Genomic DNA, 288358 nt, shown 5'->3' with positions numbered 1-288358 from the left:
GTCCATCCAGTGGTGCTAGTAGGTGGACCTTGCCCCTCCTTGACTTACGAACCACAAAGATCCCCACCTCTGGAGGTAGTGGAAACTCTCCGCGCTCTACAACTTGCAAGTAAGACCACGGGCCACTGCAAAAAAACTCTTATGGCAGCAGCTGTGCCTGTCTCGGGAAAGTATGGCGGGTGGCAAGGATAGATGAGCTGGTAACTGTGTGGATGGGGAAGGACTGCTAGTGTGCAGAGGAGGTAGGTGTGTGTGGCTCATCACCTCCTGTGGGAGGAGGGAGAGTGGGTCTGGGGGGGCTCACCTGGCCTGAGTGCGGGTCAGGGGGAGTACTCGATAGGAGGGGTGATGGGGGTGGAGTGGATTGCGCTATGGTGGGATGGCTAGAGATGCATGGTGGGTGTGGGGAGGGGGTGGTATCCCTGTAAAGGGGGGGCTGTGGGCTATGGTCAGTGGAGGGAGGGGGGGGAGGGTGGGTGAGGGGCGTGTGGGGGCTTCGGCGAGTCAGTCTGTGGCTCTTGTGGAGAAAATGGGGGGGATCAGTCCTACCGGGTGGGGCATGCACGGGGGGGCTGTGTGGTGCTCTGTCAAAAGGGGGGGCTCATCCGCCATCACCTTGTTGATGAGGCTAGGCCTGAGGGGCTGGCTGCGCCCCCCCTTACCGTCTCCCTCTCTGTCGCCTCTGGACCCTTGTGAAACTGTCAGCGTCCACCTGCGGACCTATGGGCGGATCCGCCTTGGCTCTGGACCCTTGTGAAACTGTCAGCATCCACTTGCCGACCTATGGGCGAATCCACCTTAGCTCCAAACCATGTGCAAACTGCTGCCTGATGCCCAAATTTGTGGCAGCTCAAGAACTGCCCTGGTTGCACAATCACAATGACCTGCTGCCTAAAGGAATGCCCGCCTGCCTCAATCTCTAGGAACTATGGGATATCCTTGACCTCCTTCACTACCACACGTACCTTTGGGACCCCTGCCACTGTCACTGCATCCACAAAGGACGCGGGAAGGATAGTGCCGAAGAGCCTCCTGAAGTCTTCCACTAACTAGCGATACTCAATCGCCAGGCCCAGGGAAGAGGAGGGTGACCGGGTGCCGAAGAAACTTGTTGTGGAGTGCAAACGCTTCCACCATGAAGCCATTATACCAAGGGACCATGTATATGACCCCCTTCGTGGATGCATAAGGTGAACTGGCAAGTAGCTCGCGAGCTGCATCTGCCAAACTGAGGCAGACCATGAAGATCCCTTGGCCCAACAGGACCGCCTCCATGATCTACGCCGAGCCGATGCTCACCGTGGAGTGGAGCCAGTCCCAAAACTCGGCCCTAGCTAGGGAATGTCCTACTACCTGACCATAGATTGTTGTTTTCATTAACTCCAGCTCCTTAGCTCAGACAGCTAAGAGCTGCTCCTCAGAGAGGAATACGCGCAAGGTGTTCGACTGGCGGGCACTCGGTGAGTACGCTGGCGTCTGACCAAAGGTTTCCATTGCCCGTCCCTTCTAGGAGAACCTACCTATTGCGCTGCTATGCTGCTGAATGGGGAGTTGCTACAAGGGGAGGGAGAAACTAGAGGGGAAGGTGGAAGAAGGGGGGGGAGGGGGGTTTTCTATTTTCAAAGGCGGTGGTGTTGCAGGCTGATCACGGGCCATGCCTCCTGTCAAGGCGGCACTCGAGGGGGGGGCGGGGGGGATGGCCCCGCAGGTGGCTGTCGCTGGCGGGAGGGGGGAGAAACGGCCGACATGCAGCCGTTGAACAAATCAATCCACTTTGGCATTGGGGTTTCTCTTTTTGAGGCATTACACGGGTATAAGGTTCACCTCCCTATGGTCTTGTTCAATTAGAAGATCAACCCCTTGAGTAAAGCCAAGTTGGAGCACATGTAGGCCTACTTCCACAATGCAAAGTGAATCTTCAGAAGGCACAAGACCATATGAAGCTTTATACCAATGAGAAAAGATGTTATTTGGAATTACAAGAGGGAGAGTTGGTCCTCTTGAAAGTGCCTAAGTCCCACTACTCCACTCTCAAAGAAGGCAATAGTAATAAGCTAACCCACCATTTCTATGGCCTCTACCTAAACCTCAAGAGATTTGGTGACTTGCCTTACTACTTAGAGCTCCCCATCACCACCAAGATTCACAATGTGTTTCTTGTCAGCTAGCAAAGCTGAAGCCTTTCATTGGGACCTTAGCGGGACTATGTGGAAGAGTTATCCCCCATAAAGAAAGAAGGTATCATTCAGTGTATCCATGAGAAAATAATTGGGTAATGAGATAGACATTGGAGATGTTGATCCATCATATAATATCTCATTAAATGGCAAGTCCTACCCCTGAAATAAGTCTCCTGATACCCAACCACTATTGTGAATGAGTTTCTTCACCTCCAACAAGCTCAATGGTGGCTAAAGACTAGCTAGTTATGTCCCCTTTTGACCACACTATATGTAAATTGTACAATATTTTAGAATAGTTGTATTCTTTCCTAAGATAAAGCTACGTGCTTCCTACATAGGCTCTAAATAAGTGTCATAAGCTTTGTTTCCCCATATGGCACACCCCATTTGGAGTAGCCTATCAAAAGCTATGGGGACTTTATCTCAATATGCCTATAGTGGATAGCATGCTCACCATAGTCTTCACCCACCGTTCTCATGTCTACATCCCCACTCCTCAGCCCCTATATTTCCTATAGTTATATTCTATTAGTTAGGGAAAAAATCTCAGGGTAGGGATGGAGTGTAACAAGTGGGATACATGGGAACTAGGGGGGTTAGACACCTAGTCACATTGACTAGGATAGATAAGTTGTAAGAGACCTAGTTTAGGGCATCAAAACATAATCAAGAACTAACTCTTCACCTTCTTCTCTCAAGCTTTCATGGTTTTCTCCCTCTTTCTCTCCTCTTTCCTATCTTTCTCTCTCATATTTTAGTATTTCTTCATCTTCTTCTTTCTCTCTTTAAATTCCCTAAAATTGTTACTATCCAATGGGTATGCCTTCTTTCACCCATAACGTAGTTGAAGCATTTAAAGGGAAATTTGGAATGTTTTCAGTCAATAATGAAACCAATCATTTCTATTTGATGAATTCCTTTTATCACCTCCTGATATCTATGGCAATTTGTTTTGTCTAGCAAAAATGTATGCTTGGATTATGTGTCTAACCGAACAGAAGCAAATTGATTGCCCTGCTCTGCACTAGGAAGGACGAAAAGAAAAACATTTGCTTAACTACTAATGATAGTTGTGCATTTTAAAAAATCCATTTTTGTTTTTTATTTCAATTGCAAATTATTCCATGTATTCTGATACACTTTTATCAACTAAACAATGACGCAAAAAAAAGGTAATTCGTCTTAGGATGATCATAAAAAGTAGCTTCTCTATATATCCATGTATATAGGAGATGACTAAAAGACATCATAATGGCTTGTCGACATGTTAAGCTCAAACTTCTATAAAGATCACACTCATGTAAGTTGAATATTCTAGTACAATATAGCCTACTTCTAAAATCTTAAAATGCTAAGAAGTACACATCCTCATAATTTTTTTCCACATTCCCAGCATAATTTCTTATTTCTGCTTAAATATGAAGTTAGTTGCAATAGCTTACTCAACTTAGCAATCTTTAAAAGGATTATTTAATCATGATTTCCTTGTTTGTAGTGTGCTATATATATTTATTGATAAATTTCAATATTCATAATGTATTTTCATGAATTTTTGTTATTTTTATGTCTAACATCATCACTATGTCTAGAAATAAATATAATATGGCAATAGCACCTATATAAACTATCGAAAATATCATAGCAAAGGACTCAAGACCTAACACAAATAGTGTGCCAATGTTGAGATATTTACAATCACACCTACTTCACTCCCTTTATAAGGAGCATTGAGGGCTCAAGACGAGAATCCCATATGCATAGTAGGAGAAAGTACCACCACTCAATTCCTATAAAGCATTGTACTTGCACTCTTTTTCTAATGTAATGATAGTACTCTTTTCTTTCTAGTAAAGTGTCTTGTCACTATCAATACACAAGATTGTGTTTATGAGTCCAAGTCTCAATCTTGGAACCTAATTCACTCATGTAACAATTTGTCTTTATCAGGGTCAATGTCTTCATGAGTTTCTTCTTTCTCTTTCAACCGCCATAGCTTCTACATTTGCCATGCTCTAGATCCCGCATATTTTGACATGGTATCAAAGTGCAACTGAGCATGCCTTAGCTCATTTTAGTAACTCTTCACCTCTAGTCCATCTCTACCCAGCTCAGCTTATGAGCTCACTTTCTATCTCCACCTTCAAGCTTGCCTTCATGGCTACCATAGCCAACACCATCCTGTCAGATTGAAGCTCTTGTATCTCACTCCATAGGCCAAATCTTACCAAGCTTCCTTCTAGATAATGTTCCCCCTCTATTGATGCTTCTCTATATCATCTCAAAACTTGACATTGCCTCATCCACTACTCAGCATTATCAATTTTCTCAGGTTCTGTTATGTGGCCTCCATAGCCAAGCAGTACCTACGCATCTTAGAGCTTATGGATCTAACACTACATGCCACCATTGATCATGACATCTTCTAAGGAAATCTTCTTCAACATCAAGTGCTCCATCCTATCATGAAAACTCTCAAGATTGATGCACATTGAGACCAGCATTGTAGAAAACGTGGAAAACTGACGAAAAATGTGCATGCTGTTGTCATCCGCCTTGGGCACTTAAATTTGGCATCAATCATGACCATCATCATGGGGATTTGGTAGAGCATGGAGAGAGCTTCTTTTCCATTAAAAAAGTTTTCAAAATGATCAAGTGTAGCTCCTGCAATGTTAGAAAAACCAGGCTGCCCTCAGAAACCCTAAATGTAACTCCATAGCCAAACTTCACCAAGCTCAAAAATCTCATCATTTTCTCTCTCTTCCCACTTGGAACAACCCACTATGACTCATATCTGAAGGTCCCATCATCAAATCAAGAAGGGGAAAATTTGGAATCTGAAAGAACTTGAACGATTTTGCAGATTTGGAAGACTCAAGGAAGAAACATAGTGTCCATTGACACTCATTTAGTGCTCTTAGAACTTGTGTCTTTTGACACATCTCAACCAACTCTTCTGTTGCTTAAATGTGATAGTTCTGAAGTTGATTTGTTGTTGTTCTTGCAAGTCTAACATGGGCAAAGATTCTCTAACTTCCCGTTTCAAAGGAGTCGGGTTTCATACCTCTGGCAGACCCACATCAAACTCATCCTGATGAAGAAAGGCCTTTAGGCCATTACCACCGAAAAAGAAAAGAAGCCTCATGATGTGGACCTTACTGTCACTTGGCAAAAGAACAATGATAAGGCTCATGCCATTATCAAACTGGAACTAGACGACAGCTATATCCACCATGTGGATAACTGTGAGACTTCACAGGATACATGGAAGAGACTTGACACCTTGTTTAGTGCACAGTCTAAATCATCAAAGAATGGTCTCTTGATTGAGTTTTTCAGGCTTGAAATGAATTCCATCACATCACTTTCCACACATCTAGATTACATGGAAGGGCTTCTAACCCAACTTGCAAGAATCAACATTAAAATGGAAGAAGATGTTTGCATCAGTGTTCTACTTAAGAGTTTGCCTCCTGAATATAATAATGGATCAACAACTTTTATCAACATGCCAAATCCTAAACTTGTTGATATCCAGGCATCATTGTTAGAGGAGGAAAAGAAGCTAAAAACTAAGGAAGAACCAAGCACCTCTAGAGATGAACATGCATTATATGTTGGCAACATGTACAAAGGCAAGAGGGATCAACTCTTCTGTGACTTTTGCAAAAGGATTGGACACATTAAAAGTTCTACCATGCCAGAAAGAGGTCCCAAAAGGCCTATCTAGTTGCAATCAAAGAAGAAGAAGAAAACAGAGCAAAGGAAGAAGAAGAAGAAGAAGACCACTAGGAGAAGGACAAACCTCATTAGTCCTTCTACTCAAATAGACTTTTTTAGCTTTGTAGTTCCTAGCCCTAGTGCTTCAAACAAAACCTTATAAACTCCTCAAATAAGCCTTGTACTACAACCTCTGTACACTTTGTGATCCCCTACTACAGCCTCTGGATGTCCATCATGTTTGTGGTACCCACACTTCGAAATAGCCTCTCGAATTTTGTCATGTTTATGGTGTGCCCACACTTTGCAGGCGTTGCTTTCATTAAATCCTCTACGCACTTTGTACTTCTGGTTGTGATTGAGGAGGGGTGTTGAGATATTTACAATCACACCTACTTCAGTCCCTTTCTAAGGAGCAGTGAGGGCTCAAGACTAGAATCCCATATGTACAGTAGGAGAAAGTACCACCACTCAATTCCTATAAAGCATTGTACTTGCACTCTTTTTCTAATGCAATGATAGTACTCTTTTCTTTCCAGTAAAGTATCTTGTCCCACTGTCAATACACAAGATTGTGTTTATGAGTCCAAGTTTCAATCTTGGAACCTAATTCACTTGTGTGACAATTTTTCTTTGTCATGGTCAATGTCTTCATGGTTTTCTTCTTTCTCTTTCAACCTCCATAGCTTTCGCATTTGCCATGCTCTAGATCCCACATATTCTGACTGCCAGAACTGTTGCAAGAAATGAGGGTGAGAAGGGAAACAAAATGGATGGAGTTTCTAGCACATATGACCATAATAGAAAAAGACTAAACTCAAATGGTTTGAGCTTACCTTTGCACACCTCTGTTACTTTTTAGAAGGCATTCACCCCAAATAAACTACCTATCTTATAGTGTTTCACTAAGGACCTTACTTGAGAAGACACCGGCTTTTGTGAAAAGCTGTCTAGTAGAAACTATTAGCAACATCCCAATTGTGTGGCTTACGTAGCTCTTTAGGTGGAGCCTTTCTATTATCAGGAAAATTTGGCAAGTCGGTTTGAGAGGCTATTGGAAAAAAGGTAGAAAGGAAATAAATGGTAGAAGCTTGACTCTATCCTTGAGTGCAATGGAATGAAGACATGTGGGCATGGCTAGATAGGAAATTTATATGGCTGTACCGTCAGGGAAAGGTGAAAAGATCCCATCATATTCTGGAGGCCCATGAGCTAAGGGTTGAACATGTCCCTTATGCCATGGGCTACGTTTATGCAGGTGAAAGAGGTAAATTTATATTGAGTATTAAGAAACCAATTACATACCCTCACTCAGATGCGTTGTTGTGATGTTGCACATCCACCATTGCAAACCTAAGGGCAGAGTTTTTTGCCAATATTTTGAAATCATTAGTCAGTGTCATTAGGATTTTTTTTTCCATTGTGCGTCTTTTTGTTTGTCATTCAATTCAAAAATTTGATTGCTTGGTTCCATCCTAATTTTTTTGTATTCACTGAGTAGTACTTAGGCATAAATAACCACATTTGTGTGTGCTAGCTCATACCAGTGCTTGTTTGTTCTATTGTTGAGGATCTAGTTCGAAGTTGTCACCTTGATCGTCATATTTTGGGTGAGGCTTTAGGTAGAATTTAAGAGCAACTAGAGGCAATGAATACAGCAACTACAGAGAAGAGGGAAGCTAAGATTCTCCATGGACTGGGTTTTACAAAAAGTATGCAAGCCAAGAAGACTCATGACTTTTTCAATGGCTGGAGCATGAGAATAGTGCTTACTTGGGCCTTGTTTATGAACCCCACGATTTTACCGCTTGATAAATCAACCAATCATTTGGATCTTGAAGCATGTGTTTGGTTGGAAGAAACTCTGAAGAACTTTGAGCACATTCTTGTTGTAGTATCTCATTCTCAGGATTTTTTGAATGGTGTCTACACTAATATCATTCATATGCAGAACAAAAGCTAAGCAAAGCAGTGTTTTGCCAAGATTGGAGATGGGATTGCAAAGTTTTGGAAAAGAAATGCTAAATTGGGAAAGCTACGTGCTTTTTTGGGGCACTCAAGTATGCAAGAGAAAAGGGAGAAGACTGTGATGGACATGAATTCATTGAAGGACTACTACATGGATAGAGAGCTATCACGTGATTTTGGGGTGGAATACTGTTGAAGAAGCCAAGGGAATACAATCTTTTGGGAGACGGATTAGACGCTGCTTTTTCATTGAGTGGGAAGTATGTTTTGCTGATTCCCATGTTCATCATGCTGCAATTTAACGGGGAGAAAGTCGTCATTTATAGGAATCTAGTCACCATGATTTGAGGGGCTATACTCAATGATCACACTACTCATGAGAGGGTGGCATATATTTGTCGACTACTACAATGACGTATAGATGATTCAAGGCATGTAGAAAGTGTGGTCAATTCTGGGTGGTGCAATCATGAGGGCAAGAGAAGTTTGGCATCATGGAAGGGACTTAACTAAAGGGAGATGTATTATTGGTGCAAGAGGGAGACATGGAGTGTTGCTCCATTCCAAATAGGGAATTTTTAAAACTATAACATGCCCCATATATTCCTTGAAGGTTGCATATCATGCCAGTGGGTGTAGTTGTTAGAATATCAAGCTCATATTATTCTCCTGTTAGTATGTATGACTGACATTAGCCTTGTCCAGCTGTATTAGCAAGTGTGGGACATTAAATAAGTCGGTGGTCTTAGACCTAGTGTGAATGGTCCTACGGACCTTAGTACTATTGTATACACTTATTCTATGTGTGTGGTTATGAGATAATGAATGAATGAATGGAAGAAGAAGAGAGCATGCTTGCTCTTCACTTTGTCTCTGCCTCTCTCTCAATCTCAACATGGTATCAGAGCCATGCTAGGCGGGCTCTCTAGAGCAAGAGGAAGTCAAGAAGACTTGCAGGAGTTGAAGATCTGTTTCTCCAAGGTATGCATTTGTTCATGTGAGATTCTATGATTCATGGCAGTGGTGAAGACTTGTCTGGGACTATTTGGGAGCATCATTGACCACATTTGAGTGCTTGATAATCATTATTACCTTCACCACGTGCTGCTGGAAGAGCCTGACAGGCTATGTGAACTACGCCTGTTTGCAGGCTGAATGCGTCTGTTGTACTCCATGCTAATGCTTGGTCACAAACTGATCTATGGCTTATAAACAAGCCTTGGCAAGGTTGCTAAAGACTTGTGGAATGCTAATGCTTGACTGGGAATGAGATATGAGCTGTGAGAGTTGACTGTAGATCTGAAATCTGTCCCAAACTGCTGTAGATAGAGAGTATTCAGTAGGTACATGACTTTGGAAAGAGCCTTGAGCTCATAGAGATGCCCTAAAAGGGTCTACTGAAGTACATACATGCTAATGCACACATATGTCTTGGATGTTTTGCCTGTAAGCTGAAGATTACTGATCAAGTATTCTCAGATCTGAAACATTTGCTTGGTTGGAAAACTATCATGAATCTGTAGACAGCAAGCATTGTTTACACTTGAAGCATTACATGACATTGCTTGGTTCATGTCAAATGTATGACTTGGGATATGTCTATGAATGTCTGGAGGACTAAGACAAGCATTAAATACTACTAAAAACTGAAGTCTAGAGTTGGAAATTAATGCAGTTACATTGTCTTGGCTGGGTACAAACTGTAAATGCAATCTATGACTTGGATTTGTGAAGACAGGATGTTTATGGTTACCCGAATGCTCATGTATTGAACCTAACACTTCAAAGTGAATGTATGACATGATTTGAGGCTGTTTTGGAGCTGGATAGACAAGGTTTTACTGAGCATTTGCTTACTGCAATCTATGAGAAGGAAGTTTGACACCTATACTTGTTGTCTATCCACTGATTTGTGCCCGTATGGTTATGTTTGGACTGCTACATGTACTAGCAGCTATCTATGAAGGTTTGGGACATGTATATGACTCAGTTTTGGCTTTGAATAAGCTGCTGGTCAGAGACAGTTTACAATTTTCAGATTGCATGTATGAACCCTGGCAGAAAGGCTGCATGTTACAAACTTGAAGCAACTACATAGCATATGTATTAACAAATGTATCTATAGGTGGGACCACATGTTTGTGGATGTTTTTGAGCAGTAAAAGGGCTGAAATACCCTGTTTTTGACAATAAATTTGTTGCATAAAACTGTCAAAAATAGTCAAGAACTGCAGTGAGTCAGGGACACTTGTTGGCTTGCAGGTACTCAGACAGAGTATACGACATGGCTAATGCAGAGAGGACAGACACCATAACCCAAATAATGGGGGAAAAGCTTGACAGTAACAATTATGCCATATGGAAGTTCCGCATGGAGAACTTCTTAATACGGAAAGGCTATTGGGAGTTGGTGACTAGAGTGAAAGCTGAACCTCAGCTCCCAAATCAACCTACGGATGATCAGAGACGATTACACCGAGCTTGGATAGAAAGAGCTTGTAGAGTCTTGCACTGGCTCTCTTTATGTATCTCAGATGCCATGGTAATGCAGATAATGAACTGAAGCTCTCCTAAGAATGCATGGGACATTTTGGTCAAGTATTATGGCACAACCACAAGTGCCAGGAAGATACAGTTGAAGCAGAAGTTCAACAACATGGAGAGGAAGAGCAGATCTATACAGGATTATGTCACGGAGGTTAAGACCATTGTGGATCAGTTGGCATCTGTTGGTTCACAAGTTGAAGATGAAGACATGGTTGCTGTGACTTTGAGTGGCTTGGAGCCTGACTATAAGTCTTTTGACACTTCTGTGTCTGTGCGGGCTGAAATGCATGATTTCAATGAGCTGGTTGCATTACTTATCCATGAAGAGGTTCATCTTGACTTGGCTACAGGATCTAGCAGTTCTAAAAACAAGGATGCAGTTTTCTATTCCAATCAACGCGGCCGTGGAAACCGTGGTAGAGGCTATGGATTGGGAGGCTAGCAAAATGCATCCTATGGCAATAACAACCAGCAGGTATCGAATGCAAGAGGTGGTGGAAACTTTAGAGGCAGGGGGAGATCTAGCCCTAGAGGTAGAGGCTCCTGGCAACAGTAGCATTCATCTGACAATCCAAATAAGGATAAGGATTGTCATTACTGCGGAAGTATGGGCATATTGACAAGGACTGCTGGAAGAAGCAGGGCAATCAAAAAGGCAAACAACATGGACATTTTGCTACATCTAGTCAGGCAGATGATACTTCAGGAGATAGATTGTTTGCCATGCAGTATGTAAAAGACAGAGCTGCTGAAAAATGCACTGATGATGCAATTTGGTACATTGATTTAGGGGCATCGAACCACATGACTCCTCACAGTGATTGGTTCACTGATATGGTGGTTGAAAAACATGGCTATGTCTGTACAGGTGATGACACACAGCATAGAATTGGCAAAGTGCCTCTTGTTGTTCATGATGGCAAAAAGAAAAACTTGCATGATGTATTGCATGTTCCTTCAATTATGAAGAACCTACTCTCTGTTGGTCAGATGATGGAGCAGAACTTGCAGGTAAGATTCAACCAGCATGGTTGCTTTATTGAAGAGTTTGGCAATGGATGCAAGTTGATAGCTTGTGGCCACAAGAATGGCAGAATGTTTACTCTTGATGCTACCTTGCCAAAGCTGAATTCAGCTATGTTTGCCCATGGTTCTGGCACTATTAGAGACTTGGTAATTTGGCACAAGAGAGTAGAGCATGTAAATTTGCAAAGGCTACAAATTATGCAAAAAAAAAAAGCTTGTACAGGTTTACCCAAGTTCCAATATTTAGATATTCATCATGTATGTGATGCTTGCCAATTTGGTCAGCAGTCAAGGTTGGCATTTGTCAAGCATGTAAGGCAGAGTACACGTTTGTTGCAGTTAGTGCACTCTGATGTTTGGGGGCCAGCCCATAATGCATCCATGGGAGGCTCGAAGTATAATGTGACATTCATTGATGATTACAGTCGATATACTTAGGTTTACATTCTAAAGACAAAGGATGAGGTGTTTGCTATTTTTCAGCAGTTTAAAAAGCAGGTTGAAAAGGAATTTGACTGCTATATCTCTTGCTTGAGATCAGATAGCGGTGGGAAGTATGTGTCAAATGAGTTTGACAACTTTCTGGCTAAAAATGGCATACGTAGGCAGCTTATGTGTAGCTACACTCCTGAGCAGAATGGGGTAGCTGAAAGAAAGAACAGGGTCTTGATGGAAGCTGCTCGTGCCATCATGAATGAGAAGAAGATGCCGCTCTATTATTGGGCTGAGGCTGTTATGACAGCCATGTATATCTTGAATCGGACTCCCACTGCAGGTATTCATGAGATGACACCGTTTGAGAAGTTGTATGCCTATAAGTCGGATGTAAGTCACATGAAAGTCTTTGGTTGTCTTGCTTATGTGCATATTCCAGATGAAAAAAGGAAGAAGCTAGATCCAAAAGCACATAAGTGTGTTTTCATTGGATATTTGCAGGAGAAAAAGACATACAAATGTTATGATCCCTCTACCAGGGAGACCTTGGTGAGCAGGGATGTTATTTTTTATGAGATGGGGTCTTGGTATGTATCACCGGCTATAGTGCCATCAGATATGCCTTCTACTCATGTATCCACAGTTGATATGCAGCAGAGCACTGCTATGAGAAGACCTAGTAGTCAGACAGTATCCCCATGGTCAGGGAGATTGAGGAGCTCACCATCCACCACTGACACCAGTATGTCAGTGAGGGGGAGATATGATGTCGTGGACAGCAAAGGAAAAGAGAAAGTTACTAAGGATGTATCTGGGATGATGACACCTGGTAGAATGACTTTTGGATATGAGTCTGCTGACACTTTAGACAGTGAACTGGGTATTCCGACTGTCTATACGCCTGGCGCAAGGTAGAGAAGGTACATTCCACCTCATGAGAGAGGGGAATTGAGTAGTGCACCACAGCCTAGACACTCATAGAGGGTCAGATACCCTATTCGCAGGTTGACATATAGTGGCTACACTGTAAAGCATTATGCTTACATGACAAAAGTGATGGAGATCAAAGAACCAGGTATATATGCTGAAGCAGTGGAAGATGAGAACTGGTGTGCAACCATGGATGAAGAAATGAATGCCTTGGCTGAAAATAAGACATGGGATCTTGTGCCACTACCTGAAGGAAAAAAGACCATTGGCTGCAAATGGGTTTACAAAATCAAATGCAAGTCGGATGGCATTGTGGAAAGGTACAAAGCCAGGTTGGTTGCTAAGGGGTATGCCCAACAGTATGGACTTGATTATGAGGAAACATTCAAGCCTGTTGCCAAGATTGCAACCATATGCACTGTGATTGCTTTGGCTACTGCTAGAGGCTGGAAATTACAGCAGATGGATGTGAAGAATGCCTTTCTTAATGGTGACTTAGCAGAGGATGTCTATATGGTTCAACTAGAAGGGTATGTTCACCCTGATTTTCAGCATTATGTATGCAAGCTATAAAAAGCACTGTACAGGCTAAAGCAGGCTCCGAGAGCTTGGCATGCTAGGATTAGTAACTACTTGCAGAGGTTGGGATTTACTGTTGGTAGGGCTGATCACAGCCTATTTACAAAGAAGACTGACAGTGGCTTGGTAGTGCTGGTCATATATGTTGATGATTTGATAATCACTGGTAATGATGACTTGGGCATACAACATGTAATGAAGATGTTGAAATCTGAATTTGACATGAAAGATCTAGGTGAATTGAAGTATTTTTTGGGTATTGAGGTAATTAAGGCTAAAAATGGTTTATGGCTCATGCAAAAACATTATGCCATGGAAATGCTGAAAAAGCATGGCATTGTTGAATGCAAACCATTGGATACACCCCTTGATTAGAATGTTAAGTTGGACATTAGCATTGGAGCTGAAATTCAGGATGTGACTATGTACATGTAGATGGTTGGAAGTCTGATCTACTTAACCATCACTAGGCCAGATTTGAGTTATGCAGTTGGGATCATAAGTCAGTTTATGCAGAAGCCTAGGAAGCCACATTTGGATGCTGTTAGGCGGATTATGAGATATGTTAAGTCCACTGTAGATTATGGGCTGTTCTATATGAGAGATAAGCCCTTGAAACTAGTTGGATACACAGATGCGGATTGGGCAGGATGCTTGTATGATCACAGATCTACGAGTGGTTATGCTTTTGGATTTGGAAGTGGCATGATCAGCTGGAGCAGCAAGAAGCAACCAACGGTTGCATTGTCTAGTACTGAGGCAAAGTACAAGGGTGCTGCATTGGCAGCATGTGAGATTTCATGGCTGCTCAAGCTTATGGTTGATTTGGATATTCAGGTGGATGCTCCAGTGACCTTATTATGTAACAATCTCAGTAGTGTACTCCTGGCAACGAATCCAGTATACCATGCCAGGACAAGACACATAGAGGTACACTACCATTTTATTAGAGAGATGGTTCTTGTAGGGAGAGTAGATCTTATGCATGTGAAGACTGATGAACAGGTTGTAGATATCTTTACCAAGTCTTTGGGTAAATATAAGTTTAGTAGTTTTAGACAGCTACTTGGAGTTCATCAGATGATTTGAGCTTGAGGGGGAGTGTTAGAATATCAAGCTCATATTGTTCTCCTGTTAGTATGTATGACCCGACATTAGCCTTGTCCAATTGTATCAGCAAGTGTGGGACATTAAATAAGTCGGTGGTCTTAGACCCAGCGTGAGTGGTCCTATGAACCTTACTACTATTGTATACACTTATTCTGTGTGTGTGGTTATGAGATAATGAATGAATGAATGGAAGAAGAAGAGAGCATGCTTGCTCTTCACTCTGTCTCTGCCTCTCTCTCAATCTCAACTGTAGTTATTTTGCAGCATCTGAGCTTCAAGGAGGAAGATGTCAGAATTGAAAATAAATGATCATGAAAGTGTAGTACTTGCAAGGAAAAAGAGATTTTAATCCCTATGAGTAGCAGGCCTAAATCAACCTGTTAGAGAATTAATAAGAGGAAGCGATGTTCTTTAAGTCGGCGATCATAAACAAAAAAGAGAGGCTAGGAGACTGATGAAACTATTGAGGAAGCCACATATAGAGAAGCTTAAGAGGAAGCAAGTGTTTGTGGCCAATTGAAAGGCTAGCTACTTGTGGCATTTGTAACTTGGGTTAGCGATAAAGAATTGGAACAGGGTTTTCAAGCAAGGTTCCATTGATTGGATCCCTATTTTGCAACTTACAGTGGGATTATTCAATCCTTTGGTAACTTGCAGAGGTTATTCTCAGTGTTGGTAGATGTATGGAGTTCCTTTGCAAGTCTACATAGTTGGTACATGCATGAAATTGATAGTACAAGTCATTAAATGACCAGAACAAAGCATTCACAGGTTGCAAGAAATTCCAGACAACTACAGTAAATTGCTTACGTAATTTTTTGTACTCAACCATTTTCAATACTTAATAGCTCATCTAAAAGGGGAAATCCTAAGCTTTAAAGAGATCCAAGAAGTGGGTCATTTGGATCATTAGAGCTCAAGATATTTGATTTTTTCTTATGTTGTATACCCAGGACAAGACGTGATGGCTAAAAATAAAAGAAAGGAGCCCATTATGGATACCATCAGTGAAGGTTTAAGGGACTATCAACTGGATAAAGAGTGTGAAGCTTCACAAGATGCTATTTACCTTGAGAACCATGATAATGAGGAGCTAGAGATAAGTTCAACACATACAACAGTAAATAAACAAGTGAATGGGGTTAGCACTACTCATGTCTCTACTGATTCTAACATTTTTGACAACTCTCCAACGACATTAAGATATGAAATCGGGCATTGATAAGCTTGTGGCTCTCTTGAGTGAGAGGATATTACCTACACTTATTCCAAATGCTCCAAGTCTTCCCATTTTTTAAGAGCAATCAAAAACCACAACTCCCAAGGTTGTTGCGCACTATGAAGTTGGAGAGCCATCAAGACCTCAGTCCTCTCATTTTTAGCCTTAATTTTAATCCCTAAATCAACCCAAGACCTACACTAACCCTCATCAATAGGGTTTGGAAGATAAGGCTCAAGCTAACTCAAGGCTTGATGATGACACACATGGATGCCATCCATTTTACAAGTCTTTTTATGGATAGCCATCTACTATTCATAAGTCTACACATGAAGACAAAGCTGAAGAACAAAGGTATTATCATGGTCAAGCAAGCAGAGGTAATAATCCTCATGGGCAACACCCTTACATGGACATGGTCATGTAGATTCAGTTCAAAATTCTTTTGGACAACAACATCAAGTCAACAATAATCATGTAAATAATCAGTCCTCTTGAGAGCTGATTTTTGAGCCTGAGAAGTGCTTAAAATTTGCCAAAAATTTCAAATTTCAAGGGGAAAATAAACTTTGTTGAAGGCGAGTCGATTTTAAGCAGCAAGTCAGAGACGGGTTTTGAAAGTGCTTCAAGATACATCAACTGACGGTTGTAGATTTTTTTCATAAATTTTTCAACTGTTGGATTGGACTTCAGGAGGTGCCCGATAGTGGGGGACTTTGAGACAAGTGTGCAGAAATTTTCAATGTGCAAAACGGGCATTGGACGTGGGAGATAGGCCGAAAAAGAGAGCCAATAGGGAGAATTAAAGGGGTGTGACCCAACGGCCCCCCAAAATTTGACGATTTGGGGGGGTGGGGGTGGGGGGGGGGGGGGGGGGGGGGGGGGGGGAGGGAGCTGCTATAGAGCCTCAATGTAACCCCATAAACTCATTGCAATAATGATCTACACTCCTCCTTTGCTTCCAATCGCTGCCCTTCGCTCCTCCAATGGCTACCCAAATCAGAAGAACCAAATTTGGTATTTCTCTCTCCTCCCTCTCTCTCCTGTAAGAGGCAATTCATATGGAAGAAGCCCGATTGATGAATGCTTGTCCAGCGTGGTACACTGGATTGCTTCCAAATAGAGTGGGACTGAAGATGGATGAGTAGAGAAGGGTTGATCATCAATGTCAGATTGTTTTGCTCTCCCGAATCAGATTTTAAAAAACCCACAACACGTGTATAAGCGGTATGCCTCATTTTTACAAAGGAAAATTGCTTCTTTTTTATGTTTGATGGTCAAATGAAATTCATATGAAACAAAAATTTGTTTGGATCTTTTTTGTATTATGACTAAGGGCTATGCATAAAAGGAATGTAGAATCGTAATAATAAATAGTCGTAATAATTAAATTATAATCTGAAAATTGTATTTTTAGAGAAAAAATGAAGAGCTTGTTGGTTTCGAGTGGAGAAAAGAGATGCGCATGGGATAAAACTCTGATAAAAGCCATTTCTTAGCTTTCATAACCGATCACCAATCATAGATCACAAAATAACCTATTTTTATGCATAAATAAATAGAGAAAATAGCTAAAAATGGGGAAAAATAGGATTTTCATGTTATAAAAATCTAGAAAATTATGTTTCATGGTTGTGGCTGTATAACAAAGATGAGGCATGAAGTTTGGCTTTGTTTATCTATCATAGTTTATGGGTTTTTCCCTTTTAGAGAAAAATACATACGAAATAAGGCATTATACCTATGCAACGCAGCACAACCTAAACGTTAGAGGGAAAGGGTGATGTTAAGAGATTAAGAGGGCTGAGAAGGTGTGAAACTTTGAAATATTTGACTGTGCATTTTATTTAGAATTGTGATATTTCAGTTTAAGGGGCTAGTAGCATGAGAAATCGCTAGTCTCTATACATTGAAGCATACGTTTAGTAAAGATCATGAAAGGATTGCTTTTTGCACATCACAAAATGCTGATTTGATAAATATTGTTTGTGCACTAGGATCATATGCACTATGCATGACACATGACATGGAATTTGTCCTGGAATGCATAGCAATTGTCTTCCTAGGACATGACTTATACGTGGAGTGAAAACGAGCCTAAATTATAGGTTAGTTGTACAATTTCCTTGGGACTGTTTGGTGAGGATCTATATATTCCTGGATCGAACAAAATAAGAAAAAAGTGAAGTTTGTGCGTTATGTTTTATATGTCAGGCAGTGCATCTTGGGGCCAATCCTTGAGATGTGGGAGAGCTGTAGTGGAGCTACATCAGTTAGCCGAAAGGTGCTTCCCTATGTTTGTGATATGAGGTGTTATACCTATATGTTATGGCATCTCCCTCTGAGGAGAAGGGAAGGTAAACGTTGGACTATGTCCTATTACAAATGCAAAATCAATATTAGAGTTCAGTGTAGAGTGAGTTCTAGACGCTCCTATCCGTGAGGCCGTGTGGGGTGTCTTGTGTGTCTTAGAGGTACGGCTAGTGCCAGAGAGACAGTGTCAGGCCCATTTCAGGTCCTAACACCTCTAGAAAATGTCCTTATTTAAATCAATTTTGTCCTTATCAAATGAGTGGACATCAACCACCAATGAATGCCACAACAAATATACATTCTCCAATGTATGGACATCAAGTCTATGGACATCCTCATGTTGTTGGAAACTCTATCTTTCTACCACAAGGACAATTTAATCAGTCAAATGGGTTTGTACATACTCATGGACAGCAACAACCATATCTTCATGGAGCTTGGAGTAATGATGTTCAAAAGTCAAATTCTTTTGGTTCAAACTTTAATGGACAGCAACACAAGAATGGTCAATCTCATCAATATGAGCGGGAATACAAGGAGAAAATAACCATTTCCAATTTCAAGGGTGAAAATCCATCCCCTACTAAATTAGAAGAATGGTGTGACAAGCTTGAGATGTATTTTTCTTTGTATCCTAGATCGGAGAATGCCAAGATTGAATTCGCAGCCCTACATTTGGAGGGATATGCACACACATGGTGGCGGTACATGTCAAGGATTGGTAATGAACTCTTGACATGGGATGCATTAAAGAGGGAAATGATCAAAGTTTTTGTGTCTCCTATTCAGAAAGAGAAGTTGGAGAAGAAGTGGCATGCTCTTGAGTAAAGGGGATTAACGGTTAGAGATTATTCTAACCAATTTCTTAACCTCTCCATATATGTGGATGGAGTATCTGTCAATGCCAAGCTGAATAAGTATATATTTGGGCTTAAATCTTATCTATCTTTAGAAGTGGGAGTAATGAAACTATCCTCTTTACAAGCTGCCATACAATTGGTTGAAAGGTATGGTCAAAAATATAAGAGTTTTCAGCAAAGAACAGGGAAATATTTTTAGCCAAACCAATCCACTAGAGCACTACAAATTTTGGGCAAACAAAGATTGAATTTTAGCAAGGAGAAAAGCCAACAAATGCCTACAGCAAGATTCCTACATTTCCTTCTGTTTATGGATCAAAACAAGGCAGTAATTTCAGATTTAATGTTGAAAATAGATCAGTTAAAATAGGGAGCAAAAACTCAGCTCCTATGGTGCAAGGAAACCATGTGTCTAATGATAAGCTGAAGGACTTGTATGAAAAGGTCTATGCTTCAAATGTGGGAAGAAATGGTCTCCTGACCACAAGACAAAATGCAAAGCCAAGAATGCCAAAGTGAGCATGATCTTTGAAGAGGAATTGGATGTTGAGACAAATGTTGAGACAAATGAAAGTAGTCTATCTTGGCTTGAGAGCTTACCTACTCTTGAGGAGACACATGACCATGATGATGATTGCCATGAAGAATTCTATGACCCTATGGATGATTTTCCATTCAACCCGAGTGGTTACTACATGGATGATCCTTGGACAAATTTGGATTCATTGAAGCTTTGTTCTATCTTCAGTGATGCATGGAATGGTTCCAAAGGGAACAATATATTACACCTTAAAGACTACATTAATGGAAGATTTGCTCATATTCTTATCAATACTGGGAGTACACATAGCTTCATTAATACACACTCTCTTGATGGGTTGAAGTTGTATACACAAGAAATGCCTTCATCACTAAGAATCCAAGTGGAAAATGGAGCTTATGAGAGCAGCAATCAAATTTGTTCCAATGTTCCCATCACTTTATCATGATCTTGTACCACTTCATTGAATCTTATTGCCTTGGAGATGGGTCCCATTAATGTCATACTTGGCTACAATTGGTTGAAAAGTATTGGAAGGTTTACCATGGATTTGAATAGGCTGCAAATGGAATTTCAATGGCATGGACAACAAATTACTCTTCAAGGGATTGAGAAGAAGAAGCTAGAGGTGATCAACACCAAGAAGATTAAGAGAGAGATCAATGCAAAGGCATGTATGTTTACCCTTCTCTTGTCAAAAGTTTGATGAGGATCAGCCCTCTTCAAATCAGCCCTCTACTCTTTCAAAAGATATGGATCCTTGTTTTTGTAAATTTTTGGAAGAGTATGATGATTTATTTCAGCCACCTTCATCTCTTCCTCCAAAGTGTGAAGTGGATCACCCCATCGACTTGCTTCCAAATACCAAGCCTATCAATAAACCTCCATATTGCCTTTCAAAGGTGGAAAGAGAAGAAGTTGAGCGCCAAGTAAAGGAGCTACTTGAAATGGGTCTTATACAACCAAGTCAATCTCCCTTTGCTTCTCCCGTTCTTTTAGTCAAGAAGAAGGATGGTTCATTTCTTGGTTCATTTTGCATGTGCATAGATTATCAGGACTTGAACAAGGCCTCTATCAAAAATAGATATCCGATAGCAAGGATTGATGATCTCTTGGATGAATTGAAGGATGCCAAGGTCTTTTCAAAGATCAATTTGCAGTCAGGATACCACCAAATACGCATGAAGGAGGGGGATGAATACAAGACTGCATTTAGAACCGAGAGGGGATTGTATCATTTCATGGTTTGCCCTTTGGTCTTTCAAATTCTCCGGCCACATTCCAAGCTTTAATGAACAAGATACTTCAACCACTTTTGCTCAAGATGGTTTTGGTGTTCTTTGATAACATGATAACATATTGATATATAGCAAGGACAAAAAAGAGCATTTATAGCATGTTAGAGAAGTTTTTGACATATTGAGGGGTCACAAGTTGTTTGCTAAAGCAACCAAATGTACATTCATGGCCAAAGAAGGAGAATACTTGGGACATATTGTTAGAGAAAATGGCATCAAGGTTTATCCAAAAAAAGTCTAATGTGTGAAAGATTGGCCTACTCCAACAAATACCACTTCATTGCGAGGTTTTCTTGGTTTATCTTCTTTCTACCAAAGATTTATCAAAAATTATGCTCATGTGGCTCTACCATTAACCGATAGGTTAAAGAAAGAAACTTTCTTTTGGAATGAAATAGCAGACAAAAGCTTCAATTAGCTAAAGCAACTCCTCATTTCAGTACCCATATTGGTTTGTCCCGACTTTTCTAAGGTCTTTGTGATCTATGCGAATACTAGTGGGAGAGGATTGGGGGCTATTTTAGCCCAAGAACATGGTGTCATTCCATACGAGAGCACAAGATTTGATGAAAACGAGAGGCAAATGCATGTGTATGAGCAAGATATGCTAGTCATACTACATGCAATCAAAAAATGGCATCATTACCTCTATGAAAGTCACTTTAAAGTGAAAAGTGATCATAGGGTGTTGAAGTACTTCCTCTCACAGCCCAACTTGTCTCCTAAGCAAAGAAGGTGGTTGGCAACTCTTCAATCATATGATTTTGAGATAGCATACGTGACTGGAAAAGACAATGTAGTGGCAGACGCACGCTCTCTATGATGTGGGCTTGTAATGTATCTACCGTCTCCACTATATATTAAGATTGGATAAATGACATACAATAGGAATATATGATGGAGGAGCATGCTGCCACAACAATGCAAAAATTATAGCAAGGGATAAATAAATAATATCCAAACTTCAAATGGCATAATGGACTTTTATGGTACAAGGGAAAGGTCTACTTGATCTCTCAAAGCATCTTTAGGCTGAAGGTTCTTTAGACTTTTGACAAAGTGCACAAGAGTTTCTATTGGAAAGGCCTATAGTGGGATGTGAAGGAGTATGTTTCTCATTGCTTGGAATGTCAACAAAATAAAGATTCTTCTTTATTACCAACCGGTCTCCTGCAACCCTCGCCTATCCCACAAGGAAAATGGACCGACATTTCAATGGACTTCATTATGGGCCTCCCTACCACAAGGCATGGTTGGAATAGCATTTTTATTGTGGTGGATAGAACTACCAAATCAGCCCATTTTATTCCAACCAAGACACAATTTTCAACAAAGCAAGTAGCTGGTCAATTCATGGAAGGAGTGTTCAAGTTACATGGTATGCCCTTGGGGATAGTGCCGGATAGAGACACTAGATTCATGGGAATTTTTTGGAAGGGTTTGTTTACTTCCATGGGCACTACTTTTACCCCTAGTATGGCTTACCACCCTCAAATTGATGGTCAAACCGAAAGGGTTAACCAATAGGTGGAAGTATACTTAAGACACTATTGTCATGACACACAATCACCTTGGGATAATTGGCTACATCTAGCTAAATTTTGCTACAGCAATACATATCATATGAGTATTGGGATGGCTCCTTTTGAGGCACTCTATGAATACAAGGTTCAAATTCCTTCAACCATGTTTCATGAAGACGTGAATCCACAAGCGAAGGATGAATTAGAAAGAATGGAGATGCTTATGAAGCAATGTAAAGAAAACATATGAAATGCGCAAGATGTCATGAAGTCCTATGCTGATGATAGGCATAGGCACATGGAGTTTGATGTTGGAGATTGGATCTTCTTGAAGGTGACCAAGACTCATTATGCATCCTTTAAGGGTGGAAGTAACAAGTTGGCTCACAGATTTTATGGCCCATATTTGGTATTGGACAAGATTGGAGAGCTTGCATATAATCTCCAATTACCTTCAACTACTCACATACATGATGTTTTTTATGTGTCACAATTGAATAAGTATATTGGGTAGGATGTACAAGTTATTGAAGAGCTTCCACCACTTGATGAAGATGGGTTGATTGTCTATGAACCAAATAAGATTATTGGGAAACATGAAAAGGTTCTTAGGAACCAAACTCTCACTAAATTTACTGATCAAATGGAAGGGACTACCTATGGAAGAGTTCACTTGGCAACCCTCTTCTTATTTAGACGCTTTTCCATGGCTTTTGCAAGATGAATGATCATAGTCTGTGCAGGGACAACTTGCTATTTTAAAATACTATTATTGATTAAATTTTCTTAATGACATTAAAAAGTGAACTTGATGGTATGGGATGATGCCTCAAGATGTGTATTTCATTTCTACACTTCAAACACTGGATTTGGACACTCTAGTCACAAAAATTATGGCAATTCTACTGATGCAGCCCTGTTTGGATAGCAAGTAGTCAGTTCACTGTTTCAAGTTCATTATGATGTTTCTTCACACAAAGTACTTCCACATGCTTATGGATCTACATCGACATAATTTGCTTCATTATCAACTTGCCTACTACCTCATTATCTTCAATTTTGAGGACAAAACATCTTTAGGAGGGGATGATTTGTAATAAATCAAATTATCAACATGAGAGTTGAAGCCTATTCCAAGTATAAACTTTGTAAATACTTTAGCCAATAAAAAAGAGGACTTAGGGTTTAGTATAAAAAGGGCAAGAAGTGCTAATGTAGCATCATTCTTTGGCATTATCACAATTTTATCCTTCTTGTCTTTCATATTCTTGTACTTGGTTAACAACTCATGGCTACCTTGTGGTGTGGTAATGGAAGATGTTCCATGGTATGGCCATGTTTGTAATTTAGTTTGTTACATTTCTTGCTGTGTGTAGCTTAGAATAATTTGATTTCCTACTCATTTCCATTGTTAGGTTAGTCCTTTACAATTATGATGAAGAGATACCCATCGACTTAGAGGAAGATCAAGCCTTGGCAGGTAGTGACCCTGTGATGTCGTGATTCTGTGTGGATGCCCTAGGGAAGGGTAAAGAGATGGAGGACAAGCCTCAAGGCCTTCCCTTATCATGTCTTTCGAGCTTCAAGATGGACCCAAAAAATAAAGAGTTTATTCTTTTAGTGGACATTATGCAACAACTAAATATGCGCGAGGACTACTGTCTTACGGCATTAGCTAAATTCAACGATGCTGACATTGGTTTCATTGTGGATAAAGAAGATAAATATTTATTGTTTGACTTAGAATCAAGGAGGGGGATTACAGGATAGGAAAACAACCTGCTCACACATTTTTTGAGAAGGCTAAGTCACAAAAGAGCCACTTTCCCCTCGAGATAGAGACTACTCAAGCCGCAGAGCGTTTAGGAGTGTTGGACATACGTAGGATCCAAAAGAGAGAAGCAATGCTAGACATTGGCCAGGAAGAATGCTAGAAAATGATGAGAATCATCTAGTAGTGCGTGTTCCTTTTAATCTTAGTGTTAAGTGGTTGCTATTGCTATGGCGTTTTTCAATTTTCATATGTTTGATTTCTAGCTTCTCGTTTGCGAAGATGAGTTCATTAAAAAATCCGGAGGAAGTAGGTTGATAGGTAGTGCATCCTCATCTTCCTCCAATTTAAAAGAGACCAGAAAGGATTTTGGGTTGGCCCACTATGTGGGACGTTTCAATCATAAAAAGGTAACAAGTAGTATATACACATGTACATATACACAACTGAGAGACAAATATCTATATACATATTACTTGGCAATGTTTCCTTACAAGCATATTTTCTTTTGTTGTTTCTTGACATATCATAATATTTCACAAGGATTTCTCTCCAAACAATGCGGTGCTACCTCTTTTTGCAATGAAGGTAGTTTTGAGGTATTTGGGTGGCCATCATGTGGCAAACCAATGTTGAGAAGGTGATATTGGTAGCAAAGAAATTCTCTTTGCGAGTTTTTGGTATAGGATATGGATGCTAGGCACTTCAAATGCCATATTATTTATCATATGCGGATCAAGCTATTACAGCAGGGATGACACAAGTTTAGGACATGTATCCATATGGGAAGAGAAGGTTCATGAGGGAAAAGAAAACAAGGCTATGCAGGGAGGTGCATTGCTGCAATGTGATGAAGGCCCCTCCATGGTGATATTGATGCTGGAGGTGGAAGAGGAGAATGACCAAGAGTGCTCCCCAAAGAGGATGAAGCCGTCACCAAGTCCACCTTCTCCCGACTCTGACTCTTGATTGACACCATAGCTCATGGCATTCCCTTGCTCTTGATTGATTCAAGGCATTTTGGTGCCTTTCCTTAGATATCATTTTTAATTTTCTTGTAATTGTAGAATTCTTTACAATCTCCTATTGTGCTCTGTGAATTACTCTTCTATATGACCATTCATGTAACTCTAGTAGGGTTACTTGAATGTACAAGACTTTATTTCTCACTATCCATTCATGTAAACAATCTGTTTGGTAGAATTTCCAATTTGAGTTTTGAGTATTAATGTTTTGTTTGTGTTTGAGTGGTCTTGGTCATCTAACCTTCTCCATTAAGTATCTTGGATGTTTGAATTGGTGACATGCTTTCTTGCTTTGGATACAGAGATTGATAATATTAGATGTCAATGGGTTGTTCTTGAAAAGAAGGTGAAGCTCTTTTCAAAATACACATCTGTGGTCATCGTTTATCATGGGACACTATGTTATGTTGTGGCCAGGAATTCAACAGTTTATAGTAGACTTTTTGCTGAAGGGATTTTGGGTAGGCATATGGTCATCAATGTCGAATTGGTATTTGACTCCTATACTTTGGTTGCTATCACATAATATACAAATTGATCTTGAGAAGAATCTTCAATTCTTTTGTGATGGGCGCGGTGCTATGAGGACCCGAAAATTGAGCATCCCTATGAGCCAAGTCATGGACTATTTACAAAACCTTTTGCACATATAGACATTGAAATTGACCCTAATAATACAATGTTTATTGAGGAAACACCAGAAAAAGAAAGGTACAATCCTGTTGGAAGCCTCATTAAGGCTCTTGGCTTTGAGGCCAATGAGGATGATTATTTTTTTGAGAGATTGAAGCCATATCTTTTGCGCTTGTATTGGTTTCCATGATGTGATACTAAATATGTATGGTCAAATAATATAATGTAAAAACACATTATTCTTTGATTGTTAAAGACATTTGGAAAATGTATTTTTTTGTACCTTCTTTGATATCTTGTGAATTTAAGAAAATGCCTAAATTACATCATCTTTGTATTCCTTAGAGAGGCAAGCACTGTTAAACACACCAAAACAATAGCATTACCAATAGTAAAAGAAGAATGACACAAATAACCAATTCTTAACAAAAAGGTTGTGTGTTATAAAAGACCCATCCCTTAAGAAGGGTTGTGTGTTACAAGGTACAACTTGTTGTGTCAATTACATCATGTCAATTACACCATCTCTGCACTCCAAAATACACCAAAATAATAATGCAACTAATTGTAGAGAGGAAATTGACAGGAATGATCCATAAATTATCAAAGGCTTTGTGTTACAAAATATCCATTCTATAACAAAAGGTGTGTTAACAGAGATCCCTTAACAGAAGGGTTGTGTGTTACAAGGTACATCTTGCAAGAGAAGCTCAGGTTACAAGGTTGTGTGTTGCAAGAGTGGCTCAGGTTGGTAGTACTAAGCTTTTTCCTGAACTCTACCTTGAAGGTCCTTGCACATCATCTGTGATTCCCTTCTTTTCAGTACACACTTTCTATTGTGTACAAAGTAGAAATCTTCTGGTAGCATATTGGGTGCCTCATCGTTGGTGTCTTTGCAAAGCTTGACCAAAGTGCATTCCTCTCTTATGCTTATAATGGTCAATAGAGATGAGGCTTCATCTGGTGCTCTCGACAATACCAAAACGATAGTATAAAAGTCTGGGTTGTAATCATGTACTTTGCCACAACTGTATCAAGGAAAATGCAATAGTGTACATGTCCCATCTATTTCATGAACCATTGGCTCCATAGTATCTTTGCCAATAAGTCATTGTCCATTCACGTGCAAACTAGCATTGTCTTGGTAACGTTAACATCAAACTCCCGGAACAGTTCCACAAAAATGTTGACAGGCATAGATAGCATGATCTTCACTAATTTCATTGGAATCGTAACCCGTAATGATTGTTGCACATCTTTGCATATCTTGCTTCATGTAGACAATACTCCAAATCAATCAAGCACTAGCATGCCAATCTATTCTTGTCTACATCTAAAGAGAGTGCTTGGAGGTAATGTTTCGAGTGAGACCAGTCTTGAAGTTGGTAAAAATGATCATAAAAGAAGAGGCCTTCATCTATAAGGCTCCCCTCAGTCCTTCCCTCGTACTATAATTCTCCAACATGTCCATTAAGCACATGGATAACTCCTACATTGCACTCAATGGACTGCCACTCCTCATAGTATGAAGGATAAATGTCTGAAGTAGTGACACACGATATTCTCACACAGAATACAATAAATGTTTGAAGCAATGACAATAACGATACATAAAAATCAAGAGCATAAGCCAAAACTAAAGTTTGATTTGTGAGGTGGAAGCCTTGTCTCATATCCAGGTGCCATTACAATCTAATGGTGTATATAGACGTGTTGCATGAGCACCTCCTTCACAGTTGTTTTGCCCTATGGAATTTTAAAGTCCACCACACGTCCCTTCCATGTCCCATTGATAGACACTTCCGTCATGCTTGTGATTTTCTCATCGTAGCTACATGAGCACCCAAGATCCCTTAGAGATGAGAGCTTCTGTCCATGTATTTCCATCAAGGATGATGGAAACCAAGATAGAGAAGACAGAAGTTGAAGGTCTGTGGGGCAAGGGAGTAGCATTGTTTGCAACCACTGTAGAACATCGAGAACTTAGATGATGAGGGTGGGAAGCCATTAGAGATTAACAACAAAGAAAGAGTGCAGAGAGCTATAGAAGAAGAAGAAGAAGGTCTTTGTAGCTAGGAGAAGGCATGGAGTTTTTGAAAAAACTCCCTCCCAAAACCTCCCCAAACCTCCCTCCAAAATCTTTCCAAATCTTCTTCGTGTCCATATATAATGACATTTAGAGGGTATTCTCCTTTTAAAAAAAAGGTTTTTGGGTATTTTTCACTATTTTGTGAGTAATGTTTGAGAAAATCCAACGTAACGTTGGCCTCCATCCTATTGGATGCATTACTCCTTCTCTCTCCTCTTATTTGCCCTCCTTTTGACCACTAAAATTCTCTAATGCCCCACAACTATGATCCATAGTACGAATTGTCAAAATTTTGAAGCATTACAAACATTGAATAGACACTCAATAGTGAAATACTGAGGCTGTTTGCTATCAAGATTAGGAAAAAGCTAGCATATCTTGTGCTAATCATGGGATTTTAATCTTGAAAGTTGGTCATATTTAGAAAAAGTAAACCTAAGAGAACGCATCATACCTATCGAGGTGTGGATAGACCTGATAATTTGCTTTACCATGTGCTCTTCTTTAGTAGGCATGACCCTAGGAGCATGAGATAGTTGCAAGCGACCACTAGAGCTTAGTTGTGGCCAAAGTGCCTCCATCTTGCCTACCTCCTTCAAATCTATTCATACCCCTACATTGTCTCTCTTTCCTGTGATATGGTCTCATAACAAGTTGTCCACATTCTTGAAAATATGCATGGGATCCAATAAATGGTTGATTTGTAAGTGGGTTTGGTATGACATTTCATAGAAAACTGAGAACAATCACATTCCACTTGGATGTCGCTCCTTGTGGACCATTTTCAACACTTACTAGCTTTGGATATTCATTCGTGTTGGAGGCCATTCAAGAAAATCTTCCCTCAATTCATGACTCTCCAATAAAAAAATAGTGTGTCCCTAATATACCATCTTTTTTATCGTCCATGGCCTTCGGGAGTCTAACTGTGGCCCACACAATGGACATGCATGATAACGTGAGGTAACCAAACTTATCACAATGCCCTTATCTGTTCAACACAAAGTTGAACAAGCCATGTTAGATATCAACAATGAGAATGGAATCCCACTTACCTGAGCGCTCCCTGAATCCTAAAAAGTCATGCATGATCCACACGAGAATGGCTCCTATATTAGCAAACCATCGACCATTGTGTTTGGTCATGTCTTCCATAGCAGCCTCCTCCTTCCACAAAATCTTGAGCTCATCAACTAATGGACAAAGGTAGGCATCCATGTTCTTGACTTTATAACACCCAATAATGAGCAAGCTAAAGCTCAAGTGTCCTGTCTTTGTAGAAAGCCATGGCGGGATGTTGTAGTTTACAAGGACTACAGGCCATACACTGTAAGACGTTGAGCAAAGACCAAATGGATTAACACCATCCATAGCAAGACCAAGCCAAAGCTTCCTTGGCTCTCATGCAAAGCAGCCTAGAAAGGTGGAGTCAATGTGGCTCCATGCATGTGAATCTTCTAATATTCATTGGACTCCATTTATAGATCTATTCTACACATGCCACATTGTCAACCTTGCCATGCCTGACGTAAGAAATATTGATGTGTATGCAATATAAGTGGAAAGTCTCTAAGAACCTTCCGAGGGATAGTTTGCCCTTACAAGTCCTATCCATACCTATGAGCACCATACTTTGGACATGTTTCCATAGTCTTGTAGTCTCTTTAAAACAACACACAATTGTTCACATATGTATGAATACTGTTGTAGTCCATACCAAGCTTTCATAACACCAATCATGCATCATCACAAGACTCAAACATCATGTTTTCAAGTGGTAATATGTGATATGTTAACAAGCTTTAAAAAAAAGAATGAAGTATCCTTGAAGGGCACAAAAAGAATTTTTTATAATGGAGTCAAAATCAACAAAGCGTAGAATGTACATGAACAACTCAGTCACACTCACATCGCTCCACCTACACTTTGCATGCACATTTAGGAGTGCAAGAAATTGGACCCACTTGTGAACATAAGAGTAGCCACCATCACCGAGATGGATGACAAGGATGAGGAAGCAATGGCACCTGCATGCATGTGCTTATCAGTCACTGGCCAAGAGGACACATGCCTTTGATGTGCTCATTAACGAGGGATCTGACTATAATATCCTTACATACGATCATTGGACCCTCATTGATTAGCCCTATTTGCAACCTACTAACACTAAACTCAGCCTCTATGGGGGGCAATCTTATTCACTACTAGGAAAGTGCAAGGTAGTAGTCTCTGCATTGAGACTGAAAGCCTACCAATGATCTTCTATGTGTTTCCTGACACCAAGGCCACTAGTAAGGAATCACTGCTAGGATGTGCATTCAAGAAACAAACACACTACAATGTCGACTATGACTCATAGCTTATTCACCTTACCATTAGCAATGTTTAAATAAATGTGGCTTTCAGTTAAGGGCAACACGAATCCATCTAAGATCAAAGTTCTGTGAGAAATGCGGGATCTAGAGCATGGCAAAACCGAAAGCTATGGAGGATGGAAAAAGAAGTGTAGACTCATGATGGAAAGGACACTGTTTGTTACACAAGTGAATTAGGTTCCAAGATTGAGACTTGGACTCATAAACACAATCTTGTGTATGTGGACAATGACATTGACACTTCACTGAAAAGAAAAGAGTACTATCATTGCATTAAGAAAGGAAGCAAGTACAATGCTTTATAGGAAAGTAGGAAACTGCAGTAGGCACCATTGTGCATATGGGATAAGTTAGCTTGCATATCCTTGACCCTGAGACTCCATACAAAGAGGCTGTTTGAGTGTGATTGCTGATTCTCAACACCCCTCCTCAATCACAACTAGGAAAGGCACAGAGTGTGTAGAGGCTGTAATGAGAACCACCTGCAAAGTGTGGGCATACCACAGACATGGCAAAACACCAGAGGCTGTTGCAGAAAAAGCTAAGTGTGGGTACCATAAACATGGTGGACATCCAGAGGCTGTAACAGGGGCCTCACAAAGTGTACAGGGACTGTAATGCCAAGTTACATAAGGAGTTTACAAAGCTTATGGTAGGAAGCATTAGGGTAAGGAAGTACAAGGCTTTTAAAACAGTCTATCAGAATTATGAGAGTACAAGGACTGATGAGTCTTGTCCTTCCGATCCTGGTGGTCTTCATCTTCATCTTCTTCTTCCTTTGCTCCATTTTCTTCTTCTTCTTTGACTGCGACTAGATATGCCTTTTGGGATCTCTTTCTTGCGTGGCAGAACTTCTCGGTGTGTCCGGTCCTTTTGCAGAAGTCACAAAAGAGCTGATCCTTCTTGCCTTTGTACCTGTTGCCAACATATAATGCATGCTCATCTCTAGAGGTACTTGGTTTTTCTTTAGTTTTTAGCTTCTTTTCTTCTTCTAACAATGATGCCTGGATATCAACAAGTTCAGGATTTGGCATGTTGATTAAAGTTGTTGATACATTATTATATTCAGGAGGCAAGCTTTTAAGTAGAACACCGATGCAAACATCTTCATCCATTTTAATGTTGATTCCTGCAAGTTGGGTTAGGAGTCCTTCCATGTAATTAAGATGTGTAGCAAGTGATGTGCTGGACTTCATTTCAAGCCTGAAGAACTCAATCAGGAGACCATACTTTGATGATTTAGATTGTGCACCGAACAGGATGTCAAGTCTTTTCCATGTATCCTATGAGGTCTCACAGTTATCCACATGATGGATATAACTGTCGTCTAGCTCCAATTTGATAATGGCCTGAGCTCTGTCATCATTCTTTTGCCAAGTAGTTGCAAGGTCCGCGTCCCGAGGTTTCTTCTCTTTGCCATTTGTGATGGCCCAGAGACCCTTCTTCATCAGGATGAGCTTGATGCAGGTTTGCCAAGTGTGGAACCCGACTCCTTTGAATCGAGCATTTGGAGAGTCTTTTCCCATGTTAGATTTACGGGAACAGTAGCAAATCAACAAATCTGCAAAAGTCTTTTACTCTTTTAAAATCCAAGTGATCTTCCCCTTCTTGATTTGATGCTGATGCCTTCAGATCTGAGTGACAGTACTTTAATGAACTTCAGAGAGTATTGCTCAGTGATTAAAATCACTGTTGATAACTTCAGTGAGAGAAACAGTGAAAAATGTCAAGATTTTGAAGCTTTGGCTATGGTGGAATTAGGGTTTCTGAGACAGGGGCCTGGTTTTTTGCTGATTGCAGGAGCTACAGTGGATCATTTTCAAAAATTTTTATATGCCTAGGAAGCTGATTTCATGGGCTACAAAAGCCCTATCATAATCGTCAAAATCGTGGACAGTATGCAGCACGCAGGGGGCGCGAACAGAATTGGCACAGTCTGGGGCAGCGACGTTGAATTTGTGCAATGCCATAGCTGTAGCTTGCCAATGTGGTTGTTTGTTGTGCCAGGATGAAGCGCCTTGAGCAGAGGAACAACTCCCTAGAAGAAATCGTGGGCTGAAATGGCCTGATTGAAGAGTTATGGAAGCTCCAAGTGAGGTAGGTCCTGTCTGGCTATGGCAGACACAGAGCAGAGATTGAGGATTTTCACAATGCTGAGCTCCAGATGGTCCAATGTCCTGGATTGATGTGATATAGGGAAGCTTTGTGAGTTGGGGAATACTTTTCCAGAAGGAAGCTCCAAGAGATTTGACCTGTGGAGTGAGATATAAGCAGCTCAATCTGACAGGGTGCTGCTGGCTATGGCTGCCATGGAAGCTTCAGTGAGAGTAGAGTTGGGAGATGAAGTCATGAGCTGACATTGAGCTAGACTGAGGTTGAAAGGAATCAAGAGAGGCTAGACAAGCAATTCCATGCCCAACTGGGCTCTGATACCATGTGAGAAATACGGGATCTAGAGCATGGCAAAACTGAAAGCTATGGAGGATGGAAAAAGAAGTGTAGACTCATGATGGAAAGGACACTGTTTGTTACACAAGTGAATTAGGTTCCAAGATTGAGACTTGGACTCATAAACACAATCTTGTGTATGTGGACAAAGACATTGACACTTCACTGAAAAGAAAAGAGTACTATCATTGCATTAAGAAAGGAAGCAAGTACAATGCTTTATAGGAAAGTAGGAAACTGCAGTAGGCACCATTGTGCATATGGGATAAGTTAGCCTGCATATCCTTGACCCTGAGACTCCATACAAAGAGGCTGTTTGAGTGTGATTGCTGATTCTCAACAAGTTCCACTGATAGAGGAATTTAATACCAAGCCTAAGGATAGGGGTTGTGACTTATCCCAACCCATCACAACAAACGAGCCACAACCCCCACAGCAAATGCACCCAAAGGCACTGAGTAGCAGCTCAAATGAGTAAAGTCTCAAATAGGGGTTGCTCACCTCCTATAGCAAGAGCAAAGTCTCTATAACAATAGAAACTAGAACAGCTCAAACAATTAGCCAACTCTAACTCTTTCTTTTAGTGAAAATGGTATTCTCTCTATCTCCAAATGCGAACATGAGGGCTGCCAAATTATGACCAATGCCAAGCAAAGATATGCAATCAAAATCTCTAAGTACAATCCAACCTATGTGGCTCCTACTCTGAATGAAATCATGTGCAACAAACTTTTAGAAGAGCATGTTATGGCCCATCCCTATTTGGATTGACTCCTAACTGAGATAGAACTGCACATCGCTAACAAGATAAACTCTAGCGACTTTCTAACCGATGTCCTAACCTACATTACACATGTAGACATTAGGCCTCAAAACATAGACAATCACACCGCCCACTTAGAGTATAACCCACAGGTTATATGCTTGGCTGATAAAAAAATAAAGCATAACAAGCAGGTGCTTAATGCCCTTAAGTGTTCGACCATCAATCCTAGAAAGGATCTTCATCATTCCCAAGGGGAGAAGGTAAGGTGGAAAAGAAAATATAACTTGAACTTCAAAACTTCAAACCGAACTTGAAAAGCAAAAAAGGAAGGATAAAGTTGTGAGAAAGCAAAATTACAGCATTGGAATGTGTGCACAAGAGGGAGAAGAGAGCTCAAAGTACAATAATAATATCTTGTTTACTAAGTTGCTTACAAGTACAACTTGGGTACACTCTCCCACACATGATAATGACCCATAGGCTATTTATATGGCCTTTGCCAAGCTAGGGTTAGGGTTTCCCTTGCCCCTTACGCTATTCACACCCATCTGCCCTCATACACCCTTGCTTACAGTGGGTTCCTATGCCTATCTTCTAACAAAAGTGAACTTGTACTTGAGGGAAAAATTTTTGAAATTCATGTGTGGAATGTGTGGACTACTTGAAGTAAAAACATTTTTCCATTCCATACTAGAATATCACACATTTTCATAGTATTTGTTCATAGCATTTTTCTCTTTGTGCAAAAGGTACTCTCAAATAAGCTAACTGTAAGTTTTAGTGCCATATGGGGAACTCAAGATGATAGGACAACTTCCGTTCTTGGAGGAAGAGCACAATAGCTATTGATTGGCCATCAAGACACAAGTCTACAACTAGCTAAAATACCGCAGTGTTAGCAATTTGGAAGAGTAGGTGACCAAGGAAGATGTGGCAAAACAAATAGTTGATCAATGAAATCTCCACAAATATGTAGAGAAGGTTGGCCAAAAAATCAACCATGATAGATGCACTGAGTTCCTGAGATCTTTTGATGCAAAAAAGAATAGTGGCGTAGTAACAATTAGGCAAGGAGGATCACCCAAAAGGATAGAAGTTGCACTTAGCCTTGAAATACTGGAGAAGGCATTAGGTTTGGCAAACACATAGGGAAAGATATCAAAGAGGGATTTCTAGGACATACTAAAGATATCAAAGAAAAAGGTGCACACCAATGATGGGATTAGTTTAGTAGACATCCCTGACCTTGCCATCTAGTTACAGTTAAAGATGGTGCATGCCCTTTTCTCTAGTCACCGATTCAACACACTCATGACCCAGATACTAGTGCCAATGCTTGAAAGAATCATGACAAGGGCCCTAGAAAAATTAAATTTGAATGCTACATCCATAAAATGATTCAATCATCAGCCAAGGCATTGTCATCAAGCCAAAAACCTATAGGAGGTGAATCAGTGAGCCACCACAACTGAACGGGACTGAAAAATGCATGCATCGAAAACATCCATGATAGGGTTTGGAGGGGTGTTGATGGCCATCACCCAAGAAGCCATGGGAGAGATGGAAGGGAAGAAGAAGTAGGGGAGACACCGGAGAGATCTCCTATTCAAGAGCAGCACCTCTCCCTAGTCACAAAAAGCCCATTAATGTCTCCAAAAATAGGAAATGTGGAAGACAAAGAACCTTTCAGGCTATAGAAAGAAAAAGTAGAGTGATCTACAAGGAAAAAAGGAGCTCAAATCCAAGCACAACAGCAACAAAAGGGTTCAAGTGAAAGGACCATTATTGAGTAAGGTGAGAAGGGTTCTGCCCCATCAAGCCAAGGAGAGAAGAAAAACATCATGTTGAAAATCCCAGGGAAGAAGAAGGAAACTACAATAGAAGAGGAAAAAACCTTAGAAGCCACACATAAAAATCAAGAAATTTAGAGGAGGAACGCATGTGAAAGGCAGAAGGAGAGTCTAGAAGGTCGGAAGAAGAAAGAAGGAAGAAGCAACAAGAAAAGGAAAGATTAAAGAGAGAAGACAATGAGCATATAGCTATTGCCATTACGTTATGAGTTCAGTAACCCTCTTGAATAGAAGAGCTGGCTAGGACAAGCCTAGAAGATACACCTAGCACTAGCGTTGTAGTGGAAGAAGCTGCTCAAGAACTTATAGGCAAAGGGAATGCTCCATTAGACCCACCACTGCTCATCATGGCTGCCACCACCACCATACAAGAAACCACAAACACAATGGTGAACCAAAGCAATGTGATGGCTTGGGTATAGTACCTAGTCAACACAGTGCAATAGCTTGGAGTGAAGGAGCCCTGGTACCAGGGACAAAGAGGCTTGCTACTATGTAGAGTCAAGAAAAGACCCAAAGAAGGCTAGAGTAGAAGCCTCAACATGTCCATACCCTCGGCCATGCTAAGGTTGGCAAAGTATGATGAATATGTCCAAGAGCTACTAGTCCAAATGGAAAGAGTGAAAGAAGAGAGGAAGGCAGTGGTGCCAAAGCTAAAAATAGAAAGAGATGCATTATTGGCTTACCAACTCAAAAAAACTCACAAATAGCCACCCAACAAAGGTAGATAAGTGACCTGAGGAAGGACTTGGAAACAAAAAAGGGACTGGAAGGGATGGAGGAGAAGGAGGTAAAAGAGCTCCAAAATGAGAATAGAGGAGAACAAATGATACTAGAGGAGGAGTTTTCAGTCCTCTTGCAATAGAACATGGAGATGCAAGAATACCTCAAACAATTGAAAAAAATTGGAGATGAGCTCACTGAGGAGCTAAAATGAGTAAGAACCCAAACCTATGCAAAGTTCAGTAAGGAGAAACAACAAAAGGAATGGCTACTTAAGCAACTACATGAGGCCAAGGCATAGAAAGATGAGATGTCAGCCAAAATCTGGCCAAAATCCTAATAGAGGTGGAAAACCAAATCCATGTGGCCCTTCTAGAGCAAGAATGACTGGCAGAGCAGTTGAACCATCTCAAACAACAAAAAGAGGAGATGCTTGAGATCTAGGAGGAGCAGAGACATATTTTAATGATGTTGTCTCAATGCTAGAATCAAGGCGTAGAACAAATGGAGGTGAAGGCTAGGACTTGGGAGGAAAAGACTACTAGAAGACTCAGTGACCTTGTCGAATGACTTGCCTTGGTGGAAAGTGAATGAATCATGGCATTGGTAAGGGGCAAAACCAATGGGGGTAGGTATGGAGGTCTAGTAGCTGCAAGCCTTCTTGAATATGATGTTGCATGTCACCCAGACTGAGGAAGAGGATATAGTATAAGGGCTAAGAAGGAAGCTAGAAGTTACAAGAAGAGCACTAAGATACAGTCTCTATGAAAAAGCACCAAAAGAGAGCACTAGCCTAAGCATGGAGCAACAATGATGGTAAATGAGGTAGGATGGGCTCTTGACAAAGTAGATAGAGGAATTAGGATTTGGAGAGCTAGAACAACAAGATCCACCATCCATTGCAATCCCAACAGAACCACCAACAAAAGAAGGGCCAGACTTTAAGCAAGGCCAAGATGAAGAAGAGCAACCACATGAGTTGAACCCACAAGCAGCAGATGTAAGCAGAAATAGAAGAGTAGGGTGAGGAAGGTATCCCTGATAGAGTTATGGAAAGGAAGCACAAGCAGAGAGAGCAGGTGGAGCTAGCACAAAGGAGACTCCAAGCAAAGCCATAGCAAGTTCCTAAGGTCTAGATCCCATAAAGAGAAGAATGCTATCTTGTAAATTGGGTATAGGAACTAGCTTTCTAGGAGTAGTGGGAGGACAAATGCCAACCATTGTAATTATCATTGCTTTACACTCACTCCTTAGAGAAGTTCTTCTCTCTAAGAGTGGTGGAGTAGGTGTTCAGGCTCTCCCAATGAAAGGGGAATAGATGGACTAAGGAAAGAGCAAGACACTCTACAAGAAGGTGGTAGAGAGAGCCTATAAACTATTGGCAAGACAAGGTTTGGGAGATTCCAAAGACCTTCAATGGGTAAAAATCCCAACCAAAATGGCAGTGATGTGTCTGGGACTCCAACCTTGATTCTTAGATGGCCTTCTGTAGCACCATACTAGAGGAGTGTAATGATTCCATCTACATGCCATATCCGCAAAGAATAGGAGTAGATTATAGTAACCCATATGTGCATGGTAGGTATGATTTCCCAAGGATCTACAATATGAATATAGGGTGTCTAGAGAAGTGCCTAATCTTCATTGAATGAGACATCCACCATCCATCACATTTCTCCTCGATGAGTTTTCATCCTACCACAACCCCACCTTTATTACTACCTATAATTATCTTAGGGTACTCATCAGGATTTTGCTTAAGGAGATGCCCACTGCTAAGGAGGCCCAGATGGCTATCACCACTATTTTTTAATCTCAGTGCAAGGATCTATAGCTGCACAATGGCCCACCTCATGATGAGGGCCTCACTCTTGTCGTCCTTTTGTATGGCCATGTTTAAGGCATGGAATTCAAAGCTCATTCTCATATGAGTATTTGTAAATAGTGTGCACTTGGCAAGCATTTTTGCAAACCTTTTCTATTTCCACCACAACTCATTCAAGAGATTTGCTTGATCTTATTCACATTGATATTTGTGGACCTTTTCCTCCATCAAAATCTCAATATCCGTATTTCATGACTTTTATTGATGACTTCTCAAGATACACCATAGTTTTTCTCTTGCAACACAAATCAAAAGCTTTATTATCTTTTAAGTAATATCACCAAGTGCAGCCACCTCTTTTTATCAAAAACACCCCTAAATATACACATTAGCATAAAGGGCTACTTGCAAAGTAGGCCCTTCCTTACCAAGTCTCTTAGGCCTCCTCACAATGTAGCTTCTAAAGAGCATCAAGATGATGTCTAGCGTGCTCTCTCCTAATGTACTAAATATATATATATATTTTTTAAACAAACAAAAAAAGAGAAGAGAAAAAGAAAGAAAGAAGGCAAACAATTATATCCCTAGCCCCTTCCCCTATTTCACATCAAGGGAACATGAAGAGCAATACACACCTAGGGAGTTTACACTCGCCTACAGTTAGACGTATCTCCCTAAGTCACACCCACAACACCTCCCCTTGTACATGAACTAGGTCCTCTAGTGTGGGATAACACCAGTGGCTTGCCTAATCCAACTCCTAGCTCAACTAGCATGGACACCATGTACTACACGGTGAGGTAGATACATCCCTAGGTAGTGCGCATCCTTTTTCTTTTCCTTTTCAGGTACATTTGATAACCCACAATCAACCACCAATCTTGGAGGCCCCTATCACCCACTCAATCTATCGTTGGCCTTGCGAGATTCTCTCATCAATTTTGTTATGCTTTTTCTCCATAACCAATCTCCCTAGAGCCCCATCATTGACCCATATGGCAAACCTTCAACCACCCGAGCCCTCACCAATAAGTGCCATGGGACTTGCACTCAACTAGGAAGGGGGTAATGTTAACCCCAATGCAAAGAAAGCAGTAAAGAAAGCAAAAGAAAATCAAAAAGCTAAAGGAAAAAGTGGAAAAAGGCAATCCAAAGGAAAAACAAGAGAAAAAGATCCAAAAGCACAAGGAGTAAATTTACAAGTTCAACATTAGTGCAAAAGAAAAAAAGTGCATCTTAAATTTAAAAAGTGCACCCTAAATCCTTGTAAAAGAGTGCCAAGCTCCCTCCTTTGCAATTTGTAAATTCACGGGCACGGGTGAAGGAACAATGTAAATAGGAAGGAAATAGGGAAAGACGACCTAGGTTAAAATGGCTAGTCATGTAAAAAAAGGGATGGGCACCCAAGAAGGAGGTAGGGCATGTATAAAAGGCAAAAAGTGAATGAAGAAGCTCATTCTTGCGTGTGGCCAAAACTGGCTCTCTTCTTCTTTTTCTTATTGCTTGTACTTGTGCTTGAGAGAGTGTGTGAGAGAGTGAGTATGTGAGGGTGAGGAACCGTGGTTGAGAAGCTCTCCATCTTCTCCTTTCTTCTTCTTCTCTTATCTTCTCTTCTATTGTCTCCAACATGAAAAGTGAGAGTTGGAGATTGGAGCTTGAGGATAGAGCTTTCTTGAGCTTGTACCTTGGATCATGGAGCCACCAAAAAGCTCATGGGAGGAGACAATTAGATCGGGCATAAAGGTAAGCTCACTACACTCGCATGTGTGAGAGTGGGCATGGCTATGTTAGAGGTAGCCATTGTACTTGGCTTGAAACACTTGAATAATAAGTAATCCTTGGCTCTTGGAAGTTGAGTGAGAGCTTACACATTTTGGTTATGTTTCCAAGTCTAAGAGATTCAAGCTTTGAGTGCTTGCATGCTTCGAATCGAGCATTGGAGTAGGGTTTTCCCTAAAGCGATGCTTGAGATATATAGGAAGTGAGGAAGTCGCAAGGCATTTGATCTCTTTTGCAAGTTTTTTTTTAAGGTTTAGGCAAGTAGGTTGGATTAGCTTAAGTGTTTGCTTGTGATTTGAATGCATTTAGATAGGGAAAACTAAGGAAAAGAAGGAAAACAAACAATAGGGTTACTACTATAAAACAGGGTAAAACAGGAAGAAAAAGAGGCTTCAATGCATTAAGAGAGAAAAGAGAGAGGGGGGGATTGGAAGACTAAAAGAGAAGAGGTTTAAAAGGTAGAGAGAGTAAGAGGAGCTCACTTCTACACTCAAGGTTTAAGTGAGAGAGAGAGACAGCTGGATAGGTTTGTTGCAGGGCAGCAAGGAGGCAAGAGAGCTTCGATTTTATGATGAGGTGCATTTTGAAGCTATAGGTGAGTTGTTTTGATTGTTGACCCCTTGTTTTTTTTATTTTGGAGCTTGTCAAATACTAGGAGGAAGCATCAAGAGTGACATGTTCAAGTCTGTGCACATTTTTGCTATCATAGTCGAATAGTTTGATTTCCAAAATTGGACCGTTTGATTGTCAAATGTCATCCAATTTTAATATTCAGACACATCATAACTGGATCTCCAATTGGACAACACTTGGCATGCCAATATCGGACAGCTCTGACCATCTAATTTGGACAATCATACTCAAATAGCACATTTGGACCAAAATTGGATAGTCCAAAATGAAACATAGAATTGGATAGCCTATAATTGGACATTCGATTCTTGGAATCAATCTAAAACCTGCAAATCAGACAAGAGGATAGAGCATTGATTTCTAGCCATTTTTTACCTTTCAGAGACACCCTAGCTTTAGAACATCCCAATAGATCCCCGGGCAAGTAGATAGGGTAATAGAATCGACTAGCTCGTGGATTAAGGCCCGATAGTCTAGGAGCAATTGGGTCACTGACCATACCCCAATAAAGGTCTAAACTGACAACTTGAAGCTGCTATCCTTCAGATCACACATCAAGAGTGCAGTAGGGGCCTAGAGTGGACCAATACAATGGCCACCGCTTGTACAGGAGGTGCAACTAGCCAAAATTGATTGAAGGGAGTGTAATCTACATTAATTATGATTGGATTCACACACTTCGTCACATAGACACTTGAAGTGCACAAGAAAATATAGAAAGCCTAATCTGGAACAAGTCCACTCTACTGCTCATATGTCCAGTTCATGCAATATTGTAAACTAATTTGTATGATAAGGAACACAGTAATGGACTCTAAGTAAGAAACGAACCCACTAATAGGAGCAATCCCCAAGAAGACGAATACAACCTTAGAACGAGAACCTAAAATAAATGATTGTGAAATGTCAAGTGAAAAAAAAGGGAAAGAGAACTTACATGATTAAGGATGTAGCTTTACTTAATCTAATCAACCTAATCGACACACTATTACTCAAGAAACCACCAACATGTCGAGAGCTAGCACCAACCCTAGAAATGACAAGCTCAACCTGGGAGAATTCTCAGCTGACATTCAACAAATCGTAAACTAGCACGATCTATGAACCAAAATGGTGCATCATGGTAGACCAACCAAGGACATCATAGCCAATTTTGAGGAAGAGAGAAAGTTGGCAACGAAAGCGCTACAAAGCATAGCCACCTACAACCAAGAGAAACAAGCTCAAAAATTAAGACAAGACATAGAAATGTGGGAGGTCTAGTGCATCTTAGCTCTTGCTAAATAGAACTAGGGCAGGGCCAAATGCTAAGAGGGAGAGAGTGCTACAAGCTCATCTTACACTAAGCGAGCTTTTCACCAAGTGATTCTTAGGTAATACAACTGCTACTGTAAAGCAAAGCAGAGTAGCTTAGCGACTACATTGATAGCTGGACTAGGAATCACACCAAATTCTAAGAGCCAAACTAAAATACCTACGGTTGCTAAAGCAACTCAACAAGTAAACAACATGGCAATGACATGTACAACTTTGTGAAGCAGTTAGAGAAAGTATGCTAGGCGAATGGCCTTACGGACCTTGCTCAATGAGCACAAGCTTCTAGACTTTGCCTAGAAGACAAAGGACAGAGTCTCTTCATCAATAGGTTCTCAGAAGCGGGATACTCTGACAACCTCATTGTCACATTGATGGATGTCAACCCAAAAGGGATAAGGAGAATATCCAAGACTACATCACCCATGTGCAAAGTCTCTTTAGGAGAATCCTAGTGTGGCACCAGAATGACCTAATGAATGAGTTGTCTCCACTATATTTATAAATGGAATTTGAAGTGAAGAGCTCTACAAGGCCTTGGTGAGCAACTCGAACCTGCAAAGGGACATGCTAGCTAGGGTCTTTAAAGAAGCCATATGCATGGATGACTTGCTCAAGGAGAGAAGCTCGAGAACCATGACCCGAGATGGTATACATCTAAATCCTCAGAGAGAGCTATGACCATTAGTAAGAGATCTAGCTAGAGCACACAAGACAACGGAAAGGGTGTTGACTAAGTTGGTGGACATGAAGCTAGTGTTGGCTAAGCTTTAAGAGATAATGAGAAGGCCCACATGACCTCACATGCAATGCAAAGTGCTTGGATCCTAGGTCAAGTCCATGTGCTAAATGCAATAGGTTTGGGCCACAACATGATGCATTGAAAATTTCCAAGATGATTTTCATACTCGCAACCATATTTTTAGCCATACTACCTAGGGAATAGGCCATCAAACTTTGGAACCGGAGCTCCATTAGCTCTCCCAACACCCAATGACTCAAAGAAATTTGTCCCTAGGATGGATATCAACCCTACAATGATATCTAGACCATCTAGATCCATTGTGACCCATCCATTGAGTGACACTCTGATACATTACATAGAGGAGTCAAACAAGGATAAAGCATATGTGAACCCTTACGTCTCATACGACAAAGAGGATAACTCCATCTTGATGGATTTTAGACTAGTGCCGATGATGGCGTTAGGTAAGCGAAGAGGTAGAGGTCTAGGAGGATAGAACCAAGAATCCATCGCATGTTAGACTTGTGGTCGCCAAGGGCATATCTCATCTCACTACCCCAAAAAGGAGCAAGCCAATCAAGACAAAGCTGACTTGAGATATCTAGAGTGTGGGATCATACACTTGTACGCTAAGTGCCCTAGGCAAAAATATTTGACTAGTTCAATAATCGTGCCATCTATACCTTTTGGACTATTTGGAATCAAGACACTTGATGGTGAGGCCACCCTCATTCCGTTGAACATCATGTCCCAAGCACAAATAAAGCAACCAATATCTCATTACCTGGAGCTAGAAACCTTGACGCAGCTTCAATAGGGAAGAAGAGTTGTAGAAGAAGGAGAAAGAGGATTGAGATGAAGGTTACACTTAAGACAGATAGTGCCACCACATTATCCAAGGGGAAGCAAGTCACAGATGCAAAAGCAAAAACATATGCTCCTAAGATGGTAGAAAAGGAGAATGCTAAGATTGGGGAGTATCCCTGTAGAGTCGAGGGAGCTCACACTCAACCGCCAAGGCCCACAAATCGCTTATTGTTCAAGCATTTAAAGCAAACACCTATGGCTATCTCTCACCTAGTTGATGTGTGTTCATTCCTATCGGGGTATAATGAGCTTACCTTGATGCCCAAACGAGTTGCCTCAGCACACCGATAGCTCCATGATTCGAGATGCCAGCTCAAACAACCCCAAGCCACCTTCAAGCTCCATCCTCCATATCCCTACACAAGACAAGATAATAGAAAAAGAGAGGACATGATGGAGAGCTTCTTCTCCTTGATCCCTCACCCTCACACACTCACTCCCTCACACTCTCACACTCCCTCTCTCAAGCACACACAAGTAAGCAATAAGAGAAGAGAATAAGAGAAGAAGGTTAGTCTACTTTACCACACACCAAAGAATGAGCTCCTCATTCATTTTTTGACTTTATATACAAAACCCTAGATTCCTTTTGGGCAATCATCCCCTTATCCCCTTTTTTACATGGCCATGGCTTAGGCCCTCTTTTCCATTGTCCTCCTATCTTCCTGGCTTCCTTCCTACCACCCATCTACTTTTACAATTTGCACAGGAGGGAGCTTGGCACTCTTTTACAAAAAAATTTGGGGGTGCCTCGCATTTAAAAATGCAATTTTGCCCCTTTGCCTTAGCTTTTAAGGCCGCCCTTTTGCTTTCGGTTGTTTCCCTTCCCGCTTCTTCGGTTGTGTCCAATTTCCTTTTGGGCCGCCTCTTTTGGCTCCCATCTTGTGCCTTTCCACTTTTTTTACTTTTTCTTGTGTTGAGGTTAACATTAAACCCCTCTTAGCCTAGTGCCAACACCATGGCACTAATGGGTAGTAGTTGAAAGGTGAGATGGGTGTAGCTAGATGGATTTTTTGAGTTTGTATATAAGCCCTTGCGGGGGATGGTGTTGAATGGATCGGCCCTTGAAATTGAAGATATAGTTGGTGCAAGTCCCTCCCTGACACTGACCTTGAGTGGATCTATCCCCTTGAAATTGAAGATCCTGTTGGACGGGTCCTTCTTGGAGAATAACAGATGGGTGGATTCTTTTTTGAAATTGACAATGGTGTTGGACAGATGCCTCCTCACACCCTCCGAGGTTACTATGGTGTGCACTTAACATGGCTTCTTCTTATTCCCTTCAAGTTGCCTTATCTCTTCCTATGTCTATGCAGACTTTACCACTTGCATAGGAGGAAACCTAGCATTCTTATAAAATGAATTACATTACACCTCATGCTTTCCTTGCAAGATCCTTTCGAGACTCTCCCTCATCCTTGAGAGAGACTTGCTAGAATATCTTGTGCTTTCTTTCGTCCTTGAGACAGAATCCTTCATCCTTGATAGGACCTCCCTCATCCTTGAGAGGACATTCTCAAAATATTCGAAGCTCCCCCATGTTTTTTTGGAGGTTTCCATCTCCTGCACTTTTCCTACCTGAGCAGAATGAGTTTCTTCATTCACTTTTTGACTTGGGATTCCTTGGTCTTCCTTTGCATTGTTTTGGCTGCATGGTGATACATTGGGCGACAATGGTCGTGGAAGTTGATGATGATAGGGTTTCATGGGGATCAGTCTTGGGAACCGAGAGTGAATTGAGTGGATGATGGGGCCTCCAAAGTTGATGGGTTGTAGCATTTGTATTTACCTAAAAATAAAAGAAGGTGCACTATCCGGGGGCATGTCTACCATACCATGTGGTGCATTGTGCTTGTGCTAGTGGAACCGAGAGTTGGGTGTTGTCCCACACTTGAGGACCTAATTTTTGCATAAGGGAGGTGTGGTGGACGTAGCTTAGGGGACGTGTTTTGAAAGTCCTACCATTGAGGTGCCCAAATGTGGAGTGGAAAAGCAAAATGGGCTAGGGGTTTAGGGACGGAGTTGGCCGCAATTGAGGCCATTGGACGTGCCTAACTTAAGAACCCCTAAGTGCAGTGACTGTGGCCAATATGGAGTTAACTACTTTTTCTTATGATTTCCTTCTCATTCATTTTTGTCTCTTATTTCTCTTTTTTTTCCTTTTTTTTGTTTGGAAATTACATAGTCATGATGAGAACTAATCTTCTTCATCTGTTAGGAGAGGGTGGAGTTGGAGGCTTACAAGATTTACTAAGGAATTGCCAGCTCTGCATGTACCCTTTGAGGTTCAGGCATACTTGGAGAGTGGTGGTGGAAAGAAATGGATGGTTGCAGCATGTGAAGCGGCTATCATTCATATCTTCCAAGAGGGCTAAGCAAAATCAAGGAAGTAGAGTGGCTCTAAAACCTAGGGGTTGTGCTGGCATCTGCAGGCTTGCTCCCAGGGCCCTGTATGCAATCCCTAGCTTCTTCTTTATGGAGTCAATGGCCTCCTCTTCCTCTGTTTGAGTGACATCTAGTAGTGTATTCAAGGAGGCGTGTTGCTTGGCTTCAAAACTCACTTGGGCGGTCTCTGCTCTGCTCTCAGCTAGCACTTTGTCCTTTTCCACCTGCGCGTGACGGCGTGCCAAAGCTTTGACTTTTCTCTCATTATTTCTCGCCCAGTCCTCTGCTCTCTTCTTCATTTCCTCAAGGCTTTCTCCTTGCCTTTGAGCCAATATCATCAATCTCTGCTCTTGTTCTTTGATCTCTCTTTGTAGCTTGTGTTGCTCCTCCTTCGAGGTTGCCTCTTGCTTCAAGTTCTTGATCTCCTCACCGTATCTATGCACCTTTTCCTCCCTTACCACCTCTAACTCTTTTATGGCTTTATGGACCTTTTCCATTTCCCCTTGCATGTCTTCATAGATCCCTATGAGCTTGTCATTATGGCATCACAGGCTCACTAGGGCTTGAGTCTCGTCATGTAGCCTTGCTTGCCACTCGGTTTCTGCTTCGTCCTTGGCTCATAGCTGCTCCTTCAGCTCACTTATCTTCTTTTATAGTCAACAGCTTGGCCGACCACTTGCATGTACTTTTGTAGATAGCATTGTTCGACAATCTACTTCACTACTTGTTCCTCCATGGCAACATTCTCCAAGTTCAAGACGTGATTGAACTTGAACTCACTAAAGGCCCTTGTTTCCATAGGAAGGCCATAATTTGCTTGCTCTTCTTTTGAAAATGACAACTTGCTAACTTTCTCTGCCATGTTGGGTGCCTGTCATGAAGCCATGTTCAACATTAGTGCTTTTCAAAACAATTATTTGCATAGGAAAAAGATCACATTCTTGTAGAATTGAAATGCTTCATTATAGGATTAAACTTCTCCCTCGAGCAATCCATACATTCCAAAATTTATGACCCTTTTTCTTAATCATGAACTACTTTTGATTTGTTTCCCTTTACTTTTGAATGGTGGCGAATCTTGTACAAGGATTGTTCTCTACGAGTATGGGCGATGACACACGTATAGGGATTATTCCAGCTTTGCGCTGAGGAGAGGGACCGGTGCTTCAGATCAATAATGAGTCAAGACAACAGGGGCCTCCATCGAGTTATATAAGCATCTAGAATTTGATGTAACGAAGGGCCTGAGGTGTATGAAGGAGAGGAGTTTACGTGGAGAGAACCGTGACAGGAGGAATATAGCATGACTTGCATGCTAATTGCAGGAAATAGCCGTGACCATGCAGGAGCTCAAGGATTGCTTGGAGCGCCGTATAAGCGATCCGACGATAGGTAATAAAGATAGAGAGAGCTACCAGCGTGTTCCAAGAAATTCGAAATTGGCCATATTCCTCATCAGACCGGCAAATTGCTTATTCACCACTCAATTTTACACAAATTCAAGCTACTAAGTGTAGTTTTTGTTTAGTATCGAATTATGCTCAACTACAAGAATTTGTTATTTTCTTATGGACCCGAATCTTTCAATGGGCATTGCTTTGTTTACATTGAATTTTGGAATAAGGTCTATTCCGAGTTACAAAGGTAAATCTATAAGTGGTTGTTGAGTGGTCGGTTGGTGTTATTGGGATTGTAAAAGTCTATTAATCTTATATTTTGAAGCTTAAAGGTATTTAGCAAGATTGTTGTGATCAGAGTTTGCAGTATGAGAGGCTAACACCAAGCCACAAACAGCTACCAACGCTCCTTTGCTTTCTTGTCTTGGATTGTGTGAGAGGCTTATTCTCGATCACCGCTCGTGATACAATGGCATGGGATCCTAACATGTGGTACATGTGGATCTCAGTGGAGGTATGTCAATACGAAATGCTATATATTTCCCTCATGTACTTTCTTGTGAGGGCATTGAAATGCTACGAAGGGGCCTCTACAATAAGAGAGTACAGGGAGAGTTACCTTACATAGACCTCTCAGTGTACATATTTTGAATTGGGAGAGATTCTTTTGCTAGGATATTTTCATGCTATAAGACAGGGCAAATAGTGTGACACATGCTTTTGAGGATCCAAGGTGACTACATGTGATGGATGCACAGGATGCACGCACAAGTACGGTTGATACTAGAGGAGATAGTAATCAATATGCCTAGTACCTACTAGAGCTAGCATTGCAACATCATCTCATGGTCTACAACGGAATGATGAAGTGGCCTAGATCATGAGCATTGATCTACTTTCAATCTACTAGATCCAACACAATGGATTATCTACTAGGCTCCATTGACACAATGGAACTAGTCAAAATTTTCAAACCCCCACCCAATTGGAGCGGATCATACCTACCTATCTCTCATCGATATCCACCTCCCCACACCCAGAGGTTCCAACCACCAACTGCACCCACAAGTTCAACCACTGCCCTTACCACACTCACTATGACATGATAAGGAGAGCAATAAATCATACACAACATGGACGAATAATGGATCACACATATATATGTGGAGCACTTCATTTACACAGTGGACATTTTGGCTTTTCTCCTTGCTTTCATGTTTAACAGGTCCCTAGTGGAAGGGTTCCCAAGCAAGTGGACCACGCATATCATTGTGCCTATCCACAAGTTTGCAGATCCCCTAGATCTTGATAACTACATGGTCATCATGGTGGGTGGCCCATTATATAGGATATATAGAGATACTAGTATGCAAAGAGAGGGAACTTGAGAAGAGCAGGATAGGCTAGATTTAAATAGGGGTTCCCTACACTTGACCACATACTCACATGGGGCCTGATTGAGCAAGCAAGAGCAAGAAGCAAAAGACTAGAATGCTGCTTTTGTGGATTTCCACAAAGACTTTAATATAGTTCCACAACATAGACTACTAAGGGTAATAGGCTGAGTGAGATACCCAAGAGGACTTCGAGGCATGGTCGCTAGCACCACCAAAGTGAAACAGGGATGCCCTCTCTCCCCTACACTTTTTGGACTCTAAATCAAGATAGAAAACCACATCACACATGAAGTAGAGAAGGTGGACATAACAAGTACATGCATATTTATAATGCTTTATATTGACATTGTTTTGGTCTTTGACTCATAGGAGGATCTGTAACATCTCCATAACCTTCATGAATTCTACACATAGCATGGATTGATAATTAATCCTAGGAAAACTAAAATCCTCATCTCCCAGACATCATCTCTAGTGAGGAGGAGACCAGTCTTCACTTTAGGAGCCTTGAACAAGTGGAGATTGTTGACTCGTCTCTAATTAAGTCTTGCATTCATTACATATGCTTTGAGATTCACAATGGCATAGGTAGCTAGAGATTGCCTTATATGAAGATATGCAACATTGGCCATGCTAGAGAGAGTACCATCATGTGCACTTCCATGACCCCCACACATGGAGATGGCTATTCGACACATTCATCACAACTCACATGCTTGGACCCCCAGCCTTGCTACATATTTATGAACATATGCTCCCACAAATGGTCCACAACAAATCATCAGTACCATGAGATCAATAGAGCATAATTGGTTGCATCCCCATGATGTTGGACGCCCCTTTTCAAGCCATCTTTATACATAGAGCACATGACATGCATAAACACCTAGGAGAGCCTTTGAGCCCTTTAGACAACTAGCTTAGGCTATATATAATGGCACAAGACTTCATGGTAAGCACGCGTCAAGGAGTGGCTCATAAGATATGGTATCAACATGAACCACTATTCCCCATTTTGTTATGATCTTGACTCCCCCTTCATACACCTCTCACATTGAGGAACATTGCCATGAGATAAAATCTTTACAAATATGATACTACAAGGACCACTTTGTGAGGACCATAGCATACAACTTCATAGAGAGATTTGAAATAACTAAACATATACATGCTAAAAGAGATGCAGGTAGCTATTGGCCAACTGAGCGTCTCGTCTCATCATCTCAAGACTGAGACTAGAAGAGTAGTACACATCCTTGGAACCAACATTCAAATCTACAAACCATGCTAGGAGGAGGTGGAGAAAAAAGGCATTACATTGACAAATGCAAGGCCTACAATACACTCCAAGCTAGGTAGCCCACACTATTTAGAGGAGACGCCTCCCTCAAACTTGTCATGTAGTCCACAATTTAGTGCCACTTGGGCTAGTTCCTAGTGGAGATTTAGAAAATCTACACATCATTACTCCATGCAAGCACTCTGTAGAGAGGGGGTGGCAATCGCAACCAATGATTTCTTCTGAATAATGACCACACACAAAACCTACACAAAGGGTGCGAGTGGGGAGAGCCAAAATTTTAGAGCAGCACATTGAACACGTGCAAGAGCACCAAACACAAGCTATACTAGAGAGAGATGAGGGAGATCCACCAACGACATGAGAAATATCTAATTTAAGGGATCATTCCAAGTGCTACACCCATATTATCTCATCAAGGATCATATCCAACCAAACATGGGATCCTGACCAAGTGGAGCTAGCTATCCATGTATTATATCCAACCATCTAGCTAGACATGTACTCCTTCATACATTCACCCCATTATCTTGTTGTATGCCTACATAGGCATTTTATTGTACATCACTTTAGCTTTTTTGCACAATGTATCACTAATTATCTTTTAGCATGTCACACTTCGATATCTAATGATGATCATCATTCTACATGGTGTTGTCTCATAGGCTATTTTAGGCCTCAACAAACATTAACCTCCCTCCCTCCCTCCCTCCCTCCCTCCCTCCCTCCCTCCCTCTCTCTCAACCCAACACGAGAGTTGTACCTTTGATACATTAATCACCCTAACATTCATGTATACCAATGTTGCTCGAGACTTAATCTCTATTATGGATGTAAAAGACATGGAGGGCATTGATTTTGATGATTCCGAAAGTTTTATACATTAAAAAATTAGAACCAAATGAGGTCATGGAAACTATAAGTAGTCCCTGCTCCCATGGTAGTTAAGGCTTTCTTCCATGCAATCATATATATCCATAGAGTATTGAGAGTTGACTACATACATGTGCCCCTATTCCTTGCTATTCTTTTGACAACCTTCACAAGGAGACCTACAATGTTCATTTGCATAGGTTACTACATGGATTAGGATCATGGTCTTTAGTTGGGTGTTGAATCGCCATGATATTACAATCTAAGATGTATCCACTATACAACTTGGCCTAAACCATGTGATCAAGATTGGAAATCTTACCTCCTAGACGGGCTTTATTATCAAACCAAACAACATGGAGGTGCTTATTATTTGGGATGTGAAGTGCCATAGGCCAACTACAGATCTTCTCACACTAGCTTTGAGTTGAGAGACATGCTTGTCAAGGATGAAGACAAAGCAAAACATCATCCACAAATACCCTAGCTACTAAATAGATAGTTTCATAGTGACTATCTTTTCCATGAGAGAATCTATCCTCTTTGGTGGACTATTGCCTTTCATAACTAAAAAATTCTTTGGATCTATCTTCACAAACTCCACAAACAATGGGGTTTGTTGGCCGCCCCTTTGCCTAGAGCAATTAGTATACATAAGCATATAACATGCACTGATAGATTTAGTTTAGGGCTTCGCCACTAGCATAGGCTCCATCATAAGTACACATAGCACCACTTGCTAGTAGAGAACTGCCAAAGGCGACCATTGACATAGCGATAGAGCTACATAAAATTAGGGAACTTTGTTTCATTGATGCCAACATTGTTGTGTTTGAGAACATCCAAGCATCCACACTACCATCACATATACAAATGCATGCTAAACTAATAATGATAGGTTACAAACATTACAAGATTTTATCTACCATGTATGAGTAAAACTTTTCTCGAGTAGAATGCTTGTATCTAAGTCATTTAAAATCTCTTACTGTTATTTGATGAGGCAAGGATTATCTTGTGCTCCCTAGTTTCAAGCCTGTTATAGATTGGTTATCAAATATCCTTAAAAACGAGGGGCATTGCTTTTTGTGTTTATCCAACCATGTACAAATAAAAGAAAAAAATAGGTAAATCTTCATATGAGCCAATTAGTATTTAGTGGTTGTTAAGGTCAAGTTACGTCTTCATTGGAGGGCTAGTGGATACTTTGGGCAGGTGCATAAGGCCAAACACAACTATATGTTCCCTCTTTTGTGGCGTGTAATGCATCAGCATGTGAGAGAAGATGTCCACACTCAGAGAGATGTTTGCACTATCAACAAGGTCCCCCTAAGTATGACAAAGTGGAGGTAGCATCAATGCTCTCAAAAAGACTCAACTTCACACATTGTGTTTCCCTATTGGTTTTGTATAATAATAATCATCCAAGTTTTGAGCCCATGCAAAGAAACAAAAAGCTCAGGCACTTGATTATAAACTTCTTGTTTCCCTTATCTTTTTATTATTTCCTTAGGTCCAAAGAATCATCCAAGTTCTCAATGTCTCAAGTGTTGCCATGGGGCATTGAGATCCTAGTGTAATCCATTACATAAGTTATTTAGGGTTTCTCACAATGTATCCTTCCATGGACTTTATTACTCAGTAATAAAATTAAGAAAAGATATTCTCAAACCCTCATTTAGGGTACTGCAAAGCGCAAACTCTCAAAATCGTTGGTCATTCAAGCTTGACTAAGTTTTTTAGCTACATCACTTAAGGTAGGGCTAATATCTTTCAAGACTCCCTAAATTACAAGGATCTTCTTGAGTTTAGGCTCGAATCATCATACATGGAAATATTCTACTTGTTTGGCTTCTAGATAAGTAAAAACAAATTGGCTCTTACCTAGGAAAAATAAATTGTTTCAAGGAGGATCCACATCTACACTAGTAGTGTATAAAGACACTTATGAAAAATTATAACGACCTATAATATATGAATATTGGCATGCAACCCAAGGCCATGTTCTAGAGTTTGTGATGAAATTACTTCGGAATTTTTCACTCAAAAGCTAGGAAGCTTAGGCTACCAGCAGAACTTCCAGATTTTGGTGGCCAAGTTTTTTGTAAAAATGGAAAATTTTCCCCCAAAAACCAAAAAGAAAATCAAATGAATTCTGAAGGGCTTTCATACAATCCAACACTTAAAACTTTTCTCCATACATACTAGGCTAACCATGTAAAATATACATGTTTATAAATCTATACACCTTAGTGTTTTTTGGGCTTGCTCTTTTGATGAAACCTTTCCAAATTGAGTATTATTTAAGCACTAGGCTCTAGCTCAAATAATTGTTGGGCTTATCTTTAAAAGCTTTCCAAAATGAGCATTATTGTTGACACTAGGCTACAGTTCAGATGATGTTTGGTGCCATCACCACTTAATCATCTGCCCACCTCACTCCATGTTTAGCTCCAAGGTAATATGCTCCCACTGGTCCTCTACCACCAAATTGATACAACTCAGGTGTAAGATTCTGCCTTTCAATCTCTTCAAGCAAGGGATCCAGGAGATTCCAAGTTGCTGCAAGCTCATCGCTCCTTATAAACAAATGATTGTCTCCATCAATAACATCCATTATCAAATGCTCATAGGAATCTCGAACATCAGTATTGTACCTTCATTGTAAAGAAAAAACAGAGGCCAAAGTAAGATTTCATGGCTCTTATTACAGTTTTTATTCCAAGAAAGGCCTAATGCACCCGACTCCATTTCTCTTTAAAAGAATCACATGAACAATCTTTATCAGAAAGAGAGAACTATCCATCCTGGTCCCAGCCAGAAATTCAACCCTGCAGGACAGGCACTTTAAAACCATAGCCTCCAGATGCCAAGGACACTCATGCATTTTGAATATGGCCCAAGATTTCTCATTGAGGTCTCATTCAAGGAGGGTACAACAGAGTTGCTACACAAGTCTGAAATCTCAAGCCTAGACTTTTAGACTGCATACTTAAAAAACATGAATTCTTTTGCTGGGATTGGGAACATCATCTTTTTTATTCAGGGGATCCTATCACTCCTAAGTAGTTCTCACACACCATTATATTGGAATCCGAAATTCATGACACTAGTGAATGACCCAATGCTGATAACCTTCATCAAGCAGGCTCTAACAAAGGATGACTGCCAGCCCCTGTTGTATCCTTTTGATAACCAGGAAACCAACTAGCAGAACGACTGTGCAGATCTCACACTAAAAATGATGTATAATCTCTGTGTTACTACTTGTTTTACAAGGTTCTATACACCTCATTGCTAACATACATGCACAAAATGGCAGTGAGTGCCAACCCTCGTTCTTTTTGGCAGAGGAAAACATTTAATCTACTAGTTTGAAATCCAAAACGGGTACAAACTCAAGCTTTGGACTAGCCTCTCTCTTGGATTGGGCTTCGACCTTGCTCTCATCTGCCATTCTGCCCTTTGCTTGCACTCTGTTGTTTGATTATACAATTTTGCTGCAAATAATTGTAACTTTTCTTGATTAGAGACACTTCAATGTTGACCAAAACCTTGCAAGTCAAGCAGTTCAGCTTTTAGCACATGATTTTTCCCTTGGTTTTGGCATATGTCATTTGCAATAATTATTTGTAAACTACCTGCATTTGACATGCAAACTGATGTCACACAAACTCGGAAAACAGTGTTTGTGAGGCGATCTAGGCCATATGTTCTTGTAAAAAGTATTGCAGAAGCCCTTTTGTGCAGTAAAAGGCAAACAACAGTCATGTGATGTACAGTGATCATTCTACCACTTAGTCAAGGGTAATAATTCTGTTTTGAGTTGTAGTTTCACCCTTCATTAGATACATAAGACATAGATGCTTTTTTGATGTAGAAGTGATGCATAAGGATGAACCTCTATGGGTCATAATGTATATGCATCTAATGGAGTTAGGCCCCATTGTCAGCGTTGTCATTGGATCTGCAATTGTGGTGTTATGCTAGACCACCACATGTTGAGGGGGATTTTAGTATTTGTGAACCACATTCACAAGGAAACACTCCTCCATGAATTTTCTGCATATACTGACCCTTCACTTTTGGATCATGAGGTGTTTCATTATATACTGCGATTGGTGACATGTGCCTGTGATGTTGCTTCTCTTCAAGGCTAGGTTCTTATGAGGCGTCCAAGCATAAAATGCAAAGGCAAGCATGTTAGTACAGGACTTGCAACACATGGTCGCAGTTGCAATATTTGCAATCTTTATCAGATGGTTTGCAGGATATGAGTCAGGCCAAGGTTGCATTCTCAGAGTTGGAATCATTATTGGTTGGTTGACTAGGCAGGAGTTGCATGATATTTAGAGAGAGTGACCATCTCCTCATCAGTGTTGTTATTGCATATCTTGGTTTTATGGCAGGAGATGTTGTTGCACAAGATAGAAACCTCCATTATGCAACAGCAAACTTTTCAAATGACACATCAGCAATATTTTGAGTTAGTGGATAGCAAGGCAGAATAGGTACTAGAATAAAGTAACAGAATAGTATGCCTGGCCTCTGGAGATTATGTCCACAATGGTTCTTCTGTCTCACAAGGCAAACCTTTTTCTTTCAAGGAGGCCAATCAGAGATACAAGCTGCATAGAGGGCCGAGGCTACAGATCATTTTGGGACTCCTTGACTCAAGACATGCACACTTTGGGACAATTGGAAAACCAAATACTCTTAAGGATCTCATTGTTAGACTGCAAATGTTGCTAAACAGATTGTGGTGCAGAATAAACATTGCATTATGTCACATGTCAAAGCTCATTGGTAGCATGATTGTTTGGTGAATTTGGTCAGTGAGATGCAGTGAGGCTATAGAGCAATAACGTGTTTCTAATTTAGAGACCCTTTCTTGTATCTGAACAGAAATCATTCAGCAGTAGATGGGAGAGACCACAGGGAGACTCCAATTGTATTTTACTTGGTGTTAACTTTTACTGAGGCACCCGTTGATAAAATTCTCCCTTATCGGCAGAAAAGACCACATTACTGTATGTTTCAATGAAATATATTCCTGTGGATGCTTATGGAAGGACTACCACTTGGGGATCAACTGAGTAAAAGAAAGTCACAAGCATAGTGCGTTCTTATGACATGGATGGAGACTAGTTTGCATCTATTCAAGTTTTCCCCAGCAACGCATGGTACGATAATCCCAGTCTTGCTGGCCATAGCACAAGAAGATTCAAAGCTTAATGATTGGATGTTTGGATGTATCACTCAACGTGTGTTAGAGAAGCACCACTGTCTCTTTCATTTCTTGTTATTGGGGTTTATGTCTTGCTCCATAGAGTGCCTTTGGTTTTGATTCTGCATCTCGCATTTTCTTACAGGTAGCAAGGCTTCAAGGATTCTCCTTGGAATAAATTAGGGTCTTCAACCAAAAAAGGTGGTACAGTGGATTCAGGTAGTACATCTGACTCAAAAAGGTGGTAAATTGAATTCAGGTAGTACAATTACCAGAATGGCACAATATCTTTGTTTTCAGGTTCTCAGCAATGCTATTCACATGTACCTTCATATAACCCTGAAGGCCTGTTGCAAACTCCATGGTGTTTACATCAAACATTACATGTGTGTGTGTGTGTGTGTGTGTGTGTGTGTGTGTGTGTGTGTGTGTGTGAGAGAGAGAGAGAGAGAGAGAGAGAGAGTACACCTGTCCTTGTAAAATAAATTTAGTTCAGATGAATCCAACTGTAAGCCCAGCCCTGGGACCTTGTTATTAATCTTCAAAACAATAGATCCCTCCGGTTGTATTTGAAGGACAAGCTCATTTGTAGCCTGATTAAGATTGTAACCAAAACAATCACGGTACAGGTTGCCTGGAACATGTCGAAATTGGATGCGGACCTCCACCCTATTCATCGAGAGCTATGAGTGCATATGCTAACTAATTAACACAACCAACAAAGGTACAAAGTTGTCTAATAAGACTATGCACAGTAGTGAAGGAGAAATGGCATTGCAAAAGCCTACAAGAATTGTTAATTCTCCCAAAAACGAAAAAGGACTAGGTTTGAGTTGTTTTTAACATAATAAGATTCAACAGCTACATGCTTTAAAAATTCAAGACTGTAAAGCCAATCCACAGTAAAATGGGAAAAAAAAAGGGTTAGAAGCATATTACACAAGTAATCAGAAACATAGTCTGTATTTTTTTTTGCAAGTAAAATGTGGCTCATTATATTACTCAGAAGGCTGATTACAACGAAGTGTACGTGCTTAACAGACTAGCTAGAGCTGATGCAAATCACAAGTCCATCATGTATACAAGCCCCTCAAGGCGGTTTGGGGTGGATGGGGGCAAGAAGCCATGGAAGGGGGGGGTGTATCACCATCTGGGGCTGCCCGCCTGCATCGTGAGAACAGGTCATGGCCGCCCCAAGTGAGCAGAAAGTGAAGATAGATCTCTTGATGAGCTCGAGACTCATCCTGCACTTGGTCCCAACGGCCGCAAAGGGAGTGGATGATGGAGGTCCAAAGCTCTACCAAAGTCGCATACAGTGAAAGGCACTCCCCGCCAAAAACCACTTGACAGCGTGCCTTCCAAATGTGCCATCCTATAAGACTCCCTATGGCCTCCCATACCTCTGAGCGCTCTACCCTGGGCTCCAATACATGGGGGCTGGGTAGAGCCTCCAAGCGCGACTGCTACACAAGACCCAGCCTCGATGAGAAACATCATGTCCTACATCCCGGCCTCATACAAAAGGTGATGCCTTGGCTAACTGCCTGCTAGCAAAAAGCCCCCCACGAGATACAGCCAAGGCTGAGTGCCACACGGCAGAGAATACAACAAGCTCCTCTCCACACTAGCTGTGCCGCTTGGCAAGACCAAAGGCAATGCTTTGGAATTTCCTAGTGCTGCTGTGGGCAGCACTTACAACCTCCATCTACTGCATCTGAGCCAACCAACTCCCAACAACCAAACCCCCATGTGCCAAAAGCCAAAGGAAATACGCACCCTTCTCGGCCTCCAGCTGTCCCACAAGCGACGCCAAAAACTCCGACGGAAGGCATTCGTGATGTTGTGCTCCGCCCAATGTCTGCTACGTGAAGGCGCCCAATCCATGTCCTCCTACATCAGTACATGTCTACCAATTCTGGCTATGTACTCCAACAACCTCAGTGGCTTCTTGGCGACCGCAATGGCCAGCCATAGCCACTCTCCAGGGTCCCACTCCAGCTCATCAAGTGGCCTACTCTCCCATATCCAAAGGCGCCAATCCCGAAACTCCTCCCAGGGCACATAAGGGTCCAGTCGCCAGGTCTTTCCCTGGAGTCCAACCACACAAATCCTCCTCAAAGGAAGGACAACAATCTCCTCATCCAGCTGCCCTCTGTCAAGAACCAAACACCCCCCATCCTGCACAGTGAAGAAAGTCCCGAAGGGGGCAATGCCCGCTCTACCTGCTACCTGTAAGGGGATACCTGCCGATGAGAATCTAGAAGCTACACCTCACCAAGCTCCACCAGCTTTCAGATCAGGGGGTCTGGCCAATCCTAAGGGATCGCTGAGTCAATCTCCCTCCTCCTCACCTCAGCTACTCGCTGGCAACCTGATGCTCGCTGCAACACCTCTTGATCCACCATCCTATACGCCTCCCGCCACGTCCTGATAGTACGAGCAGGGCCAGCCTCTTGGCCAGCCCACTAAATGTGGGGGCCCTCACCAATCTGTATCCCGTCCCGATCTCTGACCTGAGGGTTCCAAACCACCGGCTCGCGGTCTATCTCCTGCTGACATCTTGAAGGCCTCTCAACTAGGGTCTTGCGAAAGGCCTACCACACTCGAAGTAAGCTGCGAAGAAAGAAAGATCTGGGTGGTGTGATCTGGGCAATCCTAAAGATCCTCAAGGATGGCCTCCAACCACCGCCAAGCCTCGGTCTGCACTCCTGGAGACCCTCCTGCAGAAGGACCTTCCAGGTCTACCCACTTGGTATGAGACCACTAACCACTAGCTTGCCCAAAAGGGCCAGGCTCTAGAACTCTGGGTCAATGATCCCAAGCCCTCCCTCAGACCGATGCCGGATGATGGTCGCCCACACCACCTTGGCCCTTGAATCCTTGGAACTATCTGAGCCAGCCCAGAGAAAATTCCACACTAGGCGGTGAAGCTGAACCACATAAGACGAGGAGAAGCACCAACAAGAGGCAATGTACCAAGCCATCACTAGGAGGACTTGGTTGACCACTAGGGCTCGGCCCGTTAAGGAAAGGCAGACGGTGCTTCAGAAGGTTGGCTTCCGCCTAATAAAGTCGATAACTCGAAGAAACTGCTAGGTAGGAGTGATGTCGAGTCCCACCTGGAACCCTAGATATCGGATGGTTTGTCCCCTGCTCACCCATCTGAACCCCAAGTGGACACCCCACTCCATGCTAGAGTCAGGATCTAAAAGAAAACCAACCAACTTTCACAAGTTGATTCTCACTCTAGCTACAATGCCAAATACCTCCAGAGCTAGTCTCACTCTCTCCAACATTAGCTCATTATCCTCTACATAAATAGCAGTATCATCTGCATACTCTGAGTCCAGCAGCTCAGTCTCCTCCCTCATTGGAAGTCGAAGGCAACGTAGCCCGCTCAAACGCGAGTGGGGGAAGTAGGACATCACCTCCGCAAAGAGTAGGAACAGATACGAGGCAGGAGGGCAGCATTGCCAAATAGATCTCTCTAGTTGAAACTCTGCCCCTCTCCTGCCACCAATGAGAACCCTGCTAGTGGCCGATCTGTAAAGTGCCAAAACCCCACAAATCCATGCCTGGGAAGAGCCCAACCTCGCCATAGGTGCCCTCTAAGAAGTCCCAATCAACCCTGTCGTAGGCCTTCTCGAAATCCAGGAGTACTGCCAATCCTTGACCACTGTGCTGAGTCCACTCGGTCGCCTCGAAAAAAGTGAAGACATTGTCTAGGATGCTCCTATCCTGGACAAAACCTGTCTGGATGTCATGAATGATAACTGGAAGTAGGGGCAGAGTCGAATCCCAATCATCTTGGCCAGTGCCTTATAGGCCACTGACAACAAGGTGATCGGTCTGCATTGGGACAACTCCAACCGATCTCTTTCTTTGGGGAGGAGACTGACAAGACTTGCCGATAAACTCCATGGCATTCGTCCTGAGTTGAAAATCTCCTGAAAGGCCAATAGTAGGGGGTTCTTCACGGCCTCCCAAAAGGTAGTGAAGAAGGCCTTAGAAAGGCCATCCTCTCTCGAGCATTTCTGCCCATCCTGTGCATTGAAGGCCTTAGCTAGCTCCTCTATGAAGGGGTCTAGGAGGGAGCGTCCCATCTCCTTTGTGACAAGGGACGGAATGCAATCCCAAACTTGTTGTCTACAATATTGTGCTCTAGCTGAGACTGCCTCTTGCTGAAAAAGCTAGTGGCAATCTCAATCACCTCATCTTGGCTAAAGCGAATCCTCCCATATTGATCACGGAGGCTGCGAATCTGATCTCCTGAGGTGCAAGGCAGATGCACCTAAAAAAACTCCTTACACATCGTGTCCCCCTTCCCCGCCCAAAAGACTGCTGAGGTACGAAAGGAGAACTCAGAGCGTCTGTCCTCAAGACCGGTGAGGGCTGCCCCTGCGCGCACCTCCTGCATGTGGAGAGTGGGATCTCCTGGTGCCTCCTAGAGTAGTCTCTAAGTGGCTACTAGGTCTTGTCAAAGTGCTCTCTCCTCCTTCCAACTCTACTACCTAGCCTATAAGGCTGCCTCCTAGGAGTTCCTGCTCGACTCGGCTAAGGCCTTTGTAACCTCCTCTGCGATGATCCGGTCCACCCTTGCCCACTCCCTAGTCCAAAGCTACTCAATCTGCCTCCTCACCTCCTCCCTCCTGTAGATCGAGTTCGGGATCCAACAGGATCGCGTGCCAAGGGATGAAGCGGGAGTATCAAGTGTGAGGAGAACCGGGCAGTGATCAGACAAAGTGATGCCAGCCAATTGCCCTACTTGGCCTCCATGAGAGCACCCCACTCTCCCACATAGAACCAGTCCAACCACTCCAAAAGAGCTCCGCCCAGCTGCCTGTATCCCCAAGAGAAGTCCAACGGCCTCTCCATCCAATGAAAAGCTGGGTCCCACCCAGCATCATGTGCTCCTATTGCAAGGAGGAAGACCTCCTGTGCCTCCTGCTCCTCCCCTGCCATACCCTGGTAATCTCTCCCTCTGCCTTGCTAGTCCTCTAAGGCCTCTAGGTTGTTGAAGTCTCCTCCAACAATAGAAGAGTCCACCTCTGGAAGTCCTACTACAATCTCCATCCAGAACCTGCTATGTGCCCTAACCTCAGTAGGAGCATAAACATTGAGGACTCCAAGGCATGAGTCCCCTGAATCCAGTCTGATCCATAGGACCCTCCCTACCACAATGGTCCCGTGGTCTCGTGCACAGGCGGTAAGGCTCGAGCCAATAGAGATGCATACGTCTCCACTCCTGCCGTGGGCACTGATGGAGTACTCCCAGTAGGTGTGTGAGCTGCTTGGAAGTACCTTCCCCACTTGATGGGCTTGAAAGGGGGTGAGCTTGTGCTCCTAAAGAAGTAAGATGTCGATCTATCTGGCAAGGACAGGCTATAGCTCCTGCCAAAAAATCAATATCCTGGAACCACATGCCCCACTGTAGTGGAGGTTGTTCACATTCTAGCATGCTAGGTATAGACTCATGGGGAGACCTGTGACTGATTGAACAAGCATCTGTTTTGTATGGAAGGTACTGATGAAGAAGAAGAGCTATGGAGCATGCGAATGTGCTTGGCCGCAGGCCTGAAGGGTGAACTCCATTCCCCCATGGTGGCTCTCGTGCGGACCATGGGGGTAATAGATGCTCCATATGGTACCACCAGGGTATCTATCAGCCAGGCTGAGAGGCGTGACTCTCTGCACTGGTAGAAGTGGGCAGCCTAGCGATGGGCCACTCGATCACATCCATCGGTGAGCTCCATTGCAGAGGGGGTCGAAAGTTAATTATCAGATATGGGACCTCAGCTCCAGCCCCCAGTTAATATCCATCATGCACCTTGGCCATTGCTGGGAAAAAAGTACTAGTCCTTCACCCACCCACTAGGAGATGTGGTCTGCAACCTGACCCCTCACTTTCTCCTCTATCTATGTCATCGTCCAGTCTCCTTTTCTTTTTTTGCAAATAAAGTGTGGCTAGTTATATTACTTCAAAAAAAATCTGAATGCAAAGAAGTGCTCATGCTCAACAGACTAGCTGGAGCTGATGCAAAATCACAGATATATCAAGTATACAAGTCTCTCAAGGAGGTCTAGGGGGAATGGGGGCAAGAAGCCATGGAGGGGGGGTGAATCACCATCTGGGGCTGCCTACCTCTTGCATCACGAAAAACAAGTCCTGGCCGCCCAAAGTGCGCATGAAATGACAACGGAGCTCCTGATGAGCCCTGGACTCGCCCTGCACCTGGTCCCATCGGCCGCGGAGAAAGTGGATGATGGAGGTCCAGAGCTCTGCTAAGGTCGCCTGTATTGAAAGTCTCTCTCCACCAAAATCCTCCTAACACCGTGCCTTCCAGATATGCCATCCAGTAAGACTCCCTAAGATCTTCCATACCTCAGAGCGGTTTGATGTGGGCACTCGTACCTCACAGATGAGTAGAGCCTCCATACCGACCACTGCGCACGACCTTGCCTCAATAATGAATATCGTGTCCTGTATCCTGGCCTCATACAGAAGGTGACAGCCCTGGCTAACTGCCTGCCAGCAGAAGGCTCCCCATGAGATACATCCAAGGCTGGGTGCTATACGGAAAATGATACGGCATGCTCCTCTCCACACGAGCTGTGCCGCCTCACACAACCAAAGGCAATGCTTTGGGGTTTCCAGAGGCGTGTCTACCAATCCTGGCAGTGTACTCCAGGAACCTCGATGGCTCCTTGACGACTACAATGGCCGGCCATAGCCACTCTCCCAGATCCCACTCCAACTCATCAAGTGGCCTGCCCTCCCAGATCCAAAGGCACCACTTCCTAAGCTCCTTCCAGAAGACGTAAGGGTCCAACTGCCATGTCTTCCCCTAAAGGCCAATCACTCGAATCCTCCTCCATGAAAGGACAACTATCCCCTCATACTGTTGCCCTTTGTCAAGGGCCAGACACCCCCCCTCCTGCACGGTGAAGAGAAAGTCTCCGGTGGAGCGCCGCCCATCCTACCTGCCACCTATAGGGGCATACCTGCTGGTAAGAACCTAACGGCCCATACCTCCCTGGCCTCTATCCGCTCTCGTATCGGGGGAGCAAGCCACTCCTGAGGTATTGTTGCTTCAATCTCCCTTCTCCTCAACTCGACTCCTCTCTGGCAACCCGATGCCCGCTACAACACCTCGTCCACCAACCTATACACCTGCTAGATCCTGATAGTACGAGTCGGGCCGGCCTCCCAACCACCCCACTAGATGTGGGGTCGCTCGCCAATCTGCACCCCCTCTTGATCTCTAACCTGGGGATTCCAGATCACCGGTTGACGGTCTACCTCCTCCTCGTAACTTGGAGGGCTCTGAATTAAGGCCTTACAAAAGCCCTGCCACACACGAAGTAAGCTACGTAGGAAGGGGGATCTGGGGGGCGTGATCTGGGCCGTCGTGAAGATCCATCGTAAGGACGGTCTCCAATCCCCACCAAGCCTCGGTCTGCACTCTTGGAGACCCTCTTGCAGTAGGACCTTCCAGGTCCGCCCTCTTGGTGTGAGACCACGGACTACAAGCTTGTTCAAAAGGGCCATACTTTGATACTTTGGGTCAATGATCCCAAGTTCTCCCTCTGACCAATGCTAGATGATGGTCACCTACGCCACCTTTGCTCAAGAGTCCTTGGAACCGTCCAGCAACCCAAAGAAAATTCCGCACTAGGCGGTGAAGCTAAGCAGCACAGGACAAGGAGAAGCACCAACATGAGGCGATGTACCAAGCCATTGCTAGGAGGACCTTGTTGACCACTAGGGCTCTGCCGCTAGGAAGAGGTGAGCAATACTTCAATAGGACAGCTTCCTCCGAATAAAATCGAGGACTGGTAGGAAAACATCGTTCAGACTCTTGAATGAGAGGTTTGAAAGAAAAAAGCATAGTTTGGTCCATCCGATGGTGCTAGTAAATGGACCTTGCCGCTCCTTGACTTGCGGACCACAAAGATCCCCACCTCCAGAGGTAGTGGAAACTCTCTGCGCTCCGCAACTCTCAAATAGGACCAAGGACCACTGTGGAAAAACTCCTGTGAGCTATTGCATCTATCGAGGGAAAGAATGATGAAAGACTGGGGGCCAAATAAGCTAGTGGCTCTGTGTGTGTGTGTGCGTGTGTGTGTGTGTGTGTGTGTGTGTGTGTGTGTGTGTGTGTGTGTGTGTGTGTGTGATAGGAGAGGGAGGGGGGGGAGGGGACACATGTACTGGGTGAGGATCAGGGGGGCTGATCGATGGGGGAGATGGTGGGGAAGAGGAAGAGTGAGGGGTGGTGGGGTGATTGGAAGTATGAGGCGGGTGTGGGGGGGTGGGCCCAAAAGCAGGACTATGGGATAGGGTCGAGGGGCAATCCATGAGGAGGGGGTGGACATGGGGACCAGGGGATCTCAGGTGGGGTGGGCTCTGACATCTCAGTGGGTGGTGGGGGTGGAGGCCTGTATCTTACTGGGTGGGACGAGTAGGAGGGTTGTTGTGGGGTGCTCTAACGGGGGCCTGTCGCCCGCCCTCCTGCTCTCTGCTGCCGTGGCTGTGTCTCAAGGACTGGCTGCGTCTCCCCCTGCCGTCTCCTTCTCTATCGTTGCTGTGGACCCGTGTAAAATCGTTAGCATCTACCTGCGGGTCTACCTGCTAAGCCGCCTTGGCTCCAAAACGCGTGCAATCTATTAAGTCATGGCATCGCAGGCATTGCCCAGCCTGTCCTATCACAATAACCTGCTACCTGAAAGAATGTCTGCTTGTCTCAATCTCAAGAAACTTAGGTATGTTCTTTGTATCTTTCACAACCAACCGTACCTTCGGGACTCCTGGGTTGCCACTACATCTACAAAGGAGGGAGAAAGAATTGCGTCGAAAAGCCGTCCAAAGTCCTCCACTAACTGACAATACTCTACCGCCAGTCCGGGGAAAAGAAGGGTGACCGGGTGTCTAGGAAACCTGTTGTGGAGCATGAACTTCTCCACTGTGAAGCCACTTTACCAAGGAACCATATAGATGACCCCCTTCGTAGAGGCATAAGGTGAGCTATTAACTAGCTCACAAGTTGCATCCGCGGAGGTGAGTTGAACCATGAAGATTCCCTGACCCATCAGAACTGCCTCCACAATCTGCGCTATGCCAATGCGTAGGGTGAAGTGAAGCCAACCTCGAAGCTGGGCCCTGGATGGAGAATGCCCTACGACCTGTCCAAAGATTGTTGTTTCTTTCAGTTCCAACTCTGTGGCACCAATAGAAAGGAGTTGTTCCTCAGAAAGAAAGACACGCAAGGTGTTTGACTGAGGGGGCACCAACGTCTGACCAAAGGTTTCCATTGTGTGTCACTATTGAGGACTACCAAGCTAGCTACTATGATACCAAGGGGAATGTTGTTGTAGATGGAGGGCGCAACAATTGCTAGTGTTATCACGTCTCTACAGATGCAAGCAACTCCTGTTGAGCTTGTAGAGGAGAACCAATCAACGGAGAAAACAAACGTGCAGCATAGGATGGAGGTACCAAAGCAAGTCGACTGGGGAGGTCTTTTCATGCGTGAGGCAGAGGGCGGAGCCACCACAACAGGTCAATGATTGTTGACCCAGAGGGTGGAGTGTGGTGGGACAAAAACGTGATGGCGCAAGCACAATCAAACGGTCACGAGCAGAGCAAGTGCGAGCACGCAAGCATAAGCAGGGCCGAGCTGGGCGCGCGAGCGGAGCCGTGAGTGGGGTGGACCATGAACGGAGCAATTTGGCAGAGCCGCGAGCAGGGAGCGAGCAACGCGGGCGCAAAGCCGGCCGCAATGCGAGCGGGCCATTCGAGCGCAATGCGAGCGGGCCAATGAAACATAGTCTGTATAAACAAGACTAGAAAATGAAAACACAAAGAAATGAGGCAATCTTTCCAAAGCCGGCTTTGAGAACAAACTTTGATTCAATAGTTTAAATAAGAAATTATTTAAGAATACATAGGCTATTTTTCAATTGTGAATCAATCTTATTGGTCATTAAACTTCATAATCTAGCAATTTTTTTGCTTCAAACCAGTAGGAAAACATGCATGGTATCACTCTGGTAGTTTTGATATAAGGCTTCAATATGGATACTTGCAAAGGGAGTAAAGTATAGCTGAAGATAGAAGTAATTGATCTGCCATTGATCCAACCAATGCAATGATAGAACAAACACTCCAATCTATTAATAAGGATCTTAACTCTGCAAATTACTCATTAATTAGCTCTTTAAAACAGCCCCAAAACAACAAATTACCAAGATTTATATTAAACAGGGAGTGATTTTAGAGAGTTTATGTCTCCTTCCACATAGAAAACTCTAATTTAGGAGGATCCTTCCACGTCTATAAATAGATAGGTTGCCCATCATTCAGCCTTATCCTTGTCTTGTAGGTTTTAGGCATCAGCCCTCTTCCACTAGCTATCCAATCCCCAATGACTATTGCTGCATGGTATACAACAGTCGCCTAGCCTTCCACTGCTGCCAGTGATCAACTTCCATCATCTACATCAAGTCGTTTTTGTGTTTTCAGCACTTTTTCTTCGTCAACATTTGCTTCAACTGGTGGTTACTCCACTCGGGATCCATCTACGGTGGACGATACACATCGACACCTCCCTCAATACACTCCCAAGAGAGCCATTCACTATTTGACAATTCTACCCTTGAGTATCTTAGACATTCTCTCCTTCATTTACAACATTGATTCATTCACTCCAAATTTCTCTTTCTTCTTTGTTTATATTTGTGTTTTTGCATTTTGAGTTTTGTGTTTTGCATTTAGCATTTCGAGTTTTGTATTTTGCGTTTAGGGTTTGAGTTTTGCACGTTGCAGTCTAAGTCTATGTTTCGATCGTAACCGTATTGTTTGTGTTACCCCAATGCAAACCCTAGCATATCTTCACATGGTATCAGAGTAGTTAGTGCTCTTGTAAAGAGTATCCTAGGGATATTATGGAGGCTTGGTTTTGTGGGAGGTATACAAATGACATATAACTAATTCATAATGTATCAAATAGTTTCTACGGATCCCATGATGTCTTATGAGGCTGCTTCATCATCGGAGGCCCTAAGCAAACATTATGGATTCATCGAGGAAGACAACACCCCACCAACCTTCACCTTTTGCCTCTCTCTCTCTCTTCATATTGCTCAGTCTTCATACTGTTCGGCCTCTATCAGTACCAAAAGAACCTCTGCCATGGTACTTATACCCATGGTTGCTATTGGTACCACTCACAGGACAGTTCATGTTGTGGGGACTGTGGAGCACTTGTACATTGGAAAGACAACAAATACTATAGAGTTATTGGGGAGTATACAGCCATTTGCAATGGCAAAGGTTGAGGGATAGTCATATACTCATATAGCTCAAGTGGGGTAGGAGAAAGTCCAAAGAAGACCTCTACCTAGGCCATCATTCTCTCTCTCATCCTCAACCTTCTCCCATTTCAGATTTTGGTCTCTTGACGGAGGAGTTTGAATAGTATTTGTGCATTATGTGTAGTCAAGCATACACCCCCCCTATCAGCTTTGCTACTCCATTCAAAGTGGTTGGTGAGACTGCCACCTCTCTGATCGTGGAGAACATATGACATTTGGGATGACTGGTGACCCATCTTCTTTCATGTTGGCCTCCAATTCCTTAGATACTGGTGGAACATTGGGACACTTGCTGGTGATATGCCCTGTCTTATTGCATTTGTTGCACTTCATTTTGTCAGGATATTTCTTCCAGCAATTGCTTACAATATGCTATTTTTTGTCACAAAAGGAGCACTTAGTAGAAGCGGTATGGACTAATACTTGCTCACGGGAAGTGACTGCTGACGTTCCTTCAGTATGGTTTCTCTTCTCTTCATCCAAGCAAGATTGGATGGTACTTGCCAAAGTCGAGTTTGGGATATTAGTTAGGGTAGTCACAAGGGTTGGAAAAACCTTCTTCATAGACTTTAGCAAGATGGCAATAGCATCTTCATCATGGATGGATGCTTGAACGGAGGCAAGCTGTGCCATAAGCCCCTTCATATGTGAAATAAACTTGCTTAGATCTTCTCCCTATTTGTATTCCAAGCTGAAGAACTCAATCTTGAGAAATATCTTGGAGTTCTTCCCTGTAGCACCGTAGAGCCTTTCAAGCTCATCCCACTTTTCTTTGGCAGTTGAGAGTTGGTCAATGTGATAAATTAAAGATTCATCTAAATGAAGTATGATGATAGCTTGAGCCCGTTCATCATTTTCTACATCAAGGAGATTGGATGGGTCAATTACTTTGGTCCCTTTTACGAAGGGCCAGTAGCCTCTTTCCATCATTTTGTATTTTACCAAGACTTGCCAAGGATGGAAATCTTTTCCATTAAATTTGTGAATTTGATGCCTTACATGTGCATAGGCCATGGCCATTATAGGAAGGTCTTACCAATTGCCTTAAGCAATGGCAGTGCCTAATCCTTTACAACTGGCCAAGTACAACCGAATAACAGAACTGATAGACAAGTTTTAAAATTTTAGAGTTGAGAACGGTTGGAAATTATACATATGCAATATCTCAAGATAGGATTTAGGAGGTCTTGTTTTTCGAACAATCCCGGATTTAGCCTTTACTGTTTTTCTAGGTTTCAACGAGGTGAGCTTTGATTGGACTTCAGGCTCTTACCGATAATGTGGCCTATTAGTGGAGCTTTTGGTGGAGCACGGCTTATCGATTAATTCTATGCTCTTGGATGAATCAGAGGAGAGTACAATAACACTCATATCTCTGATGTACCAACAGACTAATGTTGGGATATGGTCTATGTGTTTATAGTTGTACACATAGCCTTACAACCAAGCAAAAAAGGGATAAATGTTACAGAGCACTTTGATAGATTTAATTTTCTAATAAAAACTAGATTAAGTCAACATCCAGCAAGAAACATGATTGTACAATGCACCATTAGTGCTTACAAGCACTCATCTCAAGTTTTATGCCACTTGAGATGTAAGATGTGAAGTGTTTGCTGAATTAAAGGGATCCACCGAGTATAAGAGCATTGAAATAGAGCTTTCAGACCTTCAACTAACTTTGGAGAGGATTAATCAATGATTAGAATCACTGTTAGTGCTCAAACATTGAATATTTTGAAGGATGAAAAAGCTTGAAGCTTCTTGGCTATGGCTGCTAGGAAACTAACAATTAGGGTTTGGTTTATTTCAGCCAATACAGGAAGAATTTCAATAAACCCTCTTAGAGGGAGATAGCTCACTGGGGGGGCTTTGTAAGCCCTATGGTTGTTGGAGGGATTGCTGCATCTACAAGCTGCCCTGCTCTCTGGAAGACGACGTCTGCAGATCTGTGCCAATTTGACGATTTGCTCAATGTTGTCTTCCACACTGCCCAACGTTGCCCTTTGATGTGCCACGACTGGTCGCCTTGTGTCAGGGAAGAAGTTCTCAGTTGAACCCAAGAGCTGAAATGCTCTCCTTTGGCTTCCCCAGGTCCTCCAAAGTCAAGGGGTCAAGCTGGCTATGGAGTTTGAAGGTCCAAGATGAGAGAAATGAAGATTTTCTTGTGCACTTAGGCTGGCTGAAATTTGAGGAAGCTGAAAGGCTCAGAGGAGGCTCTGATACCATGTAAAAAACCAGAGTTGCAGCAAGAAAAGTGTGCACAAGAGGGAGATAGGAGCTCAAAGTACAAGAACAAAATCTTGTTTACATAGGCTGTTTATATAGCCTTTGCCTAGCTAGGGTTAGGGTTTCCCCTGCCCCTTAAGGCCATTTACATCCATCAGAGCTCATATACCCTTGCTTAAGGTGAATTCCCATGCCTATATTGTAACAGCCATCCATCCTGTGATTCATCAGACCCCTGAGGTCACATAGACCTTTTGTGTTTTTGTGTGTGTGTGTGTGTGTGTGTGTGTGTGTGTGTGTGTGTGTGTGTTTTTTGAGGGGAAGATTGAGCCTCCATGACTACCCTGCCCTCCTAACCTCATTACTGCCCTGCCATCATGACTAACCGTTACCTGTTTTCGACCGACCTGCAGCAGCGCTGCCCTGAAGTGAACCCAAAACTGCACACTTGCCCTGCCTTTGCAACTGTGTGCTCAACCTGCCTTTCTGACTGCACACTGGCCCTGCAGTGAAGTTCTGACAGTGCGAGACAAAGAGAGAGGCAGCTATCTGCCTGCCTGGCGCCATCCATCCTGTGATTCATTAGACCCCTGAGATCGCACATATCTGGGGACTGCAGTCCCGTGCCTTTGATATACATCGTGTTGCCCTGTTTCTGCAAAGCCACACACACACACGCGCGCGCGCGCGCAGAGTGTGGGAACACCAGGATTTCTGCCTCATGGTGGCATGTGCTTAATACGGAACAGCCTATCCATCTGAAGTCTTCTATGCTGTTGAATCATTTGGTCCACTCTTGGAGATTGGTGCTTGCTAAATCTTCTTGACACCCACCTCCAGAACGAGAGGCGACTAACTCCCCGAGAGCGAAAGTGCTGGCAGTTTCAAAGCTGCTCTCCTGGCAAGGCAAAGAGGAATAAAGGCCAATGTTGAATGGGATAGCATGCCTAGGACTTGTTACTATTGCTGGTGCTCTTCTACCTGTTAGTGGGGCTGTTATGTCCTTCAGTTCGGCCCGACACTACTTACATGTCCCTCGAGGCTACCACAATTTGTGGAACACCATTCTTTCAGATCCAAGGTTTTCATTTGGCAAATGTTGATTGGTGTGCTTTGCCTTGCCTCTCACTCTTCAAGTAAAGAATTTTCAATGGTTGCTGTTTTCTTTTCTTGTCAAACACCAGCTGAAGCCTCCTGCCATCAGTTCCTTGCTCACCTGGTCATGAGGAAGGTTTGGTCACTAGTATTGGCTATTTGGTTAGAAGTGATTGGCCTACAGATGCTTCCAAAAGACTGGATCTTTGGACATCCCAAGTTTTTGGACCCCCTGTAGGTGGATATGAAAGTGCTCTTTCCTTTCTCGTGCTTCTCGGGTTGTTGGCATATATGGACCACGAGGAATACATTCATCTTTGATGCTTCGTCAAGTTGCAAAGCTGTAAAGCCCGATTGAAAGGGTTTTTCCATCGGCAACTAGACTTAATGGAGTTAACAAATATTCTCCTTAGACAGGATTTGCTTTCTTGGCACACTGCAGTTTCTTCTGCCCCCCTTTAGTCACACTACTTCCTTTGTACCTTCACTGTGATGTCTCTGATTTTATGCATGATGGTCTAGAGCCATCTTGTATCTTGTAATCTTGTACTTTTTTTTGGAAGTAATACAATTATCTTTTGCAGGAGAGAGAGAGAGAGAGAGAGAGAGAGGCAAAGTGCTCCGAGCAGGTCAGGATCAAAACCCAAGCACACGTCACCTCTACTAGCAGATTGAAGGCTAACCTTTTAGGAGTAGTCACAACCTGATTCTAGGCAACTCACACGATCTGATATCAGACGTACTTTCAGGGCAGGTCTCTACCGATTTCAGGGTGCAAGTTCAAGCACAGCCACTTTCAAGACAGATTGCAATCAACTTCAGAGAGCAGATTTAGGGGCAGCTAGATACCTAGGCATCGCACCATGCCAGAATGAACACAGCCTTCATAGACCATGTGGTGGATGCCTTGGGTCTAATTTGGATGATGAAGAGCGTGAAGAAATGGTTCCTTGTATGGAGACAGTTGCCCCCTGTTCTGAAGTTCATCCCGGTCCTAATGAGAAACCCCCTGTTAAACGCAATAAACATGTCTCTGATGTAGTGATGGAATGTAGTGAGTACACCCCTGATGATGTAATGGCAGATTCTCAAGCACCCCCTCGATCCAAGCATTATGCTCGTTCATATGCACAAGTAACCTCAGCTGTTAAGGAGACCCAAGACTTGGACTAGGAACATCTCTTGGAATTTTACGGTACATTCTTGGGTGGATATGCTCAACGCAACCAGGAATCCTTTCCAGACCAAGAAAAGAGGATACTTTGAATGCTACCATGGATACCAAGATTGCACTACATTCTTTTTCAGCCTTCTATGAAGGGTCATTCTTATTTTTTTGTCAACAAGATTCCGGTGCTCTCCTATATCCACCAATGGTTAAACTCCACAAAGTTCCACTATTCTTTGATAGACGCCTAGTGCATATATTGGCTTGGAGACCATTGGCGGACTTCAAGTGGTTGCTTCAATAGGAATGCCCCGTATGGGTTGAAGTTGAATGATGTCCTGTGGCATATGTATAGGCCACACACACATACATCTATAGGTATATATGTACCCAACACTAGAGTGTGCACACGTATGCATATCGTATACATAGGCACACTTGTGTGTATGCATAGCCTATATGCATGCGTATGTGTATGCATAGAGATATCCTTATCACTTTCTACTGACTACCAATCCCAAATTCAAGTATTTCAATTTTTTTAAACACATAGGTGACCATGTGAGAGCCATAGTCAAACATAGGGCAATGGAAAATAACTGCATTTACAGTCGTGTGAAACAGCACATGAAAATTGTAGATCGAAGCAGTTTAACTAACCATTTATATGAACATGAAAATTACCAAGGCACGGTCTTGGTAACCCCTAGCTTGCAGGCTACCAACTGCAACCACGTGCATGTTGTGGGATACCTTGTGCAAAAGGCCCAACTAGTTGTGCTTGAACTATTGTGGAATGCCTTTGTTGCGCTATCATTTGAAGTGGGAAACCTCTGTAGGGCATTATTTTTCTTATGGGAAATCAGGACATTTCATGGCTAAATGTCCAAAGGAGACCACTGCTATGGATGGGGGTCTGGCTTCACTAGTCAATGATGCCCCTCAAGAAAATGAGGCACCGGTGCAGATAAAGGGAAACAACCTATGCAGCCTTTGGATACCCCTAACCACGATTCGGGTGATGTCTGTGAGATAAGAGATAAAGGTCTGATGGAAGCTCAAAAGCAACTGCCTAGCAATTCACATGTTTGTATCTATTGTTAATGGTGGGCTCTCAAACATCTTCTGTCCCAAAGGCCTCTGCTAACCATTCGCAAAACCCTCTAGCATGGCTTGCTTTTGATCCCATGGTAAAATGATCACCCCTTGGGATCGTCAATACCCAAGGGCTGCTCCAAAACAAGAAAATGATCCCTTCACCTACAAAGTGGAGCATAGGGACTCATTTGCAATATTAGCTTACTTTTTGGACAAGAGCACTCTTGATATTTTAGTTGCAAGAGTGCGATCAAGGCAAAATCAGCCTCGACACTAAAATCTTTTGTCATGGCATATAAGGCTCACTACTTGGAATGTGCCTAGAATTTATTCACATGGCAAGCAACATGATATTTGGCGCATTCTACATGATAATCAATGGGATGTGTTATGTGCTCTTAAGCACAAAAGTCATGGTGAAGCCCATAAAATCATGGATTGCCATGGGTTCTGTTTGTTCTATGCAAGGGGCTCAACTTGACAATATTTAGGTGTGCTTATTGTTGTGAATGCTGAATTTCGGTCAGTCCTTGCCAAGAATGACATCAAGGGCCACTTTCTAGTTGTTGAAATTCTATTCAAAGGGGAGGTATTATGGCTGGTACGCCTCTATGCACCAAATGACTCTTCCTCTAATGAGATCTATGGGACTGGCTGGGAGCTTGCTCATCACAAATTTTTGATTGATTTCCACTTTGGGGGCAATGACTCCTTTGAGCAATTACTCCATAAGTGCAAAGGGTTACCCAGCATTATGGTGTTCAGCATGCTTCTCTTTGTAGGCAACATGAACACATAGTTGAACCAATGCCGGCATTGGTCCACTCCTTGCCAATTGATTCTCCAAATGATCCCTTCTTGCTACCATTGGCCACAAGGCTGACAAATCTCATTCAGCAATTTTATTTGAGATCATCCCAACAAGCCAAGTTGCAAAGCTTGATTGAGATTTTAGAAGATGCCTCATATCAATCACATAAGTTTTTTTGAGGCTTGCATGCCTCTCCTACTTGAGAGAATATGGTGCATCATTAACATGCACAGTGTTCAATGGCTACGGATCCACACTCCATTCTGCATATGTGCAAAAAAAAATTCCTTCACCTTCTTGGTTTTTCATCTCCTTCTACTTAGTAGACCACCCAGGTTCGCTCAACTTTCTATACCCTAGTTAGGGATTAGGCATCATTAGATATTCATGATTTGGAAAGAGATATCTCCAAGGGAGAGGCCATGGATGTTTTACTGCATTTGCCAAAGGACAAAAGTCTAAGACGGGATAGCTTAACTAATGAGCTTTGCCTATGCTACTAGCCTAGTGAACCCCTCGAGAGCCATATGCCAACAAGTTTGGGAGACTCGAATTATGCTTGTCTCATGGAAGGTGGGAGTAATTAACCTTATTCTGAAAGTGTCATCGCCCTCGATGTTGAAGCATTGGTGGCCAATTCCTTTGATGGAATCTATTTATAAAATCTTTTCTAAAGTCATGGTTAATTGTCTCCACAAGCAACTCCTCGGCCTTGTGCACCCTGATTAGTATGGATTTATCAAGGGCTAGAATATTTTACACAGCGTATGGAATGCTCAATTGGCCATTGACTATGCAAAGAACTCTAAGTAGGAAGTTGTGTTGGTTCAATTGAATCTCGAAAAGGCTTTTGGTTATTTGAATTGGTCCTTTGTGGTAGAGCTCATGCATGTTGTGGGTGTTGTGGGTTTTGGTCCCTATGTGTCCCATCTAATACACACAGTCAACACGCATGTATCTTTACCGGTCATGATGAATGGTGGAGTCGTTGAGCCATTCACTTTTGCACACTCAGCTAGACAAGGTTGCTCTTTGAGCCCCTTGTTCTTTGCCCCGGTAACCCATCCGGTTCTCTTCACGCTCTCTCATCTAGTAGACACTAGACAACTAGCTGATCTCTCTCTTCTCTTTGGGGAACATTTTTTAAGTCAAGCATTAGCAGATGACACGTTCATGATTCTGAAAGTAGAACAAGAGAACCTCCACAAGGCATTGGTTGTATGGAAGCTTCTGGACAAGCCTCTAATCTTCATACCAATGCAACGACATCCTCTCTCATCAATTTGCAGTCTTAACAATGGCAAGGTATGGTGATCCCTCCTAGAAATGTCACACGATATCTAGTTTACTTACTAGGCATTGATGTTCAGCCCAAGCTGTCGCAATGGATTTCTTAGAAATTGGAGGCCAAGTTTCTCTACTACAAATTGCACTCGCTTGGCCTTTCCACGTCCACCTTAACGTGGTGCAGTCCATCGTGCTCCCCATGCTCACTTGGTTTTTGCTACTCTTGCCTTGGACTGCCCCCACCTTGAGGGTTCTTACTAGACACATTCGTTTTATGATATGGAAAAAGAGCATTTTGCATACAGGTATCTCGTGGATCTCTTGGAACCATGCTTGCACTCCTAAAAGTGTGGGTGGTGGGGCTACTCTAGATGCACAAACTTGTTGAGAAACCACTTCTTCATTTTACACACTTTATTTAGGGTTTCACACTGACAGCCCCAAAAAAGGCTGGTGTCCGCATTTTGGCCACTTTTTTAGTGGGCACCCACAAAGTGGTGTGCCCCCCTAGACAACTTATGCCTATGAATAGGTCGTCATTTCCTTCACTTCTACCACTCCTAACCACTCTTGAGTGATTCTTCACCCCTCTTCCTGCATCATTAGACACCCTTCTCTTCTCTCATCAACCCCTTCCACTACCCTCACACCCCTTCATTGCGGTTCATGGCTCATAGCTGCCTTCACCCTTCCTCTTCTGCTTCAAGTGCCCTATTCCATCATTAGGCCTTGCATTTCAAGCATCTTCCACATGGCATCACCATCATTTGCTTGGCATCAGCACCCTTTTCCATTAGGTTCCACCTTCACCTGCGTTTTTAACTGTGGAGATCTTCTCCTTGGTTGGCGTCATCATCTCTAGCTTGGCATCAACATCCTAGCCTCTGGCAACAATCTACATCACTGAGCGTCAATGATTTCATTACTCATCTATCACAAGGGCTATTGGGACCTACATTTTTACAACCTAACTTCTCCATCACCTAGCATCACTCACCTATGACAGGGGCTGCTAGCACCTACGTTTTTGCAGCATGGCTCCTCCTCCATCACTTGGCATTACCCGTCTATCACAGAGACTACTGGGACCTACGTTTTTGCAATCTCGCTCAACCTCCATCATTAGGTGTCATCATTATTCACCTAGCATCAACATCTAGGCTGCTCTCCCTACGTTTGACGGCTCAAACATTTCGGGATTTGCATTTTGCTGCTCATGTCACTCCCCGGTATCACAAGACTGCGGTTCACTCCCTTAACAACTGGTGATAATCTTCCACATCTCCAATGACATCAAAGAACTGCAGTCCACTCCCTCGACATTTGTCCTTCACCTTCCATTGATTACTTCAATAGCCCACTGCTTGAGGAATGTGTTTCACTCCCTTTACTATGCAAATTCCCATAGGTATTGCCGCTTGATTCAGACAGGACAATGCAATTATCTTTTAAGCTTCAGCTCCACTGTATCAGCTTTTCTTCTCATAGCATGATGCAATGCATCATCACCGTGTTCTTCTTGTGTTTTTGAGTTTCTCGTCTCTCTCAGTATTTGTCATACACACTCTGTGTTACTTTCCACAAACCCTACTGTCTCTCCGCACCGTCCCTTATTTTGACATGGTATCAGAGCATACTTGTTATTTTTGACATGGTATCAGAGTACAAGAGCTCATAGAGCTAAAGACCCCGTTCATCATAGAAGGCACAGACGGGTTGTGGGTTCGGCATCATCTAGTAATTTTCCCCTTCATTTCCACTGCATCCCCAGGAGATGGGAGTACCTTTCTCTTTCTCTCTGACCCACCCTCCCTTTTCTAGGTTGACACTCCAATGCTATGACTTCTCCACAAGCAAATGAATAGATCATTGGATGCTCCTCTCTTTAGGTATCACAAAAACCTCCACCGATGCTTGCCGACATGGATCTTTGCTCCCTACCCTGCCCAAGTATATGCGTCTATCCTGAGGCACTCATTGTGCCACCTCTCCCTTTTGTGCCACCTCTCCCTTTTGGGCCCAAGTATATTCTCTCTCTCATAGAGGGGGCTTCACAAGGGGATGTACTCTCTTTTCCCTTAGAGGGGGCTTCTACTTCTTTGACTTCGGAGGGGGCCCCTACATCTCCACCCTCTAAGGGGGCACCTACTCATCCTGAAGTTTGTCACCCTTCATTTACTCTTTTAGGTTGGCTGTCCTTGAGCAATCATTTCTCCTATTGATACCCAAGATCTTGAGAGACCGCCTAGATCGGGGCCTTTGAGGCTCAACCATGACTTGGTGACAAGGCCTTTGAATTCCTTCCAACATGGAGTTACGGAGCTAGTGGCTTCTCTCTCGAGGTGGAGTCAGGTTCTCCACTTCATCCCATCTGATGTTCCTTACTACTAGTTACCTTTTAGGTGGAAATCTTGGATCTCCGAGATCCTCTACATCTTCATATCTCTCTTCGCTCCTCTTTCTTCATTCATTTTTGGGCCTAAGAGGAGGTGTTGAGAAACCACTTCTTCAATTTACACACTTTATTTAGGGTTTCGCAGTGACAGCCCCAAAAAGGGCTTGTGTCCACATTTTGGCCACTATTTCAATGGGCGCACCACTTTGCACTCCCCTAGACAACTTGTGCCTATAAATAAGCAGTCACTTCATTCACTTCTATCACTCCTATCACTCTTCAACCATTCTTCACCCCTCTTCCTCTGTCATCAAACACCGTTCTCTTCTCTCATCAACCCCTTCCACTGTCCTCACACCCCTTCAAGAGGACATTGCAATTCGTGGCTTGTGGCTGCCTTTACCCTTCCTCTTCTACTTCAAGCACCCTATTCCATCATTAAGCCTTACGTTTGGAGCATCTTCCACTTGGCATCACCATCATCTGCTTGGCATTAGGACCCTTTCCATCAGGCTTCACCTTCACCTACGTTTTTTGGTGTGGAGATCTCCTTGCCTGGCATCATCATCTCTAGCTTGGTGTCAGCATCCTAGCCTCTAGCAACACTTTACATCACAGAGCGTTAGTGATTTCATCACTCGTCTATCAAAGGGGCTGTTGGGACCTGCGTTTTTGCAGCTTGGCTTCTCCTCCATCACTTGTATAAATGACATCTAAGATCAATGGAGAGAGTTTCACTAAAGTAATATAAGCAAGCTCCAACAAAGGGATAGGTCTCCACTCAGCAATCTCCACTCTCCTTGGGAATGAGATTAAAAAAAATCCTTAGATAGACACATCAGTCCCCTACTAATAATATCCTACTAGGTACTAGGCCTGAAAGGTCTTTTAGTAGGCCATCCTTGCCAAGACACTTGCTCCCCACCCACTGAGGCTGCAGGGGCTCCTATGGTGTGCAAAGTATCTCCTAGGGGCATGGCTGTAGAACCTAGCAAGGAGATGGTAGTCAATGGCAAGATGTCTCACCTCTTCAGGTGTCGGTGCAGTGTGTCCATCAAACTTCCTCAAGCATCTCACCCCTTTCCTAGAGTGTCTATGGCTTATCGTAGGAAGAAATCCATGGTGACTCCATCTCCTACCTGAGTCCACAAGAAGCTCTCACATGATATCCATACCCTTCTCTAGCCTCCTCCATGGCCTCAATCTCTGTCCTTGCTGTGTGTAACATCTCACCCATACATCTAATCCAAGTCCTCTTTCCTCCTACCTATGAAGGGCAGCCAAGGAGGCTCTAGGTGCTCCCTCTCCAGCACATCTTTCCTCCTCTCTGTATCCTTCCCAAAAAAAGTGCCGACCTCATGCAAACACTCATCTAGATCCCTAGTTGTGTGTCCATCCTCAAACCATGCAATAGGTAATCTCACTTCATTCTCAAGATGCTCAAGACATGGACTTATCGTAACTCATTTGTTTCATATTCCAACCTGTAGGGGATGTTAATATATCTTCTTTTCTTTCATTTTGGATTTCTAAGATACATATAGCACACAAACACACACATGCCCACATGCACACATGGCTAATTTCTTTCGTATTATTGAATATGACATGCAATACTGTTTGAAATTCTGATCTCATGTTGCCATGGTTTGAGGAAAAAAGTAACAAACCTGTGTTTGATCATGCCCATCCCTGCCTTTATTAGGAAAGGGACACCATCCCAGCGTGCATTATCAATATAGAAAACTGAAGCTACAAACGTTGGAGTTATACTCTCAGGAGAGACATTAGGTTCATCTAAATATCCAGCAACTCTACATTTCCCATCCTTAGCAATGCTTGATTTGTACTGCCCAAGAACAACATCTTGAAATGTGGGCTGCCGCATTGACCTGAGAACTTTAACCTGTTACATGGAGACTGTCAGAAAACGATAGCACTTCCATCAACCAAAATTACATAACTAAGGATTTTCGTGCCAAGGCATAATTCTCCCTTAGCCTAAGCTTTGTTTCAAAAACAACATGCTTACACCATATGGCAATGCCTTCTTGTGCTCTTGATGTGCATTTATATTTGTGATCCTACAATTGTCGGAAATCAAATCTGTGGGATATAAGAGGTATGAAACATCTCACAATAAGCAGGACCCGAAACCCCCCCCCCCCCGCCCCCCCGGGCCTCCCCCAGGAAAAAAAAAAAGAGAACTGGTGAAACATGCATTCATGCTTTCTAGTCAGTTAATCCTATTTTTGCTAAATGAATCTCATTGAAAGTTGTTTTGATAAAAACAGCTTTCAGAAACTGATCACGGTCTTACATCAGGTAAAGTTCAAACAAGCATCTAAAGGAAGATGTCAACACTTAATTTAGCCCAACACATCTACAATGGAAAAGAAAAAATGCATTGAGCTGATGCACCAAATCCTAACTGATGATGGCCTTTTTAGTAGCAAGAATGCAGTTTTTGAACGGAGATTGTAAAGATTAGCATCTATATTTACTGAACCAAAAAAATTACAAATAAAACTGCATTTAGCTCAAGCATTTATAGCACTCATTGATGTGGAACAAAAGAAGGAAAATTAACATTTCAGTGCTCACTAATATGGAAAATGATGTAAAAATGTGAGGTTGAAACTTGATCCATCTTGGGATCCGTTAGATATTAGAATTTAGCATGTAGACCATAATCTAAGCTGACACTGTGTTGCATAAAGACGTAAGAATTGAAATTTTGACAACAGCCCTGAATGTTGGGTGTGTGATCAGTTTCCCTTTTAGTTGAATGTAAATGTGAATAGGTCTGAAGAGGAGAAATACAGTGGTATGCCACATAGAAGAACTACAAAGACCTACAAGTGGACATAACAAAAAAGTAATCCTCTAGATGCATTATGTAACAATGACTTGCTATGGTTGAAGGACTTCGTATATTAAAAATCACAATGCAAAGTGTATAGAGGCTACAGTTTGGAAGGCTTGCTCTGAATCGAAACCACAATACAGAAGAATGTACAGGCTGCTGCCCCCACCCAGTGCTTTCTCAAGTTGCCAGCTCCCAGTCCATCACTTGAGGTCATCTGTCTACTCCTTATTCATACATGCTTCCTACCCAAAATCTTCTCCACACAATCTCTCATATGCCATATTATCTTAAATGCCTGCACTTCCTCTCTTGCAACCTTCTTGAAAGGATGACTATCAGTCTATCTTCTTGTTCTACAGAAGGACATCACATCCTCAACTGATTCTGTATCCATATCTTGTATGGAAGTTCTGAGTAATGCATTCTGGTTCTGAGTCTATGGTGTATTCTTTCCTTTTTGCTCAACAGTGCATTTAAGTACAATTGTGTATCTTTCCAATCCTTCCAACTATTGGCCCAAGCATGGATGCACAACAGCAATTAATTTAATAGAAAATGAATGAGAATGAAAGAATTAATCGATGCACAACAATACTCAATCACAAATGAGAGACTGTGTATTAATGAGTGAGAGAGAGACACAGAGAGTACAATGCTCAAGGTGATCACACTGAATAATGCCAGGCCACAATAAAATGAAACCCTAACAGCTTAACCATCATAGGAAACCCTAAATTAAACCCTAACCCTAGTGTCACTTAGTACCTAGGATGTTAGGGGCAACAATTGCATTTAAAGCTAGTTTAAATGCCTAGGGAGCCAAGATCATGGATCAAAGGGCATCAACACTATTGAGCTAAGAAATGCATTCTATACTCATTAGCCACTTAAACAGCCCCAAAACAATCTTAGTGTCATGAAAACCCTAAAACAGGAAGCAGTTCAAGAGAGTTCAGTGAGACCCTAATCTAGGAGGGTCCATCCTCATCTATAAATAGACAGGCTGACCCCATTCAGCCTTAATCTCGTCTCTACAGGTTTCTCACCCTTAAGTGCAGATTTCAGCCATCAATCCACACACACATGGCTGTCCAGCCTCAACGACCGCTGCCACACCTTCCTCTACATCTAGCGCTCCATCAGCATTGGCGACAGTTTTTTGAGACTCCTCTAGTTGCGTTTGGAGCTGCCTAACCTTAGCGACTGCATCTTCAACTTGCATTTGGTGTCTCCATATCAAGTGACAACTTCTCCACATCAACCAATAGCTTCCTCCATTAGGCAATAGCTTCCTCCATGTCAGGCGACAACTGCCAGTCCTCTTCCACATGTCCTGCTTGCATTTGGTGCTCTAGGCCCTTCTGACACTTGTGTTTGCTGCATCTTCTTCATCCTACACTCCGACTGATGGTCACAGACTTCGGATGCATCTCCGGTGGACATCACTTTCTAACACATTGCTTTGTCCTTGGGTGCACTGTATACTCTTACATTCATTTACAGCATTGTTGTTTTATTTCTATCCCTTCTTTTATTTATGTTTGAGTTTTGAGTTTTGTGTTTCAAGTTTGAGTTTGCTTTCTATGTCTGTGTTTGTCTGGCTGTGCTTCTGTCGTGGTCTTACATTGTGTTTCCTCAGTGCAAACCCTAGCAATGCCTTCATAGTCTTCTTCACATAGTATCAGAGCTCGTGCTTTTATAAAGAGTATCCTACGCATATTGTGGAGTGCTAGTCTTTACACAATGCACACAACACGACTCATAACCAAATCACAATGTCACAGACACCTTCTCGAGACCCCATGATGACTTATCAAGCTTCTACATCACTAGAGGCCCTAAGGAGGCATTATGGACTCAACAAGGAAGATGACGTTCCGCATTCACCCTCACCATCACCCTCTATATCTACACCTATGCCAGCTATTCCAAATTTCATTAATCTCACAAAGGAGGAGTTTGAGGAGTACCTACACAACAAGTATAGACCAAAAGACATCCCTTCTTCCTTTCTTACCCTGTTTTCAGCCTGAGAGGGGATATTGAGCTAAGAAATACATTCCATGCTGATTAGCCACTTACATAACCCCAAAAGAAGGTCAATTTCATGGAAACCCTAAAACGGAGAGTGGTTTGAGAGAGTTCAGTGAGACCCTAACTAAAATAGACAGGCTGCCCCCATTCAGCATTAATCTTTTCTGTGCAGGTTTCTCCCCCTTGAGTGCAGATTTCAGTCATCAATCCACATACACGTGGCTGTCCAGCCTCAGCAGCTGTTGCCACACCTTTCTCTGCATCTAGCGCTCCTCCATTAGCATTGGCAATAGTTTTCTGATGCTCCTGTACTTGCATTTGGAGCTCCCTGACCTTAGCCACCACATCTTCAGCTTACGTTTGGTGTCTCGACATCAAGCGACAGCTCCTCCATGTTGGCCAATAGCTTTCTGCATAAGGCAACAGCTTCCTCCGCGTCAAGCAACAACTGCCAACCCTCTTTCATACCTATCCTGCTTACATTTGGTGCTCTAGGCCCTTCTGACACTTGTGTTTGCTGCATCCTCTTCATCCTAGACTCCAATTGGTGGTCACAGACTTGGGATCCGTCTCCGGTGAACGTCACTCTCCGACACACTCTTCTATCCTTGGGCACATTGTATACTCTTACATTCATTTACAACATTCATTCACTTCAAAGTTGTTTTCTTTCTATCCCTTCTTCTGTTTGTGTTTGAGTTTCTATATTTGTGTTTTGAGTTTTGTGTTTAGGGTGTGTCATGAGGACATATATTTTTGAAAACTCACTTAACATGTGGATTATTTTTCAATCACATGGTTAAGTAAATGTTGCACATGTAAGGTGTAACTTGGGTTAGAGTAAATTTACAAGCTCGGGATCCGAGGAAATCATGGGATGTCAAAGGCAAAAGTTGCTATAAGTTATGCTGCACAGGTACTTGGTGGTATCTGGTACCAGTTGTTGGCCTAGGTCATTCATTTGGCCATAAGTGTCAATTGGTGACAGTAAAGAAGTAGCGTTTAACGGTACCTAACACCAATCTGATGGTCAAAGATGGCATACAGACACTAGGGAATGAAAGTTGCCTAGCCAATTTAATTATTGGCTAGTCACTTTATTTTTTGGGGCACTGAAATAATTATTAGATTAATTTTTAGTATTTAAAGACTGAAAATTAATATTTAATTATGGATAATACTGAAAAAACCATCTGGGAAGGCTGCCACTTGTCAAAAATACCCATACAAGACTGAAAAACGTCTTTAGAGGCTGGAGAAAGGCATTTGAGTGTATTCAGCCTGCAAGAGAGAGGGAGGAGATGTTGCTGGTCTGATTTGCAGCCATTGGAGGACCTTCTGAGACAGCCAAGGGCAAGAGAAGACCAATCAACAACAGGTGACAACATCTACAAGCTGTTGAGACAGGGCAGCAGTAGTAAATGATTGATTTTCTTCAATTCTTTGCATCTACAAGTTGTTGTGGCAGGGCAGCAACTGCATTCGACTGATTCTCAATCATTCTTCATGACAAAACTTTGAATTTTCTCTCTCTACAACTTTCTCTCTCATCTCCCAGCCATATCATAGCCTTGCTCCGAAGATCTCAGCATTTGGACCATTGGAGGATGAGAAATTGCAAATTTATTTGCTCTAAACCCTAATTTACAGCAGAAATTAGGGTTTAGCAACAACCTCGTGAAGCATGCTAGAAATTGGAAGCTCCAAGACTTGGATTTTTCAAGGCTGAAGGTAATTTTCAGCTAAATTTAGGTGGAGGACTTGGTAGCCATTGAATTTGGGGCATTTCCATTGTCCATGAAGTGGGTGAAGGTCAATTAAGTGCCCAAATCAAGGAGCAAATCAGATTGAAGACTTGCTGGTCACTTTGAACAGGAAGGGGAGTTTGGATTGCGAAGGGGATCGGGAGAATCCCATTGTAAATCAACTTTTTCTTCAATAAAGCTAAAGAAATACCGAAAAGGGCATCAATTTTGGGACCAATCGGGTGTGCATTGTCCAAGATCAGTAGATAAATTTGTATTTTCAAATTTGCATTAATTGTTTGTTGCTGTACTTAAGTTGTAACCAAGAATATACCACCCATCCATGGAAGGAAGGCCAGTTACAATTTGAGTTTTTCTTTCTATGTCTATGTTTGTCTCATTTTTCTTCTGTCGTGATCGTACACTCTCTGTTCCCTTAGTTCAAACCCTAGCGATGCCTCCACAGTCTTCTTCACAAACACATCACCCACCACATGGCCTACAAACCCCCTCCATGAAATGGGCGGATTCAATCTAGGAAAATGACAAAATCCTAAAAAATAAAGAGAATTATAAGGTCAAGGTTGTATATAGTATGACAAATCATGGAGCAGATGGAATCAAATTCAAGACTTGCCAAAAACCATGGAACTTTCGTTGAGGAAGAGCCTTCATGAAAAGATCTACCAAGTTGTGTTCAGTGGATATGTAAGACAACTGTATTCCTCCAGCTGACATCTGCTTACGAACATAGTGGCAATGAACTTCTATATGCTTTGTGCGGGCATGAAACACTAGGTTCCAAGCAATGGTCAAAGCACTCTCATCATCAATGTGGATTAGTGTCAGAGCCATTCGTTGCACATAAAGATCTACACATGGTCAAACACACTCTATTGTGGCTATGAACGTTGCTTTGTACTCAACTTCACAACTGGAAGTAGCAGCTATAGTTTGTTTCTTTACTAAACTAAGAAACAAGAGATGTATCCAAGAAGAATAAATTTCCACTATGAGAGACATGAGAATATGAGCATCTAGCCCAATCATTGTCAAAATATCCATGCAAAGAGAGTAAAGAATCAACCTTGTAGAGAACACCAAGATCCTGGGTGCCTTTAAGATACCGAAAGACACTTCACTTCGCCAATGAAGTACTGAAGGGATGTGCATATGTTTGCTTAACTAGGAGAAAAGAAACTGAAGATCGGGCCTCATGTGACATAGATAAATCAAGCATCCAACAATCTACTGATATAAAGTCGTATCAAAGGATCTGCTACCATCATCAAAAATGAATCTAAAACCAGGCTCCAAGGAAGTAGACACGGGCTTGCAATCCTCAAACTGAAAGCATTGAAGAAGCTGTTCAATATACTTGGACTGTGTCATAATGATGCCCCCCTCAATGATGGCAAATTGAATACCCAAATAATAGTGAAGGAGAACAAGATCTGTCATGGAAAATGTTTGCTGTAAATCAGCCTTAAAATGTTGCAATTTGACCAGCATTGGTCCCAATGACAAGCATGGCATCAACATAAAGCACAAGGATAATAAAATCAAATCCCAGACGTCGAATGCAAATAGTAGCCTCGGTAGGGCCAGTCTAAAATCCAAGATGCAATGGATCAAAATGTATGCTGGCATACCAAGCCCTTGGAGCTTGCTTTAAACCATACAAAGCCTTCTTGAGACAACATACTTTCTATTCAGAGCCTTTAACTGCAAATCCTAGAGGCTAAGATATATGTATCTCTTTAGGGAGGTATCCATAGAGAAATGCCGTCTTGATGTCCAGATGATGCACCTCCCGATGAAAGTGGGCATCAAGGGCAATAATACTCTTGATGGTAGTAATGAGAAGGTCAATTCCTTGCTGTTGGACATAGCCCTTGGCAACAAGGTGGGCCTTATACCTATTAACAAAGCATCTTAATTTCTTTTAATTTATAAACCCATTTGGTACCTAATGCACGCTTGCTGTGAGGCAAGTCGCATAGCTCCCAAGTGTCATTCTGATGAATGGAATCAATCTCTACTTTAATTGCTTCCACCCAACCATCATCTGAAAAAGCATTTGTATAGCATAGAGGTTCTTCATTGCATGCTATAGCCACCAATGCACATGCAAGAAGAGTACCTTGATCCTTACGAGGAGAGGCTTCTGTGCGGGAAGCCAAAGGAAGAGGCTGCTTTCCGTCTCAAAGAGTGTCTCATAGCCAATGAGAGACTCTTTTAGGCTGCTGAACTTCAGCCCTTGTATACTCCAACTAATCAAGAATATGGGGCTGCTCTTCAGACAAGGTATCATGATGCTGTTGTGGCTATAGATAAGGCTGAATAGACTACTGTAATGTATCTATAGATGGTGGAAATGTAGGTTGAGAAGAAGGATTAGCCATGGAACCATTATGGAAAAGCGGTAATAGGCTATCAAAGATGTCTAAAGCATCTATAGGAGGCTATTTTTGACCATCCAACAAGGGGTGAGAAGCATTTCCAACAAAGATAGCATCTCTGCTGACAATAACCTTTCTTGTAGAGGGTCTATAAAGACCATACCATTTACTTTCAACACTATATCTAGTAAATATGCAGAAGATAGCCTTATCATCCAGCTTACGCCTTTTTTGAGAAGGCACATGAGCATATGCCAATGTTCCCGAAATCCTCATACAAGAGAGAAGGCTTGGAGCTAGTCCATGCCTCATAAGGAGAGATGGTGCCTAAATCTCTTGTGGGACACCTATTCAAGATATAAGTGGCACATAGAATGTCATCGAACCAAAAAGAATTAGGCAAATTCTTACCCTTTAGCATGTTTCTTGCCATCTCCATGAGTGACCTATTATTCCATTCCACTACTCCATTTTGTTGCAAGGAGTAAGGAACACTGCATTGATTATGAATACCTCAAGATGCAAGATACTCTGAAAATTGTTTAGAAAGAAATTCACTCCCCCTATCACTAGGAAGGGTCGGAATGCGAAATCCACTTTGATTTTCCACCATGGTAATAAAATTTTTGAGCCATTAAGAGTGATGGAAACAAGCTGATTATATGGAACTACTTCATCAATATTTAATAATTGTTCAATAAGATCTTTGATGCCGGGGAGATAGGTATCCATGTTACCTCCTCCTTCCATGCGAACATCTTCTAGTTGCTTACATAACTAAGCAACACGCACTTCATTGTACACTTGATATAATGATGCAAGCTTTTGCCATGCATCCTTGGCTGTCTCGCATGATCTAATGTGTGGAATGATACCTCTCTAAACAGATAAACCAATTAGGGCATGCGCTTGGGCGTCACAACCATCCCATCAAATTTAGACTTGAGTAGGAGGGTTTATCAAAGAAGAAGATGATTTAGCATCATGAGAGCCACCTAGCAAAGTGAAGGTGAGAGGTGGTGTCACTGTTGGAGAAATCGGCCTTTGCTCGGTGCCATTCGCAATATGCCATAGATTCTTCATGACAAGAACATGTCACATCATGTATGCCCACATTGGGCAATTGGTGTTGTCAACCTTGTCCTCACTGCCAAGCATGCCCAACAAATCATTATTATTGCTAACAATGATTAAAAACAGCAATAAAATGATATTTTCCAAGTAAAAAGAGAGAAAATAGATGCCCAAATGATAATAAGCTGCTAATAGAAGAGAGGTTGTCCACCTCGATGAACTTGAATGGTATGAAGAATAATAACTTTTTCTTGCTATTTTCTTGCTGAGAAGAGAGAAAAATATGCAAAAAATAATTATTTTCAGAAATCAAATATTACTTGATCAAGACGATAGAAATAATAAAATTTGTCTCCAATGTCAAGAAAAAACAAGGTGAGCAACCAAATAATATGATTTTGGAGCACATCGAGGGCCAAGAAAATGAATTGAGGAAAAAGCCCCAAATTTCAGGCGTCTCAATGGTGCGATTGGGCAAAAGCCCCAAATTGGACCCAAAAACTAAAGAGAAATTGAATAAATTGGATAAAACTTTTACCCAATTAATGCCCAATGCCGCATCTCAAGGTGAATTGAGCCTCAATCTTGATGAAATTTGATGAATTTTGGAAAAGCCCCAAATTTTCCAAAGAAATTGGGGTGAAATCAAGCTCAAATGATGAGAAGCCCCAAATTTAATCAAGAAATTGAAGAGAAATTTGACCATTTTTGTGAAATTTTCACTTGAAAGATGTTAAATGTCGCACCCAATGATGAATTGGACCTCAATGTCAATGAAGAATGTCAAGTTCTTGAGAAGCCCAATACTTTTCTATGAAATTTGGGCAAAATGTGACCAATGTGGTGAAAAGCCCCAAATTTGTGATGACCAATAGCAATTTTCTTAAATTCCATGATAAATTTGGGGTGATTGATGGAAAGCGAAAAATTCTCACCCTAGATTGGAGCTAAATTGGGAGATTTTTTGAAAATCGTCAAATTTTTCACAATTTTTCTTAGGTGGGGGAGCACATGAGAATAGGGGCTTTGGCTGAAGTAATAGAAGTTATTGAATAATGTTTTTTTTTAAATTAAAGATTTCAAAAGCCTTCAAAGAAAAAAAGGAACTTGCCAACATTATTGAATAATGTTTTGTTAAATTGAAGATTTCTAAACCCTTCGAAAAAAAACAAGGAACTTGTTCTGCAACATGAAACCAAGATGCGTCACAAAATTGACGCAAGGACTATTAGGCAATCTAAGCAACAACTTGGGGACGATGCATGACAGGCAGCAGGCGCGTGAAGACAGCGAACACACAACAGCGACATGTTGAAAAAGGCAGCAGCAGGTCATGTCAACAAGTCGGTGACAACAAGCATGGAAAGCGACATGTGCAGCAACTAGTAGGAAAATCGGCAAGCTGCAAGTCAATTGTCAAACAACAGTTAGGTGGTACTCTTATCTGCCAATTGGCATCAAGCTCTTGGCAGCGGCAATGTCTAGATTGAAGGGGGGTGATGATTCTACAGGAACACAAGTACAGAATGGAGACTATCGAGCCTTCAAGGGCAGCAAGTTCGATCTCGAGCAACATGCAAGGTGCACACAAAAGTAGTCAGCATGTAACTAGCACACAGGGCAATGTCGACGATTGAAGGTGAATGGGTGAAGATGGCGGCACCATGTGCAATCGCCAATAAGGCTTGAGCCAATGCAATGGCAATGCATCATGGGGCAGCCAACCGAGCGAGGGCTTAATGGCAATGGCAATGGATGGTGGCAAATGATTGCAAGTGATGGCAAGGAAGAAAAGCGGATCTGATACCACTGTTGGCCCAAGCGTGGAGCAATTGTACAATTAAAATGAATGAGAGCGAAAGAATAAACCGGTGCACAATGATACTCAATCACAAATGAGAGACTATGTATTAATGAGTGAGAGAGTGTACAATGCTCCGATCACACTAAATAATACCATACTTATGTTCTAATGACACAAAATGTCTGCTTATAATAAAATGAAACCCTAACGTCTTAACCGTCATAGGGAACCCTAAAATAAACCCTAACCCTAGTGTCACTTAGTGCCTAGGATTAGTGTCACTTAGTGCCTAGGACACTAGGGGCAACAACTACATTCAATGACATTTTAAATGCCTAGGGAGCTCGGATCATGGATCAAATGGCATCAATGCATAGCCCACGAGACGGCCTATACCAACTGTATTGTTATTAATTTATGCATTCCAACCATCAAGTCCTACTAGTAGCTCCCTGCTATTACCACTAACACTAAAAAAATTTAATTTATAATATATAATAAGTCAATCCTTTACATAAATAATATTTTTAGTTATTATATTTGAATATGATATTCATTATTTTGATGATTTTCCAACCTCACAACAACACATTCTAACTCCAAAGGGGATCCTTCCAATCACAGAGGGAGCATCCAACTCTAGGTTTCTTTAAGGAGCTGCCATCCCCTCTAATAGGGGTCATCCACATCCAAGTTAAGGGAGTCATCCACATCCTTAATGGGACCAACTTAGTCCCCTCTTTCTACCTTAGAAAGAAAATTCTATTAGTAACAACTCTGAAAAAAACCTCAAGTAAACTACAAGTGCAAAAAGTTATGTGAAGGACTACTAAGTACATCATAAATACAACAGCTGACTAAACAACCAATCTGGACGGCCATGATGCCAAATCTTTTGAAGCGCTAAATGAAAGAAGGCACCACATCCGCATGCCCTCATCAAAGATCTCTCCTGCTCCTAGTCCCCTTGGAGTTGCCAACGTAGCCCCTACAATATTAGTCCATAAGGGGCTTCCACAGTTCTAGAGGGCCATTTTCTAACTACAATAATTCTAAGATTGTGAGAACCATTACTTCTTCCATGCAATACCACTCAAGGTTCAAGAACATTTATATTCAAAACAAGATTGAGCTAGAGTTCCAACTAACAACCCTAAATCAATACAAAGATTCTTCACTTCCAAGTCATTGCCTCCACATATCTACTACCCCTTTTAAGAGGAGAATGCTTACCCTCTCTCCTTCCATCTTCCCTTTTCCAAAGCATCTTCATGGAATTCCTCACTTTCCTCATTGAGAGACAATTCGTGTTCTTTCACTCCTCATTCACTTTTGGTCATTAACATGCATCTCAAGCTTCATTTAGGTGCTCAACCTCAATTTTGGTTTCTAGAATGTTTATGATAGGGGGTATTGAAATAGTGTTCAAATCCATCTTGGGCACACCCATCTTTTGTCATGGAAACCCCACTATTTTATCCACTTATGGCACATTGATGCACCCCTAGTGGTGCCTCATCATTATGTACATATAGAACTCAATTCTATCATACATATTATTAATAGAAAGTTGTAAATGAGATTGTACATACATCTTTTCCCTCCATCAAATTTCACCCTTTATCGTTCTTAGTTAGGTAACTGGATACTCTTGTTTCTTCAAGGTGTGCATGCTAGTGCTGTTAATCAAAGAATGTGAGCAAGGTCACGTGTGTTACCATATTTTTCAAGAGTAAAGCATCACCTCTCTCTTTAACATTCCCTTTTCTCTTGTGAGATGTGAGACAAACCCAAACACCCACAAAGGGAGGTCCCTCCCCTCCGAATATCAATCAAGAGAGCAAGCAAGAGCCATTGTGGCATTGCTCCTATGCATAAATAGGGTACCTCACAAGTTCAATGAACAATAGAGCTTGATTGTACTAGGACACTCCTACTCCATGACCCTACTTAAGGGAGAACCAACGAAGTGTCTAAGTGCTCGAACTTTCACAAAAACACGATGTGATCATAGGTTTCCAACCAAGTCATGCACCCAGCAAACCTTGAATCCAAAACCTCACAATTATAAGTCCAAGCTCCGATCGCAAGGCCACACCTTTGGTAACCCTCTTTAACTGTCACCAAAATGAGAAAAGGATTTGATGATTTAATTTATGACAAATCGACTTAGTGATTTAATTAAAATGAACTCAAATTCTAGTACCTGGATCTCTTCACACGGTAACCATTGCAATAGCAGTAAAGGATTTGCCACCAAAGCATGCAACACAAGCTATGTGGTACAAGGACAATCCAAAAGAAAGGAAGTGCACTATGAATTGAAAGTTTACACCTTAGAGTTTACTACATTAAAAGTTTCACCCAGTAAGTACCTCACTTAAATTATAAAGCAAGCTCTGACCATAAGTTTGGTCCAATGAGTAGCTCACTTATTATTAAGAACCTAAGTATTGATTAGTTCCTAAACAAATTCAAATTTTTATTAAGAAGCATCTGATTACTCATTTAGAAAGCTAATCTTGGTTATTTGGGATTTATTTCTCTCTTATTGGAGAAACACAAGTTTGAAGACAATCATTCTTCTTTTCAATCTAAATGTCATAAAAACGGTTAATTATAGTACAAGAGAGTTTAGTTCTACTCTTCTCCTCTAAGATCTTCTAAACAACTTTCTCGTAAGAAAAGTGATGTTTTCACTATTTCTTTACGAGAAATCCCTCTACTTTTTAGAAGAACAGTGTGGGATTTCTTGAGGACTATGCAAGGCAATTGTCACAACAAATGCTCCATGAAATAGGGCTCAAATGCTAGCTATCATTTTTAGAGTTTAGTGTCAGACATAATAACCTTCGACCGGGCAAGTAGCCCAAGACGGCCATTAATTTGTGTGTCTCGGACAAGGGCAAGAAGTGCCAAGGTCCGAAGTTCGGGGGATACCCTCAGATTTCTAGCTAAATTGGGCAGGACTTGTCTATTTGGGAACACCGGTCGGGTGCACCATGAAAACAGGCCCTAGAGACCCGATTAGAAGGTGGGAAGAGGGTATATTTGGTTGGGAGGTGAGTAAGACACATAGGAAATCTTCTTCTCTTTCTCACATTTGGTATCAGAGCACGCGAGTTTCCAAAAAAAAGATTTGGGGGTTTTTGTTACGACCACACAGCTGAGATCGTGCGGCAGTCGTGAGAACACACAGGAGTGGGCAGCGTGAAGGCATCTCTGCAACACACCATAGAAAACAGCGCAACGCCTCTTTCTGGAGACACCCACCACAAGGCCCAGCGGCAGCCCAAAATCATGCCAATAGCACCATCAAGGCCAAGGCACACTCCATCACAGAAGAGAGCTCTCTCTCTTTTACTTGAGCGAATGACTATCTCCCTTTTACCTTTTATCCTTAGTAAATTCCTTGTGGCACTCTGCATGTGGGACAAAATCCCATTTTTACCAAGCTTGTGAGCCCTCCATCCCCTTGTAAAAAAAAAAAAAGAGGGTGTTTTTCTCCTCTTTTTTAGCACATTTTCCGAGATCTATAACTTCTTGGTACGACATCCAAATTGATAACCGATTTCACGAGCTTCAAGAATGATTTAAAGACAAGCTTCTGAAGTATTATCATTGCTAATTGAGCTTGGGAGCACTTCCGAAATTTCGCGCCAAAGTGACCTCTTAAGGCGGGCAAAAATTGGGATTTTTGGGCTCCAACGGACTCCAATTCAAGTGCTGTTAGTTCCTATGGTTTTCTTGCATTGATGAGTATCGAATTTCAGCATATTTGACTTCTAGATTTGACTGGCGAGGACATTTCAAATTGCTTTCGTGGTACCAGATACGCTTTATCTCTACCTTTTGGGGCTTAAAATTCACTACTTTGAGTGCATCTATGTATGCTTGAGAGTGTGGATTCTGTGTATTTGGATGTTTATGCATGGTTTCAAAGAGGATTTGCTGACCTATTCAGCTTTGCACTTTTGTTCAAAAAGTACAAAGAGGCTTGCTTTTGACATGTATGCTTCTTGTGGATAGTACTTGTGCCGAAACATAGCAGTTTTCTGAAAGTACATTGTATTTACGCTTGCCTTGCTTTTGTTGGTTTGAATTATCAATCCAAAAAAAACAAAAACAAAAACAAAACATCAATTAATCAATCATGTCAGGCACTGCAGATATGCCTTTGAATGATATTGATGTAGAGGAAGAACCTCTTATGCATGATGATGAATTGCCCTCTTCATCTAATGATGTGTGTAATTATCTTTCTAGTTTGGAAGGCACTATGCAAGTTTTGCTTGAACAAATGCAAATTTTAACTCGAAATGCTTTGGATAAAGGCAAGAGACCTTTAGATGAGAGTTTACCTGATGCATGTATGCATGACACACAAGTTATACATGACTCCTCCGTAGTCGTTCCTCCGTTGCCAGAAGCTAAGTGGCAGCTTAAAGACCTTCAGCCACCTAAGTTCAATGGCACGACGGCACAAAGAACTGCAGATGCGATGGAACAGTGGCTCTCTAAATGGAAGCAGTGTTTAAAGTTATGCCATATTCATGAGGATGCTTTAAAGATACAGCAAGCTACATATAATCTCATGGATGCCGCTAACCATTGGTGGAAGAAAATTGAGCAAGATCATGCAGAGCCGTCTACTTGGATTGCATATAAGACATTGTTTTATAATAATTTTGTCCCTCCAGATGAGCGAACAAGGGCTCTAGATGCATGGTTCTTCATAGCTCAGAAGAGCTACTCTGTCCAGGAAGATGCGGACAAGTATAGAGAGATTCTGTTAAAGGTCCTTGAACATATTCCTAACTTTTTGCAAGTGCATAAATTTGTCATGGACTTAAAAGAAACCTTAAGGCCACTTGTCAAGAAGGAGAGATGTAAAACCTTGAATGAGGCAGTGGAGCTTGCATTAGTCCTCGAAGATGGGAAGGCCCAGAGATTTCCTTGAACTAGAGGTGCACGCCCTGTCTTTACTCCTACAGTTGCACCTAGTGCTCCTCGTGCAAAGGACACTAGAGAAGTGTATATGATCAAGACTCTAACAAGTACCAAGAGGAAGGTATCTACTATGGCTGAGAGAGCCTACAATAAATCCATGCTCATGTTAGATATGATCAATGCCCCACCCTCATTAGGTGCTACCAATGATCCATGGTGCTCAAAGTTGTAAGGCCCCCATTATGAGGAGAAGCCAAATGTGAGCCCGGACATTGGTTGAGTCCTGACTTGTATATCAGATGAGGTCTATGTGACCGGATGGCAAAAAAAAGGTGACTGTTGTGGGTCTAATCTTTGGGTTAGACGGAGTGGTTAAGCTGGTAGCAACTCGAGGCACATTGCATTGAGTTGCGTGGTAAGGGAGTTAAAAGGGGCCCCTATTGTGGGGTCCGGGGGCCGCGGAAGCGGCCCCTGGCTGGGGGGTCCCAGGGGGGCCAGCGGCCCCCCTGGCGGGGGTCCGGGGGCAGCGCCCCCGGCCCGATGGTAAAGGGAATATTCCCTGGAATATTCCCTGGCCGACTAGTGGAGGCTCATATGGTAGGTCGGTCAGCAGGCCGACCTAACGACCTTCGCGGGCTATAAAAGCTAAACCCCTTCGCAGCCATCTTACACTCATCTTTCACCCAGTCAGAGTTGTTGTTCCAGCTAGCCTTAAGCTCTTCACCTATCTTCTGTCTAGATCGCCATCTAAGCTTCATTCATTGGAAGCGCACAGGTGGACAGAGCCATCTTTGTATCAGTTGTTTGGAGTTAAAGAATTTTACTGATTCTCCTCTTATCTGTTGTGTACTCTCTATCTCTTTCTCAGATTCTGTTCGCTGCGCCGTGTAATATTTTTACAGCTCACTCCACAGAAAAGGGAGAAAGCAATGAGAGAAGGACTCTGTTACGGATGCCTTGGGGAGCATAAATTTAAGGCTTGCCCCAAGAAGGCAAGAGTTAGTGCTCAAATGGTGCTTAATCCAATGCAGGATGTGGATAAGGCGAGAGATGACCTAGATGAGTCACCTCCACATGACTCTGGTTATCATGAACAGATCCTAGCCGTCACAATAACAAAGAAAGTACCAACTATGCCAGATGCAGTGTTATCGCCTGAGGCACAAAAGGGGTACCAGTTTGCTGACACTGAGCTCATTGTAATGAAAGGCATAGTGGCAGGATGCCCTGTGCGTATTTTATTTGATAGGGCTCTCCACATAATGTTATTAGCTCTAATCTCGTCAAGAAGCTGAAGCTCAAGACTATCCCTTCAGAATATACTTATTCGGTACAGCTAGCTGACGGGATGGGTACATAGACATGGGATCAACGAGTTGTTGACCTCCCTATACAAATCCAGTCCTACGAGGACATATTGGATTTTGAAATTACACGGCTTGCAAGATTCAACCTAGTGTTCAGCAAGCAGTGGCACGCAAAGAAGAGACCTATCATTGACTTCTCTTCTCATATTTATCAATTTGAGCACGAGGGCCGACGATTGTTAATTCGCGGAGAACCGGATCTCCAAGAAGCGAAGATTCTCTCGATGACCAAGGCGCTCAAGAAAGACTGTAAATCTCTTTACTTTTGTTATATTTTAAATATTTCTAAATGTCTATCAAAGGATGACACGGATAAAGATGGAAGTTCCACAAGTATCCCTTCGGCCTTATCAAGTAAAATAAGATCCCCATTTTTTGATGTATATCCGATCTACCTCTTGGTTTACCTCCTCGTAGGAACGTGGAGCATAGGATTGAGCTCATCCCAGGAGCTAATTCACTTGCTAGACCCCCGTTCAGGATGAGTCTACAGGAGGAGAATGAAGTTCGTAAGGTGGTGGATGAGTACTTAAGCAAAGGATTGATTAGACCTAGCTTTTCACCCTTTGCAGCCCCTGTTTTACTTGTAAAAAAGAAAGATTGTTTTTTTTTGAATGTGTAGACTACAAGGCTTTAAATAAAATAACTGTCAAGCATAGATATCCTATGCCTATAGCTTTTGAAAGCAAGAAGCTTTCCCCAAGCCAACAAAATTGGCCAGTTCATGAACCGGAGCTTTATGCTATTATTCATTGGCTTAAAGTTTGGCAACACAATTTATATGGTGCAGATTTTAAAGTTTATACAGATCACCATACCCTTAAGTATTTTTGTAGTCAACCAGATCTTCGAGGGCGTCAAGCTCGATGGGCTGAAATGATGCAAGAAGGGTAAGGATAATGTTGTTGCTGATGCATTATCTCGTATAATGTATCAAATGAGCTTTACAATTTTAGAAAGCTCATTGCTTCTAGAAATAAAGGAAGCACAGTTAGAGGACTCTTATATGGCAAAAATTTATCAGGCCATAGAACGAGACTCTTTGATTAGGGATGGACCAGATAATTCTGTTTCATTACCTACTGTTGTTTCTGATAAGGCAAGTTCATTTAAGAACTTTTCAATTGAGAATGGGTTTCTTAAACGAAAAGGCAAGATCTGTGTTCCTAGTGCACGGGAACTACGAAAGAAAGTTTTGTTTGATAACCATGATGTGCCTTGTGCAGGACATCCTGATATTGATAAGACCATACAACTTGTTAGAAGGACATTTTGGTGGCCAAAGTTGGCCAAGGATGTCTGCCAATATGTCCAACAATGCTTTCAATGTCAAGTTAATAAAGCAGAAAGGGTGAAGCCACCAAATCTGCTAATGCCATTACAAATTCCAGAATCTATTTGGAAAAGTATTTCCATGGATTTCATTGTCAGCTTACCTAGAACCTAGAGACAAAAAGACACTATCCTAGTGATAGTGGATCGCTTCAGTAAACTGGCTCATTTTATAGCTACTCGCGAAAGTGTGGAAGCTCCACAAGTTGCAGATTTGTTTATTGATCATGTGTTTAGGTTACATGGTCTACCTACGTCCATTGTATCTGATAGGGATGTTAGGTTTACTGGTCATTTTTGGTGTCATGTCTTTGGTCGTTTAAAAGTGTCTTTAAACATGTCAAGTGGTGATCACCCAAAAACAGATGGTCAAACAGAAAGAGTCAATCAGATACTAGAAGACATGCTGAGAGCATATGTATCTGATAAACAAACAGATTGGGATACGCATTTGTCTTTGTTAGAATTTGCGTATAACAACAGACCTCATAAGGCAACAAGTTTGTCTCCTTTTCAAATAAATTATGGAATGAATCCAAGTTTTCCCAGTACAGTAAGATCAGATGAGAAATGCCCAGCTGCAGCAGAATTTCTTACTGACATACAGGCTAATATTAAAATTGCTCAAGCCAAGTTACAGCAAGCTGCTGATAGGACTAAGCATTTTGCAGATAAGAAAAGGTCAAGTAGGATCTTTGAATTAGGAGAAAAAGTTTTTCTCCAAGTACCAGCCAAGTCGTCTAGTTTATCGGCTGGTAAATGTCCAAAGTTATCTCCAAGATATTGTGGACAGTGGAAAATTATTCAAAAGCTAAGTGATGTAGCTTACCGATTGGAACTTCCTCCTGGATGCCGTGTTCATCCAGTGTTTCATGTTAGCAAATTAAGAAAGTATATCTCACATGATGATAATCTAATTGATGGTATGGTACCTTTCCAGGAACAGGATTCACTTATTGACCATGGACCAGACAAGATACTAGATCGGAAAGAGAAACGGTTGCGTAAGTCGTACTCTCCATGAGTATCTAGTTGCCTGGAAGGGTCTACCAGTTATTGATGCTACATGGGAATCAGAAACTCTGATTCGACGACACTTCCCATCACTAATCATTGAGAACAATGATTTTTGAAAGAAAGAGAGAATGTCAGACATAATAACCTTCAACCAGGCAAGTAGCCCAAGACGGCCATTAATTAGTGTGTCCCGGACAAGGGCAAGAAGTGCCAAGGTCCGAAGCTCGGGGGATACCCTCAGATTTCTTGCTAAATTGGGCAGGACTTGTCTATTTGGGAACACCGGTCGGGTGCACCATGAAACAAGCCCTAGAGACCCGATTAGAAGGTGGGAAGAGGGTATATTTGGTTGGGAGATGAGTAAGACACACAGGAAATCTTCTTCTCTTTCTCACATTTAGCATGCTATGTCCATTTGCATTTTGGAACACTCTACAGTTCTATGCAAACCAACACTCAAGGTGACAAGGTCATTGTGCACCAATGGATTAGTCATGCTATGAGGAATCACAGAAAATATAGCTTCAAGCAAATAGAAATAAGCTTGTAGCCCATATGTCACACGAAATGCATGGAAAATTAGAAAAATGCAAGGGGCACCTAATGGAATGCATATAGCAAGGATGAGAGAAATTTCCCTTTAGTTTTGCGCATGAATTGAATGCTGGTCTGTTGTGGAAGCAATGTGGGTCTAAAGTACACGTATTCAATTTCAGAGTGAATTGGATGTCCAAAGGTGAGGTCAAAGCACTAGGATTGATGCATGAACAAGGCTGAGGCTTGTTAAGGCAAATCGGATCAGTTTTGGCGCTGAGATATAGCAAAGATGAGGGCGATTTCCCTTTAGTTTTGGACATAAATTGAATGCTGGTCTATTATGGCAGCAGTGGAGGTTTGAATTTATTCAATTTGAAAGTGAATTGGATGTACAAAGGTGAGGACAAAGCACTAGGATTGATGCATGAATAGGGTTGAGGCTTCCTAAAGCAGATCGGATCCATTTGAAACTGAGATTTGCATATATTACACATTGTTAGCAATGCGCAACAATGTGGAACTAGGTTTGCACCTCCAATGTCACTTTTACAGGTCAAGTGGACTGAGCACACCATGCATTCACATGCAGTTTACTTGTTAGAGTGTGAATGGACACATTTGTCATGCATTTGGTCAAAGCTAGCAAGAGCAATTGAGGATACTGTGTTGGAAACAAGTCTAGGCTGATTCAAGAGCAAGGCACATGGGAATCACTTCCAATGAGAGTGTGCTTTTCTAAGACAATCAATCACTTGTGATTCATGGAAGCTTCCATAATAAAGAAATATTGTAAAGGGACCCAACCTTTGGGGCCTATCATGTGTCATCTACTATGCAAGAGCAATCCAACTCTCCTATTCCATGAGTCTTTTGTTTATTTGTTGATGCATTTCATAAGTGCAAGTCAATTTATGTTTACTGCCCTTTAGGTTATTTCCAAAGGCCGGCTTTGTTAACCTCCTTTGACAACCTCCAAAACTCTTAACCATCTTCCCTCCTTAACCTTGTTCAACCACCTTTGCAACTACTAAGCAGCTTTAGCAATATTAGCAGGTACAAATTTCCAATTTCTAAAAAGAAGGTTTCTAGTCTCCACAACTGCTAAATCTCAAGAAGAAGATTTTCAAAGACAAATTTCCAATGTTGAAAAAATGTAAGTTTCTAATTCTCAAAAAGAAACTCCTAACTTCTCAGTTAATCTTAGGAGAGAAACTATTGAGAAGGGATCTAGCTTAATCAGACTGGAACTGATCACAGCTACCCTTGGGCATGTTTAACCTGCCCAAAGCTGCTTGCCCTTGACATGATCTTCACCACCACTAGGCACTGTCAAACTGCCCCAAGCATAGCTGCCTTTCAGACTGGTGTGCATGGCTGCATTCAGAGCGTAATAACTGCCCTTCCTAACTGCCTTGGGTATTGCACTTCCTAGCTGCCTTTGGGCTGGTTTAGCCACCTTAGATGCGGGCACACTAGGCTTAATCTCAACTACCTTTCCCAATTCCGAGGTAGGCATGCCCTCCTTTTTTCATACAAATCATCCCTGTTATATTCCTATGCAAGTAACCGAGCTGATCTCCACATTCTGTCTCTCCCCTGCAAATCACTTCTTTTAGGTGTTTCAATGCAAATTAATTTCCTTTAGCAACTTTTCCTTGCCACCATTCAAATTACATAAATAGCAGATAGACTACTCCAAGCAGAAATCGGATGTCCTGGCTACATTTCAGCATTGGCTTGCTTTGGTTAAGAACCAATCTGGATATAGGCTGAAATGCCTAAGGTTCAATAATGGGGGTGAGTATGTCTCTAAATCCTTAGAGAAATTTTGTGACGAGAGAGGTATTAAGGGTCAATTGACTGCCCCATACACCCCACCCAAGAATGGTATGGCTGAGCGCATGAATAGGACAGTTTAGGAGCGAGTTCACAATATGCTTAGCCAAGGAGGGTTGCCACAACATTTTTGGGCTGAGGCACTTACTACTACCGTACACTTGATAAATCAGTCCCCATGTACTGCTCTTGACTATTAGGTTGCGGAGGAGGTATGGTCTAGAAAACCTCAAGGAAAACTATTCACCAAGCATTGAGCATGCTATAATTCTATAAAGCACCCACCATCTCCCACGTCTATCTACTCACAATCATATCATTCCCTGCCATTTTACCCACTATGGAAAGAGGACATAATTTTAAAGATTCAGCAGCATGCCAAAGACTTACTAATCCCTTATCTCACTTAGTCACATTGTGGTCCATCTCTACTACAAGTTGTGGCTCTGATACTGCTATTCGGTCAGCTCTTGCAAGACCCATCCCTGAAAAACAAAAAAAACAGCTCACATTCACACCCCAACCATAGAGCCTCTACATCTCAACCCCAAGCTTGTAATTAGCTGCATAACTGCACCTTAGCTTCCAACCCTCCAGAACAAGAGTCCTATAATCCTTGTCCACAACCCTCCATGTACATACCAAACTATCCTATAGCCTAGTTCTCAACAGCATCACAACTAACCAAGCCCACAGTTGGACACAGTTCAACGAGCTCAAGGCTCTCAACATTCCTCTTATGTTCTTTGCCATGGGTGCGGCTTGTGTCATGTCACATGTGCAAGTTGGATCCTAGGTGTGGACCATCACGGTCCCATGAGTGAATGGTAGTTTTTTGCATGCCATCGTATTTTGTGCCAAATAGCATGTTGATGCTTTGATACCAATGACATGCCCCCCTAGCAAGTATGCTTTTATCTCATATAGGGTGGCATGGGATTCTACTAGTGAGTGGGGCATGGATGTGAGGCATGTATTGTAGTTGGTGGGTATGACAATGTACATTTCTTGTATTGCACTTGCATTCAAGATAGCACTGGGGTGATGCTTTTGCACAAACTACTCGATGATACTAGCAATTGGGACCTTGGGAGCCACCACTTCAAGGACATGGCAAATCATCATTGGCAAGGGAGGATTTTGTTGTAGTAGGCATCAAAAATTCGTTCTTTACATTGACATTGATATTAATATTTAATGTCAATGCAATAGTTAATGTTCTTTGATATTAGTGCTCTAATGCTGGTTCTCAAACAAGGAGAGAAACAAACATATGCTTTTAGTATCGGGGAGATAGTGATGGGAAGAAGGTGAGAGATTCTGTGGCATTTGAGAGAGACAGGGAAGGAGAGAAGGTGTGGCACAGTGTGCAGACCAAGTCATTGTAACAAATGTAGCCAAGCGAGCTAGTGTGACAGTACTTTGACATAGGCAACAATTCATTTGCATAGCCGAAGAGGGGTGGCAATCATAGGGCGGTGTGGTGGCGACAAGACAATACGGCAAGACAAGCCACTTGTTGGTTTTGGCATCAACAGCCCACATGGCATATTCTATGCTTTATGAGTTGTGGCAATGTTTGTGAAAGACGTTTGTTGTTAGTATGGTAGACCAAGCCCTCATCATGTGCAATATATTTAACCACCTTTATGGCAATATCACAAGTGGAGTCAATAGGGGGAGGGGGAGCCACCATTCATCTTATGGATATACTAGTTTTTACTCATCTCCAATTCAAACCTACCTTTCCTTCAAGTTTGAAATTAACCATAAAATAACAACCCAAAGGGCGATATAGCACCCCCTAGATGTGCATTTAATGAGACTGCTCTACCACCACTCTATTATGCTAGCAATTAGAAAGCCCTCATCCTCTCTCTGACCATCTCATGCCCACATATTAAGCACCAAAAAAAAAGTAAAAATAAAATAACCTTCTCTCTCTCTATCCTCTCTCATGACAAACTACACCACTATTCTCTTTCAATCGTATGGCCTCTCACAACGTGCCTTGCTTTAATGCACCAATCGTAAGGAAACCTCAACACATGGAGGACATTTATTCAACTTCTCATCTAAAACATATGCATAGGCATTGTCCCGAAGGTTCTTACTCCCCTTGTCAAATGCAAATTTGTCTCTCATGGCGGCTCTACAAGCCTACTAAAGAAAATACGACAGCAACTTGTCGAGCTATGCACTCTTCATTTTCCATTTGTACTCACAAATATGAGAACTTTACCTCTTCAATTCCAACATGATTCCTTCAAAGAGGCAAAGAAGGAACGTGACTAGACAAATATCAACTCGTGATTGGCCAAATGGATAGCTTGTTTCCATTTATACCAGTTCAACAATGCACAACACATTGGAAAGATAAGGATCACGGTACAAAGGAAGACACATGCTTGGTGGGTGGGGCTAGATTCAAAGCCCAAGACATAGGCTGAATTTCAATCTATTTTTTGGAAGCGGTTTGTGACCAATGATCGGATTGAAATTTTCTATAAGTTATTCAAATTGTACATTAGGAAGAAAACCTTGGACGCATACTCCCAAGAGTTCAAGGATGTTATCCATAATACAAAGGCCTCGGATGACCAACAAGCATTGCCTACATGCCTTATCTCTTTGGGCTATCATTGGAGCACCAAAATGAGGTACTACACAATCCTTTGCATTTTTAAGAGGACGCCTACAAATATGCAAAGAATTTTAATAACATTTTGGCTATGAGTAAGGGTAGCCTGTCGATGGGTGTGTCCCATCATGCTGCCTCTACCTCTAAGTCAAAGAAGCCCCCTACCATAGCAACTTCTCATTAGGAGCCTTTGGTGGCACGGAAGAAAAGAAAAGCAATACACAACACTATTCATAGTAAAGACCATTCTAAGGGTTGTTGCTTTGTATGTCACCAGTTTGGACACTTCCATGGGGTAATAAAAAAGTAAAATCAACTTCCAAAGCATTGGTAAAATATTATTCAAGATCCAAATACGTCTTTTGATTTTTCAACACATAGTTGCTTTCAGAATTGAGTAGTTGTCAGAGTTGTTTGGTAAATGAGACTGTTTTTGGTCCGCACAACGTTTTAAAGGCCACCGCTACTCTAAATGTTCAATCGGTTATGGTGTTATTTGATAACGACTCTACTCACAATTTTTTTTCTTCATGATTGGTGTAGGGACTTTGAGTCCACATAGGACTTGCTAACTGAGAGTATAACGGCCATTACGCAAAAAGCCTAGTTGTGAATCCTTAGGATATACTATTGTCGAGAGATAAGATGGATCACATGTCTCTATCTTATGATCTAGTGTATCATGAGGTAGTGGAAGTTCATCTAGTAATTTCAACCAACAAATTCATGTAATTACAGATCTAGATACTTATTAATGTCAACATTATTACCAATATTATTAATAAAAGAATAGGAATGACACTGCAATGTGGATGATTGAACTTTTTCAATGAAATAAATATAAGCAATAGGGTTTGGATTTTTAAAAGATTTATTAAATTCCAAGGCTGATGTCATATTTATATTCAATTCTATGATCCTGGAGGTCGGCAACCCTGGATCACATAAAAGCAACCATCAAACTCAAAAGAGATTACATGATATTTGTAATCTACAAAAATATGAGAAAGATCTTTGAAAAAACAATAGCATGCCAAGAATGACATCTTTTTGTGTCCGGAAAATTATAATAATGTTTATGCAAGTATAATGGAGGTAAAGCATGAGGATTGGCGTCAGTTTATCCCTGTTTGTATGTTTTAGTGCACGTTTATTGCTATCTATATAAAGAAACATACATGAAATATCCTTTTAACCTACCCAATCGAATGTAAAATCTTAAATGGTAGGGGACAGGGGATTGTGGAAGTTAAATATGATTTGAATATTGATTTTATGCATATTCCAACATATAGGATTTGTTTCATTTAAGTCTTAAAAGGGTAGTAGCACAGGTTCTTCTAGTGCTACCTTAGCAACAAAGCAATATGCTAGAGTGAAATCATGAAAGGGCTATTTGTGCACATTCACACTAATTGATTTATAAGTTTACTTGTTTGTGCACTCAAAGTCATTCACCTTACATCCGCATTTTCATGCCTGGTATCAAGAGAATTATCTCCTAGATGCATAGACTTGATTTAGCCAGTCCTATGCAACCATATAACTATCTTGCAAAAGGCTTTATTAAACCTAGTAAGTCTTTGTCGGGTATGCCTATCCTTCTCACAAAAGGGATGGCATGATAACGTCAATAAAGTGACCATCAAAAATATTTGTTATCTCAAATGGATCATCTTATTGATCAACTCTAGTACATTACTTTACCAAGATCGATCTTACGTCTAGATACCATCAAATACAAAGAGCCCCTAAGGATGTCCCAAAAACTATGTTTTACACATGATATGAACACTATCAATGATTGGTCTTATCTTTTGGCTCGACAAATGTTCCCATCACTTTCCAACAGAATATGAGCAACTTATTTTGTCCATGTCTTAAAAAGTGAATAGTTGTTCTCCTCGAAAACATGCTTGTTTATAGTTAGTGGTTGGAGGAGCACACAAATCATTTCTATCTCATCTTATATCTCTTGAGGTGAAAATGATTGTTTGCAAAAATGCCAAAGTGTAAATTTTTCTCACATGGAACTTTTGCATCTTAGACATGTCATCTCAATTGATGGAATCCAAATTGATTCTAAAAAGGTATGGGTGGTACTTTGCTGGCATATTCTAAGGACCATTAGGCAAGTAAAATCGTTCTTGAGTTTTTTTCGCTTCTTTCGAAAGTTCATCAAGGACTATGCTAAAAATATTAAATCATTGACACGATTATTTAAGGATATCTAATGCAAGAAGAAGCACATTAGTTTGCCTATTGTTTGGACTAGTCAGCTCAGTCAATGTTTTTAGGCATTCAAATGGTTAGTTACTACTTGTCTAATGTTGCAAATTATCAATCTGAATAAATTGTATCAAGTTCATATGGATGTGAGCGATTATGCTATAGTTGGTGTTCTTTATCAAAACCACCAACCTCTGCTATTTGAGAGCCATAAGCTCATAGATATCCAAACATATTACACCACTCAAAACCAAGAACTATTGGCAGTCATCCATCTACTTAAAATTTGGTATCATTATTTGTACATTGCCCGGTTTCTTATCTAGACCGACTACCATTCATTAAAAAACCTTTGGATCAGCTCAATCTCCATACACAAAATAACAAAACCTTCAGGTTTTTTCATGTACAACTCTTCATCCAAGTCACCATGAAGAAATGCAATCTTCACATCCATCCGATCCAACTCTAAGTCCAAGGATGCAATGAGAGCAAACAAAACACGGTGCAGAGTCATATTCACTACCGGTGAAAAAACCTCTTGAAAGTCTATGCCTTCCTTCTGTGTATAGTCCTTAGCAACCAAACATGCCTTGTATTTAGGCTTCCCATCAATACATTTCATCTTATAAACCCATTTATTAGGAATCACTTTCATATCCTTAGGCAAAGGTACAAGCTTCCATGTGTTATTCGCATACAGAGACTTCATCTCTTCCTACATAGCAAGCTCCCACTTTCTTTTGTTTTCACATGACTATGCCTCTCTAAATGTCAGAGGCTCACCTTTATTAGTCAATAAAATGCAATCCAAAGATGGTTGAAACCTCTATGGCTGCCTTTTGACATGTGTAGACCTTCTTACCTAATGATTTGTATTGATAAGCAATGGGCCTACATCCTCAGGTATGTGTACACCATCACTTGGTGGCTGATTTTCAGCATTTTCTTGCTGTTGTAACCTGTTTTCAGCATGTTCTTCTTGCTGTGCTATTCCATCATGTGCATCAATTTGTTGTCCATTATCTTTTGGCTATAGCACAATAGGTTGCTACTCATTTTTAGCATCAAAAGGGACAGAATCTTCAACTAATGGTTGCTGAATGGTTGGCTATTCATACTGAAATTTGACCTTCTTTTTGTCAAGGTCACCATGTGTAGCATTTTTCAGCAACTTTGCCTCATTAAATACTACGTCTCCGTTGCATACTATCTTCCTATCCTGAGGAAGCCAAACTCTATATCCCATCTCTCCCTCATCTCCATATCCCATGAAGATGCCCTTGATGGATTTTATGTCTAGTTTAGTCCTCTAATTTACAAGGATATGCATAAAGACATCACAACCAAAGACATGCAAATGATCATATGAAGCAAGTTTGCCAGACCACACCTCTTCAAGAATTCCATTTTTCAATACACGATTGGGAGAGCAATTGCACACATGAATTGCAATTTTAAGAGCCTCTCCCCAAAACTGTTGCGGGAGATTAGTCGTGGACAGCATGCATCTGACTCTCTCACAAAGTGTGCAATTATATCTTTCAGCCACATCATTTGATACAAGATTTTAAGGAGCTGTCAACTCCCTCTTAATGCCATGCATCTAACAAAAATTTTTGAATTCATTTGAAACATACTCGCCCCCATTAACTGTTCTTATAGCTTTCATCTTAAGCCCTTTCTGTGGGGTAACAAAGGCATGAAACCTTTTAAAAGCGTCCAACGCTTCCTTTTTTCTCTTTAATATATATACCCATGACTTTCTACTAAAATCATCAATAAAAGTGACAAAGTACCGTGCACCCCCATGTGAATTAACAAACATAGTGCACACATCAAAATACACCAAGTCAAGAGCATTGGACTTCTTAACGACACCAGAGTAATAAGGAGAATTCACATGTTTTCCATATATGCAATCATTCAAAAAACAAGACCAGAGCCTTTTACATCAAATCTCCCTAAAGAGGAGAGAACTTGAAGGCCTTTCTGGCTCTTATGGCCAAGTTTTTTGTGCCAAAGTTACATCTGTGAATGAACTTCAGCCACAGCCAAAAACTTGCCAAGTAAGGCTTTACAACGCAAATAATACAAAGTCCCCCTTTTGCTGCTTCTAACAATCAGCATGAAGCCCTTATGGACCTTCCAAGATCCACCACCAAAGGTAGTAAAATATCCTCTTGCATCAAGCTGCCCAACTGATAATAGACTTTTCTTTATGCCAAGTACATATCTAACATCTTGCAAAATCAGCTCTTGACCATTTTCAAAGGCCAAGTGAATGGTACCTACACCCTCGATTTCACATGCATAATCGTTGCCCAAGTAAACCTTGCCTAGGCAAACTGCATTGTATTCAAAAAATGACTCCAAAGAGGGAGTAACATGAAAAGAGGCACCGTTCTCCACTATCCATGGTTGAGACAGTCCATCATGAGTTGAAAGTAAGGCATCAATTACCTCCTTTTTATTGATGTGCAAATCACCTATCGCTGCCATAACATCTACATCATTACATGAGGTTGCAACAAGTATCTCTCCAATGTCAAAGAGCTCTTCAATGCCCACACTAGATGCAACATTTGCCTTTGCAACTTCTTTTGAGGGAGAGCTTACATAATCTTTCTTGTCATCCTTCTTTTTCTTTCCTTGTTGTTTCTTTCTTTCTTGCTCTTTCTTATAGTAGCAACAATTGGGCTTTTTAAGCCCTTTACATCCACATTGATAGCAAGTAACATCCTGCTATTTGCCCTTGCTTTTAGTCCTGCTTTTGTCTTTATTTCTTGCATTATCCCTCTTTTTTGACCTACCTCTAAGATGATAGGCTGACGATTGCTTTCTCCACTGGACATTCTTCTAATCTCCTCATTGAGAATAGAGCCCCTAACACCATCGAAGGTTAAAGCAGGGTTGTTACTCAATGAAACAAACAAAGACTCCCGGCTATCAAGCAAAGTCATCAACAAGAAAATAGCCTTCAATTTATCATTGAAGAGCTGCAAACCACATTCCTGTAACTAGCTCAAAATCCTTCTGAAAGCACTCAAGTGCTCCGATGCTAGCTTAGACTCATCCAACTTCATGTTTACAAGTTTGCACATGAGATGCACTTGATTTACTGGAGTTGTATTTTCATAAGTGTCCATCACCTTTTTCCATATGGCATAAGCTGTATCAAGACGCTTAATGTCTATAAGTACATCATCAGATACATCCATTTTAATGTATGCAATGGCCTTCTTGTTAAGTCTAGCCCAATCCTCATCTATCATAGCTACACGCTTGACTTCCAAAGGAGCACCATCACAATCTTTGAGAAACAAAATGCCTTGCATCTTGTTCTTCCACAAGTCGAAACCAGTGCCATCAAACCTCTTGATTTCAAAAAGGGATTTAGTGTCACTGCTGCTTGAAGCATTTGCAGCCATTTTTCAGAAATGCACCCAAAAATAAATATTACAATTTATGAGAGCAAACAATGAGCCGAATATTGAGCTAATATCAGCCCAAATTTTCAGTCAATAGAGTAAGGTTCAGTCCAAGTACATGTACACCAGTAGAACGGATGACTTTCAACAGTATAACTGAAATTTCACCATATAATCATAGCATACATATATCCTATGAGCCACTGCTCACTTAGCTCCTGTGGACGCCCGCGCTCCTGCTCCACCCCCCCATTGCACCTGTCTTCTCTCGCCTTCTGTTGCACCTACTCCCCCGCCTTCTTCTCCACTTCCCTCTCGCCTTGTCCCTGGCACGACCCCCCCCCCCCCCCACAGCGCTGACCCCGCCTCCTTGAGCCTACTGCTCCACCCGTCCCCTGGCGCGACCTTCCCCAAGCACTGTGTCCACCTATCCCATGCCCGCCTTCTGTTTCCTCCCCCCTCCCCCCCCTGCCAACTCGCCCCCACTTGAACTCGCCCTGTCCCCCCTCCCCCCCCCCCAGGTGAGGGCCTGAACCTCCGCCTCCTCTGCCCTGGTCCTCCACCTCTTTCGTACTGCAGCCCCGGTCCCGTCCAACAAGCCCAACACCCGCACTGTGGCCATTACGAGCCAACTTACCCCACCGTGGAAAAAGGCAATCCCCCCCCCTTCACTCCAGTTGCTCCCTCCCTCTGCAACAACTTCCCCTCCCCCTCCGGCAACGCAGCAACATGTTTGGTAGGTTCTCAGCAAGGACGTGCAATGCAAACCTCTGGTCAGACGCCGGTGCATTCTGCAAGTGCCCCCCAGTCAAACACCATGCACGTCGTCCTCTCTGAGGAACAACTCCTAGCCATCCGGGCCACAGAGCTAGAGCTTAAAGAAATAGCGATCTTTGGTCAGGTAGTAGGTCACTTCCCATCTAGGGCCTAGCTTCACGATTGGCTTCACTCCTCGCTGCGCATCGGCACAGTGCAGATAGTGGAGGTGGTTCTAATGGGTTAAGGGATCTTCATGGTTCAACTCACCTCGACTGACGCAGCCCGTGAGTTACAGGTCAGTTCACCCTATGCTTCCACGAAGGGGGTCATCCACATGGTCCCTTGGTACAGTGGCTTCAAAATAGAGACATTTGCACTCCACGATAAGTTCCTTAGACACCCGGTTACCCTTCTCTTCCCCGAACTGGCGATAGAGTATCACCAGTTGGTGAAAGACTTTGGACGCCTCTTCGGCACTGTCCTTCCCGCCTCTTTTGGGGACACAATGATAGCTGCAGGAGTCCCAAAGGTATGGGTGGCAGTGAAAGAGACCAACAATATTCCACAGTTCCTAGAGATTGAGGCAAACGGACACTACTTAAGGCAGCAGGTCATTGCGACTCGGCAGCCAAGGGAGTGCCTGCGACGCCATGACTTTGAGCACCAGGCAACAGAGTGCACGTGCTTCGGAGGTAGGGCGGTTTCGCTGACAGGCCCACAAGTGGATGCGGCCGGTTTCACACAAGTACAGAGACAATAAAGAAGGAGACAGCAAAGGGAGCCGTAGGCAGCTCCTCAGACACAACCGTGGCAGGCAACAGGAGGGCGAGCGTCGCCCCCCCCCCCCACCTCGCCCTACCCGATAGGTCCATAGGTCTACACATCCACCCCCCACAGAGGCATCACAAGCCGTATCACCCAAGGGTCCATAGCCCCCACCCCCTCCCCACGGCTCCCCCCCCGATCCTAGTCCACATCCCCCTTCACCCAGAGCTACTGGCCCCCCCCCCCCCACACCCACCAAGTGCCTCCAACCACCCTACTGTCCCTTAATCCTCCCCCTACCCACCATCACCCCCGCTGACCAAACCCCCCCTTGATCCCCACCCAATACATATGACCATTCCCCCACCCATCCCCCCCTCCCACAGGAGGTGAGAAGCCCCATACGCAAACATCCTCCACCCACCAACAGTCTAGCCCTACCTCACATAGCCACCAGCTCATCCATCCATGCCACCCGTCACACTTTCTCGAGACAGGCACAACTGCTACCACAAGAGTTTTTTCGCAATGGGCCGTGGTCTTACTTGAGAGTTGCGGAGCGCCACTACCCCTGGAGGTGGGAATCTTCGTGTTACGCAAGTCTAGGAGCGGGAAGGCCCATCTACCAGCACCACCGGATGGACCAAACTACGCTTTCTTCCTTCAGACCTCTCACACAGAAGATTGGACGATAACTCAGATAGAGGAGGATGTGAAGAGCCAGGTGGCAGACCACATCTCCCAGTCGATGGGAGAAGGTGGACTAGCACTTTTTTCCCGGCAGTGGCCGGGTTGCATGATGAACATCAACTAGTGGGTTGGCGCCAAGGTCCCTCCTCTAAGCATTATCTTTCGAGCCTCTCCGCAATGCAAAGCGCCGATGAATGTGATCGAGTAGCCCCTGGCACAGGCGACCCGTTTCTACCAATGTACGGAGTCTCGCCTCTCCGCCTGGTTGATAGATACCCTGGGGGTACCACCAAGCGCATCCATCACCCCCATGGTCCGCCCAAGGGCTACCATGGGGGAATGGAGTTCACCATCCAGGTCAGCAATGAAGTGTATACGTATGCCTCATAGTTCCGCTTCTTCATCAGCAACTTCCACACCGAACAGATGCTTATTCGGTCAATCACAGGTCTCCCTATGAGTTTACACCTTGCATCCTAGAATATGAATAGCCTCCACTTTAGTGGGGCACGTGGTTCCAGGAAGTTGATTGTTCGGCAAGAGCTGCAGCATGCCCTTGCCGGACGGATCGACATCTTACTTCTACAAGAACATAACTCACTCCCACCCAGGCCCAGCGGGTAGGGAAGGTACTCCCGGGCAACTCACACACTTACTCGGAGCACGTCATCGGTGCCCACGGCAAGAGTGGCGGCGTATGCACCTCTATTGGCCCAAGTCTCACCGCTTGTGTACGAGATCATGGGACGATAGTGGCAGGGAGGGTTCTATGGATCAGATTGGATATTCGGGACTCATGCCTTGGAGTTCTCAATGTCTATGCCCCTGCGAAGGTTAAGGCACGCAGCAGGTGGGGTGGAGATCATGGATGGACTCCCAAAGGTGGACTCCTCGATCGTTGGAGGAGACATCAACAACTTGGCGGCTTTAGAGGACCAGCAGGGCAGAGGCAGAAACTACCAGGGCATGCCTGGGGAGGAGCAAGAGGCATGGGAGGTCTTTCTGCTAGCAATAGGAGCACGCGATGCCTGGAGAGACCCTGCCTTCCACAAGAGGGAGAGGTCACTGGACTTCTCTTGGGGATACAGGCGGCTAGTGGAGTCCTACTAGAGCAGTTGACAGGTTCTATGTGGGAGAGTGGGGAGGCTCTCGTGGAGGCCAGATTGGGCAATTGGCGCTGGACGATTGGCGGGCACCACATTGTCCCCGCCCATCATTGCCCGGTTCTCCTGACACTTGATCCCCCAGCATCTACCCTAGACACACGATCCTGTCAGATCCTTGACTCGATCTATAGGAGGGAGGAGGTGAAGAGATAGATTGAGCATATTTGGACCAGTGAGTGGGCCAGAAGGGACCGGATCGTAGAGGAGGTTGCAGAGGTCCTAGCTGAGTCGAGCAGTATCTGCCAAGAGGCAGCCATACAAGCCAGGCAGCAGAGCTAGGAGGAGGAGAGAGCAATCCGGGGAGACATTGCGGCCACGCAAAGATTATTACAAAAGGCACCAGGGGATCCCACCCTCCACGCACAGGAGGTGCATGTGTAAGCAGCCATTGCTGGACTAGAAGACAGACGCTCGGAGTTCTCTTTCAGTACCTCAACAGCCTTTTGGGCGCGGAAGGGGGACATGATGTGCAGGGAGCTTTTCCAAGTACACCAACCTCGCACCTCAGGAGAGCAGATACGCAACCTTCAAGATCAATATGGGAGGACTCGTTCTAGCCAAGACGAGGTGATAGAGATTGCCACCGACTACTACACACGCCTTTTCCAGCAGGAGATAGCCCCAACTAGAGAACAGCGATGTAGACAGCAAGTTTGGGATCACATCCTGTCCCTCCTCATAGAGGAGATGGGACGCTCCCTCGTAGCCCCCTTCACAGAGAAGAAACTAGAGGAGGCTTTCCATACACAAGACAGGCAGAAATGCCCGAGAGAGGATGGCCTTTCTAAGGCCTTCTTCACTACCTACTAGGAGGTGGTGAAGGACCCCCTATTGATGGCCTTCCAAGAGATTTTCACTTCAGAACAGATGCCAGGGAGTCTTTTGGCAGGCCTTATCAGTCTTCTCCCCAAAGGGGGAGAATGGTTGGAGCTTTCCCAGTAGAGACCAATCACCTTATTGTCAATGGCCTATAAGCACTGGCAAAGGTGATTGGTAGGCGACTATGCCCCGTGCTTCCAAACATCATTCATGACACACAGACAGGCTTTGTCTAGGATAGGAGCATCCTAGACAATATATTCACCTTATTTGAGCAACAAAGTGGGCTCAGCACAGTGGGCATAGACTGGCTATACTACTCTTGGATTTCGAGAAAGCTTATGACAGGGTGGACTAGGATTTCCTAGAGGGCCCTATGGTGAGGTTGGGCTTCCCCTGGGCTTGGATTCGGAGGGTCTCCGCACTTTACAAATTGGCCACCAGCAGGGTTCTCATAGGTCGTAGGCGAGGGGAGGATTTTCGGTTGGAGAGATCGGTCTCGCAGAGCTGCCCCTTAGCCTCGTACCTATTCCTACTCTTTGCAAAGGCAATGTCTCACTTCTTCAAGTCACGTGTGAGGGGATTACGCAACCTCCGACTTCCAATGAGAGAGGAGACTGAGTTGTTAGACTCAGAGTATGCAGATGATACAACCTTCTACATAGAGGACAATGAGTTGATGCTGGAGAGAGTGAGGCTGGCTCTTGAGGTGTTCTGTTCTATAGCGGGAGCGAAAATCAACTGGCGAAAGTCTGTTAGTTTTGTCACAGACCTGGACTCTAGCACAAAGTGGGGCGTCCACCTGGGATTTAGATGGGTGAGCAGAGGGCAGACCGACCGTTACCTAGGGTTCCAGGTGGGACTCGACATCACTCTCGCCCATTAGTTTCTTCCAGTCCTCGATTCTATTTGAAGGAAGCTGATCTACTGGAGCACGGCTCGCCTCTCACTAGCAGGCCAAGCAGTTAACCAGGTCCTCCTAGCGACGGCCTAGTACATCACTCCGCGGCGGATGGGATTAGGTGCAAGGCAAGTCCAAGGCTCATCAAGAGCTCCATTGTCATTTCATGCGCACTTGGGGCGACTAGGACCTGTTTTTTGCGATGCAGGCAGGCAGCCCTAGATGGCGATACACCCCCCCTCCATGGCTTCTTGCCCCCATCCCCCCTAGACCGCCCTGAGAGGCTTGTACACTTAATATATCTGTGACTCTGCATCAGCTCCAGCTAGTCTGTTGAGCATGAGCACTTCCTTGTATTCGGGGGTTTTTTCTGAAGTAATATAATTAGCCACATTTTATTTGCAAAAAAAAAAAAAAACATAGCATACATGACTGCCAAGTGACTCCCACTTCAACAATATCACCAAAAGTACATCTGCAACAATCCCAGATCTGCAAGTGATCACTAAGACTGCTGCAACATGACTATTCAGCAATACATCAACTCAATGGGAGCTGCCTAACATGTGTACTGCATACATATGTGACCAAGTCAACTTCTAATACACAAAAAACACCAAGATTCTCTGCAATTTATAAAAAAACTCACAACTGGGAGATAAATCTCACTACTTATAGCACCAAGATTACTTCAACAATGTTCCCAATGTACATTTCAAACATCATTTTTGCCAAAATTCTCAAATTTCAGCAAAAGCCCCAAAATTTTACTAACCAATCTGCCACAATTGCATTAATACATGAATCGAGAGCATAAAATGGGCAAAATTAGTAAAATTTGCCAAAATCTTACAAAAGCCCCAATGTTCACATGTCAAAATGTACACCAATGTCAACAAATTTGACTCAGCTAAGCAAAATTTCACTGTTATGTGAGAAGCCCCAAAATTTTCGGAGCAATGTGCACAATTTCTGCAATTTCCTAGTCAGATTGTCCTATTCTGGATCACGGTTCCTGAATCCAAGAAAACCCCCAAAATTTTCAGCAAAAATGGGATTGTGTGCTTGTGCACGCAAACACCCAATGGAGAAAGGAGAGAAAAATTGGAGATTAAAAAAACTTTTCAAATCGTTGACCCCGTTTGCCCAGTTAGCCACCTAACCCGTCGCCTGCAGTCCACTTGGCCCATCGCCCATTAGCCGCCTAGCCTATCACGCGCATCCACCAGACCCATCACCTGCTAGTCAGCCCCGTCAACCTAACCTATCGCACTACACACGACTTGCACCGTCAACCTAGCATGTCGCGCTACACACGACCTGTACTGGTCGTCTTTTCCCTACCTCCATCTACTGCACGCTGGGACTGTACTATCTCACTTGTCAACTGCTACTTGTCCCGTGACCTAGCACACTATTGGGAAGTGCGAACGTTGTAACCAATGCTCTGATACCACTTTGTTGCGCAAAAGTGCTATGGAGTCAGAGACAAGAATGAGCAGGGACAGACCTGAGAGCTAAGAGTGACAAAATTGAAGGTGAGTGTACCAGTGTGTTGCACGATACACAAAGAATAAAAATGTATTTATATGTTAGGATACAAGTAAAGGGTGTGTTCACACCCGTAAGTTAATACACACAAGATTAATGGGAGTGTACATCCAAAGAGGCTTTACACCAAACACCTGATCCAACTCAGCCACTTCCCAAGAGATCAGTAGCACAAAAGGCATGGGACACACCGGATGCTCAGGAATTGTCGCTAATTGCATTGGCAGTTCAGCAATCTTTCATCACCTACATTCGGTTTGCAACTTTTTCATGAGAACCATGGCTATCCCTAGAGCAAATGTTTGCTAGAAAAAATGAGACACGCATCTTTTTCTTGAAGAAAGAGCTTGACATTGTGAAGATGGATCGATAAAATTCAGGACTTATGTCAACAGCTTATGAATGTAGATGAGTATTACTCAGATAAGCAGTTGATCTCTACTACTTTGAATTCATTGCCGCCCTCATATTTGGCCTTTCATACAGTCTTGAATCTCACTATGAGAATTTTCCCATAGCCACTTACTTTCCTTTAGATGGTTAGTTTGCTCTTAGAGAAAGTGCAAACAAGAAAGAACAGTGGGGTGGATGTTATAGCCTCTAGGTAGGCTTTTATGGCAAGGCAGCAGGGCAAGGGTAGCCAAGCTAAGAATGTTGTGCAGAGCTTTGGGACTTCAAGTACTTCACAAAGCAACAGGGAACAAGGGACATGCAAGTCAAGAAGGGCAAGTGCCACTATTGCAAGAAGCTATGTCACTACATCACAAAATGTAGGAAACGCATAGCCAAGGAGGAGTTAGGGATGTTTGTTTCTAATACACCTTCCATTGCTACTGAGTTTGCATCTTTTGTTGCAGACCGTGACTATTGTTTCTACACATGCAGTTATGACTCTTCTTGGACTGGTAGAGCATTTAGCTCTACTGAGGATGCTTACTTTTGAGTAGTCTCTAAATTTATGCTTTAAGTCTAAACATTAATTATAGACTTTAAATCTTTTTTCATCGGACATAGCATTGGATATATGTTTAAGATTTATTAGTCCGATTAGTAGTATACTAGTGTCGGACGGTACTATTCGGATACCGTTGAGCTGAAGGCCAAGGAGCCTTGTGGTGTAGTACACAAAATACAATGTGTTGTGACCTGATTGGAAAGAAGCTAGTCCTATGTATACAAAAGACAATTAGAACCTACATGACTCAACTTGTAAGGTTCCAGTGACAAAATAGTAACAACCACCCAATGACTTTGTCTGCATAGGGCCACATAAATCCGAATGCACAATCTGTAATTTGGCAATTGCTCTAAAAGCAACATCACGAGGAAATGAAAAATGACGCATTTTTTCCAAAATGCATCCCTCACATATATGCTAAGGAGGTCTCTCCAAGAGAGGTATGCCATCAAGCATCTGTGTACGTTGCATAAGCATCAAGCTACCATAGTTTACATAACCCACGCGAGCATGTCGTAACTCTACCTGTGACATAGCAAGAGCATTGCTATTGTCAAAGAACCATGTCATGCGAACTACCTTGTATATGGAAGCGATGACAATGACAATGCCCCTCATGTCCATCCAAAAGTCCTCGTTTAAGCAAAGCTATTGAAGCCCTCACTCCTACTTGACTCAATATGGACTCTTCTTCAAGCTACTTCTTTAATTCATTAGACACGAGCTTGTTGCAAACGTCATAAAGGCACTCGAGAACAAGCCACATGGCTGCAAAGTGTATCTTCAAAGGCTTCTTCAACTCCAAGCCAAGTACATGCAATAAATTGCAAGAACTCAGACCTTCATGTTGATGAAACCAATGATTGTGAAAGCATCATCCACAATCCTCTTCACCCACTTCAATGTGCCTATATCTTTCATAAGAAAATCTAGGCAATGTGTAGTGTATGGTATCCATGGATGGAAACTCAAACTCAAGTTACCCTCCCATAGAGACATAATTAGAGGTGTTGTCCATGACAACTTGCACAACGTTTTGCGGACCAACCTAGAAGATCACACACAATGAAGTTAGAACCAATAAATTTGAAAAGTTGCAAGCAAACATATCAATTACCTTAATGATGCCTTGCCATATACATAAAGGAGCTCATGGTTCTTCTTCCTCTTGTGTCGTCATCTGCTGCTCGTAGAAACTACATAAAGTAGGCAAGAGACAAGGATGTTGATAATCTTGCCTTTCTTATGGTTGCTCCATTCATTGAATAGGATAGATCACCACCGGCACACACAAGCTCAAGTAACTTATCAATCCTTACTCTCTTCTCATCAAGTTTCTTCATACGCATATCATGGTATGTGACACCATACCATCACACATACGGACGGACAGTGGCAATAACTTTCACCATCTGCTTCCATCAATTCACTTTAAGGATGTGGAAAGAGAGGATACACTCAATTATGGTGTATGCAATCTCTATTTCGACCTCCCTTTGCCTCTCTTTAAGAAAAGAGAGAGGACCAGTCACTTGGCCCATTGCTTGGGCAAGTGTGGATTGCCTCTTCAGTATAGGTACACCACTTGAATGGGTTTTCCTCGATGAGATAGAGGGCCTCACACACACACACACACACACACAATGATCAATGGCACCTCCTCTTCATGAGGCCTTTTGCTTGCATTGTGTATACTTCAATCTAGTGAGGGACAAATCCAACATTTGCAAGTGGCAATGCAAGTTTTGTGTCGAGATCCCAACCTCATATGTCACTTGCCTCATCATTTACATATGCAAATTGGGAGGGGAGGGCATACTATGCCCCAGTGTTCTTGACAATTCTACGAAGAATTTCTTCAGAAATACTTGCAATTGAAGTGGTGCAAAGGTGTTTCAAGGGCAAATGAGGAGGTGGTGTCTCTCGAGCATAAGGCCTTAGATGCAGAAGAAGATCCTTCTCCAACCATCTCCGTTTCCTTTTGTGGAGGCCCTGGAGAAGGAAACGGAGATGGTTGGAGAAGGATCTTCTTCTGCATCTAAGGCCTTATGCTCGAGAGACACCACCTCCTCAGTTGCCCTTGAAACACCTTTGCACCACTTCAATTGCAAGTATTTCTGAAGAAATTCTTCGTAGAATTGTCAAGAACACTGGGGCATAGTATGCCCTCCCCTCCCAATTTGCATATGTAAATGATGAGGCAAGTGACATATGAGGTTGGGATCTCGACACAAAACTTGCATTGCCACTTGCAAATGTTGCATTTGTCCCTCACTAGATTGAAGTATACACAATGCAAGCAAAAGGCCTCATGAAGAGGAGGTGCCATTGATCATTGTGTGTGTGTGTGTGTGTGTGTGTGTGTGTGTGTGTGTGTGTGTGTGTGTGTGTGTGTGTGTGTGTGTGTGTGTGTGTGTGTGGGGAGAGAGAGAGAGAGAGAGGTGAGAGTTTACGAAAAAAAAAAAAGAGAGAGGTGAGAGGGAGAGCTTGAAAGTAGAAGGTAGAGACTAGAGAAAGTGGATTTGGAGACTCAAAAAGGTGAAGGGTGGAGTGATTGAGGGAGTAGAAAGGGTAGAGGGGTTGAGGGAGTAGAAATTACTTGAGGGATTGAGGCAATACAAAAGGCAGAGAAGTTAAGGAAGTAGAGATAGCTTGAGCAAGTAGATAGCTTGAGATGGCAAGAGTGCTTGAGGGAGTAGAGAGTGTGGGAAGCTCAAGCATCAAGTGAATAAATACTAGAAAGAATGAATAAGATGGGGGAGAGGGAGAGATTTTTATAGAGAGGGATATTCTTTCAAGGTTTAGAGTTGGTGAGCAAGGATAAGGGGGAAGGAGAGAGCGAGAATGAGTGTATGGGCAATAGGTGTGGCCCATGGGTAGGTTGTGTATTTTGTGGTGGTTTTTTAGTGCAATATATTTTCATGAATTTCCAAAGGTTGTGATAAACCATAAAGTGTGTCCTTCAAATGGGCGGGGGGGGGGGGGGGGGGGGGGGGGGTTAAGGGGGGGAAGGGGGCACGCAGGGAAAGGGGGGAAGAAGGAGACCTTTTGTAAGAGAGAGAATAGAATAGAGCTGTTGGAGGAGAGTAGGTGGCAGAGAAGAGAGAGACGTTGCAGAAAACAGGACAGAAAGGTGCAAGTAATGGTCACCAAACGGATAGCTTGTTGACCTCAGGCAGGTCGCAATTGACTGCCATCAGACAACTCCATACGAGATCAGACAGGTTATGCTAGATGGGAAGGATCAGACAAGTCAACCCATCTGTCAAACGTGGACAACCCTGGTAAGTATGTAAGTGTTACTCTCTAAATGACTCATGGTTATTAGAGGCCATTCATTCAAACTTGCAAAACAATGTGTTTTGAGAGATTTGTCCATTTACTTAAGGTTGAAAATGAATGTAAAACTGTATGGAGAAAAGTCATTATACTGATGGTTGGGAGCTACAAAATGCCTACAACGTCCTTTCTTTATGTGCCTCTACAACACATTTAGTACCAGCATATTGATAAGCCTTTCCCACCTCAGATGCTTTGGAAGCATTTCTCATTTTTGATAAGGAAGACAAAGACGCGTCTTTGCATGCAATGAGTTCTCATAATGACATCATTCACATCAGTTCAAGATCTATGCAATTAAACAGACCACCACGTCATAATGATTGACAACAACAGGATCAGAAGCAAGTAACATGCAGAATGTGCATGACAAAGTGTTCAAAAAGTAAAGGCATGATTAAGAAGCAGCATTTGACAAGAGACCATATAAATCATCCCAACAAACTTGCAGTGAGGAATCTAAGGTACTGAATTCATTGGTGGCTTTAGGAGAAAAGAAACATTTTGTTTTCCCAAGTCTTTGCAATCAGAATGAATACATAGTTACGTTTAGAGAGCTGAGATAGTATGCAATAATCAAGTAATATTCCACGCATTATATAACAATGTACAGTGAATTGACCCACAAAAGCCTTAGCAAAATTTGAAGAGTCGCTCAAGAAAATTTAAAGTGATCAAAAAGTTCAGTAGTTAAGTTGACTTAATTTGTTACCTTCTCATTGCGGATATCATCTCCTGCAAGGCTAGCAGGAGGCTCCATTGCAACAAGAGCAATTGTCTGTAGAATATGTGATTGAACAATGTCTCGAATAATGCCATACTTGTCAAAATACCTAATCAAAAGGACCAAAAGGAAACAGTGAACATATATCTTTTCAGAGATTTACAACTCTTAGTTACACTCAATGAATTTCAAACAGAATGACTCGAAGGAAAATAATTAGAAACCAAAGGCAGGGGCAATGCAATAAAGTGGGACGAACCCACCCACCATTGCAAGAAGAGATCTTTCTTGGATCTCTCCATCAAGACACCAAGCAGCTCTATTGAAATTGTGAACAATGCAAAAGAGAGGAACACAGAATATTCTGGCGAAAATATTCTCCTCCAATACTTTAAAATTCAACAGCTCAATGTCAGCCTGCAAAGGTTCTCCATAGAAGAAATCTTAAGCTCTAAGAAGCATAATCAATTTGCTCAACATAAATAAGTGTCTTTGACTACATTACTCAAAGAAGTAAAAGGGCATATAAATAGGCATGAAAAGACGTAAAAACAACAAGGACATGGAAGAATGCTGTCCCAGCGTAAAGAATTGGTGGCTACAACTAAATGTTTCATTTGCCAGCAGGAGGAGCATAGGGTGACTAAAACCAAAGAAGATCCAAAGGGTAAAAGACCCAAAACATCAGCAGGTTGAGTCCCAATGTGCTTAGTGATCAACCTAATATGGATGCTATTGAGCTTTGCAAAGCACGGGGAAAACTCAAAGATCAGCATGCCTTGGTATTCTTTGATCCTAGTGCACAAGGGAACTTTCTCTCTACAAACTTGGCTGCCCATCTGCACATCAAGGATGATGAGATGGTGCCGATGGGAAAGATTGGCATGGCATGTAATGGGCATGGAGAGCACGTCGCACCCATCACTGGGAAACTTCTCTTGCATATACAAAGCTATGTGAACAAGGAAGAGTTCTTCATTGCACCACTTGAGGCTCATGATGTCTTACAGGGGATGCCATACCTATAGCAAAGTTGTGAATTTTCAGCATAAGGATGAAGCACATGTATTAGATGTAAAGCTAAAAGGGAAATCAATCCCAGTTGTATCCACTTCAGCCAGGTCTAAAGTACTGAAAAAGCATGTTTTACAATACATTGTTTTTGTCAAGGGCAAAGGCAATGCTGAGACTATTGGGAACTTGTCTAGTTGGATAAAGATTGCATATCATTCCTGAAAATATATGCTGATTGTTTCTCAACGTCACTTCCATGATAGCTTCCGTCCAAGAGGCCACATGATCATGCCATATATTTGATTCCCGGAAGTACCCCTCCTAATAAGCCACCATATAGGGTGTGTAGCCTAGCAACAGGAGATTATGAGTCAAGTTAATGAGATGTTAGGAAAAGGGCTAACTCATCCCATCTGGTCTCCTTTCTATTCATCAAAGAAGACACCTGTGAACTTTGAGTGAGGTCTTAAAATTCTCTCCATCATTCGATTGAATGTGGCGGGTGCATTAGTTAAACCCAATGGCATGACTAAAAACTCGTATAGTCCAAACATTGTACCGAAAGCTGTCTTATGAACATCTTTAGGTGCTATATGTATCTGGTGATAGCCGCTCTTAAGATCAATGCGACTAAAGATACTAGCACCTTGCAACTTATCCAAGTTATCATCTATCCTTGGGATAAGAAAACGATTCTTGATTGTGATCTTGTTCAAAGATCTGTAATCTATGCACATACAAAAAGAACCATCGTTTTTTTTAACAAGTAAGACTGGAGAGCAGTATGGAGAAGAGCTAGGTTCAACTAACCCTTTTTCCAACAGTTTGTTTACTTATTTTAGAATCTCCTCTTGCTGACTTGCACTTACTCGGTAAGGCGGTTGGTTAGGTGGTGAACTGCTTGAGATAAGATCAATTGTGTGATCTTCCGGGTGCTTAGGAGGTAACTCTCTTGGGAGTGAATCACCCAAACAATCTTCATATTGGGAGTGATCTTCCGGGTGCTTAGAAGGTAGCTCTCTTGGGAGTGAATCACCAAAACAATCTTCATATTGTTCAACAAAATCATGTTTGGCTTGATCGATTAAAGAGAGGGGTTCTTTTAAAGCCTGAAACTTAGAAGCATTAGTTGGTATTATGTGTTGATTAGAGGCATCAAGTACCCTTGAATCATTAGCTTCTTTTGACTCTCTCACAAAAATCATGTACGCAGAAATAGCTTTCTTCATTTCTTTAGAAATACTAACATGACTAACCATTGGCACAAGCCAATCTCCAGCATCGGCAATGTATACTATATTCCGATCCTTGAATTGAAATGCAAGGGTCTTCTTAACAAAATCACGAAGAGGTCTAATCTTGTAATGCCAAGGCATACCTAAGATAATATCACAGTTACCAATGGGTGCAAGTAGAAAAGATTCTTGATCGCAGTAATCCCCAATTCTAAGATTCAACTTCCCTTGGATAGGAGTAGAATTGGTTGTAAGTCCTTCAAATGTCGAACTTGATCCAATTGGTGTTCCCAATCGATCCAATGGAATTTTAGCCTTTCAGCAGTATTTGCTGACAAAAATTATCTGTGGACACTAGATCAAAGAGTTTCAAAACTCGTTGATTGTTGAGTGTCCCCCGAACCTTTAAGAGTTGTCTCTTCTTCTCATTTGAATGAGTGTTAGCTTGCACATCCGGAATAGAATTTGAGGATAGCGGAGAAGGATCTTTAATCGCATTTGCTTCCTTCCTTTTGTAAGGACAATCAAGCTTCATATACCCTAACTCGCCGCAAAGAAAGCTTTCATGAGGACATGTATTTTAACATGTGGATTAATTTCTAATCACATGATTAAGTAAATGTTACACATGTGAGGTACAACTAGGGTTAAAGTAAATTTACTAGCCCGGAACCCAAAGAAATCACGGGATATCAAAGGCAAAAGTTGCTATGAGTTATGCTGCACATGTACTTGGTGGTATCCGGTGCCAGTTGTTAGCCTAGGCCATAAGTGTCAATTAGTAACGCTAGAGAACTGGTGTTTAATGGTACCTAATGCCAATCTGATGGTCAAAGATGGCACAGAGACACTCGAGAATGGAAGTTGCCTAGCCAATTTAATTATTGGCCAGTCAGATTATTTTTCATGGCACCGAAATAATTATTAGATTAATTTTCAGTATTTTAAGACTGAAAATTAATATTGAATTATGAAAAATGCTGGAAAAACCATTTGGGAAGGCTGCCACTTGTCAAAAATGCCCATGCCAGACTGAAAAACGTCTTTAGAGGCTGGGGAGAGGCATTTTTATAAATTCAGCCTGCAAGAGAGAGGGAAGGGAGGCTGCTGGTCTGATTTGCAGCCATTGGAGGACCTTCTGAGGCCTCCAAGGGCAGGAGAAGACCAATCAACAGTAGGAGGCAACATCTACAGGCTGTTGAGACAGGGCAGCAGCTGTAAATGACTAATTTTCTTCACTTCTTTGCATCTACAAGCTGTATGGCAGGGCAGCAACTGCATTCGACTGATTTTCAATCATTCTTCGACAAAACTCTGAATTTTCTCTCTCTACAGCTTTCCCTCTTATCTCCTAGTCATTTCACAGCCTTGCTCCAAAGATCTCAGTATTTGGACCCTTGGAGACTGAGAAATTGCAAATTTCTCTACTGTAAACCCTAATTTACAGCAGAGATTAGGATTTAGCAGCAGCCTTGGGAAACGTGTCAAATATTGGAATCTCCAAGACTTGGATTCAACAAGGCTGAAGGTGAATTTCGGCTAAATTCAAGTGGAGGACCAACTAGCCATTGAATTTGGGGCATTTCCATCGTCTATGAAGTGGGTAAAGGCCAATTGAGTGCACGAATCAAGGGGCAAAATAGATTGAAGACTTACTGGTCACTTTGGACAGCAAGGGGAGTTGAAATACCGAAAGGGATTGGGAGAATCCCATTGTAAGTCAACTTTTTCTTCAATAAAGCTAAAGAAATACCCAAAGGGGCGCCAATTTTGGGGCCAATCGGGTGTGCATTGTCCAAGATCAGTAGGTAAATTTGTATTTTCAGATTTGCATTTATTGTGTGCTGCTGTAGTTAAGTTTTAATCAAGTATTTACCACCCTATCTAAGAAAGAAGGCTGGTTACATGGTTCCATTGCCGGGATACCATCAAATCCTTTGAATTGGTCGGCCCGTGGTACTTGATTGCAACTTGGAACTATTGCATTATTGCTGAATTGTTCTCAACAGTGAATTACAGCAAGCACGTCTTCACATGGTGATATGGGATCAAGTGGAGAGGATGCATCACTCCTTGGTCAATCACATGGTGAAGGGGAAAATGCAATGACTAATGTTGGGTATGGTTCTCAGCATGGACAGCATGCTGAAAACGTGGGAAATGACCCAAATGTTGGCAGTTCAATGCATTAAGAGGCTGATGACCAGGAAGGGGCTGAAGAATTTGATGATAGCTTCAAGGATCGAATGCATACAGCAGCAAATTTTTTTGCTGAATTGGTAAAGGATCCCGAGTTTACTTGATTCTTGAATGCCCCAAAGAAGGACAGAAAAGGCAAAGAGAAGGAGACACCTTCTACAGCTTCGGGACAGCCACAAGAACCGAAGGAAATGCCTAAGCCTTCTTTAGAAGAGCCCAAAATGCCTGATGAGCTCAAACAGTTGGTATCCGTGGGGCAGCAAGTGCAAATGCATGGCCAACTTGGTAGTGCCAATACATGGGAACATGGGCAGCAAGGCAATTATGCACATTCAAGCATAGGACAGCAAGGATACTTTGGTGGTGGTACCATTTTCATGCTATGGTTGGACAAGCACCGCATACGGGAATGTATGGCACAAATCCCTATGGTATGCAGCAACCAATGCATGGCTCAGAACAACCAATGATCCGGGTAATGCAAGTGGAATGCCTAACCCCATGTATGGCAGCATAAGTATGATGCTTGGGGCACAAAGCGGGCCATATGGATATGTATCAACACCCCTAGGGACTGTTGGAGCACAAGGATTTGGTGTTGGTCATGTAGGTGCTTCAGATAGTGTTGGTTTTCATGCAAATACAGCCAATGCACCCTTTTTGCAGCATCCCATTTATGATAACTTGACTCCCATAGGTCCGTCGAAGGACTATGATGAAGGTGGCAAAAGCGTGAAGTTTGAGCCTTTCAATGGTGCACAAGATAGGTTGAAAGCACTTGTTTTTATTCAGCAGTTTGATGCAGCCTATTCTGGAGGCAACTTCACAGAGGCATCTAAGATACACAAGGCAGCCACATTTTTTAAGGGAAATGCATTGCAGTGGTGGTCTACACTTCTTATTCAACGGAAATCACCTACCACTTGGGTCCAATTCAAGTAAATGTTTGCTTCAAATTGGTTGACAAGTACCTTTGAAGTAGACATTATGACAGCTTGGAATCAATTGAATTCCAAAGACTGCAAGAACTTGGATCAGTATAATAAGAAGTTTTGGGATGCATTGTTGCCAGTTACTTCTTATCGCACAGTACCCCTCCATGAGCAAGTGCAGAAGTATATTTGTGGTTTACCAAAGGAATCAAGGATTTTTGCATTAAGTCCACTGATTCCAACATGCCTCAACTTACAGAAACTGCTACTACAATCGACACATTGTTGCATGGAGAGGATGCAGGATTCTATGATGATGATGCCAAGTCACATGTCAAAGAGGCAAAGGCTGAGAAAAAGGGTAAATCTGAAAATAAAGCTGAAAATCAGGGCAGATTTGAAAAATAGGGTTGAAAAGAGAAATAAATCGCAGAGAAAGAGTGGGAAAAGTGATGCACTATCACATAAACCTCAGTTGTCGGCCGTCAATATGGTTTATCACACTGAGTTGGAAGCCATAAAAGAGCAATATGTTGCTGATTAAAACTTTGCTAATGTTATGATCAGCTTTGCAATGGCCAAGGCATGGACACTTTGTATAAGAGAGATTTCTGATGATGCATGGATGACTATGTGTCACAAAGCAGTTAAGGCCTAGAGTTATCACTGAAAGTCATGCTCCTCCATATGCAGGACATAGAGATATTGATGCCACGGTCAAGGCAGTGGAGCATTTCTTTTGTTGGCCAGCTTTGAGGTATAATGTAGAACAGTTTATTAAGACATGCATTGTATGCCAAAAGGGAAAGCATAATAGGAAAAAGATGCCGGGTTTGTTACAGCCCTTGCCTATTCTAGATCGGCCTTGGCAGAGCATTGCAATGGACTTTATTTTTTAGCTTCCTAAGACACCTACACGGAATGATGGGATATGGACTATCATTTGCAGGTTTAGCAAACAAGCCCATTTCATTCCAGTGAGAAAGAAAATAAAGGCTGATCATATGGCACGATTGTTTTTGCAGCACATATTTAAGTATCATGGTATGCCGGAGTCGATCATTAGTGATCGAGACCCTCGGATGACCAGTTTATTTTGGAAGGGCTTAGTTTGAGAATATGGGTGCCATGCTGAAATTCTCATCATCCTTCCATCCGCAGACAGATGGTCAATCTCAGGAAGCAAATTCCACAATGTTAGATCTTTTGAGGTGCTATGTTTTAGACCACAAGACACAGTGGGAGCAGTATTTGTCCTTGGTTGAGTTTGCTTACAACAACACAATGCATAGTTCTATGGGCAAAGCTTCATTTGAGGTAGTAGAGGGTGGTAAGAAAGTACCCCCTATTTTGCACATAAAAGATACGATCTTTGAGTTTGATCGCTATGTGGAAAGCATGGATGTAGCTTATCAGAAGGTTGAGTATACACTTCAAAGATCATAGGATAAGCAAAAGAGGGCAGTTGATCGCCACAGACGTGCTTTGCAGTTTGCAGAGGGTGATTATGTATTGCTGCGTTTTGAAAAGGCAAGGCTGAAAAAAATGAATTGTATCCGATGTTGAGTATGAGATACTATGGGCCGTTCGAGGTGTTGGAGAAGATTAGCAATGTGGCATATCGGCTGAAATTACCTCCACATTGGCGGACACACAATGCCTTTCATGTCAGTTTATTGCGGCCTTTTTGTGGTGATGTGCCAAAGGATATGTTTGCTGAAATTCAGCTTGAGGTTGAGGAGCTAGATGAGATTTTGGTACTTGAGAAGATTTTCGCACACAAGGAAAGAAAGGTCAAAGGTAAAGTTTCCAAGAGATACTTGGTGAAGTTTCAAAATTATTCACCAATGGATGTCAAATGGATGGAAGAGGATGACTTGGCAGACCATCCTCAATTGTTGCAACTTTACCTAGATGCCTTTCAGTAAGAGCCCACTTTAGTTCGGGCTCCGTCAGGTTCAGCAGAGCAAGGGTCCAGAGTATTGCCTAATGCTCAAGAGGGAGGTAGCACTTCCACTCCTCTAGTTATGGACAGCTCTCGTATGTAGTGGATCTCGGATGTATTCAGCATACATTCACGGTACTGTAGCTGAATAGTATGTTTGCCAGGAGATCACTATTCATTGTACTAGTCACTACACTTGGTATGCAAATCGGTATGGTTTTCACTGCAGCTCTGAAATTGTACATTTGCATCCGTTATGCTTGGGGTGTAATCAGTTATGCTTGGTATGGCATTGGTTATGCTTGGTGTAGCATCAATTAATGATCATCAAGGGCTGATTATCGAATGTTGGTTTTCAGCGTATGATCATTAATATTCAATGGTATTCAGCTTAGTTTTTTATCAGCTTGAGAGCCGTTTATGGTCACTTTTTGGATCAATTGTGCATCAGTTTTTGCACCGATTGCTGGTAAGTTTTTGCAATGAGTTTATGACTAGTTTGAGGTCACATTTGCAGCAGTTTGTGATCAGTTCTCAGATCAGCGGGTGATCAGTTTATGATCAAACTATGCTTAGTTTTCAATGGTTTACGTCTAGTTCCATGGACAACAGCATATGTTATGATGCCACTGATGTTTTAGCCATGGTTTATGCTTGGTTATGCTATGCTATGGTTTGGTTTTGCCAGATGAGTTGAGCTCATGAGAAATAGACATGTCACATGATAATTTGGCAATGTTTTTGAGATTCTTTGTAAGTCTTATGTTATGTTATGTTGGTTGGTAATTTTCAGCATATGTTGGGCATATGGAATGGTTGAACAGCAGTGCGCAATGTTATGTTGACTATGATGCCCTATGTAAATTCCAATGTAGTACTTTGCTTTTGATGCATTTGGCAATGCAATCGAGGATGATTGCAAGGATTTCAAGGGGGAGGGCTTTCATGAGGACATGTATTTTTCAAACCTCACTTAACATGTGGATTAATTTCTAATCACATAATTAAGTAAATGTTACACATGTGAGGTACAGCTGGGGTTAAAGTAAATTTCTGTCAATGGAGAGCCAGCAATACCATAGCCAATATTGAGCTAAATGTAGGAGTTGTTTCCTGAGTTCCACTTCTAGTTACATCATTTTCCTCTTGCATCTAAGCATTGGAGTCACGTCATTAACCACTATGCAACACAAGATTGCACTTGGCATATCAATCTTAACTTTGAGATTCAAGAGTTTTTTATTAAGGGAGGGAATGATCTAAAAGTCAAGTTGGCCGAAATGTGGAGGTTACTCACTGAGTTTATCACTACTAGCTCCCTAAAGTCAAAAGACAATTAGGATAAATTCTTTTTGAACAAGCTTCTTAAAAAGTATTTCCACTTCATCCAACACATTATCTCTAACTAACCTTCCTTCTTGAATACAATGGTAAAAAACTTGATTAAGCACTATTTACAGAAATTAACAAATTCACAAAACTGAAATCCACACTTTACCATACAATCTTGGACAATGAACATCCTGTTGGCCCCAAAACTCCTGCCTCTTGCGGGGACCCAAAGAAATCACGGGATGTCAAAGGCAAAAGTTGTTATAAGTTATGCCGCACAGGTACTTAGTGTTATCTGGTGCCAGTTGTTAGCCTAGGCCATCCATTTGGCCATAAGTATCAGTTCGTGACACTAGAGAAGTGGCGTTTAATGGTACCTAACGCTAATCTGATGGTCAAAGATGGTGCAGAGACACTCGAGAATGAAAGTTGCCTAGCCAATTTAATTATTGGCCAGTCAGATTATTTTTCAGGGCACCGAAATAATTATTAGATTAATATTCAGTATTTTAAGGCTGAAAATTAATATTTAATTATGAAAAATGCTGGAAAAACCATTTAAAAAGGTTGCCACTTGTCAAAAATGCCCATGCCAGACTGAAAAACGTCTTTAGAGGCAGGGGAGAGACATTTTTATAAATTCAGCCTGCAAGAGAGAGGGAGGGGAGGCTACTGGTCTGATTTGCAGCCATTGGAGAACCTTCTGAGGCCTCCAAGGATAGGAGAAGACCAATCAACAGCAAGAGGCAACATCTACAGGCTGTTGAGACAGGGCAGCAGCTGAAAATGATTGATTTTCTTCAGTTCTTTGCATCTACAAGCTGTTGTGGTAGGGCAACAACTGCATTTGACTGATTTTCAATCATTCTTCTCGACAAAACTCTGAATTTTCTCTCTCTACAGCTTTCCCTCTCATCTCCCAATCATTTCACAGCCTTGCTCTGAAGATCTCAATATTTGGACCCTTGGAGGCTGAGAAATTGCAAATTTCTCTACTGTAAACCCTAATTTACAGCAGAAATTAGGATTTAGCAGCAGCCTTAGGAAACGTGCCATACCAAAGGGATTGGGAGAATCCCATTGTAAGTCAACTTTTTCTTCAATAAAGCTAAAGAAATACCAAAAGGGGCGTCAATTTTGGGGCCAATCGGGTGTGCATTATCCAAGATCAGTAGGTAAATTTGTGTTTTCAAATTTGCATTTATTGTTTGCTGCTGTAATTAAGTTGTAATCAGGGATTTACCACCCTATCCGAGGAGGAAGGCTGGTTTCATGAAGCACCTTCCTTCCTCTTTGTACTTTTGTATCTCAGAGTGTGAGAGATACTTGTGCTTCTTCCTGTTACCCTCTAGCTTTGAATATTGGTCATGAGTAGAGGTGGGCCTTCTTCGATTAGTCGTGTCTCTTGGTTGATCATAGAGCTACTCTTGTCTAGCTCTATAAGAACTCATCTCCAACTTTTGGGATGTAGCAAGTGTATGCAAACTTTCAACTATGATGGCAGACTCCATCATACAAGATAAGGTTTCATGTGGATACACCTTTATGGTTCTGTGTAAATAAGGACATAGGCCAGCTTTAAACTTCATTTTCTTCTCTTCATCACTGATCTCCATGAAAGGAGTAACCTTGACAAGAGTAGACCAAAACTTGTCCTCATAACTAGTGACCTTCTCATGCTCTTTCTGGCCTAGCCAATCCCACTCCTTGACATCATTCTCAAAATCAACAGAAAAGAACTAAGCATAAAACTTCTTCTTGAACTTTTTCCAAGTCGTAGGTTTCCTTTCCTCCAAAATGAGAGTCAACAACGAATTGCTAGCGGTGTCTTTCAAGTGCATGCCTACATACTTGAGCTTGGACTTTTCTAAGAAATTACCATCAGAAAAAGCAACTTCAAATTGTCTGACAAAGGCTAATGCCTTAGCAAAATCTCTCTTACCAGAGTAAGAGTCAAACTTTATGTCCTTATCCCCAGACTTGAAAATCTTTGTCTTCTTAAGCTTGCTCCTCTTATGGTCCCTCTTTGTCCGTTTGCGGATTGCACGAGACTTAGAACTAAGAGAGTAGAAACTAGAAGATGAGGAGGAGGAGGAACTTCAGTAATCAATTGAGTAGCTGGTTGCTGAGGGAGGTGACTTCCTCCTTATCTGCCTCACTCGAGGTGAGGTCTTTCTACTCTTCTTGACCCGAGAGTCCTTCTTCCTTCCAGGAAGCTTCTCAGCAATTGGATACTTTGCACCTTCACCATCAATTGCTACAATGGTGTTTCCTCCAGTATCACCATCTTTTGGAGGATCCGATCCTTCATAAGTAGCTTTTTCCCTTGCCCTTAAGCTATCAATCAATTGGCGTACTTCGGGAATCTTCAACAAGCTACAATGCTCTATCAATTGAACCTGTAACTAGTCACTTGTAGGCACTTCATCAATTGCCATCTTTACATTCTTCTTGCAAGGATCGCCTTTACTTTGAGAAAAGCAAAGAGACCTGCTTTGATACCACTGTTATAAGATCTGAGATACACGCTCGACCTTCTTATATACTTAAAAAACATATGGTGAATATTATACTGGCACAGAGAGAGAACAGATGAGAGAAAAGAAAGATGTAGAGAGAAAGAGAGAGAGATAGAGAGATTAACAATATACTAGGGACTAGAAGATGGGCCAATCCCCCCCCCCCTTGTGGAGTTATATTATTGACAAAGAGCAAGGTCCTCCATTACACATAAACCAACTCTTAACTTGTAGATCTTGGGAACAAGATCACGGTTCCTTGCACGGTATACAACCGGCTAACACTTGCATAACTTGGAAGTTTGCACCTTTTGATCCTTCTTGAGTCTCTCATTCTCTCCTACACAATATGTATAGAGATCTCCTCTTGGAGCTTGATTTCAACAGAGCTTCTGCAGCACTTGCACAACTCGAGGGTTGGTGAGCTTGAACTTACATAAATCCTTGCACGGTATACAACCGGTGAGTACTTGCACAACTCGGAAGTTGGCTCCTTTGATCTTCTTGATTTCTTTTCTTCTCTCCTACACAATATGTGTAGGCTCTCTTCTTGGTGCTTAATTTCAGTAAAGCTTCCACAGCACTTTGTGAGACTCGAACCGCCTTCTCTCCTCCTCTTGCATGCATGCAAAGTGATGATTCCTTCACCTCCTCCACACCCAAGGAGAGCCTCTCTTTTATAGGCTCCAAGAGCTTCTCTTCTTGGAGAAAAACTTGAGTCCCAAGATTGGAAAGGTTGATCTTCATGCAAGATGTGGCGGTTCCAAGACCCACTCTACAGCACCAGTTTTGGAATATCTCTCTATGCGTTGCTCGGATGGAAAAATGTCCAACACAAAAGTTGTAGATCTCGTCGTTTTTGATAACCCACCCACTGCCTTATAGCTTAAAAATCTTCACTATCCCATAAGTATGGTCACATTGGCAGCTCTCCTTAAGCTTGAGGATAAGAAGACATATCACATATGATATTTTGAAACTTTCCATTCAATATATAAGGAATTATTTTGCATGAAATTAGCCCAAACCACCCAAATCAAATGGTATTCTTTCATAATGGTTGTCAATGATAGAAAAATTGTCATCAAGCATAGATCTAAACCACCTGAAAGTGACGCCTAGCCTAACATGGCTTTCCTTTCCCACACTTAACATAGGCAAGTGTAGCCAATCCTAGTGGGATAGCATGACCTATAGTTAGCATATGCTTATAGCTAGCCTAAGCTTTGTGATGCCTAGCCTAACATGGATTTCCTTACTCACACCCTATTTAAAAGAAGTCTGAGGTTGTTGCTGAAATCTTTTCTTCCAAAAAGACTTCTTTGTAAAGCTGGCCTTTTCTGGAAATTGCTTCTTCTTCTTCTTGCCAGGATCCTGCTTAAATTGAGAATCCTTCTTTTCAGTGCCTTTACATCTGTTAGCTTTTCCTTTCAACACTGCTCATCCTCTTGGCCTCGGTTCTCAAGAAACGGGAGTTTGGGGATCACTTTTCATCTTGCATAGTGCGTTTGCTGCATTGAGCATTGTACCTATTCATTCAGTATTCAGATTTCATTACCTTCTATGTTCATTGTTTCTATGTTAACCCTAACTCTAGCTATGTTTCTCTATCAATCTGTGTGTTTGTATTCCATAGATGAGCATTTCTTTGCACCTAGATCCACCATGAATAATAGCATTCCAAGCTACTTGAGTGCTTGATCAACTTCCATCTTCACCAAACCAAATGGATTTGTCATGAGGCGTTTCACCTAACCAACATATGACCTAGAGAAAACCGAACAATTAGTAATATACCACTTGATGGCAAATAGAACGTGGTTAGCCACCAATATCCTCCTCACTAGAAAGGGTCCTTCCGTACTCCAATACAAGAGTTTCTATCTAATCCTTAAGAGTAAGGGTGTTACTTGTTGCTCTAAAGTAACATCAATGCCTACAAGCAAGTTACCTCACAGATGTGCTGCGCGGGACCCAACTGAACTCTCATATAGTCTCCAATCTGATTGTTGAGTGTCGCAAACCCAAAATCCATAGGACTTGTGTCAATTGACACAAGCTCTAGAGGCTCTACAAAAGTCTCCAATAGGAGATAGTGATGCTGCTCTTTTAGGCTAGGGCCAACTCCCACAGGTTGTGACGACATTTGCAGGCTTGTTCTCAGGGCCATACATGCCATTCATAGCTTCTTTTTGATGGCTTCTATGGACTCAGGGCACAAACATCAATTTCACTTTCGGCAATCCACTTGTATAATCTTAAACATTCTGAAGTTAATCCCACTGGATGATCCCCATATTAGCATAAAATACAATGATACCAACACTAGGTACTCATTAAGAAAAAGACAACCATTTCCTATACACTCTTGCTATCTCAACTATCCCACCTACTTGGGAAATTGAGCACAGCTATTAAACCATCATTTATTGCACCCTTATAAACAATCTTCTTTCTTGACAAGGCAATAGTTCATGAATGTGAATTACTTGTGGTTTCCTACAGCATCAGGCTTAAGTCTCTTACCTTTGTATTGGCACTGGTCTAGGCGATTTCAAGCCTTTGGGCCTTAGGGTAACTTGAAAACAATAATCTACCTTCTCAGGTCATCTTAGGCCCTAGGGGTATATAAATGCAACTTCTATTCTTCTTATTGCACCATTGGTGAGTCATGTTACTGTTCCTCGAAACAACTTTTATTGTATCTATTGACTTATGAAGAGCTGGCCCACTCTATCATTTCACTAACTTTTTTTATTCTTTCTTTTTGATTTCCCAAGAGATGTTCAATTCTTTAATTTTTATTCCCTACACATTTCTATAATGTACGACATTGTTTCCTTCTCACAATGAGAGCATCTAACTTATCTATTTGACTAAAGGTCCAAATAATACGATGATAATAATATGTTTAATAGCACCTAGAACCATGTCTTGGAGATGGTCTCAATAACAATTATATTTGGAGATGGTGGACATAGGTCTCTCCTAGCTTGTGCTAGATCATCCTCTTAGCACTAAGTGTTGTTTCCATGTACCTCATCTTGGACACTTACATTTGGTTATCATCAATTTCTCCCTATAGACTAGTAGACTATCTATGTGCTATTGAAGAGTACAGAGCCTCCAAAGATGATAAACTAATAACGATAATGTACAGAGGGCAAGCATAGAATCTCTTCTCTCTCTCTCTCTCTCTCTCTCTCTCTCTCTCTCTCTCTCTCTTTGCTCTATCCTCCCTATAGACCTCTCTGCCAAGTACTAGCAGGCCTCTCTCCAACTAATAACACTAGCTCTGTTCTCTTAATTCCTCTCACTCACTTTCTATCTCTGACTTCCCTTCTCTTTCTCCTAACAAGCACCCGCCAACTTCTCAATATGGTACTAACCAACCTAAACACTACCCCAGCTCTTCTTTCCTATTAACTACTTGCACAAGAAAGTCGGCATGTAAGGTTAAGATGGTGGGACGGGAGGCAATGGGTTCCAACTGATTGTAGGAGAGGAAATCTCTCTTTCTCTCTCTCTCTAGGCCAACACAGTGTGGATTCTTTACGGAAAAAATGGTGAGGTATGCCATTTGGAGGTTAAAGAATGGAAGAGCACATGATCAAGATGGCCTTGTGGCAAAACATTTTGCACATGCATGTTATGCATTGGCCCTTATCTTATCAAATATTTTAATAGAGTTGTATGTGAGAGGTTTCCAGCAAGTTGGTGTGACCACACAAAAGTGCCGATTTTTAAGATCAGAGATCCATTGGTTACTAACAACTACCGCACTATTATGATTGGCCATATGCTAGCGAAGATATATGCCTCTATTGTGGAGCACGAGTTGAGTTGGTGGGCTCAAACAAAGGGGATACGGTCTGCAAGACAAGCTAGTTTCTGCCAAGGATACAATACATTAGACCATATATTCACACAGAGGGCCTTGATTCAGGAGGGACGATCACGAAGGAAAAATATCTATTCACAGAGGACCTTGATTCAGGAGGGACAATCACATTAGACCATATATTCACACAGAGGGCCTTGATTCAGGAGGGACGATCACGAAGGCAAAATATCTATTGTTGTTTCATGGATTTCCGCAAAGCTTTTGATACAGTACCACGTTCAAGACTCATGCAAAGGTTGTGAATCATTGGTGTCCTAGACGATATGCAATGGTGCATTTATACATTATATGAGACAGCGACACGTAGAGTACGAGTGCTTTGAGGAATAACAGACTCAGTATCTAGCATAGTTGGTGTAAAGCAAGGTTGTCCGCTCTCTCCTTTGCTGTTTGGATTGTGCATTGACGAGATTTCAGATTACATACAAAGATGGGGTGGTATGGGAGCCAGCTTGGCTGGGGTATTAATACCAATTTTGTTATATGCATACGATATTGTGCTCATCTCCAATTCACCCGAGGGGCTACAACGACCTCTGGTTGCATTGCATGTGTTTTGTGAAGAGAACGGCCTCTAGGCAAAATCTTGGAAAGACTAAAAGTATGGTCTTTAACACCTCCGCAACTTGGGTGACACGCTCAAAACATCACTTTATGTATGACGGTCAGTCTATGGAAATGGTTACACAATATGTATACCTCGGGTTCACTTTCAAAGGACACAGTTTTCATGAAAGGAGACTTCAGAGGCTAGGCTTGCATGGGCATACGCAGCTTTGGGTACTCTAGAGTGGCAGTGTGCACACATATAGTTTCAAAAGCCTTGTACCAAATTGTGGCTTTTTGACACTTTAGTTATGCCCACACTACTCTATGGAGCAGCCATTTGGGACCCAAGCCGTTATCATACTAGACATGCCACTAATTGATTGTGATGGACTGGAAGCGCAACATTATGATGTTTGAGAACATATGGAAAGACCGTTGGTCATGATGATAGCACGTATGATAAGGGCAAAAGCCTCAGTACCACAAGAGATCATCCAATTGGGCGTTGCACCCATGGTAGTTGAGGCATTATTCCAAGCAATTACTTTGCTTCCCTAAAGACCGATATCCTAGACTAGCTTAGGAGTCTTCAAGACAGCTTGCAGCCGAGGGAGATAGACAGTGTTGGTATGCACATATGAGCACGTGGCTAAACTTACATGGCATGAGTACAGACAAACTGCCACCGTTCGATTGCAGCCTTGACTGCCCTACTTTAGTCTCAGTCGTGCAGAGCTGAATAATGTGATCAGAGTAGACATCACTAAAGTGGAGACAGAAAGGACTTGCTCCAAGCCCCCTTTCCCATTAGGCACGAAAATGGCACAATACCAATGTCACTTCTTGCACCTTTCTCAAGATGGTTTCATAGTGAGGCCAAGATATATGGATGCTCAACTTTATCATGGACTCCGAGTTGCTATCAGTTCAATTCACACCTCATCGCATCAGCAAATGATTGAGATAGATCGATGGAGCCATGTTGCAGCCAATGAGAGGATGTGCCAGCTTTGTGGATGGGAGCTGGAAACGGAGCACTAATTTGCAGATATACTATATACTACAATATCCAATGCCGCTATCATTGCCTCTTTAAGGAGGGCTTTGGACCACTAAGACTGGTGATGGACCAAGAGGACCCAAGATGTTCGGACCTTTTCTTATTGGAGCTCCAATGGTGCACAGCAATATTGTTACAGGATAGGAGGCGACCCCCGGCTCATCCACCCCTCCAGAGAGCAGTTACAGACTTTTTCAATGTAGCTGAACCCCTAGCCGCTGCCACCCCAGACACTACATCTCCTACTAATAAGGATCATCGAGGGACACCATCAGGCGGCATCACCATTGACAAAGCTACAACATTATGTAGAGCACAATGCCCTAGAGTACCTACTCGGCAACATAGGCATGCCCATATGCATCACATTCACATCATGCTTGCTCGTTACAGATGCAAATTGGCACATTGACTCGGTCGGGGGTAGCTTGCAAAGTCTTGGTGGATTCCATAGACTGAGGGGTATATACTCTACACTATTTTTAAGCTTCTTAAACTTAGTTTTTCCAGCTTTTTCACTTTCTCCATATTTCTCATTCCAATCTACCCTGTAGACCTACACATAAATTTTATCTCTTCTTCTCTGATGAGAGATGATGATACCAATTGTATTGGTTATGGTCTCATAGGCCATTTTGGCCTTTTAGAGACGTTAATAGATCTTACCTTATCTTATCTTCTCTCTCTCTCTCTCTCTCTCTCTCTCTCTCTCTCTCTCTCTCTCTCTCTCGTAAAAGGTAATTGTAATAATTACGAAAAAAGGTACAAGTTTACATGATTACAAGATACACGATGGCTCTAAGCCATCGTGTGTAAAATCTCAGTACTAAACAACAAAAGAGTTACAAAAGTCATGGCAAAGACGCGGAGGAAATTGCCATATACCAGGGAAGTAAGTCCTCCCGAGGGAATAGTCAGAGTGCCGAATGAGATCTATCTGCCAATGCAAGAGACCTTTAAGCCTCGCAATATGTCCCGGAACATTAGAGGCCGAATCAAAAAGAAAGGCATTCCGAGTGGTCCAATTGTGCTAGCATCCCCAGTATCTAAGAAAGTGAAACAAGATCTTCATATGCAACTGTGCCGGTGTGGGGTATTTTGGCCGTACAAAAACCCAATCAAAAGGGCTTAGCGAGAAACCAACCACTGCTCGCCAAACCGCTAACAAGAGCCACCAGATATTCTTAGTGAGAGGGCAAGAAATAAATCGATGACGGGCCGATTCCACAGTAGTGGTGCAAAAGAAACAATTGCCGTTAGAGATTCGACGCTTAGAATGGGCTGAAGCAAGAGGAAGACCACCAATCATCACCCTCCAAAGAAAGGCCTTGCATTTGAAAGGTGTCTTGTTCAACCAGCCCTCCATCACCGTTGCCTTCCACCATGACTGAGATTTCCGCAATCCCCATACAGCATTAGCTTTAGTAACCAGCCATTGATGATCTTTAATCAGAAGATGATACACCTGGTTAGCTGAGGCCTTCTCCAAATTCAATCGACCTGCAAGGTCCCAGTCCTGCCAAGGACGATCCAAAGCAAGGGCAGGAAAGGGTTGCCTACTCTGGAGAACTAACCAAAGTTGTTCCCATACATCACGATATCCACGAGGGATTCTGAAAAGCCTCCTGGCTATACGAAACGATATCAAGACATTACGACTGGCAAGGGTGGCATCTGCAAAACTGAAGTCAAGCCCAAACGTGCCATGCGGTTAAACTTTGGGCTCAGCTCATGTTTGCCTTCCCAAGAAAGTAATCGCGAGGCTGCCAGCAATTCCGATTGAAAAGAGTTAGTATGTAAGCGGTCCTCCGCTGGATGCCAATGTGCCTTCTGGAGAACCAATTTCCAGGAGCAGACCAAATGAACAAGCAGGGATGAGGAAGGACTAGAAAACCGAGAGTCTGCATTAAGAACATGCCACCAGGAGCTCCGAATTTGTGTATTACCATGCACAAGCCCGTGATCCTCAAGAAAATAACGGGCTATAACGACCCACGGGTGATGATCCACGCACATGGCACGAAAAAGAGACCAACGAAGTGCCAGCATATGAGTTTCGGCATCCAAAATAGCCCCACCACCCATGCGTTTGGGGGTACATGTATGCGACCAAGAAATCCATGAAATGCCTGCATGCAAGGAATCCTTCTTCCATAACATGAAACGAATGTGCTGAGTAAGAGCATTCAAAGTAGTAGTAGTCCAAGGCAGCAATGGCAAGAAATATGTGAGCATTGGTAACATAATTGTCTGAGCCACTTTGAGGCGAACATGGAAGGGCCAAGCCTGTGACTTCCAATACAGAAACTTAGCTGCCAGTTTCTGTGAAATCCACTCTAGTAGTTGCTTTGGCCGAACATCAACACCCAAAGGATACCCAAGATGCCTGACAATGGAACCATGGGGAACAACATGTCCCTGCTGCCAGCCCAATGACTGTAAATCAGACTCCATGCAACTGAGAATGGCTGATTTGAAAGCATTGATATGAAGACCAGAAGCATGACCAAAGAGCGTCCAAACATCTAATGCTTTGCGAAGATTGTCCTTGTCCGCACGCAAAATCATAAAGCTGTCATCAACCAAAGATTGAGTAATGAAGTGATGTCCAAAAGGAAGAGACAATCCAGCCAACTGAGTAGAAGCTGTCATAGAAGATAACATGAAAAGAACCGGATGAGTCGCAAGGGCAAAGAAGAGAGGACTCAAAGGGCAGCCCTGTCTCACAGAGTGTGCAAGGACAAATGGCTCGATAACACCACCATTTAGTATAACTCGCGACGAAGCCGCAACACTAATGGTGTAGATCAAGCGTGACATCCGAGTACCAAAGCCCATAGTAGACATAAGTTCTACAATGAAAGACCAATCTAAATAATCAAAAGCCTTTTCCAAATCCAATTGAATCAATACCACTTGTTGATTAGAGTGCCTTGCATAGTCAATAACCATTTGCACATTTAAGATATTATGCAGAATGTTTCGGCCCTTAATGAAACCATATTGAAGAGGATGCACAATGGCCAGAAGATGCTTGTGGGGCCGATTCGCCATCACTTTGGAAAAGATTTTATACATCGAACCCATCAAAGAAATTGGTCTCCAATGTTTCAACATTGACGGCGAAGGAACTTTTGGAAGCAGTTTGATAAGACCTTCTTTCCATGAGGAAGCCATGAACCCCGTTTCCCAAACCTGCTGAAACATCGTCATCAATGGTTTCACCAGCTGGGTAGCAAAAATCTCAAAGAATTCATCGGTGAGACCATCCCAATCGGGACTTTTATCCTTGGGCAGGTGTAACAAAACATCCATAACCTCCGCCTCACAAATATCTGTCTCCAAAGTAGTTTGCATATCAAGTGGAACCGGATTGCGGACCAGATCATAGAAGACTGAGCGTGCATGAGTAACTTGGTCCGAAGGTGAAGGAGAAGAACCAAGAAGGTCTAGAAAATAATTCCTGCACATATTCTCAATAGTCTGAGGATCAATGACCATTCGACCTTCTGGATCTTGAAGTCTAGTCATATTTTCTCGAGCAGAAGATGCATGTAGAGCTCGAAAGAACCTATGAGTCTGACAAACACTATCTTGCAAATTCTCAATCAAATTTTGCAATTTGGCCTGCTGATAAGATTTCAATTGAAACTCTTTAATAAGATCAGCCAAACGCATCGCCAATGACAGCAGAAATACATCATCTGGAGTGTCCACCAGCAGAGAAAACCAAAGCCAGTAAGTCCTCCACTGCTTGTCGACGCCGCCGACAAACAGAGGCATGATGGATCCCATACTATGGCTATAAGCCGGATGTAAGACACATGAAGGTCTTTGGCTGTCTTGCTTATGTGGACATTCCAGATGAGAAAAGGAAAAAGCTGGATCCCAAAGCGCATAAGAGTGTGTTCATTGGATACTCGCAGGAGAAGAAGGCATACAAATGTTATGATCCCTCTACCAGGGAGACTTTGGTAAGCAGGGATGTCATCTTTGATGAGTTGGGCTCTTGGTATGTATCACCAGTTACAGTGCCATCCGATATGCCTTCCACTCCTGTCTCTACAGTTGATATGCAGCAGAGCACTGCTATGACAGGACCTATCAGGCAGACAGTATCCCCATGGACAGGGAGATTGAGTCGTTCAACAGAAGCATTGCCCTCAGAGGCGAAGTCCAATAAAAATCTATCAATCAATTGCTGCATATAGTCCTGAAAGATTGAATGCTTCAAATAAGACGAGTTGAAACGCAAAGGGAGTCTATCCAGAAATTGCTTAAAAGGTGCAATAAATTATACAAGTATCTCAATCTATAGAGGGAAATGGTCCGACAAGGCATATTGCTACAACACTTTCATTTCCACCATCTCAGGAAGAAAATCATCATCCTGCATGATGTACATGCGGTCCACCAACCGCGACCATGTAGTTGCATACTGCGCAGAATGGAAAGTAAACCCTGTAGAAAAAGGGTGTAGCCAAGACCAGAGATCTTGCTTAAGTATAGCAAGAGCAAACGCATTCCACACACGACTTTTCGGAGCGTCCATCACCGAATGCTCTGATGTTGATTGTGAAGAATCAACACACATATTAAAATCCCCCATCAAAAAACCCCGTCTGCCAAGTGACAAGAAGGTCTGCAAAGTATTCCAAAGATCCGGACGGGATAAAGGGTCATTCGGAGCATAGAGGCCCAGCCACCATAAGATCTCTCCTTCAAATAAAACTTCAATCACCACAAAACGGCCATGTACATCATTTTTAATAAGAACAGGCTGATATTTCTCATGTACAATCATAAGCGCACCAAAATAATGCATGGCATGTGTCCCTGCATAAAACAAGCGAAACCCATGGCAATCCACAACTTTTCCTGCTTCACCGTGACTCTTGTGCTCAACAGCACACAAGACATCCCACTGATTCTCATGCAATACAGTCCACATGGCATGTTGCTTATGGCAAGAACAAATGCCTCGCACATTCCACGTGGCTATCTTCATGTGTATTCAAAAGAAAATCAGGAACGAGACACAGCTTGCCTCGATTTAGCCTTTTCTGCTAGAATGTCAAGGACTCCCTCATCCAAAAAATCAGCTAATACGGCAAAAGAGTTTTGACGGCCAGCTTTAGAGGTAGACGGAATATCCACTGTCCTGGGGATGGAACGGGGATAACGGCGATCCCATGGGGTAATCACATTATCTCTAGTATCAAAAGCCAACTTAGCAGGTGGGCCCTTTGGACCATCCATATATACTTTCCTAATAGACTGATTACAGGGAGCAGAAGAAACCATAGTATAAGCAGCGTGCTCTGAAGACAACATTTCTTTCCTGCGCATAAAAGTGCGCTTGGAATCTTGTGAAGCATTAGGCCCAGTATCCGCCAGGCCAGCATCAAACCCTTTACCTTTTTTGGCACGTACATCTACCCAGTCATTGCCACGGGAATCCAAACCCGAAACATGTTTTACCTTTATCCAAAACTTTAGGTGGCTGGGTTGCATCCTGCGATGGAGCATCAAGCACCATATCTTCCATGGGCAGCACAACATGCTCAGCATCTGAAGTCGATTACTTCTCTGGGCATTCGGCCATAAAATGCCCCAATTTTCCATACGAAAAGCAATGCCCTGCAAAGTTGCCCCATTTCAAACGAAAGTGCAAAGGATACATGCTAGAGCAATTAAGACGTAACCAAGCAGGCCTTTTCCTAGCAGTGTCCCATAACATACACAAACGGTTACGATTCATGGCCCTTAGGCTCGGGGGGACTAGAACAGTGCCCACAACGGCCATGGCATCCTTTAACAGTGGCCAATAGACAGCCGGACAATTTTCCACTTCAACCCACACCGGGCATTCACATTGAAGCAGGCGCTGAAAATCTGCCATTGGGCGCCATGGCACAACATGGACCAAACGATGATCAAAGAACAATGGCAGTTTAGACAGGAGGTCAGCACGGTGCTTCTCAGATTTCAACAGCACCTCATAGAAGCCTCGGGGCCCAACAAAAATATCCTCAACACACTCCCCTTGTAGTAGATTGTGCAACCACTGGCAAATATGGGAAAGCATTGGGATCCTGCCAATAAAGAAGAGTATAACAGCACGGTCATAAAACACCGAAAAAGAGCGCAATACATTTTTCGGGTCCACCATGGCTTCCAGAACATCTTCAGTTCCAGAGTCAGAAAAAGCTTCATGATTATGTTGGACATAATCGCCAAGCAGAGTGTTGGCAAACTCCAGCAAATGCTCCCAGTCAACATCCTGAGAATCCACAGAATCAGAAGCAACCTGAGCATAAGAACGTTCCTAATGATCCATTGTCTCTTCCGAAGTATGCTTGGTGCATTTGCCCGTAGGCTGGAAGTCAAGACCAAGAGGCATCTCCTCTGTGCAAGGAACCATATCCTCTGGTTCCTCTGTATCAGAATCCAAACCAAGGGCTGCCACCATTTGGTTGATAAAAGCCATATCCAGACCAGCCATGTTGTATCACCACTTGTGCAGGTCAGATGCAGAGCCAGAAGCTCACAGGCAGTAGAAACGAACGTAGGCCTCTCTCTCTCTCTCTCTCTCTCTCTCTCTCTCTCTCTCTCTCTCTCTCTCTCTCTCTCTCTCTCTCTCTCTCTCTCTCTCTCTCTCTCTCTCTCTCTCTCTCTCTCTCTCTCTCTCTCTCTCTCTCTCTCGTACAGAGGCTGTCTAGGGACATATTCTACAAGCACACCCAATTGAACCTGGCAAATCTGCGATACGCTAGTCAGGGCATCCACGCTGCAGCACAGCACGATTAACGGTAGGCAGTACACAGGTCACGAAAAACAGGGCGGGCCAGGTCAGCAGAGTGCAGGTCGCAAGGGAAGGTGCCAGCGGCCAGCGCAGGAACAGCGTCCACGACTCCCTTGCTCTGTCTCTCTGTCGCCGCTTCTTTTCGTTGACGAAAAACAGCCGAATTAGGGTTTTCTGCAGCACGGCGCCTGAGCAGATCAAGATAAATACGATGAGGAGGACTGCAGGCCAACAAGGCGGTCAAAACCAGTGGGCGTCTACAGCGTGGAAGGTCCGTTCCGACAGGGCACGCGCAGGTCCAAGCAACGGCAAGGACACGTACAAAGGCAAGCGACGGTGGGCACAGGTCCAGCGACGGCAGGTGACAAGCACAGGTCCAGCGATGGCAGGGCCACGCAAATCAAACAAGCGGCAAGAGCATCTCTCTCTCTCTCTCTCTCTCTCTCTCTCTCTCTCTCTCTCTCTCTCCGTTAAAGGTAATTGTATTAATTACGAAAAAGTACAAGTTTACATGATTACAAGATACACGGTGGCTCTACGCCATCGTGTGCAAAACACTCTCTCTCGCTACAAGAAGTAAACAACCAAAGAGTTACAAAAAGTCATGGCAAAGACGCAACGGAAATTGCCCTATGCCAGGGAAGTAAGTCCTCCCGAGGGAGCAAGTCGGAGAGCTGAATAAGATCTATCTGCCAGAGTAAGAGACCTTTAAGCCTGGCAATATGCCCCTGAACATTAGAGGCAGAATCAAAAATAAAAGCATTCCAAATGGTCCAGTTATGCCAGCAGCCCCAATATCTAAGAAAGTGAAACAAGATCTTCATATGTGGCTGTGTCGGTGTGGGGTATTTGGGCTGCCCAAAAACCCAATCAAACGGGTGTAGCGAGAGACCGACCACCGCGCGCCAAACTGCCGACAAGAAGGACCAGATTTTTTGAGCGAGAGGGCAAGAAATAAATCGATGACGAGCTGATTCCACACTAGTGGTGCAAAAGAAACAATTGCCATTGGGGATGCGACGCTTGGAAAGGGTTGAAGCCAGCGGAAGACCACCAATCATTACCCTCCAAAGAAAGACCTTATATTTGAAAGGTGTCTTGTTCAACCAGGCCTCCATCACTGTTACCCTCCACCATGCCCGGGATTTACACAATCCCCATAGAGTATTAGCTTTAGTAACCAGCCATTGATGATCTTTAATCAGAAGATGATAGACCTGGTTAGCTGAAACCTTTTCCAAATTCAGCCGGCCTGCAAGGTCCCAGTCCTGCCAGGGACGATCCGAAGCAAGGGAAGGAAAGGGTTGTCTGTTCTGGAGCATCATCAAAAGCTGTCCCCATAAATCCCTGTATCCACGAGGGATCCTAAAAAGTCTCCTGGCTGTACGAAACGCTATCAACACATTGCAACTGGCAAGGGTGGCATCTGCGACCGAAGTCAAGCCCAAACGTGCCATGCGGTTAAATTTAGGTCTAAGCTCATGTTTACCTTCCCAAGAAAGTAACCGCGAGACTGCCAACAATTCCAGTTGGAAGGAGTTAGTAGCTAAGCGGTCCTCCGCTGGATGCCACTGAGCCTTCTGGAGGACCAGTCTCCAGGAACATACCAAATGGCAAGCAGAGATGATGAAGGACTAGAAAACGGAGCGTCTGCATTAAGAACATGCCACCAAGAGCTCCGAATTCGGGTATTACCATGCAGAAGCCCGTGATCCTCAAGAATATAACGAGCTATAACAACCCACGGGTGATGATACAAGCACATGGCACGAAAAAGAGACCAACGGAGTGACAGCATATGAGTTTTGGCATCTAAGATAGCCCCGCCACCCATGCGTTTCGGGGTACATGCATGCGACCAAGAAATCCATGAAATGCCGGCATGCAAGGAATCCTTCTTCCATAACATGAAACGAATATATTGCGTAAGAGCATTCAATGTAGTAGTAGTCCAAGGCAGCAATGGCAAGAAATATGTGAGCATTGGCAACATAATGGTCTGAGCCACTTTGAGGCGAACATGAAAGGGCCACGCCTGTGACTTCCAATACAGAAATTTCGCCGCCAATTTCTGTGAAATTCACTCTAGCAGGTGCTTTGGCGGAACATCAACACCCAAAGGGTAGCCAAGATGCCTGACAATGGAACCACGAGGAACAACCATTCCTTGCCAGTCCAATGACTACAAATCCGACTCCATGCAGCTGAGAATAGCTGATTTCAAATCATTGATGCGAAGACTAGAGGCCTGACCAAAGAAAGCCCAAATATCTAATGCTTTACGAAGATTATCCTTGTCCGCATGCAGAATCATAAAGTTGTCATCAGCCAAGGATTGACCAATGAAGTGCTGTCCAGAAGGAAGAGACAATCCAGCCAACTACGAAGAAGCTGCCAGATGAGATAACATCGAAAGAACTAGATGAGTCGCAAGGGCAAAAAAGAGAGGACTCAAAGGGTAACCCTGTCTCACAGAGCGGGCAAGGACAAAAGGCTCGGTAACACCTCCATTCAGCATGACTCGTGAAGACGCCGCAGCACTAATGGTGTAGATCAAACGAGACATTCGAGCACCAAAGCCCATAGTAGACATAAGTTCTGCAATGAAAGACCAGTCCAGATAATCAAAAGCCTTTTCCAAGTCCAATTGAATCAGTACCACCTCCTGATTAGAATGCCTTGCATAGTCAATAGCCAGTTGCGCATTTAATACATTGTGCAGAATGTTGCGGCCCTTAATGAAACCATATTGGAGAGGATGCACCAGGGCAGGAAGATGCTTATGGAGCCGATTCGCCATTAGTTTGGAAAAGATTCTATACATAGAACCCATCAAAGAAATTGGTCGCTAATATTCAACATAGACGGCGAAGGAACTTTTGGAAGCAGTTTAATAAGTCTTTCTTTCCATGAGGAAGGCATGAACCCCATTTCCCACACCTGCTGAAACATAGCCGTCAATGGTTTCGCCAGTTGGGTAGCAAAGACCTCAAAGAACTCATTGGTGAGACCATCCCACCCACGACTTTTATCCTTGGGCAAGTGTAACAAAACATCCATAACCTCCGCCTCACAAATGTCGGTCTCCAAAGTAGCTTGCATGTCTTGTGGAACCTGATTGCGGACCAAATCATAGAAACTAAGCGGGCATGAATAATATGGTCTGAAGGTGGAGAAGTGAAACCAAGAAGGTCGAGAAAATAATTCCTACACATATTCACAATCGTCTGCGGATCAATGACCATTTGACCTTCAGCATCCTGGAGTCTAGTCATATTCTCTCGAGCAGAAGAGGCATGGAGAGCTCGAAAGAACTTATGAGTCTGACAAGCACTGTCTTGCAAATTCTCCGTCAGATTTTGCAATTTGGCCTACTGATAAGATTTCAACTGAAACTCTTTAATAAGAGCAGCCAAACGCATCACCAGTGACAGCAGAAAAACATCATCTCGAGTGTCCACCAGCAGAGAACGAACCAAAGCCAGTAAGTCCTCCGCTACCTGTCGACGCCACCGACAAAGAGAGGCATGATGGATCCCATACTGTCGAGCAACCCGCTGCACATTAGAGAGCAATCGTCCAAACGAAGCATTCCCTCCGAAGAGAAGTCCAATAAGAATCTATCAATCAATTGCTGCATATAGCCCTGAAAGATTGAATGCTTCAAATAAGACGAGTTGAAATGCAAAGGGAGTCTATCCAGAAATTGCTTAAACGATGCATTGGGTTGTGCAAGCATCTCAAGCTGTAGAGGGAAATGGTCTGACAAGGCATATTGCTGCAGCACTTGCATTTCGAGTATCTCAGGAAGAAAATCATCCGTCTGCATGATGTACATGCGGTCCAACTGCGACCATGTAGTCGCATACTGCGCAAAGTGGAAAGTAAACCCTGTAGAAGAAGGTTGTAGCCAAGACCAAAGGTCTTGCTTAAGAACGTCACGAGCCAACAAATTCCACACACGACTTTCCGGAGTGTCCATTACCGAATGCTCTGATGTGGACTGTGAAGAATCAACACACATATTAAAATCCCTCATCAAAAAACCCCTTCTGCCAAGTGACAAGGAGGTCCGCAAAGTATTCCAAAGATCTCGGCGGGATAAAGGATCATTTGGAGCATAGAGGCCAAGTAACCATAAGATCTCTCCTTCAAATACAATTTCAATCACCACAAAACGGCCATGCACATCATTTTTAATAAGAATAGGCTGGTATTTTTCATGCACAATCATAAGCACCCCAGAATAATGCATGGCATGTGTCCCTGCATAAAACAAACTAAACCCATGGCAATCCACAACTTTTCCTGCTTCACCGTGACTCTTGTGCTCAACAGCACACAGGACATCCCACTGATTCTCATGCAATACAGTCCACATGGCATGTTGCTTATGGCGAGAGCAAATGCCCCGCACATTCCACGTGGCTATCTTCATGTGTATTCAAAAGGAAAATCAGGTACGAGGCATAGCTTGCCGTGATTTAACCTTTTCTACTAGAATGTCAAGGACTCCCTCATCCAAAAAATCAGCTAACACAACAAAAGAGTTTCTGACGGCCAGATTTGGAGGTGGACGGTATATCTACTATCTTGGGGATGGAACGGGGATAACGATGATCCCATGGGGTAATCACATTACCTCTAGTATCTCTCTCTCTCTCTCTCTCTCTCTCTCTCTCTCTCTCTCTCTCTCTCTCTCTCTCTCTCTCTCTCTCTCTCTCTCTCTCTCTCTCTCTCTCTCTCTCTCTCTCTCTCTCTCTCTCTCTCTCTCTCTCTCTCTCTCTCTCTCTCTCTCTCTCTCTCTCTCTCTCTCTCTCTCTCTCTCTCTCTCTCTCTCTACACATCAGGGACCATATACTACACTTCCACGGATGACAGGCTATAGGTGGAAGTCAACTTGCAGGAAGGAGACACGCACAAACCACAGTAATTGCAGGTCGGGAGGAGTGGCAGTGTTATTCAAGGAGAAGCTACAGCAGATGATCCAGGTAGTCCGCAGAGATGAGCAGGCCAAATACATGTGGGTGAGAGTGTGTGGTGAGGAACGCACTTTGTATGAGCCATATGCTATTTTCCCCCTATGACATCCCGATACGCCCCACCCAAGGGGCAATCACCATATGTGGCTTTGGAAGAGGATATTTGGGAGTTCTCGAAGGAGGGAGAGGTTATCTTACTAGGAGACTTTAATGCCAGGACAGCCTCCCATCAGGTGTCTTTCTTTGATGCATCTGAGGAGATGCTACTACAGGATCAGGATGTGTCTGAGCTACAGCTGGAGAGGACATCTCAGGATATGGAGGAAGTCACCGAATATGGGAGATACCTTGTGGAGATGGGCACAGCACACAGGTTGGCCATTCTTAATGGCCTGGCTAGATACCCCCTATCCGACACCTTCACATGTTATCCTCACCGACATAGTGCTAGCATAGTAGACTATGTTCTTGCCCCACCAATGCTAATATCTCACATCCAGGACCTCTCAATATCCCCACGCCTTCTCGGAGTTGCAGTGGATCATGCCTGCCTATCATTCACCATCAACCTCTAATTCATTGACACGCAGACCCATCATGCAACTCACCGGCACTCGAGATACCTCTTTTCTAAAGAGACAAAGGATACCTATGAGGCGGAGATCCTTAGATTGTTACATGATGCAGACCCCGACGTTCCATTACAGGAGCTGACTCAGCCGTTCAGTGAGGCTCTACACATCGCTGCAGGCGTAGCCTTCCCACACTCACGACCCACACAGAGAGCCTCCACCGAGGTGACGCCTCGGAAGAGGTGGTATGATGATGAGTGCCGTGAGACTAGAGCACGGCTACAGAGAGAGATAGCACTGGGGTCCACTACCCACAGACAGGCACAGATACTCTTTAGATGCCTCACACGGTGAAAGAAGAGAATATTCTTGGCCCAGCTGGAGCGAGACCTATATCAGTTATTCTTGAGCCAGGACTCTAGAGAGACTTGGAGGCTTTTCAAATAGCATTGCCCGACCACACCTATTACGTCCACTGTTGTATGGGAGGAGTATGCAGCTAGTCTTTATACTGTGGAGGGTCAACCACCTCTTCCTGACCCACTTAAGCCTTGTCCAGAGACCACCACTTTCTTTACAGAAAGTAGGGTCCGAGAGGCCATTGACAGACTTAGCAGAGGAAAGGCACAAGATCATGATGGATTAGTAGCCGAGCACTTGATCCATGCTAGAGATTTGGTGGCAAGATTCCTAGCTTACATGTTTAACAAAGCCATGTGTGAAGGCCTACCAGAAAGCTGGAGCACGAACACTATTGTGCCTATCCTCAAGTCAGGGGACCCTACTCTACCTAGTAACTATCGGACTATCATGGTTGGGCATACATTGGCTAAGTTATATGCTTCCATCCTTGAGCATGAGTTAAGCAGGTGGGCAGAGATGTGGGGTCTTAGAGCACAGGGACAGGCTGGCTTTAGGAGAGGCTTCTCCACATTGGATCACATCCTCACACTCATAGCGATCATTGAGGAGGAAAGGGCCCATGGCCGACGGACCTACTGCTGCTTTGTGGACTTCCACAAAGCCTTTGACGACACAGTACCGAGAGAGAGGCTAATAAATAGATTGCATGCCATGGGAGAACCGAAAGAGCTCAGTTGGGGTATTTTGGCACTGTATTAGAGAGTTGTGGGCAGAGTACGGACACCTAAGGGCCCTTCGGCAACTATTTACTCCACCATTGGAGTGAAGCAGGGATGCCCCCTCTCTCCAACATTATTTGGCCTGTACATTGATGGGATTGCTAATTACATTTTACATGAAGAAGATAGAGGAGCTCCACTAGCTAGCACTTGGATACCTCTCCTATTGTATGCAGATGACATTGTATTGATAGCTGACTCTCCAAAGGGTCTATATAGACACTTGGATGCACTACACTCCTATACTTTGGAAAGTGGGCTTTCAATGAACCATGGTAAAACCAAGGTGATGGTATTTAATACTACACCACAGTGGGTCAAGAGATCACCACCTAAATTCACATATGGATCTGAGAAGCTGGAGTATGTGGATTCTTATACATACCTAGGAGTCTTATTCACAGGGCCCATCTTTTCTATGCGAGAGGCAACACACACTAGACTGACTCGCGGATACATAGCACTAGGTGGTTTGGAGAGGATGTGCTCACAAGTGCAATTTCAAGAACCCTGCACCAAGCTATGGCTCTTCGATACACCGGTCACATCCATACTACTTTATGGAGTACAGATATGAGGGCCCTATCTTGACCACCATAGCAAATCAGAGCACACTTATGACGGATGGAGACCGATGGAGAAACCCCTAGTGTCCATGATATCACCCAATCCGTCACATACATACATAGCCTATGGGACTTACCCAGACACAGATATGCATGGTTGGCCCTTGAGTCCTCCAGGCAGCTTGCCAGAGAGGGTGATACTTCATGTTGGTATGCACAGATGTCGGCCTCGTTTGAGCTGCATGGCTTTAGCATGGACAAGTTACCCCCCTTCCAGTACTCCCTTGATGCACCATCTCTTGATCTAAGCAAGTTAGAGATCCACAAGATCATCAGGATGGATCTTACCCAGTTGGATATCAAGCGGACATGGTTTATTGTGCCGCTCTTTAAGAGTGGAGACCCCGCGCTACCTAGTAACTATCAAACTATCATGATTGGACACATGCTAGCCAAAATATATGGCTCTATCGTGGAACAAGCATTGAGTGAATGGGCTGAGATGCATGGCCTGAGATCAAAAGGCCAGGCTGGCTTCAGGAGGGGATATACAACTCTAGACCATATCTTTACATTGAGGGCAATCATCGAAGAAGGCAAGGCATTCAAGAAAAAGATCTACTACTGTTTTGTGGACTTTCGCAAGGCCTTTGACACAGTGCCACGTGCTAGACTCATGAGAAGAATGCAAAACATTGATGTGCCTGTAGAGATACAGTGGAGTATCTATGCCTTGTATGAGACAGTGACGGGCAGAGTACGAACACCTAAGGGCATCTCAGATACAGTCAATAGCACCATTGGGGTGAAACAAGGCTGTCCACTTTCACTGACACTATTTGGGTTGTACATAGATGAAATTTCAGAGTATGTGGACAGAACTGGTGGAGCCGGAGCCAGCCTAGCTGGAGTACTGATACCATTACTGCTTTATGCCGACGATATTGTACTTATATCTGACTCACCTGAGGGACTAAATAGACACTTGGATGCATTATCAGCTTTTTGCAGAGATAGAGATCTTAAGGTGAACCTTGGGAAAGCTAAAGTTATGGTATTTAACACTTCAGCTGCTTGGGTGACAAGAGCTGAGCACCAGTTTACTTTTGATGGAGAGCCAATGGAGATGGTTAGGCAGTATGTCTATTTGGGGGTCACATTGAAGGGACCACAGTTCTCTTGGAGAGAGACATCAGAGGCTCGTTTGGCAAAACCATATGCAGCCTTAGGTGCATTGGAGAGGAAATGTGCTCACGTACAATTTCATGAGCCACGCACCAAATTGTGGCTTTTTGACACCCTGGTTACACCCACACTCCTACATGGGGCAGCTATTTGGGGTCCGAGTCTCTTTCACACGAGGAGACGGCCTTTGGGAGACCAGGATGGACCAGAGAAGGAATACTATGAGGGGTGGGAGCATATGGAAAGACCACTAGTCATGATGATCTCACGTATGATACGAGCGAAGAGCTCGACCCCACATGAGATTATCAAAGATGAGTTGGGAGGATCACCCATGGTGGCTGAGGCCTTGGTCCAGGCAGTGACTTTCATACATAGACTATGGGAGCTCCCCCAAGATAGATACCCACGGCTAGCCCTGGCCTCTTCTAGACAACTAGCAGCAGATGGTGACAGACATTGTTGGTATGCTCAGATGAGTACATGGATGAGTCTACATGGGCTGCAGATTGACAGACTACCCCCCTTTGACTATAGCCTGGATTGCCCTACACTTGACCTAAGCCGATCAGAGCTAAACCATGTTATCAGAGCAGACATACTGAAGTTAGATACCGAGAAGACCTGGATCCGACCCCCCTCCCCCCATGGCACGAGGATGGCACACTACCAGACCCATTTCCTTTGGATTGGTAAGTCAGTTTATGCAGGCTCCAAGGAAACCGCATTTGGATGCGGCTAGACGCATACTCATGTATGTGAAGTCCACATTGCAGTATGGACTATTTTATGAGACTGGGGTTCATATACAGTTGCATGGATACACTGATGCTGATTGGGCTAGTATCTGAGGATGGTTTCATAACCCGACACAATTACATGGACACACAGCTGCCTCACGAACTACGCACAGTTATTGGTCAGATCCGCACCTCATCCCACCACCTGAGGATTGAGACAGGCAAATGGAAGGGTATACAGACAGAGGAACACATATGCCCACTATGCGACAAAGAGCCAGAGACAAAGGAACACTACATCTGCAGATGCACTGTATATTATGATATACGAGGTAGATACCACTATCTGTTTCGAGAGGGTTTTGGACCCCTGAGACGGATCATGCAGTTTGAGGATCAGAGATGCTTGGGATTCTTCATCTTGGAGCTCCAGAGGCGCAGTACAACAATTCTACGGAGTAGGAGGCTCCCACAGCTCAGCTCACATAGACAGAGAGCAGTCACTGACTTTTTCACTAATACACGACAAGAAGGTCTAGACATCCACACCACAGACAAATTAAAGCCATCATTGAGCGCCACAGGAGACAGATGCCAAGACCTCTCAGCCATGCAAAGATACACCTCCTTAGAGGACAAACATATCATTGATGGAGAGTTTTCCTTTTTCTACTTTCACTTTTAGATCATTGACATGTTTCCCTTTTATAGGGCACTATTTCATTTTTTCAGTCTTATAGGCATGTTTTTCATCTTTTCTCGTTCCAGATGAGAAACACACCATCATTGTATGTATTGCTTTGGTCTCATAGGCCACATTGGCCTTTTAGAGACGTTAATATACTTACTCTCTCTCTCTCTCTCTCTCTCTCTCTCTCTCTCTCTCTCTCGTAATGAAGATATGAATGTTTGGGAGGGGGGATCTATTCAAATTTCATATCACTTTTAAAAAAAGGGGGTAATATCACTCTGGGCAATCATAATTCCAATTGGGCTTTTCTATCCTACCAATCACAACCAAGAACAATCATACCAAGGCACAAATATCGAATTCACTTTTGGCAATCCACTTGCATAATCTCAACATTTTTGAAGTCAATACCACTATATGATCCCTATCTTGGCATAAACTACAACCATAGCAGCACTAGGTACTGACAAAGAAAAACAACCGTTTCTTATGCACACTTTCTATCTCAACTATCCCTATCTACTTGGGGGATTGAGCACAACTCTTAAACCATCGCTTATTGCAAAGGATTGAGCACAGCTCCTAAACTATCACTTATTGCGTACACTCATGAACAATCTTCTTTGCAATACTTCATCAATGCGAATTACTTGTGGTCTAGAGCATCAAGCTTAAGTCTCTTCCCTTGTATATGCCCTACTGTAGGAGATTTCAAGACTTTGCCTGAGGGTGATCTGAAAATAGTCATCTTCTAAGGTCATTGAAGGGATATATAACTGCAACTTCTGTTCTTCTTATTATACCATTGGTGAGCCGCGTTAATGTTCCTTAGGAAACAACTTTTCTTCTACCTATTAATTTATGAAGAGCTGACCCACTCTATCATTTCACTAACTTATTTAGTATACTTCTTTCTCTCTAACTCCCTAGGAGACGTCGTCTTCTTCAATTTACATTCCCTAAACAATTTTGTAATGTAACACATTGTTTCCTTCTCACAATAAGAGCATCTAATTCATTTATGCTGACTAAAGGTACAAATAATATGATGACAATAATATGTTAGATAGCACTTGGAGCCATGGCTTGGAGATGGTCTATAACAATTGTATTCGGAGATGGTGGACACCAATCGCTCCAAGCTTGTGTTGGATCATCCTCTCAACACCAGGTGTTGCTTCCATGTACCTCATCTTGGATGCTTATGTTGACTTGTCATCAATTTCTCACCATAGACTAGTGGACCATAGTATTTGGAGATGGTGGACACCACTCGCTCCAAGCTTGTGTTGGATCATCCTCTCAACACTAGGTGTTGCTTCCACATACCTCATCTTGGATGCTTATGTTTACTTGTCATCAATTTCTCACCATAGACTAGTGGACCATAGTTATGAGCTATCGAACAGTAGAGAGCCTCCAAAGATGATAAACCAATAATGATAATGTAAAGGGCGGAAGGATAGCATATACTCTCGCTCTCTTTTACTCTCTCCTCACTATATACCTCTCTCCCTAGTACTAACAGCCCTGTCCAATTAATAACTCTAACTCTCCTCTGTTAATTCCTCAACTCACTTTCTATGTCGAACTAACCTTCCTTCTCTTTCTACTAATGGGCACCTATTGACTTCTCTATATACAACTAACCTTCCTCCCTACTAACCTTAACACTAACCCAGATCCTCTTCCCGAATCCCTATTAGCTACTTCTTGCAAGAGAGGGTCATACATACAACATTAAGATAGGGGAAAGAAGGTCATCATACTGAAGCCTCAACCTTTCTGACATAGATTACCAACAAACCCAAGTGTTCCTCTATGCTAGCAGAGGTTTATAGAGCTCTTCCTAGGCTGATAATGCTGAATCTTATCTAGCTCAAAGCCAAGACTTTCCATACTCTGGCATCTATCACAATCGTTGCAGGAACTAAATGACATTTCCACAGCACAATATATGGCCTGCAGATGAACGATACACAAAAAATCCATCATGCCTCCCACTTAAGCCCTATAGAGGTCCAGCAGAATATTTTGCCTTGGATTCTCTGACATTCAATAAGCATAATGCGAAGTTCTAATGCTCAATCCCTTAGACAGTATGTAGAGGGAAAAGAAGTGTACTTAATTCAGGAGAGCATACAGCAGTATTCTCAACCTTATATGCAAACCCTATGTCATGACAGTGCACTGCTGTATTCTGAACCTTGTATGCAAAACCCACAAGGCAATTGCCGGTAGTACAACTTTCTCCTGATCCTCTCAAGAACTCATTTGTGGCAAGTTGTCAAGAAACATTCTAGGTACCCCACATGATTGCTAGGTCTGACCATCTGACATGCAACCCAATGGTCTAATATTGTTACATTTTCTTTTGGAAGATCCTCAAAATCCATAAACAGGAATATAAATGGCGCTTTTAAAACCTATTCCTCTAATAATACTGTTCCATCAACACACGTGAACATTACAATTACAGCAAGTTGCACATATCCTAACGCAGGGTCAAAAATCACTATTAAACTCTGGATTCATTATTTGGGATGAAAAAATAAAGAAGAATCTGACACTCAAGGAATCAAGATTATTTATCCAGCAATTGAACCTTGAGGCTTAGGACCACAATACGATTATAAGAACGAATTTATAATCAAATCTTGGGAGGTATTTCTGGAATTCTGGCATGTTAAATACTTAGTTATGACATCAGAAGGATACAAAAATTCTAGATGCAGGACATATAATTAAAGACAAATCAAATGTCACTATTACAAGTCTATATGGTTATAAAAGACGAGGAGTTAATAATTTACTTGGACATACTAAAGCTTCCATTGTACATTCACTGGCTGGTTCAAAATACTAAGTCAGAAGGCTAAGTACCTTCCTCGACCCTCTAGCCCCCAATCTTCAGACAAAACAACCTAAAGAAAAAAGTGGATTTGTTAGCATAAAGCATTTATTAATTGATTCCCCTTTAATAAAACAACACTATAGCTGCATTCTCACCTGAACATTACGAATGTATGTTCGACTCCAAAGCGGCTCAAACACAAGGTTAGAAAAGCGTAATACAGTGAGGTTCTCAATTAGGTCTTTACCAAGGCGATGGTCAATCCTGGTGCAGGAATGAAATGGAACTTCAGTAGCAACAGATCTCCGAAAATGCTGAAATCTAAAGAAGAAGCCAACTTTCTAACACCCCAACCTGTAAATTTGTTCTTCGTTTAGATGTGCTAGAAGGCCTTGTGTCAATAAGCTTGATGAGTTTCCATCATATCCAAAAGGCTTCTCAATTATGACCCGATTCCAACCATTCTTACTTTGGGCATTTCTTGCCATGCAAGTTGCAACTTTCAGAAGTATGTGTTGTGGAACAGATAGGTAGAAAATTCTATTCCCTATACCGTTACCCTAATTTCCAACATGGGACAAATGAGTTTTACAGTATTCAAAACATAAACAAAATATTTGACTACAATTCAAGCAAATTTCGATTTAATACTTATGTTACACTATGTCCTCTTGGAACGTGTAACTGACATCCAAATCAGTTGCACAAACTAGAGATACTAATCGATTGATCATGTGGTCTTTTACATCCATTTCCAAGGACAGAGCATAGTGATATGCAAGGCTCCTTGCCTCACAGACTATAGAGGTACACTACATTTTAACAAGCATTCCTTCCAACCAGTTCAGGGTTTAGGTTTGGAAGAACAAAATCCCTTGAAGGCCTGCACTACAAGAGACACAATACCATCAGCATGATTCAAAGATCCCATTCACACACTCGACTTGTCCTATTTAATGAGATCCTGTCCTTTGTTGACATATCAAGGACATATGGAAGCCCCAATAGCCAGATTTTTGAGCCTCATCATAATTCACATAGGTGAGATTGTCATTAAATAAGATTCAGCTCTAAAGACACTAGAGGACTCACACATAAAAGATATTGTGGTCAATTTGGAAAAGGTCAAGGTTATGCTCCTGCATATTTTCCGTGCCATGCACCAAAGAGAACTTCGAGTACAAAGAGGACTTGGTCTAATTTTGATTTCCTGTTGGAAATAAGGGCAGCAAGATGGCGAAAATAAGAACACAAGCAACAATGGAGCAGCAAGGCAAAGCTCATTGCTCTACTATCAATGAAAAATTGGATGTAAGGTGAACATGAGTAAGGTGTGTACAAGGTGGTGGAAAAGACCTCTTGAGGAGGGGAAAAGCCAAGTGTTCCTAAGTGTGTTCACTCATCACTAACATACAAATGCTGTAACTCCCCTCTAGGATGGTGATCTGAAGCAGGAAAAGGATGTGACGGATCAGTTTGGGAAAAGCAATGTGTCCAAAGCTTTGCAAAAGGCTTAAACTTCTCACGAGAGAGGGATTTCATGAATACATGTGCCAAGTTCTCATATATGGGCATATAGCATAAATATTTTCTAGAACTTTTTTGGATGACGAATGCATGTCAACTCTTTTCCTTTTTTGCTTTTGAAGTGCCTAACCATAAAAAACTAGCTACATATGGATGGATGGCTATACCGAGAGGCTATGCTGGTCATTTACATGTTTTTCACAGACTTTTCCCTTCAATGGAAAAATTGTAATGGCTCCCAAACATGTTTATTGCGTGCAACATGAGAGAGACATATACAAACATGCATACACACATGCATACACACACACCCCCCACAAACACACCCATACATACATACATATTACATACATACATGCATGTGTGTGCGTGCATGTGCGTGTGTGTGTGTGTGTGTGAACATGGATATAAAAAGTATGCAAATATATAGGTACCTACATATGTATATAGAGAAATATAGATATATGTATGCATGTGTGTGTGTGTGTGTGTGCGCGCCTCTCTCTCTCTTTAAATCAAAAACCTAATCACAATGGAGCATAGTTGTCTCCGTATGTAGTACGGTACAATCCGTATGGTATGGTAGAGTACATATTAGTACGCTTTCGTACGAAAAAATAGGGTACTTCTGGCCACACAGCCCCCCCCCCCCCCCGACCTCTTTTATTTCAAGCACCAATCTTCCACACACACACACACACCCTCTCTCTCTCTCCCCCAAAAAAGCCTCTCTCTCTCTCTCTCTCTCTCTCTCTCTCTCTCCCCCCCCCCCCCCAAAGCCTACACTTCTCTTATTTGTATGATCATTTATGTATGATGTATCCAATCCCATCTATTTACTTGTAACTTATATGTTGTAGTGCATATTGTACATGAGGCATATACCATAGAGGTTTTGGCATGTTACTCTCATGTAATCATCTTATATACTCTAATAGCATTGCTCTTTAGACTTTACTTACTTATTCTATCATCTTTAGTCCAAAATACCCAAAATGATTTTTTTTTCGTACTAATATCATATTGTACCTTATAAAATCTTAAGGTACCATTTAGTAGTGTATTTTATTGTACCTGACAACTATGCTTGAATGGAGTCAAAGCATGCCATGACTCTACAATGGGTTTGCTTTCAATCCACATGATATAGCTTGAAGAAAGCAAGATTTTTGTACATGTAAAGTATGTATTCTTGTAGATGAAGGAAGCTCACACCAACTTGCATTCACAAAGCATCAAAGTAGAAGTTTCTGGAGAAAAGTCAAATACAAGTTTTCTTAGAGGTCAAAGACCTATACAATGAAAGGCTATGCACAGCAAGGCATCATTATTGATCACATTCATGCTCTCACTTTGAGCTTATTCTCTTATTCTCTCTTCCTGTATACATACTCTATCCATAGGTTCAGCTTTCGCACTAAGATGTATACTCAAACAAATCCTTGTATACCTTGTTCAAGTCACTCTACAATTTGCATTTATTGATTCTATATGCATGCAATTGGATTTGATTAATTCTAAGTACATGGTGACAAGGACGTGAAATTTTCATGCTTTGCTTGGCATTTTTAATCAAATGTGCAAAAAGTGCAATTTAATTATTTCGCAAGGTGGGACCTAGGACCTTGAGATATCAATTGGTGCCAAAGGCAGAAGATGTAATAAGTTATGCCTAATAGATACTAGGTGGTACCCGGTGTCAAAACTCGACCTAGAACATTTAATTAGCCATTAGTGTTACCAGTGACACTTGTAAAGAAATACTCGACAAAAGAAAATAAACACAATCATACAAAAACACAATTAGGGCTAGGGCAACTCAAAGACAATGAACATAGTGAATAATGAAATGAATGAATATGAATAGAATATGATGCTCAATGCAGCAAACACAACATGCAATGATAAATATCAAACCTCGAACTCTCCTATCTCAAGGATTGGGGTAGAGATAATGAGCTAGAGAGTATCTCATACTCTTGACGGATCATGAAACACAGCAGGCAGCCTCCAAAGTTGACTGGCAGCAGCAAACACAGCTCAAGTGTGGCTGGATCAAAGATAGATGGGCTGAATCAGGGAAGAATCAGCAAAACACAAATGTGGTGATGACTTGGCAACACTAGCGGTGTCAAAAACAGCAAAACACAAAGGTGGCAAGTGACATCAACACCAAACGTAGGCTACTCTACAATAGATGCAAGCTGCACAGGAGCAAACAGCAATAAACACAGCCTTCTAGTGCTAGAGGTAGCAGACAACAGCTGATACAGTAGTAGACAGCAGTCACACTATTGTACCATACCAAGAGAATGGCTAGAAAGAGAGAGAAATGGTAAGAGAAGGCTAGACACTAGGTGCCAATTAATGGACAGCAATGATAGGCAGCTCTAGTTGAGATTTCCTCCACAAACAGGGTATGGGAAACAAAGCTCTAGCACTTGCAATCTGCGAAAAAAGGATTGAGTTGAATGGAGAGCAGTCTATCTATTTATAGAGCGTTTGGGGACTCCCAAATTAGGATTTGAAGGTTGGGCACAAAAACTCTCCAAGATCTCATTTCTTTTAATAAAGATTGGTTAAATTCATTAATTAAGTATGTTTTGGGGCTGTTTTAAAGAAGCTGATGCAAATTTAGCTTAACACCCCCTCTCAAGCCCAAAATTGGTACTAGAAGGGACTACAAACAAGCCCAAGCCATTGTTCTTTTCTTTTAACCCCAAGGCATCCCACCCCAACGAGTGCACATCAGCTGCCCATTGACATACCAAGACTACAAAGGCAATGGTAATCTTACCAAGGGAGCCCAAGTATTTACCCCAAAGAGGCCAGAGCATTAAACAAAGGGTACACATTGGCTACCCAATGACCTACTAAGCCCTACAAAGGTGGATGCAAGCACAATGGATTTTGTGTTTTGTTTTTTTAATAAGCCTTTTATTTTGTTTTTCGAAATTTAGAATTAAATGAGTGTTTTCAATGAATTTTTGTCCTATTGAGTATCCATGCTCCAAGGGGAGAATAAGAAGGGATAGTCAACACTAAGATCTTCATAAAACAAACAAACTAACCCTTCCACTACTAAGTGTCGATGTGATGAGGAAGAGTGAAATGTGGAGAATAGGTGGTAGGGGCAAAAAAGAGAGGTGGAAGCAAGCGAAACAAGCAAGGTAGACTATCCTTGGAGATTGCAATGGTAGATGCCACGAATATGGTGGATCCTAAGTCGACCACTCCAAAGACAAAAGGAATAAATGCGCACATATGCATATTTACAAAAACAGAATGCCGATGCATTGGAGTTATGTAGGAGGCAATACAAGATAATCATCCTAATGATGCAAATGATTATACATACTACAAAATAATACACGATGTCCAAATCAAACCATAACCAAACTCCCGTCCCCCATCAAGAGAATAAAGTTGCCCCCTCTCAACGTGGAAGGAAAAGCTAGGATACCACCTCCTCTCACCATCAGACGGTGGAAGGAGAAATAAGCACCCCCTCTCTCCCTAAGATGTCAATGTCGATGAGACAAAGGAGAAGTACCCACAAAATAAGAGTGAGATATATGTCCAACTGAAAACCTATGAAAAGAATGGCCTCCAAGGTAGCCTTGGGGAAGGTAATGACTAGCCCTTGGGAGAAAAAAGACTCCTTGCTAGAACAGAGTTGAAAGCTCCACCAAAGAAGTGCAACCAAGGGAAGGAGTGCTGAACGATCCAAGTCTTCTCTCTGATCAAAGTAGCAAGTCTCGTAGAAGGTAATGTAAACCTAACTTTTTCTTATAATCACCATGGCGTTAACATATAGGAATTGGTCCTCAAGAGATCCTTTTCCGTAGTCAATAGAATGTATTTTTTCTTCCTCATGATTTGTACCAATATATTGTAAAGCAATAGAAGTAAAATAAGAAGGAACAAAAGATGAGTCTAGTGTACCTTGCCCTAAAGTGGATGGAACACGATGGAAATAGAATATATACTCCGAATCTCCTTCTCCAATAAGATGGCCCCATCCCTAGTGGAGGTCTTGACAGCCCTCCAACATCTTCAAACTTACACATGAAACGTCCAAAGAGAGAAAATCATGAATATTAAGTAGATGCTATTGAAGGGCGATTTTTCTATCAAGCTCCTCAATCTTCTTTTGTCTATAAGCCACGAGTACTTCATATTCCTCATGAGTGAGCTGATATGGCTTAATTTCTCCTATGTAGTCAAAGGTGTCTCCAACCATGTCAAAACGTTATGGAGCAAGCTGCTCAATCCACTCTTGCTCCATTCCCCGCACAAATGGTTCTAGAGACTAATAAATGTCAATGTGTTCAAAGTCATCTTCCCTCTATGATCCCTATTTCTAAAGACAAGCTCTCCGATCTATGGCTTAGGTTTCTTCAATGAGTACATAGATCTCATACCGCATAAGAAATACTCAAAAACTTAAAATAAACACAATCATATGACAAAACGCAAAGACGGATAAAAAAACATAGTTAGGGTTAGAGTAACTCGACCACAACACTAAATAATGAAATGAATGAATCTGAATAATAGAACGTAATGCTCAATGCAGCAAACACACTATGCAATGATGAATATCAAACCTCAAACTCCAGTTGACAAAGACCGAGGCAGAGACAATGAGCTAGAGAGCGTGTCCTACACTAGACAGACCCTAAAACTCGGCAATCAGCCTCCGAAAGTGTCTGATAACAGCAAGGTCAAGTGTGATTGAATCAATGTGACAAACAAGATGAATTGGGGCAAAATCAGCAAAACACAAATGTAGTGATGACTTTGGTAGCACTTGCAGTGTCAGAAACATCAAAATGCTAAGCTAGCAGGTGACATCAACATCAAATATAGGTTACTCTATAGTAAACGTGCGCTGCACAAGAGGAGACAGCAGCAAACACAGCCTTCTACCACATCTGCCGCATTCCTGTGTGTCAAAACCATGTCCCGTCTATGCATTCCAGCGTCCGTGTCATCTTGTGTGGCACTTTAGGGGGGTGGGAAGCCTTGGATACTTCAGCCCATCCCCTTTTCCAGCTATGCACTCCTCCCCCAATCCCCTTGGATTCCATCTAGCCCTCTTTGACTATTTGACCCTTCTTGGATCCCTCTTTTCCCCAATATTCTTCTCTCATCTACAAAAGGTGCTCATCTCCTCCATGCTTCCACACCAATTCAGCAAGCATTTGCCATTCTCATCTCCCTCTCTTGGATCTTGAATCTCGGTGGTGATTTGTGAAGCTCTCACTCTCTCCTCTCTCCTGGACCCTATCAAGGCTCAAGGCTCAAGCTTCTCCCACCATCCCCTCTCTCTCGCTCTTGCTCTTTCAACTTTACCCCAACCCTCTCCCTCTCTTTCAACTTTCAAGAGTCAAGGCTCGAGCATTTCACTCTCCCTCTCTCTCTCTCACTCTTCCTCGGGGCTCTCCATCCGACATTAACATCATGACTCGTGAGAAGCACAAGGCCTTCAATTTGTATGCCATCCATTTGGAGGATACAAAGAAGTCCAACTCCCACCATTGGACGTGCAAATAGTGCAGGAAGTGTTACACAAGTTGTTCAACCCGGCTTCTCCAATATCTTTCCGGGGGGGAGTTGCTCCATGCAAGGAAATCCCTCAAAACCTTGCAAATGAGATTCTCGCCAAGATGAGAGGAGGATCCATTGGAGGAGGAAGAAATGGTGTATCGACACCAACTCCTATGCCTAGTAATGAGAAAGCATCAAATGTGGGCATATCTTGAACCGATGCAAGTGAAGCCTCTACTGTTGGTAGTGGGAGCTCCACATCCACATCCACATCCGGCTCTCGCAAAAGACAAAGAGTGGAGACTCTTGCAGCACTGGAGAGGCAATCCTCTCTCTCTCAAGCTCCCACTCGTGTGGACCGGTTGCTTGTCTTAGAGAAAGGCAACGACTTGCAGATGTTGAAATTGCACGCATGGTGATTGAAATCACCACATTCGGCAAGCTATCATTGAGGTATACATTCTCCTTTATATTTATTTCACTTTCTTTCATTATTCATAAATATCTATCTCCCTATTCTCTCTAATATCTATCTCAATTCTCTCTTTCCCTCAAGCCTCTATCTCTCTTGATTCTTGAAAGTTGAATCTTTCGAGGCCCAACTCTCTCTTTCTCTCTCTAACTTCTGAGTATTGTAATTTGTGGTTGTAGATGGGGCCCTTGAATGTGATGCAAATTGTTACCGACAATGCATCGAATTTTCAGTGCATGGGCCATTTGCTTGAGCCCAAGTTGCCACAATTGTGCGGACTGCTTATGCAAGTCATCATTTGGACTTGCTCATGGAGGATATCGAGAAGCTTAAGTGGGCGAAGAGGGTGGTCTGCAAAGCTATATCAATTGTCACCTTCTTCATGGTAAAGATAAAGGTGCTTGCAATGTATTGTAACCATAGCACACTCGAGTTGAAGAAGCCTTCTTCAACTCGGTTTGCTTACATGTGGTTGTTGCTGAAGTCCCTTTATGAGGTGCAATCAAACAATCATGTCCACTCTATGGAATGAGTGGGATGAGCATGAGACAGAGGAGGCCAAAGCCATGCAACGCTTATGCCTCAATGAGTAGTTCTAGTAAAAAGTCCATGCCATTGTCATTGCCATGACACCCTTTTATAGGGTGTTACGTATGAGTGATTGTGAGGTGTCCACCATGGGCCTTCTTGTTGATTTCTTTAGAGCAACATTGGTGGAGACACATACTTGCATGGTGATCACAAAGACACAACATGCACATGTTCTAAAGATAGCACTGAGGAGTGGATACATAAGCCCATCCATGGTTTTGCAGCATTGGTACATCCAACCTACAAGTTGCCAACAGTCATAGATGGTAGGCTCTCTTTCGACCCACCTACATATTTGACTCATGTGGTCCCTGTGGATAACCACAATGCAGTGCTGGAGAAGCTAGGATTCTCCCACTTGTTGGAGCAGAGAGTCACTTGTGACACCTCTATTTTGGTGGCAAAACTTTGGATACATGGCACTAGAGACTCTTCAGTCCTTAGCCATGAGAGTCCTTGCTCAAGATTGCTCTATGGGTGCATGTGAGAGAAATTGGATTGCCTATTCTCTCATTCACAATAAGTATTCACAATCGGGTTAGCACACGACAATTAGAGCGGCTAGTCTATTGCCACACTGAGCATGGATAGTCCAAAGCAGATAAACACTTAACCATAAAATTTAAAATTTATTATTTTAAACTTTTAAGCAATGTAGACTCTAGCATTTACAATCTTATGTGCATTATGTAGGTGAATGTTGATACATTCAAGTTGACGGACAACACTCTTCCAAATGTACATCACGAGGTGAATGAGGAGGAGGAGATGATCTTTGCAGAGCTCTATAGAGAGCTCATAGGAGCACATACTCGTGACACTCGTAGTCAACGTGCTCATGGATCAAGAGTTGGAGTAGATGGCAACATGGGCCTGGTCATTCAACGCCCTTCAATATCGAGGAGAGGTGGTTCCAGTGAACATATGTAAGGCGAAGCTCTAACAGCTCCTATCCCGTGCCTCATGATGGCATTCCCCCCTTGCCTGCACAGCCGATACCTAGAGAGCCATCATTTAATGATGATGGTAACTGCATCAATGAGAGTGTCTCATCATCCAATGCCGAGGACTCATCTTCAAACTCTCTTGATCACAGGGACATGAAATTTTGAGATGCTTTAATCTTACGGATAACATTTGATTAAATTACTAATCAAATGTGTAAGGTTGTTTAGCACATGTGATGCACATGGTAGTTATTTCATGGTAACAGGCCAAGGACCCTAAGGATGCAATGGGTGTCAAAGGCAAAAGTTGTGATAAGTTATGCAAACTAGGTTTTGTTAGTCAACCAGTGTCAATTTTGACCTTGGAACAGTTATTTGGCCAATAAGTGTCAGTGTTGACACTAAGGACTGACATTAATCAATTAATTCCAGTCTAAGGGTCAACGAAGATTGGAGACCACTCCAACCTCCAAATGGCCTAGCCAATTTATCTACGAATGGATACGTTTAATTTTGGGTAGGATCAAAAGGGCTGAAACTAATTTTCGGAATTATTTAATTTTAAAATTTAATTAAATGATTGGATAATGCTGAAAAGTGGATTTAGAAGACTACCACTTGGCAAAAATGCCCATGCAAACTGAGAAAACTTTTTTGGGGGCTAGGTCTCAGCCATTCACTTAGTTTACAACTTGTTTGGGGGGGGGGGGGGAGAGAGAGAGAGAGAGAGAGCTGCTGGCCCATTTTCTGATCAAAGAACAGCAATTTGCTGCAAAAGCCACCCATCTAATAGCCTCAATAGACAGGGGACAGCAAGGAGTCACCTTCCAGGGGTTGGCAACACCATTGCTGATCAGGTGACTGCATTTGGAAGGTGTTTGGCAGTATGTAACTGCATTAAATGCAAGTTGGAGTAGGTAGCAGGCAGAATTTAGAGTTTTCTTGTGAAAAAAATCAGATTTCTCTCTCATTCTCAATTTCTCTCACCTTCTCCAACCCATTCTCAGAAGATCTCAACATTTCTCAACCATTTTGTGCAGATCTCAGCCAATTTGGTGAACAGCACAGAGATCTCTATTGTAAACCCTAAATTTTTGCAAAAATTAGGGTTTAACAGCCACCTCGCGACCCATGTCAATTGGTAAAGGCATTTAACACTTGAAATTTGTGTCATTGTCAAGGAATTCAAATCCCAGCCCATTCATTATAATTTGGGGCAGCATTTGACTAGTTGGAGGTTCCATTTGCGCAATTCCTAGGTAAAATTCAAGGGGCAATTGGCCCAAATTGATTGTTAATTGTGTTACAGCAAAAGGGACTTTTGGAACAGCAAAGGAGATTATAAATCTCAACTTGTACTCATTCCACTAGCATTCAAGTTAAAGAATTACTGAAAGGGGCGTTAGTTTTGGGGGCAACAGGATGTTCAATGTCCAAGATTATTAAGGTAATTTGTACATTTCAAGTTACATTTATTTGCTGATTGCTGTAATTAAGCACTTAATCAGGAAATACCGTATCGTATCATACCTAACAACTATGTTGAGGGCTACCATGACTTCCCCTTGTTTCAATGGCTGGCTGCAAATGCTAGATTGTCCGTACTTATGTTAGAGAGATTCAACCTTGATTGCTCTTCTTGTAACAATAGTGATACCAATGCATTAAATGTGTATGCATTAGTATCTCATTTTGCAAGTAAATGAAGCATAGTGGCAAAACTCTGATAAGTATCAAGTAGACCAGCCAAGACTATAGATACAAGAGAGGCATCAAGAATTATTTCATCAATTGTAGCAAGCTGCTCCATAATGTCCTTGGTATGTGTGATGTATGCATCCATAGAATCACCCTCTCTCATATGCTCCATCTCGAGCTGCTTACGCCAATAGACTACACGAGCCTCATTGTGCACCTGATACAACGAAGCAAGCTTATCCCCAAGCATCCTTGGCCGTTATACACAACTAAATATGCGGGATAACCTCTCTCTTGCACAAAAGAAAGCATGAGTTTGGATATCATGCCCATCCCATTTCAACTAATCTAATGTGGGAGGTGTAGGAGAAGCTGGAGCAAATCCACTAGTGATAGTGGAACAGGCTGCTTGGGGTGTCACATTTCACGAGCAAGCTGCAAAATAGATTGCCAACGCAGATACACCATAAACAACGGAGCCAAGTTCGAGACTCAATGGCAATTGAAGCAATGGCATCTTACGAGCAAAGTAGCAACTGCTCAGAGATATAGCTCTGTTCTTACATATGTGAAATTGCCTCTTCATTGATATATAGGGAATATGTAGCGCAATACTTAGAATCATTCTTCTAAAATCAAGCTCTTGTTCATAATTTTTACTCATAGATTGCATAACCTCTGAATTGTTGTGCTTGAACCAATTACCATTCCCAAAAGAAATTTGTAAAGGGTATGTTAGCATTCAATGAGTTACTAATTTTCTAATGCAATTATTTTTCTTGATCCCTTATTTCCATTCAATCCCTTCACATCATCGAAGTTAAAAGCTTTAGTTTGGGTCAATGCATTTTATCTTGAATTTTTAGAATATTATGCTCCTACAATGTTCAAGTAGCAATGAGGAAAATGTGGATGCCAATTGAGGTACGAGATAAAAAAGAGGTGACCCTTCCCTATGTCCCAGATCTCAAAGGGGTGCACAACCCAACTTGAAGAGGAAATTAACACACTCCTCGAGTCTCAGAGCCCATGTAGGGAGCCAAAAATACCACTTTATCACTCACACAAGTATAGCATGTGGAGAATTGAAGTCACAATCTCGCTGAAGGTCATATCCACTATGCGAGAATGAATATGAAAGTACAATCCCCAAGGTACTAAGTACCGCATCCACTGACGGGCATTCACACAAGGGAAAAAAGCCCTTCTCTAGCTAGAAGGTAAAAAATACCCATGGATAAGGGAGCGTTCACTCCAAAACTTAGGAGAAACACAATAAGTGTAACATTCCCAAATTAAGGTTTGCATGTGGCTACACGCGGACTGTCCAGTGACCTACCAAGACTACACAGGCTATGGTAATCTTACTAAGGGTTTGCATGTGACCTACCACTAGAAAATTGGTATTAATTATTTAATTAAAGCCAATACCAAGCTAATGAGTACTCAGAATCACTGGGTTGATAAATTGACCTAGGCAATTTAATTGTTGGCCAATCAAATTATTTTTCTAAACCACAAATAATTATTATATTAATTTTCAAGATTAATATTCTAAAAAATGATTTAATAAAGCTAAGTAATGCTAGAAATTATTTTAGAAGGCTTCCACTTGACAAAGCTTACCCAACTCGGAGAAACATTTTTTAGGCTGAGAGAGAGAGAGAGAGAGAGAGAGAGAGAGAGAGAGAGGGTCATTCTAGCCTTGTGCAAACTGAGAGAGAGAGAGAGAGAGAGAGAGAGGGCTTTACGGAAAAAAAAAGAGAGAGAGAGAAGGCTTCCATTGTTGCTGCAACAATTGACAATCCATTTCCAACCAGCTAGGGATGTTCGCTATCATCCTTGCAATGTATTGGGCCAATGCAGTACTGAATGTGATAAGCCTTATAGAATATAGAGTGGTATGTATAATCTATCTAACACGGTTGAAAACAGGGCCAATTATTATGATATAGAGACCAAGAACATGTAGGACCTAGAACACAAGAAAGAGAGAGCTCATTACAAGCATGATTGGTGTTCAAAGGGTCTTTTGCCCATGTGAACACCAACTTTGGGTGAAGGTTATACACCTTAGTATTTGTATTTTTTAAATGCTTGCATTATTGAAAGTACGCATACGTGCAAGCTAAAATATGCTCTCTCTTAGCCCTAGCCACATCAAGCCTTCACTGTTTTATAACGCCTCAAATTTGGGACCACACAAAGAAAGAAATTTTTGAACGTTGCCCAAAAATTTTCTGCAAACTCAGACTTGGGGTTTTTTGACATTCTAAGCACATCTGCTACATCAGTTTCTTCATTTGGAAACTCATGTAAGTGGCAAGTCATTTTCTTAATTTTCAGCCTTCTCTTTCTTACAGGTACATTTGGCAGTCAAGGCAGCCATTTTTGGCTATATTTTATGCTACTGTTGTGAGGCTTAGAGGCAGCAAAAAGCGCATCTACTTCTTCTAGCTTCTCAAATGTCACATCTAGCTAGTGGTCCCACTCTAGAGCAACTCTATTGGGATGGTAGGGATGCTCAAGCACATGCACTTAAAATGACTCTTCAATAAACATACCGACTCCCAAGTAGCCTTCGCCTCCGAGTGGTTTCACCACTTGACCAAATACTCAAGATAAACGGTCGGTCCGAGAATATTGTTTCGTCATAAGGTCAAGAACCAATTTGGGTCCAAGTGGAACATAATGAGCAATATACTCAAGCCGCAGAACTTTCTCAATCGGAAAAATCTGCTCACCTTGTCCCAATCATTCTTTCAAACAACTCACGTGGAACACAGGATGAACTCAAATTTCTGAAGGTAAGTCTAATCCTTAGAATACGCTACTTATCTTCTTAGTAATCTGGAAAGAACCGCAATACCTTGAAGATAATTTATAGCACTTACCAATAGTCATTGAATCGAAGTCCTTTGTGACTTTAAGATAAACCCATATGCATTCCTAGAGCTCCCTAGGAGGACGATGTAGGTTAGCATAAAGCATGATACCATCCTGGGCCGTTTTACTGCTTTCTCTCGCAATCATCAACATCTCCTCCATATTGTGCAAAAAGTTGACTACAACTTGCACATGAGACACGATGCAAGAAAAACTCAACATAAAAGGGGCAGGACATCAAACTCACCTCCCAACTATAGAGCCAAACAAGCTCCACCTCGAGCCTAGGAGCTAGCAATACTCAAGGTCACGACCACATCCCAAGGGTTGGCATCCCATACCACCAGCCATCCCGACGTACGAATGTGTTGGCCAATGGGCTAAAGTCCAAGAATGGTGATCACACAATGAATGTGCACAATAGGGCCTTGAGTCCTATTTATAGGACTTGGTTGCTCTAACCTTGAAATGTCCTTAGTGCATTCACATTAAGTCACTTCATAACCACTGTGACCAATGCTATTAGCACCTATCTGAATATCCAAGAACATGACAATTCGCACTAAGTCACTTCGTAACCACCATGACTAATGCTACTAGTACCCATCCGAATGTCCAAGGACATAACAAGGAGAGTCATTTTTTAGATTGACCTATTGTATCTATAAGAGACTATGAGAGAAGAGAGCAATGAACATTATTAAAGACAATCATTGCAATATTATGAAATTATTTTCCATTCAAACTTGACATGTGGATGAGTTCATTTGCTTTTTTGTTCGACAATATGAAAAAGATTATATGCTTGTTGAAGATCTTATCGTGGAAGATGTGTATTATCATGTTACATGAAGTTGTTTTCTTTGTTACTCTTTTCCTTGTGTGGTGCTATCAAAAGATTAAGAAAATGCTTGTTGGTGTTACAAGATAGATTTTCTTGCAGTTCTTTCTCCATTTTCTTGGTGTTCTCTCGGTAGCTTCATAGAGAGACTAGAAAATTCAAAAGCATCTACTTCCATGTCGAGGTTAATATCCTCCCCTTAAGCCTAGCCATGCTTGAAAAGACATTACTACTTTGATTGGAGATGGGAGAGTACTTCTTCATTATATCATCGGATAAGGCTTGGAAGATTTGGGAACATGGGCTAGATTATCCACCCATCTTAAATAAGTGAATAAGAAGCCAAGTCACGCTACTTGTGTAGAGCTTCCTAGAAACTTGCAAGCCAACTAGTAACAATTAGACTTGTCTGTGGACTTCTCAAGTTTATGGTATACAATCTAAAAGCTTCATGACGTGGGAAAGAGGATGAAAAAATGAGAGCGAGAGAGAGAGAGAGAGGATGGCTCAAGAGGAGAAAGAGGTAAGTGGTAAAGGTAGATTCAAGAATCAAGAGCTCAAAGGCAGATGAAGAATAAAGAGAAGTGTGACCAAACAAAAGGAAACCCCTTTTTTATCTAAGCAAAAAGTATTAGATCAATGCTCAACTGCACGCACTAACAGACGCATACACTCACATTGGACAACGAAGAGCAAGAGAAAAGAAGAGATTACTGGAAGGTCGCATCCACTGATATGAGAATGATAGAATGATAGAATGAAAGTACAATCCCTAAGATCCTATAGTACCACACCCAAAATAGATGTTCAAACAAGGAAAAACTCCAACTAAAGGTAAAAAGTAGCCATGGATCAAGAAAAGTTCACATCAAAACAACAAAGGAACGCAATAAGTATAACAAACCCATTGGAGTGAATGATGTGAATGTATACAAGAAATGATGAATCAATCCCCAAATGGTAGTAAGCCTAAAGCCTTGCAAAAGGCTTCAAAGTTCTCTCGAAAGAGCTTTAATAAATACATCTACCAAATTGTAATGTGTATAAACATAAACTAAGTCGATCTCTCTTGCATATAGCCTCTCTCTAGCATAATGATAATGCACTTTGATATGCTTAGTGCGAGCATGAAACACTGGGTTTCTCGTAACTGACCTTTTCTAAGCAAAGCCAACAGGTTGTATGACATAAACCTCCTCACGTAGATCACCATTCAAAAAGGCAATCTTTACATCCAATTGAGGCACATACAAATCAATGTGAGCAACCAATGCAATGACGCTACAAGTTTTCATTATAAGTGAAGTGGGGGCAAAGGTCTCATCATAGTCAATCCCATGCTACTGAGCATATCCTTGGGCAACAAGCCTTGCCTTGGATCAATGCTACCATCAGATCTATGTTTAATCTTATAAACCCACTTGGTGCCTATAGCATGCTTGCTAAAAGGCAAGTCACATGACTCCCATGCACCATTATTGTCAATGGAATCCAACTCCGATTGTATGTCTGCCATCCAACGCTCCTTCTCTAAAGCATCTTAAAAAGAAATAGATTCCCCATTGCATGCAATAGCTACAAGTGCACGCGCAACCAAGTTACCCTATGCATGGCAACTAGCAACTCAAGTTCTATTGGAAGTGGGACCGGTTGTTTGCTGTCCCACAATGTGTCCAACAGCCACGTAGGGATTGTTTGTCTCCCGAATAGCAGCCCTTTCATCAGCCACGACATCATCAGCAATGACCTGATCAATGGACTGAACATCAGCCTACTGTTCAATATGTGTTTACTATTGATTTTGCTGTTGTATACCCTCAAGATCTTGTGCACCTTGCTTAAATAATGGCAGCCAACTATGAAACATATCCATTGAAGTCACATTTGGCCAATTTTTGCAATTCATCAAGAGGTGACCATCATGTTTAGCAAATACCACATCTCTATTGACAAAAAGTTCATTTGTAGAGAGCTGGTACAAATGATGCTCTTTACTTTTTGCACTATATCCAATGAAAACATATTTGATAGCCTTATCTTGCAACTTATATTTTCGTGGCTGTTGCAACAAAGCATGTGCCAAACAACCAAAGACGTGCATGTGTAACACCACTAGCTTCTGGCCATTCCAAGCCAAAAAGGCATACATTCAGCCAATGCTTTTGTGGGGCAGCAATTAAGTATGCAGAACACAAGACAACATCCAGCCATAATTTTGGGGCTAGCTTGTTATGAGTTTGCATAAACCGTGTCATCTCCATGAGAGATCTATTTTTCCTTTCACCAACACCATTTAATTGAATTGTAACACATTGATGAACAATACCCCTCTCAGCCATGAAAGCATTGAATTCTTTTGACATTGATTTTCCACTTGATCGATACAAAGAGTAACCAGCTTACATGCACTTGCATTTTTAGCCATAGGCAAAAAAGTTTTGAAGCATGCAAACACCTTTGACTTGTGCTTTAATGCATATAACCACCAATGATGAGTCATGTCATCAATGAAGGTAACAAAGTACAAGTATTCTTATACATGGGACACACATGGGACCACACACATCACTATTCACAAGTGGTAATTTTTAACCAGCATAGATCCATAGTAAAAGAGACCCAATGCATTTTTCCCACAATGCAACTCTCACATACATCATTTACCGGTGCTTTCAATGGAGGGAGATCTAACACCATTTCCTCGCTTCTACGACAAAGCAGCTGCTATGCTTAAGGTGACCGAACCAAGCATAACCAGAAGTCACTGTCATCCATGACCTTGCCATCCATGGCTAACGCTTTCTCACAATGACTTCTTAAACATATTTGGGAAATTCGATAAACGGGCTGGGACCAATTACCCGATGTAGGTATATACGATGAAGCACGTACTCGTTGCAAAGGAGCTATAAGATTATGTCTCAAGCATAGGCCAACAAGCCCAATGATTCAAGGAAAGATGTATCCAATTCATCCATTATCACTAGTGGACTGTCAGCACCATCTCCTCCTCCTCCTCCTCCCATAGCTGATCAACTAAGATGGCAAGAAAGAGATACTCAAACATATGTCTGAATTGCATTGTCATGCAAAAAGCAAATTATCCTACATATAGTCCTACACTACGGCCAAACAAGCATATAAGAGACTTGCTTCTCTCTACCAAGTGCATAATAAGGCATGTGCTGCTTGCTTACATAAGTAATTGGAAATTGAGCACATGACTAAGGGCCACCCTATTGATGCATGCATCACTCACATCAAAGATCTCAATGAAAAGCTTGCCAATATTGATGAGATCATACCTAATGCATTTGTGTCTACCGTATTGGTTGTTTTGCTAGTGTCATATTAGAACTTTGCTACTGCTCTTTGTTTATTAGCAAGAGATAATGTTGATTCATACGCTTCTGATGACATGGTCACTTTTCTATTGCAAGAAGAGCAATCTCGGGTTAATTGCTCAAGCATGGTGTCACAAGGACGTGAAAATTTGCTACTTTGTATAGCATTTGATTAAGTTGTCAATCAAATGTGCAAATGTGAAGTGCACATGTAATGTACAAGTTAGTTATTTCACAAAGACAAGCCAAAGACCCAAGGTGTCGATTGGTGTCAAAGGCAAAAGATGTAATAAGTTATACTAGACATGTACTAGGTGATGCCTAGTGTCAATTTTGGCCTAGGGCATTTATTTGACCAATAAGCATCAATGGTGACGCTAGGAACTAGGCATAAATTAATAAATTAATGCTAGTTCAAGGTCAATTCATGCATAGAACCATTTGGAAGTCAAAATGGCCTAGCCAATTTAATTGTGGATGAGCACTGCTAATTTTTTGGGTAGGAATAAAGTGCAAAATTAATTTTTAGAATTATTAATTTTGAAAAATTAATTAAATGGCTGAGAAACGCATTTAGAAGGATGCCACTTGGCAAAACTTGCCCATGTAAGTGAGGAAAAGGCTATTAAAGGTTGATGGAGCCTCATTCCAACATTATGGGTACTAACCAAATTTGCATCATTAAACTTTCTCAATCACAAAGGCACGCATGAACACACTCCAACTCTATCGTGCAAACCCTAATCCTCGCTAGCTACACACTTGGGTCAGCAAATCACAAACCACAACACAATCAAGTTCAAATCTAAGGCTCAAATCTCACTTTCCTTCACCAAATAGCACATGCATCAAGTCTGGATGAGGAAGAAAAAGCACAAGAGAGAGAATTCTGCATTTCTAGTGCTAAAACAGCGACCAGCATCAAAACTTAAAATCCTAAAATCACACCTTGATTTGAGCACATACAAGCATAAATTGGATCTTCTACACTTGCATATGAGTCATCTTGGCTATAGATGAGCAATCCTTCGCAGATCTGCTGTAATTTCTCAGATTTCCAGCAAATGCCCATGTTGCATAGCCAACAATTGATGGCGACTTGTTGGGGTTAGCTAAGAAACCCTAATTTCCATAGCAATCCGGACCTATACCAGAAAATAAAGGTTGAGAAATTTCAAATCTGCTGAGGGGGAAGGGGTGAGCAGCGAATTAGAAAATTCTCTGACTTTTTCGCAAGAGAAATGCTTGCACAGTAATTGCTCTATTGTTCCAGCCCTAGAAATTGTTGTAGATTAGGTCTCTTTACTGTCCCTAATGGCTCCAACTGCTCTCTCTCAGCCCACACCCCTCAATCCTCTGCCCTTAGATCTGCCCCAAACGGCCCGAAATGGGAGAAAAACAGCTCAACATAAAAGATACATTTGCATACAGCCCAAAACTAACCCAAACTTGACATTTGAAATTTTTCCATTTTCATTGGGGGCCTCTGTCACGAGGACATGAAAATTTGATGCTTTGCTTATGTTTAATTGACATTTTATTAAAGGATTAATCAAATGTGCAATTAAAAGATGCACATGTGTTACACATGTGAGGTGCAAGCTACTTTTTTACAGTTGAAGGCCGAAGGACCCTGTGAAAAAGATGGGTGTCAAAGGTAAAAGTTGTAACAAGTTACACTTGTTAGATTCTAGGTGAATTTTGGTGTCAGTTTGCCCATAGGACCATTAATTGGCCATTACATGTTAGTGGTGACACTAGGGACTAGGCATTAATTAATGGATTAATGCTTGTCCAAGGGTCAATTAATGCATGGGACCACTTTGGGTTGCAAATGGCCTAGCCAATTCATTTTTGAATGGGCAAGGTCAATTTTCTGGGCATGGATTAAGAAAAGGGCTGAATTAATTCTGAAAATTAATTAAATGGCTGAAAATTGCTAAAAATGGATTAAGAAAGCTACCACTTGGCAAAACTTTCCCATGCAAGTGAGGGAAAGGCTAAATAGGGCTGAAGGGAGAGGGAAATCTCGTTTTTTCATTTTGGAGCTATTGGAAAGAGGTGTTGGACTGTTGCTGCCAGCTTTTGGGGCCATTTCCTAGTCATTGGAGACCATTTTGGTGATGGAGATCGCATATTCTTGACCTTGGGAAGCTGACAATTGCTGCTGATGCACTTTCTCCTGAAGATCACAGTCTCTAATGCTCCTATTGTTGTTGGTGCATCCGTTTGGGGCTGGTACAGCAGGGCAACAGCTAATTTTGATCAGTTCTTCGCAACAAATCTCAGAATTTCCTCTCTCTACAACATTCTCTCATCTCCTTCAGCCTATGCTCAGCCATTCTTAGCAATTCTTAGCCATTCAGGATAGGTATTGATGCCACAGTCAAGGCAGTGGAGCATTTCTTTTATTGGCCAGCTTTGAGGCATGATGTAGAGCAGTATGTTAGGGCACGCATCATATGTCAGAAGGTAAAGCACGATAGGCAAAAGATGCCGGGCTTGTTACAGACCTTGCCTATTCCAGATAGGCCTTGGCAGAGCATTGCTATGGACTTTATCTTTGAGCTTCCTAGGACACCTACAAGGAATGATGGGATATGGACTATTATTTGCAGGTTTAGCAAACAAGCCCATTTCATTCCGGTGAGGAAGAAGATAAAGGCTGATTATATGGCACAATTATTTATACGGCACATTTTCAAGTATCATGGTATGCTTGAGTCGATCATCAGTGATCGAGACCCTCAGATGACCAGTCTATTCTGGAAGGGATTGTTTGAGAATATGGGTACCACGCTGAAATTCTCATCATCCTTCCATCCGTAGACAGATGGTCAGTCTAAGAAAGCAAATTCCACAGTGTTGGATCTTTTGAGGTGCTATGTTTTAGACCACAAGACACAGTGGGAGCAGTATTTGCCATTGGTTGAGTTTGCATACAATAATACTGTGCATAGTTCCACTGGCAAGGCTCTATTTGAGGTGGTTGAGGGTGGCAAGAAGGTTCCATCTATTTTGCACACTAAGGATAAGATCTTTGAGGCTGATCGCTTTGTGGAAAGCTTGGATGCAGCCTATGCAAAGATAAAGTATGCACTTCAGAGGTCACAGGACAAGCAAAAGCGAGTAGCTGATTGCCATAGACGTACTTTGCAGTTTGCATAGGGCGATTTGTAAAAAAATAATTACACGGCACAACGAACAAAATCTGAGAAAGAGATAGAGAGTACACAACAGATAAGAGGAGAATCAGTAAATTCTTTAGCTCCAAACAACTGATACAAAGATGGCTCTGTCCACCCGTACGCTTCCACTGTGTGAAGCTTAGATGGAGATCTGGACAGAAGATAGGTGAAGAGCTTAAGGCTAGTTGGAACAAAAACTGTGACTGGGTGAAAGATGAATGATGGATGGTTGTGAAGGGGTTTAGCTTTTATAGCCCGCGAAGGCCGTTAGGTCGGCTTGACCGACCTACCATATGAGCCTCCGCTAGTTGGCCAGGGAATATTCCCTTTACCATCGGGCCCCACAACTCGATGCAATACGCCTTGAGTTGCTACCAGCTTAACCACTCCGTCTAACCCAAAGATTAGAACCCACAACGGTCACCTTTTTGCCATCCGGTCACATAGACCTCATCTGATATACAAGTCAGGACTCAACGAATGTCCAGGCTCACATTTGGCTTCTCCTCATAATGGGAGCCTTACAACTTTGAGCACCATGGATCATTGGTGGCACCTAATGAGGGTGGGGCATTGATCATATCTAACACAATTATGTATTGCTGTGTTTCGAAAAGGCAAGGCTGAAAAAGATGAAGGGAAGAGAGAGGTTGTATCCGAAGTTAAGCATGAGATACTATGGGCCCTTTCAAGTGTTGGAAAAGGTCAGCGATGTTGCATATCGGCTGAAATTACCTCCACATTGGTGGATACACAATGCCTTTCATGTCAGTTTGTTGAGATCTTTTCATGGTGATATGCCAGAAGATGTATCTGCTGAAATTCAGCCAGGGGCTGAGGAACTAGATGAGATTTTGGTACCCGAGCAGATTTTGGCGCATAAGGAAAGGAAGGTCAGAGGTAAAGTTTCCAGAAGATATTTGGTGAAGTTTCAAAATTATTCACCAATGGATACAAAATGAATGGAAGAGGATGACTTGGCAGACCATCCTCAGTTGTTGCAACTTTATCTCGATGCCTTTCAGTTAGAGCCGACTTTGGATCAGGCTTACTCAGGTTCAGCAGAGCGGGCGTCCGGAGCATTGCCTGATGCTCAAGGGAGAGGTAGCACTTCCACTCCACCGGTTTTGGACAGCTCTCGTATGTAGTGGATCTCGGATGTATTCAGCATGCATCCAAGGTACTGTGCTGACAGTATGTCTGCCATGAGGTCACTACTCAGTGTACTAGTCACTGTGAGATACATGTATATGAGTATGGTTGTCACCGCGGCTCTGAGACTATACTTATGCATGAGTTTTTGGACCAGTTTAGCATGAGTTTTTGGGTGGCATGAGTTTTGCCTCAGTTTTGAGATCAATTTCTGATTAGTGTCAACTCAGTTTTCTATCAGTTTGAGAACCGTTTATGATCACTTTGGGATCAGTTTTGCATTAGCTTTTGCATCAGTTTCTGATCAGTTTTTTTTACCATCAGCTTGTGATCAGTTTGGAGTCACATTTGCAACCATTTGTGATCAGTTCTCATATCAGTCCATGATCAGTTTATGATCAGGTCATGCTCAGTTTTTAATAGTTTACAGCTGATTCCATGGACAGCCACATGTAAACGAATGTCATTGACAATTCAGCCATAGTTTCGGCTCGGTTTATGCTTTACTATGGTTGTGTAGTCAATATTGTTGAGAAACAAGAGTTTGGGATGCATCCGATGAGTTTCTGGCAACAGTTCTGAACTATTGTTGAGCTTTATGCTATGTTTATGCTGGCTGGAAATTTTCAGCAAATGGTGGGCATATGAGATAGTTAGTTAGCAGTGGCCAATGTTGTGTTGACTATGATGCCTTGTGAAAATTCCAATGCAATATTGTTTGCTTTGACACATTACAGTGCAATCGAGGACTATTGCAAGGATTTCAAAGGGGTGATCTATCACGAGAACGTGAAAATTTGATGCTTTGCTTATGTTTAATTGACATTTGATTAAAGGATTAATCAAATGTGCAATTAAAAGATGCACATGTGTTGCACATGTGAGGTGCAAGCTACTTTTTCACAATTGAAGGCCGAAGGACCCTGTGAAAAATATGGGTGTCAAAGGTAAAAGTTGTAACAAGTTACACTTGTTAGATTGTAGGTGAATTTTGGTGTCAGTTTGCCCCTAGGACCATTAATTGGCCATTAGTGTCAGTGGTGACACTAGGGACTAGGCATTAATTAATAGATTAATGCTTGTCCAAGGGTCAATTAATGCATGGGACCACTTTGGGTTGCAAATGGCCAAGCCAATTAATTTTTGGATGGGCAAGGTCAATTTTTTGTGCATGGATTAAGGGTTGAATTACTTTTCAAAATTAATTAATTCTGAAAATTAATTAAATGGCTGAAAATTGCTGAAAATGGATTAAGAAAGCTGCCACTTGGCAAAACTTTCCCCATTCCAAGAAGGAAGGCTGGTTTCGGCCTCGACGTGCAAATTTGAACTACATAGCCCTTTGGCCCTACCCTCACTAAAATAACACTAAATGGTGCCCATCCTCAATTTTAAAGTCCTAACCTCTTTGAACCGAAAGTGTTGAAACTTTCCACAAACCATAGTCTAGGGCATTAAATCATTTAAATATCTAACACCCCTAACACGAAAGGTCATTTTCAAGGGAATATTTAATGTCCTTGACCAAGATCTGACCTAGGTACTCCATTGGCACCTATCCACAACTACTACCAATGTGTCCCATTGCCCAGGCTAGAATTATTTGTCACCATAAAACACATTCAATTTAATCTCACCTATGCACCTCACATGTGCATAACTCAAGTATCACATCTTAAGTATTTAAAGAGCATTAAATTGAAAATTCACATCCTCATGACAAACCTCTCCCTTAAATCCTTACGACCGCCCTTAATTGCCTACAAGCAATGAAACAAAGGCATCAGTAACCAATGGAAATGCATGTCTATATCATTGTCAAACATGTACACCTATTGCTTAACCATGCTTATGCCCTCTGCATGTTTGAAATTGTACTCACTTAAGCCAATCACGATCCACAAATATGGATCATAACAATTGTTAGAACCATAAGGAATGCATTCACATGCCAAAACCCAACATTGTTGTGACTACCAAGGTAAAGTAGTACATAAACCAAGCATAGATAGTGCCTTATGGCAATGTTGTATCACATGATACTCATGTAAAGGATACCGATTGCAAACCACATGTAGTTCATAAATGTACTTTTTTGCATCATCTATATATTGCATACTATCCATGTGTCTCATACATCCCTTGCAAATGTACATCACATGCAAATGTATATTCCATGTACTCCATACATGCTAGCAACCTTGCAAATCTATAGTTTTAAAGCCTAAGTGCAAATCATACACATCTATGTGCCAACTCAGAATGAGTAATAAATAGCATAGGATCCCACTGGCAAAAACATTGTCAACATAACCAAGCTAGTGCATCTCTAGAAGATCTTGCACTATGTGCACATATTAAGCATCCAAAATTCAAATGGCCAAACCATCCATGCCATAACTCAATCAGGGACATAGTAAAATCATACACTTCCAATGCATCAAAATGAGATTGTCTGCAGGACGGTGCCCATATCAGCCACAACCTTGTGTTAGGAATGGCAAGTGGAATGCAAATTCCCATGTGTAAGTCATGTTGCAATGCTTGGCAATGCATTTGGTGCTCTTTGCATGTTTGGTAAACATCAGATTGGGGTTGGTCAACTAGATGCAATGTTTGAAGCTAGTCGAGTTGGAATTGCAACAAATGTACCATTTTTGCAGCAATGTGAAAGTTTAGAGGATTTGCGTGATCCAAAGGGGAAAAAACCTAGAATGTTTGTGCACGTTTTATGGAAAGTGAAGCTAGAGGTAAAATTTCCATGCACTACTTGTTGAAATTTGAGGATTGTCTCACCTATGGATGGATACAAATGGATGGAGGATGACGTGCAAGATCATCCTTAGTTTTGTCCTTTACCTTGATGTATTGCAATTGGAAGCGATTTTGGATTGGGATCAATTTGGTTCAGCAGAACAAGAGGGTTTATTGCTTGATGCTCAAGGGAGAGGCTGCACCTCCACTTTAGGAGGAGAGACGATCAAACACCAGCAGCATGAAAAAATAAAGTCACTAGTGGCAACATGAGGGCTCAACACATCATGTATCTGCCCAGTTGAACAATATATTGTACTATGACAACAGGTGTAAGTCAGATTAATATGCTGCTCAAATGTCAGATGGCAATAGACAAGCAGCAAGATTTACTTCAAACTGCAATATGTCTATTCCTTCAACCAGTCATGTCCAACTCAACCAAAAACAAGCAATAGTGAAAATGTCACTTTTAAAGTCATCAGCATTTCTTTTCCCATAATACTTGTTCTTGATAAACATAGCTATTTCCATTAATATGAAAAACAAAGATTGTTTTAACAATTGAAATATAAGTTCCTTATTAACCACATCACTACATCATCATGTTCAAAAAGATTCATGCATACATTCAAATGAAACATTTTTAAGTCCTCTTTCTTATCCACAAGTTTCCATTTGCCATAGAACATTCCTATTTTCACTCGTATTTTCCACATTGTCCACTATACACATCACACACTTACTCTCTTGCCCTCCCACCCCAATACATTAGGGTGACCTTAATACATTAGGGTTAGGGTTCACATGCAAAGTTAGTGGCACACTTAAGTTACTATTTAGAAATTTACTTAGGGTCAAAACACACCTTCCTGAACTTTTGGCAAATACACGCTAATATTTCTTTAAGATTTAAGTTCTATCATAGATGTTAAATAAAAGATAAAGTATTTTCTTTGTTGCTTTCTTAATTTGTACATGGCTGACTTAAGGAACTAGAAACACTTGTGTGACAGAAGTGAAATTTCTCTACCACTATGGTTGATCTTCAACTTTTCCTCATCTGTCCCATAAATTGGGACTCCTTCAGCCTTCTTCATTCTTTTTGAAAAAACAAGAAAATATACGAACACATGAAGACTCTTTGCACAAATATACAGATGGTAGATTCTTTTGTGAAACTAATGTTGAGGTCCAGTTATGAATTGCATCAAAGATGCAAGGTAGGCGAGTGTGTTAAAAATAATATACTTTCGCAACAAAACAATGAGTGTACACATTTAAAAGTGATCTTTCTAATTAAGAAACGTACCTCCAATTCTTGCATTTGAGCATTGAGCTTAGACATTCCATCACAAGAATCATACCCGCCAAAGTGATAATATGCTTTGCTTAGAAATCCTTTCGAGGACTCTGCGCAATCTTCTCTGGCATTTCAATTTTTTGGTCAAACGTCACACTAAAGCATACACAATCTTGATGGTTAAAAAATATTCAAAATTTTGCACACATGCTAACAGTTCTATGAATTAAAATTGCTTTGCTGGTTTTTTACTCATAATAAATAAAGATAAAGTATGGCACTCGTCTACAAAACCACATACACAAGCAATAATACTGATAAAATTTCAGGTTTATCTCGGTTGCTAAACTAGGGTCAAAGGCAAGAAATGGTTTAACGACTCAAACTAAGAATGCAGAACTTTCAGCCTTTTATTGTTTCTATCTCAACTATATAAATGTTTGTAATATAAGATTGATCCTGTATCTAAAAATATTCGACCTTACCTATATCTTATTTCACAAGGTATAATACTGGATGACCTTTTGCCTTTGACAATATATAGACATCTCATTATGTAATAAACACTTGTATTATGATCTAACTATTTCCAGGACATACAATAAACATCTCATTAGGTGATATGGAAAGGCGGTCAATCAAATTGTTCTTTTCCCTCCACCAACAAAGTAGTGTTGGATTGTGCAGAAATGCCAACAAAAATATATCAAAGAGCATTACACTAAATGGATCAAAGGTATTATAATGGTATGAGTACAAAAGAAGATCACTGGACCATGTAAAGTAACAGTAGAGTTTGCAATGAAGACAACAAAGTCTGTACAATAAACTTTATCAGTGAATGAACCTAGAAACACAAAGCATAAATGAAGTACTAATCAATGAGATACAATGATGATATGAAGACCTCACGGTTCCGTGTCTTTAAGACGGGGGCTAAGAAGAACCAAAGAGTCAGTGATGCCAGAGTGGCTCAAGATAACTGCATTGTATTGACTGATTTTAAAAGCTACTCACTAAGTGGAACTTTTAATGTTTCGAAGGTGCAAAGTTTCAGTTTTATGTAAGTTTCCCATTGCACTTTGTTCCTTTTGCCTTATCCTTGTACCACATAACCTATACACTTGTCTATTGCATGCCCTGTGTCAAATCCTTCACTACCAATATAATAATCACTATCCCAAGAGTTAGGTGTTCCAAAATTAACTTTCATTCTAATTAAAAATCTTGATAAAGTTTAATCAAGTCATTAAGTTTGTCTCTCATTATGGTGACATACCACCCTCTTGAAACATCGCAAGCAACCCCCATTGCATACAGTTAATATCCAACATGGCATACAAAATGACCAATAGATATTTTCAAGTAACCAAGCATATTGTCATTACTCCATGTATTGTTGATGGACAATAGTTCATACATGTTTCCAAGTAACCGATCACATCCTTGTTGCATGCACTCCGAATATACAATTATCCATACATGTTTACAAGTAACCAAGCATACTCCTGTTATTCCATGTACTAGCAATGTACGTATATCCAAGATGGTAGTCACTAACCAAGTATAACTATAGAAATACAAGTGTCTAATAAACTGATCTTACAAGTACAAAAATGGAATCTGAAAGAACTCTAAACACCTCTAGATACATGAGTATATCTATACCAAGGAAATAGAAGCACCGCCCCCCTCTTTAAGCATCAAGCAATACTCAAGATCTATGCTCTACTGAGCCTTGGACCAAAGTCAGCTCTAACTGAAAAGCATTGAGGTAAACTATAACAAATGAGGTGATTCTACCAACTTATCCTCCTCCATCCACTTCGCAACAAGTGGTATATAGTTTTGAAACTTCACCAAATAGCAACAAGAAACTTTAAATCTTCCTTTCCTTATGCACCAATATTTGCACAGGAGCCAAGATCTTTACCCTTGACTTTCCTTTCCCTATGTGCCAATATTTGCTCAAGAGCCAAGATTTCACCGAGTTGCTCAACCTTTGGCTGCATCTCATCACTGATATCCTCAAGCACATAACCATGGAGAGCCTAAGATGACTACCATGAAAAGTGTTGTGAATCTTCCAATGATCAAGTAGCTTCAACCTGTAAGCCACCTCGATGATCCTTTGCAACACATGAAACAGCCCTTAATATCTCATGTTGAATTTAGGGGGGAGACGCTCTTTACCCTTCATTTTCTTTAACTGGGCCTTTTTAAAATATAACAAGACCCAATCACCCTTTGCAAATACCAAAGCTCCATGGTGACAATCAATTACTTTCTTTCGCTTTGCTCAAATCTTTTGTAGACCTTATCTATATTTACGTTAACATAAGTTTCTGTACACCTTCTCATAGGCTACACATTGATGCTCTTTGATCCATGATCCAAGCTCCCTATGTATTGAAATTGTCATTAAGTGCAGTTGCTGCCCCTATTTGCCCTAGACACTAAGTGACACGGGTTGGGGTTTAAATTAGGGTTCCCTAGGACAATTAAGCCATTTAGAGTTAGCTTGTAATATAGAAAGGCACTTCGTGTGTCATTAGCACATAAGCGTGGCATTATTAATTGTGGTCGCCTTGAGCATTGTTCCCCCTCTCATTCATCAATACATCATCTCTCATTTTATGGTTATCATTATGCATCAATTGATTATCATATTAACTTTCATTCTCTATCAATTAATCACGCAATTACTTCACATCTAGGGCAACAATGCTATCAGAGCCACTTACTTCACATTCTAGAATAGTTTGTACCTTCTTAGGATCCATAGGAATCCCTTCTCAAAAATAACGTATCCCAAATCTCAACTTCAGTTTGATGGAAAGAACACTTTTCCAACTTTGCATACAAGTCTACTTCCTGCAATTTATTTAAGACTATTTTGACGTGATGTTCATGTTCCTCTTGGTTCTTGGAAAAGATCAAGATAACATCCAAATAGATCACAATAAAGTCACCAAGTATTCTCAAAAGATATCATTCACCATATGTTGGAAAACCATTGGAGCATCTGTAAGGCCAAATGGCATGATAACACATTCAAAATGCCCACACCTTGTGCGAAAAGTCATCTTCCATTCATCACCTTTCCTTGTCGTGATAAGATTGTAAGCACCACAAAGATCTATCTTGGTAAAGAATTTGGCTTTCCCAAGTCGTTCAAGGAGTTTTGGAATCAAGGGAAGAGGGTAGCAATTCTTGATAGTAATCTTATTGAGCCCTCTATAATCTACACACATATAGCCTCTCTCTCTCTCTCTCTCTCTCTCTCTCTCTCTCTCTCATACCTGACTCTCATACTTGACATCTCCCAAAGCAAGAGATCGACCATCAATTACTTTTGCACATACCGGCTTTGCTTTCTTTAGAAGCTATATACCATGTTGTTCTGCAAATTTCTCATCCGTAAAGCATGATATGGCTCCAGAGTCTAGTAAAGCTTTTCCGTCTATTTTTCTTCCCTTCAAGTGAATTTATAACACAAAGCTAAACATTGGATCTGCAAATAGAAAGAGACCTTTTGGGTTTCTTGAATCTTTGTCCAGCCATATGATCTCTATTGAGGTTAGACGTCAACATTTCCCAACAATGATGGAGTAGCGGCACCATGCATTCTTATACTTCCTTTGTTAGGACAATACTTAGCTATGTGTCTCAACTGGCCGCAATACAAACATAATCCATTAATGCACTGCCTTTAGCTTTCTAGTGTTGTCAATGGCTTGAACCGTGTCGTATCAATTTGCATGGGCTCTACCTCAAATGCTTGGTCCTCTTAGCCAGTTAGGTCTTCAAAAGTCTTTGTCCTACTTGAATTCAAGACAGCTCCTTGACATCTTTCTTATCTTCTCTCAAACAGGTGGTTGTCATATTCAATTGCTTAAGAGATAAATTCACTAAGTGTATACACCTTTGGTATAGTGAGCAAAAGATATTTAACATCATCTTTCAATTCCCAACGGAATTGACTAATAAAATAATCCTCATGCCATGTTACATCGCATGTCAGTTGCCAAAATTTTGATGCATATACCGAGGCGGGTCTCAATCCTTGGCGTAGATTTCTCATATTTGTTTCAGCCAGTCTTACTCCGTCTACTTTTCCAAATGTGGCAAAAAACTCTTGTACAAAGGCCTCAAAATTATATAGCAATGGGGATTCCTTCTCAAGCAAGGAGGCAAACCAAGAGAGAGCTATACTTAAGAGAAAAGTCCCTACGAGGCCAATCCGAGAAACATCATTTGGATAACAATCTCGTTGCATAGGTATAAGCAATCATACCTATTGGAGAATACCTCTGAATTTTAACCTTGTGCCATTAAATTTCTCTGAAAGACTCACCTTTGGTTCTCTCTTATGTTGATCACAAAGGTTGTCAATTAGCTAATGAACCTCTAGCTTAATGTAGACTTGTCCCTTGAATTTCTTAAAGTTGTCGTTATAGGTCTTGCACAACTAAGCCCAAAGCTTGTGGTTGCTATGCTTGTAGCCTTATATTACTTTCTTGAAGCTCTTGGATTTGCTACTAGATACTTTGTAAAGAAGCAACAATACCTTCCATCATGGACTCCATCACAACTAGGCAAGATCATGGTAGGAGAGTCTTGCCAAACTGTTATGGGCACAACAAGTGCTCTTTGAGAGCAAGGAGATTGCTCTCCCAACTTACAAGAGAATAACTTGGAAGAGAAATTGAACTAGAACTTGATTGCGAGATAACTCGATTACATAAGGATGCTCACAAGAGCGTGGGTTGATTACAAAACAAGACTTGATGCAAGACAAGACTAGAACAAGACAAGAACTGGAAGAGGACTTACCTCACAAGAGCCTCACAACTAATGTTGGCAAGACAAGGGCTACAAGCCCATGAACCCTATTTATACTATAGCCTAGGAAGGTTAAGAAGTATGCATATCGTTACAAGAGGATGCCACATGGCATGACATGCAAGTCAACACATAGCATGACATGCATATTGACACGTGGCACACTAACATCAATGATGACATAAGCAATGATACAAATATATTCTAGAGTGTTCTAGAATCTAGAAATTTGATGCAACCAAGGGTTGTCCCAACTTGCATATGAATCAAGGGCTGTCCTTGCTTGAGCTTCTGTTACACTCTCTACATCAGATTTGCTGCATCAACTAGCCCTCAACTTTTATGTTTAATCACCCTACTTCAATAAGCTCTCTTCATCTGTATCGATTCTCTCCATTCATTCATTCATTTATTATTACTTTCTTGTTCCTTCCTTTTGTGTGCTCTAAGTTCACTGTATTTTAGTTGTGTTTGTATAGTGTTTTCTCCATGCATACCCTAGCATTTATTCTCATGGTATCAGCCGGACCTCTTTCAAAAGCAGCTATCATGAAAGCTTGGTTTGCACAAGCAACAAAATATAACTCATAATGGCTCAAACTCCTCCATCTTGTGTTCCTTGTCTTTTGAGACCACTCCTTCAACAGAGACCCTCAAGAGGCATTATAATCTCAAAGTGGAGGACAAAGGTCCAACATTGTCCACTTATTTTTCATCTAGGGACCATTCTTTCTTCACAAGGCGCTCCTAAATTATGATACTTAACTAGCAATATCAATTGCCTCTCAATTGAGGGAGGGTTCAACAAAAAGTTAAAAATTTTCATCTTAATCAAGCCCAATGACAAGTTTGTACAATCCATTTTTGTGCTATGTTGGTCCTTCTATTATGTAGAAATGGATTGGAAGTCACCATGGAAACCTAGATTACTAGTAGCAATACGAACTAAAGTAGAAACTCTATTATCAAAAGTGCTTCAAACGGTACTCCTATAACCCCTACTTCATTTGAGTATGAGTTTAGTGCCACACATTCTCAATTTCCACCCTTTCCTACCAATTCTAGTACACATTGAGGTTAGTGCACATTATGTTTAAAGCCTTCATGTAGAAATGGGTTGGAAGTCACCATGAAAACCTAGATCAGTAGCAATACGAACTAAAGCAGAAACTCTATTACCAAAAGTGCTTCAAAAGGTACTTCTATACCCCTTACTTCATTTGAGTATGAATTTGGTGCCTCACATTCTCAATTTCCACCCTTTCCTTCCAATTCGAGTACACACTGAGATTAGTATACATTACGTTTAAAGCCTTCCTTTAGGGCCACTATAAGGTCTAAATTTAGCACACATTGTTTACGTCCACACATAGGTTTTAGGCCATCTTTAGCTACCCAATTGTTACCACTTTGTGCCCTAATGCTTTGTTATCAAGAACGCCACCTACACACATTGTGTGAAGATATGCTAGGGTTTGCACTAAGAAGACACAGAATGTACTAACATGATTAAAACATGATAAATCAAACTAAAAACACAAAAACGCAAAAAAACTAAATAAAAACTCTAAAGAAACCAATGAATGTCTATACAAAATGCTCAAAGGCAAAGATCTCTAATAGCCGATAACTCTCATGGGAGAGTGTTGAGGGGTTAAGAGTGTGATGTCCACAAGAGACGGATCTTAAGTGTTGTAACCACCAATCAGAGCTAAGAAAAGTGGCATACTGTCATGAGCACATGTATTTTTGAAACCTCGCTCAACATGTGGATTAATTTTTAATCACATGGTTAAGTAAACGTTGCACATGTGAGGTGTAACTGGGGTTAGAGTAAATTTACAAGCCCGAGACTCTAGGAAATTATGGGATATCAAAGGCAAAAGTTGCTATGAGTTATGCCGCACAGGTACTTGGTGGTATCTGGTGCCAATTGCTAGCCTAGGTCATCCATCTGGCCATAAGTGTCAGTTGGTGACACTAGAGATGTGGCGTTTAATGGTATCTAACGCCAATTTGATGGTCAATGATAGTGCAGAATGGAAGTTGCCTAGCCAATTTAATTATTGGCCACTCAGATTATTTTTCAGAGCACCAAAATAATTATAATATTAATTTTTAATATTTAAAGGATGAAAATTAATATTCAATTATGAAAATAATTTCCATACTTGAAAATATTTATATAAGCAAATAAGGAAAGCAACTGTAAAAAGTATCACCACCTGGTGACAGCATAACTTATAGCAACTTTTGCCTTTGACATCGCGCGATTTTCTCGAGTCCCGGGCTTGTAAATTTACTGCCTATTCCAAAAAGGCCATGGGAAAGTATTGCCATGGATTTCATTTTTTATCTTCCAAGAACTTCTTCACGGAATGATGGAATCTGGACTATCATTTGCAGATTCAGCAAACAGGCACATTTCATTGTTGTAAGGAAAAAGGTTAAGTCAGAACACATAGTAAAGATATTTATGCATAATATCTTTAAGTACCGTGGAATGCCACAGTCAATTGTAAGTGATAGAGACCCAAGAATTACTAGCTTGTTTTGGAAAGCATTGTTTAAAAACATGGGCGCTACACTGAAATTTTCATCTTCTTTCCATCCACAAACTAATGGACAATCTAAAGAAGCAAATTCAATTGTTTTAGATCTACTAAAGTGTTATGTTATAGACCATAAGACTTCTTGGGAACACTACTTGCCATTGATTGAGTATGCATACAATAATACAATACACTCATCTACTGGCAAAGCACCTTTTGAGATTGTGGAAGGTGGAAAGAAACTACCTCCCATTTTGCAGACAAAAGATAACATTTTTGAAGCAAATCATTATGTAAAAGATTGGGAAGAAGCATATAAAAAGGTCAAGTATGCCTTAGAAAAGTCACAAGCGAAAGAGAAAAGAGCTGCTGATAGTCATCATCGGAAACTCTTGTTCAAAAAGGATGATTGGATCTTATTGCCTTTTGAAAAGGCACATTTGAGAAAACAAAAGGGCAAGGAACGTTTGTTTCCAAAACTGAGTATGCATTACTATGGCCCTTTTCAAGTCTCAAAGAAGATCAATGATGTGGCATAAAGGCTGAAATTGCCATAGAATTGGAAAATTCATAATGCATTCCATGTGAGCCTATTGAGGCCTTTTATTGGTGAAGTGCTAGAAGATATGGTTCAAGAGGAACAGCCTAAAGTAGAGGAATTAGATGAGATTCTAATTCCTAAGCAGATCCTGGCACATAAGGATAGGAAAGTGAAAGGTAGAGTTATAAGAAGATTTTTCGTGAAGTTCAAGAACTATTCACCAATGGATGCCAAATGGATGGAAGAGGCTGAATTGGTAGATTCACCTCAGTTATTGCAACTTTACTGAGAAGCTTTCTTACTGGAATCTATAGTGACTTAGAATGCTTTTTGAAGCAATGTACATTCTCTATTGTACAGTTGAATACTGTATCTCATTGAATAATGCACAATGTATGGTTCACACTTAACATTAGCATATGTATCATTGAATAAAATCTCAGTGCTTTGATGTTGCATTTGTTACACTTCAGTTGAATGATTATACATGTTGTGACACTAATAGTTCGGGGATACATGCTATCGCCCTGTGTTGCATCCTGAAACATGTATATTAGAAAGGCTCCTAGTAATCATAGTTAGATACAGGATCTGATCCTCCACCTATGTGAGACTTGAACTTGCAATGGCACAAATGGTAGTGGGGACGTCACCATCTTCTGTGAAGCAACTAACCTCTTTCATTCAGAAGGTGCGATATATGGGGCGGTTCATTCATCTCCTCAACCTCTCCTCCCTCTCTCTTGCAGACTGAATTTATAAAAATGCCTCTCTCCAGCCTCTAAAGACGTTTTTTAGTCTTGCATGGGCATTTTTTACTAGTGGCAACCTTTCCAAGTGGTTTTTTAAGCATTTTTTATAATTAAATATTAATTTTCAGTCTTTAAATAATTAAAATTAATCTAATAATTATTTTGGTGCCCTGAAAAATAATCTGACTGGCCAATAATTAAATTGGCTTGGCAACTTTCATTCCCGAGTATCTCTATGCCATCTTTGACTATTAGATTGACGTCAGGTACCATTAAACGTCACTTCTCTAGTGTCACCAATTGAGACTTATGGCCAAATGGATGACCTAGGCCAACAACTGGCACCAGATACCACCAAGTATCTATGCGGCATATGTAACCGGTCTATGACTCACATAAAGCGGTAGTTTCTTCAATTAACACCTGGTCTTTTCACACACACACAAATATACAAACATACAAACAAAGACCTCACTCCCTTGCTCAACACCAAATTGGCCCCGAAGACCGGCGCCCTCTCAGTATTTCTTTATCAATTAAAAGATGGAGAATTACAAAAATGAAATGTTTCAAAACACATAACCTATGAACAATTGGTTTTCATCTTTTCTGAGTAAATCCCAACTACATAAGGACAGTTTAGCATGACCAGATCAACATACCTTTTAGGAAAGCATTTTCTGTAACCATAACTTAATGATTCATGTGCAGAATTGCAGTTTGTAGAACTCTGAATTCACTGTTCTTACTATCCAGTATGTCCAAAACAATATCCCTTTTAGGAAAGCATTTTCTGTGACCAAAACTCAATGATTCCTGTGCAGAATTGCAGTCAACAGATCTCTGAACTCACTGTTCTTACTGTCCAACATGTCCAGAACAACATTCCTTTTAGGAAAGCATTTTCTGTGACCAAAACTCAATGATTCATGTGCAGAATTGTAGTCTGCAGATCTCTGAATTCATTATTTTTACTGTCCAGCATGTCCAAAACAACATCCCTTTTAGCCAGAGGAAGCAAGCTCTGCCTCCGTACATGAGTCAGAGTCGAAGAAGTACTCTCCATAGCTTATGTTCTTGCAACAATCTGTCCTCAGCTCCTCAAAACTTCATTCCCACATCTGCCCCTTATGCCTATTACGTTTTTTTTTAATGCTCTCTCTCTCTCTCTCTCTTTTTTTTTTTGTAAATCTCTCTCTCTCTCTCTCTCTCTCTCTCTCTCTCTTTTGGGAATTTGTGCCACATGACATACATGTAATAAATTTCCCGTTTAAACCCTCTGGTCTAAAATTCTCCATGTTTGGTGCAAAATGTGACCTCGGCACACGCCAGAGAATTAATCCTCGTGCAAAAACAAAGATAATGACGCGAACAAATTCTGGGGTCCAAAAATAGAAACTCTCTAAATTTTAGGGATGGTGACCCTTGCATTCTTCAAGTTGTTCTAGGCAACTTTTATCATTGCAACCACATTTAAAAGTATAATGTGGCTCAGTTATGGTGACTTTTATTCCGTGAGCATTCTTACATGTGCAGCTTCTGTCTTGGCCAAGCTCATTGTCCCGCACCATCTCCAGTGGCTAAGCACACAGTCCCAAACCATTGGCATTCTATTCTTCAGTGCCCATTCAATATGGAACCGGTCCTAAGGCTCAAACAAACCATTAGTCCAATTTGTCCCAATGGCTGCCTCTTCTGGCCATGCAAAGGTCTCAGCTTAATCCAAGAGATCTGGGGGTAAAAAGCAACAACAACTAAAGAAAAGAAAAATAAAATATTTATATAAGCAAATAAGGAAAGCAACTACAAAAAGTTATTACCACTTGGTGACATACCCCATCGCATGTATCACTTGCTAATAGATGGCACGGAGCGCTAGCCCGATTTGCAGCCATTGGAGGACCGTTTGAGGCAACCAAGGGCAAGAAGGCCAATCAATAGCAAGTGACAACATCTACAAGCTGTTGAGATGGGGCAGCAACAGTAAATGACTGATTTTCTTCAGTTCTTTGCATCTACAAGCTGTTGTGGCAAGGCAGCAGCTGCATTTGATTGATTTTTAATCATTCTTCGCGACAAAACTCTAAATTTTCTCTCTCTACAATTCTCTTTCATCTCCCAGCTATTTCACAGTCTTGCTTCGAAGATCTTAGCATTTGGACCCTTGGAGACTGAGAAATTGCAAATTTCTTTGGGGTTTAGCAACAGCCTTAGGAAGCATGCCAGAAATTGAAAGCTCCAAGGCTAGGATTCAACAAGGCTGAATGTGAATTTCAGCTAAATTCAGGTGAAGGACTAGCCAGCCATTGAATTTGGGGCATTTCCATCGTCCATGAAGTGAATGAAGGCCAATTAAGTGCCCGAATCAAGAGGCAACATAGATTGAAGACTTGCTGGTCACTTTGGACAGCAAGGGGAGTTGAAATACCGAAAGGGATTTGGAGAATCCCATTGTAAATTAACTTTTTCTTCAATAAAGCTAAAGAAATACTAAAAGGGGCGCCAATTTTGGGGCCAATTAGGTGTGCATTGTCCAAGATCAGTAGGTAAATTTGTATTTTCAGATTTGCATTAATTGTTTGTTGTTGTAATTAAGTTGTAATTAGGGATTTACCACCCATCCACGGAAGGAAGGCTGGTTACACATGCAGCAAAAGCACAGCTTGTAGGAGAGTGTTGGAGCAAACTGTGACCTCTAGGAGAAGCACAGCGGCAGGGTGGCTGATTAGGCTCGAAAATGCAGCTGTTCATGTGGCTGGAAATCAAGGCGGCATCTGGGATCATGCTATTAGGTGCTAGGGGCAATTGAGGAAGCTATTTGTCAAGGAGAAAATGATGTCCAGCAGCCAAGTGATGACTGTAAACAGCAAAACTCAATAGACTAGCTGGTCATGGAGCAATGAAGGGTGCAAGCATCAACAGCTAGTTCAAAATGCAGCAGATATGGACCTCCAGAAGGCTGGGCATCAGCTGCAGATCACCATGGCAGGGGCTAGAATGAGTGGGCAGCAGCAGCCACAAGAAGGTGTAGACTGAGTGGGTCATGCTCGAAATGAATGACTAGTATTGGCACACCATCTATTTATAAATAAGGAACCCACCAAACTATGGGAGTTTGCTTACGGGATAGAAAAACTATTTCTAGCATTAAAATTTGAGATTTGGGGCTGTTTAAATGAGCTAATTCAGGATTAATGTGTCATGCACCTTTTATATAGTTTAACACCCACTCTCAAGCCCAAAACTCGAACCAAGAGCAATTGCAAGCATAGCTAACCCTGTGTGTGTACCCCAAGAGGTCCCACCCCAAAGAAGCCATGGCATTGGTCAATGGGTGCACATCAACTACCCAATAACTTACCAAGACTATAGAGGCAATGGTGATCTTCCCTTGTGAGTCCAAAAAACAAAGGTGACTTAGAGCCTCCTTTTGCTCACAAGGGCTTAGTGCACGTTGTATGAATCTTATTGACTTGACCATAGAAACCTAATAGTTGATGCAAAACAATCTCTTATCACCCAGAACCGCAAGGTGGCACTAGGAGGGACTAGGGGTAGATGCCTTACTCCAGTGGCATTGGGAGCAAAGGTTGGTGATGACAATCTTCAATGGAATGACCATTCTTGCCACAATAGATGCACCCAATTGTCCATCCTTTTGCCTTTGGAAAATCCATAGAACCAATGTGTCAAACTTGTAATGGCAAAGTGGGATGGCGAAGACAATGGTATCTCCCAAATGATGCAATGGAATGAGGAAGAATCTCAAAGCTAAGATGATGTTATTGCTCCTCACAACCTTTATTCATCTTCACAAAGAGTGAGGACCTTTACCTGTTGGAGCATCTCTACTCTAATACCTTGTAAAGAAACGATAGGTCGAGAAGGAATATAGAGTGCATCTAAAAAACAATGAAACACAGACAGAACTCAAAGACATAGAAAATGACGAAATGATAAATCATGTACAATGATGATATAAATGGAAGAGCCTATGGGTTCCATGTCTCTAGGACCAATGTTGAGGTGAGCAGGGTCGAGTTGATGATGTTGATCAAAGGTTGGAGATGACTGCATTGTCCTGGCTAATCAGGCCACAGCACCTGTTGCAAATGAGAGTGCTCTATGGAGAGAGTGAAACATAGTCCTCTGAGCAAGGGGATGTCAAACAAGATGCTGGATAATGATTAACAACAATGGAGGGAGTGAGACGCACTCCTCAAGAGCTGTAGATGACAACAAAGATGACTACTCCACATGAAAACAATTGCAATCTCATGATGTTGACAATTGTGGTTGATGTCTTCTAGAACATAAAGCAGATGAGCTGCACTAGTTCTGGCAATGACTTTTAGCCATCATGCATAAACTGAGCTTTCTTATTCTGAAGCAACACAAAAGTCACACGAGAAAACAGAAAGGAATACAGAAATCAGGGCAGGGTCACTGAGGAGACTCTCTCTCTCTCTCTCTCTCTCTCTCTCTCTCTCTCTCTCTCTGTGGCGTGAGGGACCTGGCATGACGAATCTCTGATGTGACATACCTGGCGTGGCATGAGGGACCTAGCGTAACGTGATGCATCTGGCATGATGGAATGCAGTCATGAGCAGGTCTCTCTCGCACATTGGTCTAAATGAATGCAGTCCTGAGCAGGGAATGCAGTCCTGAGCAGTCGTGACCAGCGAATGCAGTCATTCTCTCCTGCTGGTCTGAATGAATGCAGTCATGAGCAGGGAATGCGACAGTAATGATCATGTGCAATGGACAATAATGTGTGCAACAGTAATGCTGTAATGCTCTATTACTGACGGAACAGTTTATGTTTGAGGGGATGTACCTGCAGTGACTCACGGGAATGTCTACAGTGTGAAAGGCAAGAATACTGCCATGATACTCTAAATGCTGCAGTGATTGCTTATGTCATAGTACAATTTATGCTACAACCACATTTTGTGTTGCAGACACATTGACATATTATGCTCCAATGACAGTTTAGTGGAGGCTTACTGACTGATCAACAGTGAGTTTGTTCCCGGCACAACAATGAGTCTATTCCCAGCAGGGGGTTGCTAATCAGTCAAAAGGGCAGGGGGCCTGCTTGCCTGGCATTGAGTGGATGTCTTAGATTGCTAGATGGCAGAGAATACTAAAAGAGAAACCAGTGGACATGAGACCGAACTTGACACAACTAATTGGGCTGACCACAGGAGGCACTACATTAGAGGGGCAGTACAAGACTCCAACTAAAGAAAAAAAGTTTTACTATAGACAAAACAAAAGGAGAGCTCGTGAAAATGCCACTCCCACAAGTGCCAAGCGATGGACAAAGATGCAAAGGTGAATTGCAACAAATGGTTTGGATGACATGAAAGCCCTCGTAAGAGATGAGATTGCAGCAATATGTATGCCAATGATTGACAAGGTGACAAACAACATGGATGCAATGCAGGAAACATGGGAGAAGGAATTAAATGCTAAAATGGATGCAAACCTGAAAGCAAGTATAAAGGTGTGGGGCAGCATGCAACAAAAAGTCATGAACGACATGGATGCAAAGCAAAAATACATATACAACAAATTGCAAGAGACATTCAAAAGGGAACTAAGTGCTGTATAGATGCAAACAGGAAATCATGCATTAATGGCTGGGATGGTGCAAAATACAAAGAAATCAAGGCTGACCTGCAGGTTGATATGATAGATAACTTGAACATGTTCAAGGAAGGGATGCTTGGAAAGTAGATAAGGATGCATTGAAATTTGATACAAATGCACGCACAGCAGCCAAGGATATGGAGATTGCTGGGCTGAAATGGCAGGTAGAGGCATGTAAGAAAGAATTAGTGACCCATGATGGATGCACAAACAACAATGCCAGTTGCACCGGAATTAAAGAAAGAGGTGGAAAGTTCAAAAAAGGACATGCACACATGGATGAATGTGGTAGAGGGAGGTCAGAAGAAAGTAGAAAATGTCAAGCATACAATGAAAGAAAATGCACAATGGATTGAGGTAGTCAAAAGAAACAAAGGAATTCCTCATAACAAAGTAGTAATGATGAACGCAACACTAGAAGAGAAAGCAAAAAGGAAACTCCATGCATTACGTGCTCATGTGGTGGGGTGGGTTAAAAAAGGAACCCCCCCTAGAGGATGCTAAAACACTTTACGATAAGATGGGTGCAAATGAGATACGCAGTATGGAGGCCTGGAAGGTGGGTGATCAAAGTGAAAAGATATCAGATCCTCGTGCTGAAATTTGAGGACATGGATAATAAGAGAGCCTTCCTCTCAAAAAGAAAGGCTTTGAAGGGCGAAAAGGTTTATCTTGATGAGGATCTTACACCCGCACAGTTAGAGCATAGAAGGGCCAGCATGCCAATTGTGTTGGAGGCACATAAAGAAGGCAAGTATACTGTGTATAGCGATGGTAGAGTAATCACAGCAAAACAAAGGTCACAATGACGCTACACGGCCTATGAGATGTTAAGGATGTCCCTTTGGAATTGTAATGGTTCAATGAGACTTGATGCACGGTATTTTGAGGATACTTTCCGTGGGATAGACTGTGAAGAAAACTACTAGGGTTTGCACTGAGGACACACAGAGTGCACGACCACGACAGTAACACAAAGAGACAGACACAGACACAAGAGGGCACAACTCAAACCCCAAACGCAAAACTCAAAAACTCAAAAACTCAAACCCTAAACGCAAAACTCAAAACTCAAACACAGAAACTCAAACACAAACAGAAGAGGGGAGAGAGAGAACACAACTCTGAAGTGAATGAATGCTGTAAATGAATGTAAGAGTGTACAGTGTGCTCAAGGGCAGAGCAATGTCGGAGTCTAACATCCACCGAAGACAGATCCCAAGTTTGTGACCACTAGTCGGAGTGTGGGAGTGCTGAATAGTGAATGGTAGCAGGCTGGTCACCAAAACGCAACAGTCTAGAGGCTGGAAACTGGTAAACGCAGCAGTATACCACCGATCGGAGGCTGGAAACTGTGCACAATATGCTCTAAACAGCAGGCTGAAACAGTGTCTGATGTGGCTGGCGATCACTGGATGATCAGATCACAGCAGATGATGATGTCGCCAGCAGCTGACGTCGGTGTGGATGAAGGCGCCAGCAACAGGAGCAAACACGCATAGAGTGGCAGCAGTCTCGAGGGCTAGACAGCCACATGGGAGGAGACTGATGGCTGAAATTTACACTGGAGTGAGAAACTTGCACAAACGGAATAAGGTTGAATGGGGGCAGTCTATCTATTTATAGATGTGAAAAGGGTACCCCAAAATTTAGGGTTTCCACTAAACTCTCTCGAACCGCTCCCTATTTTAGGGTTTCCACTGAACTCTCTCGAACCGCTTCCCGTTTTAGGGTTTTACTCTAAAAGAGTATTTTTAGGTGTGTTTTGGGGCTGTTTAGTAGGCTAATCAGCAAGTAATGCATATTTTAGCTCAACACCCCCTCTCAGGCCCAAAACTGAGCCGAAAGGTTAGGCCAGCCATTGTGATGTTTACTTACCCCAAGGCGTCCCACCCCAAAGTAGCCAGGGCACCAAACAAAGGGTGCACGTCAGCTGCCCAGTGACCTACCAAGACTACAGAGGCAATGGTTATCTTACCAAGGGAATCCAAGTAGTCACCCCAGAGAGGACAAGGCATCGGGTAAAGGGTGCACGTCAACTGCCCAGTGGCCTACCAAGCCCTTCAAAGGTGGATAGAACCACATAGACCTTTTTTTTATTTTTGCATAAGTGAGGTAAATTTTATGGGATGCGGCCGAATGAGTAATAGTGACCAAGAAGACGGGAGTAGGGAAGATATACTCAACACATCACAAAACAATACAAGCTAACCCATCCATTCAGGGTGTTGATGATGAGGAAAAATAGGTGATGAGGTATCCATGTGATGAAGGATGGTGGTGTGGTAACAACAGCCGCCGGTGGAAACAGCTTAGGATCCGCTCAAGTAATGCTCTCACAATGAGATGCAAAGTAGGCTACATGCTGAAGAATGCTCATGCAGCAAGTGCCACTTGGACATTGTCCCAAAGATGATGAAATCATGCAATGCAAAGGGTAAGGTACAACAGGGGGAAGAAGCTGATGTCAAAGACAAAGTGCTGAAGCCTTTGGAATACTAAGAAGGGTAGAAACCCCCTCTCAACCTGGATGTAGATACCGAAGAAGGAAGAGAAGCCTAATGTCGGTCTTTGGATGGTACTGAGAACCATAAGGAATGAAAAAAGAGGAAGTGGATGAAGTGGATGAAGCACCCCGCTAAAAGAGTAAGGTAGAAGGCACCGCCATAATAGCATCGAGAGAGAGATTGCACGATCAGCCTCGGGAGAAGAAATTGCCATGCTGAAAAAAGAGCAAGCACTCCTAGGATGATGAAACCATAAAAGGAACGGTGTGCATCCCCACGTCTCTAGCCCAAGTAGGACCAAAGCAATTTGCAAGTTAGCCCTACATTGAAAGACAAAACCGTACAAAAGAGATGAGAATCTGCAAACACAGAGGTTAGTGGTGAGATGCTCCAAAGCAAAACATAACAAAAAGAAAATCTAACTCAAAATAAATGCAATGAATGTGTATGTGTATGAGTAAATGCAACGGAAGTCAAAAGAATGGAAAAGCTAAGGACAATGAATCCTATGCGAAAAATGAATTCTAGACTGACCTAGGGTATCCGTAGAGACATGTTAGTCTAAGAAGGTGGCCCCCATCACGTACGTCCAGTAGCAAGGCGCTGCCAAGGGAATGCTTGACGAGGTGGGGAGGAAGGTGAGATAGATGCATGTAGTACAACGGGGTCGGAACCTACAAACCAATCAGCCAGTCCCTCAGGGTTAGTGAAAGAGATGGGCTGCTGAGGCTATACTCAAGCCACATGTCCAACAGCAACAACGGGTGCTGAAGAAGCAGATGAAGCAAGACCGGAAGGCGTAGCCACACTGGACTGTGCAGTCACAGTGGTCTGCAGAGGCTTTTTAGGTGGAAGACCTTGGGCCTTCGAGCGACACTCCTCATCCACATGGCCTACTCTCTGGCAATGTGTGCAAAACCGATTTTTCTTAGGGAGTTGCTGCCAAATAGGTCTAGATTCTTTGGTTCCATCTGAGGAAGAGGAGTCACCCTGTAATTGACTTGCCTTCACATCTTGCGAGTTCTTGCCACTGGTGGTTTTCCATCTCCGGAAGAAGAGGCAACCAACCCCCTCTGCTCTGAAGAAGGCTGTGATGAGGATTTCTTATGGACTTGATCATGCAGCCTTGCGTAACGTAAGAACTAGCACTAACTCGTAGAAGGTTGGCAATCAAGGTTGGGAGATGATGTGTTGAATGAAATCGAAGTACTTTTCGGGCAACTTATTCAAGAAGAATGTAACCTGATCGTCATCTGACTTTGGAGAGCCAGTAGTGGCGAACTCGGCAAATAACCGCCTATATTCAGCTAGCTTGACTTTCAAATCATCCCCTTCCTTAATAGAGAACTCTTGGAAGCTCAAAGTCGAGATTGATGCGCCGAGTACGATCACGAGCCGCATAGCGGTCAAGAAGGTGACTCCAACGCTTTGACGCGAGCCAGAAGTGCTGCAACTGAAAGTGAAACTCAGAAAGCAATCCCTGCATCAGCTCAACATTGGCTGTGGCATTGCGGGCTCTCCATTGACGGATGTAATCAGGGTGAGCTAGTCGAGGGTCCGGTATAAGCTCTAGACCAATGACGAGATCCCAAAGACCCTGAGACTTAAGCACTTGTTGCATGAAATTAGACCAAGTGGTGAAATTTAACCCGTTAAAACGTGTCTTATCCGTGAAGGCATTCTTGGCCGTTGCAAGAGTGTTAGTGCTCGGAGATGGATAGTGTGAAAAAGTGTAGTGTGGGTAGGATGGGGGAGTGGAGTACACATGGGAATGGGCCCCAGAGTGCCCACCAGGCATGCGGGTAGTGTGCAAGGTGGATCCATAGGTAGGGATGGGCTGATTAGGCATGGGCATGGTAGCCACATGAGGAACCCAAGGAGGTGGGACAAGAACACAGGAAGCAGAAGATGGGAACCCCTGTGTAGGTGTAACCTAAGGAGAGTGTGAAGACGCACCATAAGCTGAGGATGGAAACCCCTGCGTATGAGTGGTCATGGGAGATGTGAAGCTGGGGATAGTGAGGGGGATGCCCATCACAATCGACCCAGGAGTTATGGGTATACTCATTTGTTGAAAGGTGAGAGGCACTGTGTTAAAGGGTGGCATTTCACCTGACAAAGTACCATGGTGCAAAGAGGTAGAGAATGGGGTGAAGGAAAAGGTGCTATAAGCGGAGATGGAAGATCCAACCCCTAGGGTGTGTGATGCAGATGTGTAGTGTAATTCAAGGTTTTGGAAAGATGATGAGAGGTGATCAAGGTGTGATATAGAAGAGGGTGGGATGCAAGGAAAGTGAGATGTGTGTGTGATATGCTCAAATGAAACAGAAGTTGTAGATGTACTTGAATTTCGTTTGCTTCGTGAGCCCCCTCTATGGAAGTTCACATACGCAAAGCCATCCGGATCCTGTACCTCAAAAGAAGAAACAGGCGAGGGTTTTGATTCATGCAACACAAAAGAATTGTACAAACCTGACATTGGACCTGGCTGAGATTATGAAGATGGATCGCCAAACGTTACAAATGCCGTATGTCCTCCATGATCAGAGAGGTGGCCAACCTCACCAACCTGTCTGGATGTGGTAGCAAAACTGGTAGGAGGGGTGTAAACATCACCGTACTTGTTGCGATAGTACTCCTTAAAGTCCTCCTCTGTCATGTTAGTGAAATCTGGAATAGAAGTAGAAGAAAGTGAAGGTGAAAGTGGAGTGTCATCCTTCTCACGGAGTCCATAATGCTGTCTCAGGGCCTCCCATGATGGAGAAGCCTGATAAGACATCATAGGAACTGGAGAAGAAGGTGTCTAGGACATTGTGATTTGGTTACAAGTCGTATTGTGTGCCTCGCACAAAGACTAGCTCTCCACAATATCCACAGGATACTCTTTACAAGAGCACCGGCTCTGATACCATGTGAAGAAAATTGCTAGGGTTTGCATTGAGGACACATAGAGTGTACGACCACGACAGAAACACAAAGAGATAGACACAAACACAGACACAGACACAGAGGACAAAACTCAAACCCTAAACGCAAAACTCAAAAACTCAAACCCTAAACGCAAAACTCAAAACTCAAACACAGAAACTCAAACACAAACAGAAGAAGGGAGAGAGAGAACACAACTCTGAAGTGAATGAAAGCTGTAAATGAATGTAAGAGTGTACAGTGTGCTCAAGGGCAAAGCAATGTCGGAGTGTGAAATCCACCGAAGACGGATTCCAAGTCTGTGACCACCAGACGGAGTGTAGGAGTGCTGAATAGTGAATGGCAGCAGGCTGGTCACCAAAACGCAGCAGTCTGGAGGCTAGAAACTGGTAAACGCAGCAGTGTACCACCGATCGAAGGCTGGAAACTGTGCACAGTCTGCTGTAAACAGCAGGCTGAAACAGTGTCTAATGTGGCTAGTGATGACTAGATGATCAGATCGCAACAGATGATGATGTCGCTAGCAGCTGACATCAGCATGGATGAAGGTGCCAGCAGCAGGAGCAAACACGCATGGAGTGGCAGCAGTCTCAAGGGCTGGACAGCCACGTTGGAGGAGGCTGATGGCTGAAATCTGCACTGGAGTGAGAAACCTGCACAGACGGAATAAGGTTGAATGGGGGCAGCCTATCTATTTATAGATATGGAAGGGCGCCCCAAAAATTGGGGTTTCCACTGAACTCTCTCGAACCACTTCTCGTTTTAGGGTTTTACTCTAAAAGAGCATTTTTTAATGTGTTTTGGGGCTGTTTGAGAGGCTAATCAGCAAGTAATGCATATTTTAGCCCAACATAGACATAGCTATGTATACAAAGACACATCAATGTACAAGTTCTAGATTACCAGATGTTGTGGGATACAAATGGGAGAGTGTTTATAGGCCTCAGCCTCGAAGGCCAGGGGGAACCAGAGGGTCGGGTGGGGTGGCTATTCTTTATCGTGAGAGCCTCCAAGACATGATTCATGTAGTGTCACAAGATGTGCAGGCTAGATATATGTGGGTAAGGCTAAGGATAGGACGCCTGATGAATCTTTATGTTACAGTATGTTACTTCCCACTTGCCTATTCAACATTTGCCCCTAGGGAGGGATCACCATTTGAGATACTACATGAGGACATTATGAGGCATGCAAGCATTGGGGACATACTACTATTGGGAGACTTTAATGCTCGAACAGGGAGGGAGGAGTCATCCTTTCATGATACTGAACATGAGATGTTTAAGGAGTTGGCATTGGACGAACTAGGGCTTTACAGGACATGTCAAGATAAGGAGATGACAGTATGGATCCCATTTGCTAGCATTAGGAAGTGCTCATGGATTACCTATATTCAATTGCTTATTGAGACAGCCAGGAGTGGATGTTTTCACATGTTGGAACAACAAAAAGGGAGCCAATATTGTGGACTATGTAATGGGCTTGCTAGCGTTAATTCTAGACATTAAGCATTTTGAGATATCTAGCAAGCCAATCGGTCTAGCAGCCGACCATGCAACCCTAAAATTCACCCTAGCATGTGTTCAAATACAAGAAACATGCACACAAGTACACCCATTCCCACACTATGAATTTCTAGAGCAAACTTTGCATATCTATAGTGATGCAGTACGAGATGGTTTAAGCTAGCTAGACCAGTATGAACCACTGGAGGATGTCACTAAATCTCTAGCGAAGGTTTTACACACAGCAGCTACAAAGGCATTTCCATGTAAGATGGGCTCTACTGCACCATGCAGATGCACTGACCCTCAAAATGTTTGGTATGATGATGAGTGCAAACAGACTAGGACTCGCCTACAGAGGGATGATGATGAGTGCAAACAGACTATGCACTGACCCTCAAAATGTTTGGTAGAATGATGAGTGCAAACAGACTAGGACTCGCCTACAGAGGGATATTATACTGGGGACGTGCACACATAAGCATGCACGGGATGTCTTCCATCATCTTGTGCAGAAAAAGAAGAGGGATTGTCTAGCCAAACTAGAGTCTGAGATGTATCAGCTCGTTTTGAGCAAGGACAACAAGAAGGCATGGAGGAAATTTCATGGTAGACAACCCTCTATTCCATTGACATCACCTACAGTATAGCATGAACATGCTAGTGCACTGTATGATGTTCCATCACAAGAGCAGATTTCTTGTCTATCAAACTCTAGGCCAACACATTGTGGATTCTTTGCGGAAAAAATGGTGAGGTATGCCATTTGGAGATTAAAAAATGGAAGAGCACATGAATCAAGATGGCTTTGTGGCAGAACATTTTGCACATGCATGTTATGCATTGGCCCCTATCTTGTCAAATATCTTCAATAGAGCTATATGTGAGGGGTTTTCAACAAGTTGGTGTGACCACACAATAGTGCCAATTTTTAAGATCGGAGATCCATTGGTTACTAACAATTACCGCACTATTATGATTGGCCATATGCTAGCGAAGATGTATGCCTCTATTCTGGAGCACGAGTTGAGTTGGGGGGCTGAAACAAAGGGGATACGGTCTGTAGGACAAGCTGGCTTCCGCCAAGGATACAATACATTAGACCATATATTCACATTGAGGGCCTTGATTGAGGAGGGATGATCACGAAGGCAAAAAATCTATTGTTGTTTCGTGGATTTCCGCAAAGCTTTTGACACGGTACCACATGCAAGACTCATGCAGAGGTTGCGAATCATTGGTGTCCCAAAGGATATGCAGTGGTGTATTTATACATTGTATGAGACAATGACAACGCCCTAAGGTTCTTGCTCAGGAACGTAGGCATGCCCATATGTGACACATTCGCATCATGATTGCTCATTACAGACGAAGATTACCATGTGGAATTAGGCGCGGGTAGCTTGCAAAGTCTTGGTGGATTCCATACACTGAAAGGGAGATATTCTATACTCTTCAATTTCTTAGTTTTTCATATTCTTCGTTTTCCATATTCTTCATTTTCCATTTCAGTTTATTGTGTAGACTTAGACATAATTTTGTTTTCTTCTCTGATGAGAGATGATGATGCCAATTATATTAGTTATGGTCTAATAGGCCATTCTGGCCTTCTAGAGACGTTAATAGATCTCTCTCTCTCTCTCTCTCTCTCTCTCTCTCTCTCTCTCTCTCTCTCTCTCTCTTTCGTAAAAGGTAATTGTATTAATTATGAAAAAAATGTACAAGTTTGAATGATTACAAGATACACAAGGGCCCTAAGCCAACGTGTGTAAAATCCCAGTACTAGGCCACGAAAAGGTTACACAAGTCATGGCAAAGACCCAGAGGAAATTGCCATATGCCAGGGAAGCAAGTCCTCCCGAGGGAACAAGTCCGAGTGCCGAATGAGATCTATCTGCCAATGCAAGAGACCTTTAAGCCGGGCAATGTGTCTCGGTACATTAGAGGCCAAATCAAAAAGAAAGGCATTCTGAGTGGTCCAAATGTGCCAGCATCCCCAGTATCTGAAAAAGTGGAATAAGATCTTCATATGCAACTGTGGCGGTGTGGGGTATTTTGGGCGCACAAAAACCCAATCAAAAGGGGTCAGTGAGGACCCCACCACTGCGCGCCAAACCTGTGACAAAAGTGACCAGATATTCCTAGCGAGCGGGCAAGAAATAAATCGATGTCGGGCCGATTCCACAGCAGTGGTACAAAAGAAACAATTGCCGTTTAAGATTCGACGCTTGGAAAGGGCCGAGGCAAGAGAAAGACCACCAATCATCACCCGCCAAAGAAAGACCTTACATTTGAAAGGTGTCTTATTCAACCAGCCCTTCATCACAGTTGCCTTCCACCATGACTGAGATTTCCGCAATCCCCATACAGTATTAGCTTTCACACCCAGCCATTGATGATCTTTAATCAGAAGATGATACACCTGATTAGCAAAGGCCTTTTCCAAACTCAAGCCACCTGCAAGGTCCCAGTCCTGCCAAGGACGATCCACAGCCAAGGCAGGAAAGGGTTGCCTGCCCTGAAGCACTGACAAAAGCTGTTCCCATAGATCACGGTATCCGCACGGGATTCTGAAAAGTCTCCTGGCAGTACAAAACGATGCGAAGACATTACGACTGGCAAGGGTGGCATCCGCAACTCAAGTGACACCCAAACGGGCCATGCGGTTAAATCTTGGTCTGAGCTCATGTTTGTCTTCCCATGAAAGTAATCTCAAGACTGCCAACAATTCCAGTTGAAAGGAGCTAGTATGCACGCGATCCCCACTGGATACCAACGCGCCTTTTGGAGCACCACTTTCCAGGAGCCGACCAAATGCAGTAACAGAGAGGAGGAAGGACTGGAAAACCGAGAGTCTACATTAAGGACATGCCACCAAGAGCACCGAAGTCGTGTATTATCATGCCGAAGCCCACTATCCTCAAGAAAATAACGGGCTATACTGGACCACGGGTGATGATCCACACACATAGCGTGAAAAAGAGACCAACGAAGAGCCAACATATGAGTTTCAGCATCCAAAATAGCTCCGCCACCCAGGCGTTTGGGAGTACATGTATGTGACCATGAAATCCACGAAATACTTGCGTGCAACGAATACTTCTTCCATAACATGAAACGAATGGGGCGAGTGAGAGCCTTCAAAGTAATAGGAGTCCACAGCAGCAATGGCAAGAAATAAGTGACCATGGGCAGCATAATTGTCTGAGCCACTTTGAGGCGGACATGGAATGGCCACGCTTGCGACTTCCAATACATAAACTTATCTGCCAGTTTCTGTGAAATCCACTCCAGTAGTTCCTTTGGCCGAACATCAACCCCCAATGGGTATCCGAGATGCCTGACAATGGAGCCACGGGGAACAACTTGACCCTACCAGCCCAATGACTGTAAATCAGACTCCGTGCAACTGAGAATGGCTGATTTGAAGGCATTAATGCGAGGACCAGAAGCATGACCAAAGAGCGTCCAAACATCTAATGCCTTGCGAATGTTGTCCTTGTTCGCATGCAAAACCATAAAGCTATCATCAGCCAGAGATTGGCTAATGAAGTGCTGTCCCAAAGGAAGAGACAATCCGGCCAGCTAAGCAGAAGCTGCCATTGAAGATAACATTGAAAGAACCAGGTGGGTCACCAGGGCAAAGAAGAGAGGACTCAAAGGGCAACCCTGTCTCACCGAGCGTGCAAGGACAAATGGCTCTGTAACCCCACCATTGAGCATAATGCGCGAAGAAGCCTCAACACTAATGGTGTAGATCAATCGAGACATCCGAGTACCAAAACCCATAGCAGACATAAGTTCTGCAATGAAAGACCAGTCCAAATAGTCAAAAGCCTTTTCCAAATCCAATTGAATCAATACCACTTCCTGACTGGAGTGCCTCGCATAGTCAATAGCCATTTGCACATTTAAAATATTACGCAGAATGTTGCGGCCCTTAATGAAACCATAAGAGCCTTAATGAAACCATAAGAGGATGCACAATAGCTGGAAGGTGCTTGTGAAGCCGATTCGCCAGGACTTTGGAAAAGATTTTGTACATCGAACCCATCAAAGAAATTGGTCTCCAGTGTTGCAACATTGACGGTGAAGGAACCTTTGGAAGCAGTTTGATAAGGCCTTCTTTCCATGAGAAAGGCATGGCCCCTGTTTCCCAAACCTGCTGAAACATAGCCGCCAATGGCTTCACCAGTTGGGAGGCCGAGCTCTCAAAGAATTCATTGGTGAGGCCATCCCAACCAGGGCTTTTATCCTTAGGCAGGTGTAACAAAACATCCATAACCTCCTCCTCACAAATATCTGCCTCCAAAGTAGCTTGCATATCAAGTAGAACCTGCTGGCGGACCAGATCATAGAAGACTGAGCGTGCATGCGTAACCTGGTTAGAAGGCGACGGAGAAGAACTAAGAAGATCCAGAAAATAATTCCTGCACATATTGACAATGGTCTGCGGATCAGTGTTCTGAATCCTGGAGTCTAGTCATATTTTCTCGAGCAGGAGAAGCGTGCAAGGCGCGAAAGAACTTATGAGTCTGACAAGCACTATCTTGCAATGTGTCAGTCAAGTTGTGCAGTTTGGCCTGCTGATAAGATTTCAACTGAAATACTTGAATAAGATCAGCCAAACGCATCGCTAGTGACAGCAAAAATTCATCATCTGGGGTGTCCACCAGCAACGAACGAACCAAAGCCAGTAAGTCCTCCACTGCGTGTCGACGCCGCGACAAATAGAGGCATGATGGATCCCATACTGCTGAGCAACCCGCTGCACATTAGAGAGCAGCCGTGCAAAGGAAGCCAAGCCCTCAGAGGCGAAGTCCAATAGAAACCTCTCAATCAATTACTGCATATAGCCCTGAAAGATTAGATGCTTCAAATAAGACGAGTTGAAACGTAAAGGGAGTCTATCCAGCAACTGCATAAAAGGTGCAATAGGTTGCACAAGCATCTCAAGCTGGAGAGGGAAATGGTCCGACAAGGCATATTGCTGTAAGACTTTTATTTCCAGCATCTCGGGAAGAAAATCATCCCCCTGCATGATATACATTCGGTCCAACCGTGACCATGTAGTTGCATATTGTGCGGAATGAAAAGTAAACCCTGAAGAAGAAGGGTGGAGCCTCGACCAGAGATCTTGCTCTCTCTCTCTCTCTCTCTCTCTCTCTCTCTCTCTCTCTCTCTCTTTTGAGTGTAATGTAGGTATCTAAAAATCCTCTCATGTAAAGCATTCTTACTCAATGTGACTTGTCATTTGTGTCAATTTTTCTGTCATGGATGGAAATACGTAGCTGCACAACACACTAATGATGTGCATACTGAAATTTATGGCCAGGTGAAAGTTCAATCTATTGAATACATGTGATAGTTTTAGCTCTTAGTTGTGCGCTCAACACATTCCATGTGTTTAGCTCCTAACATTTATATACATGGTAGAACATCTCATAGCTGCTCCTGATTTTGCATTTGACTTTGTATTAGTTCTCTCATCAGTAAAAATATGTACTCTATACTTCAACATTGTTGTTTTGCAGCTTGTGCTTTCATTTCATCCTCAATCAAGGTGCTCTCGAGCAGTCTACAAGCATTTCCCATATGTAAAATTTCAAACCTTTAGCTCTAATAGTCCCTCTCTCTCGGCATTTATGCAAGATTGACAAAGTCTTGACTTCATTGTAAAATAGGTAAAGATGATGACTAAGAAAGTTTAGAATATAACTTACTGATGGTCTATTCTGCAAGTTAAATTGTCAGATATCATGTTCCTGAATTCATCATTAGTGAGCTGGGTTCTTGAGTAGCCCAAAATGTAGGTATCCTGCAAGATACACATAAACACAAACAAAACTTCTAAATATAGCTGTATTTTAAGAATCGGGTTCATATCCATTGTCATTTCTTTCTAGCTGGATATAGAACAGTGAACCTTCTGTGAATAGAAAAGGCAATTTATTTAACTGACTAGTGTGTATAGAAAAACATGGTAACAATTAAAACCTGTGGAAGACAGCCACTGTAATGTAAGGCAAACAGAGCAGGAAAAATCTTGTGCCGCGCCAACTCGCCTGTAGCTCCTACCACAATAATACATAATGAAGAACCTCTAGCAGAGTATTTCTTATCACCCACGCTGCTTAGCTGTGCCACTGCAATGTTGTTTGATTCAACAGTCAGCTCTCCTTCCTTTGAAGTAGAATTAGCACCATCAAGTCTTGTCATCAGCTCAGACTCTGATTTTGTTGTTTCAAACTGTACAGTTGTAGTTGTATTTTGCATATCTGCATCTTGTGCCTTGGCACAAACAAAGGCACTATCATCATTATGGAAGCCAAGTAACCAATAGAAGTTGAACCTCTAACAATACTATTCATTATTACAACAAACAATAGAAGCCAAACTCAATTGCATCTTTCAATCAGAGTGAGGAAACAAAGCATGCTCTAAGAAACAAATCACAAAACTCTTCCACATGAAATGTGGTTCAACACTTATCATCGGCATGACCTAAGGGAGCTGGTTATTGATCCTACAAAGCAAATATGCATAGTTTATGTTCACCTGACTATACTGAACTCCCAGAGTGCAAATGAGCCATGAATCCACACAAGTCACATGTATATTGACAGTGCAGCTCATGCAGGCAGGCTGTACGTCATCACTAGAAACCCAGAATGGCATTATAAGGGACTGAGTGTACAGCTTTGCAAAAAGAGTGGCATTCAGTTCCAGAAAAAAATGTATAATTTGTGAAGAGTGCAGAGATCATTTATCCATGGCAAGTACATGGAAGCAACTCTAAATATCAGAGGCTGATTCACTGTGCAAGGGAGGATAATCGACAGCTCTGGCAAACCTGAAGGACTGTAAAAGAGTCATCAAAGAAGTGTTAGCTCCAAAAGCTAAATGATTCATCGTACAGACACAAGCATGAAGCTTGTCCACGTTGGTATGGGATACATTCCACTCCTCAACAGATTCCAAAACTGGAGAGTTACTGACATTAAACATACATGCCATGATTGTGTTTTAATTTCCATCAGCATTCCATAAGCTCTGTGTGGTTCAAACAAAAACTATATCTCAGATTGTATTAGGATAGTCCCCTTCAGCATCTCTACCTTAGAGCCCATAAGCCTACTAGAAGTCTAATGGCCATTAAAGAGCTCTTAAATTCCAGTACACCATATGAACTTCATCCAGTTCAGTTATGATTAGATGGTACTGAAGATCTTGCTTTCATTCCATCACTCTTCTGTGCATCCAAAAAAGTTTTAACCTGTATTAGTTGTGTTTTTTGGGCTGCATTCTGGGATAGACATGAGCACCAACTTCTCTCTCTCTTTCTTTTTCGTGTATTTTTAAATGCTATTGGAACATTATAATGCTATTCATTTGGGCGGATGTCATTGGAACAGGACACGATATAACAGTATAATGCTATTCATATCACCTTTCAAAAGCTGACAAACAAGTTGCACCACAATAAGGCTTTTTTAAGGATGCAGGCTGTAGCATGACAGACGCTAAGATATTTGTGACAGCAGCCAAGTCAACTGCATGGTAAAGAGGATCATGACTGCTGCAACACAATATGCCGTGAAGCATCTGAAAGAGGACGCCCCAAAGAGACCTTGCAACATTGTCACTGATTTGATGATTGAAATGCATACGTGGCAGTTCATTTCAAATTTCAAAGTAACAGATAGAGACATACTGGTGTATGGTTTTGCACTTGCATTCGAACTGGTTTTACGAGAGAGAGGTGCCCGTTGCTGTAAGGAAAGCTCATCAAGCCAGCATACTTTAATTTGTCAAGCCCTTTTCTATGGGATTCAACAAAACGAGCTGATGGATGTCGATTGACTGATACTTGAAAATCCCAAATCGACAGGAAGACCCCTTCCTTGACAACAGAATAGTGCATAGCCATATTAGCCAAATTATAAGAATGTTCATCAAACACCGCCTCTGATGCTGGGAACAATATCCTCTGATGCTATAAACAATGTTTGGGCTTTAGTCTCAAATAAACCGAAATTTGAATTTTTAAGGTCCAAAACATGTATATCTCAATGCAAAGATAGCAAAAGCATATCTGTCAATCCTTATCTCATTATTGTGAAGATGACAAATATCCTGCAAATGCTGAAGTCAATAGTCTTTGAATTGATTCCAGGAATGTTTAAGTTCAACAACAAAAATCGTCCTTTGTGAATCGTGATCAAGAAAAACCTGCAATTGTTGAAATTGATCGTGTCTTAATTTATGATTCCAGGATTGTTCATGGTCAACTGTGGCTTATTGAACCCATTTCGGCATCAACTGAGCAATCTTCAATATGCCACAAGAGCCCTTACAAGACCCACATCAATTGCGATAGTGACCCTGCCATGCCCACGTGGCTTGCTCCCATTGACTGAGACTTGCACAGCCAGCTCTGTTTGAATTGAGCGGGTGTGTCGTCGGAATCGCACGAACGGAAGCAAAAGCAGGCGACGATGATGAGCATCCAGACAGGGCATGATAATGAAGCAGACTTTTGTGACTGAATAATGAGGTGCTCTCTGACAGGTCTTGCAATGGCAGGCCAACGGTAGCGTGACGCGTCCTCATACTGGCGAATCGCGACAAAAACCTGCTCAAAAGCAGACAGATATTCTGGATAAGAGGGTGGGTCCTGCATCGATGAAAAGATGAGCAAGAGGATTGCTTTAGCCTATTCGGAGTGACGGGACTTGGGGGAGAGATAGAGAGAGAGATTTTTTTTCTCTTTTATCGGGCCTTCTCTCTTGGGAGGATTCAGGCCCGTTACACACCGGTCCGCGGCCGCCCACGAATACTAAATCCGGCCAATGAGAAGGCCGGATTTCTAAAAGAGGGCGCCCCCCTCTTACACACACATGGCGCCCGGCACGTCGTCTTCAATGCTCCCCCCCGCCCCCTTTCTGCGTTCCACAGGGCGGGGGAGCTCCCCCGTCCTGTTCCGTCCTCGCCTTCTCTGGTCCATCGCGATTGGCCGGAGCTCCTCTGTTGGTCCCATGGTGGGCTCCAGGACAGAGTAGGCTCCAGGAACCATCCCCGTTGTGCTGTAGGAGCCCGTTCCCGTTGCAGGTTTCCGTTGCAGCAGCCCGTTTCCGTTGCTGCCGCCATGCTCATCTGACAGAGAGCTCTCTGTTTTCTGCCGTGGGCATGGGCTCCAGGTAGGTGCACCCTGTGGCCATTGACACACAGGGAGCCGTTGATACACAAGAGCTTCCCTGTGTTACCCGTTTCACCACATGCATAAATGTATACATCGTGAAGGTTCATCTCTCTGTATTTTTCTGGATTCATCATCCCTGTCTTCGCATGAAAATGTTCACATCGTGAAGGTGGGAATGCATATTTCAATCTGATGCATCCAGCCAGGTCTCTCTCTCTTCCAGAAACCAGTTCAGGGTTTAATCATGGCTAGTTGCTTGCATGTAATTTAACCAGTCCAGGGTTTGATCATGGCCAATTTCTTGCATGTAATTTGTAGGCTTCGCAGGTGATTCGCAAGCTTCAACCAAGGGTTTTCTCATATCTCTGGCTCGAAGGCAGAGGTCTTTATCAGATCGGTACTTCACAACATTCACAGGTATGCTCTCTCTCTCTCTCTCTCTTTGATTGCCCTGGTAATCATTAGTTATGATAAGAGCATTAGTTATAAGGAAGGTATGATATATAAAAAATAAAACAAGGCACAAGGAATCTGTAGATTGTGTAAGTCGGATGTTGAAAATGCCTTTGACATATCCATTTTGTCTATAAGATAGCACTTAGGGCTTTTAAGAAAATATGAACTACCTTGAAGGCTGAGGACATCTTTACACACATAATGTTTTGTAACACTCGAGAAGTAGAACTTAAGATTTGATGAATACATGCCTTCTCATTGGCCGGATTTAGTATTCGTGGGCGGCCGCGGACCGGTGTGTAACGGGCCTAAGATTTGATGAATACATACCTTCAGCACTCAACCCATACTCAAACCACTAGGCTATAACCCCATTGGCTCTCTTGTCCTTGAGAACCACTAGGTTACAACCCCATTTACAATCTTAAGTGTAAAAGGGTATGGGCTTGAATGGGGTACACACTAGTTATCCATATATAAAAGGGTATACTTTAAGTGCATGTGGCTCTCGGGTTAAGAGTATCTATATGAAGTCTCGAGTGATCGTCACTCGAGTCAAGAGCTATCCTAGTATTTTGGTGGACTTGAGTTGAGCACTTTAGAGATGTTCACTTGAGCACATGACTTGATTGTGTTGTGGCTCCTCTTATCTATGGTAGTACTCACACCCTACAAGAAAAATGTGCTCTCTTCTTGCCTTTTGCTTGATTGGTCTATGTGTGCAAAGAGGAAGAAACATTAATTTCTTTTGGATTCTATGCCATTGCACGTAATGGGTGTAATTAAACTTTAAGTTAAATTACTCGAGCAGCAAATCTGATGGTGATTGTGCAAAGGTTGTGGTTATACGGACAAGTAGTCGTTGTATGGCCTTAATTATTCTTTATTGGAAGTAGTGACTGTTATTGGGTTGAAACATGATTCACTAGGTACTTGGGCTAAATTACTTGGCCTTAATTACGTTGCGATGAATCCTTTCTTATTTCCGCTATATATGTTTGGCATCTATTACAGGTTGACAATGGCTAAAACATCTTGTCTATTTGTACATCCCATCATTTTGTTTGAATCAATGTATATGTATAACGTTTCCTTTTCTTTATTGTTCTTTAACCATATTGTTTGATATATGTTCATCGTTGCAACGAATCCTTTTTTAGTTCCGCTATATATGTTTGGCATCTATTACAGGTTGACAATGGCTAAAACATCTTGTCTATACATACATCCCATCATTTTGTTTGAATCAATGTATGTGTATAACATTTCCTTTTCTTTATTGTTCTTTAACCATATTGTTTGATATATGTTCATCATTGCAATAAATCCTTTCTTAGTTCCGCTATATATGTTTGGCATCTGTTATTACAGGTTGACAATGGCTAAAACTTCTTGTCTATACATACATCCCATCATTTTGTTTGAGTCAGTGTATATGTATAACATTTCATTTTCTTTATTGAAATCAATTATTGAAATGTAAATTTAAAAAAATGGAGTGCATTATGTGAAGAACAATAAACTTGTCTATACCTCACAATCAATTATTGAAATGTAAATTAAAAAAATGGAGTGCATTATGTAAAGAACAATAAACTTGTTTGTCCATTCACATAGTGTAAATGATGAATCAATTTTCATGCGTAAGGTGGACGATTGGAATGGATTCTCAAGAGAGCACTCCCATGGAAGAGTATCACCAGTTCGTGTCTCAAATGAGCCAAGATGCAATATCCAATAATGACTTCATGTACTTTTCGAGCCAAAGTGTGGGTGTTCCAAACCACATGCAAAGCCACACCGCCATTGGCAATATCCCTGTAAATGTGTTTCCAAACCGCCCTCCTTTGATCAATCCTCGTCCTCCTCAATTCGTACCTTTCCAACGACCAAGACAATTAGGTATAGAGAGACCCACAACAGTACACAATAATGTATTTCTTCGTCCAGTTGCACATAGTCCTCAACATGGTCTCTCAGCACCACGACAACAAGAACCACAAGCAATAAGTTCTTGTGATGCCAACCAAGACTCATGTGAAGAGGTTGACTTGGTTCAGGCTCAAGAACCAATGGTTCCATCTTCCGAGAATGCCACCAAACAACGTCCACGACGAACATCATCGGAGTCTGATGCTCCTAAACCTCCTAAACCAAAGAGGGCGCGGAAAGGAAAGAATCAAAACGACGGTCTTGAGACCCAAGATCATACAATAGCCACAAAAAAACCATTTGTGCAATGGAAGGATGCATGGACAATACAACTCATTCACATCCGAGGATCCATGAGTGTGGAGTTCTCAAAGCCACCGAAGCAAGGAGTGGATATATGGTCCAAGGTTGCCACCTAGCTAGCATCGCTATTTCCAGAGTTTGACAAAGATGGTGAGGCATGCAAAAAACGTTGGGGACGCGTTTATGAGTCATACAGAAAGGATAAGGCCCACAATGCCATATCAGGCAATGATCGCAGAATCATTTGTCAGTGGTATGATATTGTGGATGAATATATGTGGAATCGTGCCAATGTTGTTAGCGATGCACATGCCTCTTCTGTTGGTGGGTTGTCTTCGTCAGAAGACAACAATACATCAGTCTCCAATGATCAAGGTGACCACACCCAAGAAGACATTGGCTCCAATGAGCCTTCGAAGATCATGCATGATCAAACAACCAACCAAGGAGCACGCAATAAAAAGGGTAGAAAGATAGAGGAGTCTCTCAGTGACATGGCTACCACCGCCCGATCAATGTTAGCCAACCAAAAATCAAACCTTGAGGAAAAAAAAACATTTGAAGAGCGCAAGCTCGTTATCATGGACACACTTGCCTCCTCAGTATCTGGTCTATTAGATGTAATCAAAAGTCTTAAAAAGGAATGATGAATTCAACTGTAGATGAATTTCGAACTTTTTAAAAAACAAGTTTTTTTATTCTGCCTTCACATCTCTCTTCAAGTGTCTCATAAGGTTTCGTCTAATATTTTGACAGGTGAATGGACGACGAAAGTCTTTTGATAATGTGTGTCATCGGTGTTGTAGTCGCTGTCATAGCAATGTTTCAACTTTTGTTGAGTGATTTGGATGACGGGGACGATGATAGCATGCTATTGCATACTTTGATGGAGTGCATGGCTCGAGGTTACGTTGCACGTCGAGCCAGGATAGGTCAGCGAAGGCACGATCGACGGTCATGTTGGGCTTATCAAAGACCACAAACTTTTATGGAGCAGGGGCTTATGGGGAGTTATACAAACCGAATGTTTAAAAGCAGGTTACGAGTTAGCAGGAGTACATTTGAATATCTCGTCGTGAAATTAGCACCACAAATGTGACGCAAGAATACGAACTATAGAAGGGCAGTACCTGTGGAGAAGCGGGTCTGTGTCGCTCTGCATCACTTGGCAAGCGGCTCAAGTTTGGGACTAATAGCCGATTTATACGCAGTCTCAACTTCGTTGACACAACTGGCTGTTTTGGACTTTTGCGATGCACTGGGTGCTTCTGGGTTGCATAGTATGTATGTAAAGTGGCCTTCCCCACAACAAATGCAAAAATATGCTGGTGTATTTCAAGCCCTTCGAGGCATACCATATGTTATTGGTGCAGTAGATGGTAGTCATATACCCATAATTGCCCCAAGGGAGAACCATGAAGATTATTTTAATAGGCTTTGTGCAAATATCTTTTGTCTCAAGGCTTGTTATCAACATTACACTACAATAGATTAGTCCTATAGTAATGCTTTCAGCAATATTTTTAGTCTATGGATAAATTTTCAAGTCATTGATAAAATTGTCACTATAGAGCTGTTGCTATTGGTGTCACCATTGGTATCACTAGTAAGAATGCTATTAGCATCCCTATATAGTGATGCTAATAGCAACACTTTTATATAGTGACAATAACAATGACAATCTAATAAAAATAATTATGCTAATAGTGACAGTTACAAGCACAAAAAAAAGGGTGGTAAGGCTGCAAGACATGGCACTCTTCTAACCACATTAAGCTATGAACCAAGCTGGGCAGGTTCTATGCACGATTGGAATGTTTTTCAACGTTCAGACCTAGGAAAACGATGCATAAACAAAGCTCTGGGACAATACTGTCTACTAGGCGATTGTGCTTATCCTGCACGCTTTTGGATGCTTCCTCCTTTCAAGGGTAGTAAGGATGGGCTATCTCTGGAACGTTATTATTGGAATTACATACAATCAAGTACTCGTATGCCAGTTGAAAGGGCATTTGGCATCCTTAAAGCACGATTTCGTATATTGTTAAAGAGATGTGACATGCTTTTACAAAATGTCCCAAAGATGGTGGCAGCATGCATTGTTCTACATAATATATGCATTGTGCATGGAGATGGTTTTGATGATGCATGGATACATAAAGCGACAGCAGAACTTGATAGAGAAAGTAATGCGGCTCATCAAGACATGGACCAGCAAAATAGTTTGAGGAATGGATTAGCGGAGGTTGTTATGCTAACTAACACAGGTACCACACAAGCAATACAAAGAGCTCAAGCAGCAGAGCCAACACAAGAGCAATCCATCTTGGGGGGGCATCTCGAAGAGATAACATTGCTCGAGCCATGTATCAAGAGAGGGAGAGCGCAAATGTGAGAACAATATTTGGTGATTCTGACTCTGCGGAGGAGATGGACGACGAAGACAATGGTGAGTAAACACAATCACATCCAAGTAAGTAATTTTCAGCCATCCTTGCATGTTTTTTTTAAGTTTTTTGTCATCCTTGCATCTGCAGCGCAGGTGGAAAGGTGGAAAGAGGGGTGGTGTGCTAAAAAAATTTCCCTCTTTCCACCTTTCCGCAGAGAGCTCGGTAGAGCCATGCCTCAACAACATGGCGAAAGGGTTCAACTCCCCTGCTCTCTTGGAAGCGAGTGAGCTTCCAAAAACATGAATAGTAGTCACCATAGAAACAAATATATTGGCGCAGAAAGCAACGACGCAACAAGGTCATAATCTTGGAGTTCTTTGGTAGGAAAAACCTCAGATTCATGTTTTCAGTTTTTTTGGTGACTTTTTTTAAAGGTTTATTAGTTGATTTAAAGTGTTTAATCAAGCATTCTAAAAATAATTATTATGAGAATGATGATCAACATTCGTAGCGCCCCTTCATTCTCACATACAATTCAGGAAGTGTCCGCTGGTAGGTGGTGGCCGGTGTGTAAACTATTGTGGACGGAAGATGGACGGACACTTATTGATAACGAAAAGTGTCCACTGCCCAGTGTGTAAGCAGGTGGCGGACAGGTGACCGCCCAAGTCAAATTTTCTTGTGCCCACAAACTGGGCACAGATTGGGCGGGCAATGGCGGTGTGTAACCACCCTCAGTCCCCTGCCTGCTAGCATATGGCAATTTCCTCACCTGTTCCACCTTCTCTTATCTTCACCTTCTCTTATCTTCTTAGCGACTCTTTGAAGCTAAGAGTAGAAGCATTTACATACTATTAAGCCTTTCATATCACTCCATGCAAAGCTAGAAAGGTAATATTCTAATGTTTACATATGAGAGCAGGCTGAATTTTATCAACTTCGTGCAAATGTAAAGTAGCTTATACTTTTTCAATAATGCAACTATCTGAAAATGCAAGAATTCTTCACGATGTTGTTAACTTATAACCTTAACAATATGATTTGATTTCTATTGCTATATGTCTTGTAACATAGAGAGGGAGAAACAACAAGCCAAACTTATTCTACATTGATTGAAGAACCACAATAACATGGTGAGTATATCAACAAGGCACAATCAATATCCATAACACCTCGCACAAGAAAATATAAAAGAAGGGAACTACGAGGCACTTGTAGAGAAAGTGCCTTGTACAACAGCAATTCACAACTTCCCACCCCAAATTGGCAATATACCCAAGATTGGTTCCCCAAAGTAGCGAATCCTAGAAGGGACTTGAAAGGGACTATCAAAGAGTTTTTAGGGTGGAGTACCATGCCACCAATGTTGGCGCTCGAGGAATTAGACATGCCACAAGGGTATCTAAGCTAGACTTATGGTTAAGTCTAAGGCTACATGAGAGGCCTTGAGTTTGGCCATAAATTCCAATGCAGTTGCCCTACCTATCCATTTGGCTTGGATGGATTACTCAGAATATATGACGAAGGCAGAATAGGCAGCATAAACATGCTATAAGAAAGATCATTAGTATGTTTTGTAGTTGCCCTACCTATCCATTTGGCTTGGATGGATTACTCGGAATATATTATGAAGGGAGAATAGGCAGCATAAACATGCTATAAGAAAGATCATTAGTATGTTTTGTAAATGAAGTAGAGTCCTAAATTGGAAGCATCAATGTAATAGATAGCAAGATAAGTAGTGCTATGATTGGTGAAAGAGATTTGAACAATGATTAGCATACTTGTTCAAAAGGAGAGATAATTGAACAATCTTAATACAATGCTTGATAAATAAACTCAAAATGGAAAAAGCCTAGAATTTGCTCAATTATGATAATTGTGTTATAGAGAAGAAGCAAATAACTATGAATAGATGATTATTAGCTATATGCTTAAGATAAAGTTCATACTAAGGCATAGTATAACCAAAATAGGGGATATAGGCTTTACAGAGAGACAGATAGAGGGACTTACTCTATGTATGAGCTCCTATGTAAAGATAGGGGAGTAAGGTAAAGGCGAAGACTCTCTCTCTTGACTCACTTGCTCGGAGCTCGATGATCAAAATGAGAGAGTGAGTCTCCTTTTTTATAAATACAAGGAGGAAGGGATTGTGGAGGATATGGAGACACATTTCCATAAGATCGATGAAAAGGAGAAGGCTGCATCTCCTTTATTTATGTGGTAGATAAAAAAAGGAGATAGGACATGTCTCTATTATTTACAAGAAGGACAGAAGGACAAGTCAGCTTTATTCTTTTGGGAGATGACGAAAAAGGTAATCTGCAAGAATATTTTCTTTTCCTTTGATATGTTAGAATGTGATGTCAAGCTAATCAAACCAGGTAGCCCACCAAAGAAGCAGTTTGTTTCCAATAGCTTTAGATGCATTCCCTTTTAAATAGCTATTGACATGGTTGAGGTCACTTTTAACAATGAAGGGCACAAATTCAACAAAAACATGAAAGTTTTGGATGAAATTTCTTATTGCTAGAATTTCTTGATGGAATGAAAAATAAGTATGTTTAGTGCGAGAAAAAGTGTTGCTTGCAAATTGGTAGAGGTCCTTACAACCATCATCTTGCCTTTCACAAAAGATCCGTACCCAACCAAGAACACTGGCATTTGTATAGATAATTATGGGTTTTCCATTAGGTAATTGGAGTGGAGGTGGATCTTGGATTAGGCGTTTAGGCCCTTGCATGGCAAGTCTTTGAGGCTCACCCTGTTGGAAATTGTCCTTATGGAGCAAAGGATAAAGAAGAGATTTATACTAGATCATTGTTGTTCAACACATTGATTTTGAGAGAGGGAAGGGATTCTTTGCCCTTTTCTTTGCCTTTGGCAGCAATTGGTACTGACTCCTTAGTGTGGGTTGTCTCATATGGAATGGAAGTATGTAGGATAGAAAGATCTTCTTTGTGCTACTTCAAAATTTCATATAGTACAATCACTAAGGATCAGAGGACAACAATGACTTGCCTAGTTTCCAAGGTGATTTATTAGAGATCAATTTTGATAATATGGAATTGTCTATGACTTAGCATCACTTTGCAGAAGATTGTGGTTTGGTCATCTCATTTAGAAATGGGGAGAAAATTGATTTCCTTTTCTAAGCGTATTTCTACTCAATGTTCCAAGATTACTTTGTGGTTTTGGCGAGTCATAGGGTGTTTGTAATAATTATTCTTGTATTCTCTCTCTTTATTGCCTTCTATTTTACCAATGTTCAAAGAAGGATGAAGTATGGTCATTGGATGAAGTGTTTGATCCTTCTAATGATTGTGGGGGGAAATTAGAAGGTCCAAGGTCATGGGGGTCAAATATTCTCATAGAGAATGAAGTTGATGCAGCTCAACCACAAAAGGAAGAGGAGAGAGAGAAATGGTGAGCATTGAGATTATATTTGAAGAGAAGAAGAAGACGAAGACTTGGGATCTTTTAATTGAGAATCCGAAGCATAAGTTGTATCCATGGAGTGGCTAGCCTCAGTATCAGAAGAGTGAGAAAGGGACCTTTTAGATTTGTGAACTTGATAAACATTGAGTTTCTTCTGGCGATGAGGGCATTGCTTGGCTAGATGGTGAGAGCTTATGTGAATATAGCATTTTAGTTTTCCATTTTTGTTGGAGTGAGTCTTTTTATGAGTTGGTTTCTTTTTACGGTGACAAGAGTGACATTTATAATGGGCATAAGAACATAAACAAGAGCAATGACTATATCTCTCACAACCAAATCTTTTTGGAAATTTCATTCATAATTACAAATGGAATTGAGAATTTGGAGATGCAGCTTGGCCACCTTTTGTTGATTGCAAACATCCTTGATCACCTTTTCCATAAGTTGACTAAGTTGCCCAAAACTATCAAAGAAGGCATAACCTTCTTCACTCATCTTGCTTTTGGCCAATGTAGGTAAAGGATCAAGGAATGAATTCACAATATATTGTTTAAGTGTGGCATCATATGCCCCCCGGCATTCATACAATAGATCTCTCATATAGATTAAGAATTCTTTGTAGCTTTTCAAATCACAAAGTGGAGCCCTTTGGAATGCTTATTTAGCTTCAGTTTTATCATCATATCTATTACCAACAAATTCCCCAAGGTGAAGTTCAAAAAAGGAGAAAACATGGTGAGTATTGTTGGTGATTTCTTCTTTTAAGATCTACAAAAATGCTTTCCCACCAGAGTTGGAGTGTACCCACAAACCCATGAGTGAGAGCATTAATTAATTTTACCCGAATCGGGCTTATTAAGAAGCTTTTGAGAGAGGTAGGCATACACCATGTGCATGATAGTTTTAATCTATTTCTGTGATTTTCCATCAAAATTCCAAACGGGAAAATTTCCTACTTTGACAAGATTGGGCAAGCTAGTTTATTTGATACTAGAGGTTGAAGCCTCCTCTTTTACCCCATGTACATTTAAGGTACTTGGCTTCAATAGCATTAAGCTTGGTAAAGAAACTGGAATCATATACTTCTTGATCAAACACATCAATAATAGAGTGAGTATTTATATAAATCAACCTAGGAACTCCATGAAACTCGTTACTATCTTGTGAGAAGTCACCACCTTCTTCATCATTGAGAGGATTAGTATTAGCAAGATCATCCAGCTTAGATTCTTGATCTGAAGAGTCCAAATACCCTCCATAGATGCCCCTATAGTCATTAGCAAGTTCAGAACATTTCTCTTTAGTACTATCTCGATGACACAGAGTCTCCTCCATAACAGAATTTTCAATGACATGTTGGTGAAATCTAGGTCTTTCTGATAATGTATCTTCATCAGGGGCAATGCACATGAGAAAATTCTACATCATTTCCCCGAAAGTACTCCATTGACCAAGTATAGGTGGTGGTGTAACAAGGGTATATTCAAGGATGTCTTGTGGTGGATTAGAATTGGAGGCAACATGTTCATTGGTGGCTACAACAACATTAATAGTTGGTATAGCTTGGAGGTTGTCTTCCTCTTCTTCCTTATCCTAAGATCGTCTTCTTTAGATTCCATTTCAAATTCCCAATACATGAGATTACTCATGGTAGGGGAAGAAGGATTTAGAGGATCTTCAACTATAAAAGGGTGTTGATTTTGTGGAGGCTAGGTGGGTGGAATTCCCAACCCTTATCAAATTAGGGTATGTTGCTTTGCACTCCAATCACCATTGAGTGGGCAAAGGAATGGGCAAGTTTTGTAGTGAGAGTCATTCTGAGAGAACTTTTGAGGGTGGAAATCCTAACTGTTGATAGTTCTAGTATTGCCACTTGTGGGAGTGATGAGTCTCTTGTAGTGTGTGCACATATCATTTTCATTTAACTCATGGGAACATGTAGGCCTGAGAAAATTGTTGGATAGGCAAAACTAACTGTACCTGGAAGACTTTTCATTCCTTTGGAATGGATTTAGTTGTGGGAGGGGTGCCAATAACATACTTGCCTTTTGCAATGTGTGGGAGTAGATTTGAATATCATGAGGTTGTTTTAGCTCCCACACTTGTAAAAGGGAGAGATATTTATCTGCCATTCCTAGGGAAGTTTGACACCCAATTGATTATGGTGGGGAGATACCTTTGGGTCTTGTCATCACTTTTCATAATAATTTTATGAATGCATCAGCCCTTCTCAGAGTTGATCCCTTTAATGACTCGAGGAATGGCCATTGAGTCTAGTAGAAAAATAGATAGTAATCCAAACATTGAGGTTTAGAATACCTACAAGATAAGGATCATTCACTAAAATGAGAAATTTTGGGTGAAGCTCAAAGAAATTGGGACCATTGAAAAGAGGAGACACAACAGCCCCAATAATCATATATCGGAGTTCTTTGTGCTTAGTATCCAGAACTGTTATAACACAAGACATAGGGAGGCCTCCACAGAAAAGAGGGATAGGTATCCCAAATGGCTATAAGGGAAATATTTTTTGGATTTTTGTATTTTATCATAAGGGAGACTAAGAGAGATGAATTGGTCATCCTAGGAAGAGTCTTCAATGGAGATACAATCATAGTCTTCAATAAATATTGTAGAAGCTCAAAATTTAAGAAGAGAGTGTTCCCCATAAACTTTCGCATGCTTAAGGAATGGTAACACCCATTTGCCTAATAGATTAAATTTTCTTTATTAAAGAGACATACCGCTAAATTGCGTGTTTTGGGTCACGAAATTGGAATGGGTGGATAGCCATCGAACCCGCCATTGATCTCCACATAGCGCTTGGCATCACTTCTTAGCATCCTCTCAATCTTGCATCAATCAAGTGCATGTTGAACAAGCATTCTTCATTCCATTTTTCTATTTCTATTCCCTGCATGATGATCTCTTGGAGGAGAGACAAAGACTAAATCTGGAACTCCACAACCAAGCAGCCATTCCTTGCACGAAGATCGACACTACTATGATAGTAGAACTAGCTAAAGATTGAAATTTCTAGGATTTTATAGCCAGAGAATATAATTTGACCTAGGATGATAGTGCCATAGCTACCAACATAGAGAAGCAAAGGACTTACCATGGATTTAGAAGGCCTAACCTCAAATGGCCCATTACTCTTTTCCTTTCTTCCTCTTAATTGAGGAACTTCTCTAGCAGTGACAACAAACTCTCCTTTAGCAAGCCTAGACACAGAGACTCATCACTCCCACAAGTGGCAGTACTAGAATTGTCAATGCTTAAGATTTCCACCTTCAAGAGTTCTCTCGTAATGACTCTTAGTACAAAGCTACCCATTCCTTTTCCCACTCAAAGGTGATTGGATTGCAGAGTAGCAGGCCCTAAATTGGACACATCTCTCCCTTCACCAACTTAGGGAGCAAGTTGATCACATTCATTGAACCATGCTCTCTCTCAATACCCATTTTGGTACTATTGAAGCCTCTCTCAAACCTATGGAATCCTCTAAGCTTCAAAGTCTATCCACCCAACTTTCCACCACCACTACCTCCTCTTCTAAGAAAGTCCACCCTACTAGAATTGATAAGGGGTGGGAATTCCACCTACCTAACCTCCACAAAATCAGCACCCTTTTAGCTGAAGACTCTCTAACTCCTTCTTCCCCTACCATTAGTGATCTCATCTATTGGGAATTTGAAATGGAATCTAAAGAAGATGATAAGGATGAGGAAGAAGAGGAAGACAACCTCCAAGCTATACTAGCTATTAATGTTTCTGCCACCATCAATGAACATGTTGCCTCCAATTCTACTCCACCCCAAGACATCCCTGAATATACCCTTGATACACCACCACCTAACCTTGGTCAATGGAGTACTTTCAACAAAATGGTACACAATTTTCCCATGTGCATTGCCCCTAATGAAGAGAAATTATCAGAAAGATCTAGATTTCACCAACATGCCATTGAAATTTCCCTTATGGGGGAGATTTTGTGGCATCCAGATGGTACTCAATATAATTGTTGTGAACTCGTTGACGACTATAGGGGCATCCATGGAGGCTATCTGGACTTGTCAGATGAAGAATCTCAGTTGGATGATTTTGCTAATGCAACTCCTCTCAATGATGAAGACAATGATGACTCATCATAAGATAGTAATGAGTTTCAGGTAGCTCCCAGATTTATGTATATAAATGCTCACTCTATTATTGATGTGTTTGATCAAGAGGAATATGATTCCTGTTTCTTTAGTGAGTTTGATGCTATTGAAGCCAAGAACCTAAATGCACATGGGGTAAATGAGGAAGCTTTAATATCTAGTATCAAAGAAATTAGCTTGCCCTGTCTTTCCCATCTGGAATTTTGATGGCAAACAAATCATAGAAAGAGATTAAAACTATCACGCACATGATGTATGGCTACCTCTCTCAAAGCTTCTTGATAAGACTAAATCAAGCAAAATCGACCTCATTAATGCTCTCACTCATGGGTTTGTGGTAGATATGCTCCGACTTTGGTGAGAAAGCATTTCCTCATATCTCAAAGAAGAAATTGCCAATAGTATTGACCCTATTTTCCCCTTTTTTGAAGTTCTTCTTAGAGAATTTGTTGGTAACATATATGATGATAAAACTAAAGCTAGAGAAGCATTCCAAAGGGCTCAACTTTACGATCTCAAAAGATATAAATAATAGCTAATTTATATGAGAGACCTATATGTATGAATGCTAAGGGTCACATGATGCCACACTTAAAAGAGCATTTTGAGAATTCATTTTGTAATCCTCTACCTGCATTGGCCACAAGCAAGATGAGTGAAGAAGGTTATCACTTCTTTGACAGTTTTGGGCAGGTTGGTTAGATTATGGACCAAGGATGTTTGCAATCAACAAAACACAATCAAGTTGCATCACCAAATCCCAGATTACATTTGTAAGTATGAACTAAAACTTCAAAATAATTTTGGCTGCCAGAGTTATAGTCATTGCACTTGTCCAAAATGCCATTCTTCTCACCATAAGAAGCAACCAACCCACGAAAACACATACTCTAATGAAAAGGGAAAATCAAATATTATTTGCAAAAAGCTCTCACCATCTAGCCAACCATTGCCCTCATCGGAAGAAACTCAATGCTCATTAAGTTCACAAATGTAAAAGGCCTCTTTCTCACTCTTCTAATACTAAGGCTAGCCACTCCAAGGATACTTCTTATGATTCGGAATTTGAATCAAAAGACTCTGAGTCTTCTTCTTATTCTTCTCTTGAAAAATATAATCTCAATGCTCACTATTTCTCTTGCCCCAAACGAGGTCATGGTTTCTCCTCTTCCTTCTTTGGTCGAGGTGCATCAACCTCATTCTCTAAGAAAAGATTTGACCCCCAAGAGCCTAGACCTTCTAGTTTTCCCCCACTATCATCAAAAGGATAATATATCTAGTGACCATACTTCATCCTTCTTAGAATACTAGCAAAACAAAAGATAACAAATATAAAGAATACAAGAAGAATTATTACAAACACCCTATGAACTGCTAAAACCATGAAGCAATATTAGAACATTGAGTAGGAATATTCTCAGAAAAGGAAACCAGTTTCTCTTCCTAGCTCTAAATGAGATGACTAGACCACGATCTTCTGCAAAATGATGCTAAGTCATAAATAGCTCCAGATTACCAAAATTGATCTCTAATAAATCACCTTGGAAATCAATAAGTCATTATCACCCTCTAACCCTTAGTGGCTATACTGCATTAGAATTTGAAGCGGCACAAAGAAGATCTTTCTACCATACATACTTCCATTCAACAAGAGACAACCCACACTACTACTAAGTCAATACCAGTCGCCACCAAAGGAAAAGAAAAGGGCAAAGAATCCCTTCCCTCTCTCAAAATCAATGCATTGCACAGCAATGGTAAAATCCCAACTATATATGTGATCCTCAAAGATTCTAGATACTTCAAGTTATTTGTGGATGTACTTATTGATACAAGCTCTACAATGACTTGACCCACACGAATTATTCCCTCGTGTAAGCTGGCAAAAAAAAAACTCTTATTCTAATAGAGTTCTCAAATAATTCAAAAATCCCTATTATCGGCTTCATCTTGGGGATATAAAACTCCTTATTGAGATATAACTAATGCAAGCTTGCACTATGATCTTATTAGTGGCATTGATATACTCAAATGTTCATCATCTAACCCATGTTAACAAGGGAATCATTGTTCCTCTCCATCCAAAGATTGCTTGCTTTGTTTTTATGATACAAGTAGAAGAAGGAGTGCCTAATCATCTCCAAATTTGGTTCAAAAAATAATTGGCCAAATATAGCACAAATATCTCCCAAATTAAAGAAAAGGTTGCTCTATTTTGTTCTAATGATCCAACCTTGTTTAAAGAAAAATATGTTGTGTTCTCTATTCCACTCCTTCCCATCCATCTATGAAGACTGAAGACTCGGAATTATGCCAACAAGAAATTTAGGCGCTACTACACAAAGGTCTTATTGAACCAATGTCCTCTCCCTAGGCTTTTTGTCATGCTTTTTATGTTAATAAGCATAGTGAATAAAAATGGGACAAAAAATGACTTGTCATCAATTACAAGCCCCTTAACAAGTATATGGCTGGACATGGCCATCCACTACCCTTGAATGATATCCTTCTTAAGAGACTTGGAGATGCCCAAATTTTCACTAAGTTTGACCTAAAATTAGGCTTCTAGCAATTTCCTATAGCCCCACAGGACCGATATAAGACTACCATTTGTGTTCCATATGGTCATTATCAATGGACAATCTTATCATTTGGAATCAAAACTACCCCTACCAAGCTCCAGGAATGGTCCGATTCTACTTTTGCTAACTTATCTTTTGTCCTTGTGCACATTGATGACTTATCAGTCTTTTCTAACACCATGGAGCAAAACATCAAGCACTTTCAACTCTTTCCTAAATTAAAGAAGCATGCATGATTCTCTCTTGGGGGGGTCACTATGTATAAATCCTATATATGACGTGTGCTCATGGCATGTTTTATATATCCCTATGTAACCTTTTTTGAGATTTTTTTTGACCCTTCTATAACTTCTTACCATAATTTATAAATCCCTTACTCTAAAATTATTTTTTTAGGAAAAGAATTTAGTAAATCCTTATGTAATAAATACAAAACACTATTTTTATCTCATAGAATTGATCACAACTAGCTCTTAAGGGTTCATAAAAGAGTTTGGCTCTTTAGTGATGATGAAGCTTTGCAAAATATCTTCATGATATATAACATCCAATGATAAAATTTAGAATTTTATGAATAAAGATAGGATTTTGAAAAAAATTCCAAATAGAGACACTAGATGTACAATGCACACATGCTAGTAAGCTAGTTGCTCAACTCTATCATAGAGTGAGTCTTGTGGTATTTAATCACAAAAATTGAAATAGAAATGTCAGAATACACATCTTGACCATCCTAGTACTATCTTAGGGCTCTCTTAATTGCAATATTTATCTTGGCGCTATCCTATTGTGATAGCAATGGGCTATCATTATATATTTTGAATCTCATTCATCATAAATTATTTTCTCCACCATTCCTACAAAGCATATCATGTGCATGTAATACATACACACATACACATAAATTTTAGAGATAATAAGAAACAAATACTCTAAATTTTCCACCTAGTTGCAATATTATCAAGCCATAAAATAAGACAATGAATATGAGCTTGATTTGTAGTTAGAGAAGGTAGCTATATTAAATGAAAAAACATATTGCCTTTCTATGGCACATGACTAAATTCCAAAATTTTTTGCATGACCACATAATTAAAAGCATGATTTTTTATGTTTGCATATTTGTAAAACTTACATGGTTTTCTTTTATAAAGTAGATATAGCTATACAAAAAAGGTGAATATACAAAATTTTCATTTAGCCCATAAATGTGTTCTACTTAGCACCCCAACATTGTTAATGATCCAGACTCCATCCTCATTCTCACATTTGTAGATGAATCACCATAGTCCATAGTCATGTTCCTGAAGCAAATATAAAAATACAAGCAATTAACATAAAGGAAAATGCTAAAAAAAGACATTGACAAGACATTTTTAAAAGTCATTTTACATAGCAAGCAATATTGAAGAAGAGAAAAAATAATGTTTCTTTACCTATTCTCAATGGTCCTTTACAAATTCATTGAAGATCTTCAAATCATATTCGTCAAGTTCATATTTGTTATTGTTGCAATCATATGTGTTTGCAAGGGCAATGTACTTTCAATATCTACCGTATCAAGGTCTGTCAAATCATACGTAAAACTCCATAGTCCCTTTGATTTTTGATACCATCCAAGTTGAACCTCTACCTCGGATGGCCTATCTGAGAGGCTAAACCCTCTCTTATACTCCACACAAGCACCTCCAACTTTTCTTCTCATCTTTTGAACTCATCCCAAGTACCATACACTTTGGCTTTTGCATGGTCTCATACTTCTTAAAGGGTTTGCCTTTGATGACCTTGTGATCCTTCCATTGGTATTCTCCTCTTGGAAGAACACAGCACAATCTGAACCAATACCAAACACATTATCATTTGTTTGAGTTTGATACTTCTCCTCCTTGCTATAGTATACTCCTTTATCACCCTTGTAAGCCTATCCTTGGACAATGTGGGATTGCCATTGAGTTGGCTTACCAATGTAGACTTAAAAAGAAACCTACTATTCTCAAGCTCCACTATTGGGCTCACTTCATTTGTTTCATCCAACATAGAGTCTACCACATGTCTTATCTCATTTATAGATATCTCCTCCTCAGAATCCACTCCATCGTCGACAGGAACTAAAGATTCCTCATCTGTATCAGAATCTTGTAGATTTGAATTGGCATAAGCCTCAAATAAGCCGTCAGACCAAGGCTCTAGCCACCATTTCTTATCCTCTTTACCTTTTGGCTTCATTTGCAAATCTTCACAAATCTATTGAGCACTTTGTAGTCCCATTTTCAAGGCATTGATGATCTTCTCATCAGTTGAAACACATTTGCAATCACCTAAATCTGCTTTTTTCATGGTCTCTTTGAGATTTAACTCTCTCCATACATGTTCTTGCTTCTTATGGGCCCGTCCAAATTTCACACCATCCTCCTCGCATTCAAAATGTGAAAGCCTATTTAAGATCCCTATATTGTGCAGCATGTCCATCAAGTCATAAGTACGCTATTGCCCAACCATGCTGCCAACCTTGCTAAAAAAGATTTCAACTGCAGATCCTATGAGATGTATTGGAAGCATATTATTTGGATGAAAGTCTCTAAAATATTTTATGAGCAATACAATGAAGTGACACAAGAGCTGCACGTCTAAGAATGCCTCCTTACTAATAAAATTCTTTGATAGTGTATAGGAGGCATGTTTTATAATCCAAGATCTCCAAATTTGGAAGAAGAATGCCACTTTTGTTGCTTAATGGACTCTCTCCACTAAGCTCAAGTGTGGGGACAAGAAAATATTAATGTAGTCTCCAACAATTTCAAGATAAGCCTTTATTCCTATCATGCCCGCTCTTTTATGTGTTTTCCATTGTTTCCTAACTCTCCAAAACACCATTGGACTTGCCTACTACATGTCCTTTGTGCTGCAACCCAATTTCGACGATCATCTTATTTGATATCTCCTTCCTTAAGCATATGCTTATCAATAGAAAAAGAATCATAGACAATGGTAACACGATTCAAAGTAACCCAGACATCACCAAGAGCCAATTGACGCTTTGGTTTGTCAAGAATGTTGACTAGCTTTTTTCATTGTGTATAAAATCTTGATTATGCATGCCTGAAACCTCTCCATTTGACAAGCTAGTTGAAAGAGGCCATCCATCCCATTTGATCTTGTATCTAGTACCATGCTTATTTACATAATTAGCCAACATCAATTTTCTTCATTGACTATCTCCATCTGATGCATGTCCAATAATCAGACCTACTATCCGTTTGAGCTTCTCATTCCACAATGCCAGAATTTCAATCCATTGTTTGTGAAAAAAACTTGCATCAAATTGATTACAAGTGCAATGAGCAACCACGACTAAGCGTGAAAGTTTTTCATGAAGTGGATTTGCAACAAAGACTCTTGCATAACCACCAATGATACAAGTCTCAAATGCTTCAGCAATCACATCATATCCACCTTTTCGTTCTCCAACTTTTATCATGGATGAAGTCCCATACTCATGGTTTGAAGACTTGTATCCATCAAATCCAATAAGAGTATCATCTTTAGGGTTCCACCTACAATGAAAATAGTAAATGTTATAAAATCTAAAAGTTAACCAATAATACTTTTTACGTGCCAAAAGAGTAAATATTATACATTTACCTTATTCACTTCTTTATGGTTGTCTCGTCTTCCACTAGAATAAATGGAATACTTTCTATGATGCCATGTTTTTCTTTCTCCTTTTGATATATTTCAGCAATGGCATCAAATATATATCCATGTATCCATGGTATAAAGTGGGTAGCTTGTCTATGGCCCCTCTTTGTTGTTGAGAGTGAAGGGCCATTTAGGTTATTACCAAGAAACTCATGCAGCCTTGGTCCACCCCACATCTTCGTAACCTCAAACAAAGCCTTTGTATTTGCACTGTATCGTTGACCTTCCTTTGATCGTACCATGTTTGTAGATATATCTTGTAAAAAGTCCCACAAAGCAGGCTTTCCATCAAATTTTCCTAATCTATGGGCTTCTATTATATTGTTACAAAATCTTTGGACATCTTTTCGATTTAAAGACTCCATATTGGCTTCGCATAAGCTTCTCATTTTCACTGAAAGAACTACAAGCTGAGACTTACTCATCCATAACTTTAGAGTAAGTTCTTTTATATGTTTTTTGGCATCAATTATTGTATTCCTAAACTCTTGTCTAGTGAGATAGTCTAATCTTCTACCAAATCCTGTTCCCCTATTTCCTCTCTTCTCTTGTACTAGCTTCTCCCTGTATACTCTCATCCTAAAGTCATTAAGCCTAGATTTACATTTGCAATGGCTACAAGAGAAGTCTGTAAATGGTTTCCCATTAGTTGAAACACGTAGACACTCAATATGACAAAAATAACCATCTATTTGGAAACATGCTTTTCCATCCTCTAGATTTGCCCTAGTAAAAGGCTCTGAAAACCAAAGCTTACCACCACATTGATCATCTAATAAAGGTTTCACATTCATTTTCTTCTTGTTCACTACAATAACTGGACTCCATAAACCCCAACATAACAAGTTTAAACTTATTAATGGATTTCCATTGTCTTCATGGTTATTAAGAGAGTTCAATGGTGGACCTCCACCTTTGTAGAGAACACAAATTTGATGAGAGATGTTTGTTTTGGATCATTTACTAGTCCCTTTCGAGGACATCCATGTGAGCCTGTAAGTAATGGCTTGGATTTTTCCACCTCCTTTGAAAATGCATTTGTGTGTAAAATTGACTTTGTGTGTTTAGTCAAAATAGTATATAAATCAGACCTTGGAGGGCATAGATGCAACCATGTATCATCATACTTGCACCTTACACGAGCAAAGCTTTTGTCTTTAAAGTCGTGCAATGTAGCTATAATCATCTCAAAATTCCAACCTACAAAAAAAACAAACTTATATTATGTAACAAGTCTAGTATTATAGAGCATCATCTAGTCTATAATCCCATTCTTACAAGAGAAAAAATTTCACATCTATAAACTCAAAGAAAGAAGATAAATAATACCTTCATGTTTCTCCATGTAATCATGCAACTTCTTTATCGAAGCCTCTATCTCTTTCCTATCATCTGATTCTTGCTCGATCATTGTAAATTCTATATTCACCTTTTTGAGCCCTCGAAACATAAGATAGTTTTTTTCATGTTGTTTACCATCCAAAATGTGTATTCTCATGAAGTTAGATAAACAAGTATATGCATCATTCTTCCCTCCTAGTGTGCCCTTTCCATAAAATGAGTTACACTCATTACACGATAATCGAACTCGAGGTTCTCCATCAACATCTTCACTGTGTAATTCAAACCTATCATCCCTTGAGATTGTGGATTGTTTTAATTTTAGCCTTACTCTACTACATTCTTGTTTCCAAGTCTCAAGAATGCTTGGATTTAGCAATTTACTTCCTGACTTTGATGTGAGATGCCTTGGAGTGTCATTTTTTTCCTCATCAACATGCTCTAAACATTATCGCTTATTTGAAGAAGGAAGTTCGTTTATGATAGTATCACTCCTCCTGATTTGAACTTGATGGATGGTCACCAAGAGTCCATCATTCCTCTTGTCATTTCTTAACTAGATAGTTATCCTCGATGAAGTCAAAGGATCCATCTATAAGCTTGTCACCCTCAATTTGTTTATGGATTTGAGCAAAGGTAGGTTCAAGTCTATCTTTTCTTAGCCTCGCAATACCTAGATCTTCCTGACTTTCATCGATGATCACTTGAATCTTGTAAAAAGACCCCATGAAGCCCACTTACCAAGTTTGTTATTCCTTAAGTAGGAATTGCATTCAACATTCAAAGGATATTATAAAAAGAGGAGTTCATTAGATGAGAAAACTTGATATTCCTAAGTGCCATGTTTACTTGATATATTACACTAAGCACTCTTAAGTCTATGATGTAATATCATGACATGATTAGTAATGCTTTTGTACATGCACTAGGGTTGTCAATAGTGTTTTGAATTAGTAATACTCTTGTATATCGTGACATGGAATCTCGAAGTGATTTCTCTTAAAAATTATAAACACACAACTAACTTAACCTTGAAGCACTAAAAGCACGGTTGAGTACATAGTCTAATGATACTCAACCAAACAATCCATGATGATCAAAGTAAAATAAGAAATTCAAGCTATCTACACAAATTCAAATAAAGATAGTTCCACTAAAGAAAAACTTGCTTTATAAGAGATATAATACCATCATTTCAAAATGATACATACAAAATAAAGAGCATACTTTCTAACATATGAAATTTTCCAAAAGGATATGTATCTCTAGACAATAAAGTAAAACTTGTGTCAAGTCATGCTAAATGGTATTGATGATGTAAAACTATATTTAGATAAAGCTTGGCTCCATTTCTTCGAAGGGATGCATAGCCAATTCACCATTCATACCATGACGCTTACAGATATGCTCATTTATGCTGTCAAATGAAACCCTTTTTGATGGATCTACATTCATCATTTTATCTCCAAAAACATTAGACAAGTGTCTAATCATTATCAAGGATGGAGAGATAACTTTCATTAAATCAAAGTAATAAGAAGCATCCTCATAGAAATAGCAAAGATCCTATAGTATCCAGCCAAGAGCATAAATATCAGTTTGTGGGCTATAACAATCCTTCAACGTGGTGTCTTTCAACTTAGGAACTAACCATTTTCTCTGTATATGGTTTGCTTTGCATTGCTCTAGTTTTTTTGCATACACTTCATAATCATCTGCACACCCTCGATGTGGCTTGGAGAATGGCTTTCTTTTCTTTGAGAAATCAAAGCTGTGCACCAATCTATAATCCCCACACAACAAACATAATCAACAAAATCTAATACAATATTGCCAGGATGTAGATCTGTGTGTAACCACTTGCTTTGTGCAAAAGACACATTCCCAAAATTAATGCATGTATAATTGATGTGATACATTTGCAAAAGATATTTATTTGCACTATTTTATCACTTTTCAATTGAGTTTCTTCATCACGCCTTAATTACCTATACCCCAAGCATAAAATAACCTTGTAAAGCGACCACAAGATATAGGCAGTCGAATCATGAAACTTAAAAGATTTCCACCATTAAAATATGGTGTTATGGTCCATAGAGGTTCTTCTGCAGTTGATGAAATCACATGTACTAACATTGGATGTCTGATCTGCATCACTGTCTCTCTTCGTTGTTCTACTTGCCTTATATAGTCTTTTCCTCTATAACACTTTCCTGCATAGATCTTGTTGTGATCAAATCTTGCTACTCCTATAACCTTTACTTTGAATACCACACCACAAGCACTCTTTCCTAGTTTTTCCCCTAGAACTATCTCATCTTCACTTAAATATGTCGTAGAGTACACATGAGACATATGTGCATAGTTACTTTGAAGGGCATGTACTTCAGATATTGCCATTGAAGTGGTAAAATTTTGTTCCATAGCAACATATATAGACCACATATTTTTATCCCATGAAATTGACTTGTTTAAGCTTCGATCAGATTTCAATTCTGCAATTCGTGCTTCTGCATACAATGCATCCCATGCATGTATTTTTCCAACATCAAAATCTTGTTGGAAGCTAGGCTTACTAGTGTTCCAAATTTCTAAAAGATTTCCAATCATGCTAGAGATCCATCTATTGGCAACAGCATCCAAATCCATACTTTCAACTGAACATGCAATCCTTGGGTTTTCTATATGTTATTTTATTTGTGAAATCACATTACATCTTACTATGTCTCTTTTTCCGATATTCCAACAAGCATCTCTTATCTCTTCTTCTTTCATAGAGCATATTTCTATAAATAGCACGTATCTACATTTTTTCAAAAGTATATTTTTATCCAATTTACTCATATTACCTTGGACATGTTGAGATATCGAGCTCCACTCGTGATACGCCAGGGTGACCGTTGTGTATTTATGTCACCGACTTGTCAGTTGCAGATGCGGTTGGTACACCGCCCATGAATAATAGCTACATGACAGCTATCCTTATCTACTCTAGTTCGTGGCTCAGTTAGTATGCCACCTTAGTTAGTTGAGTTTGGTTTGAGACCCATATATAGGGTTCTTCTATTTCTTTGTATGAGACTTCTTTTTGGCTTACACAACTAAGAAGAGAAAAACTATTTTCAGCCTCCACCTCTGTGTGTATTCCTCCATTGTGCAAGCAAGAGAGCTACAAGTGAGACTCCTTCCTTCTCTCCCACAATCTTGACATGGTATCAGAGCCTTGTTCGTGGTAAGGAGCTCAAGAAAGCAAGCCAAGCTCGCGGTGTTCTGGTAAGAGGAGCAGTGTTGCTTTCATTTTCTGTTTTGGGAGCAGATCTCTACAGGTAGCACAATCGGAAATTGCAAGAGTGCATTGTCTCAGGTTGAGACGCCCTTCGCGGTGAAGCAAGAAGGCAGTATATGCTGCGGGAAAGGGCTTTAGCCCATGGTGACCCTATTTTTTTGATTTGAGACCATTTCGGGGCCTGTTTTGGAGGCGGAACTTTTCTGCACGCACTCAGGAAAAGGCCCAGTTTTATGCTGTCCGACCACTGTTCTACAGGTCGGTGAAAAGTTACTGCAGAAATTGCATCATATGCCTGTGTGCAGAGACATTGGGAGTTACAGAATCATCCCTGTTGCCTGTTGATGCAAAATCGTCACTAAGAAGTGACTGTGTGGTCAAATACCACTTTCACCAGTTTTGCAGATTTGCCCTTGTGAGGGTGAAGCTGTGTTTTTTTGCAGTGACAGAATTTTTTGCAGTATTCTGTAATGGCGTCTGATTCTCTTTCACAGATTGTAACTGAAAAGCTTGACAAGAACAACTTCCAAGCATGGAAGTTTAGAATGACGAATTTCCTTATGGGAAAAGGATATTGGGAATTTGTTGCAGGAAATGAAGAAGAACCAGTTCTTCCTGATGTTCCCAATCAACAGCAAATGCAGGCATTCAAAGCATGGCATGAGAGAGCCAGGAAAGTTATGTACTGGCTATCTATCAGTATTTCAGACTCTATGATTGTGCATATTCAGGATGCAAGTACGCCAAAGGAGGCATGGGATACTTTGTTAAAAATGTATAGCACAAATACGCAAGCCAGGAAAATGCAGCTCAAGCAAGAGTTGCATAATGTGCAAAGAGAAAGTATGAGTATCAATGACTACCACATAAAGGTGAAGAAGATAGTAGATGCACTTGCTTCCATTGGGTCGCCAGTGGAAGATGATGATTTAGTTTCTGTGACCTTGAATGGTCTAGGAAAGGATTATGCACAGTTTCGGACATCCATTTCAGTTCGTGAAAGATTTTCTGATTTTGAGGAGTTGATTGCTTTTTTAATTTCTGAGGAGCAGAGAAATAGTGGTGCATCTTCTTCAGGAGGAACTTCAAAAGAAACTGTCTTCTACTCAAATGCTGGAAGAGGTAGAGGCAGAGGTAGAGGAGGCCGATTTGGAGGCCGTGGTAGAAATCAAAATATGCAGCAAACTCAAGAAAACCAGTCCTATGGAGGAGGACGTGGTAACTCTAGAGGCAGGGGGAGCCAAAGAGGTCGTGGTGGATGGCAAAGAGGCCAAAATGCAAACAGTAATGTTGAATGCTACTACTGTGGTAAAATGGGTCATATGGCTAAAGACTGCTATAAAAAGCAGAATGACATCATGAATGGAAAACTGTAACAAGGGAATTATGCATCTTCTAGTAGACAGGGTGATGACAGAAATGAGCATTTGTTTATGGTGCAGCACATGAATAATTCTGTGACAAGTGCAGAAGAAAGCAACGATGTATGGTATGTTGACTCAGGTGCGTCAAACCACATGATAGGTCATGCAGAATGGATGGAGGATGCAAGGAAAATGGAAAAACCAGGATTTGTGGAGACTGGTGATGATACTCACATCCTATTATGCAGATTGGAAAAATTCCTTTGTCTATGCAGGATGGGAAAAAGAAATACCTGTCCGATGTATTTCATGTCCCAAATATCACCAAGAATCTGGTTTCTGTTGGTCAAATGGTTGAGCAGGGCTTGCAGGTCAGATTTAATCCTCATGGATGCTTTCTTGAGTATATGAAAAATAAAGGTCGCTTGATAGCAAAAGGAAAGAAGAAGGGCAGAATGTTTACGTTGGATGCAGACATGCCTGAATTGAGTGCAGCAATGTTTTCACATGGGACCAGTGTAGTTGCAGATATTGATATCTGGCATAAACGCATTGGTCATGTTAATGTACAACGACTTAAATCAATGCAAGCCCAAAATATTGTTGCAGGATTGCCAAAATTCAAGGTTGTAGAAATGCATAAGGTATGTGAAGCCTGTCAGTTTGGAAAACAGGCAAGGAAACCATTTCCTAGACATGTTCAAGAGAGTAAGAAGCCATTGGAATTAATTCACTCTGATGTGTGGACTACTAAAGCTACATCTCTTGGAGGCTGTCATTATTTTGTCAGTTTTATTGATGACTATAGCAGAAAATTTTGGGTGTATTTTATGAAAAAGAAAAGTGAAGTTTTTGGGCATTTCAAAACTCTTAAAGCTATGGTTGAAAAAGAAATAGGCCTGCAAATAAAATGCCTAAGGTCAGATGGAGGGGGAGAGTACCTCTCAAATGAGTTTGCAAAGTTCCTGCAGGAGCATGGCATAAAGCAGCAATATTCATGCAGTCATACCCCACAACAAAATGGAATTGCAGAAAGGAAAAGCAGGCATATTGGAGAGGTATCTCGTGCCATGCTCAATGAAAAAGACCTACCAGATTTTTATTAGGCTGAAGCAGTTGCTACAACAGTCTATATAATAAACAGGACTCCCACTGCAGCAATACATGGGATGACTCCAGAGGAGAGGTATACTGGTAGGAAACCAGATATTTCTCATTTGAAAATTTTTTGTTGCATTGCCTATGTACATGTGCCAGATGAGTTGAGATCCAAAAGCTGAGAAGTGCATCTTTATTGGTTACTCTCTGCAGCAAAAAGGGTATAGATGCTATAACCCTTCTACTCGTAAGTTTACAGTGAGCAGAGATGTTGTTTTTGATGAGATGAGTAGCTGGTATAAACCAGTAAATGTGATTGATGATGTAGATGCACAAAAGGTAATGCTGCACAGAATTCACAGCAGTAGTCACAAAATATTAGTGGACCTGGAGCGTCCTCTAGCAGTGGTTCACATTCTTCGCCATGGACAGGCAGATTGAGATCAGGAGAATCTTCTCAAAGCAATGCAGATAGTGGTATTCAGGTATCACGAAAAGGAAAAGAGAAGGTAGATCAACCCATGTTTGATGTGAATGCAGGTCACTCTTATGTGGATGGTGAATCCAGTGGCTCAGAACAGAGCATTGATGATGAGTTGGGTATTCCTTCTATTGTTACACCTGGAGTAAGGAAGGCCAGGGATGTTTTGAGAGCACCTGGGAGTGAACCTACTTTGCGCAGGTCTACCAGAGCTAGGTATCCTGTGGATAGGTTGAAATATGATGGATTTACAGCCATTTACTATGCATATATGGTCAAAGTGATACAGGAACCAGAACCCACTTCTTTTGAGCAAGCCATGGGAAAAGCAAAATGGGAGAAAGCCATGGATGAAGAAATGGATGTTGGAAGCAAATGCTACATGGGAATTGGTACCTTTGCGTAGCTGACATATTCACGAAGGCATTGGGCGCAGAGAAGCTGCGCAAGTTCAGAGACCTGCTTGGTGTGCAGGAATTGGGATTGAGCTCGAGGGGGAGTGTTGAGATATCGAGCTCCACTCGTGATACGCCAGGGTGACCGTTGTGTATTTATGTCACCGACTTGTCAGTTGCAGATGGGGTTGGTACACCGCCCATGAATAATAGCTACATGACAGCTATCCTTATCTACTCTAGTTCGTGGCTCAGTTAGTATGCCACCTTAGTTAGTTGAGTTTGGTTTGAGACCCATATATAGGGTTCTTCTATTTCTTTGTATGAGACTTCTTTTTGGCTTACACAACTAAGAAGAGAAAAACTGTTTTCAGCCTCCACCTCTGTGTGTATTCCTCCATTGTGCAAGCAAGAGAGCTACAAGTGAGACTCCTTCCTTCTCTCCCACAATCTTGACAGGACACTTGTTTTTCCCTCAACATCCATACCTAAAAGGTGAAACCAATAGAGCATATTGATAAGATCTGTGTGTGTGTGTGTGTGTGTGTGTGTGTGTGTGTGTTCACATCTTATGTAGTTAAAAAAGTACTCTTAAATTTTGAGCTTAAGATAGATACTAATATGGATTATCAAGTACTTTTTTTAAACGAGTATATGAACAATTACGTACTGTTAATAAGCAGAAAGATAAAATCTACTAGCATTTTTTAACATTAGTTATATATTTCTGTATATACATTAACCACACTAGATATGATATCCGTTAGTGCCAAAATCATAAAGACATGGGACATAGATACCATCTTTAGTGCAAGTCATCACTAGCTATTCTTCCTAAACTCCATAAATTGATCAACTTGATGCTTTATCAATAATATTTATATCTCTTTAGTAATATTCTCTGTTGGATTGTGCATTAGGCTCCTATTAGATTATGAGTAGTTTATGTATAGTTACTACATTGGGTAACACGTTGCATAGTAAGATTATGTAAACTTTATGTTTGTTTAGATGTGAAAATAATGACACTAAATATAGTACCGTGTAGTGCCAAGCCAAATGGACTTGGGACATGGATACCATGTTTAGTGCAATCCATTTGCAAAAGCAATAGTGTGAAGTACTACATAGCCATAGTGTAAAGGATATATTCTCTCCTGAATGAATGCCATTTGAAAGTTCCAAAAAGGTTTTAAACTATATATAAGGTCATGTCATATGTTAGAACTTGGTATTCCGATCAAGGATCATGTATGATTTGGACTATCATGATGGGTTATGTATTGGTTTAATTAATGTTCAATGGTCTTATATACAATATTTTCAGAAGTTAAACACCTTCAAAAGATAATTGAAGAGAAAGAATCTCATTAATGAGCTCCTAATGAGTCGGATGAGAGAGAGAGAGAGAGAGAGAGAGAGAGAGAGAGAGAGAGAGAGAGTTCTTCTAATGCTGCTTGAAACACTCTTCTTATTGTGAATGAATCTACAAGTACACATACAAACCAAGTATACTAGACAATAACTAATGTTTAGATATAGGAAAAATGTGAGCTTTGTATGGGGGATAGAAAAGTACTCCTAAACACTATGACGGCCCATATTAAATGTTCCTAAGGTGTGCATGTGATCACTTGTGCATCGAAATGACATTAACAATGCCATGGACAAACCAAGTACACTAGGTGAGAATTATTGCCTCTTAACTTGTGCGAAGTGCAATCATATAAACATGTATTTATCATATGGAAATAGTAGATTTACACATGCAATAAATCCTATAATGAAAGTAATAACCCTAAAAAGTATACTGATCAAACAATTTATTTAACATTACATAAGCAAAATCTTGTAAAAGATATTATACCCTTGTAAAATTTCCCTGCTATCCAGTAGTGCAAGGCTTTTAGTTTTTTCCCCTTAACTTTCACTCAACCATTTCACTTTGTAGGGTAGAGGGGCCAATCATATTGCATGTAACTCTTTGTGGCTTGATGTTTGCACCTTAAGAAAAAGGTTGAGACAAAGCAACCATATATGCATTCATTAGTTTGAACTCTACCATCAATATAAATGTCACGTCATGTAATGGTGGATTGAATCACAGAAGAAAAAAGTCCTTGAAAGATTCAAGCATTTTATTATAATATTAGTATGGGATCAAACACTCATTTCCTCCAATAGCAGACAACACAATAATCTTTTACCTAAAGAAACATTGATAATTGATCTTTGAACATTATGGAGTCCTTCCAAACACCCAGCAACATGTTTTGAGTGATTCATATTTGCCAATGAGAAGGCTACTCTCTCTCTCTCTCTCTCTCTCTCTCTCTCTCTCTCTCTCTAAACTAGGGCATGCCACCATTCCCTAGTTTATAGAGTTTGTAATAACCCTACTTCCTTTTATTATAGAGTTTGTACACATAGGGGGTTCCATTATCATTCAACACAACTCTTATTGGGGATAATGTGATTTCAAGCCATGTATTATGGAAAAGAAAACACCCTCTACTTAGAATCATTGCACTCATACAAAACACATTATTTGTATGTCTACTACTACGTTGAAACTCATATTTTTTGTTACCAATGAATGCCTTATGTATTCCTTCAAAATGAGCTACTAACCTTTGTTGACTCTGCTTTTGTTGACTGTTGGCTTTGGTCACACGCACTTGACCACTAATGATAGCATTGATGGCATTGTTGGGGGTGGTCCTGAACTTGATACTATTGCAACTGCCTGCTGGCTTTGATCATGAGCACTTAATCATTGATGATGCTCTTGATGGCATTGTTGGGGTTGATCACGAACTTCATAATGCTGTTGATGGGTGCTGCTGATGAAGCAGGTGATTGACAGGTGCTCCTGCAAGCTCCCTTGTTAGTCTCCAGGTGGTTGATGGGTGCTGTTGTGAGCCCCTCGTTGAATGCTTCTGAGTGGAACTTGAAAATGCTGTTGATGCCTTCCCACCCTACTTCTTCAAGGTGGCATATTTGATTGTCCTAGGGATTCAAGGGAGAGGGATAGGGTGTGTACCCATTGCTATGTGTCCAAGAAACAACATTCTACATGCCCATTGCATCAAACATCGATTGCAATCTAGAGTTATCTCTAGTGTGCCAGTTAGACAATGATTGTGTCAGACATCGATTGTGTACCGATCAGACATCAGTTATCTCTAGTATACCAGTTAGACATCGATTGCACCAACAATGCACGAACAATTGTGTACTAGTCTAACAATGCCAATCAACTGTGTACCAGTTTGACAGTGCTAGTCAACTGTGTACCAATCTGACATCGATTGCGTCAGACATCAATTGCACCAACAACACACAAACAGCTATGTACGACAGTGCTAGTCAGTTGTGTACCAGTGCGACAGTGCCAGTCAGACATCGATTTGCAGAGTCGCAACACTTGCTACAGTGAGCTCATTACCAGCAAAGCAACCTGCCAACTTGATTAGCATGGTTAATAAACGTGCTTACTGCTACCAGGCTAAAGAGGATTTCCTGTACAATAGTGACTCCAACTCGGATCTATTTGAGATAGAAACAAGTTTGACTAGAGGGCTAGCTAATCGATGGTATGGGTCTCTACTGTCGAGATCTTCCAATTTACGAGGCTAGGCAAGCAGACCAAAATTATTGCAGAGTCGTTAGCCACAATCAGACCTGTGAGGAATAATTATTGCAGTCATTGGCCACAGTCAACTTGTGAGGAACAATTATTGCAGAGTGAGCTTGTGATGAGCAATTATAACATCAATTTATCGGTACTACCAACATGACAGTGCACGCTAGCACCTGTGTCTGTTTGTGCACCTGAACATATAGATGTTTGCTACCACAAAGCGAGAGAGAGAGAGAGAGAGAGAGAGAGAGAGAGAGAGAGAGAGAGAGAGAGGAGGGTCTTGTGCTGCCTTCTTGCCCCTGATCAGACTCTTGCTTCTCCTTCCTTCCTGGGCGCCCGACTGATAGAAGAATAGACCATTTAAAGAGAGAGGGAGGGAGGGAGGGAGAGAGAGTGCATTTACATTTACATATGTTCTTGCAATAATGGCCACATGAAGGAACAATAAAGACATTATGGCCACACGAAGGAATAATAAAGACATTATGGAGTCACTACCCCACTAGTTCACTCCACTCTCCTCAAGGCATCTCATCCACCATGTATGATTACGTTTTGATAGTGCGCTTCATGCCAACACTGGGTGGGTCGATCACAAGAGTGGTTGAGCATGCATGCGGGTGGTTGGGGCATGTGTTGGAGTGGTCATTCCTTTATTAATGATCGTTACTGCTTTTATAGGCTATGTATTTTTTTGGGGTTAAATGAGTTTTTGGGGAGCTACCGTAATTACTAGTTTAGCAAGTGCCATATTTGTGATAGGAGATACCATAGTTACTTGGCTATGGGGTGGGTTTTCTGTAGATAATGCTATCTTGAATCGTTTTTCAGTTCCTATCACCTATTACTTTCTATAATTGCAGGTGCTAGTCTTATTCATTTGCCTACTGCATTGCATGAATATGGATCTAATAATCTATTGGGTCTAAATTCGTTTGTAGATAGGTGCAGGCAATCGAGTGTGTCAAAAAATGGGTCAAGCTAGGATAGACACATAATGATTCTTTGTGATCATTAATGACTTATACTTTGCAAAGGTGTATGACCAATGGACTAGTCCCCACCACCATAATTGAGATAAAAGTCGATGCATAATACCTTGATTTATCCATAGATAACCTCCATTAAGTCAGATCACTATGTGTATGCTTATATCCAATTATACCTTGAGTCCTATTCAGGCTCTTATGAGAAAGCCTCAAAATGTGCACCAATATACTATTGACAAAATCTCACACAATTATTTCATGCCACTAACAAAGCATTTCTTGCAACTTTAGCCATTTTCAATGGACTATGAATCCATATTTTCATGTAAACTTCATCAATGCACATTCTACAAACTATATGGTTGCTTCAAAGTAGGGTCTAGCATATGATGGGGCTACATGCAAAGTCCCTTTTACCTATGTTACATATGTAACTAGCCACTAGTAGGGGGCTCGTAGAGGGTATCACTTTGCACCCATATGTGAGTTTCATAACGTCTCATATCATAATTCCACCCATAGTATGAAGAATGTTGTTAATGGTCATTTTGGTTAACTGCTTGAGGCTTAGTCCAAGATGGTGTCCCAACCACCACTTACCTCCACATGGTATCATGAAAATGAGATGGTTACCACCAAACAATTTTGGTCATCATATCACCACTCCATGTGACTAGATCCATAATGATCTTGTCATAGCAACTAGTAAACAAAGAGACAATGATGATGTATGTGAAGCTAATTTCATGAGAGCTTTGTGCCATTTGAACCCCTAGTTTTTGTGTGTTATTACATTTTCTAGGATGAAAGGGCCAACTGTAGTACATCTAAGATCTCTTGATTAATAGCACTAGATAAGAAAGCTTGGACACTGCATAAGGTAATGCATCTAAGGTCTCTGATTAATAGCAGTACATATGAAAGTTTGGTCACAAAGCTTTTGCATGATTAAAAAGCATGTATATTGTGCTTGCTTCAAAACCATTTTAGTGACTTTCATTCTACTTCCATTAGACCATGGATAATGAAATTTGGATGCAATGTGTAAAAACAATATCTTCCTATACATTAACATAATTGGGCTAGTAAGAGCACATCAACATTCTATATGTTTTACACTCTTTGATGCTATCTTTACTTGTTGGAATGTATCTTAGTATTGGCCCTCACTAGTATAACTTATTTTTGTCAATACTAGTCCGTGTGATACTATTAACCCTTTATTTAAGATATTCAGCTCTTATTTCAACAAAATTACAAACAAAAATAGATGAATGAGAATAATTGGCTTGTAATTGATTATTGAATCTTTCCATCGCATATTCGCTGTCCCCCTTGGGATCAAAGAGCGATTCTATGCAAAATTTACTTAATACTTGTATGCACAATTCCTAATGTTATTCTTTTTATGATTATGCTATTTATAACCCCTGATCGATTGCTCTATCAATGAATAAGCCATACGCAACTAAGTGCAATTCACTTTCCTTAATACATGCACTTTGCAAACTCCATCTTTTAAATATGTGGGAAGAGGCCTATTCCTTCCCATGACCTATTCTCGTACATCACAGTATGGAGCCTAATGTATCTCATGTGAGAGTCAAAGCAAGCATCTATCAATTTAGAAATGCATTACGTAGGATTGGAACCACAATTGGATTGACAGTGATGCCTTTGCCTGAAGCTTTGTTTGCTGGTTATAGGATTGCCATCCGCAGGCGACATTCTTCGCTTGGAGGCCATTGTCCGCAAGCAGACTTAAGAGATTAAGAAGGTGGAATAGATTCAAGATGGGAGAGTGTAGGAGAAGATGGCTAAGTCGAGGATTTAGATAGAGGGAATTGTGCTAACTCTCTCCCTTGCAACCTCTCGGGGTAACTACACACACACACACACACACACACACACACACACACACACACACACACACACAATCTCTTGGAGGGGTATCCTTCTCTCTACCTCTCTCTCACAGCCTTTCAAGGTCTCCTTATGCTCCCTTGTGCCTTCCCATGCCTTATATTTATAATGAATTAGAGAAGAGGGGATGAGGTTGAGAATAGGAGTTCTTGGTGGAGGGACTCTTGAAAAACTCAGTGATCTGATGCTTAACTCATAAATCTAATGGTTCCATTGGCTCCAAAAGGGGGGTAAAACTCCAAGACACTTGATTGGAAAGCTTTCAGATCACTCCTCCTTTCTCTCCTTGTTCGAAGTGCTGTCTATTGTCTTTAGACTGCGATCCCGGCGCGCACGATTTTGCCAATCACTCTCTTTATCTTTTTTCTTTTTATAAAATCTCCAAAATTAACTAAAACATCACTTGTTTTTTCTTTTAAATGACATCCAGTTCTACCGGTCTTCTTTAATGACATTTTGATTTACAACAAGACCCTTGAGGACCATTTATCACACATGAGGAAGGTTTTTGATGTTTTGAGGCATCACACACTCTTTGCTAAGGAGAAGAAATTCTCTTTCATGTAGACTGATGTGGAGTACTTGGGACATATTGTCAGTGTAAAAGGGATCTAGACTGACCCCAAGAAGGTGAAATGCGTTAAAGATTGGCCAATACCTAATACCACTACTTCACTTAGAGGGTTTCTTGGCCTATCCTTCATTTTAGTACTGATTCATTAAGCATTATGTTGCTCTTGCAACTCCTTTGATGTGACAAGTTGAAAAACGAAGCTTTCTTTTAGGATGCACTTGCAGATAGTAGCTTCAACCAGTAAAGGAACTTCTTACTTTTGCTCCTATTCTAGTATGCTCGGATTTTTTGAAGGAATTTACCACACAATGTGATGTTAGTGGCTAAGGCATAGGGGCTATTTTGTTACAAGAGCATGGAGTGATTGCCGTTGAAAGTCACAAGCTTATAGATCAGGAAATAGCTATGAATGTATATGACCAAGAGATATTTCCTACCTTACATGCGATAAAGAAATGACACCACTATTTATATGGTAGTTGGTTTAGAGTTCAAAGTGATCACAAGGTCCTAAAGTATTTCCTCACTCAGTCTAATCTTACTTCTAAGCAATGTAGGTAGGTAGCTACACTACAAAATTATGATTTTGACATCACTTATATGAGGGGCAAAGACAATGTAGTGGATGATTTTCTTTCTCATAAGTGGGCATGTAAAGTTTCACCTATGACAAAGCTACATAGTGACTGGATTGAAGAATTACAAGAAGTTTATCTTCTGGATGAAGAGCTCAGCCATGTTTTTCAGAAATTACAGTAAGGTCTTATGGAGGATAACTCCCATTATAAACTTAAAAATGGCCTAGTCTAGTTAAATGGCTAGATTGCTATTCCCTCTACTTCTTCAATAAAAGCTTTTATTGGAAAGGATTGTGAAAAGATGTCAAAGATTTTGTCATGAAGTGTGTGCCTTGTTAGTAGAATAAGGATAGCACCTATAAGCTAGGTGATTTGTTGCAACCATGACCTATTCCTATAGGCAAATGGACACACATTACCATGGACTTACTGATTTTCCTACTACCAAAGAGGGATGGAATAGTATATATGTGGTGGTGGATAGACTCACCAAGGCAGCCCATTTCATTCCAACCAAGACCCAGTTTAGTGCTTCACAAGTGGGTAGTCAGTCTATGGAGCAAATTTTTAGATTACATAGATTACTACAGGTGATTTTTCATGACAGAGATTCAAAGTTCACGAGTAACTTTTGCAGGCGGTATTCACATCCATGGGCACTAAATTGGCTCCTTCTACAACCTATCATCCACAAATTGGTGGACAAACAAAAAGGGTAACCAAGTGTTTGGAGACTTATCTTCACCATTTTTGTCATGATGATGTGTAGAATTCATGGGATTCTTGGTTGCACTTGGTAGAGTTTACCTACAATAACTTCACTCATGCTAGCATTGGAGTTTCAACCTTTGAGGCTGTGTGTGGTTATAAGGTGCCCTTACCCATAGTCATTTTCAATGAGAAAATCAATCCTTATGGGAAAAAATAATTGGAAAGAATGCAAACCATTCTTTAGTAGTGTAAGATGAATCTTAGGAAAGCCTAAGTTCAAATGAAGATGCATGTAGATAAGAAGAGGCAACCCTTAGAGTTCCAAGAAGGAGAATTATTTTTACTAAAGGTACCCAAGTCTCATTATTCTACCGTGAAGGATGGATCTAATAGTAAGATTACTCATAGGTTTTATGGACTCTACATGATCCTGAAGTGCATTGGAGACTTGGCATATAAGTTGAAACTACACTCTTCCACTAAGATTCATAATGTATTCCATGTTAGTTAGCTCGACCCTTTCTATGGTGCTTGTGTTGATATAGTTGATGAACTACCACCTATTGATAAAGAAGGTCTTATTCAGTACAACCCTGAGGTTGTCGTAGGTCAATGTGAGAAGAAACTTCACTCTTACTCTATCGTTGAATATTTGATTAAATGGAGAGGTTTGCTACCTGAAGAAGTTTCTTGGAGGTCCGATTCTATACTAGATGAGTTTCCTTACCTGTGCGATACATTGGTGTGGTTGAAGCATAAGACTATGGAGCCAGTTATGGTGCAAACAAGGGTTTTGACAACAGACTATTTTTGAATAGTTTTTATTCTGCCCAAACTTTCAAAATTATGCCACTTACATAATCTCAAAGTACTCTTCAAGAGCTATGTTTTGATATCTAGCACATGTCATTTGGACACTTCTATTAGAAGTTATGGCAGATTTGGTTCAATAGGGTCTGTTCTTACAACAAGCTGTCTTCTTCATTTTGAGTCCATTTCTTGAAGACTTTAAGGCTCCTAATGCTTTTGAAGCACTCTTGTTCATATATATAGTTATGTCAAGATTGTGGGAGAGAAGGAAGGAGTCTCGCTTGAAGCTTTCTTGCTTGCACAATGGGGGAAGACACACAAGGGTGGAGGCTGAAAACAGTTTTCCTCTTCTTAGTTGTGTAAGCCAAAAGAACTCAAGTACAAAGAAATAGAAGAACCCTATATATGGGTCTCAAACCAAACTCAACTAACTAAGGTGGCATACTAACTGAGCCACGAACTAGAGTAGATAAGAATAGCTATCATGTAGCTATTATTCATGGGCGGTGTACCAACCGCGTCTGCAACTGACAAGTCGGTGACATAAATATACAACGGTCACCCTGGCGTATCACGAGTGGAGCTCGATATCTCAACACTCCCCCTCGAGCTCAATCCCAATTCTTGCACACCAAGCAGGTCTCTGAACTTGCGCAGCTTCTCTGCGCCCAATGCCTTCGTGAATATGTCAGCTACCTGATCCTCTGTGCTGACATAAACTAGATCAATAAGACCTAGTAAAACCCTCTCTCGCACATAGTGATAATGCACCTCAATGTGCTTTGTTCTAGCATGATAGACTGGGTTATTTGCCAAGTGTATACTACTCATGTTGTCACAATAAATGACAACTGGCCCATCTGTAGACTGATGCATATCATAAAGTAGCTTATGCAACCAAGCTACCTCACATGCAGCCATTGCTGCACCCCTGTACTCAGCCTCTGTGCTCGACAAGGCAACTGTAGGCTGTTTCTTGCTGCTCCAAGTGATTGCAGCACTCCCAAAAGAGAATACATATCCACTGGTAGATCGTCTATCAGAAATACTACCAGCCCAATCAGCATCAGTGTATCCATGCAACTGTATCTGAACCCCAGTCTCATAAAATAGTCCATACTGCAATGTGGACTTCACATACCTAAGTATGCGTCTAGCCGCATCCAAATGTGGTTTCCTTGGAGCCTGCATAAACTGACTTACCAATCCAACAGCATAGCTCAAATCTGGCCTGGTAATAGTCATATAAATCAAACTTCCTACTATGCGTCTGTACATAGTAGGGTCTTCTAGAAGCTCACCTGCATCTGTGCTCAGCTTCACATTTTGCTCCAAAGGAACTGAAATAGGCTTACAGCCTGTCATCCCATATTTGGACAGCATGTCCAATCCATACTGCCTCTGCAAGAGCTGTATCCCACTTGGTGATCTAATCACCTCAATGCCCAAGAAATAACGCAGCTCTCCCAAATCCTTCATCTCAAACTTCTGCTTCAATAGCATTTTCACATGAAGGATATCTTCATCACTGTCACCTGTCATAATCAAATCATCAACATAAATGACAAGCAGCATAATACCTTTCTCTGTTTTTCTCACATAAAGTGAGAAATCTGCCTTGGAAATCTGAAAGCCAATAGTGACAAGATACTGTCCTATCTTGTCAGACCATGCTCTAGGTGCTTGCTTCAAGCCATACAAGACTTTCTTCAACCTGCAAACAAACTCAGGATGAACAGCATGCACATAACCTGGTGGCTGCTCCATATAGACCTCTTCTTGCAAATCACCATGCAAGAAGGCATTCTTTACATCCATCTGATGTAAAGACCATCCCTTTGATGCAGCCATAGCAATGACTGCTCTTACGGTTGCCATCCTTGCAACCGGACTAAATGTTTCTTCATAGTCAATGCCATATGTTTGTGCATACCCCTTGACTACTAATCTTGCCTTGTATCTGTCCACAGAACCATCAGCATTGTGCTTCACCTTATAAACCCACTTACAGCCAATTGCATTCTTACCTTTAGGCAAAGGTACTAACTCCCATGTAGCATTTGCTTCCAAGGCATCCATTTCTTCATCCATGGCTTTCTCCCATTTTTCTTTTCCCATGGCTTGCTCAAAAGATGTGGGTTCTGGTTCCTGTATCACTTTGACCATATATGCATAGTGAATGGCTGTAAATCCATCATATTTCAGCCTATCCACAGGATACCTAGCTCTTGTAGACCTGCGCAAAGTAGGTTCACTCCCAGGTGCTCTCAAAACATCCCTGGTCTTCCTTACTCCAGGTGTAACAATAGAAGGAATACCCAACTCATCATCAATGCTCTGTTCTGAGCCACTGGATTCACCATCCACATAAGAGTGACCTGCATTCACATCAAACATGGGCTGATCAACCTTCTCTTTTCCTTTTCGTGATACCTGCATACCACTATCTCCATTGCTTTGAGAAGATTCTCCTGATCTCAATCTGCCTGTCCATGGCGAAGAATGTGAACCACTGCTAGAGGACGCTCCAGGTCCACTAATATTTTGTGACTGCTGCTGTGAATTCTGTGTAGCATTACCATTTTGTGCATCTTCATCATCAATCACATTTACTGGTTTATACCAGCTACTCATCTCATCAAAAACAACATCTCTGCTCACTGTAAACTTACGAGTAGAAGGGTTATAGCATCTATACCCTTTTTGCTGCAGAGAGTAACCAATAAAGATGCACTTCTCAGCTTTTGGATCCAACTTGGATCTCAGCTCATCTGGCACATGTACATAGGCAATGCAACCAAAAATTTTCAAATGAGAAATATTTGGTTTCCTACCAGTATACCTCTCCTCTGGAGTCATTCCATGTATTGCTGCAGTGGGAGTCCTGTTCATTATGTAGACTGCTGTAGCAACTGCTTCAGCCCAATAAAAATCTGGCAAGTCTTTTTCATTGAGCATGGCACGAGATACCTCTCCAATATGCCTATTTTTCCTTTCTGCAATTCCATTTTGTTGTGGGGTATAACTGCATGAATATTGCTGCTTTATGCCATGCTCCTGCAAGAACTTTGCAAACTCATTTGAGAGGTACTCTCCCCCTCCATCTGACCTTAGGCATTTTATCTGCAAGCCTGTTTCTTTTTCAACCATAGCTTTAAGAGTTTTGAAATGCCCAAAAACTTCACTTTTCTTTTTCATAAAATACACCCAAACTTTTCTGCTATAGTCATCAATAAAACTGACAAAATAATGACAGCCTCCAAGAGATGCAGCTTTAGTTGTCCACACATCAGAGTGAATTAATTCCAATGGCTTCTCACTCTCTTGAACATGTCTAGGAAATGGTTTCCTTGCCTGTTTTCCAAACTGACAGGCTTCACATACCTTATGCATTTCTGCAACCTTGAATTTGGGCAATCCTGCAACAATATTTTGGGCCTGCATTGATTTAAGTCGCTGTACATTAACATGACCAATGCGTTTATGCCAGATATCAATATCTGCAACTACACCGGTCCCATGTGCAAACATTGCTGCACTCAATTCAGACATGTCTGCATCCAATGTAAACATTCTGCCCTTCTTCTTTCCTTTTGCTATCAAGCGACCTTTATTTTTCATATCCTCAACAAAGCATCCATGAGGATTAAATCTGACTTGCAAGCCCTGTTCAACCATTTGACCAACTGAAACCAGATTCTTGGTGATATTCGGGACATGAAATACATCGGACAGGTATTTCTTTTTCCCACCCTGCATAGACAAGGGAATTTTTCCAATCTGCACAATAGGATGTGCAGTATCATCACCAGTCTCCACAAATCCTGGTTTTTCCATTTTCCTTGCATCCTCCATCCATTCTGCATGACCTGTCATGTGGTTTGATGCACCTGAGTCAACATACCATACATCATTGCTTTCTTCTGCACTTGTCATAGAATTGTTCATATGCTGCACCATGAACAAATGCTCATTTCTGTCATCACCCTGTCTACTAGAAGATGCATAATTCCCTTGTTGCAGTTTTCCATTCATGATGTCATTCTGCTTTTTATAGCAGTCTTTAGCCATATGACCCATTTTACCACAGTAGTAGCATTCAACATTACTGTTTGCATTTTGGCCTCTTTGCCATCCACCACGACCTCTTTGGCTCCCCCTGCCTCTAGAGTTACCACGTCCTCCTCCATAGGACTGGTTTTCTTGAGTTTGCTGCATATTCTGATTTCTGCCACGGCCTCCAAATCAGCCTCCTCTACCTCTGCCTCTACCTCTTCCAGCATTTGAGTAGAAGACAGCTTCTTTTGAAGTTCCTCCTGAAGAAGATGCACCACCATTTCTCTGTTCCTCAGAAATTAGAAGAGCAATCAACTCCTCAAAATCAGGAAATCTTTCACGAACTGAAATGGATGTCCGAAACTGTGCATAATCCTTTCCTAGACCATTCAAGGTCACGGAAACTAAATCATCATCTTCCACTGGCGACCCAATGGAAGCAAGTGCATCTGCAATCTTCTTCACCTTCATGTGGTAGTCGTTGATGCTCATACTTTCTCTTTGCACATTATGCAACTCTTGCTTGAGCTGCATTTTCCTGGCTTGCGTATTTGTGCTATACATTTTTGACAAAGTATCCCATGCCTCCTTTGGCGTACTTGCATCCTGAATATGCACAATCATAGAGTCTGAAATACTAATAGACAGCCAATACATAACTTTCCTGGCTCTCTCATGCCATGTTTTAAATGCCTGCATTTGTTGTTGATTGGGAACATCAGGAAGAACTGGTTCTTCTTCATTTCCTGCAACAAATTCCCAATATCCTTTTCCCATAAGGAAATTCGTCATTCTAAACTTCCATGCCTGGAAGTTGTTCTTGTCAAGCTTTTCAGTGACAATCTGTGAAAGAGAATCAGACGCCATTACAGAATACTGCAAGAAATTCTGTCATTGCAAAAAAACACAGCTTCACCCTCACAAGGGCAAATCTGCAAAACTGGCGAAAGTGGTATTTGACCACACAGTCACTTCCTAGTGACGATTTTGCATAAACAGGAACCAAGGATGATTCTGAAACTCCCAATGTCTCCGCGCACAAGCATACGATGCAATTTCTACAGTAACTTTTCACCGACCTGTAGAACAGTGGTCGCACAGCATAAAACTGAGCCTTTTCTTGAGTGCGTGCAGAAAACTTCCGTCTGCAAAACAGGCCCCGAAATGGCCTCAAATCAAAAAAACAAGGTCGCCAAGGGCTAAAACCCTCTCCCGTAGCATATACTGCCCTCTTGCTTCACCGCGAAGGGCGTCTCAACCTGAGACAATGCACTCCTGCAATTTTCGGCTGTGCTACCTGCAGAGATCTGCTCCCAAAACAGGAAATGAAAGCAACACTGCTCCTCTTACCAGACCACCGCGAGCTTGGCTTGCTTTCTTGAGCTCCTTACCACGAACAAGGCTCTGATACCATGTCAAGATTGTGGGAGAGAAGGAAGGAGTCTCGCTTGAAGCTTTCTTGCTTGCACAATGGGGGAAGACACACAAGGGTGGAGGCTGAAAACAATTTTCCTCTTCTTAGTTGTGTAAGCCAAAAGAACTCAAGTACAAAGAAATAGAAGAACCCTATATATGGGTCTCAAACCAAACTCAACTAACTAAGGTGGCATACTAACTGAGCCACGAACTAGAGTAGATAAGAATAGCTATCATGTAGCTATTATTCATGGGCGGTGTACCAACCGCGTCTGCAACTGACAAGTCGGTGACATAAATATACAACGGTCACCCTGGCGTATCACGAGTGGAGCTCGATATCTCAACAAGTTAGGCTTACTTTCATTCCTTCATTTCAGTCCATATGTCTTTAACCTTTCATTCATTTTCCTACTTGTATAGTTGAAAATAGAGTAGTACTCTGTTTCATCCATCCTTTCCAACTTTTGTAAGTTTGTTTTTTAGGGCAAAAACCTTTGGGATGGGATGGATTGTAAAAAGCTAGGAAGAAGAAATTTTTAGTGTAGAAATAATAGTAATGTCATGTCACACTGACATAGGTATAAAAGGGAGAGACATGTAATTTTTCACATCTTTTGAAACAATAATACAAAATGTCTCTTTCCTCATCACCTTGTTCATAGCTTCTAATAGCTTCTCTTCTCTTTTTGTCTTTCTCTCTCCTCATTACTCTCTTTTTGTCACTTTTGCACTCCATCTTCTCTCTCTTCTATAGTCTTCTCTCTCTCTCTCTCTCTCTCTCTCTCTCTCTCTATCTCTCTCTCTAATCCTCTTCTTGAAAATTTCTATGTCTCATGGTTAAATAGTCTTATAGAAGAGGCCCAAGGGAGGGGTTTGATGAATCAACACACCAATATCCATGCATTCTTGGTGAACAACTCACTTGTATCTACATACACACTTATTTACCTACAACTTTATGACATTGCTTGAGTAAACTATCCAATGAAGAATTATATCCTTGTGTAGCATAGTTAGGATTATAGGTTAAGATCCCTCTAAGAATTTGTGCTACTACTACTACCCCAATAAAAATTCACACTACTACTATCCGCGACAAGATGTGCTACCAACAAGAACTCACACTGTCTATTGCTAACCCATATAAATACCTTAAGAAGCTTCTTACATTGGCTAGCCATAGTAATGGCTGTTTTATTAGCTTGATGTGAAGTCTATGTTTCACCCACCCTAGTAATATTAACACTATCTTAATATTAAACAAAACTCTAGTCTTCAAGACATTGAAGCACCCCAAGTAACATTTGGTCATTAGGATCAACACCAAAAACTGAAAGAATAACACCTCAAGTTCTTGCAGTGATGTCATAAGATATTCTTCTCCTACCACTTTATTTTGTTCATAGCCTTTAGAAACACACTATAGTAGCTTCTATCCATTTCTGCTAGTTCACTGCTCTAATTGCATGACTTTTTGAATATTAACTTCGTGAAGAAGTGCTAAATTTCCACAAGGTAAATACTATTGGAAAATGCATTTTTATATGTTGTCATACTTATTCTCTATTTGAAAGCTTAGAGAGACATAAAGGGCTTGAAAATAGGATGAGAACTACATGATAAGATTAGGAAGGTGGGATTACAAGAGAGACTGCATTTATTGGATACATGTAGGACAATGTAGTTCAATTATAGAAGAATGGGACATATTTGACAAATGGATTGTTAGAGATGTGGTACCATAGACTACAAGTGAGGCTTGTTTCATACATTATAACATATGTAGGGGATCCCAAAATTTTATGGTCTTCTTCATTGATTTTATGGATAAATGTAATGGGTACCTCGGCCTAACATCTATATTTTTGTTAGTACTAAAGGGTTTCTTGTAATATCTAAGTGCAATACAACCATCATCAAGCTTCTACATCTAACATTAGAGTGGTGAACATGTGAAAAGAAGAAATGATTGTCCTTTTTGTTTTCACATCCACAATTGCATGTGAAACTTGGCTCTAAGCTCAATATACTCATGGTATAAGGTAACCTTAGGTGAATCCTTTTCCCTTAAGGCGATGCAAATTGATAGATTTCATAGGATGAGTTATTGTGCTATATTAGTATTTGAGAATAATCCAAGTATGTGTAGGAATAAGTGAGATTAATATGGGATTATATGTGTATGGATAGTGTTCTTAAGTGAGATTAATATGGGATTATATGTGTATGGATAATGTTCTTCAGTGAGAAGGGAGAAGGCATTGTGTTTTTATGGATTTCTTATTTAAGACATTGCCATTTGTAGACATTTGTTTTCACCTTTTACATATGATGTTAAAATTTAAACTTATTCATTTGGATTGATGGTCATCAAATCTTTGCACAATCAAATGAGAGAGGATCAATAATATAGTAAAGCATGTTTATGGTGCACTATATCACAAGAAACCTTAAGAAGGTCCCAAGAACTTGATGTCTAAGGTCCTTAGTACTATCAAGGAGGACCAAAAATTAGTCAATATTGTATAGATTTAATAAATATTTATGTATTCTATTGCATAATTAAGAACCTTATCTCAATTTCTCTTGTTCTATTAACCTTAGCTTAACTTCTCTTGCTTTATTATGGATTTCTCTCTTAATTCATAGTAAAAAATTAAGATTAGAAAAACTTTCACAAATTTGTTAGTGATTTTTCGTGCCCTTTCTATGGCTAGAGTCCATTTTCACTTCAAGGCATCTTTGTGCAAGCTAGGATTTTTTGGTATGATAGATTGCACAAGGATCAACATCCTAGAGGGTGAGAAATTGGGCAAGGAACTAGCACTCTATAAGTCTATTACATTCTTTGGAAGGGTAATCATGCCACATTCTTGCCATAAAGATCATCAAGGTGAATAATTCTATGGCAAGAGATACGACATATTTTTAAGGTATTAAAATAATATTATCAATTTGGCAACTTTTTGAAATATCACTTCCACATGCTCATTTTGTGAATCTACTTTGCAAGGTGGTTTTTGGCATTACTTCTCAATATGGTACTTGTATTTGTCACAGTACTAGGACCATAATTGTCAAGTGTCAAACTTGTGAGCTTCACTACAATGTTTGAACAAAAGGTAAAATAATGCAAGATTGTTGTCAACCTCATAGTGACTTATGTGTTGCACATGGATATTACAAGGAAGGATACATTTGAGCAAGCTTCAAAGCTATTGTTGCAAAACAGAACAAGTATCATGCATATGGCATGAGAAAAAGAAAAGGAAAAGGAAAGAAATCAAATTTCATCATCACAATTGCCATGGTCTAGCTACTCATCCTTGGAGTAGAAACACATGCTTGCATTATTGCCTAACAAGATCAATGATGGCATGGATTGATGAAAATGGGGTATTATGAAAAGGAGCTACTATTGCAACAAATATAAAATGCAAGTGTATTATGACACATAGGGAGGAACCAAAAAAGCTTAGGTGAGAGCTCTAAGATTTAATATTTTTGCTTTTTACAATTGTGGTTTTTGCAACTAGTGGATCATGAGGCTCAACATAATGTAGAGTTACATTAGTTCTTTAAGGACTAGTTTTCATAATTAACCAACTCAAGATGTTTCTAACCCTTGTGCTTTTGTGTTCATATCCTATGATAGGAAAATCATGAGGCCAAAACATTAAATTCTAGTTCTAATGGGTAGGAAAAGAACATGTTTTATGACAAAAAAAAGATCATGTTGAAAAATTTTACATGTGTCATATTCTAATTTTCTGAAAATGTATTAGAACTTTTCCTTTTTAGTAACTCAAGAAATATATGTTCTACCTTTTGTTCAAACATATGCCATAAAAAGCTTGACTTGGGTGAGATACTGCTGAAGTGCAAGTAACATTTGTGATGCATAGTTACACCCATCCAAATGAATGTGATTTGATTGCAATGTAATGTTTAATGATAGGTATTAATTCTGTAGTTTCCTATGTTTTGGGCAGGTTATATGCCACATTAGTCATGGTGGCTCTAGAATACCTACACAATAAAGGGATAATATACGTAGATCTATATAATGTTAACAGACTTTGATTTATCATTGGTAGTAGAAAGGAAAAAAGAAGAAGAGAGAGACCCTAAAAGCACATGGTGAGCACATTTTTTATGTTTTAGTGGGCTACAAGGTCATAGTGATGTAGATAAGCCATAACTAGAAAACAAGGATGCACACCGTATTAATTATGACAATATGGTGTATTGATTTCCTTCGCAAGCTCTAAAAGCACATAAATATGTCTTCCTTCTATAGCATAGGTGGCAAAGGAATTTTAAACAAAAATAAGGGGAATATTTCTGCCTACCACTCATTCATTTGTAGGGACCAAACAATATGTTGCTTTTGAGGTTTTGTTAAATCATAGTTATAGTTTTGTGCTTTTGTGGGTTCTACTCAAGATGTATGCCTCATGTTTCTTCTAGTATAGGATTTGTGTTCACTTCGAAACCAACATGCTTGCTAAGGAAGTTCTCAATTTCCATGCATAGACCTCCTCCTATATATGCATTTTTAGAGCTTTTGGTAAAATAAAAACTTGCTTGTTTTGAAAAGAGGTCAACTACTAATCGTTGATGCTATTAAAAGAGGAATGGAAATAGAACTCATAATTGGAAGTTGAGTTGCAAACATGTATGTGAAGTTTACAAAAACACAATGAGTCTTAAACTATTTCCAATTTGAGATGTGGTTTAATGGACTTTATTAGTGTAGGATTGGTGAATTTGACATGTAGTGTCCTTGAAGCTAGTTTTTTGGGAGGCATTTATTGCAAAATTTTAATGTATTTTTTGCCGCGTAGAAACGCGTAGCATCACAACAACAATTCCCCACAAATTCTACTCAAAGGTTTGTATGTAGATCCTCTCATATATGTTTGCATCTTAAAGCATGTGGTAGTTGGAAAACCTAATTAAGGGCATCTTTCAATTCGATTAGATTCAATTCACTATCTCTAATTCTTATTGAATTTCTACAGCATGCCCTAGCCAATTCATGATGGATTCTTTCACATATATAAATCCTAAGTCTTTGGATGAATATGCATATTTTATCAATTTGCTTGTACCCATTTTGTAAGTGTCCATTGTCATCATGAATTGTTATTTCTACCCTTGGACTTGTAGGTGCTATGTTGATGGGAAGAAGAGTTGTTGCAACACAGATGTTGAATTACAAGGTAGAGTATATGTGCTATCCAACTATTTTTTAGCAGTTACAAAGTATACAAATATGCAAGATTCATTTATAATATAGTAGTGTTAGAAACATGGTGTTCATGCATACTATAGGAGCATGAACTCACTAGTCAATGGATGATAATATTACCTAATCATATCAAAAGTAATGAAGGTAAAAAAGCATGTAGTGAGGCTAGTGTTTCAACTTGCTATGTTTTGAGGCTAGTGTTTGGAAAAATTGAACTACAAGTCTAAAGGCATGTATTGAGGCTAGTGTTTGGGAAATTTTGATTATAGGACTACTATATGGAGGAAGCAGGAGATTCTACTAAAGATTGTGTGTTTCAAGGTTGGATAGATGGGCATTGAATGCATGGGATGGTAAAACATAGGCTTAATGATAATTGCTAAGGCATGAAATAGATAGGGACCAGGGTTAAGGACTTGAATTTAGGCTTATGTTTGATAAGGGGGACTAAAATAATATGAGGTTTATGGATAGTTGTAATAGAGACTATAATAATTTTACCTTGTACAATGGTAGTATGGAAGCTGAATCAACAGTGCATTAAGGTAAATAAGAAATATACTTTATGCTTAAATGGGACATACTAAAATCCTACTGTCATGGTCATATGCGAGCTTTATTTAGGAAAACTATCAAAGATCATCTAGGTCATTGAACTCCTATAAATATTGACAGTGTTAATAATGTTAGATCCAACAATCTACCTCTACAAATATTGACAGTGTTAACAATGTCAGATCCAACAATCTACCTCTACACAAGGACAAGACTTTTTGGAGGAAAATTGTAGCCTAATGACATCAATGGAAACCCCAAAAGTAGTTGGCATTATCTCAAAAAGCTCTCCACTTCTAAGTTTCATTCTATTGTTCATAGTTTGGTTCCCTCTAGCCCATCTTGTGGTGGCAACTATTAATATTTGAACACATGCAATGAGAGGGATTTTCTCTAATGTGGTACCTTTATTTGCATCTTAAAAGCTTGTGCCATAATGAGAGAAGCAAGCAAAAGCAAAAAAATCCATGATCAAATTGTCAAACTTGGGATGCTTGGAATAAATATAATGCTTTGGTGGACATGTATAGAAAGTGTAATGCACTTGACAAGTGCTTTGTGAACTTCTAGTTTGGAATGTGGTGACTTGGTCTGCACTAGTTGTTGTTTGATGCAATAAGAAGAGATTTCCTATGTAATTAATTGCCTTGCCCTTATCTATGAGCCACCATAGTTTCACTATCCTCAAAAGCTATCCTTCTTGTCCCCCTCCTTGCTGCTACGCTTCCTTCCATTGTGGCCCTCCCCCTCACCCTCTATATCTATCATGGCCTTCCACCCAGTTGCCACTACTTGGTGTTTGTTGGGAACCTATCATACCAAGAGACAAGGACATCATTGCTGCACAAGGAATAAAACTCGGGGTGCCAATCAAGATGTATGAATACATACCTAAATTAGGTGGACGTTCCCTTGCAAATACGGGACCTTTTCAAGAATGGTGCTTACAGAGAGAGCCTCACCAATGTCATTGTGTGCAGCAACAAAAAGAAAGGGATTCACAGGGCAGGCGCATCAAAACGCAGTTTGGGGAAAACTAGGATGGGTTCATGTGGAAAAAAACACGAAAAATGCATCCGAAAACACTTGGAAAAATTAATAACTCCTTTGGATAAGTGTGTTTTCTTAATGAAGATTGCTTTCTTTTGTTCTATAGTAGCTTCAATGTACAAATAAAACCTATAACAATAATATCTATGCCTCAGAACCACTCTCATTGTATTAACAATTCATAAGAGTGATCAAGGCTTAAAATTATTGTCCATTCTTTGGTCATAATTCTTTAGGTTGCTACAACAAGTAATGCATATTTTAGATGTGCTAAAAGAATCCATAATGTTATCATTCTAATATCAAGAATCAATAGTTTATTGTATTATCATTTTATGCTAAAAGAACTCACAATGTAACCCCCAAATAGATAGAGCACATAAATAATTATGATACAAATCTTAGTACTCTTATATTGGGGTGGAAATTGTAACAAAAGAGTCAATGCCATTTCTTCTAAGGATCACATTTTCAGCATTCAAAATCTCCATTTATAGCAACTGTGCTAGAGATTGTTGATGTGATCCTGCATAGATGCAGACGTCTTCGTACATAATGAAAACCCCAAAAGGATATGCTTTTGCACATGATTTTAATAGATGTAGGAAGTTGAAATACCTAAGTGTATTAGGAGAGACAGGTGATTGTCATGATCCATGGGAAAAGGACTTACAAGTTTAAGAACTTTAGAATGATTATCGATAGTTGTAAAACTTTCTCAAATGAGCAAAGTCAGGCGAAAGAGATTTTTCTCAGTATATGTGCAAATGGGCAAAGTGAACAAGAGCTATATCAAGTGTTTGTGACCATGGCAATGTGAATAGGTTCTAAAGCAAGTAGGCTTGAGTCTATTCAAGTGTGAAAAGGGGCTAGATAATTGACTTGAATTGCAAGATTTTAAGCTAATTACTTAAAAAGCTTAAGTATTCAAATGAAATGTTGTAGAACAAATGATGTTGTTGCTCTAACAAATCCACATCACCTCTGAGTTTGTTTTTCCCACATTCGCTACCACCAAAGCACCTGCAAGTATTGCTGGATGAGATATATGGAAATCAAGAGCTTCAAAGCTCTAACATAGGGAAAAGCAAGTTCAACTCCAAGAACATGAAAACCCAGAAGCATGAAAGAATAAACATAGATTGATTTAAAGTAAATTTTTCACAGCCATTATAAATAGGAAAGAGGTTGAAGAAGGCTTGGGCAAACTTTCAAGAGAAGACATAAATCTAAAGAGCAGGGATTGAAGATTACACTACACTTCAAGTTCCTTTGGCCCAAGAAGGATCTGAGACTCACACTTTGAAGAGTTTCAAATAAAATTGGGTTTCTTATCATGGTTTCTACTATGATTTTACTTCATTGTATCAAGGTATTGAACTCGAGGATTCTTGGATTGTGCAGTGCTCTTATTTCATAATGCATAGAGATTCTTCTTGGTATAGATTGCATTAATCTTTTGTCTTGTCTAATCTCATTATCCCCTATGGATTTGTGGCTTAACACAACTCCTCCCCCTCCACAATGTGAAGTTGAAGAAAAGAAGAGAGGTAGAGAGAGTGTATGTATAGCAAAAACACAGTGCAGACCGCACTTGGTATGAGTTCATATGCAAGGAAGAGAATAGTTGAGTTGATCACAAAATGATTGCTATGTAGAAGAGAAAAATCAGATCAAACATAACCAAAAATTTAAGATTATAGCCAACAAGAAATGAAATGATAATCATCCCAATCTGTGGAGACAAGTAACGTTTATAAAAAACAATTATTATTAGGAAAATATAAGCAACATATGCACTAAATGCAACGATGCATGCATTAAATAATGTAGAAAAAATCTATATCAGAGAATTTTGGAATCTCCCAAGTTCCACTCTCAAATTAGAAATAAAGATTTTCCCATGTGGCTAAATCTTAATCCCTTTTTTGAAGATCGAACTTGGTACTATCATCTATACAGTATCTAGGAAAAGTTTCACCTTCAAGGAAGGGGGTAACAATTTGACCATGTGACTAAATATTGACTGTAATGTGTCCGCTCGTCCACCTGTGGGACACGTCTTAGCAGGCCATCGGGAAGAGAGTCCAGAAAGTGCCACTTGGCACTCACAAGGAATGTCACAGGGTTTGCGATCTAGGTCTTTCTGAGTCTGCCCCAACTTGCTGGTTATCTCCTAGATCCCTTGTAGTACCTATGTACCTTTATCTTTGATCTTAATTGATCAAGATTGTCGATCCCCTTGACCATGGTTGGTCAAGATGGTACTGTTTAGAACAGCTCCTACTCCGTCTTAAGTATAATCTTCTTAAGCCCTCTTAATAATACTCACAGGCTCTTAAGCTTTTACCTATCCCTCTTGAAGTCACCAAGGACTTTGACATGGGACTTATGGATCTCAGTCCCATTTGGTGAATTACAAACAACGTTGAATTTTCCCAACAACTTTAATGCACGCGACGTAATGCCATACCTTCATTTCAAAGCTTACAATTTTGATATAATCCATATGATATTTTATGCCACACATGCGAAGGTACTTTCTATGCATGCAATCTTAACATTATCATCTATGTAATTATTTACACGATCTGTAACCTTCTTGAATGATCTAACTTTATGTGATCATTGTATGAGTCTAACTGCACTTTAATCTTTTCTGCAGTTTATTACATGTACCTTAGAATCCTTCTTGTGATACAGACATGCACTTTGTTTCTTTCAATGTGCTCTGAAATGCATTTTAAGCAAGAACTTGTGCAAGGAGCAATGCACTTTATGCAAGAATTTATACAAGATTTTTTGGTAATTTACGATGCAATTTATAATCAATTCCACCTATTATGATGACATCTTACGACGAAAATTATCTTGTTTGTTGCATACATCACAACTAAGTTCATACCTGGTTTTGGGAGTGATGTCTGGATTCCAGTGGTATTGATGCCTGATGAACCCTTCGCAGTTGTGGTGCCACCTTGTTTCGAACCTCCATCCACACTCACAGGGTTTCCGGCCATCTTCATGGAACTACGCTTCAAGGCCATACTCGAAGATGCATGTACGAGTGATAGAGTTCTTGCACTCTCCTATGCAAGATTCTTGCCGCCTTTCCTTGAGTGGAGGAAGAGATCTAAGGGGGACGGGCGTATTTCCAGAAATTCTTCTTCTTCTTCGTGTACGAGTGATAGAGTTCTCGCACTCTCCTATGCAAGATTCTCGCTGCCTTTCCTTGAGTGGAGGAAGAGATCTAAGGGGGAGGGGCGTATTTTCGGAAATTCTTCTTCTTCTTCTTCTCTTCTTCTCCTCTCTATCTCTCTTCTTCTTCTTCTTCTTCTTCTTCTTCTCTTCTTCTCCTTCTCTCTCTCCCTCTTTATCTTTTTCTTCTTCTTCTTCTCTTCTTCCCTCTTCTTCTTCTTCTTCTTCTTCTTCTTCTTCTTCTTCTTCTTCTTCTTCTTCTTCTTCTTCTTCTTCTCCTTCTCTCTCTCTCTGTTCTTCTTCTTCTTCTTCTCCTTCTCTCTCTCTCTCTCTTCTTCCTCTTCTTCTTCTTCTTCTCCTTCTTCTTCTCTCTTCTTCTTCTTCTTCTCTTCTTCTCCTCCTTCTCTCTCTCTCTCTCTTCTTCTTCTTCTTCTTCTTCTTCTTCTTCTTCTTCTTCTTCTTCTTCTTCTTCTTCTTCTTCTTCTTCTTCTTCTTCTTCTTCTCTCTCTCTCTCCCTCTTCTTCTTCTTCTTCCTCTCTCTCCCTCTTCACGATGAACAGGCGGGGGGAGAAGGGGGGTCTGCGCTGCCTGAGACGGGGGGGGGGGGGTGCTGCCTGAACCAAGGGAGGAGGGGCTGCTAAGGGCCACCACCTGGGGGGGCTGCATGGCCCCCCTCTCACTCTCTTAACTCACTCACACACACACTCTCTCTCCCCGCCATGCAGTTGGTAGGGGGAGAGAGGGAGGGAGAAAAAAAATTGAAATAATTTTAAAAATTTTTAAGGGAGGGGGGTTTGCATGGGGGAAGGCACGGGGGATATTACATCCTCTCCCCCTTAGAGGAATCGAGATGTCCTCATCTCGAGAAGACCTGGGGGTATTGCTGGTTAAGAGTATTTTTGTCCATCCAAGTGGCATCCTCTTTTGGATAATCTTTCCACTGGATGAGGTATTCTCTCAAGGTCCTTGATCTCAAATGCCTCTCCCTAACATCTAGGATTTTATCAGGCCATAGCTCAAGGATTCCTTGGTTAGGCATTACAATTTGCTGATCATCAAGTACATGATTTGGATTAGGTAGATACTTTTTCAATCGGCTAACGTGGAATACCTTATGAATCTTTAGAGTTGCGGGCAGCTGTAGTCTGTAAGCATGAGGCCCTAGGCACTTGGTGATCTTGTAAGGTCCACAATACCTCGGACTTAGCTTCTTGTACTCTCCCAAGGACAGTGAACTCTTTTTAGGGCATACATGGATGAAGACCATATCACCTTCGACGAAGGATTTGTCTTGTTGTTTCAAGTCAGCGTAAGCCTTCTATCTATCCTTGGCAGCTTGAATGTCTTGTCTTATTGATTTGATTTGATCATCCATGTCTTCCAGCATCTGTCTAGAAGCTTCTACCCTCAAAGTTGGATCTGAGAAGTTCAAAGGGGTATGAGAATCATGCCCATACAATGCTTGGAAAGGGATCATCTGAATACTCTGTTGGTAAGAAGCATTGTAGGCAAACTCAACCAGTGGTAAGTATTGAATCCACTTTTTGGGTTCACGACAGCAGTATGCCCTAAGCATATCTTCAATGACTTGATTGACTCGTTCTGTTTGACCATCAGTTTGGGGATGGTAAGCTGTACTGAAACAGAGTTGAGTACCAATAGCCTCAAAGATAGCCCTCTAGAAGTGTGATGTGAAAAGAGAGTCATGATCACTAATGATTCTTCTGGGTAACCCATGAAGCTTGAATATTTCCTTGATGAATAATCTTGAGATGTCTGAAGCTTTATAGTTCATCTTGACAGGGATGAGATGTGCAACCATGGTGAGCATATCTGCTACAATCATAATAGAGTTATATCCTCCCTGAACTTGGGGTAAGCTAACAATGAAGTCCATTCTAATGAATTCCCATTTCATTTGGGGAATGTCAAGTGATTGCAATTTCCCCGGCATTTTAACATGTTCTGCCTTAATGCATTGACAAGACAAACATTTTGTGACATATTTGAGTATGTCTCCCTTGAGCCTTTCCCAATAATAGCTCTTTTTGACCGCATTAAGGGTCTTGGCATAACCAAGATGTCCTGAGAAAGGGAAATCATGGGCTTCCCAAAGTATCTTCTGCTTGAGAGTTTGGCTTGCAGGGATACATAATCTTGTCCTAAAGTAGACAAGCCCACTACTGATGGAGAATTCTTGATACTTCGTCTTTAGCTTCGGGTCTTGATCCTTGATGGGGATCTTCCTTAGCATTTTTTGATAGACTGGGTCATGATATGCCTCTTCTTTTGCTAGCTCAAGAATCGGGTTGTTTGGTATTGATATCTTTGTGGCTAGAGACCTTGCTGTTGATGGATCTTGCAAAATAAGAGAATTTAGAAATGCCTTGCGATTGAGTGCATCGGCAACTACATTCTCTTTTCCAGGCCTATATTTGATTTCAAAATCATATTCTTCCAACACTTCGATCCATCGACGTTGCCTCATAATGAGCTCATTCTGGGTGAAGATCCATTTAAGACTCTTGTGGTCCGTTACTAAGGAAAATTTGTTACCTAGAAAGTAATGTCTCCAAAGTTTGAGAGCATGGATGACAGCCAACAGCTCCAGGTCGTGGGTAGCATGATTCCTTTCATGGCTCTTCAATTTTCTTGAAGAATATGCTACGGGATGACCTTCTTGCATAAGTACACATCCTAGGCAAGTGCGCTAGCATCAGTTACCACTTCAAACTCCTTACTAAGATCGGGAAGTTTTAGGATGGGTGTTGATACTAAGCTTTGCTTTAGTTTGTCAAAGCTGGTTTGTTCAGTAGGTGACCATACAATTGCTACTTGCTTCTTTAGTAGATCAGTTAGAGGTGCTGCAATCAAAGCATAATCTTTGATGAAAATTCTGTATCACCCTGTCAACCCAAGAAAACTTTGTATTTCTTTGATAGAAGTTCATGTTGGCCATTCTAGAATGTCTCTGATCTACTGAAATTCCTTTTGCTGATACAATAAATCCCAGATATTCAATCTGTCTCTTCTAAAATGCACACTTCTTCTTCTTGGCATAAAGCTTGTGTGCTCTCATTGTTTCAAGAACAATGCGAAGTTGGGGTTCATGATCCTTTCCCTACTTTGAGTAGACTAGGATATTGTCAAAAAAGACGAGTACGAAGTCATCAAGATAGGGCCTAAAGATATCCTGCAATAATTTGTTGAAGGTAGCAGGAGCATTCATCAGCCCGAATGACATCACTAGGAATTCGAAGTGTCCATACCTTGTACTAAATGCAGTCTTCGAGATATCTTCTTCCTTGATCCTTATCTGATAATATCCAGATTTGAGATCTATCTTTGAGAAGATCTTTGCTCCTTGAAGATGGTCAAGTAATTCATCTATTCTTGGAATGGGGTCTTTATTTTTGATGGTTGCTTGATTCAACCCTCTGTAGTCAATGCATAGGTGAAGCGTTCCATCTTTCTTCTTTTGGAACAACACTGGAGCTCCCCATGGAGAATTGCTAGGACGGATGTAGCCTTGATTTAAAGTTTCTTGAGTTGCTCTTTAAGTTCGATAGCTTCCGGAATGGACATCTTATACGGCCTCTTTGCGATCGCGGTGCAACTCCTGGCACAAGTTTGATTTCGTGGTCGACTTTTCTTTGGGGAGGAAGTTTCGTCAGATCTTCCGAAAATACGTCTGCGTATTCCTTTAACCATGAAGGTTCTTCTCTAGATTCCTGATTTTGATCTAGCTTATTCAGTTTAATCAGATAGACAGGTAGGCCTTTTTGAACACCTTTTATTATCCGTGTTGCTTTTGCCAACTATATTTTTGGCTTACTAGCCTCACCTTGAGTCGTGACTAGTTCCCCTTCAGAATTGCGGAAGGAGAATTGGCCCTTCCCACAGTGGATGTGGGCATCATTGGGTATTAGCCAATCCATTCTGAGTAAACATTCGTGGACACCTAGGTTCATTACCCGGAATCTCATAGAAGTTGGCTTCCCACCCAGAAGGAATTTCACCTTAGCAGTTTGCCTAGTACAAGTGACCTCACAACCATTTGCTAATTCCAAAGTAAAGTAGGTGCATCTATTGTGGCTATCCCCAATCTCTTTGCACAGATTGGTGAGATGAAGGAATGTGTATTGCCACAGTAAATTAGGGTTTTGAAGCTTTTACCTTGATAATCTGATGAAGTTTGAATCACTGAGAATTGACAATTTGGACCCTTCTTGTGAAGAGTGGCATGAACCGTTGCCCTCTCAATGCCAACATCCATGGATGGATCTTCATCATTGTCCAGCTCCTTGTTGAAAACACTGGAGGTTCTCCCTCTAGCCATAACGGTGGTTCCTTGGCCATGAGTGGCTCTATTTTGACCTTGGAATTGCCCCTGGCGATGCCCTCTGCCAAGCTTGGAGCACTCCCTCCTGAAGTGTCCGGGCTCGTTGCAATGGAAGCAACGTGGGTTGCGATCATTGCTTTGTGTTGGAACAAAGTTGTTGACAGCATTGGCCCTAGCTTTCTTTCTTTGGCCCTGATTTTGACCCTGCACTCTCTTAGTCTGACCTTAGACATGCCCTTATTTTGATCTTTGTAAGGCCAAATCCTGTTGTTCCTTGGGTTGATCTGCACCTCCTGTATTATTGGAGCAACTCGAATGAGTGCATCTTGTAGGTCCTTGGGTGCATCGATTCCAATCGAGTGTTTATGGGTGGATTTAACCCAACACAAAATTTTGACACCTGTTGTGTCATATCCATTGGGGGTGCATACTTTAGGAGTGAAACAAACTTCGAATAATATGCTTCCAGGGATAATCATAGCTGCTTCAAGTCATAGAATTCATTCATCTTTTGTGTGCGGTAGGCGAGTGGCATATACCTCCCTTGCACAGCTTCCTTAAGCTTATCCCAAGTGATTGTCCCCTCAAGATCACTTGGTCTCTGCACCACTGTTTCCACCAAAGTCTCGCGTCGCCTATAAGCTTAAGTTTGGTGAGCATGGCTTGGTTAGCACGTGCAGTTCCCGCTGCCTCAAAATAGTCCTCCATGGACTCAATCCAGATCTCGACGTCAGCTTGAACAGTCCTTCCCTTGCCATCAAACTCGGGTGGCTTAATTTGTTTGGGAAGGAATTTCTTCTCTTAAGCACAGCTGGACTTAGTGCAGGAGTCAGATTTGGAGCCTGCGCTTGGGGTTGCGTCTGAACAATAAGATTCATTATGTTAACATCTTATCATACGTTCCCATATTACGTTAATATTTCTAGCACAGCTCTTTAGCCAAGTGATTTAATCACTTAACATCTCAGTTAACATTTTTGATCAAGATAGATAATTGTAAAAAGTCTTATTTATTCATGAAGGCATAACCCTTTGAGTACATTTATTTTGGATAAGTAGGACAGGCTGATTGATACATCAGTTTGGGAAAAATAGGATTGTGTTACAATCAGCTACAGGGAGACGGAATAATAATATGGAGTGGGGTCATGGATTTTCAGGAAACGGTAAGTCATAGGAAGCTTGGGGTATCCCTTCCTTTGATACCCATTCTTCTCATAGCACCCTAACACTTTGATTCTGTCACAGCAGAGATCACTCGTGTCACTTCTTCATAGACAACATGTTTTGCTTGACTTGTCGATCGCTAATGTGAAAAGTTGCATTTACACGAGCTTCAACAAAGATGAATAGCTTCACAATCTTTAAATCCTCCATCCACTTGATTCTCTTCAAGTTGGTTTGAAGGTACGCGAGTCGGTGGGCTGCTATGTAGTATATTCTTGAGTCTCTCGTCCATCTTCGCTCCACATACAGAGGCGAAGGGTTAAAGATGCAGTCCAGAATATTCATCATGCCAAGCCTTTGACGATAATTCGAAGCATGCATTGCAGTCATGAACATGACCTGGAACACCAAGAACTTGCTCCATGCTTCGTGACTCTGCAACCTAGCATCCATAAGTGAGTAAAGAAATGCTTTCAACGAAAAACACTGCTCTACTCTACTCACCTTCCCCTGTTTATCCCCTTATTCCCTTTATTTTCCTCCCTTAAGTTCCCTTGTAATCTTTAGATCTCGTTGGTTCGCGTTGATACCAACTGTAACGTGTCCGCTCGTCCACCTGTGGGACACGTCTTAGCAGCCCATTGGGAAGAGAGTCTAGAAAGCGCAGCTTGGCACTCGTAAGGAATGTCACAGGGTTTATGATCTAGGTCTTCGTGAGTCTGCCTGGAGTGGAAGTATCCGGCCGTTCCCACTTAGGATCGACCTGAAGTCAGGGTTTCTTTCCTATCAGCAAAGTCTTTAGGAAGTCACTAGTGTCGAGCTCCAGATAAAGTGTCTCAGTCTGTCTTATAGAATGTTTCCTATCTTGGCCTAAAGTGTATATGAATTGCGAAATGAAATCTGTTTAGTGGAAAGCATGTTTAATGGTGTGTTCTAACAAAGATAGAAAGGCCAATATTTGTCGCAATCTGAATCTGTTTTATATAAGAGAGATGTCAGTTTTGGGTTAATTTAGGGGAAGCTTTTTGAGCCCTAACATACTGTAAAATAGGGTAAAATAGGGAGGAAAAGAGGCTTCAATACATTAATAGAGAAAAGAGAGAGAGAGGGGAGTGGAAGACTAAAAGACAAGAGGTTTAAAAGGTAGAGACAGTAAGAGGGAGCTCATATCTACACTCAAGGTTTGAGTGATAGAGAGAGAGAGCTAGGTAGGTTTGTTGAAGGGTAGCAAGGAGGCAAGAGGGCTTTGATTTGTGCGACCGAATACATTTGGAGGCTATAGATGAGTTGTTTTGATTGGCTGACCCCTTATTGTTTGATTGTGGAGCTTGTCAGAGACTAGGAGCAAGCATCGAGAGTGATACATTAGATATTTATCGAGTCTGCACACATTTTCGCTATCATAATCAGATAGTCTGATTCCCAAAATCCGATTGTTCGATTGTCAAAAGTTGTGCGTCTTTAATTTTCAAACACATCATAACTAGATCTCCGATTGGACAACACTTGGCGTGGCAAAATCAAACAGCTCTGACCATTTTATTTGGACAATCAGACTCGAACATAGCACATTTGGACCAAAATTGGATGGTCCCAAATTGGATAGCTCATAATCAGACATCCAAACTGAAACCTGCAAATCAGAGAAGAGGAAAGAGCATTGATTTCTGGAAATTTCTAACCTTCCTAGACCTTGTAGGGCCAAACCCTAGTTGTAGAACATCCTAGTAGATCCCTAGCAATTTCTGACCTTCCTAGACCCTGTAGGCCCAAACCCTAGCTGTAGAACATCCTAGTAGATCCCTAGGCAAAAATAGATAGGGTAATAGAGTCAACTAGCTCAAGGATTGAGACCCAATAGTCTAGGAGAAACTAGGTCACTAATCATACCCCAATAGAGGTCCAAATTGACAACCTAAAGCACATATCCTTCAGACCACGCATCAAGCGTGCAGCAGGGACCTAGAGTGGACCACTACGAGTGGCTGCCACTTGTACAAGAGAGGTGCAACTAGCTAAAATTGATTGAAGGGAGTGTAATCTACATTGATTACACTTGGACTCACACACTTCATCACATAGACACTTGAAGTGCACAAGGAAATATAGAAATCTTGATTTGGTACAAATCCACTCTAGTGCTCATGTGTCCAGTTCATGCAATATTGTAAACTGATTTGTATAATAAGGAACATACTAATGGGATCTAAGTAAGGAACAAACCCACTAATAGGAGCAATACCTTTGGGGTTTGGAGTCGAGACACTTGATGGTGAGGCCACCTCAATTTCGTTGAATATCATGACCCGAGCACAAATAAAGTAGACCAATATCTCATTACCTAGACCTAGCAATATTGACGCAGCTTCAATAGGGAAGAAGAGTCATAGGAGAATAAGAAAAAGGACTGAGATGAAGGTTATGCTTAAGACAAATAGTGCCACTGCATTACCCAAGGGGAAGCAAGTCACAAATGTAGAAGTGGAAACATCTACTCCTTAAGATGCCAAAAAAGGAGAGTGCCAAGATTGGGGAGTATCTCGAACAAGGCGCTAATTGGAAGTAGTGGAAAAGGTCAAGGAGTGGGTCAGGGAAGCCCAAGAGCATCTAAAAGATACTGAACCTATCATAGAATATGAGATTGATGACCTCTCTAGTATGAGCACACCAGTCTTGCTTATGTGGTTAAGATTGAGAAATGCATATGCACCCCATGTTAGCACTCCATAGACAAAGCCTAAATGCCATAGGGAAGCAAACCGGCCAAGATCACTAGCAAAAGAGTATAGATCCTAATAAAAGGCAAGTGGTTGGCAATATACTCACGACATTGATATCAACCCCTATGACTCTACCTCTAGGAGAGGTGCTTAGGCAGAACCCAACACTATGGCAAGTGTTAAAGCAGTGGGTAGAAAGATCTGATGTGCTTGGAGGAACCAAATTTCCTAACCACGATGCAATAACACACATATCAAGCTTAACCCTAAACTTAGTGCCTAAGTCCTTTCACATAAACACTTTTTGGAAAGGCACAAAAATGCACGGAGTCTTACCTATCAACACATTGTTAGATGCTACAAGGAAGGGTTTGTAGATACATGAGCGGGATTTAGTGTGCTCAGCCATATAGTCCTATAGACACTTGGGGTAACCCACCTATGGAGGCTACTAGATTCAATGCCACGTTGGCTAACAGAATGAAGGTTAGAATATTGGAATATTGAAGGATTGGCCCTTAAAGATAGCGGGAGTTCAGTTTCTTAGTGAACTTCATAGTCATGAAGAGAGTGGACTGCGACATCCTATTAGTCTGGCCTTGGTGGATGCGAAACACACAATTACTAGAGGATTGGGTTGTGGTCTAATATTCTTAGGCAATAGATCAAAAGCCATGAGAGTCAAGATAGACACCTAGAAGACCATGTTAGTTAACCTAGATGTCATCTTCACTATCTTGAAAGGAGACTCACAAGTCAACAATTCCTATAGGCCACTAATAAAGTATATCCCTTGCCTCGAGATGAGCAAGATTGGATGCATGTGCTAGCCACCATCAATCTTCCATTCTCAAATGACAAGGAGGATTATAAGCAAGTTGCCAAGTCAGCCACCAGTGAGTCCCACAAAGTCACACTATCTCAGTTGTTGAAGAGTAAGATCCCACCATCAGAACCACTTTGCATGATGGCTAGGAGGTTTAGTAGTCAACCAATACTTGTCCCCTTCCACATCCCATCTTATTAACTTGAACTCCAGGGGATTCTTGAATACTTGACAAGAGAGCTATTTGGTACCCCAATTGCCAATCTCAAATCCCTCAAGGACCTTGTAAATGAGCCCCCCAAACCCCCATCATCGATCCACATGGCAAACCTTCAACCACCCAAGTCCCCACCAATAAGTGTCATGGGACTTGCACTTAGCTAGAAGGGGGATAATGTTAACCTCAATGCAAAGAAAGTAGAAAATAAAGTAAAAGAAAATAAAAAAGAAGAAGGACAAAGTGGAAAAAGGAGATCTAAAGAAAAAAGAAGAAGAAAAGGGCCAAAAGTGCAAGGAGCAAATTTAAAAGTCCAAGGCAAGTGCAAAGGGGAAAGTCACATCTTAAATGTTAAAAGTGCACCCTAAATCCTTGTAAAAGGGTGCCAGGATCCCTCCTATGCAATTTGTAAATGTAGACAAGCATGGGTGAAGGAACAATGTAAATAGAAAGGGAATAGGGAAAGAGGACCTAGGCTAAAATGGCTAGTCATGTAAAAAAAGGGATGGGCACCCAAGAAGGAGGTAGGGCATGTACAAAGGCAAAAAGTGAATGAAGAAGCTCATTCTTGTGTGTGGCCAAAACTAGCTCTCTTCTTCTTCTTTTTCTTCTTCTTGCTTGTGCTTGTGCTTGAGAGTATGAGTGTGAAGAAGTAAGGGTGTTTGTGTGTGAGGGTGAGGAACCATGGTGGAGAAGCTCTCCATCTTCTCCTCTATTCTTCTTCTCTTCTTTTCTCTTCTCTTGTCTTACACATGGCAATGGAGTTTGGAGCTTGGAGCTTGAGGATCCAACTTGCTTGAGCTTGGACCTTGGATCGTGGAGCTATTGAAGAGCTTGTGCGAGGAGGAAACTCGGTTGGTAAGCTCAGTACACTCATAGGTGTGAGAGTGTGCACGACTATGTGAGGGGTAGCCATTGCACTTGGCTTGAAACACTTAAACAATAAGCAATCCATGGGTCTTGGAAGTTGGGAAAGAGCTCCCACAAGTACATAGGTGCATTTGTGTGATGAGAGCCATGGGCAAGTATGACTCAAAAAGGTAGTACTACATCGAGAGACATGAAAGTACATTGTAAAGGGCTACAAGAAGCAGGTAAGTACTCTAAGATTTTTTTATAAGCATTGGTAGCATGAATAGTGTATGATTTTTTTATAATCTTTATTAGCATGATTTTATTATAATCATCTTTGTTTATGCACACTTGTTTATCATTTTCCATATAGTAACGAAGGCACATACAAGAGACACAAGCGGTGCCATAGGTTTAGGTTAAGGAGAGTACTCTAGGTATACATAAAAATATGGATGATGATCTTGAGTTCCAAAGTGATGAGACTAATTTCCAGATGGCAATGGAGAGGTTGCTTCAGGGGACTACTAGTACCCATGAGGATATTATGTCACTGGTACATTATAAACATTTTAATTGTGAAAGGATGGATTGTACATTTTTAAAATCCACACAGTGTCTATATAGTACACAATCATGCAATTTTTTGTTCATATGTATTGCAAGGTGAAGGGAAGTGCTACACGATGCTACTTCTCTTTCCATGCAATATGCGAGTGAGAGTGTTGGGGGAATATTGTCTTGCCTCAATTAGCATATGCTCTCCTCTATGCTTATGATTGGCACTAACACCATTGATGTTCTCAAAAATGATATTAGTCCAATCGAGTCAAGAGGACAAAGCATGATACATCGAGGTAAGTAATTACTGTGTGTGGATAAAGTCAATATGAAAACTTATCCTTGTTATTAATTTGTGATATATTTTGTTTGTATTTAAGCCTAGAGTGGGGTACGCATGTGGAGTTCATCTCTAGCTACTCCAAGCTTCGAGTGGATATTGGCACAATTTTGGTAGATGCACTCTTGCATAATGAGGAGGCATCAATGAGGATATGAACCTGTTTGCCATGTGAATATTTATATTTGCAATGTCTGGCACACGTCTCTCATAATATTATTTTAGTTGTCTTAATGTATTTGATTTTAGTTAGAGATATATCACGTGGTCCTAGCATGACACCTCCATGAAGTTTTCTTTGTGGACAACCTTTGGTATCCTTACCTCAATATGATTGAGGAAAGGACGATATCATTCCATATTTATTTTTCTACTTGTAGTGCTTTGATAAGAATGTTGTTACTATCATGTAAATATTTACAATGAGGTAATGTTTATTTTTATTTAGTAAGTGATATTGTAAGAATCATTGGTGCTTGTTTATTATATATAATCCATGAGTAAGAGGGTTGTTGGACTACCTAGTGATCGAGGGGCCATCACGTTCTTAGACTCCCTAGACACACTGATCACATGGGTGCCTGCCTTGTGTTAGGAAATAGCTTCTTGTTGTCTCTATTTATATTAGTATTTATAACTAGATAGAAATAACTAATGTTGTTATCTTTTTGTGACACAGCAATCACTACATTATGTAAGCATTGTGCAGACATCGATAGTCTTGGGATGTTGGGTTCCATATATTTGATCTAAAGCTAATCAACGTAAAGGTAGACTATTAAATGATGAACATACCAAGAAGCTTTAATTAATTTGTTGACATCTAATCTATTACTCTCCTCCTTTTTGTAGGGTCCCCAGCAACACAATGTTGTGGATTGCGACTTTTTTGTCATGGTATATGTAAAAACATATAGTGCATATGGCATCATTGGAGAACCATAGCAGAACAAGATAGGCTTAATACTATTTAACATTGGTTTCAAATTTCATAATTCGATTTTAATTCTTTATAATATTTTCTTTATGTAGAGATCTCACTACTTAATATTGTTTAACTTTGGTTTCAATGTTTTATACTTCGATTGCAATGCTTTATAATATTTTCTTTATGTAGAGATCTCAATGGTTAATATTGTTTAACTTTGGTTTCAATGTTTTATACTTTCATTTCAATGCTTTGCAATACTTTCTTGTTGTATCAATTTCAATGCTTAATAATGTTTGACTTTGATTCTTTGCAAATGAGGAGGGGTTGGTTCGATGGGTCATTTGCTCGTGCCATCAAAGGCGATTTGCAAATCGTTGGGTGATGGATGTACTAAATATATGATTGTACAGCTTGCCTTTGTATATGTTGGAAATCTTTATGTAGACCTTACCTTCTTTATGGAATTATATTTTTAGAACTTTATGCAAGAATGATATTTGGATTTGTGTAACTTATTGTAAATTCAGAAATGCCTTGCGACTGAGTGCATCGGCAAACTACATTCTCCTTTCCGGCCGGTATTTGATTTCAAAATCGTATTCCTCCAGCACTTCAATCCATCAACGTTGCCTCATATTGAGCTCATTCTGGGTAAAAATCCATTTAAGACTTTTGTGATCCGTCACTAAGGTAAATTTGTTACCCAACAAGTAGTGTCTCCGAAGTTTGAGAGCATGGATGACAGCTAACAGCTCCAGATCATGGGTAGCATAATTCCTTTCATGGCTCTTTAGTTTCCTTGAAGAGTAAGCTATGGGATGACCTTCTTGCATAAGCACACATCCTGAGGCAAGTGCGCTAGCATCAGTTATCACTTCAAACTTCTTACTAAGATCCAAAAGTTTCAGGATAGGTACTGATACCAAGCTTTTCTTTAGTTTGTCAAAGCTGGACTGTTCAGCAAGTGACCATACAATTGATACTTGCTTCTTTAGTAGATCAGTCAGAGGCGCTGCAATCAAAGCATAGTTTTTGATAAAGACCCTATACCATCTTGTTAATCCAAGAAAGCTATGTATCTCTTTGACAGAAGTTGGTGTTGGCCATTCCAGAACATCTTTGGCCGGATCTACTGAAATTCCTTCCACTGATACAATGAATCCTAGATATTCAATCTGTCGTTTGAAAAATGCACACTTCTTCTTCTTGGCATAAAGCTTGTGTGCCCTCATTGTTTCAAGAATAATGCGAAGCTGGGGTTCATGATCTTCTTCCTACTTGGAGTAGACTAGGGTATCGTTGAAGAAGACGAGTACAAAGTCATCAAGATAGGGCCTAAAGATATCATGCATTAGCCTGTTAAAGGTAGCAGGTGCATTTGTCAGCCCGAATGACATGACTAGGAATTCAAAGTGTCCATACCTTGTACTAAATGCTGTCTTTGGGATATCTTCTTCCTTGATCCTTATCTGATAATATCCAGACCTGAGATCAAACTTAGAGAAGATCTTTGCACCTTGAAGATGGTCAAGAATTCATCTATTCTTGGAATAGGATATTTGTTCTTAATGGTTGATTGATTCAACCCTCTGTAGTCAATGCATAGCCGAAGCGTTCCATCTTTCTTCTTCTGGAATAGCACTGGAGCTCCCCATGGTGAACTGCTAGGACGGATGTAGCCTTGGTCTAACAGTTGCTTGAGTTGCTCCTTCAGCTCAATCGCTTCCGGGATGGACATCCTATATGGTCTCTTTGCGATTGGTGCAGCTCCTGGCACTAGCTTGATTTCGTGATCAACTTCCCTTTGAGAGGGAAGTTCAGTCAGCTCTTCAGGAAATACGTCTGCGTATTCCTTTAACCATGAAGGTTCTTCCCTAGATTCCTGATTCTGATCTAGCTTACTTAGCTTAATCAAATAGATAGGTAGCCCCTTTCTAACTCCTTTTATTATCCGTGTTGCTTTGGACAGTTGAATTTTTGGCTTCCCAGCCTCCTTGAGTTGTGATTAGTTCCCCTTCAGAATTTCGAAAGGAGACTTGGCCCTTTCCACAATGGATGTGGGCATCATTGGATATTAGCCAATCCATGCCAACCAACCACTCGTGTCCACCTAGGTTCATTACCCTAAATCCAATTGAAGTCGACTTTCCACCCAGTAGGAATCTCACCTTAGCAGTTTTCCTGGTACAAGAGACCTCATGACCATTTTCTAATTCCACAAGTAAGGTAGGTGCATCTTTTGTGGCTATTCCTAATCTTTTTGCACAGACTGGTGAAATGAAGGAATGTGTACTGCCACAATCAATCAGGGTTTTGAAGCTTTTACCTTGATAATCTGATGGTGTTTGAATCACCGAGAATTGGCGATTCGGGCCTTTCTTATGAAGAGCGGCATGAACCATTGCCCTCTCAATGTCAGCTTCCACGATTGGATCTTCTTCATCACATAGCTCCTTATTGGCAACACTGGAGGTTCTCTCTCTGGCCTTGGCGGTGGCTCCTTGCCCATGGGCGGCTCCTTGGAATGGCCCTTGACGTTGTCCGCTGCTAAGCTTGGGAGATTGTCTTTTAAAGTGACCAGGCTCATTGCAATGGAAGCAACGGAGATTGTGGCCATTACCTTGGGTGGGAATGAAGTTGTTAGCAGCATTCGCCCTAGCTTTCTTCCTTTGTGCCTGAATTTGGCCCTGCGCTCTCTTGGCCTCAGACCTATACACTCCCTTGTTTTGATCCTTGTAAGACCAAGTCCTGTTATTTCTTGGCTTGATCTGCACCTCCTGTATTATCAGTGCAGCTCGAATGAGCGTGTCTTGAAGGTATGTTGGGCGCATTGACTCTAGGCGAGTGTTTATGGGTGGGTTTAATCCGGCACAAAACTTTGACACCTGTTGTGTCATATCCATTCATGGCACGTACTTCAAGAGAGAGACAAAATTTGAATAGTAAGCATCAAGGGATAGATCAAGTTGCTTCAGTTCATAGAACTCGTTCATCTTCTGTGTGTGATAGGCAGGTGGTAGATATCTCCCTCGCACAACTTTTTTAAGCTTCTCCCAAGTAATTGACCCTTCCGAGATCCCTTGGTCTCTACATCATTGCTTCCACCAAAGTCTTGCTTCGTCGGTAAGTTTCAGTTTGGCGAGCATCGCTTGGTTAGTGGGTGCAGTACCTGTTGCTTCGAAGTAATCCTCCATGGATTCGATCCAGACTTCGGAGTCAGTTTGGATGGTCCTTCCCTTGCCATTGAATTCTAGTGGCTTGATTTGCTTGACAAGAAACTTCTTCTCCTGAATTACTACCGTACTTGGTGTAGGGGTCGGACTAGGAATTTGCACTTGAGGTTACGCCTGGGCAATAAAATTCCTTACGTTAAAACTTGCTAGATGTTTCTCACATTACATTAACATGCCCAGTTCAACTTTTAGCCAAGTAACCTAATCACTTAACTCCTTTACCAACACTTACAGCCATGACAAACAGTGATAAAAATCTTATTCATTCATGTGGGCATAGCTCTTTCGAGTACATTTGTTTTGGGAAGGTAGAGCAAGCTGATACATTAGTTTGGGGAGAATAAGATTGTGTTACATTTAGCTATGGGAACTGAGTAATAATATGGATTGGGGTCATGGATTTTCAAGAATCGATAGGTCATAGGAAGCTTAGGGTATCCTTTCCTTTGATACCTGTTCTTCTCATAACGTCCCAACACCTTGATTCTGTCGGCAGGGATTATTCGAGTCACTTCCTCGTACACATACTTGTTCTGCTTGACCTTTCAACCGCCGACATGTAGGGTTGCGTTTGCATGAGCCTCAACAAAGATGAATAGCTTCATGATCTTTAAGTCCTCCATCCACTTGATTCTCTTCAAGTTGGTCCGAAGGTATGCAAGTTGGTGGACAGCTATGTAATAAATTCCTGAATCACCTGTCCATCTCCGTTCCACATATAGGGGTGAAGGATTGTAGATGCGGTCTAGGATATCCATCATACCTAGCCTTCATCGATAATCTGAAGCACGCATCGCAGTCATAAACTTAACCTGGAACACCAAGAATTTGTTCCATGCTTCGCGACTCTGCAGGCCAACATCGATAAGTAAGTAAGGAAATGTTCTTAACTACAACATTTTCTCTACTTCTCCTCATTAAGTTTTCTTGTAGGTATTTAATCTCGTTGGTTTGCTCTGATACCAACTGTAATGTGTCCCCCCTTTCCACTTGTAGGACACGTCTTAGTAGTCCATCTTCGGGAAGAGAGTCCAGAAAGCGCTGCCCGGCACTCCCATGGAATGTCATGGGTTTTGCGATCTAGGTCTTTCCGAGTTTGCCACGAAGCGGAAGCATTCCGGCCGTTCCCACTTAGGACCGACCCAAATCAAGGTTTTCCTAATGGTCAAGTTCCTAGAATGGTAGCTATTGTCAAGCCCCAGACGAGCTACTTTACGCAGAAACATCAGGGTCGAAGTGGATTTATACTGCACTTGGTTCAAGGAAAATGGGAAACGAGAGGGATGCGAAGCTCGACCTCTCCGCCCATAAGGCATAGTCCCATTCCGTTCCCCTAAAACGATATAAATTGGGACTCTAGCTCTAAAGATTCTAGGTCATCATTTACCTTGCTGTCAATTTCCTTTGAGAAAATTTTCCAGCCAACCGGGACCACCCTTCCATAGGACGGACCCAGGGTCACATCCACCACACTTTCCTCAGGTTGCTTTAGTTATCTACTTACCTACTACATTTAGTTTGACGAGTAAAAATAGCTTCCTTAATTAACCATTTAATCACTGGTTCCTTCACGTAACTTAGGCACTAACATAGAAAAACAATGTCAAACAAGTTCCTTTTGAACATTTGATCTTTATTTATCAGTCTTTGGAATACATCAAATAATCCAGCTTGAAGGCTATTCCATAATCTGCCCGAAGGCAATTCCAGCAATCCTCAAGGATCGCTATTCCAAGTTTTCACGCGTTGACTAGTATGCGGGCCTCGAGAACCCATCTCGAGTCACATCGGCCTCTCGTGTAGGACCTGGAGGCAAGGGATTTACTGCCAGAGCCCCCCTGGTACCCAAGCATCCTCCTACTCCAAGTAGCACCCACGGAGAGACCTCTCGCGACGGGTTTGGTCCACGTGCCCGGTGCAGCTAACAACCCCCTTGGATAGGGTCAGGTAGATAGTCGGGGGTAGCTAACGCTGCCTCTCCCTCTAGGCTTTAAACCTAAAGCATTAGTTATTTTTCCAGCATTAGTTCCTTGATCAAACAAGTACAAACAGTGCTCCTAAGTGTACAAACACAAAGACTCCAGTGGTCATTTATATGGCCAACTGCTAAGGTGTGAATCCTTCTCTCCGAATACATCTAGCATTCGATCCGAGATCAATCGCGACTTGGCAAGATCTCAAGGGTTTCGTAAGCTGAGTTTCTTATTTACCCTTTTTCCTTGGGTTAGGGTTTATACCCTGTTACCCCAAGTTATCAATACCTTAGGTTTCCTTATATTAAGGTCAATACATCATGGGCAACCCCGTTGTCCTCACTTGATTGGTCAATTGCTTGCTAGGCAATTCATAATTACCCTAACTTGGAAAATCAGCCCCAAGGAAGGGAGATGTAGCAGGATGACTACTCATCCTCTAGATAATGTGTCTTGTACTTAGGACTCGCCAACCTTGTTCTAAGGAGTGGCAATACCATTTTGTGATTTGGTCATAAAACCATGCAATGTTGCAACTTGTTACACGAGATAAGTGTCGCACCTAGCTTGTGGGATTATTTTTCCCATCACACGAAATTCCTTGGTCAAGATGTAGGGTTTGGGAGTCCTCTTAACCCAATTCCAACCCCTAAATTTATACGAAAGTCTAGTATTTGGTCAATTGATCATTAGGGTGAGAACCCTAGATCATTCTTGTCAGCAAACCAAGTGCGATACTAGGCAGAATTTTAGTGTAACTTAACCCTACCTAGCACTTAGAGGTGATCGTCATACACTAACTAATCAGACCTTTATGATTCTCATGTAAGCTATTCAACTATATGCGAATTAATTAGTAGATCCAACCAACCCACGATTTAAGATGATTTTTACTTTTAAAGATGCAAATACTTCATTCCAAACTTGCAAGTACTTTCCCCTAAAAGATGTAGGTAATTAGGTGAGATGCATCATTCCATGCGAGTATGCAACTTCAACCCATAGACCTTCGGCTTTTATGCAACTTAGAGATCCTTCTTTTCCTTTCCCTATACTATGATGATGCAACGAAATCATAGCTTTAATATTCTTAATGAAGATGCATTCAAACTTTGATAGAAAGAACTCCATGCATGAACAAATGCCATGAGTCCATCATTAACTTAATCCTTTCTTTAACACTTAACCCGACCCAAAATGAACTATCATTCAATCGGTGTTTAAGATTATCTCATATACGAGTCACAACTAAGGATTTAATACCTAGGCGCGATATGTGTTAGATGCGTTGTTCTTTTTGCGAGGCAACAAGGATGCCTTTAGTCAAATCCACCTTTAACTTATGCAATATGCGTTCAAGATGCAACTTGACCATGGAAGTACAAGCAATTTCAAATGCACGACATGCAACTAATTCTTGTAAATCGATCGAGCAAATAAATTTCCCAATGGTTTTAAACTTGCCTACGAAAATTAAACATGCCTAGTGCATCCTTTTCATGCAGAATTAATTTTAAGAACCTGGGCATTAAGATTCGGGGTGTTGTCCACACGCGTACTCGAGGTGGAAGCTCCCGCATGTGCGCCTCGCAACTTTTGCTTAGGAGCCATCGATGACATAGATCTCGACTCAGCAAATTCTCCTTGCCCTTTATCCAATTTCCGAACTCCCTACTACCCGCGAACTTGCTTCCCTTCACAGGGATCGGTCCTTGTAAACTCAATTTTAAAAAAAATCGGGGATGGCACGGGAGAACATGGCTTATGGAGGCTTTAATAGAAGCTTCCAAGCTTCTGTTCCACAATAGATGACGTGGAGAGAGAAATTGATTGGGAGAGGAGGAAGATGAGGATGAGTACAAAGATGATGATGATTATGATGATGATGGTGGTGAGGATGATGGTAGCGGCCAGGCAGTGGCATGATGGCAGCATGGCAGCGATAAGCAATAGTACGACGTCCTTCTCCCTCTCCTCCTCTCAAGCTTGAGAGGGGGGTCATATAGCTTGAAGGGGGGAGGGGTAGCCACACACGTGGTAGGTAGCATGCTCCCCTCCCCATGCTCCTCCTCCACTTAACCCAAGCTCCTCTCACACTCCCTCTCCCCCGCCATGCAACGACTGAAGGGGAGGGGAGTTTATCCATAAAAAAATTTGCCAAAAATTTATCCATTATCCCTTTTTCTTTTCCCATGAAGGGTGTTCCTGCGTGGGCTTGCGGTTTCAAGCCACGGCTTTCTATACACTATGCGGGGTGGAGTTTGCTAGTGCATGCACAGGGAGCACTTAGCCCAAAATTTTATTGTTGCAGGAGATTGCTTTAAGTTGCTCTTGTGCGGGATTTTTGGTCTTGAATATTTCGCAGTGGAAATATTACAAGTTTATCTTCCTAACCACCTTTTGTAGGTTTGATATTTGCAACCACAAAGATATGGTTAACAAATGAACACTGTGACTTTTATAAACTATAGTATTAATACTTCCCTAAAATTGATAATAAGGACTTTAAAAGTTTTTCCTAAACAGAGATGATTGGCTTCTTCCCACTTGGGTGTAGGTTTTTGCTCTTTAGCAATGGGACCTCCACTTTCCAAATTAATCCATCACACAAATTTTGCAAAGCCAATTATCCCAATAATCCATCTTCATGCCAGTACAAGACCCCTTCCTTTTTTACATTCAACTGTTTGAGTAGATTTTTTGGTAATTAGATGTGTGTAATTAATGTAAGAAAGGATGCAAAGAGCCATTATCATCATTACCATACTTTTGTAGTGATGTGCTAAGACCATAAGGGCATCTTTTCCCCTCACTTCTAGGAAGTTTTTATACCTTTGATACATTTTGCTTTTGTATACATAATGATATGTATTTAAGTTGGAATAATTCTCTCTAGTGTTGAATATTCTTCCTCCATATGAACTCTTTGATTATGACACAATGAAACAAGTCCCAATGATGTTATCTTTGAAATATTATATTAGATGGTGGGTGTTTTGAGGCTTTGAAGGCAAGGAGACTCCCTGAATATAAATTTGATTATAGCAAAGTGCTATAAGTATTGATGTGATATTAAGAAGGTTACTACAAATTCCACTATTTACTTGAAATCGTTTCTTTTGTAGTGCTCAACAATATACCCTACATTTATGCTAGAAATCAATGGCCAGGTCTTGTGCAGCATGGAGATTTGATCCACATAGCATCAAGCTCATTAGATCTCGCCTTCAAGATCTCACTCGAAGCACATGTGGATGATCCTAAGATTGACATCAACATCAATGGACCACATGCACGAGTTTTGTTGTGTAAGTGAGAGGATCAAGCTTGCATATTATAGAGAGATTGTGGGACATATACTAGCATGACAAGCAAGCGGGCAGGTGTAGTGATGATCGACCACATGATCAGCAAAGGGTTGAGGGTTGAGGCTAGCACAAGAGCGATTCGACCCTCAACACTATCTCCCATGGGGTCTTTAAGATCTAGGGGTGTTGGGATTGATGGCTACAGATGCATGCAATCGTGTGAGCCCATTGTGACTTGGTACTTTATGTTTTAGCAACTATGGCTTTTGCATTAAGGTGCATTTCTCTCTTTCTCTTTTCATCATGTTTTCAATAGATCCAATGTGCCATTGCTATGATTTTTGGGGGATATATGCTTATATAGTCAATGAATATGGACTACGAAGAGTGATCTCAAGATTGAGGACCTCGACATGAATGAAGAATTGTCAAATGGATCATCAAGCGACGAGGTTGCAATGGATGAATACTTTGCTGAAGACAATGGTATGGCATCACAAGAACATGGTGGCATTACGCCAAGCGCACTCAATTTTACCTCTTCAAAGTACTTATCTTTCGATAAAGAGAGCTATAGCTTGATGTTAAGTGATTTGAATGGGGAGAAAGCCATCACACTAATGGAGGTAGTCAAACAACACAACAAAAGGGAGTTGCTCTCGACTTGAGGAAGTGGAGAAGGTTCAAAGAAAGTCTTTGCTTGAAAAGAATGATTCTAGGCAAGTGTTGGCCTTGAAATTTAAACCATCATTGCATATTGCATGTTTGGAGGATTAGGAGAGAATTGTCCTTGCAAACCATATTATAGTTTTCATGATGGTGTCAACGTAACAATTGACATCATAAAATCCAAGTGGTGTATTGACATGAGAAAACATGGCATTCCTCTTTCTTATGTGAAAGAGTTAATCAATTCTTGTGCTTGCAAGGTGTCTAAAAGTCATTTGTCTCTAATGGTTCCTTTCTATTTCCTAGCAAAGGGATCAAAAGAAGAACACCCATCTTGGAGCTTTTGTTAGATAGATCTCTCTCTTGTGGAGCACAAGCTTCAAGAGATAATGATTGAACACAAAGTTAGATTAGGCATGCTTTGTTCAACCAAAAAGCATGGTGCTTCGAAGATGGTAGTGGAATTTGTTTGCCATTGTGGTGGTAGCATAGATCGAAAAGGCTCTCAAATTCATAGATTGAGAACCTCCAAAAAACGGGCTTGCCAATTCAAGGTGCAAGTTGAGTACAAAGATGATCACGAGTAAGTTATTGTATGAGTACATGCTCTGCATGAGTGCCATGTGCCAAGTTCACGAGCTGATTTGTATCATTTATCGGTGCATCCATGTGTTATTGATGCTACAAGGATGATTTGTTTGATGTTGGAATGTGCTGACATGTTGTCAAGATGAGCCTAACCAAAGAGCAACTTCTTATGAAAACTGCCTCTCCATTGGATCATGCCACCTTCACGTTCTTCATGACTCCAAAGAAAGTGCAAACATTGTAATATCAAATACAAAATGAAGGTATATTCTCTTCCAATAGACTACAGGTTCATGATCATAGACTGCTTTGAAAGCCAATGGTGTCGCTACTTGTAAGTAAACTTTGCAAGGATGATTGGATAGCAATGTACTTGGAGGCTCTTCATCTACTATGAGACCAAAACAAGGTACTCATTCTAGTATGTTTAAGACCAATGTGTTTGGTATTTTGCTTTATGTAGTTGTTTTTCCAAACATCATGGAATGGGCTTCCATATATGGTTTGTATTGTGCACTAGCGACAACAGTTTCAACCAGGAGGCATTACAAATCACAATGTAGTTGGTGCTCTGTAGAATGGATGGTGTGCACCTTGTTGCTCTTGTGATTGACAAGTCCCAATAAGAGCTAGAGGCACTCTCCATGGTCATTGCAAATTATTCTCATTGTTGGACCATTGACTACCATAGTGGTGATAGGTACCATATTCCATCTAATATTATCCTATGTTGGCTCCATACCAAAAAGGCTTGGGTTGAGAATCTTCTCCCATAGGTACACAATGCAAAGCATTATTTTCCACTTTTAATGCTACTTTGTATGTGTATCAAATGATTTATACAATGATTGGTTTTCATCTTCTTGTGAATCAAGATCCTTTTGCAGATAAGCATGATGATGTTTTTGCATCCTTATCCAATCTCATACAATGTCCAACTGAGTTGAAATTTGAGGAGATGTTTTAGCAAATGGTACAATAATATTCTTCCCATCCAAATATGGCATACTATATAACAAATCAATGGTGTGGGCACACTTGTATTTGGCACAAAAGATGGCCAAAGTTTGGTCGCATGTTTTTGCATGGTAATATTGACATAGCTAATCTCGTAGAGAGATTATGGAAATACATTAAATACACTCTTCTTGGTGCACAAATCAATAGATCCTTACTTGATCTACTTTATGCCCTTGTGGAAGACTCATATTGAGGGTCTAGAATGGGAGGAACTACACTTGAATTTTTCAAACAAAAGCAAGAGATAGATACCGACATCCATTTTGAAATTAATGTTTTGTGTTTCTTGTTTTTCATTGCTTCTTTGAGCATGGTTACATTTGACCAATTGACTCTAAGCATTTCAACATATATGGTCAAGCAAGAGCCATATAGCTAGATTATCAACTAGAGAGAATATATTTCAATGGTATGAAGTAGATCCATCCTCTCTCCAAGTTATTCATGAACCCTAGCATGATAGAACAAGGTAAGTGCTATCATGTGAATATGCAATCAAGTTATTGTGATTGTGCTAATTGGATTGTTGATTGCAAGCACTTATATGGCTTGAGGCTTATCTTGAAAAGTCATTTTCCTTACCTTCATCAAGTTTTGCCCATTGTATGGTCATTTGGTGGCGCACCATCTGCTTCTTGTTATATTTAGGATTCTTTTTTGGAGATGCCTTATTTTGATGAGGGTGTGGAGATTGGTGAATGTGTGTCTTCCATAGAGGATTTCAAAGACCTCCTTAAGAGTATTGAGGATGAGATTCCCTCAAACAACTCTATTCAAAAGGAGGCTTGCATGCAACAGTTGCAAAGTGCAAAAGGTTCTCTTACATCTCTATTTACTCCACAAAAGATTGATATGCCTATGAAAAGTGTAGTTTACTAGATCCA

General features: G+C 41.4%; 1 protein-coding gene across 2 annotated transcripts; it reads right to left on the bottom strand.

Annotated features, from left to right (window-relative positions):
• Positions 1–52582: 52582 nt before the first annotated feature.
• LOC148029433 (inactive glucose-6-phosphate 1-dehydrogenase 4, chloroplastic-like) lies at positions 52583–212479 on the bottom strand. 2 transcript variants are annotated; one of them, XM_087688248.1, is made up of 12 exons: positions 212067–212479; positions 211549–211830; positions 209832–210125; positions 209558–209652; positions 182559–182673; positions 156648–156853; positions 156449–156557; positions 156323–156363; positions 120056–120176; positions 78798–79033; positions 56143–56343; positions 52583–53104 (listed from the first exon to the last, which is right to left on the bottom strand). In XM_087688248.1, the coding sequence occupies exons 2-12, from the start codon at positions 211762–211764 to the stop codon at positions 52867–52869; spliced, it is 1872 nt and encodes a 623-aa protein (XP_087544374.1). In that variant the 5' UTR covers positions 211765–211830; positions 212067–212479; the 3' UTR covers positions 52583–52866. The 2 variants fall into 2 exon arrangements, with proteins under 2 accessions (XP_087544374.1, XP_087544375.1); XM_087688249.1 differs by having other exon boundaries at positions 211549–211737; positions 212067–212478.
• Positions 212480–288358: the final 75879 nt, after the last annotated feature.

Source organism: Lygodium microphyllum, chromosome 11 (assembly GCF_053477565.2).
Source record: "Lygodium microphyllum isolate KBCC chromosome 11, Lygodium_microphyllum_v1.1.10, whole genome shotgun sequence".
Classification (NCBI taxonomy): domain Eukaryota; kingdom Viridiplantae; phylum Streptophyta; class Polypodiopsida; order Schizaeales; family Lygodiaceae; genus Lygodium; species Lygodium microphyllum.
This window is presented reverse-complemented; position numbering and strand designations above follow the sequence as displayed.

What these genes read in the sequence shown, in the direction of transcription:
- LOC148029433 (XM_087688248.1), bottom strand. Translation starts at nt 211,764, where the DNA reads ATGGCTATGCACTATTCTGTTGTCAAGGAAGGGGTCTTCCTGTCGATT. An exon ending in ACAGTGGCTGTCTTCCACAG is followed by an intron (nt 209,653 to 209,831) that starts GTTTTAATTGTT and finishes TGTATCTTGCAG; the next exon opens with GATACCTACATTTTGGGCTA. An exon ending in CTCAAATGCAAGAATTGGAG is followed by an intron (nt 156,854 to 182,558) that starts GTACGTTTCTTA and finishes GTTGGAAATTAG; the next exon opens with GGTAACGGTATAGGGAATAG.